General features: G+C 39.9%; 1 protein-coding gene and 1 non-coding gene across 2 annotated transcripts; both read right to left on the bottom strand.

Annotated features, from left to right (window-relative positions):
- Positions 1–29,579: 29,579 nt before the first annotated feature.
- On the bottom strand, positions 29,580–256,873 carry hwt (heavyweight). The gene is made up of 7 exons (XM_068225221.1): positions 256,787–256,873; positions 253,485–253,598; positions 224,857–224,977; positions 85,584–88,013; positions 41,619–41,772; positions 36,594–36,713; positions 29,580–29,769 (listed from the first exon to the last, which is right to left on the bottom strand). Exons 1-7 carry the CDS (start codon positions 256,871–256,873, stop codon positions 29,580–29,582), a joined length of 3,216 nt encoding a protein of 1,071 aa, XP_068081322.1.
- TRNAS-UGA (transfer RNA serine (anticodon UGA)) lies at positions 207,074–207,150 on the bottom strand. The gene has a single exon. It is a non-coding gene; the product is annotated as a tRNA-Ser (tRNA).
- Positions 256,874–264,955: the final 8,082 nt, after the last annotated feature.

The raw sequence follows: 264,955 nt of genomic DNA, 5'->3' as shown, positions 1-264,955 counted from the left end.
CTGGCACCTCAGCGTCTCCGAAAACCGTAAAAGAGTAGTTAGTGGGACGTAAAACAAATAATATTATTATGTCTTCAGTTCAGCTTGTCGTAGATATTTCTGGGGTCAGGAAGCCACGCAGGCTCATTTTAGATTTGGTTGGATTTTAAGGCTGAATGCTCTTGCTGATGTCACATGATTTTTGGGACAAAAAACTCAAGCCAGGATCAGCCAAGATTTGAACCTCAGCCTTCTGGGTGGGAAGCCAATTTATCAACGTTTTGTTTAATACTTGCAAAACATAAAAAAAAAAAAGGATCTCAAAGTCCTTTAAGATTAGTTATGCATCATTTAATTAATGTAAATAACTTTTCAGATTGTGACCTCTCAATTAAGAACGTACATGTAAGAAGCAGAAAGTATATAATAGCCACATAACCATATAGTGATTTAGTGAGTCTGCTAGTTCTTCTTTTCTGCTCAAAATGTTCTGGTCAGAATTATATCCTGTGCCTTTTGATGAGGTGATTGGTGACAGTCTTCCATATTTCCCATGTGCTAGTATGCATCTCTCCACCTGTCTTCAGTAACTGAATATGCTGCAACATGTATACTGTACTGTGTTTTTTACAGATCCTCTTAAGTACTTACATATGAGTTTGATGGGTTTAAACTTGTAAGGTACAGTTCAGCACAGATTACACTATGTCTGGATTCTTCTATTAGCTTAACCATTTCATGTAATTATTCTGTAATATGATTCACACAGTCTTATAAGTTCACACAATACAGATTTTTACCAATTAATCACCAAATTATCTGTCTCTAGCATGTAATCTATATATATAAAATAAGAGTTTTTTTCTGTACATTGCTCAGAATTGAAAAAGTATGGTATCTCTGTATCACTCGTGTCCACAGTAACAAGGAAATGCACTTTTTAATTTTCTGTAATTGTCTATTTGTCTATTTGTCTGACTGTCTGTCTGTTATGTATCTACACTCATCACGAGAAAACGGCTGAAGAGAATTAAAAAAAATTTGTATGTAAAGTCAGGGAATAAGACACTACAATTTAGGCCATAAATACTTTTATTCATACTGAGTGAAATGGTAGTTTAGGGGAAGGCCTAAATTTAATTCTCAAATATTTATGTTATTAGTGGTCCTATCGAGAAATACTACATAACTGAAGTTATATAGTATTAAATTTCCAACCATTTATATCTTATACATTTTTACCGTACTGTCTATGATAACAGATATATTAATGAATTTGGATTTTTATTGCTAAGTCCATATTAGTGCTGAGTCACAAGAAAATGGTCAATAGATTTTAATGAAAATCAGTGTGTAAAGTCGGGGTATAAGAAACTACAATCTACACCATAAATAATTTTATAAGGTGCTCTAATATCACAGAGTCAGAAGAAAACTAAATGTCAAAGCCTAAAATATAGAAAGTTCATAAAATTGATCACTGATTAAATTTCCAATCATTATTTTATATCTTATACATTTTTACCGTACCATCTATGATAACAGATATATTCATGAATTTGGGTTTTTATTGCTAAGTCCATATCAGCGCTGAGTCACAAGAAAATGGTCAACAGATTTTAATGAAAATCGGTGTGTAACGTTGGGGAATAAGAAATTACAGTCTACACTATAAATAATATTATAAGGTGCCCTAATATCACAGAGTCAGAAGAAAACTAAATGTAAAGGCCTACAATATAGAAAGCTCATAAAATTGATCAACAATAACATTACATTGACCACTGTTTGTTGCAATGTGCTTCTGCTGCCACTCAGCTCTGATAGATGAGATTACTGCTGCGTACCGAGTATAACAGCCTGCCTGAATGTTGGCGGGAAGTAGCTGGGGAGTTAGATCTCTCTCTTTTTTAGCATGCCATTCTTCTGATTCATAAATTTTTCTGATACTACTGGTACATAACATACTAGTTCATCAAAGCATTCCAGCTATTCATTACCTACTCTGAGGCACTGATTAGAATTAGCAGTGTGCACATTTAACAGAATAATGACAGGGGAGTGTTCCCGGCTGTCTGCAGCCTGGTCATTCCAGCACTGAAACATTGGACTGTTTGTTAAAAGTGAGAAAATGTGTGGTTTTTTCATTTGATTTAAGTATTTTGTAAGATAACATTGCTTTTAATTGCTACATTCCTACTGACGTCATTGTAATGACCTATATTCACTTCAGTTGGGAAAACCAGAAACAGAGTCTTTATGAGAATTCTGTAGCAAAGCATGGGTACATCAGCTAGTTACACATATATTTATGCCTTATAACTGTTAAGTGTTGGTGCTTTATATAGTTTATACAGTAGGAGTAGTAACTTTCATTACACAGGTCTGCAAAAATATATTTGTGAAAATCTGCATGGAACATTTTTATGAATATAATGTATTCTGGTGTGCTGAATCTGAAAATGACTTAGTTTTCTTGTAAAAGAAGAGTGAATATATTGAATCAACACTGATTGGTCAAAAATTATAATTCCATTATCAAGTAAAACACAATTAAATTTGTCACCCATGAAACACACTTGATTGATCAGTGTTTATTATTTGCTCTGTCAGCTCGTGAAATGCTTTGTTCTCTTTTATACCTTTACTGGTGAAATGTTGTTTTCTGGTATTTCCAGTTTCCCACTTCAGCATTCAGCAGTAGTCACCCATCATGTTCACGACCCATCTTGTACTCTTTATCTTCATTTCAGAAGAATTTTCAAATTGGGAATAGCTTACAAATTTTTTCATTAAAATTCAGCAGGATTACAAAAAACTTACAAGAGAATCTGATGTGATGGAATTTTTAAAGCATTATTTTTCTATTCAGCATACAAAAACCTGTCAGAAATAGTTGAAAAATCCTATGCAGGTTTTTGTTTGCAGACCAAAGCAACAAAAGCCTAATGGAATTCTTTTTAACCACATTTGAAATCCATCATTACCCATTTTGCAGATTTAGAGTGTAAAACATACAACAGATCCTCTATGAAATCATCTTCATTGTTGACAGGAATCACGATTATATAGAAATCCTTTCAAATGAATGTTTCTAAACCTTCCATTTAGGAAAAGGCTAGGAAAGCAACAGATGGGGAATCTGCCACCTGGGCGACTGCCCTAAATGCAGATCAGTATTCATTCATTCATTCACTCTTCCATACAGTCATCAACAATCCACATTTTGTCTCATGTAAGATTCATATTAACTCAAATTCCATCCAGAAACATTATGGCTCTTCTTCCATCTTATAGTGAAACTTAACCCTCTTTGCTATGGTTTTTTGTGCACTCAAAGAAAGTTCTGTTACCAGTACCATTGTTCATTTTGCAATAGAATCCACTCCCATATGATTCTTCAAAGAGTCCAAGATTTTACTTCCCCTTACAATTGGAAGGTTTACCATTTAAGCTGGGAATAAATTCTTCCTTATATACAATTAACTCTAGCCATCAAATCTGTCAATATCAGTCTCATTATTTTCATGAGATCTCTTCTTAGTGAGGTTTTTTGAAGCTCTATTCATGTGTTTATCATCTGAAACATTCCCTGTCACAATTTTGTATAAAAGCAAATAGGTTTTCTCTTACTAGAAAAGATACAGCATCAATAACACTGCAAAAAGTTCACCAAGTTTTGCACATCTGATTGTTTTTTAACTACAACACTATAATCGCCAGTTTAAGTAAATTGCCAATATCGAGCTCCATAAGAAGAAGTAACTGCATAACACACAGAACTGTTAAAGGGGATTGAATATCTGGGGTTTGCCACAGACCACAGGTTTACTCATGGACTATCCTCATCTCCTTTTTCACTCTAAGTGCTCTGTTGGAAGAATTCATTAACTCACTAAATAGATTACAGGATTTAGAAAGTGGAGAATTTGGGAGAATGGACAGATAATGACCTACCAGAAAGAGAAGCACTGTCATCGAGAATCAACAAGATGAACTTGGCATATAAACTAAATATGAACACTTACACCTAAAACTCAGACAGTACCAGACAGTGATCTACCCGGAGGCTTTATTCGCAGCTGAATGTTTGAATTTGAAAAAAAAACAGGATTGGTCAAGAAGTTAGAATTGGCAGAGAGAAGGAATCTGAGGAAGTTGCTGGGGCCCCAAAGAACAGAAGATGGATCGTACAGAAAGAAAGGAAACCAAAAATTATACATTATGACGTAAAAGATTTCAGATACCATCCGGAAGAGGAGAGCCATGTTCTTCGGACATATCTGCAGAATGAACCCAAGAAGACCGACCAATCAGATATTGTAATAAGCTTTCTTTGAGACCAGGAAAACTATGATGCACTGGAATCAGGAAGTGAAGAAGGACCTGAAAGAAATGGGAATACAGGAACATAAATCAGCAACATGGATGCTTACAACAAGATTGAAGGTCTTAATAATTGGGTAATTTCACCTTTACAATACTGTACGATTCTTTTATTTTTTTATTTTTAAATGCTATTTGTTTGGGGTGTTGACCTATTGGAGATCTTTTGCCCCTACTTGCACCATATGATATGAACCTGCATGTAATTGGAATTGTAGAAGTGTAGAGTGTTGGATGTGAGGAAAGGAACATTAAGGACGACACAAATACCCAGTCCCCAGGCCAGGGATATTAATCATTTACAATTAAAAACCCCTGACCTGGCCGGGAATTGAACCCGGGGCCACCAGGTGACAGGCGGACGCGTTGCCTCCTACACCGCAGGACCGGACATACTGTACGATATTATCCCTTTTTTATTTTATTTTAAAAAGGGACATGTTTTATCTCTTCCATGTGAGATATCTTCAGCCTAAATATAATAAAAAACACATGATATGACTTATCCATAAATTTTTAAGAATGAATGAATGAATGAATGAATGAATGAATCAATCCATCAATCAATCAATCGATCGATCGATCGATCAATCAATCAATCAATCAATCAATCAATCAATCAATCAATCAATCAATCAATCAATCAATCAATCAATCAATCAATCAATCAATCAATCAATCAATCACCACTGCTCTGCATTTAGGGTGATTCAAAGAAGTTAAATACAATACTATTGTCCAAATCCCTCCATTTGACAATACCTGTGAGATATGATGTAAAGTAAACTTGTGTCCTCATACTCCTTGAGGTGGTGCAGGTCTTTTAAGGTACACCCACAATGAAAGTGAGTTGCACATACCTTTATACATCATATACCAGTACTCCTGACATTCTTAAATCTCTGGCAGCACCAGAAATCAAAACCAGGTCACCAAGGATGGCAGCTAATAGTGCTAACCATTATGCTACAGCTGTAGACTGGGATATGTCATTATGTGATATGGCTTATGTGTGGCAGGTGACATGGATTGTGTACAGTAATGTTTTTGAATAGGCAACTTTGGAAGGCACTCGTTTTCAAACACCCTACCCGGCTCGCTGGAGGGGCAAACCGATGATGATGATGATGAATAACTAGAGACAGGAAAGATTAAATTTCATATTTTAGACAATGCCTGCTAGTGCTTTGGGAACAAGGACATTTATGACTTGCAATGTGTTGAATTCAGTTTGCCCAAATTTTTGTTTTCGTACTTCATAATATTTAGGTAATTCATGAAAATCACCTTATTTTGAAAGCTTTAAATATTATTTTCTTTTTTCATATTTTGCACAATCTTCTTCTCCTTCCATTAATACTTCCATTAGCAATGAACTGGGCTTTCCAGGTATTGTATCAAGACAGATTTTCAGAAACATGTCTGATAAATCCAAGCTGCTCTTTCCAGTAGCAGTCTGCCAACACTGAGTGACTTCCTCGTTTTACCACCATCAAGCAGCCCAGAGCACCGAACACTAATTGAGTCTGATGTGACATTTTTAAATTTTTGTGATCCGTTGTGATCTGGTGAAGCAGTAACTAATGTTATGTCCAGCTCAAATATCCAGTAATATTTTTTTCTCTAAGTGTAAGGGTTTCAGGATACCTGAAAGACCATAATATTATTGGGATTTACTGCAGTTCATTTCGTATCATACTATTAAATATAAATAAAACATAATTTATAAAGGCTTGTTTTGTAAATAATGATGTAAACCCACTCTAAATGCTTTCCGGATGATATTTCAGCACTAAAATGTATTTCATATTTTTATACTTGGCAAAATAAATTACATATCTTTCCCATATTGTGCCTATCTCTACTAATAATTGTTGTTTGGCAGTGAAATAACAAAGTAAGCCTGTTCTTGCACTAACACTTAATGCATGTGTACCAATGCAGTGGCAATTATTCCATATAGGATGTGAGGATTATGTTACGCTTCGTAATGTATCTGCATAAATGTTTATTAGAATTCATTGTTGCAAATATGAGAAGAAATGACACCATCATTATTGGAAAGTACTCAAGGAGGGAATAAGAAACTGGTAACTGGTGCTGAGAAAATGTGTTTGACTCATCATCATCATCATCATCATCACCACCACCACCACCACCACCACCACCACCACCACCATCATCATCATCATCATCATCATGATCAATGTCCCACTCCAGTCGCCCGGGTGTGGTTAACAAGCCTCCTCCACTCCTTTCTATCCCTCCACTTTTCCTGCTCCATTACTTCCGCCACATTCAATCCAGCTTCTCTAATGTCCTTTCAAATCTGATACATCCACCTTCTTCTCGGTCTTCCAACTGGTCTCTTTCCCTTAACTTCTCTTTCCAATTCCCTTCTTGCTACCCCGTTCCTTTCCCATTCTTTTTACATGTCCAAACCATCTCACTCTTGCTTTCTGTATGTTCTGTAGCCTACTAATGGTTCTATATTTAGCTCTTCTTGTCTTTTTAACCAATGTTCTCAAAATTTCATTTCTACTGCTTGGATCTTACTATCTTGTCTCTTATTAGTTACCAGCGTTTCTAGTCTGTATTTTACAATTGGTATGAAATACTGTTATTATAATGTTAATTTCGTTCTATTGGGTACTTTGTCATCCCATAAAAGCTCTCTTACTTGATGTCAAAATGTTGTACCTTTAGTTAGTGTGTTATTAATTTCAGGGTTGATTTCATTACTTCTATTAATAATGCTACCAAGATATATAAACTGTTCTACATTCTCTAACTGTTCTCCATCTATGTTCACTTGGCCTCTCTTTTTCTCTTTTCCACAGCGCATGACTACAGTTTTCTTTTTACTAATTACAATAAATTCCAAACTCCTTCAGATTTTCATTCCAAACGTCCAGTGTTCTTTGTACTTTCCTTTCTCCCTTTTCCCGAATCACCACATCATCTGCAAATACAATAGCATTCACTTCATCACTACTTATATTCTGTTTTACACATTTTATGATTTCATCCATCAACATAATGAACAATAATGGCAACAGTGCACTTCCTTGCTTGAGACATTTTTTTGTCTAAAATGTTTCAGAGTCACCGCTCCCCACTTGTACACTGCTTTTACTGTCATGATACAACATTTTTATCTTGTTATTTAATGATGTTAGTACATTCCTTTTCAGTAGGCATTCCCATACATGTTTTCTCTTAACTGTATCATAAGCTTTTTCCAAATCCAAAAATACGAAGATGATTTCCTAGTTCCTTTCCAGATGTTTTTCGATTATTGTTTGCACTGTAAATATTAAGTCTATTGTTGATCTATTCAGTCTTAAGCCATATTGTTCTTCCTCTAACTGTGTTTCTATTATATCCCTCAGTCTTTTGTCTATGACTTTCTCCATTATTTTTAGCCCATGTGATAATAGGGTTATACCTCTATAATTTTCATATTTCTTCCTATTTCCTTTTTTGAACAATGGTACAATGTTTCCTTGTTGCCAATCTTCAGGTAGCCTTTCATCCTTCCATATGGCATTGAGAACAATGTATAGCCACTGTAGTCCAATGCTTCCTGCTGCCTTAATCATATCAACATTGAATTTGTCTTTTCCACTTGCTTTACCTTTAATCATTGCTTTCATTGCCCTTTCAAGTTCCAACCATTTTATTGGGTTCTCTTCTTTTTCTCAATCTAGTATTTCCATTTTCTTATCTCCTTCTTCCTCTGAGCAGTCATTCTCATTATAAAGTTTTTCAAATTACTTTGCCATCACCTTCTGAAGACCCTTTTCGTCATGTACTATGGATCCATCTTCTCTCCCGATTGCCTTGATTTTTTCTTGATTTATTCTTTTCAGTTTTATTACTCTGTATAACAGTTTCTGATTTCCTCGACTATCTTGCTCAATTTTGTTGGTAAACTCTCCACAGCATTTCTCCTACATTACTTTGTAGTTTCAATCTTTTGTATTCCACATGTAAACTTTCTTATTCTCATCCCTCTGATACATTTTTTGCTTTTCCTTATCCATTTCTTTCTTCACCTTGTTTCTTTCTTTTATTTCTTTTTTTATTTTGTCTGTCCACCACCGTGTCTCCTTTCCCTTAACCTTTGCTTTTGTTTTTCCGCATACTCCAATTGCTGCTTCCACAAATGTCTGTCTTAAATTGTCCCGCTCTTCTTCTCCACTTCATATTTCCGTGTTAGGCAACTTCCTTTCTAGACAAACTTGGAATGCCATTCTTTTATCCTCCTCCTCCAATTCCCAAATCCTGATCTTTGGTTTCTTCTTGAATACAATTTTAGGGATTTTTACTTGTTTTAATTCCACAGTTAATAATCTATGATCACCCTCCATACTTTCACTGGGGATTATCTTCGTATTCATGACGTATCTTCCCCATTCTTGGTCTGTTATTATAAAATCCATGAAAGTCCTCAGTGTTAGTGTATAAAAGATAGGCAAAACAGCCAGGGGAGCAGGAGGGAAAGGTGGAAGGTAGTTGGAAACTGTGTTGTATCCCAGCAGTGAGGATGTGAATGCATGTCGGAGAGCCTAAGTTTTCCCAGTTTTTAAGAGAGTGTGCATGATAGAAAATTAATATATTTTGTACAGTTTAGTGTAATTAAATTGGCTTGTAACGTAAGTATACCAAAATGTGGTAAAAATCAAGTAAACCCTGTGGCTCTGAAACTGAAGAATTAAGGGAAAAAACAAAACAAACCTTGTACTGTAGTTTGTTTAGCTACCAAGAAGAAAAAGAACTAATTTCAACATGGCAACTTATACCATCATTACTCAATCTTATTCAGTTTTGTAAAACACTGAAATGTTTCTTTTGCTTCTAACTATACAGAAATACCAGGAATAAGTGGGGTTGTGAAGGGTACACGGGAAAAAGGGGGAATGTCGTATTTTCTACAAACTGAGATAATTAAATTTGAAAGTTTCAACCTTTAATACTGTCTACAATAATACAATGTACATAAAGTATAATATTATGTAACGTTAGCCTAATGTATTGGTATTGTAAATAGATAATGAAAATATAGAATTAAGTTTTATAATTAAAAAGAAAGGAGCCTCCGTGGCTCAGACGGCAGCGTGTCGTCCTCTCACCGCTGGATACCGTGGTTCAAATCCCGGTCACTCCATGTGAGATTTGTGCTGGACAAAGCAGAGGCGGGACAGGTTTTTTTCCGGGTACTCTGGTTTTCCCTGTCATCTTTCATTCTCCAGCAACACTCTCCATTCTCATATCATAGCATTTATCAGTCATTAATATATCACTTTGGGAGTGGCGACCCCGTCGTACTAATAGCCTATATCTGCTTCATTCCTTACATCCCTGACCCGGTCTATGACTGGAAAACAGGTTGTAGGTTTTCATTTTTCAATTAAAAAGAAATAATGGAAAATGAAGTAAATACACATTTGTCACGAAAATAAAGGGGAATGTCAGTCTTATGAACACATTATCACAGAAATAAATGGGAATGTCACTTTCAACAAAACCTAACAAATAACCTGTCAATTAATAGTGAGAAAGTGTATCAATGAATGATCTTCCCTCTGGTCCACAAAATGATCTAAGGACGCGCAGATCAGAAAATTTTGCTGCAGAGATTGGATGTAAACCTGAAATAGAAATAAATTACAAATTTAAAATCTCAGTATTGCCAGCATGTTTGCGAATGTAGAGCAACTTGATGTACACTAACTCTTGCACTTACGTTCATAAGAAGCCTCTGGAAGAACAAACTCACTAACTGGTGTTTCTGGAAAGTATGGAGTTGATTTTGGAGCATTTACAACAGGTCGTTCCCAATGGCCATTGTAACTGTCTCTGTATGCCATGAATCATGGATGCTCAATGGAGATGGCAAGTTCCCTTATAAGTCTTGTTTTAAAAGGGCAAACTTTTCTGTACAAGGGAGTCAAAAACTTGGTCCACTGACGAATCATTGGTTGATCAACTTCAAGTACATGGAAAGGGAAGGGCTTATTTCTGGCACTCCTAAAATGATCCGCCCAGTCTTTTGGCGTTTCAGCTGCAAATTTCTGATTTCTGTTTCATGTAGTCAGAACATGAGTTAACATTAAAAGTATCATCTAACAGATACACTCTATTTCAATACCTAATTTATTAAACCTACATCATAAACTTGCATTTATTCATAATACATTATTACTAGAAGAAGATAGTTGAAGAAAGTTTCACAATGCCCCTGCCCCTAATACACCATTCCCCAACAGTGTTGGTCATTTCCCGCACAATCTTTTGCTCACATATGGTTCATATTACCTCCTAACTCCATAACATTGACAAGTTTACACTACATAAACTATATTGCACATATATGCACATAATTTAAGTGATTTGATAGAATCTGAGGATGTTCTTGTAGAATGAAACATGACATTCTGTGTATATAATTTGTGATTTTTACAGGTATGCATATAGTGTTTAAATTTGCATTTGAAATGTTGTGTGTCTGACAGACTGGAAATTTTTTATTGAAGTTAATAAGTTGACACTGAAAAATATGGTTTCTTTCTTAATCACACTAGGAGTTGTTCTTACACAGAATAATATCATTCCTAAAAGGATTTAAAATGCAGATGAATCAGTTCTCTCCACAGTTCAGATGCCACAGAAGTTTCTAGCTTTTAAAGGTAAGAAGGAAGTTGGTTTTAAGACCAGGTTTGAAAGGGGTCAGCATGCGATGGTAGTGTGTTATATGAGCTCTGATGGCATTTTCATTCCACCTGCACAAAAAAGTTTAAAAACAAACATGTTGATGGAGCACCTACGGGAACATTGGCTCTTATAAATGAAATGGGTTGGATGACATAAGAACTGTGTCTTCAGTGGTTGAAAAACTTCCAACAACATGTCAGTTCATCTAAAGACCTGAATGTGCTTCTCTTACTCAATAACCATACTAGTCGCTAGTCATAAGCTTGTTGATGTGCTAACATATGCCAAGGACAATGGTACCATCATGATCTCATTTTATTCTCACTGTGACCATTGACTTCAGCTTCAGAATGTGGCATTCTTTGGACCACTGAAGAGGAATTGTATTCAAGAAGTGTCCAAATGGCTCAATGCTCATCCAGGAAGAGTTGTTACCCAGTACCGGTACCAAATGGCTCGTTTGTTTTCATTAGCCTATGGAAAAGCAGCCTCAATTTAAAATGCCACCAGTGAGTTTTCCAAAACTGGTATCTGGCCATTAGATTGTGATGTATTTCCAGGATTGTCTTCTGTGTAGTAGCAGTTACCGAAAGATCTATGCAATATGACAAACATCAGGAAGACCCTAACAAGAAAAATGGTTAAACAGCATCCTTTCCACCTCTTCAAGGTTCTATAATCCCCTCCAGTTCCACATGTGCAACATCATCTTCAGGTCATATTCAATTGAAAGTTCATCACTTGATTGTTCACTGTCCTCATATATCAGATCAGTTCATCTATCTGCAGTTCCCACTGCATCCCAAACCAAAAGTGTTTCAAGAAAAAAAGAAACATGAAGGGTCTGAAATCCTCACTAGCAGTACATACTTCAATGAAATATAAAGTAAGGCTGCAGAGAAGAAGTAGCTGGTATCAAGATGTGCTGTTCAACAAATAAAAAAGAAGCTCTTGTTAGGTGCTGACAGAGATTAAGTATCTATTGTAATGACATATTCAGTAAATCTAAACCAAGGGTGATACAGTCAAACTGTACTAAGTGTACAAAGTGGGCACACAGTGAGTGTGCTGATCTCTCAAAAACATCAAAGGCATTTATTTGTGAGGTATGCAAGTAAGAACTCTTTTTACTAGGGATATGCAGTGAGTTTGTCATTTTACCCAAGTACCTCAGATAATGTGATATAATATTGTGTTTTAATAATAATAATCGTATGGCCTCAGCTACCATGTGCAGACATTTTCATTTGATGCCATCTGGCTGTCTGCTTATCAATTTCAACGTTCTGGTTTATTTTAGGCCTACAAAATGGCAGACCGAGTAAACGAAACTCTCTTGGGTGTTTATGGCTGAGATTTAATTAATTTTGTTGGGTAAACACCAAATGTGTCACCAGTGATCTTTTACATGCCAACACCGTATGACATGGAGTGTCGAATGGACTTTTCTCTGCCCTTCAAAAATCTGACTACCTCTGGCGGGTTTGAACCCACTACCTTGGGATCCGGAGGCCGACACTCTACCACTGATCCACAGAGGCAGCTTTTTAAAATTATTAAATTAAAAGTAAACAGAAATATTATATCAATACTTTTGTTATGGCACAATAGTGTTCTTTCCTAGGGTTATTAATGTACAGAGAATAAATGTGTTGTCTCAAGAATGATGCATTTCTTTTTACAATTAATTTGTTTTACGTCGCACTGACATGGATAGCTCTTATGGTGATGATGGGATAGGAAAAGCCTAGGAGTGGGAAGGAAGTGGCCGTGGCCTTAATTAAGGTACAGCCCCAGCATTTGCCTGGTGTGAATATGGCAAACCATGGGATTTAAACCCACTATCTCTCGGATGCAAGCTCACAGCTGCACACCCCTAACTGCATGGCCAACTAGCCCGGTCAAGAATGATGCCTACAGCAGTGTTTTCATTTTGTGGTATGTCATTTTAGGAAAGGTTCCCCTAACATCAGAAAGACTGACATTATGACATGAGAGTGACATGATGGAACACTGAATATGAAGGGCATTCAGAACACTGCATGCAAACCACTAGCAGTTGTTGTGAACTATGAACATCCGAAGTGGAATGGAAAAGCATTCAAGAAAAGCTTTCTACAAAACATCATGCAGAATGTTAATAAAAGAGTGAAGATTTCAAAAACATCCATTGCAACAACTGACAAAGTTTGGCAAATAGCAATGGCTCTTGAGAAAGGTGGTACTATCAAACACAAAACTGAATTAATTTGCCAGAAGTTGCAACTGTACTGATGAGTATATTTTGGTCAAATGGTTTGCAACATTCATAGAGTGGTACAAATACTGGTGACTGACAAGGGTCCAGTGAATATCAACAGGCATTTTGTGGGTGACAATATATGCACTGGCAGAAAAAAAAATCAAAACACCATGAAATAAGGAATGTAGAATATGGAAATTTTGGCAATATATTTATTGAGGTAATATATTTAATTGAATAAAGGTACAAGACTACAGGTTAATATCTGCACAAGATAGGCAACCACAAATGTGCCATGCTGGTCCATAAATAACCAGTGTAATTGCCTGTCTGTTGAATGCAGGTATGCAAACATGCATGCATGGTGTTGTATAGGTGCCAGATGTCAGCTTTTGGGATGGAGTTCCATGCATGTTGCACTTGGTCCATACAGAGATGGTTAATGCTGGTTGTGGACGTCGCTAGAGTTGTTGTCCAATGATGCCCTCTACATGCTTGATTGGGGACAGATTGGGGGATTGAGCAGGCCAAGGCAACATGTTGACACTCTGTAGACCACATTGGGTTACAACAGCAGCATGGAGGCATGCATTATCCTGTTGGAAAACAGCCCCCAAAATGCTGTTCATGATTGGCTGCACAACAGGTTGAATCACCAGACGGATGTAACCATCTGCAGTCAGGGTGCGTGGGATAACCACGAGAGTGCTCCTGCTGTCGTAGGAAAATACTCCCCAGACCAGAACTCCCAGTATAGTTCCAGTGTGTTGGTGCCACAGAGATATGGAATGCAGGCGCTCACCTGGTCTCCTTCTAACCAACACACGGCTATTACTGGCACCAAAGCAGTACCGGCTTTCATCGGAAAACACAATGGATCTCCACTCCCTCCTCCAATGAGCTCTCGCTTGACAGCACTGAAATCGCAGACGGTGGTGGTTTGGGGTAAGTAGAATGCACACCGCAGGGCGTCTGGCTCAGAGCTATCCTTCGAGAAACTGATTTTGAACAGTTCATTGAGTGACTGTGGTGCCAACAGCCGCTTGAATTGCTGCTGTGGATGCAGTCCACTGCGCCACAGCCATACGTCGAATACGGAGGTCCTCTCTCACAGTGGCACCATAGGGATGTCCGGAGCCCGGTCTTCTTGTGAGCGTACCTTCTCGTGACCACTGCTGTCAGAATGCATGCACAGACGAGACGTTCCTGCCGAGTCATTCTGCAGTCATGTGGAAGGAAAATCCACCTTCATATAGCCCTATTATATGGCCTTGTTCAACCGCAGTGAGCTGTTGATACTGGCCTCTTCGTAGTCGTAAAGGCATTCTTGACCCTCTCACAGTCACTCGTCCAATCTCACAGGTAACTAAAGCTCTCACACAGTGTGACCCGTATTTAAAGCAAACCTGATGTGCAACACCACGGGGCTGCTACTAGTGCCACGTTAATGGGATTTGGGGGAAATATGAATCAACGTCATCTTTCAGATGTATAAACATGCCTACCAACATTTGTTAATTTAGCACAACCCCTTCTTATGGTTTGGATATTTTTTTCTGCCAGCGTATTTCAACAATGTTATTTGTCTGTAAAATGTATGGAGGATTATGTATGTTTTAGCGAGAAGCATACAGTTGACCTGTACTCATCAAACTAAAACACAGCATTCTTAATTCACTACTAGCATGTACTACCAAGTGGTAGTGAATGCAGTTGCGTTGTATGGGGTCGAATGCTGGTAAATTGATAAAAGCACTGAGCAGATGCTGTGCTGGGAACACCTTAATGGATCATGTCATCAACAATAACATTTGCCAAGAGATGGGTCTCTCCTTTCGCAGAAATGCCTGAGATGGTAAGATCATGTTGCACATTTAGCATCTGGCATATTTGTCAAAATCGCTGTCAGATTTGATGTTCAATGCCAATATTTGCATGGAGAAGTTTGGCAAGACATAATAAAAGTGGACACTAGAACCACTGGTTTGAAGATACCTGCCCAATATCACTTATCGCAGATCCTGTACCAGCAGTTAAATGCTAGATTGAAGAAAATTAATATTTAAAAAATTTTGCCAAAGAATAAATTACCTTCATACCCAATTTTAAAGCCATCAGTTCACTGACCATAATAAAATAACATTACACAAGATCACATGGCTTATTTCCTAGCAAGATGTTTCTTAACCGACTGACCCGACTCAACCCACCCACCCACCAACCAACCAACCAACCTACCTACCTACCTCCACTGATCTCCATTCATGGCAGTCACCCACGTGACAAATCCTCCATTTGTTGTTTGCCTAGTATTTTCTTAAATAACTGCAAAGAATTAGGAAATTTATAGAACATCTCTCTTGGTAAATTATTCCAATCTCTAACTCCTATTTCTATAAACAAGGATTTTCCCCAATTTGTCCTCTTGAATTCCAACATAATCATCATATTTTGATCTTTCCTACTTTAAAAAAAAAACACTCAAACTTATTCATCTACTAATGTCATTCTACGCCTTCTCTCCACTGACAACTCAGAACATACTACCTAGTTGAGCAGCTCATCTCCTTCTCCCAAGTATTCTCAGCCCAAACTTTGCAACATTTTTGTAATGCTACTCTTTTGTCAGAAATCACTGAGAACATATCGAGCTGCTTTCCTTTGGAATTTTTCCAGTTCTCGACTCAAGTAATCCTGGAACCATACTCTATATTCTTTCTATTGTCACTTCTATGAGGACCAGAGCACTGAAAATTGTACAAGAAATTATGAACTGCTTTGATACTAGAAAAGTTGATTAGTATACAAATTCATGCAAAACAGGGCAGTATCAGTGAACAGGGAGAAGAGGATTGAGGTTGCATCTACTACCTACTCCCATATCATTTTGGTGCTATATCCATGTGGATGCCTTGTAATGAAATTGTACATTACTTTCAGATATGTATGTGACAAGTTATGCAGACAAATTTCTGATATGCAATATAACTAACATAATCTATCTGCAAATATACAATTTATGTACATCACCTGGAAAAATATGCCTGCATGTCTTGGAGCTGGATGTGTGAGGTACTGGAAGTGGAACAACCAGAAGCATTTCTTCTTCTACTAGATTTGTGGTCTAGTAGCCTGTGGTTTTTAATCTTGTTCATGTTCTCTGGTTATGTTGGCCTCATTGGCTAATAGTAGGCTCTAGTCACTTTCTTTGGTGAAAGTTTTTAGCATACCACTGTGCTTGTCATAGTATCATTGAGTAAGGCCCTAATGATATTTCATTATTAGGAGTATATTTCGCTTTCTGAATTACATATTGCAACAAGTGATATAGCAAGCCTTTTAATTGTAACATATATTCTATTTATTTAGGAATAACCTCCTGTATTCGTAGGCTACCACCAAGAACAAGGTAAAACATACCACATTTTTCTATACGGCTCTATTAATTGAAGAAAACTTTAAATTATAAAGAAACAGTATTATTAGTGTGGCATTTCAGTGCTGTAGGGGTGGTGTCTCAGGATCTTGATGGAGCCTCAGAGGACGAGAGTCACAATTTTAGGGATAAGCATCATTGGAAGTTGGAAGCACTTCCACGTGGTGACCGAGTGACAAGGTATGGTACTGTGAGCTCTGACCATTATCCCTATTATTTCGATTTCCTGAAGGTGGTATTTAGATTTGTAGTAAGTAGTGGGTTTGTATTTTTGAATCTTTTCTGGAGTGACCTTCTCTGGCTGACCGCTATGATGTACAAACCTGACAGTCGGATCTAAGGTGAATCCCTGAGAACTGTTGTCTTTAAAGGCTATGATGTCAATTCTCTGCAAACTACCATTTATGGCCAGTCTGTATATCTCCTCATGCACATTGAATCCCTTTTTTTTTTTTTTTAGATCATCGACACTGAAGGATCTGTGTAATTTTCTGGTCAGAGACTTGCACAAAGTTTAAGCCTGAATGCCTATGCTCATCTCCTTCCTGTGAAGAGTGCTGTTACCACTCTTATTCATAATGGTTATGGATGAAATTATCTAGGAGACAAAGATAAAGTATGGGAGAAGGGCGCTGAAGGTAATGACGTCAAATACAGTAGAGACAATACACGACACTTATGGATTTCGCCTTGCTAAAATGGGAGACAATTCGACGGTGGCGCTCCTAGTGACTTGACCTGAACAAATCGCGCTAAATTCAAATATCAATGGAAATGTATATACAGAAATGGATAAATAAATTACGTCTAGAAAGACAGTGGTATTGAGATATTAATTTCGAAGTTGCTAAAGCAATTCTGGATAAATGAATGAAGAATTATTTAAAATGTTATTATTCAAAGACTGAAATTAGACATATAAACAAGGTGTGAAATGGACTGCTGTGACATGGCTTGATCTTTCATTTATGCATTACTTTCTCAGCTTTAGCATACCTGCCTGAAATCTTACGGTTGGATTTGTCTTTTTTCCTCATTTAAAAACAATGTATCATCACATTAAGACATTTGTCAATAAAAATATCGGCACATTCCTTACACATATGATGCAATGAATTAACATTTTATAGCTGGACAATTTTTCCTCTTAACATGAAGCCTACTAACAGAAAGAAAATCTATAAAATCCCGGCTTTAATCTGAGAAGAGCGATAAAAGAAAGAAAAGTTTGAAAATGTTGTCGATAGTGATGCTTTGAGGAATATTTACGTACAATTAGAGTAAAAATGTAACATACCCTTGGCTGTATAGTCGAGGATTTTTAAAGTCGCTGGCCTGGAAATGATCTGAACAGATCTTATAATTCTTATACAAGCGTAACGTCCCTTCTTTCTTGTACACTTTATCCAAATCGCTTCTGTGACATTTCAAAACCCACAGATCACACCTACAACAACACATCGGTATTGAAGGTTAACTGCTGCACTATACAATAAAATATGCGTATTATATTTTAAGCCCGTTAAAACATGGGTCGAGCAGGTCAGAAGATTATGAAGTACTATAAAAATCTCTATCACTGGAAGAATATATATGCAAACACAATATTACTTACATGTTCTTGTCACGAGGGAACCTGAAGAACGACCGCGCATTTTTCTCTACTTCGTAATTACTGCAGCCAAACACAGCACATACCTTTCCCCTCATGTTGAGAGGAGATATCAAGGAATGACACACGCTACTATTTAATTATGTCAACTCACTGAAAACGCATAAATAACACCAAAAACTTCACACAAAAATACACGTGCTCTTATGACAGAATCAGTACCGTTCAGGTCTATCCGCTAGAGTGAGCTCCAATAGCTGTCCCTCGATATCTCGCTCAGTGTCGTGTATTGTCTCTACTGTATTTGATAACGTTTGCAGATGATATTGTGGTGTAGGGAGCAAACAGAGAGGACGTACAAGGACAACTCAATATATTGAGTGAGATAATTGAAAATTGTGGAATGAAAATGTGTGGAAAAGAGTAGGACTGGAAGAGGAAGGGAAGGGAATTATAAAGGGACAAAACCTTGGAATTGCAGAGAGCTTCTAGTATTTGGGAAGAAAACTGATGCAGGATGTAGGATTGCACATGGAGATCAGTAAAAGGATTTAACAAGGAAATACATTCTACCAGAGTGTGATAATAATGTTACTTTTATTGGCTTTTACATCCCACTAACTACTTTTATGGTCTTCGGAGATGCTGAGGTGCCGGAATTTAGTCCTGCAGGAGTTCTTTTACGTGCCAGTAAATCTACCAATGTGAGGTTGACGTGTTTGTGCACCTCCAAATATCACCGGACTGAGCCAAGATCAAACCTGCCAAGTTGGGGTCGGAAGGCTGGCGCCTCAACCTCCTGAGCCACTTAGCCCGGCAAGACCCAGATGTGAGAAATCTGGTGTGGAGGAAGGACGTACCAAAGAAGTGTAAAGAGGTGATGTATAAGATGCACTACTTCCCAATACTGACATGTGCAGCAGAGACCTGGACACTGACAAAAAGACAGGAAAATAAAACCCAGGCCAGTGAAATGAAATTTTTAAGAAGTATGATAGGAAAGACAAGAAAGGACAAAGTAAGAATTGGGGACATCAGGAAAGAAATTGGAGAGGAATAGCTTTCTGACTTGCACATTGATGATGGATGAAGTGGATGATGGAAACCCAAATAGAAGTAGGGAGAGCAAGAGGGTGGCCCAGGCTAAGGTGGTTGAAAATGATCAAGAATAGTACCGGTGTAATTAGAAGAATCCTGGATTGGAATACATTTAAGGAGAAGCTGGATGTGGGAAATGGATGATGATGATGATGATGATGATCTCTGCTTCAGTTATTTCTTTGTGAATGGAAAAGGGTGATAAAACAAAATTCATAGTATAATTTTAGTGACTTCTTATTATTCACAAAAGGTCAATCATTCCAACATTATCATTTGCCAGAATTGTTAGCAGCTGTCAATGGCAAGAAAATATTTCATATTACATAGTACAATTTCAGAACCATAAAATGATTGAAAACTGCACAAAAGATAAAGATAGCTGAGTAAGTTGTATTGAAATGTAGGAAGATTCAGTACTAGTATTCTTTTTGATAAAAATTGATAATAACACAGTATTGCATCTTCCAACTTACTCATATGCATTTCTTTGAGTAGTTTTCAAATGTAGCTAAACTCTATAATATGTTACATAGTCTGACTGATACAGGGAAAAGGTGTACATTTCTATAAACTTTAGCTCCCATGGTTTCTATGTCACATTAAGGGGTTATGCTTGGCATCAGATTAATACTGATTTTGTTATGCTGAAGTAATCTTGATGATCTAAAAGGAAGTCATGTTTACAATATACAAGGAAGAAAATATATGTATGGTCACCCCAAAGATCACAGTTATAAATTAAAAATAAGCTCTCAGTAAATTTATTTGAATTAGAACAGTGCAAGATTTTAGTGATACTACTGTCAGTGGCAGTCGGAACATTAGATGCAAAGGCACTCTCCTCCCCTATGACCCTCTATGTAGAATTCAAATACTCCAGCTGTTCTTATGTGGTGCTTGATACAGTGTTTAAGTTTCTGGTACAGTTGATATGCATAAAGGAGTGCAAAGTTATGAGATTCATATCAGTAGATTTCCTGGCAAGTTAATGAATCGTTCAAAAAGCCGTAAAAGTAGTTAGTGAGATGTAGAGCCAATAACATTATTATTATTGTTATTATTATTATTATTATTATTATTATTATTATTATTATTATTATTATTATTATTATTATTATTATTATTATTATTGTTGTTGTTGTTGTTGTTGTTGTTGTTGTTGTTGTTGCACTTACTAACTCTGTAAGTGGTGATGGATTTAATACTTTTCTTTGATGTATGAGAACAATAGTCAAAATGAATGCATGTTGTTTATATATATATATATCAATAGCTTGAATATCAGCTGGTTTTATTCTTCCACCTGAAGACAGTCTTGATAAACTAGATGTGATTGTACTTTACAAACTCATAGATCAAAATGACTCAGGAAGCCATGGGAAGACACATCTGCTGATCTGCAGTGTTACCTTTCATCATTATCATAATCATCATAGAACCCCTCCAGCGTGCCATCGTTGTCTGTCCAGAAATGCCTCCTCTCTCACCACTGACTCCCAGTTCCCTCATCTTCTCTCAGTTGGTATAGCCATCTCTTCCTAGCTCTTCCAACCGGCCTTCTTCCTTCAACCATTCTTTCTAGGCATTCACTTTATATGTCCTTACCATCTTGAAGTTCTTAGGTTCCAGTTCCACCCTGAGGTGTTCCTTACATGGTCCTTGTATGTTTTTTTGGAGGGTAGTTCATAGGAACTTCATTTCACATGCTTGCAATTTACTAACCTCTCTCTCTCTTTCAGTGTACATTTTTCTAGACTGTTGGGCACAAAGTATAACTTAGTACAGAGTCATCTTGGTTCTCATGGGCACTTTGTTATCCCAAAGTAGATGTTTTATGAGGTTGTATAAGTTGGAACTGCTAGACATTCTGTTTATTACTTCTTTATCTGCAGTAACCCTGCTGGGAATGGTCCTCGTGAGGTATTTGAATTTTTTGAATGTTTTCACCTTCAAGCGTTATGTGGCAGCCATTATCTTTCCCACTCATATTTCAGAGCAACAGTTTTCGTTGTGTTAACTTTCATCTGATACTGTTTGAACTTTGCTACCCATTAATTAACCGTTAACCTAGCTTGTACCTCTACCTACTTCTCCTTGCCAGTAAATCTTATCCAGGGCAACATGTTGCTTCATTATTGTAGTATGAAAGAAATGTATAGCAGATAACAATTCATTTAATCCTATTGATTTTTATGCCCCACTAACTACTTTTATGATTTTCGGAGATGTGGAGGTTGCAGAATTTCATCCCACAGGGTTCTTTTACCTGCCGTAAATCTACCGACATCAAGCTTGATGTATTTGAGTACCATCAAATACCATCGGCCTGAGAATCGAACTTGCCAAGTTGGCCTCTGAAGGCCAGTGCTCTACCGTCCAAGCTACTCAGCCTGGAGTACAGCAGATAAATGATGTGATGATGGGAAATAACATTCAGTCTTATCAATACACATTTTATTTTGATTGTACCAATATTAAGGGTGAAAGACATAAACAAAAATGAAAGTAAACCTGACATTGGGCATTACTTGCTCTATGTGATATAAAAACCAAATATGAGGTTAATATTCAAGAAGTTATATGTTATATGAAATGGTGAGTTGGTAAGAATGTCCAACTGAAATATCTCCAGACATGGGCATCGCCAGTGCAGTGGGAGGGGGGGGGGGAGCAGGTAGCTGCCCTCTTACACCAATTCATGACAAGAAAGGAAAACAATAAAAAACAGTTTATAACTGATGCCAGAACTTAAAATCTGTTTGTTGTTATACTGAAGGGAGTACACAATGCTGGACTGCTGGAATATATGATTAAATTCCAGAATACTCTGAAAGGCCAGTCCACAAACAAAGTATGTGGATCCTTTTAGAAGTGCATATGACATATGTGATGTAGCTCCACCTACATTTCCTGATTGGCCAAGGAGTTGGCCAATGACCTGCTGATACGTTTTCAGGTACCAGGTATCAGTTGTTCAACCGATTTTCACATCCTTTCAGATTTAATGTGTTTATGTATTCAGATATTCCATGATTCTAAATTTTGTGTACAGCATCATAATATTTAATGGTGTAGTTGAGGCATTAGTCAGTCATGAATTACACATTTCAATGCATATGATTTGGTTAAAGCTAACAGAAAGAGTTATTTTTATGTAAATTATCTTAAAACACTCAATTAATACAAAAATCTGGGTTGTAATGAATTCTGCGCGTATGTTAGTGTTCTGAAATTTGATACTTATGCTTGAGGGTTAGTTAAGGCCATGGCCTCTACCTTCCCAATCCTAGCCTTCTCCCATTCCAATGTTGCCGAAGACATCTGATATTTTAGAGTGATGTTAATCACCTAGCAAAAAGGAATGAATCATATTCTCTTGAAAAGAATATAATATACAACTCTGTAATCATCTACCATAAGATAAATATTTTTCAATAAACATAATTATGGTTTTTGAGCAACAATGCAACCTTATCATCGGCTACCACTGTTATTACCTGTTGTTTTGAACAAAGAACAAATGTAACAGTGGGACTACTGTTCCCCATGTTTTGGATGGGTAGGCCTAACTTTTTTGGAGTATTAGTTCTACCAAGAAGCATGTTTTACTGACCTCTTCTGGAAAATATGTATCTCACCTACCAATGATTAGTATCATTAAAATTATTAAAATAAAATTATTTACAACATAAGTTTTTCTCAATTTCAGTTCTAACATACAAGAATATATGCCTGAAACTGTTGCTTTGTGGTGACCAAGTCTACACAATTACAAGATAATAAATTCTACAAAATCATTACTCATCAGCTGATATAATATTATGAAAATACATTATTATAAGCTTGCAAAACAGTGGTAACTTCTTCATTCTGTTATACTAAAACTTGCATTATCACCTAAGGTTTTATAGCATACACACAATCCCTAATATAAATATATTTTGCTATACACAAGTAAAACTAATATTGCACTGTTTCTCTCATCTAGATTTAATTTCTAAAATGGAAGTCAGTGGACTTGGAGTTCTTTCTTATTTTTTAGAAAGAAAAAAATAAGAGAAGACAGGAAGAACTATAGTTGAGGTATCGTTGAAGACAGATTCTAATGTGAGCCTAGGCCAATGGAAGCTATGAGAGTTACCAACAATAATGTTGAATCACTTTGTGAAAATCATGTCAGAACCTATCCTATAACAAGCCACTTTTATTTTAGGTACATTAGTGGGAGAGATTAAGTTATATTGGTAATAATTAACTACACATAAATAAATCATTATAATGAAAATGTATTAAAATTGGAAAGCACGAAAAGAAATATTTATTTCTAAGTCCACAGAATTTAATTTCTTTTGGCCAATAAATGGATGGATTCTGTACACAAATGTGATAAAAAATCCTATTAGGTATACAATAAGCAGTTTTGAGAAAATCTAATAGTTTATTAGTCTTCCTTTGTGATTTTGAATTCCCAGAAAGTTAAAAATTGAATAAATTATCACCCAAATGCAGACTTTTCTAGCACTGATGAAGGCATTCATATTCCAGGAAGCTGATCTGGAATTGATTCCAACTCAAAAGTCTTGAAACTTTGCCAGTAAGTCACGTCCTAGAGGTAGAGATTATATATTTCACCTGAAGAATTTAAAATGGACCTGTAAGTGGCATATTTAGATACTTTTCATGCTTGCTCCAGCAATAAATAAAAATAATAAGGTAAATTGTGAATACATTTGGGAGAATTTTCTAAACAAAATTGGAAAATAAATTTCTCTCTCTTCTTTTATAAATGATTCCATTAATAAAGAGAATTAATATACCCTGGTAGTCTCTGTTGTTTGGTATAAGATAACTGCAAATGAAAGCAAGTTCCAATCCTATGAGAAACTTAGCACTAAATTGTGTGTTTTTAAAATTTACTTTGAAACAGTAAGAGAAATATTCTTACTGAGTATTGCTCATAATTTCCAGTCCAAAACATTTTGAAATAATAATCTAATAAATGTTATGCTATGTTGTAAGGTCAGACATGGTGTTGTTTGTAATAATAATAATAATTTAAAAAAGGTGAAATCATGCTGCGTCACCGTCAAAATCCGTCCAGCAGTTCGTTAAGTTATTGTAGTGACTAACGGACGGTTAGATGGACAGACGGACGGACCATTTTTGAATCGGAATTTATATGAGCTTTATCAACCTTAAAGATAACATCGTGTGGCTGTTTATAACCTAAGTAACAGATTTGTTACCGTTATTTCTATTTTACCAATATTTTAAATTTTTTATTTAATGGTTTTCTACTTATAGACTTAAAACATCATCCCACCATATTTCCCCATTCCATAACCAGTACAACAAATTAAATCCCCATCTATCCTAAGACAAATTATTTTATTGTATACTGCCTATATATTCTTTCTTCTTATAATAAAAAAATGTTCACAGCTATTCTTTGGCTTGGATAAATCTCCATACAATGCTACATGATAAACTATGGGCACATATGTATGGCATTGCACATATTTATTTCACTATCCTAATTCATACACTTTGTTCTCTTTGTGGGTCCAAATGGCACAGATTGTACACGTAGTCTTTTAAAAGTCTTTTAAAAATTCCCTTGTGCATGGAACAGTCAATATATTAGGTAACTTTGCAGAGTCAGGAGAGCAAATAACTGGAGAAATGCACTGTGCAGTGGATCATGGGTTAAGATCAGATTTCAATAATCATAAAAATATTTATTTATCACTATATATTATTACAGGAGGTTGTAAAGGAGGAGAGTGGAATTTTAAACATTTTTGGTTTGAGTAAAGTGTTGTACTTTGAAATATGGAAATGTAGTATTATAGTTAAAAATAATGATTATCATTTGACCTCAGCTAGTATGTGCAAGCATTTTGGTTTTAGGCTACCAGTGAGTCAATTTTGACCATCTGTATTTACTTCACAATTTACAGAAAAATTAGAGCTCTATTGGGTTACTTGTTGCAAAGAGAATATCTACTCCATACAGACTATGAAGGTCCTTGGTTGGAGGAGTGTACAGTATGCGAACCTTTCCTTGATCCCAAGTTTTATGGGGGTGAGGAGTAAGGAGGGAACTCTCCCAGTTCTGGTTATACTGCCAACTGAGTGGAAATGAAATCTGAATTGAAATGATAATATGATCGATCGATATGAATTTTCTAAACCTTTATTATCTTAAGCCAACTCCTGTGTCACACACACACTATATAACATTTCTTGATGCAAATTTTCTTGCTAGCATGAATTCTATAGTTTGGCTTTGCTGTGTAAACAACAACAGTACTAGTACGTAAAGTGTATGCCAGATGTCTCACGGCAATGCATAAGCAATTCATAGTTTGTGTGTCAAAAGTTGTCAATACGAATCTCAAAGATAACCAAGGTCTACCGATTCAGCACTAGGGAGCTCAGCTATCACGAAAAAGTTTGCATACTGTAAGGCATTTGCTTGGCTCGAAATGGAACACACTGCTTAGCTATATGCATGACAAACTTTACCCCTAAGGGACACTATTACACTGACAGATATTGAACCAGGCCTCAGTCCCATACATCTGTCAGTTAATAATAATAAGAGTTTAACTAAGGCAGGTGATAATCTCTCATATTATTTATGTGGTTACTTGATTGACACAGTGGCAAATAAACTTGTACCTTGCAGTGAGTGTGTAAAATCATTAGAATGTGATTCTGAAACTCAGTGTGTCCTTAGTGATGTGAGCATTCTTTCCAAATTATGGGACTTTGGTGGCAGTGATTCTTAACTCCTAAATGTCCTTTGTTAGCCTTCTATGACATGATGAAACGTGTAGATGCTACAATGGAAGAAAAGCTGAAAGGAGATGGCGCATTGTGGGGTAATATATTTTCAGACTGTGTGGAGATATACGAACTTCCAGTGTTTCGAAATTTGTGCTGCTCAGAAGATTAATCTGCTTTTATATTTGGCCAAAATTGTATTCCATTACATTAAGTGCAGATTTATTTTTTGGCAAAAGAAATATCGAGAAAGGCAGAAAGGTGAAGTCCAGGTCATCCTCTAAAGCAGGAAGAAAAGTATTGAAAGTTTCTTCCAATTAGAGGTAAGCATTTTTAATTTTGTGGCCTGAATTACATGTTTTACCATTTATTTCTGTAAACGGCACTCTAGTGCATTATATAGCACTCCCAATAATAATTGCATTAATATGTATTTAAATTATGTACAGAAGCTCTAGCTATTTCATGTTACGGTATGCAGTATTGCAGTCGTGTTCAAGGCCAACTACCTTGTGGCGGGAATGTTGAACTACGTGAGTTCCACCACTTAATACTTCACTCGCCCTGACTCTATGTGTAGACCTCCTTTGTCCTGAGGAATTAACCTGGTACTCATTTTTTTGGTGTAGGCTGAGTGAACCTAGGGCCAATTTATAATTTATTATCAGTGAAGAAGCAGAAGAATAAAATTAAAGTAGATGGCATGTGGAAGTGGAAGAGGATTCTCAATGTTTTTACTATCTGAGATTTTAAAACCTCACCTGAAGAAGAGGCATTTTACATGTTTCATTCACAAGATGGAACTGCTGATCTTTTCTAGTTATTAGTGTTTCAAATTGTCACCTGGGGCTGATAATCTAATTGTTTTATTTGAAAATAACAACCAACACCATCATTACTGTTATCAGGCTGGCTATTCTCTAATGACTTTTCATTGGTGTAATGGTCTTTAATAGCCCCATCTCAAACTTGTGGTGATAAGGTACTTTGGAAAAAAAGTATTACATTAACAGAACTGAGGGTTGTGATGTAGATAAGTATTATTTCAAAGAAGTCTGTTGTTAATCAGCATGTCCTAGTTTTGTCAATTGACTAAGTAAAAAATTTATTTTTTTCTATTTTCTCTAAAGTATGTTTCTAAATTTATGTAGAAGGATGCTGTATAGAACAAATTCTGCTTAGAATGTATCTCTATATAAAAATGCTGTATGTACATTATGCAACAAGCCTATAATGACCTCGTATGGAAATTATAAAACTCGCTTTGCTCGTTTTATAAACATACTCATGTCTTAATTACCATTATAGCCGAGTTGCATACGGCTGTTTATGCTCGACGATAATTAAATTTATTTTTTAAATCTTCATAAATTTCTGTCGAGATGTCGCTTGACAGTTGAGTTCACTGAACAGAGTGCACAGCCCATGCACTGGGTTATTGATTTTCCGTGAGTGGATCAGAGACCTTGACAATGTCATATGTTTTCAAAGCTTTGATAGAAGGTTATCATAACCTAGCTTTATTTCAAATATAAATTGTTTACCGTATAGCTGGTGAAGTGAATTTACGGGAATTGGAAGTAGATGATGATGATGATGGTGATGATTGTTGTTTAAAGGGTCCTAACATCTAAGATCATTGGCCCAATTGGAAGTAGAAGGTGCATTGATGTTAATATATGTGTCCGACCTGTTTGATTTTGGAAACAAGTGCGTTGAGCACAGGTGTGATGCTATCCTTACCTAATTGGTCAAATAGTTGTATCATAATGAAAATCTGAACTCTGGTTGGTGGATAATCTGTATCATAATGAAACTTGAACTACAATTAGCCTCATTAAGATTCAGTTTTTTGACATATAATATTTATATTTTGGCATCGCCGAGTATAAAATATATTAAAGCACTGGTTGTCAGTGAACTAGTTGTCCCCTCTCCTTCACATATCACATTTCTTTTACTGCTAACTAAAGATATCAGTTACATATTGAAAAACTTCACTTCGGAATTACTTAGTGTCTCCTCTGACAAAAAAAGTTTACTAGTAAAAAAAGCAAAGCAATCTTAATCTCGGCACTAATTGGGACAAAGTGGTTGGCTCTATGCTCGGCAACATGCCCCAAGGAACTAACGTAGTACTTATTTTTGGTGAGACTCTAAGGGCCACATGCCTTATAGAAGTGGAAATTAAATTTCTATTCTTTATCGGCATGTAGATGGGGAATTGAACCCATATTCTTCTTAGCAAATCAAGCATACCTTTACTGCCTCAGGTACCGAGCGACAAGGCTAGGCCCTACACAGTTTGGATCAAATAGCTGCCAGCTCGCATTCAGGTAAAAGTGGGTTTGAACCCCACTGTCATCTGCCCTGCAGATGGTATTCCGTGGATTTTCATTTTCACTCCAAGCAAATGCTGGGATTGTACCTTACCTGAGGCCATGTTTGCTTCCTTCCCAACCCTAGCCCTTTACTATCCCACTGTCGCCACAAGACCTGTCTGTGTTAGTGCAACATAAAATGAATAGAAAAAATAAACTTGATTTACTATTATGAAAGCATTATTTCCTTTTCATTTTTCCAGTCTCTCGATGAAGAAAGTAGATTGTTGCATTATTGCTCACTCGACTGTTATTATACTGCCATAAAAAATAGAAGTATTGAGATTGGTTTTGAAATTATATATTATATACTGTAGGAACAATTATTGTAAATAATTATAAATGATAAGGAAATGGATTAAGAACAGTAAGTCAGATGAGAAAACATTGCGCGCATGCACACGCACAGATAAAACATACTACACAGATCCATTTCTCCATGAACGAGCAAACAACACATCTGGCAAGTTTCTGCTCTTCATCTATTTCCATTACTTGTAAAATTCCACTCTAATTATTTTCATACCTTAACAGTAAGTGAAATAATGTTTATTAGACTGCAGTTTATTTGAAATCTGATCTTAACAATATGGCATATCAGAGTTATGGGGTTTTGGCTGGTGATAAGCTAGAAAGAGAAGGGGATTTCATTACTAGATCATACTCACTTCATAAACAAGTAATTGTACCAGCTATCCTGATATCCCCTAAGAAGCACTCTAAGGCTAATCTTTACTATGAATAAGAGACAGATAAATTTCCAACCAACCCAATTACATCTTTTGATCTAACATGATCCACAGCTTGCACTGCAACATCTCCTTCTAGGCTCTTCCTGACAATATATTCAGTCAAGATATTTGGTTCATAATTCCTTTTAAAGTCTTTGTGTTATAACTTTGTAGTTTTTAAGAATAGACACTCATCCAGCTCGAGCTAGAGTAACTGCTCTATGACAGGTTGTAACAGGCACATATGCTCAGCACCACGGATGGGAAGGCGGTTCACAGTGTAGTGATGGATCATTTGGGGAATGTTATCAAAAGGTTTGCTGAACTGGCCCAAGATGAACTTCCCAGTCTCTTTGTTCTGCTGAATACGCATGTGCATGAACCCTCGAGCACTCCTGAAACACATTTTCATACTCAATGAAAAATAATGTCTAAATAATCAAGAGATAACAGACTAGTTAGTAATTTCATCACAGCCATTAATTCTAACTTTCAGTAGCATGCAAGTTAATTCAAAGACAGGAGTTTGTAAAACCGTTTGTAACTACTTTTGGCAGAATTGTTGTTCCTGCTAAATACTATTCCTGCTTTCAACCAAATTGCATTGTTGACGTATAGCAGTTTTAATTTTAGTATTACTGTACATTATTAACCATAGAAAAAGCAAGAAAATGCAAATCAATCCAGAGAAGCATCTGTTATCTTGGCAATTAAAACACACAAGGTGGTGGTTTGTTAAATGTTCAGAACTGCAGTGATAAGGCAAGAGGTACCTTTGCACAGTTGAGACCTGTCTTGAGATCTAGACAACTTCACTGTAAGCTCTGAATATTTAACAGCAATATAAAATTCAGAACCGGTACCGTACTTGTATATGGATTTGAATAATGGAAAGTAATGAAAGATTTGAACAAACTCCATACTTTCTTACACTGCTATTTGAGGAACATATTAAGAATATGGTGGTTTAATATGATACCCAATACTAAACTTTGGGAAATAACTAGTCAGAGACCAACAGTGGAGCATGTCAAGAAGAGGTGCTGGAAATGGATTGGGTACACCCTGAGGTAAGGCAAAGGATCAATTGTGGAGCAAGCTTTACAGCAGAATCCACAAGGCCGGAGGAGACAAGGTAAACCATGGATGACATGGAGAAGATCCGTAGACTGGGAACTTGCAACTGTTGTCAACACAACTGGAAAAGGCAAGAGAACTGCCAAAGAATGAGTGTGGTGGTAAGTCTTTGTGGAGTCCCTCTGTTCCACTTGGAATAAAAGGATAATAATAATAATAATAATAATAATAATAATAATAATAATAATAATAATAATAATAATAATAATAATTAAATAATAATAATAATAATAATAATAATAATAATAATAATAATAATAATAATAATAATAATAATAATAATAATTATTATTATTATTATTATTATTATTATTATTATTCCATAGTGAGGTTTTAAGTACTGTATTGTATTGTGTTGTTATGCTGCAATTTGGTAAAGAATTCCACTCTGCAGAAATATTTAAAAAATATGACATTAGCTGAATAGTAGGTATATCTCTAAGGCACAAAGACAAATTGCTTCTCAATGTAGTGAGTGTAGCTACAGTACATTCAATATTAGAGCACTTCTGAGGAATTTGGTCTTTTTTATCACTGAAGGGACGAAATGTGGTTGAAAGTACAAGATTGCACCTAAAGAGATTGTTTACTTATTTGGAGTAGACTTTTTACTGTTGGTATAAACTTAGATTTAAGTTGGAGCAGGTTAAATGTTCACATCATGATTGTTTGCTGCAGATATTTGGAAGCTGGAAGAAGAGTGTTCAGACCAACAACGAAGCAGCCTTTGACACATGCAATATGGAAGAAGTAACAGATATGGACTAAACTCTATAAAGACTGGACTGTGGAAGATTAGAAGAAAGTTATACTTTTTTAAGATGAAAATCATTTTGAAGTTTGTGGTCAGTGTGTTCTGTTTATTTGTATTCAGAGAAAATATCACCAGTTCATATTCAACAAGTTCCTAAACATCCACAAGAAGTGATGTACTGGGGATGATTTATCCACATCGGGCCAAGATGTCCAGTCTCTGTTAAGGGAATAATGAACACTGACCAATGCATGGAAATTCTGTGAGGAATAGGTGTGCCTGTGTTACAAAAACTCTTAGTAGATGGTGATAGTAGGTCGACCTTTCATCAAGATTTGTACCATATAACACATCAAGAAAGGTGAATAAATTCTTTGATCACAATGTCCAAGTGTTTCCTTGGCCAGGTGACTCACTTAGTATCAACCTGATTGAAAAATTATGGGCCATTTTCAAGAAGAGAATGGTAAGACTTGATAATCAGCAAAAATGAACATGATGTGTTCCTTTATCAAAATGTGGTTTCATGATGAAGAAATAAAGAATATTTATGCAAAAGTTTTGGAATCCATACAAAAACACATCAGTATTAAAGTATAATTCTCCTGTACTTGCAGGACTGATTTTTCTGCAGTTTTTATTACATAATTTTATTATTTGTTCTTATTATTTTATTACTTTTTCTGTATCATGATCAGATTAATTTGCATGCTACTGTAAAAAGTATACCATAGTTTTGGTCTTGATCACTCCATTCATTTTCATTCCATAGATGTGCGTGTGTCACAGTTATGCAGTTAGTGTCAAGAGATGCAAGAGATATACAATTTTAAGGCAAATATGAGCTTTATTGAGAAGGGAAGTGAGACATCCTCTTGTTCTCACACATAAAATAAAATAACAGAAACAACCATGCTATCATGCACACTACAGTATATAACTTACTATGGGAAGAGAAAGTAGCCAATGCTGATCTATCTATGGTGATTTAATATAGCCACTGTGGGACTAAATTTTACCTAAGTCACTCTAGATAAATTTCTGGGGAACTTATTTAGTCCTGGAGGAACTATTCAAATCTTGTGTTCAAATAATGCATATTCTTATGGACATTACAGAAACAAGGATATGAGTATTCTACACAGATGCTCTCTTCATCCGTAGACTAAGAAAAAAAGAAGAAATGACAAGAACTTTAATCTACAGCAAGGAGAAATCTCATTAAATGGAAAATATTGTCAAAAATTTCTTAAATTAAATTTTGAGCCATGCTTCTAAAATTATAGTATAAAATAATCAGAGAATTTCTTCATTCTTTTTATTTTATGTGTAAATAAATTTACCAATTATATTCATTTTATTATAGGTAATCATTTCAATATTCAAGATTTAAGTTATCATAAAATGATATAAAAATACAAAATATTCTAGAACTAATTATGAACGACGGATTCTTAAAGTACAGTACTGAACAGATTTATCATCAGGTGTCACAGAATGTTCTTTTATCACTGAAAAGGTGATGAAGGGAAATTAGGATTGATATGATTTCCCATTGCTTTCTCTATCAAGTCAGACATATTATTACATATCAGTCTGCCAAGCCCATACAGGCATACAGCAATCAACCCTAGAAGTGACCCCTTCACACCACTCATCACAGGGCCTGGCTGCACAAGGAATGGTATTACCTGTGTCAGTCACTCCCATATCTCAACTTTCATATTGCCACATGGTTGCAAAACTAGGTAACTTTATAGCTGGGATTTTGTAGTTATCTGTATGTTAAGTCCTCAGCCTGAAAGCTGGTTGGAACCTCAACAGATCCCTCATCAGCTGTCATAAATAGGCGTACTGTAGATGTCACTGAAGAGGCATACTAAGGAAATGAGGAGTGAGATAATTTCCCGTTGCATTCCTCACCGAGCCAGAAGTTTCTCTCTGTAAGTCGATAAGTTTATCAAGGTCACTGATATGCATACACAAACAGACTCTATAAGCAACACTTTCACACCATTCATCACAGGGAGTGGCTGCATAAGAAATGGCATTACTAGCTTGCTCGTACCTAAGTCACTTTCATATCGTCAAAGCCAAGGAAGAGACTGAACGAAACTACCGTAACTTGATGAAGCCCGTCCTAGGAGACATAGTACAGTCTGTATACTGTATTTCACTAGGTATGGATCTGGCCAGTGGACGTCTATAATATATTAAACCTCAGATAGTACAGAAAATAATGCAAGGACTTGGTTTCAATTAAACCAGGAGTCTCAATTGGCCAATGCAAAAAGTAGGTACCGTATAAAAGTAAGAAAGATTTCCTTTAGTGTAATAAGTAGGTAATTTTACATAGCATCTTCTGTTGATAAACTTAACCATAATAGGTATTTGTATTTGTTCCTGTACTCAGTTGTCTAAAGCTATTAAAAACTATTAAAAATAGTATGTGCTTGGTCCACCTTGTCAATGCACTTTGATTAGACTTCACTGATGATGGGCATGTACTATGTTTCTGAAACATATATGGATATATAATTTTCAATTATAAAAGTGTATTGACAAGATGGACCAAGGACATACTATTTTAAATAGCTTTTTAATAGTTATAGCATCTTCTTATGGAACTTGTACTGCTCATCCAGACTGAGGATGTCATGAACTGTATGGCCTGCCATTCGAAAAACAGAGCAAGATTGTTTCCCGAATCTACTGGTTTGGATTCGAGGAAGAGAGATATAGCACCGTTATGAACATGAGCATAGCAAGTTACAGGAGAGAAACAGTTTAGGTGAGTGGGCTGTAGGAATCTGGCTTTGTGTGGGCTTTCGGCAAATGTATTGCTACTATGCTGCCTCCATAGCATCCCATTACGGATTATAAATACTGTATAAGCACTCATCGACCCTGTTCTCCACAAACCAGCAACCAAGAGGCGTGATTACTTTGACTTTTACTCGAAATTGCCTTATGGATAGAACGAAGTGGAAGAAGATGATTAGGTCCACTGTTACCGAGCGAGTGGCTATGTGGTTTGGGTTACAAGCTGTTAGTTTGTATTCGGGAGATAGTGGATTTTGTTGGAAGTCTTGAAGATTGTTTTCCATGGTTTCTCATTTTAACACCAAGCAGATGTTGGCTGTACCTCAGTTAGATGATGCTTGTTGTTTAAAGGGGCCTAACATCAAAGGTCATCAGCCCATACCTCAGTAATGGCCACGGTCGCTTCCTTCCCATGCTTAGCCCTTTTCTATCCCATTGTCACCTTAGGATCTGTCTGTCGGTGCAACGTAAAACAAATTGCAAATTTTAAGTTCACTGTTTGACATCACTGAAGGGAAGAGTAAGAATAAGAAGTCCATTATTTTATTTTGTTAGTTCATTAGTGTTCCTACTGTCTTATTTGTATCTACTATTCATTATTTCAAATACCGTGCTTTATTGCAGATAAGTCCTTTTTGCAAATTTGCTTAGTTGTGTAAAGGAGTGCATTGCAGTTAGTAGAGGCAAAGGAGATTTCCAAAAGCTGTTAATTAGATTCACCCTCAAATTCATTAGAATATTTTCTTCTTCAGTTCTGTAGAGGTAACTGAAGAGGAGTACGTAGTTATTATATTATGCTGAAACATCATACTTCTGTTCGGACGAAAACAGCTTATAATTTTAAATAATTTTTATTTTGATAATGATTTTTGAAGCCTTCGTGTTCCAGGCAGTAGTGCGCCGGCCTCTCACCGCTGGGTTCCGTGGTTCAAATCCCGATCACTCCATGTGGGATTTGTTCTGCACAAAGCGGAAGTGGGACAACTTTTTCTCCTGGTACTCCGGTTTTCCCTGTCATCTTTCATTTCAGCAACACTCTCCATTATCATTTCATTTCATCTGTCAGTTATCAATCATTGCTCCATCTTCATCATAATTTCATCCTCATCACGACGCGCAGGTCGCCTACGGGGGTCAAATCAAAAGACCTGCATCTGGCGAGCCGAACTTGTCCTTGGGCACTCGCGGCACTAAATGTCATACGCCATTTCATTTCATTTTCCCCCAGAGTGCGACAGGCTTCGGCAGCCGTCACAGTTCCTATTCTCGCAGCTAGATGGGGGCTTCATTCATTCCATTCCTGACCCGGTCGAATGACTGGAAACCGACTGTGGATTTTAATTTTCAGTAATGATTTACGTTACTTTTTTACGTCGCACTGAGAAAGGAAGGAAGGAAGGAAGGAAGGAAGGAAGGAAGGAAGGAAGGAAGGAAGGAAGGAAGGAAGGAAGTGAATGTGGCTTTAATTATGGTAAATCTTCAGCATTTGTCTGGTGCGAAAATGGGAAACTATGGAAAACGATGTTCAGTGCTGCCGGAAGTTGGGTTTGAAACCACTATCTCCCGAATGCAAGCTGACAGCTACATGATCCAAACTGCGTCACTCTCTCAGTTTAATAATAACAGAAGCATATAATAGTGTTAAAATTCATCTCTTCATAAGGTATGATCATCTACGTAGACCTGAAATACATTTCGATTTACATAGGAAGCCTAAAACTATATCTCAAAACTAGTAAAATAAAATTAACTATAGTCTATATCAAATGGGAAGCTGTTTCCGTTGCGGTCGGTTTTTATGCAGTAAAAATACTTTGGTTTGAAAAGTGGTACGAGGGCTGGAACAGGGTCCACTCAGCCTCGGGAGGTCAAGTGAGTAGAGGGGGGGTTCGAATCCCTCCTCAGCCATCCTTCCATATTTTCTCTCTGATTAGTTGTTATCTAAGAGGATGGTTGGCTAGAAGTTAAAACTATAATCACCACCACCACTCCCCCACAAGGCCCCTGTTTAGCATAGCAGGTACTCCTCCGCAGTTGTATCCCCGACCCAAAGTCTCACGCTCCAGGACACTGCCCTTGAGGCAGTCGTGGTGGGATCCCTTGCTGAGTCCGGGGGATAAACTAACCCTGGAGGGCAAACGGATTAAGAAAGAAAGAAACAAAGAAAGAATGAATGAAAGAAAGAAACAAGAAAGATATTTTGACCTGGTGTAAGGCTATTTAAAGAACCGAAAATTTTCGCGGAGCGCAGCACATTGAGTGGATGGAAAAAACACGGTGAAATAGCAGCCAGTATTTTGGACGAGTCTGAGTAGCCTGTGCAGGCTAAAACGCATCTCATTTGACACAGACTTCGAATGATTCTTGGAATCATGTGACGATACTGTCAAAACCTAAAATTAGACTGCGACAGTATCAAACATGAATCCTTTCTATAAAGTCTCAGATTTCAAAATAACATTAGCAGGGAGTGATATTAAGACTACAACATTTGAGCAAACTTACTTAAGTGAGAGGGAATAATCCTGTCGCGTAGACTCGCTGTTCCGCACAAGATAGCTGCCCTCTTGATGAAGTCGCAAGACGTTCTCTGCCTCGAGACGAGTAATGGCACCATGGTACCACCTGCAACAACATTAATCCATGGTTTAAACCAGAGAAAAGGTAGTACGCCACTGTTCCGGAGAGGTACGTGAATCCAGACAGGCTATATTTATCAAGTCACGAGTTTTATAATAGTGTGTGCATACAAACTAAACAATTCAATGACAATAAAATGTCCATACACATCCACTGTACACGCAGGCAGATTATAAAATAATGCACCTTTCTTTTCTTCACTGTAGTCCTCCTGTGAAGGAATCAACTGACTGCATGCACAATTAGCAATTCATTTTATACTTTGACCTCAGTGTAGCGTCGGTATCATAACCAATAATATTTAATCATTACATTCAGAAAGTAAACTTTCTAGGACTACTTTTATTGTACTTTTACGTCCATGAAAAACAGTAGGCTTAAAAGGTGTGCAAAACCTAGGGAGTCATTCATTTTCACGAAAGGCCTCTCTTTTTTATTTTTATCGACACCTTCATTTCCAAAGGCTGGGCTACTTCCACTTTCTAGTTTTTATTAGTATTAAAAACGGGGTGGGCTGTAACAACACTACCAACCGTCACAGAAACAATCAACAGTGAAATCACTCCTCCATATACTGTTGGCGTAAGGAAGGGCACCCGGCCGCAAAACATGGCTAAGTCTACATGTGCGAAGCATGACCCCACCCGAGTGTGCGAAAAATCGACAGGATAATAATAATCATAATAAATCATTAAGCAATTTATTAAGCAACAATATGTATATTTATAAACGACAGATTATGACCATCTCCGTCTAATTGATTGTGTCCTCCTCGGGCAACCTTTCAAATAGTAAATTCTGTACATATCACAAATGTACGCGAATACAGGTATAGGCAATGACATACTGATATCTGGAAGGATCATGTGACGACAATGTCTGCATCAACCGCAAGGAAGCTCTATTGTTTTCCGGTAATAGGTGCACTGTAGTTGTACCGACAAGCCAAAGCCGTCTTGTGTCACTAGCCATTGACGCAACGTGCTAATTAAATAGGACAATCAAGGCCTCCCCTGCTAAGCTCGTCAGCCTAGCTTCTCACTTGTGATTCATGCAGCCTGCCTACTCTTCGTTAGCGCGGCTGATAAATTGATCTTCAAAGCCGCCTGCCAATTCCATTCGACGGCTTAGGATTATGCTTCGTGTTTGCGCATTATGCGGGAAGAAAAAAGTTTTTCGAAACTTGGGGACTGCGACACATACATGTGCTCATATAGAACAGAACAGGAAGCTGAAAAGGAAGACGATTATATACATTTTAACTGATGACGTTACTCCACCTTTATACAACTTCGGACACAGAGATTGACGGGTTTCTAAATAAAGCCTGGTACAGTTACTGTAAAAAAAAGAAGACCTTTACAGGCTTCATTTGAATAATTCTGTTATGTCTCACGAGTCATGATAGCCCTTTCAGTCCCTGCCCGCATATGTGTAAGTCAAGAACATACATGTTTCAGTCTTCATATTTTTCGCTAGACTGTTTAAATCTGTACCACACGCTTGTTGCTTTCTCTGTTTCAACTGGTTTCTGTTCTAACAATCAATGGCGGCGATTGGGAGGGGGTGGGGGTGAGATGGGGCAGTACCCCCCCCCAGTTTGTGGAGAAGAAATATATTTTTTATTCCATTTTAGCCATCCGAAGCTAGGAATTATAAAATTAAAAAAATTGTACAAACCCTGCTGTCTTATCACCTAATTCCCTTTCTTCTTCTTTTTCTACCGCTTTTCCCACACCTGTGGGGTTGCGGGTGCGAACTGTGTAGCACATGTGGATTTGACCCTGTTTGACGGCCGGATGCCCTTCCTGACGCCAACCCTATATGGAGGGATGTAATCACTATTGCGTGTTTCTCTGGAGGTTGGTAGTGTAGTGTGTTGTGTGAATATGAAGAGGAAAGTGTTGGTACAAACACAAACACCCAGTCCCCGAGCCAGAAGAATTAATCAGAGGCGATTACAATTCCCGACCCGGCCGGGAATCGAACCCGGGACCTTCTGAACCGAACGCTCAACGCTGACCATTCAGCCAATGAGTCAGACACCTAATTCTTTCCCTTGATTTATTTAATTATTAAGAAAAATACTTAGAGGAAATGCGAACAAAATGTTGTTCGTCGCGGCTAACCGATTTGTACAGCACCACAGCAAGTAATGGAGACCCGCGCGGCAATGTGTACGGGCAGCAGGGGTATATTTTTGCCAAGGTCATGAATGCAGGTATGATTTACCCGCTTGCCGCGCGCAATAATCAGTCTCATTCAGTCATGTGTCTGTTATTTTGTTAGTGTATAATCAAATACTAAATGACTTTTTTAGTTGTATATAACTGTATAGCCACGCCGCACTTCCACTTAATTGTAATACATGTGTAATTATTGTTCCTTTGGTGAAAGTTTTATTGTACCGGTATAGTATTGAATCAATATGTCAAAAAACTATTACTGCTGCACTTAAATTAATACACTGTCAACCTTTACGTCTCTATCGAAATTTGTTCAGAGAGAATCAAAAGCTTACAATTTTGTAGCAATTTTAAAATTTTGATTTCTATTCCCCAACCCCCTCCCCACCACTGCATCCCACAGACCCAGGTAATTTTTGTTGTCTACTCATATTTGTGCCCCCCCCCCTCCCACTTCTAATTCCCAATCGCCGCTACTGCTAACAATCATCAAGAGCTGTAGCACCCCCCTGAGTACCTGCCCCTCCCAAGGAATGAACGGTTTCACAAACTTTCGTGAAGTAAAGTATGCACTGCGTTATAATGGATAATTAGAGTGTATTTAGGACTTTAAAGGAACGCAAATTGATTTAGATAATCTCGTGTAGTAAAGTTGTGTGTCACTGTTAAAACTGAAGGCTTAAACTAAATGTCTTTAATTGTTAAAATGTTGTGTAACTACAGATAACATTAACCTTCAATGAAACCTCCCTATACGGCCACCTTCACATAGTGATTACCTCAATATACGTCCATTTTCCCTGGAACCGGTTCATTCTCCCATGAAACCTATGTTAATATCCCTGCTTTAAACGGTCACCTGACAACGCGGTCAGTGGCCAGACATTTCACAAACTGGCTTGAACCAAATGGCCGGTCATAACCGCTTCGAGTACTTTGCTCTGAGACAAAGTAGTTTCTCTTTTCTGCGCTATAATAAATACCGTCCTTCTCTCTCATTCTCTCTTCTCCGTACCCTATCAGTAAACGAAGTTGTAAATTACCCGCGACAATGAGTGCGAACAAAGCGGAGTGGCACATCAGAACTGCAATTGTATGTAGATAAGCTATTACAAGTTCTGTACGCGCATATGTTGTGTTCTTTCAAATAAATTATTTTAGTAATCAGAGGTGCATTTTTTACCAATTTATTATATACTCTTCGAATAAGTTTGGCTCCTTGGCTGAATGGTCAGCAACACATGCAGGGTTCGATTCCCGACGGGGTTGGAGATTATGGTCGCGTCTGGTTAGTTTCTGCCAAAGGCATAGTCATGTTGAAACACCGGATCTCATGAGATCTCTGAAGTCAAGAAACACTGGGTGTGGTAAGCACTTGGATGGTAGCTACGTACTGTTGACTAGAGGAGGAACGGAAAGGAACTGTCAACCCGACCTCAAGCGAACTCTGGTTCAGGCTGCCCGGCTGGGGGCACTGACCAGGTCACTAACCAGGTGCATAAGGCACTTGGTTTGGTTTTGCTTAACTTCTGTGGCTCAGGGACTGGGTATTCGAATTCGTCTCAATACCCACTTGATGTAGGTACACACAACACACCGCACTATCAACCACCACAGGAACACGCATAGGTGAATATATCCCTCTACATAGAGTTGGCGGCAGGAAGGACAACCGATGGGAGTAGGGAGGTGGGGCTGGGGTCGAGGGGGGGGGGTGATAACCGAATGGCATAGTCACTGGCTTTTCGTTAAGGAAGCCGCGGTTCGAACACCTGATGTGGAATTTTAGAAATGAATAGTCGCATCTCTCTGGTTCGGATTCTACGTAAAATTGGAGGTCTAGTATCTATGTTCAATCAATCAATCAATCAATCAATCAATCAATCAATCAATCAATCAATCAATCAATCAATCAATCAATCAATCAATCAATCAATCAATCAATCAATCAATCAATCAATCAATCAATCAATCAATCAATCAATCAATCAATCAATCAATCAATCAATCAATCAATCAATCAATCAATCAATCAATCAATCAATCAATCAATCAATCAATCAATCAATCAATCAATCAATCAATCAATCAATCAATCAATCAATCAATCAATCAATCAATCAATCAATCAATCAATCAATCAATCAGGTGGCAGATTCCCTATCAGTTGTTCACCTAGTTTTTTCTTAAATGATCTCAAAGTAGTTGGAAATTTATCGAACATTTCCCTTGATTGATTATTCCAATCCCTAATTCCTCTTCTTATAAATTATTATTTGCCCGTAGGATCAGGAACCTTTCGTAATCTTCTGTAGCACAAAAGAAAAGTACTCTTGCCAAGAATACTATGGTTGTCAAATAACGCTTAATTTGCTCCTTCAGCCTAAGCGGCTTATGTTTAGATGACATTTTTAATGTATCGTAAAAATACAGCACGACAGCGGATGTTATATAAAGCATATATACCAATATCTAAGTTAAGAATGCATCTAAATATATACCTGATTTCATTGAAATATCTCCAGCTGTTTGCGAGTTACAGCGGAACAAATCTACTGACAAGGTATCTTTCTCAGTTACAGATTTATTATATGTTTGGATATACACAGGTATTTTTCTTATATTTTCTGAAAATATACTTTAATTAGAGACTAAAATAGAGCCATGAGATACAACGAGTCTGGTATTTCGTTGAATAACTCACCCTTGCCGCTCCAGGGGTACGTTTACATCAACATTATCACCGACAGCGGACGTTCCTCCACCCAGATTTAGGCACAAACCAAGCCTCTTCTTCGGGGAAGCCCCACCTCCACTGCCTCCGTCTAGGTTGAGCGACAAACTCGGCCGTCCAGGAGCTCCACCTGCTGAGAAAACAGTTTGATGGCATTTTAGCTTCACTTATTTACAGTCACAAGGTTCAGAAAAAAATTCTCATAAGATATCTGAGCAGTAGTTCGAATTTGGAAGAAGGCAAATTAAAAGACAGATAAGATAGCACCATCAAACTGTGTAATTATGGAAATAGGATACAACTCTAATATCTTCATTTCTTGACAGACACGGCTTTTCACCAGGTTCAACGGTTCACTGAATCCCCTTTTAGTAAGAAGCCACTTATTTTCCTGATTATTGTTTTCCTAACGGTAACATCGGGAAGGACGCTGCAGATTATTCAGGTTTCTTGGGTTAGAACATAAAGAAGCTATAGCCAATCCAGTAGAGTAGTTAATCCTGCCGAGTGAACCCGCTTTAGTTTCTAAAATAGCATTAGGTGGGGTACAAATGTTACGAGGTGTACGGAAAAGTCTTCATTTTTTAAATGCTGCAGGCAGTTACAGAAAGCTGTGGCTCATGTGCTTCACTTCTCTGTCATTTACACTATCCTTTCTCACATTGAAAAGGATGGAGTCTGACCGCGCATGTTTCCTTCACTCTCTCGCAGCTAGTCTTAAGAAGGAAGTAGACCGAAGCAGTCGAGATCGCTCTGAAGACCTATATACTACCAGAAATAGAACACTTTCATTCACGATAACAGTAAAACAATCGAAATGGATCACAATGCCTTCAGCAAAGATTGACCAAGACCTCGCATAATTGAGTCAATAATATTAAGTAGAACCGACTTTTAACAATGAATACAATTATCTGCGCTCACGTAGTCACTCATCACAGCATAGCGGCCACGACGCATCTCTCTCTCTCTCTCTCTCTCTCTCTCTCAATTTATGAAAATAATATAAATTTACAAGTCTCGCAAATGCGGTTTTGTAAAGTAGCACACGTAAAAGACGTTAACTCTCCAAGGCGGTACGGCAACAGTTTGAGAAAAAGATACCGCTTCTGCTACACTCCAGAAATTCTTCCCAGATGATAACCCTCCTCAAGTGAACAAAAATGGATTGTAAGAAACTTCCAATCGGAAAACTGTACTTCAGCGACGCAGATGGACCCCGTTTTCGCAAGACATGAAGTAGAGGATGTAATAAAGCACTACGCAGTATCCCATAAACTAAAAAGATGGAAATTTGCATTTATACAACAATAATCAACCCAAACGAGGACCACATCTGTGTCTACACCATGGGCACAACAGGATAAGCAGGTATAATGGCATATACGGATGGCTCCAGAACGGATAATCATGTGGGGGCGGGATTGGCAGTTGAGAAACGCTCGAAGGAAATCTATGTCGATGCACGAAGACTACGCACGGAATACACCGAATTTCAAGCTGAATTATACGCAGTTTCCATGCCCATAGCTTGCATTCAAGACAAATCAACAAGTGATCACTCTTACACTATTCATGTAGACTCCCAAGCAGCCTTACTTGCTACCACAAACAGACGCAAAACGCATCCGCTTGCTTTTGCAATCAGAAAGAAAACAATTCATCTAAATAAGATAACTTCAGTCACCTCTCATTGGGTCAAAGGACACGCGGAACTTCGAGCGAATGAAAAGTTGTACTATCAGGCCAAAACTGCATCCAGTTATCTAGATACTATCTCTTAAGTACAATTCCAGTGAGAAGATGCAGGAAGTTACTGGAAAATATTACACCAACATTTGTAATGCAACGTACATCAACTCGCAGAATGCTTCTCACACTAAACCATTCATTACCAGTATGTACCATAGACGTTCTATATCTCTCGGTCCTGATTAGATTCCCAAGCAATTCCTTACAGACCATGGCTGATTTATATCATACCTCCACAGCATTAATATATTTACTTCACCACTCTGCCACTTCTCAGAGAAATCAAGACAATAGGCTCTCCACCTCATGACAGAATGCACCCTCTTTGCAAGGGAACATCCTACAGTAATACAGACTCTTCCCTGCCTCAAGAGCTAAAACTTCACATCAACACTGACAGTATTTCAAGCTTCATCAAATAAATTTTCCGTAAGCTTCAAGAATAACATGATTGTACAATAATGTAACTTAAAAGCTTTTCAGTCCATATAACACACTAGTTCAAAATATAATACAGAAAACTGTAACATACCTGCAAAAATACACTTCATTAAACAAACAATTCATACAGTCGACTGTACAAAATTAAAAATATTTAATTAAAGAAGGCATACTGAAGCACGGAAGATTTGTTGAGACAGAGCCACAAGATGTTTCATATCACAAAGAACAGAAAGAAGAAGAAGAATAGTTGGCAGCTTATACTGGGTGAGTCAGCCACGCCTGACGTTTTACGCTGTTAGGCATCCCACTGAACGTCACTGGTGTCGTTATGGTCTATTCTCTTATGCTGCATACCAAGCAACAATCGCCTTTTATCACTCACTGCACCATTACCTTTGCAAAAACATGTACCGTATGCGACAGGCATTTACACAATGCATCAAACTATCATACGGTTATGTAAAAAGTACGTACCAATTATGAGCATTCAGTAGGGTATGAAATGAACGCTAAAAGCGATGGCATACTGATAGAAAACGTGTGTGCATTTGTGAAGCGGAAGTACTAGTCCATCTAGTAGGCTTTTTGGAAACCTACTCACTGGAGTCACCGTGGTGGCTTAGGTTAAGTGTGGTGCTGTTCATATACTTGCGTTTGATAAGTGGGTTCGAATCCCACTTGAGTCTGAAAATTTTATTCGAATTTTGTACTTCGAGAATCATCCATAGAGTCAATGTATCCGAATGCCCACACGTCGTGCACTGTTCTAGGCCATTAGGGTTGGTTATGTAGGTGTTCTATAAGTAAGGCTGGACGAGGATAGAATGGTTGGGGGTTTGAATCCGCTTGAATGAGCAACAGCCTGTTAGCGCAGTAAGTGTTCGAATAGATGGCCTTCTGCAGTAATGCACGTTTCAACACGCCGTTGAACTGCCATTTGGGTTTTTTGTAGTACTGTAGGGATTACGGATTCACAGGCTTCCGTAATAAGGTTTCGAAGGCTTTTAGGATTTTCCGGCTGTTGAGCGTACACTAGGTACATCCTTCAAATAGCCCTATAGGAAGAAGTCCAGTGGCGTCAAATCGGGCGATCTAGCAGGCCAGGTGACAAGTCCTCCCCTTCCTAAACATCTGCTGACATGCAAGGGGGAGCTTCGTCGTGTTGATACCACATGGTTACACGCTTATTCAGGGGCACATCCTCTAGCAGCAATGGTAGTTGGTCTTGAAGAAACTGTAGGTATCGGGCTCCTGTCAAATGATCTTCAAAGAAATATGGTCCAATTAGGTGATCACCCAGTATACCATACGAGACATTTACTCCCCATCGTGCCTGAAATGCTGCCTGCCTTAGCCAGCGGGGATTTTCAACACTCCAGTAGTGCATATGAGGATTTACAGAGCCATTATTATGAAAGCTGCCTCGTCCGAAAATGAAATGTGAGATACAGACGCTGGATCATTTGTCACTTACGTCAGTATTCACGCACAGGAATCAACACGAGTTTCGAAATCTCGTCCGTGGAGTTCTTGATGTAGCCGAAGGTGATATGGACGATAAACTGCAAATGCATTATCCTTACAACAAACGACTGTCTGATGTTGGCCTGTTGTGCTACTGCCCGGGTACTCGTGTGAGGATTCTCTCGGAAAGTGTCCAAAACCATCTCAACAGTTTCACCGGACGTAGCTGGTGCCACTCTAAGAGGACCTGTTTGGGAAAGTGACGAAGTTATACACAAACGTCGCTCCACTCTCCTAAACGTATTTGCGCTTGGTTGTTGTCTATGTGAAAATGTTTCCCGGTACAGGCGCTGTACTTCTTGTGAGTTCTGTCTTGCTTGGCCGTAGGTCAACATACTCTTCTGCTGAATACATAGCGAAGAAATGACCAGGACTGCTAAGCTACACCAAGTGTCAGGCCACTACACATTCAACATGCTATTGGTCGAATGTGGCACGAAAAAAATCCACAGCCTCTTTCCAGTTATTCGACCGGGTCAGGAATGGAATGAATGAAGCCCCCATCTAGCGGCGAGGATAGGAAATGTGCCGGCTGCCGAAGACTGTCGCACTCCTCTGGGGCGATGATTAATGAATGACAGATGGAATGAAATGTTGCTGGAATGAAATATTACAGGGAAAACCGGAGTACCCGGAGAAAAACCTGTCCCGCCTCTGCTTTGTCCAGCACAAACCTCACATGGACTGATCGGGATTTGAACCGCGGGACCCAGCGGTGAGAGGTCGGCGCGCTACCGCCTGAGCCACGGAGGCTCATTGTGGCACGAATGGCCCCTTATTTGATCCCCAAAGTTTAAAATTTGAACAAAAATATTTATCGCTCGTGGGATTTGAACCCACCTACCAATGCAACATGCGTCAACACGTTTGCGGTTAGTCCACTAAACTACGGTGAGTGTTGCCTCCAGTTTATCAGAAAGCTTACTTGGTGTAAAACTACGTCCCGCTTCACAAACTCGCACCGTTTTGTTTTTATCAGTATGACATCGTTTTTGCCGCCTCTGTGGTGTAGTGGTTAGCGTGATTAGCTGCCACCCCTGGAGGTCCGGGTTCGATTCCCGGCTCTGCCACGAAATTTGAAAAGTGGTACGAGGGCTGGAACGGGGTCCACTCAGCCTCGGGAGGTCAACTGAGTAGAGGTGGGTTCGATTTCCACCTCAGCCATCCTGGAAGTGGTTTTCCGTGGTTTCCCACTCCTTCTCCAGGCAACTTAAGGCCACGGCCGCTTCCTTCCCATCCCTCCACAAGGCCCCTGTTCAGCAAAGCAAGGTGAGGCCGCCTGGGCGAGTTACTGGTCATTCTCCCCAGTTGTATCCCCGACCAAAAGTCTGAAGCTCCAGGACACTGCCCTTGAGGCGGTAGGGGTGGGATCCCTCGCTGAGTCCGAGGGAAAAACCAACCCCGGAGGGTAAACAGATTAAGAAAGAAAGAAAGAAAGAAAGAAATGACATAGTTTTTAGCGATAATTTCATAATCAATTGAAAGCTTATAATTGGCACGTACATTTTGCATAACCGTATGACGGTTTGATATATTGTGTAAATACCTGTCGCATACATGTTTTTTTGCAAAAATCGTGCAGAGATAACGCAGTAAAAGCTTTAAATTCGACTGTAGCTTTGTATACGGCAAAGGAAAATAGACCATTACCCCACTCACGTTCGTTGGGATACCTAAAAGCAGAAACGTGAGGCGCGGCTGACTCACCCGGTATTTAGTTACTGATCAGTTGTACAGGCCGAAGGTTTCGTGCAAGTAAATGGTGCACATCTTTCAAAACGGTTACGTTCAAGTTTTATGGCATTGGTTACCACTGTTTCCCTTGACTCCACCACCTTTATGTGATGTTCTGAAAGAGTAGTCATCAACACACTGCAATATATGAGAATAGCGCTTTGCAACACGTATTTCTTTCAGCTTGAAAATCGTGCATACTTAGGGTTATGTCTTCCAACATACTCCGAGAACTATTCTGTCGGTGGCTTCAGCAGTCGACCTCAAATTTATTTTCACTATCAACGTTCGGCGGCAACATTATCGTCTTCCACTGCTCTTTACGTAGGGGAGTGTTTATTTTATGTGTGTGGTCTGAGTTTATGTTTATTTTATTTCGGATCAAATTACTATCAATAGGAAGAAACCTTATAATAATATTATACGGATAACTTCAAAAAATAAATGTGTGAAACACATTCACCAAATACGAGACGCGCTTGATTATTGATGAATTAGAAATATTACTGGTTAAGTTTGTAACTTAGTCGTAATTATTCTGATGTTTGGAGTTGAGCACATCCTTAGAAAGTAGTAATGAAATTAAGAAGAAAGTTAAGTATCGAAAAATTCAACCGCAGCTGTCAGAAACTTATTTGAACGCTATTTCCATATAATCCTTTTTATCTTGGGATTAAAATTCGTTTCAGATGATTTCAGTGTTTGAATCTGAGTGCTATTTACACCTGGTTTTATGAAGTGAAATTACCTGATAGTATACACCCTTCATTATAAATATTGATAAATTCATCGTAGACCTCGTTGTTAGTATGTACATAATATAATACAATATTATAAATAACTAAATCGACCGACCGCGACCGGCCGACCATTAAAACGGAAGGGAAACTTACGGTTCACTTGAAGAAAGTCTGAAATAATAATAATAATAATAATAATAATAATAATAATAATAATAATAATAATAATAATAATAATAGGTCTATATGTGAATCAGTGGCACGATGATGGTCTACATTACCCAAGATTGCGGGTTCAAACACGGCAGAGATAGTCGGATATTTCGAGAGTGAGAAAATGTCAATTCGGCACTCCATATTGGCATGTAAGAGATCTCTGGTGACATTTGTTTACTTGACAAAATTGCAGGAAGTAATTCAAAGTCAGCAAAAAGTGAGCCAAGGGTGTATGATGATGATGATGATGATGCTTGTTGTTTAAAGGGGCCTAACATCTAGGTTATCGGCCCCTAATGATACGAAATGAGACAAAATTAAATGACAAATTAAATCCCCAAAACATCCACTGACCACAATTCAAAACGTGACGGCGAAGAATGAATGGATGGACGGATATGAATTTAAAACGATCAGTGGAACCAACCCACAATGCCTCACATGCACAGAAGCTGGCGTAGAACAACAGTATTACTGACCAAGGGACTGCTTCTATAGCACAATACTGAATCGATGATACCTGCAGTCAAAAGGGGTCCAAAATCCAAGTCAGCGGCCCCTCACAATGGTACTTATCTCTAGAAAAGTAGAACCATGGTATTTGTCATGGTGCGGTACTAATCAAGAGTAAGCGTAGACTCGAGGTATTCCACACATTATGGTACGACTCACAGGTAATGAAATTCGCACAAGTATTACAGACCTACGCTGTTTCGCACATTGCGGCGCCATTTACAGGCAACGCAAACCTATGGTGTTCTTTACATAAGAGTACTAACCACAGGGACTCGTACTATCCTCCTCATATAGTGGGTACTAATCATAGGCAAGCCAGAACCATGGGTTCCCTCATCCCATCGTGTCGCTCATATAGTGCTACTAATCACAAACCTATTTGGTACCTAACATAGTGGTACTACGTGCAAGTAAAAGCGACCCGTGGTGTTCCCCGCGTGGTGGTACTAATCACAAGTAGTTTCATAGTTCTAATTTGATCATCTCTTGGTCGCCCCTTTTAGTCGCCTCTTACGACAGGCAGGGGATACCGTGGGTGAATTCTCCGCCTGCGTCCCCCACCCACAGGGTGTTGTGTGTTTGGTCCGCGAAAGGTATTTTATTTCCCTCAAGTCCGCCGGCAAGCCGGTTAGGACCCCCCTATCCGCCACCTGGGACGTGCCACCAAGAGAGTTTAGGTTTCTTATCTGGCAGAATAATACGAAACGTCAAAAGAGACGAAAATGTATGGATATAGCAACTGAGATAATAGATGATGATAATTTTTTTTTTAAACGAAAGGATCACTGAGGACCACGCTACAACTTCATTTCTTTCTCTTTCTTGCGGAGTTTTCTCTGTGTCCAATACTCCATCATGTGTTCGCTGGCCTGCTTGCGTTGTTCTTCTGTCCAGGCTCTTCCAGTCTTCTTAGGTCTTCCTGTGGCTTGAACTCCTTCCAAATTCTTCACTGTGTTCCTAAACGTATTATTATTATTATTATTATTATTATTATTATTATTATTATTATTATTATTATTATTATTGCATGCGCTTAACGTCCTTTCGATTTGTACATATTTTAAGCAGTCGAAGTGCCAGAATTTTGTCCTGAAGAGGGATTATTTAATATGCCAGTAAATTAAGTGACACAAGTCCTCCGTTTCTCAAAGTCACCCGAGTGCACTGGTATTCATTCTCTCAACCACCTTGAGCATAGAAGGCGAGAGCTTCATGAGCTACGCCATGCAACCCCTGAGAATGGGTTTCGTTGTGGCTAATTGTTTTACGACGCATCGACACAGACAGGTCTTACGGTGACGATATGGTAGGACAGGGCTAGGATTAGGAATGTAGTGACCGTAGCTTTAATTATGGTACGGACCCAGCTTTTGTCTGGTCTGAAAATGGCAAACTATGGAAAACCATCATCAGGGCTACAACAGCTACATTATCAACTCGCTTAGCCAAACTCTCTGAATATCTGTATTCCCTATGCCAGTGCTCCAGACAATGTAATGCAATAATTGTTATTCACATTACCTTTCTTTGAAAGGGATCACGTTTCTATCACCTACTCTATTGTAGCCATCTGATAACAAGGAGTAGCTTACTGAACATTACTCATGGATTCAAAACTTATGGGATGTGTATGGATGTCATGGGGTACAGCTGAGACTCTCATTACTTGTCGCAGTCTCCTCGCTGATAACCTTCCTACTCAATTCTTACTTTTTTCTATTTGCTTTACGTCACACCGACACAGAATAGTTCTTATGGTGACGATGGGATAGGAAAGGTCTAGGAGTAAGATGGAAGCGGCAGTGGCCTTAATTAAGGTACAGCCCCAGTTCTTTCCTGGTGTGAAAATGGGAAACCACGGGAAACCATCTTCAGGGCTGCCGACAATGGGGTTCGAACCCCTTATCTCCCGGATGCAAGCTCACAGCTGCGCGCCATAAACGCACGGCAAACTCGCCCGGTATTCTTATCCTTTTTCCGACCACGACAGTATTACATTTGTGAGGCTTGCGGAGTTTTATACGTTTCTATCATTTATGGTCCTATCCCTTGTTTTAATAGATATTCTCATTCTTGGATTAGTCGGGATTCATCTTCTTTTATTTAACGTTACAAGGAGATGATAACTTTGTTTTACTTCTTAATAATAATCACCAGCACGGAAGAATTCGCTTCGAGGATTGTGAAGTCGTTTCGATGTCACGTTTTTCCAATGCGCATCGATAGATTCCTTAAATTGTACTCTTGGCGCTATAGTTTCCAGTAGCATTACCAGGCACAGAACTTGATGTTTTACTCTCAAGATATAGGTTCCAGTAGCATTCCCATGGGCAGAACTGGATGTCTTGATGTCAAACTACAGTATACGTTTCAGTAGCATTCCTAGGGACTGACCTGGACATTTAGCTGTCAAGTTATAGGTTTCAGTAGCATTCTCAGGGACAGAACGGGATGTTTTGTTGTCAAGCTATAGGTTTCAGTAGCATTCTTAGGGACAGAACTGGATGTCTTGATGTCAGACTATAGGATTTAGTAGTATCCCCATTGACAGAACTGGATGTTTTACTGTCAAGATATAGGTTCCAGTAGCATTCTCAGGGACACAACTGGATATTTTACTGTCAAGATATAGGTTCCAGTAGCATTCTCAGGGACACAACTGGATGTTTTGATGTCATAATATAGGTATAAGTAGTATCCCCATAGACAGAACTGGATGTTTTACTGTCAAGCTATATGTTTCAGTAGCATTTCTAGGGACAGAACGTGATGTTTTGCCGTCAAGCTATAGATTTTAGTAGCATTCCAGGGACAGAAAGGAATGTTTTGCTGTCAAGCTATAGATTTTAGTAGCATTCCAGGGACAGAAAGGAATGTTTTGCCGTCAAGCTATAGGTTTCAGTAGCATTCCCAGGGACAGAAAGGAATGTTTTGCCGTCAAGCTATAGGTTTCAGTAGCATTCCCAGGGACAGAACGGGATGTTTTGCCATCAAGATATAGGTTTCAGTAGCATTCCCAGGGACAGAAAGGAATGTTTTGCCGTCAAGCTATAGGTTTCAGTAGCATTCCCAGGGACAGAACGGGATGTTTTGCCGTCAAGATATAGGTTTCAGTAGCATTCCCAGGGACAGAAAGGAATGTTTTGCTGTCAAGCTATAGGTTTCAGTAGCATTCCCAGGGACAGAACGGGATGTTCTGCCGTCAAGATATAGGTTTCAGTAGCATTCCCAGGGACAGAAAGGAATGTTTTGCTGTCAAGCTATAGGTTTCAGTAGCATTCCCAGGGACAGAAAGGAATGTTTTGCCGTCAAGCTATAGGTTTCAGTAGCATTCCCAGGGACAGAACGGGATGTTTTGCCGTCAAGATATAGGTTTCAGTAGCATTCCCAGGGACAGAAAGGAATGTTTTGCTGTCAAGCTATAGGTTTCAGTAGCATTCCCAGGGACAGAACGGGATGTTTTGCCGTCAAGATATAGGTTTCAGTAGCATTCCCAGGGACAGAAAGGAATGTTTTGCTGTTAAGCTATAGGTTTCAGTAGCATTCCCAGGGACAGAAAGGAATGTTTTGCTGTCAAGCTATAGGTTTCAGTAGCATTCCCAGGGACAGAAAGGAATGTTTTGCTGTCAAGCTATAGGTTTCAGTAGCATTCCCAGGGACAGAAAGGAATGTTTTGCTGTCAAGATATAGGTTTCAGTAGCATTCCCAGGGACAGAACGGGATGTTTTGCCGTCAAGATATAGGTTTCAGTAGCATTCCCAGGGACAAAAAGGAATGTTTTGCCGTCAAGATATAGGTTTCAGTAGCATTCCCAGGGACAGAAAGGAATGTTTTGCTGTCAAGATATAGGTTTCAGTAGCATTCCCAGGGACAGAAAGGAATGTTTTGCCGTCAAGCTATAGGTTTCAGTAGCATTCCCAGGGACAGAACGGGATGTTTTGCCGTCAAGATATAGGTTTCAGTAGCATTCCCAGGGACAGAAAGGAATGTTTTGCTGTCAAGCTATAGGTTTCAGTAGCATTCCCAGGGACAGAACGGGATGTTTTGCCGTCAATATATAGGTTTCAGTAGCATTCCCAGGGACAGAAAGGAATGTTTTGCTGTCAAGCTATAGGTTTCAGTAGCATTCCCAGGGACAGAAAGGAATGTTTTGCTGTCAAGCTATAGGTTTCAGTAGCATTCCCAGGGACAGAAAGGAATGTTTTGCCGTCAAGCTATAGGTTTCAGTAGCATTCCCAGGGACAGAACGGGATGTTTTGCCGTCAAGATATAGGTTTCAGTAGCATTCCCAGGGACAGAAAGGAATGTTTTGCTGTCAAGATATAGGTTTCAGTAGCATTCCCAGGGACAGAAAGGAATGTTTTGCTGTCAAGATATAGGTTTCAGTAGCATTCCCAGGGACAGAAAGGAATGTTTTGCCGTCAAGCTATAGGTTTCAGTAGCATTCCCAGGGACAGAACGGGATGTTTTGCCGTCAAGATATAGGTTTCAGTAGCATTCCCAGGGACAGAAAGGAATGTTTTGCTGTCAAGCTATAGGTTTCAGTAGCATTCCCAGGGACAGAACGGGATGTTTTGCCGTCAAGATATAGGTTTCAGTAGCATTCCCAGGGACAGAAAGGAATGTTTTGCCGTCAAGATATAGGTTTCAGTAGCATTCCCAGGGACAGAAAGGAATGTTTTGCTGTCAAGATATAGGTTTCAGTAGCATTCCCAGGGACAGAAAGGAATGTTTTGCCGTCAAGCTATAGGTTTCAGTAGCATTCCCAGGGACAGAACGGGATGTTTTGCCGTCAAGATATAGGTTTCAGTAGCATTCCCAGGGACAGAAAGGAATGTTTTGCTGTCAAGCTATAGGTTTCAGTAGCATTCCCTGGGACAGAAAGGAATGTTTTGCTGTCAAGCTATAGGTTTCAGTAGCATTCCCAGGGACAGAAAGGAATGTTTTGCTGTCAAGCTATAGGTTTCAGTAGCATTCCCAGGGACAGAAAGGAATGTTTTGCTGTCAAGCTATAGGTTTCAGTAGCATTCCCAGGGACAGAAAGGAATGTTTTGCCGTCAAGCTATAGGTTTCAGTAGCATTCCCAGGGACAGTACGGGATGTTTTGCCGTCAAGATATAGGTTTCAGTAGCATTCCCAGGGACAGAAAGGAATGTTTTGCTGACAAGATATAGGTTTCAGTAGCATTCCCAGGGACAGAAAGGAATGTTTTGCCGTCAAGCTATAGGTTTCAGTAGCATTCCCAGGGACAGAACGGGATGTTTTGCCGTCAAGATATAGGTTTCAGTAGCATTCCCAGGGACAGAACGGGATGTTTTGCCGTCAAGATATAGGTTTCAGTAGCATTCCCAGGGACAGAACGTGATGTTTTGCCGTCAAGCTATAGATTTTAGTAGCATTCCAGGGACAGAAAGGAATGTTTTGCTGTCAAGATATAGGTTTCAGTAGCATTCCCAGGGACAGAACGGGATGTTTTGTTGTCAAGCTATAGATTTTAGTAGCATTCCCAGGGACAGAAAGGAATGTTTTGCTGTCAAGATATAGGTTTTAGTAGCATTCCCAGGGACAGAACGGGATGTTTTGCCGTCAAGATATAGGTTTCAGTAGCATTCCCAGGGACAGAAAGGAATGTTTTGCTGTCAAGATATAGGTTTTAGTAGCATTCCCAGGGACAGAAAGGAATGTTTTGCTGTCAAGATATAGGTTTCAGTAGCATTCCCAGGGACAGAACGGGATGTTTTGCCGTCAAGCTATAGGTTTCAGTAGCATTCCCAGGGACAGAACGGGATGTTTTGCTGTGAAAGTGACAGATCATTCCTCTTTTAATACAAGTTTACTAGCCCACGCTTTCAGATTCGTTAGTAAAACAAAGTGATTTCCGGGCAGGTTATGAAGGCCCTTGACGGTTTCCGCTAACTCTAAACTGAGCATATAGTGATTAGCTCTATACCAGGCTGAATTTGCCCTAGTATTAAGTTGCTATTTATTTTTGGTATAGGCTGAGTGAACCTCTGATTCATTTACCTCTTCAAGACCCGTTTCTAAATGTTGCGACTTCCTGATGGGAAACTGAAACCACGTGCTTCCATATAAACCGAGCAGGCCGTTACGTCCTCAGATACTTATCAATTTACCGCACGAGTCTGAAAGATTCATTTTTGATCTTCATAATCAGTGTTACATTCAAACCCGGAACCCTGTGGACAGCATGTTCCTATCTAATAAGTAGACCAGCGGGGTAGCCAAATCATATATTAAATGTTAATAATGTCTTGATTTTGCGTACCACTAACAATTTTTACGGTTTTTAGAGATGTGGTAAGGTAAGGTTAGGGTTATTCTGCACGAAGGCAGGTCCGAACCTCCGCAGAGGTGTTCCTGAGCTGGAGTTTACGCGCGGTAGGGTGGCCAGTTCCTTTCCGCTCCTCCATTCCCTTACCCCCACCAACAGCGCGTGACAACCCATCCAACTCCTGACCACGCCCAATGTTGCTTAACTTCGGAGATCTCACGGAATCCGGTGTTTCAACACGGCTACGGCCGTTGGCTTAGAGATGTGAAGGTGTCAAAAATATGTTCCGCGGAATGTGACAATGCTCTTCCTATCCATTATTTCCTTAAGACTGGTCACGCCTACCAGCCACATATTGGTATGCAGACCGTCAGAGCAAATTTCTTTGAGTTAATTTTCCTATGCTGATGTGTAAAGGAAACGTAACCTTACTGTAACGTACTGTAGGAATGTATGTTTGCATTACATATTTACCCACTCGTATGTAAGGTCCATTTTCCTTTACACACCCGCATAGGAAAGTGAACTTAATGAAAACTGTTCGGATGGAATGTATATCAGTATGGGGCTGGGAGGCGTGAACAGTCTTAAGGGAAATAACGGATTGGAAGGGCATTGTCACATTCGTAGTTTTGGCACAGGAGCGGTATATCTACCGATATGAGGCTGGCGTGTTTCAGCACCAACAAATACCATCGTACTGACCCGAGACGGAACCCACCACCTTGGTTCAGAAAGCCAGCTCTCTCCCATCCGAACTATCTACACAGGATTAAAATATTATTAATTTTATTAACATGGAGTAAGTCAACGGGTCATCCATTTTAAGTTTTCAATGACTGATTTCTTAAAGAACGCGGGTACAGTGTAGTCAAGATACACAATGATTAAAAAATATAGCATAATTTAATTTGTGAGAAGTGAATTACAGTGTCAGAACTTTTGTTATCTTGTAAAGCCACGCTTCCTTGGTATACCAGTATAAACTACGTTGGAGGAAATCTCTGTCCGGTAGAACATAAATCAACCCCTAAAGCCGATAGTAAATATAAGGCAAACTTGGTCAACACACACAATTCTCTTAAAATTTATTATCAACCACATTCCATTCCCAGCTTAGAAGGATGATCTATGTTGACTTTGGAGGACCCGCTCTCCGATTGGCCCTACATGTTCGGAACACACGAACAGCAATTTAATGATTACTTCTGCAGCAAGGTGTACATTTTTGGATTTAAAATTAATTTTGTAAAAAATTGCATTTACTAGCAAGGCGTTACAGTGGAGATCTTCTACCAACGATGGAAAGTGTGGGAATTCCCTACGATGTATCTGCATATTTAGTTTAGGATCCTGCCTCGAGGGTTCACCATGCAGCAAAAGTATTTCATGAGCAGCCTTAAAGCGATGAAATGTAGGTTACCTCTCGTTGCAAAGGAGAATGATGTTGGGTTCACCTTCCCGTTAAGTGGAGGTATTTGAAAATGGCTGAGGCTAACTAACACTCACAATAACTTTCGATGAATTTTCAGACAGAAACACCAGGATTTATCGCCACAGATACAATCAATATCTCTTTTATGATCTTCCACATTTTGAGCTCTCGTGTTGCTCACTTTCTCAAACCACTGACAAACAGCGTGAAGAGAAATTTTACTTTTCACATATAACCCTTATTGACACCAGAAATTCAATCCGTGAAATAAAGTCAGAGGCTTCTGGATGTGACGGAATAAATGTTACATTAATTAAAAGACTCTTTGAAATTGCTCTCCCAAATTAAGCATATAATCCCACACATGACAGGAATCTTTCCCAAAAATGGAAAATGGCCTTAATACGATCGATAAGAAAAACGACAATACTTTCTCGACTTAATAGGCCATTAGAAGATGTTGTTCACAACCAGATAACAAATTACCTTAACAAACACAAACTACTCGACAAATACCAATCAGGATTTAGACTTATCCATAGCACCTCCACAACACTAATAAAAATTACAAATAATATTCAAGTGGAAATGGTCAACGGACAAATGAGTATCCTTGTACTTTTGGAGGTAAGTAAAGCATTTGACTAAGTGGACAGGGAAATAATATTAGCTAAGCTAAAGGAACTAACATTTTATTCAAGCACACTGAGATGGCTGCACTCGTATTTAATAAATAATGTTATTGGCTTTGCGTCCCACTAACTACTTTTACGGTTTTAGGAGACGCCAAGGTGCTGGAATTTAGTCCCGCACGGGTTCTTTTACGTCCCAGTAAATCTACCGACACGAGGCTGACGTATTTGATTGAGTACCATCAAATACTGCCGGAGTGAGCCAGGATCGAACCTGCCAAGTGTGGGTCAGAAGGTCAGCGCCTCAATCGTCTGAGCCACTCAGCCCGACGCACTCGTATTTAATCAGGCGGCAGCAGTGCGTGTCAGTAAGTACGAAAATATCACTATGGCACTGGCACACTCCAGAAATATTTAATATTTCGCGGAAAACATCCTGCATTATCTTTATATTAATAAAAATGTCCTTAATTCCACTTATAACAATGTATTAAGCACCTTAAATGTGAACAATGTGCAGAGAGCAAAATTTCGATAACTGAAAAAAGCCGCTGTTTGGAAATTCGTATTTATCTTTTTGAAGAGATGTTTTATTTGACAGCTCACCAAACATCTTTTTAATAAGATTTTTTTGTTCCCCTTATCCACAATACTAGCATATCAGTGACATCCATGTGAGTTTTAAGGTGATTTTCCGCGCCTCCAACATGCCCATAATACTCTGAGCTGCGTTTACTGATTGTCTTGACAGAGGAACGGGAGTAACAACGAACGTTTCCTCACTATTTCAAACTTTATCATTCAAAGATATGTTAGTAGTGAGGTTATTGATGTCATAAGAGCCAAAACATCATGAGTATCAGTCCTATTGTAAGTGACAATTATAAACATATCACAATAGAATAAAGATCTGGAATGAGAAGTTAAAGAGTTAGCGTTGTGTTTGTTTATTGACTAATTTAATATGATGCGGCTCAGGCTATGAAGTCTGCTGTTATGTCAAACTGTCTTATGTGTGCTACATTGTACAAACTACAGAGTCTGAAGGTTCCTAATTATATATAATTAATTTTTTAAAATTAAACGTAAGTAATAGTTATAAACGAAAGGTAAATTGCTGAGAATTACTGTCCAGTTTAAGTTCTGGTCAAAAACGAGGCCAAGGTTCTTCACGGTTTTGTTTATTTTAATTGTGTTGCGTGGAATGGGATTGGAGAATTTGTAACAATTTCCAATTTCGTATGATTATTTTTGGATACTATTATGATTGCTTGTAGTTTAAACGAATTGACTAAGATAATTATTTTATTACAATTGTTTTTGTTTCCCGAAGAATATTTCTGGAGTCAGTATATGGACTATTTCTGCGATCGATCGATCAATCAATCAATCAATCAATCAATCAATCAATCAATCAATCAATCAATCAATCAATCAATCAATCAATCAATCAATCAATCAATCAATCAATCAATCAATCAATCAATCAATCAATCAATCAATCAATCAATCAATCAATCAATCAATCAATCAATCAATCAATCAATCAATCAATCAATCAATCAATCAATCAATCAATCAATCAATCAATCAATCAATCAATCAATCAATCAATCAATCAATCAATCAATCAATCAATCAATCAATCAATCAATCAATCAATCAATCAATCAATCAATCAATCAATCAATCAATCAATCAATCAATCAATCAATCAATCAATCAATCAATCAATCAATCAATCAATCAATCAATCAATCAATCAATCAATCAATCAATCAATCAATCAATCAATCAATCAATCAATCAATCAATCAATCAATCAATCAATCAATCAATCAATCAATCAATCAATCAATCAATCAATCAATCAATCAATCAATCAATCAATCAATCAATCAATCAATCAATCAATCAATCAATCAATCAATCAATCAATCAATCAATCAATCAATCAATCAATCAATCAATCAATCAACTCTCGCTCGTTTAACACACACTGTAACCGCTGCAAGATCTTGAGCTAGATAATCTGCAGTCCAGTGTTCTCCGTTCTCTAATTGCCCCGTGGAGGGCGAGCACACGATCCATCACGGAAGCAGACACCTCGCAGATGGAGCGTGACGCCGCCCGTTGGATTCGTAACGTTACCACGGAACAGATTTCAATCGCCGAGAGAAAACAAATGATCCTACGATAACTCTGTACCATCCGCATGTTTGCCGTAGGTTGCTACAAGTTTTGAACGACGTGAAAACTCACTTTGAACTAGTAATGACACCTTTATATTAGGATAATAGTGCAAGATCTTTTACTGTATTCAGTGTTGTAGGATCACTTCAGGAATGTTAAACAGTGTGAAGAACATACACAGAAATTGGTAGAGATAATTTGTAATGGATGAATTGGCTTCAGTCCTACAAAATAATTTAATTGCTGTGCGCAAATATAACATTTATTCAATAATAATAATAATAATAATAATCAGTATTCCTTTTCCGGGAGAAAAGGTGCTGGTACTCATGTCCACACTTCCAACATACACTCCGATATACCCCCGTCGTCACCAGCCATTCATTTCTGTCGCAGAAGTCATTTTTTTCGAAAGAGTCCAATAGTCTGGCCAATCATTGCCAGCATCTGTTTCCTTTTGACCTCGTTAATCTTCGGTTTTGGTTTTATGATCCTCTTCACCACATGAATTTTCGGAGCTAGTTTTGTGTTTTATAGGATCAGAAGTAGACCGGACAATAACATTTCTTTTTCTTCAGCCCTTCTTATTTTGCTCATTTACACTTACTTCACTAATTTTAAAGATTTTTAAGATTGCACTGAGTTAGAGAAGATTTATTCAAAACTCACTTAAATACATGCATGTTGCAGGGCGGATATACAACCGATAGTCTGCCATTGAACACAATATACTGGAAAGTGAACACAACTTCCGATAGCGTTACCAACCTATGAAACATGTAAGCATGGTGCAAATTCAATTCGTGAACACAGTACCATCTGGTGGAACTATTAAAAAAATATCTGTCAATAAGTCATAGATCTCTTTCAAAAGAGCTTAGAAAAAGAACGTGCCGGTATTGCGTAGCGTTGAGTACCGGTAGAAAAAATTAATAATAATAATAATAATAATAATAATAATAATAATAATAATAATAATAATAATAATAATAATAATAATAATAATAATCTAAATACAAATGACGAGTCGAAATCCTTCTGACCAACAAATTCTCAGTAATGTAATCATATCTTACGCCTCCTCTCCTTCTCTTTCCCTCCTTGTCCGAGTCCATTATTTTATTCGGTAATATTCACTTCACGGGAACCTGCCACTGAACAGGTTTATAGTCAGTTCCTTAGAATGTGTTCGTTTCTAACTTATAATAAAAAACCATTTACACTAATGATGTTATTGTATTGTACCTTTTACTGCTACTTTTACTGTTTTCAGAGATTCTGAGATGCTGGTTGTCTCGGAGGAGATCATTTTTGCGCCCATAAATCTACCAACGTGAGGCTGGCGCACTTTAGCACCTTCAAATATCCCCAAACTAAGCTGGTATCGAACCAGCCACCTCGGGGTCAGAAAGCCAGTTCTCTACAGTTTGTACCACTCATCTAAGTACTTCTAACTTGACCTTTTATTTCCTCATTGCGAATACAGTACCTTATGTGCATAATCCTCTATGTCTTTCCCTTTGAAACAGCAAACGTCATCACCACTGATTCTACCTGTTTGTATCAATAACTGATCTCAATAATTTTATATCCGCTACCTCAAGTTTATGCATGAGATATTCTGAGTCATTTAAGTTTATTCACGTACAGCAAAATCCTCCTAAGAGAACAATGTCAGCAACTCAATTAAAGAATATCGTTAAAATAAATTTAATACAAAGTTAAGTACTTAAACGAAAGAAAGAAAGAAAGAAAGAAAGAAAGAAAGAAAGAAAGAAAGAAAGAAAGAAAGAAAGAAAGAAAGAAAAAGAAAGGATGTTGAATGAAACGACTCACAAGGAACGCGAACAAGTATGCAACCTGTCTCACATAGCCGTTCGATGGGTTGCAACATTCGTTACATCACGGCGTTAGCTATGCAATGCCATGGGACTGGGAGAAATCACTAGCGATCTAAACTGATGTACAATATTACATTATTATGTTTATCAGGACAGTCTGCAGATTGTGTACATAATCCTTATAAGTGTAGATATCGTCTGATGACCTGCGTTATTGTCGGGTATGAGATAGTGTTTGCGCGTGTTGAAGTGTAATTAATTACTGATGTGGGCGAGGGTCTGAGGAAGGATATATGGAGATATCGCATTTACTAATAAGTGGAAAAATTGGTGGAGGAAATCTACATTAAGACAGCTATTTTTCATATCTGGAATTTGTTCCAGGTCAAACATGAGTTACCTCATTCTTCTACGGAGATAAGTGAACAATACTAAAGTCCGATACAAGCGTGGGATTGAGCTTATGAAATACAGTATACACCAAACAATGCAACACAAATTTAAGGTTGATGAATAAAAGCGAATGTTCATTTAGAACTTAAATACTGGAAGTAACTTATTTCTTGTAATAACTGTCTGTCAGTACCTACCATCTGTGGTACATTTACTGAGATTTGAAAATATACTATGTAGTAATAGCATAATAATATTAATCAAACTACTAATGTAAAAATATTGAGAACATGAGTAAATTAAATATTATAACTTATAAACTAGTATATTTACTTGTTTTGATTTAGCCTCGAAATAAATTCATCTACGAGCTTTTAATTAAATGTTTACATATTGGTCTTTTGTTCCTTCAAGCAGATAAAAAACTACAAAATTGTAATAACGGTGAATTTAAATACAAAGTTCGCCTGTATTCATCAGAAAATGTTGAAAAAATTTCAAAAAGTTTATTTACATTCCCTTTATTTAATATTTTAGTATAAGTTCCAAAATCCTGACACTTTCTGAGATTTATGTCGCAAAGGTTTGAAATGTTTCTTCGTTTGTGTCAAATATAATAAGTTTTCTTCTCGTTCTGAGAATTCAGTTACATATATTATATTTTTGTAAACAGATTTTATACAGATATATCAGATAACCAATAATTCATGAAAAATTATTTTACTGTTTTTTTACCTCGGACAGACAAGTTCACTGTTAGTTTATACAGGTGAACAGTGTTTATATATTTACTTTCTTTTTAAAAAAGGTGACCTTACTTAGTAATTACTTATTTGATATGAACACAGGTGAATATTATTGCACTTAGTTATAACAGTGGTGGCTCTGATCACGATATCAACAGTCGCGTACCACTTGCCTGTATATGTTTTTACGCAAGCGGCGTATGCTATCCTAATAATCCTCAAACTGTTAGGAACGTAATTTATATAGGACACATAACAGAATTACTGTATATATATATAGTCTGCTGACCTTACCTTGCAGTTATTATCAAACGGAATTCAGTTATAGGCTATGCATCTTTACTTGGCACTTCCTTGCAGTCAATTACCCACAGAGACTTTTATTACTACATGCACATTGTGTCCTATCGCCTTCGTTTATAAGTTTAAACCTGCAACCAAATTCATTACCCTTGTAAGTCGTTCCTCTGATACAGTTTGCAGATTTATCTTGCAATAAAGAGTCTCCGTGGCTCAGGTGGTGCATCAGCCCCTCACTGCTAGGTTCCGTGGTTCAAATCCCGGCCACTCAAAGTGAGATTTGTGCTGGACAAAGCGGAGGCAGGACAGGTTTTTCTCCGGGTCCTCCGATTTTCCCCGTCATCTTTCATTCTAGCAACACTCTCCAATATCCTTCAATTTCATCTTTCAGTCATTAATAATTGGCCCAGAGGAGTGCGACAGGCTACGGCAGCCGGCACAGTTTCTTTCCTCTCTGCCGCTAGATGGGGGCGTTATTCACTTCATTCCTGACCCAGTCGAATTTCTGGAAACAGACTGTGGATTTGCATTTTCATCTTATGCACAACTTTCTTTACAACTCTAGTTGTCTAATTGCCTCTAATTGTTATTTGTAAGATTTTTTCAGTACATTTCTAAGTCGTCGCACTTCGTATGAAAGAGAAAAGGGCCGATGACCTAGATGTTAGGCCCCTTTAAACAACAAGGATCATCACGAAAGAGAAGAAATAAAGCTTGAAACAGAAACAAAAATAAAACAATAAACATAAAAAATGTAAAAACAAGTCTAAAACAGAAGAAACAATCAATATAACAAAAACCACGCGAGATGCAAAATAAAACATTGTTACGAACACGTTTGTATTCATATGATAAAAATGTATGTATGCCGATAAAGGACTCCCGTTTTGTAGAAGCAAATATTTACTTTTCTTTATATTCGTGTACCAAGTGTAAGCGAAGAGAATTGTTCAAAAAGCAGACGATTTAATACTAAACAAATAACCATTTGTAAAGTTTTTTGAAGTTTTGAAGAAACATACTTATGAACAAGACTTTAAAATTGCTAACAAAAAGTAGTGAAGTAATAGATGAGGAAAAATGTGAAATTATTTCATAATGAAGAATGGCATTGTTGGACTTAATGGGAGCTCATTATTTTGTATTGCTACTATGGATATTAATTTAGCATTGCATTTCATTTGAACGTTAACTGTCAACTACGAACAACTAAAATGGACAGGAGGTAGTCTACTGTAATTTGTATTCTTTTTACTGCGAGGTTTTCAATGTAAAACCACAACATCACAAACCACAATGGCGAACGAAAGGGATGAGGGATTTTAGGCTGCATGTTCAGTGATGACAGATGCAGGAACAAATAAAACACACAATCTGTCGTAACTCTCCACTCAAATGAACATCTTCCACATTTATGATCTGACTTCGATTATTCTCTTCACTTTAAATTCGTCTTTCCCCCTTTTATCGTCCGTAGCATTCTTCTTTTTTTCCTTCCGAGACTATTCATCTTGGGGAGGTTACCATGCAAATGTCAGCGGCCCGTATATTCCGTTAACTGAGGGGCCGAAAACGTGATTCAACTGTGAATATGCCGAGTCTTGCTTGAATATAGCTTTTGTCCGATTCTGAGCTTGAATTTTTTTTTATCCACACTTCCCCTTCCCGTTTTCGTCTTTTCGCTCCCCTTAACTCCTGCGATGAAGAATTGCTATAGGGGACAAGGATACGCAGGGGTTGTATTTAAGTTAGGTGGAAAAGGCACGGCACCAGCTCTGGGCTAGAAACTATAATGATAATTACGGTAATATGGGGCGGACCATTTGAGGTTCAAGAGCCAATCCTCCAAGATTAATTCTAATGATATTGGCGAGTTAACTGATAAACCAAACGATGTAGGGTGGAAACAGTTGTAGTTGAGCACGTTTCTTTGTAGTTTCCTACAGAGGCAAGACGCACTGCAGTGCTCATTTCTGTGTATATAAGCATGACTTATATTTTTGGCATCAGTACTATATTGTGTGTGAGTATTAGTTGACACGGCAGATAATAGAGACTTAAGGGGAGCATGAAAATTTGTGTTGGAAAACACCAATCCGGCGATCCGTCGCTGATTAGTATACTGACCTTTGGTACAATGGCTCCTAAGTTCGATTTCCTGCCGAGTGGAGGATTTTAACTTTCATTAGTTATTTTCTCTCGCTGAAGGATTGACTTTTTGTGCCGCATTCAGCATAGAATTTAATCGTAGGTACAGCTACATCCTCACAGACATGCAGGTTGCTCATGGATGTCGATTAGAAAGACCTACGTCAGGATACGCAAACATTATTATTAACATTTGGAATGATCTGTTTAATTTAGTGCATGTTTCATTCACTTTTGCTGACGATAAGTTTTTAATAACTTGTTATATTGCTGCATTAGCCATGTTTTTGTATTAATGAGTACTTGTTACTTGTTCAGTTGAAATGCGTTAACTCTAAACGACTGTGGTTTGCATTTAATTATAATGGACATAGTAGTGTATAGTTTGGCTACATTGGTTGCTATGACATCATTTCCTGTTTGGCATTAATCTTAGTAACAACGCAGATAAGCACTTATAATAATAACACATGTTAGAGTAAACTAAAGAAAAATACGATTGTGATAAGGAGGCATATTAATTCAGAAGAAAGTGCAGCAAAGTGGCATTTATTTCATTCATTTCATTCCGGTATTAAATACAATACAGACTAAGAGTGAAGTTCATAAGACGGTATGAAATGGATTATTCTGGATCTGCGAGAATGTGACAAATACGCTGCACTGCTTGATAATAATTTACTTGTGTCAGCCAGCACCTCAGTAAGAGAAATCTGGGATAATTTGTTACTGCCATGATTACAGACGATGTGCCAATAAATAATAATAATAATAATAATAATAATAATAATAATAATAATAATAATAATAATAATAAAAATAATACCGGGCTGAGTGGCTCAGACGGTTGAGGCGCTGGCCTTCTGACCCCAACTTGGCAGGTTCGATCCTGGCTCAGTCCGGTGGTATTTGAAGGTGCTCAAATACGTCAGCCTCGTGTCGGTAGATTTACTGGCACGTAAAAGAACTCCTGCGGGACTAAATTCCGGCACCTCGGCGTCTCCGAAGACCGAAAAAGTAGTTAGTGGGACGTAAAGCAAATAGCATTATTATTATTATTTATTATTAATAATAATAATAATAATAATAATAATAATAATAAAATTAATAATAATAATAATAATAATAATAATAATCACAGTATGAAAGCTTCACGGCCGATGTCAATATAATAAAAATCTTCCGGGCTATTATGCCGTGGTCCACTCCTCTCATCTAGGTACTCTCTCCTGTATCCCACTGGCGACTGCAATCGACGACTGATGAATCGTGATGTTGAACACGCGTCCCCAAAGTCTGCAAGTCATCTGTCTATATAACTGGTGTCTCAGCAGCCAGTGGACCCTTCCAACATAGTCTGTGCCATGGATTTGATTTGGTTTTGTTTTTAAAACCAAATTGAACTCTTAATATTTTACTAAAGATTTTTCCAGAATATTTATTTCACGATGCCACAGAAGATGACTACCGCAGCAGTAGTCGAAACGTTTGGAAGGAATGAGAGTAGGTGGACCACGGCATAATAGCCCGGACGATTTTTATAATAATAATAATAATAATAATAATAATAATAATAATAATAATAATAATAATAATAATAATAATAATAATTAGTTATTCACGCAATATCTTATACCATGCACAGGCATTTTTGAATTAACGTAATTAGGCTCCCTTCACGCCAATTTTGACGTTCCATTTTACACTATCAGCTGATGTCTATTGAGTGACCTATGATTGAGTTTTGACTTATTTTGTCTGTAGCGTCGAGGTTACGTAGAGGGAATCCTTCCACTCCTCAGCGAACTCTCAATGGTCTGAAACATAGCCACGTAGCTCTATTATTACACGAAGGCTTCGGGTTGGGTTCCAAACTCACTCAAACATGTTAAACCTGGATTAGAACAGGGTGCTTTCAGCCATATATGGGAAAATGAAGACCTGGTTAATGTAACAGGAAGAGAATCTGCCAATGAAAACCAAGCAGTGTTACTGATGAATCGTGACGTTGAATGCGTGTTCTCAAAGTCTGCAAGTCATCTGTCTATATAACACTAATGTCTTAGCAGCCAGAGGACCCTTCCAACATGGTATATGCCATAGATTTGATTTGATTTTGTTTTTAAAGCCAAATTGTACTCTTAATAGTCTACTTAAGAGTTTTCCAGAATATTGTTTCACTTGACAGTCACTATACAGGAAACGCGATGAAGTAAGCCTTTCTCCATTACGACTCCCATTTTCTTCGAAAGAGATTTCGCAACAACAACAACAACAACAACAAAGACAATATTTCGAAGTGATTGATAATGCTTGTTTTTTTGTATGTTTTACATATATACAACGAAAACATTTTACAACACGCCTTCTGAGTGAAGTCCAGCATTCCTATTTGATGCGGCCAAGCGTTGTGACGCCACACTGTCTAATGACGATCAATTTGTTACCGCCAGGCCCCATCAGATCACAGAAAGTGGACAAGAAGAGAGGGAAGAAGGAGCTGTCGGAACCAATATATTTCTCCTTCCCGCAATAAGTCGCAATTATCGTTGGAGCAGACGGAGAAGCCATCTTTCTGCCGCACCATCATTTACAGTCGCGAGACAGTTCAGATCTCGATATTCAAGCCCGCTCAATCACAACAAAACCTAAAATCAAGAATAATTGCACCTCACGCTTTATCGTTCTTCCCTGATCTATTGGAGTGGATTTTCTCTATATGACAATTTGGTAGACGAAGTTCCACAGCAAACGAGAAAATAATAACTAGAGTGATTTGTAATCATGAAGAAATGGTTTAAAACAGGCAGAAGTGATTTACCGTATTTGATTATTAATGCCCATTGCTTCAAAGGATGATGGCGACCAGTTAAAAATGTGTCTTTTCTGCTTCTTCTGTATATGACAAACTGAATCTGCTGTACGCTAATTTTTCATCAACTTCGAAACGCAATATTTTGTAGGAATTTAGGATATTTACGAGCAAATCTCCGAACGCAGCTTCTACAGTTACCTTTTTCATGTAACATTCCACCAAACATATTCACTGTTAAAACGTATATTTCATTTTCCAAACGATTATTTAATAGGCTACATGTCCCCTTGGGTGGGGGCAGTAGTATAACACCCACGGTATCCCCTGCCTGTCGTAAAAGGTGACTGAAGGAGCCCCAGGGGCTCTCAAGTTGGGAGCTGAGTTGGCATTCACGGGGCCCTTAGATGAGTCCTGGCATTCCTTCCAGGGGCCGATGACTTAGATGTTAGGCCCCTTTAAACAACGAGTATCATCATCATCATCATCAGGCATTGCTTCCACTTACTTGTGCCAGGTTCCTCACTTTCATCTACCCTATCCGACGTCCCTTGGTCAACTCTTATTATTTTCCAACCCGACGGTATTAGAGCACCAGAGGCCTAGGGAGTCTTCCATTTTCACGGCCTTCGTGGCCTTGTCTTTCTTTGGCCGATAACTTCATTTTTTGAAGTGTAGGATCCCTTCCATTTTTAATCTCTGGTTAGTGTTATATAGGGGATGTTTGGCCAGTTGTACTTCCTCTTAAAACCACCACCACCACCACCACCACCACCACCTTATTATTTAATACACAAGCAACAGTTACACACACGTTCCGGTACGATTCTCAAAAGCAACTGACATCTGGGGCGTTTTGTTCACTTGGCTTCCCACCCTGCGGGGAAGTCGGCTGTCGACGGAGTGAAGCGCGGTTTCCCCGTAAAGTGAGAGCACTGTATTTCTTTAACGTTCCTTCAGACGCTATAGATTTTAAGCAATATCATTACTATACATTAAGAATTTAATCATCGGTCAAGTCGGAATATGAACCCGGGGTTTCCAGGTAAGAGGCATACGCGCTACCTGCGTCCTACGGGGCTGCATGTCAGAATCTACAAACATTAAATTGTAATCAGGTCAACTCAGTTTTTACAATCCGAAGAATGTTCCAGATTCTTCCATAAAGGACAGCTCTTCGATTTCAGTAACACTTCATTTGTTGATCTTGCGCAATAAGAGAGGGAGTTACAGAAGTACCCCAGTATTTTTTCCCGAGACACACTGGAGCGTAAACAGTTTTGAGACTCTTAAAATGTAAACTTATTACTTATTATGCTATTTTGCTTTACGTCGCACCGACACAGATAGGTCTTATGGCGACGATGGGATAGGACAGGCCTAGGAATTGGAAGGAAGCGGCCGTGGCCTTAATTAAGGTACAGCCCCGGCATTTGCCTAGTGTGAAAATGGGAAACCACGGAAAACCATCTTCAGGGATGCCGACAGTGGGGCTCGAACCCACTATCTCCCGATTACTGGACACTGGCCGCACTTAAGCGACTGCAGCTATCGAGCTCGGTCTACTTATTATGAACCAAATATTTAGTTCTCTTTTTCTTTTTAAAGGCATATCCTATTAATAAGCGTAAACAATCTAAGAGTATCCCAGATTTTTCCAGAAAAACTGATCCAGGATAATTCCTTCGGTAATATTCATCATAATATAGCTATACACTTTTGGGTGGCACTGTATTTGTTAATAACTTCACACGGCTTGTGCAATATCAGAGGGCATTCCATAAATTCTTAGCATCTTTCATAAGATAGAATGGAGTGAAAACAGTTTTAATACTTAAGTAGGCCTACATACATTATAAACTAAATAAACAATTATATTTAAAGAAACGTCCTTTAATCTTAATCTTAATCTTAATAACCCGCAATGTATTCCAGATTTTGTCTATCAGACAGGTCCATGATAACTTGTAACTGGTAGCTAAAATGGGTCTACCTATTCACTACCACGCTAATAAAACATCTACCTATTTGGTCAAAAATCAGTTACATCGTCATCTAATTAGAACATGAGACCAGTTTCACTCACTTGGGCCATAAACAGCCGTAAAGATTTTAAAAATTGGCACAACTAAAAACATAAAGAGATCTAAACAAAGACATCTAAAAATGAATACACATTAAAATCAATCTCTGATAGAAAACTTGGTGGCACTTACTGTATATCCATGCGTCATAAATGTTGTACTGTGAATTTAGTCCTTGGCGATACAGACCATGGGGTTTGTTTTGCCTTTGGAGGGAAATTTTAAGGCTCCTCCATTAGGGACCTACGTTAGGTGACACTGACTGTACAATACATGAATCAATTGTTGTGAAATCATAGACATCATACGCCAGGATCAAAATTCACAGTACAACATTTGTGACACATGGACATAAGTGTCACCAAGTTTTCTATCAAAGATTGATTCCTTTTAGATGTCTTTGTTTGTTTCATGGTCTTTTTAGTTGTGCCAATTTTAAAAATCTTTACGGCTGATTATGGTCCAAGTGGCCGAATGCGGTCCCATGTACTAATTATATGACAATGCACCTGACTTTTCTACCAAATAGGTAGATGTTTTATTAGTGTGGTATTGAATAGGTGGACCCATTTTTACCTACCAACTGTAACTGCTGTCAATACGGATCATTATGAATGTTTTATCGTACAATCTATACGGAATGCTTATCATAATATAGTTGTGAACTTTTCGGTGACACTGTATTTGCTAATCTCTCCACATGGCTCGTACAACATGAGAGGGTATTCCATAAATACCTTAGCATCTTTCATAAGATAAACTGGAACGCAAACAATTTCCCTCCGGCCCCCAGTTCCGGGATATGATACGTCTTGTATAAACATGACAGGCGCTCTTCTTTGACTATCGTTATGCCTGTTTACTCGTGATCTCTCAACCTTGAGTTTCCCTTTTATATATTTTTCAAGATTGAAAATGATTGTTCGTCTATTTTGCGTACGGTTCGTCTTAATGCAGGGTAAACATAAGCGCTTGATAGATCTTGTCTGCTGCCGGATATGAGATGGAAGGGCGGCAGATGTCAAGCGGCAGCAAAGGAAAACAATTTGTCAACATCCGAGCCGAGAAGGGAGGCCCAGCCTCAGCAAAACTGATCCCCATTTTAAACAAATATAAAGTTCTGAAACGTGAGTCAGATACAAAGATGATGGCCATTGGTCAATGTTCACATTACCAATACCAGGAAAGCGCTGAACAGAAGTAATCTCTATGGTTTCTCAACAGTTGATTCATATATTGTGTAGACAGCGTCACTAAATGTAGGCCCCTAAAGGAGGAGCCTTAACGTTTCTCCACACAAGCGAAACAAACCCCGTGGTCCTATAGCCCTGATGGACCTTGGCCTACCAAGCGACCGCTGCTCAACCCTAAGCATGTAGATTACGAGATGAAGCGAGGCCAATGAGACAAATCCCTTCGGCCGTTATTCTTGGCTTTCTAGACCGGGGCGACGTCCACTTTCCGGGCAGACATATATAATAATAATAATAATAATAATAATAATAATAATAATAATAATAATAATAATAATAATAATAATAATAGCATAAATATTAGCGACAGTGGAACTCCTTACCTTCCCACAAATCGGAAGGCCTTCATGTCTTACACGAAGATGGATGGCTACATTCTGTTTCGGCTGCTGTTTAGAACTTATTGTTTCGGTGTATAAAGGAATATTTGCTAACCGTATAATTCATTCTCTCGTGATTACGACAACAGAGGCCCTAGGGGTTCTTAATTTGAGAGCGTAGGTTGGCAACCACGGGTTTTTTAGCTGAGTCCTGGCATTGGTTCCACTTACTTGTCCCAGGCTCCCCAATTTCATCTATCCTGTGCGACCTCACTTGGTCAGCTCTTGTTCTCTTCCAACCTGACGGTATTGGGGCATTCGGAGCCTAGGGAGTCTTTCACTTCCTGCCATTCGTGGCCCTCGCCTTTCTATGGCCGATACGTTCATTTTTCGAAGTGTTGGACCTGTTCCATTTTTTCTCCCTCTAGTGTTAATACAGGATGGTTGCCTAGTTGGTTTTTCCTCTTAAAACAACAATCACCACCACCACCACCTTATGAGTACTGAGAAGACAAAGTGTTGAGTAACAATCAAATAAGTATCGCCTTTATGAGAGAGGTAGCAATCATAAAAGGGAGAGAGCACTGCCGCTCAATCAGACGCGAGTTACGATCATCAACTTTTGATTGCACCCGCAGGAGTCAATAAAGCGCTCCATTCTGTAAACATAGAGTGCTGATGTTAGTATCTAATAAGCCGTAAAGACGAGGGAGAGTGTATTACATAAATAGGTTCTCGAAGGGCCCGCACAATAACGGTTTGTCTTACTATCGGTGGAGTGATATGAGCACACGCAGACGCTGGGAACTCTGTGTAACGCTCCGAGTTCAGCTAAAAGGCGTGTACAAGCCGGTTATTAGCTACTGAAGTATTATTTAAGCCACACTGAGACAGATAGGTCTTATGGCGACGATGGAGTAGGAAAGGTCTAGAGAAACCACGGCCTGCCGGCAGTGGGGTTCGAACCCACTATCTCCCGGATGCAAGCTCATAGCTGCACGCCCCTAACCGCACGGCCAACTCGCCCGGTATATTATCGTCGCATCACCGGTAAAACGTTGTATCCCACAATACTCTTCCTATCCATTAATCTCCTTAAGATTGGTCACGCCTCCCAGCCACATATGGACACGCAGTCCATCAGAACAATGTCCGTTGTGTTCGTTTTCCTATGCCGACGATTAAACGAAAATGAACCTTACATGCATTGTACACTAGGAGTGCGTAAATACGTAATGCAAACGTACATTCCTACAATACGGCACTGTAAGGTTCATTTTCCTTTACACATGGGCATAGGAAAATGAACACAACAAAATTTGTTCTGATGGGCTGCATATCCATACGTGGCTGGGAGGCGTGACCAGTCTTAAGGAGAATAATTGATAGGAAGAGCTTTGTGGAATACAACCTTTTACCGGTCGAGCGACGTTATTTAAGGGATTGAATTATTGAGGTCGATAGCTCCCTCAGGGGATCAGTGGTAGTCAGCCTCAGGTTCGAACTCGACAGAGTCAGTCGGAATTTTGAATGTCCATACTGTATTCCATCGTATGATGTTGGCATGTAAAATCTCTCTGGTAACCCAGTTGGAGTTTACTCGACAAAATGAATTCAAACTAAACCATAGATCGCTAAAAGAGATTCGATTTTTTGCCATCTGGAAGAATAAAACTGAACTTTGAAATTGACACGTTTGCAGCCTCATGGCGTCAAATTAATATGCTGAGTCCATAATATTATTATTACTATTTCTAATCTCTTTCCCATTTACATAATGTCAGCGCCTTGTACAGATTCAGCCCATTTTTGTGGTCGGATGTCTTTCCCGACACCAACCTTATGTACGGGGGTGTATTCACTACTGCGTATTTCTCTGGTGGTTTGTAGAGTGATGTATTATGAGTAAATGAAAATGCGTATTGAAACGAACACAAATACCCAGTCCCCGAGCTAGATGAATTAACTACACAAAGTTAGAACCCCTTAACCAGCAGAAATCGAACCCTGGGCCCTCAATACCGAAGGCCAGTACGCTGTCTATTCAGCCGAGGATCCGCATTATTATTATTATTATTATTATTATTATTATTATTATTATTATTATTATTATTATTATTGTGTTGAACGTGCAGAGTGGCCGCTCTTGTTAACACACTGCGGTTATGGAGCCAAGTTCTGCATTTGGGAGAAGCGTGGGTTCGAGCCAAGTTCTGCATTTGGGAGAAGCGTGGGTTCGAGCCCCACCGTCGACTGTGCTGAGAAATGTTTTCTGTAGTTTCCCCACTTTCACTTCCAGGCAAATGCCGGGACAGTTTCTATTCATAGACCACAGCCGATTCCTTCCATATTGTCAATTTTATTCACCATCATTCATCTTCATTAGCTCTTTTTCTTTTTATGGCCCGAAGAACATACCATATAACTTTATTTCACCTCATCCCCGATCCCGTATCGGGAAATAGGGATAAAGGGTATACATACATACATACATACATACATACATACATACATACATACATACATACATACATACATACATACATACATTATTACTGTGCTGCTGTGGTGTCAGTTCTAGTGAATGTATTTCTAATGTTGCGAGTTCGAATCCGGCTCAGTTCGGTGGTATTTGAAGGAGATCAAACACATTTGCGTCGCATACGTCCCCGAAAACCGCGAAAGTATTTAGTGGGACGTAAAACGAATAACATTATGATGTGTCTGTACTAATATTATAAAGAGACTCCGCCTTCCTAGCTGTACAGTATGCTCAGCCTCGAGGACTTCGGTTCAGAGAGTCTTGGGTGTGATTTCTAGCCTATCGAGAATTTTAGCTGCGTTTGATTAGTTCCTCTGTACTGGGAGCTGGGTGTTCGTGTTTGTCGTAATGCACTTCTCTTTATGTACAAACAGCACATCATACTAATAAGCACTACCGAAACATAAAATAGTAAATGCGTCTCTCCACATAGGGTTGAGGTGAGGAAGGGAATACGACTGAAAGGCATGGTCAAATCTACATGTGCGATTCAGTTCGCACCCGCGACTCCAGAAGTATGTGAGAAAAGCGACAGAAGAAGTTATAAGCCACAGAGACCGCGACTACCCATGTTGGGAATACTTGTACTGATAATGTACAGCTCATGTTTCATGACATAACCTCACAAACAGCGCGATCCTATCGTATGCATATAATATGATGTAATAAGAATAATATTAAATGAATATAAACACTTCATAATTATACATGTAAGTAATAATAATAATAATAATAATAATAATAATAATAATAATAATAATAATAATAATAATAATTCGAGCTCGGTACTTGCATTAGTTATCCATGGGTGAGAGAATGTTATCGCACTTGCGTCAAGCCTATGTGGAGGGATGAATTATTGCGCGTTTCTGCGGTGGTTTGTCGTGTGATGTTTGTATGTATGTAAATGAAGATCTGTGTTAAGATAAACATGGACAGCCTGTCCCCGAGCTAGAGAAATTAACTACATGCAGTTAATTGGGAATCGAACTGAGGGCCCTCTTAACCGAAGGCCATTAAGCTCACCATTCAGCTAAGGAGCTAGCCAAGGAGCTTTAGAGAATAATAAATTTCCTTAAAACCGTCTTGATGCTTTAAACAATATTTAATGAAATCCGAACAAATTAAAATTACACCACTGCTTCATACTTTGCTATGTTGAATGATCGAAATTCTCTTTCTTTCTGCACTCGGGGATGTGTTATCTACCATATAAAATGCCGTATAATTGACAAAGACACTCTGGTACAGGTAGATTCGTTTTGCAGATGTTATGGTCGTAACCATGCATTGCCAGAGAGTTCACAAAATGTCGGAGTTCTTGATCTGTTTCCGTCCAGGGTAGGTCTTGTTGAATAAAATCCCATCCATATGTCCCATCGTTTATCCTCTCTCTCTCTTGTGGTCGTCTCTTCTATCATAACGTACCTGGTAGGTTCAATTTGTATCGTAAATCTTCGATTAAAAACGTATCCTTAGTAAATTCGCAGACAAGTCTGGAGCGCGCATACTTTGATACACCAATGTCAGGTTTTAAGAAACGTGCTTCATGGCTTCTAAGTTGCGATGGTCGGAGATGGTCAGTTTTCTCACGTTATCTCAATATATATATTCGAATCAGAAATATTTTGGCATTGCAAAGTGATATGGATATTTTCAGGCAGAGTCTGTAAAGCGCTTTAAAATCAAATATGGCCTTAGTAGCTGCTGCTGCTCTTGATTGTGTGTGTAGTCTAAAAGTGGTCATTGTAGTCTGTAGTGTCACGCCCAGATATTTAAAACAATGCACTTATTTTAATGGTTGGTTTTGTACTAGGATGTGATCTCCCAATGATTTACGCCTGCCCTTTCGGAATGACATTTGCACATCCATGCTGATAATTCATTTGTTTGCGTCTGCCCAAATTTGTAGTGTATCAAGAGCTTACTGTAGTTCGGTTTTATCATGGGACTCAATAACTACATCATCAGCGTAGATGTATATCATTATTGACTACGTTTCCAGCCTTTGGACGACTTCATGGGTAGCAATGTTATGCAAAATGGGACTGAGGGGATCAACCTCTAGCACACCATATGTTTGCAGTATTTCCTACGATAAGTTCACGTTGTTGGAAACTTTAATTGCATTAACCTCTAGAATATTGCGAATCAGAGCTGTAATCTCAATATTATATGCTCTCAGAGACTGAAGTTTGAATGATGTGTTGTTTTTGTAGAGCGCGTCAAAAGCCTTAGCAAAGTCTATAAATACTGCATAAAATTTTCCACGTGGAAGTCTTAACGTGTCTTAACGTTCTTCTATGTCTTCATTCAAGTTTTTAACTGCTTGAAGTGTGTTTCGTCCTGTTTTAAACCCGAATTGCTCATCTGGAGTTTTGGCATAACTTCTCTAGTTATTCTTTGGTCAGTACCTTAAAGCCTATTTTCTAAGGCTATTCCTCTATATAAATTTGCGCTATTGATATCGATTTTTCCTTCGTATCATACATTTATTATGGAAGAACTCCGTTGTGCTGGTATATTGCCCACATTGAGGCACAGGTTCATAAGCTCTGTGATTTCTGGGAACACGGCATTGGCTGCAATTTTAAGATGTTCATTGAATATCCCATCCGAGCCAGGAGCCTTGTTGTTTTTCAGGCTCATTATTGTTTCATGAACTTCGGCCGGAATGAATAGATTAGTAATAGGCCTGGTTCTATCGATGGGCTTCAGTGCATATGCAGCTGTGATTCCTCTTTTGCTGAGAATTTTGGCGAAATGATTTTTCCCAAATGGCCATGTCAATACTGCCTATTATTTGTAGGCTCCTTGGCAGATATGGATCTCCGAATGTATAGCCTATGCCCATTTCGCTAATTGAATAGTGCTGTTGACGGTAGCTATGCGATTAATCCATAAGAGTTTACGTCTAGAAGTATTTTCAATGGGTTTGAGAGTTGTATTTATAATATCATGATCAGGTATTTGCTCTAACCTCACATTTTCGGGTGCACCTGTATTATTTCACAAGACAACTTTTATTTTCCCTTCAACTCTCTTCCTCTTCTTGAAAATACCCCTTGGCTTTGTCATTTCAAGCAAACACCAAACACATGATATGATAAAAGTAAGAACCACAATAGCACTACAAAAGTTGTCACAGATAAACAAAGGAACAAAAGAATAGCGAAGCCCGCATGTCTACTAGATGACTTGCAGAGTAGCCAACATGAATTACATCGCTAATAAAATGTCTCTCAATTCCAAAGCGGGAACAATCTCCGAATTATAAAAGATAACTGATGTGCAAGAGAGAAAGGTGGGCGTGTCACCTAATGCAGCATACTATTTGAACGTCTATTTAAACCACTTGACGGGGCGTTGGATAAAAAATACCTTTAGTTACGTAAGTGAGGTTATAATGGACACACAACACTAAAAAAACTTTTTAGCCTAATGGACTAACACCTCCCCTTACCACAAGCTATCTTGCTTTTCTTCAGTCAACAACTGGAGACTGTCTGATACACTGTATAACCATGGTACCCCTACTTGTGTACATATTTATAATTAACTGGGATAAGGATGAGAAGGATAGAAGCCATCTCGGCATTCATCTCGAGTTCAGAGGTGAAACTACTTGGTGTGGCCAACAGTTGAAAATAAATCCACCTCAGTTTTGTTTCCAACTGTTCCAGCTTCTCAAACCTGTTCTAAATTAATAGCACAACCCAGAATCGAAGTTAATCGGAAAACTACTGTGTACCTCCTGACCACAGTGGTTCATTAAAATTTCTCAGAGTTGAAAATGCAGAATTTTAAGTAACTGGTTAGTTCTTATGAGAAATTATTCTGTGCTTGAATTTAAATATCGACTTGAACCGCCTGTCTGGGCGGAAGCTCGGGAGAAGTTCTCTTTTCACCTCATTAGCAAGAAGAGTGTGGAGTTGAAAACCGCGGAGGGAGGTCTGGCCAAGCCAAGAAATATCGTTGTGTCGCCAGAAGTTGGCGGTAGCACTCGACAGAGGTAATTAGTCACAGACAGACAGTTCTCGCTCTTTCTTGTGCCTGATTTTTCTCTTTTAACTGAACAAGAGAGAGGTAGATCTAAAGCTGGCATCACTTTACATACATTTTCTTTATACACTGTTCGTTCAATCTGCTAGCGTTTGGGAGGCGACATTTCTCTATTTGCAACTAGCTCTGTTGCCTGCTTTAGTACTTCACACCTTTTACAATTAGATCATTAAAATCATGTTTTTTCTGATTCTCTCAGCCTCCTCGACCGAGTCCATAATACTTGTATGGTGGCAATGAGTGATTCAGACGGCGCTGGTTTTCTGAGTCCAGGTTCGATTCTGGCTCAATTCGGTAGTACTTGAGGGTACTCAAATAAGACAGCCTGGTGTCGCTAGGTTTACCCGAAGGCAAACGAATTCCTAAAAGACAGAATTCCTTCACGTCACTGTCTCCGAAAACCGTAAAAGTAGTTAGTGGAACATCCGAAACCAATATTATAATTGTTCTAGGTAACCTCTCTTCCTCCATTCACCTCACATGGTCCCACCACCGTAGCCGGTGCTTGGTTCAACCGAAATGGCGTGGGTTCTACTCTACGTCAAGAACTCCAGAAGCTAAGAAGAGTACAACGTTTGTGGTCTATTCGGCCTTCAGAAGAAATTAGTACAGCAATTATTCCTAGTTGGAAAACTGGCCTGGCATGCAGCTAACCACTCCCTCCTACTTAGTGTGGAGAATGTTGGAATCCTTTACCTTCCAATCCTCTATGGGCCTCCATGGTCCGTTAAGTTCATTTAGAACCTGCTAATGGATCTTTCCTCTTTTAATGCTACTTTGACAACAGACTGAACAGAGACAACAGAAGTGTGCTAAAACCCTCACCTCTATAAAAATAGTCGCAAATGTGAAGGAAGATGACTTTTAGCCTACTATAAAAAATGGGAAGTATTTTTATGAGATCACTATGTGGTATCTGTTTATATGGATCCGAATTCATTTCCGAATGGCTGCTTCTATTTTAATAATAAAAGTATTGTCACCGCCCAATGACTTTTGAATACCTGCCAGCAAAAACGTTGTAACCCTCAAAATGCATTTTTTTCCAATGATACAACACTTCCGCACCCACACGACCCGTGGCGAAATTTAAACAAAAGAAAAAGGCGCTTACCGTTCAAAATTGCCGACATAACTTCCTAGATGCCTCACTCTGACCTCATACATCGTTTATGCACGAAAACCCAGCATTCTAGAAAAGTAAGGGTACAACGTTTTTGCCGGCAGGTATTCTTTTGTTCTTTGCTTAATAATAATAATAATAATAATAATAATAATAATAATAATAATAATAATAATAATAATAATAAAGGAGAATGGACAAGGAAAAAAGTCGCTTGGAAGATCGGAGCTCAAAAAATGGAGGGAACATAAATGGATTAACAACAAGTATCTGTAATAAGAAAGGAATATCCTGGAATGCCAGTATAAGACACTACAACACAGTGGTCAAAACAGAATGCATGTATGTCAGTGAATGTCTGTCCATGAACTACAGGTTCCTTTATTTTTCTTCAAGTTCTGAAAATCATTTAACCTCCATTAGGCATCTTCCAAACCTTTTACTGCAACAAAATGTGCTTACCAACCACTATGTAATCAACTCACAATTAATTTTACCATTAATCTAGTTTTTTGTACACTTTGTCCTCGGGGGAGATTTCCCGTTGAGAAAAAGTCGAAATAAGTAAAACGAAGAATCCTCTGAAAACTTATGGGCGCTGCTCAGACTGAAGGCAGATGGAAACAAAGAAGTTAACCAGAAGGTAGAGATAATATGATATTAGAGACTATGAAGAGAAGGAGGCTGGCGTTTCTGGGACATTTGTACAGAATGAACGGAAATATCCGACCAAACAGATATCTTATTACTTCTGGGAAAAGAAGACTACTACAGCATGGATTAAGGAGATGCGGGAAGATATGAAGAGGTTAAACATCTGAGAAGTCCAAATGTTGGACAGATATTTAGGAACGCAGTCAAACATTTGGAAGGGTTTCAAGCCAAAGGAAGATCCAACAAGACCAGAAGGACCTGAACAGAAGAACAACGGAAGGAGGCCAGCGAACGCATGAAAGAATATTGGATAAAGAGCAAACTCCACACACAACAAAAAAAGGAAATGTTGTAGCGTGATCCTAAGTAGTCAATTCGCTTATACTACTACTACTACTACTACTACTACTACTACTACTACTACTACTACTACTACTACTACTACTACTACTACTACTACTACTACTACTACTACTACTACTACTACTACTACTACTACTACTACTACTACTACTACTACTACTACTACTACTACTACTACTACTACTACTACTACTACTACTACTACTACTACTACTACTACTACTACTACTACTACTACTACTACTACTACTACTACTACTACTACTACTACTACTACTACTACTACTACTACTACTACTACTACTACTACTACTACTACTACTACTACTACTACTACTACTACTACTACTACTACTACTACTACTACTACTACTACTACTACTACTACTACTACTACTACTACTACTACTACTACTACTACTACTACTACTACTACTACTACTACTACTACTACTACTACTACTACTACTACTACTACTACTACTACTACTACTACTACTACTACTACTACTACTACTACTACTACTACTACTACTACTACTACTACTACTACTACTACTACTACTACTACTACTACTACTACTACTACTACTACTACTACTACTACTACTACTACTACTACTACTACTACTACTACTACTACTACTACTACTACTACTACTACTACTACTACTACTACTACTACTACTACTAATAATAATAATAATAATAATAATAATAATAATAATAGAGGTTTGATAAGCTCAGTGGCTTAGCTGCTAGTTTCCCGCCCAGAAGGATGAGGTTCGAATCCCAGTCGATTCTGGGTTGAGATTTTCATCTCAAAAATTACGTAGCGTCGGAAGGGCATCCAGCCTTAAACCCCAGGCCAAAACCAAAATTAACCTGGGTGGCTCCAGCGACCCCATAAATAAGTGGGATACGTGGAAAAAAAGAAAAGTAGACTATTACTACTACTACTACTACTACTACTTAGTTTTTACGATCTTTTGTCTATATTTACGGTTTTGAGAGGCCCCAAGGCATGGGTAACAGATCCTCAGGAGTTGGTTTACGCACTCGTAAACATACTGACAAGAGTCTGATGTATTTGAGCGCCTTCAAATATCACTGCCCTGCTCCTAGTTGTTTACGTAGCAATAATACAGTACATACAAGGTTTCAGCGACGCTGGGCTTGGTCTAGGAAGGTAGTGGTCGTAACCTCAATTAAGGCACAGTCCCTGAATTTGCCTGGTATACCACGGAAAACCATCTTCAGGTCTGCCGATGGTGGAGTCTGAACCCACCATCTCCCAAATGCAAGTTTTCTTATTCACGACCCGTGCCCAGTGGCACCTGGCTTAGGGGTAACCCCTACATTGATCTAGGTGATATTAGCTTAACCCATTTTCCGTGGAATTTGTCCAAATGGAAGTATTAATGACTCCTTAGGCATCGAAAACTCCATATTATGACTGTCGGAAGATAATAATAATTAGGGCCCCGGATGTTTATGCAGTAATAGGTTAGAATGCAAACTTACTGAAGCGAGTGACAATTAGAGACTACCTGCACGACGGTACTGCTATGAGGTTTGCATAAACATTAAGGGTTCAAATATTACGATTGTAAAAGGAAGATAGGCAATGATAAGGAGTAGTAAATCTAAAAGTATGGCCCAATACACTACTACTGTTTGGTTATCAAAGTTGGAGAAGAACGCGCTTCATTTTGCGTTGCTTTTAGCGTGCCGACAGAAGTAACTTCGAACAACTGATGTGACGTTGTTCCGGCACATCGTAGACCCTGTTGCTCGAGGCTTATTCGTCAACAGCCCACCCACAGAATGCAATGTCGTACACACTCACTATTCACACTTACGCATGTTATGAGTGTTACCATGGACTGACAGTTGCTCTAGAATAATCATATGCAGGCCTGGATGTGCAATAGTTAACAGCATACAGTTTTAGTTCGGAAATGGTAGTGAATTGGACTATACAGTACATCTTGGCTTTGCTGTCTTCCTTATCATCTCTCGAATTACTTTCTTAAATTTTACCGTAGAGGAAAGACTCTCCTTATATAGATAAAATAGTATTTCTGTCCGTACTTTCTAAATATTAAATCAGCACTTGGTTTTTGTACCCCACAGGGCAAATGATATCCCGTCTAGGGTTCAGTTAACTTTTGCATATCTGTTTGACTGCCACAGCAACAAGAGAGAACGCATAGGATGGATTTTCACGAGACTAGGTATTTAAGTTTAGGATAAGGGTAAGTAGAAACTTAGATATGTGCTGTTCAAACTAATTCAGTGGGTAAAACACAAAAACTCTCTATATCTATCTTAGATTGGTTTTACATGACCATTTCTCAAGGCAAACTTTACGTAAGATCGTGCTGTATTTACAAACGTTTTGTTCTATAGATTTTTCCGATACAGGGAAATATGAGGGAAATACCAGAAGGGAAGCTTCAGAGGTGGGGGTTGCATAAAATTCGTTGTCCGATACATTCAGAAGGGAAATATTAGTGGTAATCGTGTCAAATATTTAAGTCAAAGAACTCCAAGAACCGTTAATTAGCTATATGGAAAGTTGCTATTGAGATCATCTCGGTAAGGTTTTATTTAAAGACTTTGTATATCAGTTTCTACTTTTTGAATATTAACACGATACTTGATTTTTATAATGAAAATTTTCGAGCCGTCTGAAAATGAAAGAGTGCAAAGATGAAGGTCTCAACACAATGAAATGCGCTAATGTCTCCATTTAAAATATCACATTGCATTTGGTGCCAATTCTCCGAGGAATTGGACAAATACGCATTTCAGAGGATTTAATGTCGAAAAGCGTTCTGTGGTCATCATATGCAAATATTACTAGGCACTTCGAAAATACCATGAGGTAACTACTGCAACCATAATAAATAAGATAAAAGTACCGTAAGACGAGTAGACACGTATCATATAGACTATGTTGTAATATTTTATTACATTCTGTGTAAAATGCTCGATAAATGGTCGACAAAATGTAATCACATGTTAGGTAACTGAGCAGTCAACGACGGGTACAACATCTATTATACGGTGTATATACATTGCGTTAGAAATGAGTCTCCGCAGTGACCTTGGCTGGCTTAGAACTTTTGCCGGTAAGGTTCTGTCATCTAAGGTGCAATATTTTGTGAATATTGTCAAGGCATTCTCGCTCTTCATAATGTATGTGCTGCGGGTCAGTATATCTCCCGGCAACGACGATATGCAATATGTTGGCAACGCTCCAGCCAACCCGAGCAGGATTCAGTGCTGTTAAAATGGAGGTCGGGGAGAGGTGGTCAATAGCGTGTGAGATTTAACATGCTTACTATAGATGAGTGAACGTTTTTAGTAGAGTGCGTTTTTCGGGAAGGTGACAAATACATGGGCGCAGTGGAAAGGAGATTTCGGGAATGGTTTTCCTATTCAGTTCTACCACATCGTGGTACTGTGCGAGATTTAATAAATAACTTTCGTGGATGCGGTGCCGAATTCAATGTTCCGAAGAGCGGTAGTCCCTCAATTTTAACAGAAGAGAAAGTTTTGGATATATCCGACAGGTTTCTTAAGTGTCCATATAAATCCATGCAGAATAAGGCACAGCAGACTGGCGTATCTGTCTTCACAGTGCACATAGCAGTAAGAAAGAAGATACATCTTTATCCGTATACATTTTCTGCCGTTCAGGAGTTGAAGCTGGTGGACGCAGAGAAGAAAACTTTTTATTGCGTGGTTTCAGAGTTTTTTTAATCATAATGGAAATGGAGTATTAGACAGAATTAATTGTACCGATGAAGCTTTGTTTCTTTAACTGGTTACATAAATGGTCAAAATATTTGTCATTGGACATCTAAAACCCAAATACAATTTCATTCACAAAAAAGATTGGCATATGAATTGAATTCTCCGTTAACCAATTATTGGATCGATACTTTTTAACAGCCCGGCAGATTTAAAAGAACGGGAATGAATGAAGTAGAAATTACTGGCTCATTCTTCCAACAAGACGAAGTCACAGCTCAATCCTCCAATGGCTCCATGTAATTTTTAAGTGATATATTCGGGAGACAATTTCACGAGGGCTCTGGCCACCACGTAGCCCTGATTTGTCTCCTCCTGACACTGTTTCTTTAGGGTGCTGCTAAGTCCTCAGTTTGCCAGTCTACTTCCAGAAGAGTTGAGGGATTAAAAGTAGCCATAACGAATGTTATGAACTCCGATCGTAGTGAAACACTGGTGAATGATTTTGATAATAAGTGTAAACACGTTTCCCTATGCTTGGAACTCCATGATGAACATTTTCAATATTTACAATTAAAACCTTTTCAAGTTACTTTTTTTATTGGCACTGTTAACAGCCTATCTTTGCGTAATACGTTATTACAGAACCGTTGTGTTATTAATTTTTCGATCACTGCATTGCGCAATCTCTCGATCCATCCGCTGGCATCTGACCCTGAGCAGACATTGTTGCCACCCGAAATGTGCATTTAGATAGGCCGCAGCTGCACTGGTTGCTGCGGAGAGTAATTTCTAACGCACTATAGAATATTTATTGAAGTGTTAGACTAAGTAGTCCTATGAGTTTCTACCACACGAAGCAAGACAAACTCCAGATGGCAAGACCGTGAAAGCTTAAATACAAATCATTGTACTATTACCAATTGTATGTCGAAAATCATTATCCTCCTTTAGCAGGTTAACAATCCTTGTCTGCTAACTCGGCGGGATTGTTAAGAGGATCTGGACTGAACAGAGTTGATTCAGCTAACAGTGGACACGGATTTACTGTGTCTTTACAGTTCTGAATTAGGGAGGCAGGTGGTGGTTTGAAAATGGTTTTCCGTGGTTTTCTATTCTCGCTAAGGCAAATACCGGGAAAGTTTATTTTATAGGTCACGGTCGCTCCCGTATCGCCGAACTTCAAATCACCACAACACATCTCCTGACATGAGACAGGGCATCACTGTTATTTAGCGTCTTGAAAAAACCCCGCCAGTCTAACTGACGAGCCCAAATGGCATTATCGGGGTAAAACACCACACACACGCCGCCTAATAACCAAGTCTATTGCAATTATCAATTGTAATATTGTTTATCATTAAGCTGATAATATTGTAATACACACATAAATGAAGACGTTAAACCACATTGTATATCAGTCGATATTTTGGTATTATATATATCGATCACAATATTACTGCCAACAATAACAACATCACGTACAAAATTTCATATAGAGAGTTTCTTCCGTATTCAGTATACCAACAGACTATGGCAAACACGAAAACATGTTTCAATCTAAAATCCACGTTCTTCTTAGACTGTCATCTTGTGAAGTGTATTCTGCTAGACTACACACATATTCTGAAATTGAAGTATAGTATATCCTATTTTCATGTTAGTTCGGATAAGGGAGGGATTTGAGATGATACCGTCCACATTACTACCGCTTGTATTTAAATGACCATGTGCACTGGCTTCTATTCTATAATAGAATAATATTTGCATTGGCACTGATATATTGGATAAAGAAGATTGTTTTCCACGTGTAAATGACTGAGCCAGATATAATTAAACACTTATCTCATGATGAAAAGGTACAAATATTCCAGGTGTAGTAAGATGTGTAACGAGCTTAGAAGACTAGAAAGTTGGAAAGAAAACATTTAAAATCAATAACGAAATACATTTGAGGAATAACTGTTCCCATAGCATACGTCCCATCCAGTCCAACATTACTTTAATACAGTGCATGTGCACCATGGAGTGGTATATATAAACACAAGACTTACCTGACAGCAGAGATGGGCGGTCAGTATCCTGGACGCTCTGACTAGATGACGCCTGCGACACACCGCTAGATTCTGTGCTCGTCTGCGCCTCCTGCTGTCCCCTCAGACGACGTCGCAACTTGGGCATATCGAAAGGCAGTTCGTGCAGGTCCACAGAGGTAGCACTGCCAGAAGTACACGTGTCTTGCTGTAGAAGGCGTCGACGACGGAGTTTGGGCATATCGAAAGGAAGGTCAGAAAAATCTGGCGGAGGTGGTTCGACAGGATCTCCCGTTCCACAGTAGCCTTTACAGCCACCGCGCGACTCAATGGAAATCCCGCTGTCGGAGCCTTGGATTTCAGTCTCACCTGACGACTGCTGCTGCAAGGACAAGTTGATAAGGTTCTTGTTCTGCGGCGCGCGGCGTTTTACTTTGGTGCTTTGCTGCTCCGACCACGGTTGTTCCAAAGGTAATTTCGTAGTGGTAGAAGCTGGTGAGGTAATCTGCTCCGTAGTATCCTCTGGAGAGGCCTTCTGGGAGTTGTTGTTACGATTATTATCCGAAGTCTCTGACGCTGGTTCCTGGGAAGATTTATCAGAGATAGGTGACAGGATATGAAGTTTGTTGCTCTGATGGGCAAAGAAGCGGCTACCAGAGACTACGCCAAGGGGAGTGCCCGCGGAGCACTGGTGGTGGTGATAATAATGGTGCAAGTGGTGTAAGTGGTGCAGATTACCCGTTGTGCTCCCGCTGCTCCCACAACTACCTGTCGAGTCAGAGCTGTGGGAACTTAAGGAACTACTTCTGTGACTTTCAGAACTTGTTGTACTCCGGTTGCCTTCACTGGTGCTACTTCGAATGGATTCCAGGCTACCACCACTACTACTTGTAGCCATGCTTTCAGAACTCGAGTACTTCGGCCGAACTCCGCATCTTCTCACGCCAGGCCTCCCTTTGAATTCCAGAATTGGTCCTGATTCCTGACCTACAGTACCACGATCTCTCACGCTGAATTCTGCAACAGCACTCGCTGGTCTTCCTTTAAATTCAAGTATCAGGCCATGTTCGGGTTCTCCAACTCGAAGCCTGTCTTTGAACTCTAGAATATGGGCACCTTCTTGGAACATGCTGTGCGGCCTTCCCTTAAATTCTTGAACATTTTCCTCGTCGTGGCTTAAGCTCATAGGTCGCCCTTTAAACTCCATGATACTGCCCTTACTGCAGGATTCTCTGGCTCTCAGGGATTTGACAGGAAGACGCATATCTTTCAGACGGGCATGAGCAGGACTACCAGCGGGAAGATTCGGAGCGCTACGAATACTATTCATATTGTGCAAATCCTTATTGCCGTGAAACTTGGCAGGAAGTGGGGCGGTTGATGGAGGGGATGGAGAATATCCTCTCAGAGGAAGCGATGGAGACGGAGCTGCTTTTATCACTTCTGGAGCCTCCAGAACTAGTCCTTCTAGATCCTGGGATAGCGTCGTTGTGCTACTCATGTTGTCTCCGCAGTTCACTCTGCTTGGAAGCGCTTTGGGTCTGTCTTTGACTAACTTTCCTCGAACTAATGTTATCTTTCTTCTTTCTTTTGGTGTAAAGATACCAAGACTCCCAGCGTCCTTGGACGAACTAGGTTTTACTGTCTTCACCGCATTGCTGGAGGTCACTTTGTTGCTGCCAAACATTTGCAAAATGGGGTGATTGGTGACACGATCGACATCGTCCAAATCATCATCCGAGCGGCTCACTTTACAATCAAAAGCAGTCTCGTAGACGTGACGTTGACGTCCACTCATATCGTCACAGTATTCGTCGAGCCCTTCTTCGACGTCTGGATCGTCGTAGTCCACAGGTGGTTCTTCTAGGGGCGGTTGTTGACCGTTGAGGCGAATATCCCTAGTGCTACGGAAGTGGAGGTGACGGTTTCTTCGGGATTCCTCATCGTCAATTTCATCTTCAACCCTGACGCACTGCGCCACCCCTGCACACGCGCAGACGGACGGCCTCAATTGTCGGTGCGGCGGCATGAGGATGGCGTCCCACTCGTCAACATGCTGAGTGGCACGCTCGACTGCTACGAGGGAGTCGCTCCCATCTCCAGCGACAGAATTGCGCTTCGGCAGTAGCACCACCTCTGATGGTGGCGGTGGTGCGTCGAGACTCACGCACTTGCGATACCTGCTACCACTCACGGAAGGTCGCCGATTTAATTCGCCCTCACTATCACGAAAGAGATCACTATAATAATAAGGGGATGGATTGCGCCGGGGTGGAACTACCTGTGGAGCCTGGTCTCTGACTATATCCTCAAGTTCTTGCTCAACATCAACGTCGATTACTGTGACGCACTCATTACACGCCTCTGCCAATGACTGCTCGTCTGGTTGACCGACATCTTCGTACACGCCATCATCTTGATCATCGGCAGTCTTTGTCTCTGAGGAACCATCTGGAACAAAAGGAATAGATCATGAGATTCTCTCTTATAGAAGTACGAAATATAAAAACACACACTCTCTCTCTCTCACACTCTCTCTCACACTCTCTCTCACTCTCACTCTCTGTTAAATGGTAGTGACTGGTGATGGCAATTACTGTTTTAAAAGGGAGTTCAACATGGACCTACATTTATTATAAAAGACCTGCTCTCTCCCTTGCTGGACAATGCATTGTCTTGTCCACCTAGGAGTTCTCTCACTCGCCGCAGCGAGTGCTAACATTCGGCCATATGTTACGGTGTTTATACTATTCAAGTGAAGTTCATCCCTTCTTTCACAGAATTAAAATTACTGTAAGTCTACTCTACGTATGAAAAAGATAAAAAAAGACTCAAATGTAACTTACATGTGCGAAATAAACTGCTTTATTAAAGATAAAACTCGTCGAATACAAAGAGAGATAAACAGTGCAAGTGAAGCAAAAGGTATCACTACCTGTACAAATATACCCCCTACATTAATATTGCATTATTGTACACATTGGATAATCCTTATCACCAACAGCAAGTTATTTTCCGATGTACCTTTTCCTTTCTGCAGTTGACCTTGTGAGCTTTCCGTGGCAACGGCTTATTTCTTGGAGAAAATTTCCTTATTTTTTGAAGCTTCCAAGGATCACTTCGTAAGGTATGGTCTCAGTAACTCGCTTAGAAAATGAACTTCGGTCTCAAAGAAGTGCCTGAAAGTCTCGTTGCGAAAATGGATATGATACGTTGTGTTCCTCACCTTGTGAATGCTGAACCACTTCCCTGTAACTCCCAATATTCAGTGGTGAATTCACAACCTACGAATCCATCTGTTTCAGGATCGATACAATGATCTTTAAATTACGAAGGGATGCAATAATATCAAGGGTGAAATATGTACCATCCTTTTCCCATTCATATTTTCAAAACTGCTACATGTGAGCTGCTTTTCTGTTAGAAAACGAACAGATTTCCACATGTCACTATTCTGCATTTTGAACAGCATTCTGAGGTACTTCGGCTAATGGACTTTCTTTCATTGAGGAATGTAGTCTTACATCGAGATAGAGACTCCTCGCGTTCTTAGTAATATGATAATAGTCATACGACAAAAGTAATGGCGTGGCAGGGTCACAAGGGTGAGGTATCTCAGGAAGTGAATTTACCTGGCAAAGTCCGGAGGACATTTTAACATTTGTAGCATGGTTGTCTGTCGCCTAGTTGTACTTCCTCTTAAAACAATAATCACCACCACAATCACCACTCACTATTCTAATAACCATATACTTCAGCAATGAAATGCAATGTGAGTTCTTTTAATTCAGACTCTGTCGCACTGTCAGTGAATAAGTAGTGCACAGGAGTTTAACATGAGACGATTGAAAGACGTAGTATGTAATATAATGCTCCTTGCTACACCCTTTCTCCAATCAATCCACACTGAACCAAAAATTGGAACTCCCGCAAGTACATATTGAACTTCAAGTTGAATATTCATATCGTCGATAATAAAAGAACCGAAGGCTTTTTCGTCAAAAGCTAAGCTTTGTTATTCTGATAGTGTCTGTGATATAAGCCCGGTATTTTCTTTTGAACAGGTGCGAACATAGCGCTTTAGAGTTGATTTATTGAGAAGTGTGAACAGAGCGCATTTATGACAAACTCATACGCAGACTGAGATTTGCTTTTCCATGCAATGCAGCATCTGATGACTATTTCACTCCACTTGTGCTCTCTCTTAGAAGACTATCTGATGAATAATAATGGAAATATACTTGTTTCTCTCTTAGCGTTATTACACAGTGGAAAACAACAGTAAACCATGGCAACTAGCATTATATCACTAAATAATGATACTAAGCACGACACGTTGCAATAGCCATCTGCATCCTAGGTGCTTCAAACAGGCCGAATGGCTGAGAGGGGAGTTATTAACGCGGGCAGAGTTTCTAGCTGGGTCTTTTACTATTCAAAAATATACAGGTATACGTTCAACACAACTATATTCATTGTTAAATTATAGTAATGCTATATGTCAACGTTTTTCTAAATGCCATCGATCTTAAGATACACAAGAGTTATACAATTTGTGCTTCAAATGCCTTAAATACCAAAAATTGATCTACAAAAATGAGAACAGGAACTAAGTGAACGTGGAATCTAATGACGACTGATTCAAGTCTTGTTTATACTATTTTTCTCTGAACGTCTCAATAGGAATTTGCGCATTAAATTTCTTCTCAGCGCGCTAATTAGATGTCGTATCCACACCTTGGGACTTGATGGCCTGGATTACCTCTACGAGTCAATAAATAAGCCCTCTGACGTTTGCATATAGTAAATTGGCAATTTAATTTTGAAGCTCAGTTAGATGAAGTCAAGAAATTATTCATTCAAGCACTGATTCCTTTAGGGACATTGTAGGAGTCTATGTTCATTATGCTAAGTGTTAGCATAAATTGCTTGATGCAATTCAGAAATATAGGTACTGGCACGAATACATGCAGAGAACATTTGATATTTTACGTTTTAGAGGCGATTTTCTCATAAGAGCTAGAAAATTGTCACGTACAGCTTGGATTTTTTTGAAAATGCATACTGTATGCGAACATGAAAGTACATATTTCGAGGGTTATTGACCTTATTGCACATTGTAAACATGAAAGTATCTTTTAGAATATACGTTTTCAACAAAAATAAAATTTTAAAAAATAAGTTTTACCTGTGTTTTTGATACCCTTTGCTAGTAGACAAAGCACTCTATTTTCAACTCTGAGAAATAGAGTTTCTTTTACTTGTATATAAAGACTTGCTATTAATTTTTGTCAATTTCCCTACACTTTCAAAAGCCAATGGGGGATTGGAATCTAGTGAACTCCGTCATAACTCTGTGGAACTCGTTCAAAAATCAATGTCTTCATCAAATCATGCTCCAAATGAAACCTCAACTAAGTGGGATAAAGTGGTTCGTTTCTATGCCCGGTCTCCTTTAGCACTCAACGAATCAATTCGGTACTCATTTCCAGAGTAGGCTGAGTGAAAGTTAGGAAAAGTGTTAAATTCGAACCAGGAAGAAAAAAATTGATCCAGTAATCATGACTTGAGTGGTATTAGGGTATCTTTGCCAGCTGAATGTTCCGAGCTTCTGGCTCAAGCGGATACATACTATGCAATTTTGTCAGCTGACGCAGGAAGATCATTTTAACACCTACAAAATCATTTTGATTGAGAGACATAGTTTGTCTGCAGAAAACATCGCCTGTTATGATGCTGATACCTGCAGTGAATGATACATGTAAATAGGTGATTGAATAATATTTCATGATTTTAAGTGCGTATTTTCTACAGTTAGTGCATAATTGCAGGCATATCTGATTCTTTTAGTGGATTACGGTCTGGGCCCTAGTTTTCAGTTGTCAATGAGAAAAGTGAGATTTCGATGATTCTGTTTAGGTTATCCGTATTTCAAAATTATTAATATATGGAAATACCGATTTGGGTTCGATCATTGGATGAACGGAAAATTCTCGCATTAAAATTCTACTTGTGCAGTGCAGTCTACTAGACAACGAGAATATTCTCGAGTTAATACAGAGTTTAAGATAAAGTTACACTGAAAAAGTGACGGATGAATAGGAAGTGTATTTGCTACAGTATATACAGCTATGTCTTGTTATGTTCCAGATGGGCAAACGTCAATGTGTTTTGGTTTGCTTTACGTCACATGTGGCAAGTGTTTTTAAACATACGTACTCATGCATACGGGTGACCGTCAGACGTACAACCGTGGTGCTGGTTCCTGTGTGTATAACACACAGCGAGTGTTTGTAAACATCAAGTTACAGTTCGTGTGCTTGTGATTCATTTTACTGCTCCGAATGGTTCAGGTGTGTTGTTTCTGTCACAAGAGATCGCTTGCCCTAGCAAAGGAGGACATAACCTACAGTAGCAAGCCACTGTACAGTGGCTCGAGTTCTTACCCATTGTATTACTTTACATATAAGTACTATGTTTTACAACGTACCATCACAATACCTACACACCGGGTGAGTTGGCCGTGCAGTTAGGGTCACGTAGCTGTGAGCTTGCATTTGGGAGATGGTGGGTTCAAATCCCAACTTCGGCAGCCCTGAAAATGGCTTTTCCGTGGTTTCTCACTTCCACACCAAGCAAATACCGAGACCGCTGCCTCCCCAATCCTACCCCTTTAATATCCTTGCGTCGCCGAAACCTTCAAAGTGTTAGCGCGAAGTTAAACCACTAGCAAGAAAAGAAAGAAAAGAAAAAGTAACACCTACAGTACTACAGTATGTCAGAAAAATGTTGTTGGTTTCGTCACCTTTCCTTGTAAGAAAACTTCTGAGCGTGTAGAACTCATGCCTGTTTATATGGAATCTAATTATTTTTAACCTTTTTCGGACGTTAAATCATGCTGAATCTCATTGTTTGTTTGTGCTTCGCACTCATTATGTGTATAAACAGTACTGTATTGTGTTCCAAATAAATTGAACTACTAATCCACACAATTTAAATTAATCGTTTGTGTATGTGGCTGGAAAATCCAAAGCAAAGTCATCTCCATACATGACATGAAGGCCCTAGGAGGAGGGGAAGGTAAAAGTCTTCCACTATCCGTAACCAGGGTAGCAAGTGGGATAGAGTGGTTAGCTCTTATGCCAGGTCACCTTTACCGCCCACTAATGAACCCAGTACTCATTTCTAGAGCAGATTCAGTGAACCTAAGGGCCATGTGCCTGTTCGGAAGTGGGAATCTCGTTTCTAAAATTTCAACTTATTGACGTAAACCACCCTTCCGGGTGAACCAAGCATAGTCCGGCTCCATGTCTAAATCGAATCCAAGCTAACCACAGGGCCACTTCGCTTGGTAGGGAAGTCTTTTCAACAACATCTGATGGTATACGTCGACAGCAAAAGGTTAGATGGGCCATCGAACTCGTGAAGCACATTTTATTAGTGAGTCCAATGCCCAACTTCGACTCTTAAGAACGGCCTTCTTGAATGAAAATACTGCTTCTTTGCTTTCTTTGTTACAGAAGAATCATCTAGCCCACCAATATGCTCTTTAGACAATACATTCCGACGTCCTGTGTATGGTGAGCGTATGAATCTCATTGGAACTCGTCAGAAGTGAGAAATACAGTCGAATAATATTCATAACTGCCAAATTCTTGGCGTTGCAACTCAGCATCGTCCGACCAAAATACTAAATTTCGACTGTTCCTTCTTAAACTCAGCACATGACCTGATAATTTCTGTTGATGCGGTAACTAATTCTTTGTACACCTGTAACAAAGAATCTCCAGGATTAGGACGGGAGCGGCCGAAGCCTGTACGCTCAGTACCATCCCGACGAACGTTTGCCATTGGTTGAAGAAATTAATCACGAAAAACAGTCACTAGAGTAGGATTATTTCAACGCGTATCTCTCAGAAAAGTATTATTGTTCCAGTCCCCTCAAAGTAGTCTTATATTCATGACAAAGCTGGGATTTGACCCAGGGCTAAATTACTAACCCTAAGATCACAGATCAAGACAGTAAGATGGTTGGAATGAGTGGTGTTAAAATAACATAAATAATCATCAAAGAACTTATATGTCTTGCAGAAGGAGTTTGTGTAGACCACGGATATACAACCCGGAGAGTTTTTATTCAGTTATCACCAGCTGCGAAAACTTAAATTCGTCTCATACTGCGGCAGACAGCGATATCTGGTTTTAGTCAAAAATTCCTAAGAGGGCGAAGTGGCTGGTGTATTCACGGAATTTCTATGTTTGTTGTTGATTTCTGATTGGTACGAGCTTTGGCCATCAGCTGGTTGGAAAGGCTCAGTAATGTTAACTTCCGATTGTGTTGGATGGTGCAGGAGTTCTTTATCGAGCTTGAGGGTAACGACACGAAGTTGGTGCATTGTAACTGCTTTACTTGTCACATACCTCAGCTACCAAACCCGCTATCGCCAAACAGAAAATGAACGACTTACCACTCATCATCATCATCATCATCATATCAAAATCGATTATTGTGTTGCCCAGGTAGGTCCCATAGGGTGGTCGTCACACGCCGGAAGTCTTTAGAAGTAAGTTGGCTTTATACACGGACATCCTCCTAGACACGGTTTAGTTACTATTGCATTACTTGAAAGTGTACCAACACGTCAAAAATTAATTCTTTCTTTCGAAACTATTTTGTTTATTGTTATTATTATTAATAGTAATAATTGTAGTTGCGAATAAACCAGTTTAGGATTACGCAAAGTACTTAAGATGTTTGGTTGCTATAGTTTGAGTTAATACAGCATTCATTCATTCTTTTGCTGAGGATTTCTTTTCTCTCTTTAGTCCAAGGTGTTTCTAGTAGTTATCTTCGGTTTGTAATGTTGGACAACTTGCTATTTATGAATTTTATATCTAAAGATCTTCCTGGTTTGGATATACTATATTATTGTATGATACCTTTCTATTAAAAGTCGGATTTGATTTTGATGATCTATTCTAATTTATGCTTTACAATTCGACTATTGGTTATGTGCGTTTGTCAAAGTTAATTCTTTTGACGAGCCCGTAAAATTTTAAAATGCTTTTTCTAATGTCACTGGGGACGTCTGCGTGTTGTTACAGTTCTTGTTTGTTTCTGAGTCTGTATCGGTCGCCTGTCATTTTCGGCCTGGAATTTTTCTCCTCCTGCTTCTTCTCCTTATTCTTCGTATGCGTTCTTCCCTTTCAATGATTTCGATGGCTATTTTCCTGTAGAGAAAGAATGTTTGAAAATGTAGTTTTGTGCGTTTGGAAATGCTTTATTGTTGTAGATATTTTAGGTGAGTCAATACGCTGTTTCCAGTAATCTTTTTGGTATCTAATTTCTTTGGTTTTTGTTTCCATTCCAACATCCTGAGTTATTTCACCGAGGCATTTACATATGAAAAAAGCAAACTAATCTCCGTGCAGACCATGAAGGTCCTTGGAGGGGAGAATATGAAGGCTTCCACTATCCGTAAATTCGGTACTGGTACTTAGGTTTGCTATAGGCTGAGTGAATCTCAGAGCCATGTACACCTCCGGATGTGAAAATCTCGTTTCTTAAATTTTTCGTCTTGCTGATGGGGGATCGAACCCACGTCCTTCGGATTGAATCGAACACACCTTTATCGGTTCTGCCAGTGAGTCTCTATTTAAATTAAATGACTCGTTTAATTTTTTTCCGTATTAGGCCTATGTTTCTATGTATGTTTATATTTGTATATTGCAGATAATGTATTCTGTTTTTTCGAGCTACTTGCAACATTCTGCTTTTCTTTCAGGATATTAATTTGCGTTTTGGGCGTTTGTGACGTCACGAGTTAATGTTTGGTCATCTGAAATTTTAGGCAGTTTATCTCTATTATTTTTTAAAAATTATCGTTCCGCCCATCTATGGACCACGTTTTACAGTCTTTACGTTATTTTTCACCAGTCCTGACTTCACATTCTGCCAGTACTTCTTCATCCTTGCACTGACTTCTTTCTTCTGTTCTTCTGTGTGGGTTCTCTTCATCTTCTTCTTCACAAGTTCTTCCCCAGTCTCCTGGAAACCCTTGAACTCCTTCACTTTTTGTCTAAATTTGTTTCTGTCCAGTACGTCCTCTTTTTCTACTCCTATCCTGGCCAGGTCGGTCCTTACTTCCCGAAACCATTTTGGTTCCGTCTTCCTTAGGCTGAAGAAGCTGAAAATCCTTTTTGTCAGTCGGTTGGTGTCCATTCTCTGTAGACGTCCATAAAATTGAAGCCTTCGCTTTTTCATCAATACGACGACTTCCTCTGTCTTCTGGTATAGTTCTTTGTTGGGTGTTGGGTCTAAGTCTCCTCTCCCCACCTTTAATTTTCGGGCCCAAGATCTTCCAGAGCATTTTCCTCTCTTTCTTTCTGATGTTCTCTAGGTCTCCCTTTCCAATCATGTCCAATGTTTCTGCTGCGTATAAGCATTCAGGTCTGATGACTGTGTCCAGATGTCTTAATTTGGCTCCATATGACAAAGCTTTCTTGTCGTAGGTGTCTCTATTATTATTATTATTATTATTATTATTATTATTATTATTATTATTATTATTATTATTATTATTATTATTACATGGGTTTCTCTTAAAATAATTGTTAAATATTTGCGGCTGAGGCATCCTTTTTGAACGACGCACCTGGCATCAATCAATGTTTTTGTGATGATTAATAAGCTAAACAATATGTGAACGCGGCCAGTAATACTGTGGCCATGTACAAATCATCCCCTCGCCAATAACCCCTCACCAGTTGCAGAAGCACTAATGGAAGTGACATATTAGTTTAGAGCCAACTGGTATTTATTACACTTTATGGCCAATATTCTGTCCCTTTTGTCAGTTTAAATGTTGTTTATGGCAGATGACTAATTTTATGGTTTCCAATTGCGTTCTTTAATCAGGCGTACCAGATAACTAAGGTAAATCGTAGCTTGGAATTTCACCTAATAGAACCAGTTATGTATTTGTTTTATGGTTCTATTGACGTTGTGTTACTCTGGTATCGAAGAGGTGGTTTCCAGGATATACCTATTTGAGAGAGGGAAAGTGCTGCTAATATAGTGATCATGGAGAAAACGGATTCACTAACTTGAAAGCAACAAGTAGCAGACTATAAGTTGCCCTTTATGGCTTTTACAGAGCATGATATTATACAGCACGTAACATGGTCCGCTATCGTGGTCAGTATCAACACAATTAGCCAATTAGCAAAAGAATTGAAGATGACGACGATACTAACCTCGACGTTCAAAATATAGTTATTGCCCCCGGTTCTAGGACATTTCGTACCACTTGACCGGCTGATTACCTGCGAAGTGCCAGTTAATGACGCTAAAATATTTAGGAGAGGACATTCCATACCATTTGAAAGAGTGGGAAATATTATGAAATAAAAACGATATCATACTGCATGTATTCATTTGTATATCCGTTGTCCACTACTGGCGCAGAAGCCACCGCACCGTGTGACCACTACTGATGTTAACCTTCCGTCGGGCGTAACTGATCTGATTGGCACACGTGTTCATTCTTATCTTGTATTCGTCATTCGCGGGAACCTAGCTGCTTCCACCTTTCACTATTTTCTGTTTCCGCGTGACCTTCAAGCATATATCGGCCAGTTCATCAGAATATTTTATTTTACTTACTTGCTAATGAAATAATGCAGTAGTTTTTAAATATTCACAATAACATTAATATTATCCACCCTTGTGCTCGTCAGGCACATTGCGCCCGAACACAATGTGTATTACTATTGTATTGTTTTGTTTCAGGATTTGTACTTCAAAACATCGACATTCTTATGATAATATTTAAGTAAACATAAGTGATGAGTATAGTTTAAGGGGCAATTATTAAAATAATATACGGTAGAAGTTTTCTTCAGCAAATGTTGTGATTTATTTTTGTTTCTGATTTGTGAAGTGTGTCTGTTAGGCTCATTACGCCCGCTGGCGTCGAAATGAAATTCCAATTTGACATCAAGTGGTACGGACTGTCCTGGTGTAAATATTTGAGGCTTCCAGGAAAAACGGTTCGCAGGTAGATAACGACGTAGGTGGTTCGATATGTCCTCAAAAATCAAGTAGTACGGAATATCCGTAGTACGAATTGTCCGGACACCATTGCCCCCACCTCGGCCAGCGGCCGCTATCAGACATCCTGACCCAGAGCTTACTTGCGATATGATGACAAGTTCCCAGTCAACAGCATTTGAACTATTATCAGTGTTGCTTAATTTCCGACATATCACGGGACCCGATGTTTAAACATAAGTAAGCCGTTGGTCCACTTGTCGAAATACAGTTTATATATATCGATTTTTGAATTGGTAAATGCAATTTGTTCGTCGTCGCAGCGACACACATAAGGCTTATTGTGATGGTGGGATGGGAAAAGCCTAGGAGTGTGAAGGAAACGGCCATACTCTTAATTAAGGTACAGTCCCAGAATTTGCCTGGTGAGAACATGGGAAACCACGGTAAACCACCTCCAGGGATGCTGACAGTGAGGTTCGAACCCACTATCTCCCGGATGTAAGCTCACAGTTTAAGGAGTTTAAATGCCGTCAATTAAACTTCCTCTCGTCATGATGTGGATTCGCTAATGGCTATTTGCTACCTGTTTAGCGACGGACTAATTCAGATAGACGACGATGGGGTAGGAGAGGGCTAGAAATGGGAAGGTAACAGAAGTAATCAGCAAAATTACAATTACTGTATAGAATGTTAGTCTTAAGGAAACCACTGACTTTTTACTTGGGGATGGAATAATAGAAAAGTTTGCAAGGAAAAGGAATATATTACTTCATTTAGTGTTTGTTTTAGCATTAAGTTCTAATCACCACTACGTGAGACTAAGCATGATAGCTTGGAATTTTCGAAATGATCTTTATCCCACCATTTTTATTTTGAGTAATGACTTTTAGCGTTTGAAATGACTTTCCATTTACTTTGCAAATAAATTAATTGGTTCCTAAAATTCTAATGGCTAATCCACAATATCTTAAGGGTGAAGTACATCTTTCAATCTACTGAAAAGACGCCGTACAGGGGCACTTAAAGAAATACTTGTGTTTAATTTTAAGAACATCGTTGGAATATCTATGGAAGTACTGTGGAGGTAAGAAGGTACCTCATCCAGAACTGGAGAAGCCACTGGTTCTGCTGTACTAGAACTGAATAAGTTATCTTCATCATCATTTATTTTTTTTCACATTACTGCTTCCGTGTGAAGTATACCAATTACTAGAATGTAACGATTACAATTTTATTTCAAGAAGTAAATTACAAGTAAAAATTACTTTTTGTAAAAAGTAACGATTACAAATAAAAGTTAAGAAGAATATAATCGTTACAAACAATTCCATTACTTTTACTAAAATGTAACGATTGCAAGTAAAAGTTACTAGGAATGTAATCGTTACAAGAAATTCCATTACTTTTACTAAAAAAGTAACGATTACAAATAAAAGTTAATAAGAATATAATCGTTACAAGCAATTCCATTACTTTTACTAAAATGTAACGATCGCAAGTAAAAGTTACTAAGAATGTAATCGTTACAAGCAGTTCCATTACTTTTACTAAAAAGTAACGATTGCAAGTAAAAGTTACTAAGAATGTAATCGTTACAAGCAGTTCCATAACTTTTACTAAAAAGTAACGATTGCAAAGTAATAGTTACTAGGAATGTAATCGTTACAAGAAATTCCATTACTTTTACTAAAAAGTAACGATTGCAAATAAAAGTTACTAAGAATGTAATCGTTACAAGCAGTTCCATAACTTTTACTAAAAGGTAACGATTGCAAGTAAAAGTTAATAAGAATGTAATCGTTACAAGCAGTTCCATTACTTTTACTAAAAAGTAACGATTGCAAGTAAAAGTTACTAGGAATGTAATCGTTACAAGCAATTCCATTACTTTTACTAAAAAGTAACGATTCTAAGTAAAAATTACTAAGAATGTAATCGTTACAAGCAATTCCATTACTTTTACTAAAAAGTAACGATTCCAAGTAAAAATTACTAGGAATGTAATCGTTACAAGCAATTCCATTACTTTTACTCAATTACTTCCCTACTCTGGCCATAATTAAGGCATATTCCCCGCATTTACTTGGTATCATATAATGTCGTGTGTCCCCCGAAGAGGTCTGGTGCAGGTCTTTCGATCTGACGCTGTATATGGCGCGTCTATGGGAATGAAGCCGGCACACAGTCCCGAAGCCATCGGAATTAACCAATGAAGGTTAAAATCCCCGACCTGGCCGGGAAACGAACCTGAGACCCTCTGGACCAAAGGCCAGCAGGCTAACAATTTAGCCATGGAACCAGAAATTTACATGATGTGAAAAAAAAAAAACAAAAAAAACAACAGCAACCGAAACATCTTCAGGGTTGCCAGCGGCGAGAATCCACACTAACTTGTCCGATATATTTGTAAAGATTTAAACATTTTGAATGTACAGTATTTACTTGCTGGACTATTAGTCCTAAGATACCATGAAATTATGAATTGCGAGCAGATTCGATTCCTCATGAGATGAGCGATATTTGAGTGTGTTTAAGGTAGGACTTGACTCTAAGAATAGCGAAATGTCTTCAATATGGCGGCTAGTTTAGGGCTTATTAGTGAGTTTTCAAACATCTCCATACTGACCTCCCGGTTATGCCACGCCCACTTCCCCTGTTAGTACACCCAGTACCCAGAAAGTGGTGACTCTAGGAGCTATCATCTTGTATGGAAAGCAGGACCTTACAAAGGTGTGAATATTACAAAAACTTGAGTTTGAAGACCATTATTATTCCGAGCTTGGAAGAAAGACAATAAATTTCGGAGAATGGGCAAATTGACTGCCACTCTTATTGACAAGATGCAGAATTAATTTCATATATCTCAACGAAATGTGGTGTAACCAATGAGGAGATGCTGAATCGAACTGGTGAGAGGAGAACTATTTAGCAAAAAATTACCAAAAGAAGAGATAGAATGATGGGACACATCTTAACGACATCCAGAACTTGTTCAGTTGGTTTTTGAGGGAAGTGTAGGTGGTAAGAACGATAGGGGTAGACCACGGTATGAATATGACAGAGAGATTAGAGTGGATGTAGGATGTAGTAGTTACGTAACATAAAAAGTTTAGCACAGGATAGAGCAGCATGGAGAGCTGCATCAAACCAGTCTATGGAGTGACGAACCAGAGAACAACAACAAAATACTCAAAAAGGAATGGAAATATTTAAAATGATGAACACTGTTCCTGGTGTGAAGGAGTTGCTGCTGCTGATGAAACAAGAATGAAATAGTACAAGGTAATGTGAAGTTCTGAAGCGAAGGCAAGAAGAAGGTATTTGAGGTAGAGAAAGAAGGGAGCTGAAGCCAAAAAATGAACCAAGAAGGGGTGACGTGTGATACAGGAGGAGGCTTCTAACAAGTGAGTTTCAGCATGACTACGACAAGAACAAGAATGTTTGCATCCGTTTTTATCGACATTTCAGTTTTCATAAGCAATTCTGACTTAAGTGGAAATCTGCTCTTCTATGCAAGGCAGGAACATATGTTTTATGAAAAAGTCAAAAATGCATTTTTTGTGACTTATCTCTTTGGATGTTGCACTGTATCTTTATCATTCTCTCAGTTCCTTAAGTGTTTATATTGTTTAAGAAATGAAATACAATGATTTTAGTCAATATTCTTCTGCATTGTTTTTTTGCTAGTTGCTTTACGTCGCACCGACACAGATAGGTCTTATGGCGACGATGGGACGGGAAAGGCCTAAGAATGGGAAGGAAGCGGCCGTGGCCTTAATTAAGGTACAGCCCCAGCATTTGCCTGGTGTGAAAATGGGAAACCACGCAAAGCCATTTTCAGGGCTGCCGACAGTGGGGTTCGAACCTACTATCTCCCGAATACTGGATACTGGTCGCACTTAAGCGACTGCAGCTATCGACCTCGGTCTCCTGCATTTCATGGAGAGCAAATTACCTACAGTAGATCAACTGGGGAAACTATAAACGTTAGAAGGTAGTGCTACTTCAACAATGAAAGTAATTGTTGGAGCTGCTATTATTAAGTGCGTAAAATATTATTTTTCATTTAAAGGTCCTACTTTAAGTGATGTTCAGTTAAAATATTTTTTTTTTGCTATTTTGCTTTACGTCGACCGACGCAGATAGGTCTTATGGCGACGATGGGACGGGAAAGACCTAAGAATGGGAAGGAAGCGGCCGTGGCCTTAATTAAGGTACAGCTCCAGCATTTGCCTGGTGTGAAAATGGGCAACCACGGAAAACCATCTTCAGGGCTGCCGACAGTGGGATTCGAACCCATTATCTCCCGGATGCGAGCTCCTAACCACACGGCCAACTCGCCCGGTAAAATATTATCTATTTATGCTCTGGTGTCAAGTTCCACCTTAAATGAGACAGTTCCATTCATTGTTCTCTATCACTTAACAGAACACATGATGACGTCTGTTAAGATTATTAGCAGTCAGAGAAGACGTTAAACAAGTAATACTATTATTGAATCCGACTGAAAACTGTAATTCACAGGACGAAGTTTCCAATATTTAACACTGAAAGGAAATTCGATCCCCTATGGCAGTATTTGTGAACAATTATGTCAGAACTTTGTGAAATATCTCAGTGGTGTTCCATTGGTGACTTAAATCGAAAAAGTTTTCCGATGTAATTTGGTGCACTATTGGTATGGCGGTCTCACAGCAGCTGCAGGGAATGAGGTACAAACTACGCAGCTTCAGGCCGTTCTGATGTTGTTAATACAATTTATGAAAGCACTCGTAAGTCCATTATTGCCAGTAATAACGATACGGCGCTAAAATCAACACTCTCCATCAAGCCGATAGCGAACAACAGTGGCCACATTGTGACCACACCAGAAGAACAGCTGCTCTGGTTATGCTCAAGTGCTAACGACCGATATGTATCATAGTGAAGTGACAGCTACTGATCGTTAAAGACAGTTCGCCATTGAACTTGGCTCCTAAGTTCGCTTCAGATAACTCTATCGAGCTAGGAAGGGTGGCTCACATCTCTCGGGATATCTTGTAATGACAGTGAGCGATTGCGCCCTGCCCCTTGCCGTACCATCAGTAGAGGACCCGCCATCCTTCACTTGTCTATTGTCGGAGCTGCCATGTTACGTCTTCCCGCCCGGTCGGCCTGGGATCCATTCTGGGTTCCACGAATACTTGATCTCCAGTTTTATATGGCAGTTGACATCAGGTTCGTTGCCGCAGGATCTTCGTTTGTACATCATTGTTGATACCGTAAATATAGCCAGGAGTTCTGCAGTTTAACATGACTGTTGGTATAGTGAACAAAGCCAGGAGTCCTGACATTTTACAAGACTGTTGGTATCGTGAACAAAGCCAGGAGTCCTGAAGTTTTACAAGACTGTTGGTATAGTGAACAAATCCACGAGTTCTGCAGTTTTACAAGACCTTTGATATAGTGAACAAAGCCAGGAGTCCTGACATTTTGCAAGACTGTTGGTATAGTGAACAAATCCACGAGTTCTGCAGTTTTACAAGACCTTTGATATAGTGAACAAAGCCAGGAGTTCTGCAGTTTTACAAGACTGTTGGTATAGTGAACAAAGCCAGGAGTTCTGCAGTTTCACAAGACTGTTGGTATAGTGAACAAAGCCAGGAGTCCTGAAGTTTTACAAGACTGTTGGTATAGCGAACAAAGCCCCGAGTTCTGCAGTTTTACAAGACTTGGTATAGTGAACAAAGCCAGGAGTTCTGCAGTTTTACAAGACTGTTGGTATAGTGAACAAAGCCACGAGTTCTGCAGTTTTATAAGACTGCTGGTATAGTGAACAAAGCCACAAGCTGCAGTTTTACAAGACTGTTGGTATTGTGAACAAAGCCAGGAGTTCTGCAGTTTTACAAGACTGTTGATATTGTGAACATGGTGAAGAAACTTGTAGATTTACGAGACTGTTGATTTTGTGAACACAGCAAGGGAACCTGTAGTTTTACATGAATGTTGGTATCATAAATATAGCCAAGGAATCTCCAGTTGCACACGACAGTTCACATCACGACTAGAGCCACAGGACTTTCCATTTAACGTAACTGTTTATATCATAAATATAGCTACGGGATCTCAGGCTTGATATCGTGATATTAGCTACAGGATGTCCGACTCGTTGGCTGAATGGTCAGCGTACTGGCCTTCGGTTCAGAGGGTCCCGGGTTCGATTCCCGGCCGGGTCGGGGATTTTAACCTTAATTGGTTAATTCCAGTGGCCCGGGGGCTGGGTGTTTGTGCTGTCCCCAACATCCCTGCAACTCACACACCACACATAACACTATCCTCCACCACAGTAACACGCAGTTACCTACACATGGCAGATGCCGCCCACCCTCATCGGAGGGTCTGCCTTACAAGGGCTGCACTCGGCTAGAAATAGCCACACGAAATTATTATAGCTACAGGATCTCTAGATTAACGAACCTATCGATATTGCCACTCAGGGGACCTTTTGCTTTATGTAACTGTTGATATAGTGATCATAGCCACGGAGCCTCCAGTTCACATTTAAGTGTTTAATGATATCACGATCATAGGCACTGGATATTCCGTATTATGTGACTGGGACCTCCAAGTTTACGTGCCTGTCGATATCGTAATCGTAGCCACGGGACCTTTCATTTCACTTAATTGTTGATGTGGAAGCTATAGGACCTCCATTTTAAAAACAAATGTTGATTATGGTGATCATAGTCACAGGGTGCCAAGTTTTAGGTTCGTACTGTAATCGTAAAACAGCCCGCAATCACCAGTTTTACACGCCTATTGATATCATGATAACAATCACAAGACTTCCAGTTTTTATATGACTGCCGACACCATGAATCACGGAACCTCTAGTCCTATGACGCGGTTGATACCGGTATCATAACAGCGAAACATCCAGTCTTACATAAACGGCTGATATCATGAACTTAGCCAAGGTGTTTCCAGTTTTAGACAATTGTTGAAATCGTAGTCATAGCTTTCAATATGGCACGGAAGGCAGAAATAAGGAAGTCCTTGTCAAACGTTTTTCAAGGATGCAGACGGAAGTATTTCATAAAAGGATAAATTGCAATATATCAATAATGTATTATATTTAGAGAATAATTGCTCCTCTCCTTATTGCAATGAGATCAATGACTGTGAGAAGAGGGAGCCCTTGCTAATTATATCAATTGACAATGCAACTGCAGCCGAAAGAACGGAGCTGGAATTCTTTTGAACTGTTTCCCACTCACTCCAAGAGAGTTAAATGCATTGTGTCATTCCCTAGTTACTCCTCGTTAAAAATGTGTTCACTCCCCAGTAATTGAAATTGATTGCTATGGATCTCCTTCATCGGACCTCTTGTCAAATTTCTCTATTTGTTCCATTCATGTGACGGTAACCACCATGGCCGATGAGAAAGAGGAACTTGCTGTATATTTTCTATAACGATTTTATGTGAACCATAAAAAACAAAGGTGTACACATAATTAGTGCTATAGGTGATGTTCTCCCATCCTGATGATTTACGAAAGGAAAAAATAAATGATCACTTTTGATGCCACTTCTACTCAAGCGATCTTCCTTGAAAATGGTAATTTTAATGCGCCAATTATTCTACTGACTCTTCTGAAAGTCAAACGCTTGTTCACAAACCTGACCCGCTACCATAAGCATAGACAGTGGGGGTTAAGTAACCGTGAAACGTGACAATAATAATAATACCGGGCGAGTTGGCCGTGCGGTTAGGAGCGCGCAGCTGTGAACTCGCATTCGGGAGATAGTGGGTTCGAACCCCACTGTCGGCAGCCCTGATGATGGTTTTCCGTGGTTTCCCCATTTTCACACCAGGCAAATGCTGGGGCTGTACCTTAATTAAGGACACGGTTGCTTCCTTCGGCCTTTTCTGTCCCATCGTCGCCATAAGACCTATCTGTGTTGTTGCGACGTAAAACAAATAATAATAATAATAATAATAATAATAATAATAATAATAATAATAAGAAGAAGAAGAAGAAGAAGAAGAAGAAGAAGCCGGGCCGAGTGGCTCAGACGGTTGAGGTGCTGGCCTTCTGACCCTAACTTGGCAGGTTCTATCCTGGCTCAGTTTGGTGGTATTTGAAGGTGCTCAAATGCGTCAGTCTCGTGCCGGTAGATTTACTGGCACGTAAAAGAACTCCTGCGGCACAAAATTACGGCACCCCAGTGACTCCGAAAACTGTCAAAGTATTTAGTGAGACGTAAAAACAATAAAATAATAATAATAATAATAATAATAATAATAATAATAATAATAATAATAATTTAAAAAAAAATTAATGTACCTTCCAATTTATATCTATTGACGTGCTCGAATATACTCTGAAAGGAAAGTGTTTAATGCGCCAGTAAATTTTCAGCCACTATACTCTTACTTTTGAACTGTCTTAAATTTTAAATAATTGCTGCAAGATTGGATGGTGGAACTTGAATGCAGGAAGTGAGCATCTAATCAGTTACACTATGCAGCTGGTTATATGTCGTAAGCGCCTGCGAAAACCGCTATGTGAAATATTTCAGCTTAGAACTTTACCACCGGGCGAGTTAGCCGTGCGGTTAGAGTCGCGCAGCTGTGAGCTTACTTCCGGGAGATAGTGGGTTCGAACCCCACTGTCGGCAGCCCTGAAGATGGTTTTCCGTGGTTCCCCATTTTCACATCAGGCAAATGCTGGGGCTGTACCTTAATCAAGGCCATGGCCGCTTCCTTCCCCTTCCTAGGCCTTCCCTATCCCATTGTCGCCATAATACCTATCTGTGTCGGTGCGACGTAAAGCAACTTGTAGAACTTTACCCGTTAAGGTTCTGTAATCTAAGATTCGATAGTGGGCGAGTAATTTCAGTGCTTTCTCGCTCTTGATAATGTATGTGCTGCGGGTCAGCATTTTACCCACAACTTTATCACATAGCGGTTTTCGCAGGCGCAACGACGATATTTGGAAGTAGCTACTCTAGACTGTCCAGTATACAAGGATGTTGTGAAAACTCGACAAAAATTTCTAGCTCCTGCTTGTCAGATATTTACGGGTTATAAATAATTATTCTTCCTGGCCTTCTTCCAAGTTATTGGGGCGGCAATTGTTATGGATTTCGCCCCGTTTTACGGCCGGATGTCTACCTGACGCCAGCCCTACGTGGATGGATGTATTCACTTTTGTGTTTTTCTGTTGTCGTAATAATAATAATAATAATAATAATAATAATAATAATAATAATAATAATAATAATAATAATAATAATGTTTTAAGCCCCACGAACTACTTTGAACGGTTTTCGGTGACGCCGAGGTGCTGAAATTTTCCCTGCAATAGTTCTCTTACGTGGCAGTAAATATATTGACACGAGGCTGACGTATTTGAGCACCCTTCAAGTACCACCGGACTGAGCCAAGATCGAACCTGCCAAGTTGGGTTCAGAAGGCCAGAGCCTCAACCGTCTGAACCACTCAGCCCGGCTATGATGGTTATTAGTGTGGTGTGTGTATGTTTCGTAGATGAAGAGAGGTGTGTTAAGACTAACACAAGCATCCAGTCCCCGAGCCAGGGGAACTGAAGCGCGAAAAAAATGGCTGTCAACGCCCATAGTTTCGACCGATAAGAACTAAAACACAAATAATATGGGTGTCAGTGACGATATACGCGTACATTTACGACTGATAAATACTACAAAACAATGACAGTCAATGATGGCTATGTGCATCTTGTTCACGGTGAACTCCAAGATTAGGAGGAGTGCTTTTTATTATCGTTCCGATTCTCCATTTAAAAAAAAAGAGATATCTGCTTTTTTATTGCCAATATCAAACACTACTTACATACTAAACGAGATACACAAACTTCTTATTGTTTTTTAAAACAAAAATATTAGAACAAATTTAGATTAATTCCGCAAACAGAACGTTGATAAGTTGCTTCTAAACAAATAAACAAATTAAAATTTAAGACAGGAGAACATCAAGTCGTTCACAGCAGAAAAAAAAACACACAATTTTTTTTCCTTTTGCACACTAGGAGCAAACTTAATTATGCCTGTCATTCATTATCCAAATCCTTGAACAGTACACAGTTTTACCACCACAAAACACTCTGCAGTTAACATAAAATTGGCAGATATTACACAGAGGACATAACAGGAAAGCACTCAGAATTTAAAAAGATGTGTTCCAAAAGCTTCTTGAAGACACTTCTGTCTGACCATCTTCCATCGTTCTTTCCTGAGATGATCCAGAAATCCAGGTAAAGTCACACTTGTATGCTGAGCGTACGCCTTGATGTTGTAGTAAATGGCTCCGGCTATTATCCATATGCAAGCGTTTCTACTCTCGTTCTGTGCGTGATTTAGTTCCAGATTCAGCATCTTTCTCACTCTGTCACTGGTTGTTGTTGTCCCGGATATCCCGTAGATAGCGTTCAGTGTCCATCTCCAAACTAGTGCCGCATTGCCGCATGTGGTAATTCGATGCACAAGACTGTCCGTCTGATGACATACCAGGCATTTGTCATGAGATACTTGTCCATGCCGTTTCAATTTCTCACCCGTCGGGATGATTTCATTTGTGTATATGTAGAGCGATACCCTCCATTCAATCGGGATCCATTTGTTCCAAATATTTTCCCAGATCTGCTTCCAGTCACGATGTGGGTATTTCTGTTGTACGAGTGGAATACATTTAGATTGATTCAATCGGAAGTTGTATATATTCTCAGCTTTATCCAACTTTCCAGCTGTAATTTCTGTTTTTGGAAGTTGCTGTAGAATGGAGAGAGCGCTCCGGAAGCAGCTTCTAAAGGGATCTTGTTGTTGCAGGTTTGTTGTTACACACAAATTGAGCACTGCACTGTCAAATACATCTCCTCGTGAGTACAATGCTCTAATGATATGAGACAGAAAGAGTGCCGCGCATTTCTTTTCGATTGCAATTAGGCGCAAGCCACCATCCTTTTCAGTAAGATGAAGTTGATCTCTTCTTATTCTGTATCTGTATCCTTTCCATATATAAAATCCAATTGCCATTTCAACACGTTGGCAAATGACATGTGAGGCGGGAAGAATTTGGGCAAGGTACCAGAGCTTCGACAGCGCAAAGATATTTATATGCCAAACTTTTTGGAAAATGTTGAGTCGTCTTGAAAGTTCCTCCTTTAGCTGAAAGCGTATGGTGTTTAGAGCAGAAGTCCAATTAGACTCTATCGTCTCCGAAATATCGTTACTGAAGGTAATGCCCAATATTTTGCAGTGGTTAACAATTGGAATCCGGGAGCTGGCAAATACTTGTCGATTGTCATTTGAACCTAACAGCAATAATGAGGATTTGCTATAATTCACTTGTGCCCCAGACACCGTACAGAACGCCTCGAGAGTCTCTTGCGCATGATTAGCATCTTCGTCACTGGTCAACAGTAGGTTAATGTCATTCGCGTATGCGCGTACTGTGAAGCATTCGTTGTTAATACTTAATCCGGTTAAAGAATTTTTCAAACTTTGAATCAGGGGTTCTATTGCTAAAACAAAAAGTGCCATTGATAATGGGCATCCTTGTCTAATTGATTTGTGTATCGAAAATTTTGCTAAGAGAAATCCATTTATCATAACTCGGGAGGATGCCTTGTGGTAAATGCGCTGTAGTGTTTCTATGATACGGTTTGGAAATCGAAACTTTCGTAAAACTTTCCAAAGATAAGAATGTGCTATCCTATCGAAGGCTTTGATGAGGTCAATGCTAGCCAGAGCTCCTGAAGCAGTGTCACACACTGAATGATATATGATGACATCACGTATTGCCAGGAGATTATGGAAGATGTTATTTCCAGGTATAGTGCAAACCTGTACATTAGTAATTAATGAAGGGAGGATAGTTCTGATTCTGTTCGCTAAAATCTTGGCCAGTAGTTTATAGTCGGTGTTTAATATTGCAATAGGTCAATAGCCACTGATATACGTTAACTGGAGAGTTTGGGAATTAGGATGATAATTCCCTCTGCAAATGAATCACTTATGTTGTGACTGAAGGCATAATTAATAACTTGTGTCAGGTCTTTACCGATAATGTTCCAAAATTTCTTATACCATTCATACGGGATCCCATCATAGCCTGGCGTCTTATTTGATGCAGTATGGTCTAACGCGCGCTTCACTTCTTCTTCGGAAATATTATTAGTAAGATGTGCGATATCATCTCCTTCTAGATGACTCTGGAGTTGATGAAGATATCTGTCAATATCGAACTCTGAGATGCTGTCTACTGCAAACATTTCACGGAAATATCTCTCACTTTCTGCAAGGAGTTGTTCCTTTGTAGTGAATATTGTCCCTTTACCATTATCCCATCGATTAATAAATTGCTTATTGGCTGACCGTCTAATTTTGGCAATGTGGTAGAGAGAGATTTTCTCTCTTTCGATGAGGGAAGTGCCTTTTACGTGCTGATGGAGTTGTTCTAGGCTGCTTTCTTTAATACCTAAAATAATTCTCTTAATAGAATTTAATGCAGAAGAGACATTTTAGCCTTGCTGTTCCTTGTGATGCAGATCAAACATAACTCTGTCATAGAATTCAATTTTCCTATTTGTATCCTGGTTGTGCTCATACGCTATTGTCCGTCCGAGAGCTCTAATGGCAGGTTTAAGTTTATATGTCCACCAGTCCATCACGCTACTATAGCGATTCTGCGCTAATTTGCATTGGTGATAACACTCCGTGAAACGTTGGACATCCTCAGTATTGTTGAAAACAGACCTATTCATCTTCCATATTCCTTTCCCCACGATGCATCTGTCAATCCTTGTTGTCTTCATCATAACTAGAACGCTGTGGTGATCGCTAAAGGCGACGGGAATCACCTTACAGCTATCGAGGACCTGTACTTGCGCCTTAGATACGTACATCCTATCTATCCTGGATTTCGACTCCCCACGGCAGAATGTAAATTCGACATGTGAGCCGTGTAGCTGCTGCCACACATCCTTGAGCTGCATAGACTGTATTAGTGTCTGAAGGCCTGGACAAAAGTTAAAAGTACCTGTTTGGTCTCGTGGGTGAAGAGTGCAGTTGAAATCACCTACTAGAATAATTGGACCAGGTGTCACTAAATGGGGCACTATTTCATTTGTAAATAATAGGTTTCGGTCCTGTTTGTACTGTGATCCGGATGGGCTATATACGTTTATCAATCGTGTGTTATTATAGGTGACAGACAGAAACCTTCCCGTAGGGTCCATAATGACATCAGTGAGCTGAATTCCTTTCCTGTATACTATTGCAGTTCCTCGGAAGTTATCACCTACCTTCGTTATATAGTCATAGTTATGTAAGAAATGGAAGTTTGTCTCATTAACTTCCTGGAGGAAGAAGATGTCAATATCATATTCCTTCACGAACCGACTAAGCAGCGCTTGAGTTGTAACACTCCTTGCTCCATTAATATTAAGGGTGGCGTAAGTTGTAAGAAGATTCACCATAACAAGACAGAGAGGGAAAGCAAAATGCCAAGAAGCTGTATTCATGTTTAAGTAGACGGTTATTTATAGATACGACAGGTAGTGGTTGGTGCAGAGTCAGTTAGGTACAGACGCTTTAGAATTAGACCCTTTCCGCTCGGCACTCTTCTTTCTTGTATGTAGACGTGGGTCCCTATAGCTTAAGGAAGTATGTGAGGGTTGACTGTCCTTCAAGCTTTTGTCCGCCGTGGATGACGTACTGTGTGTTTTATTTATGTTTCTCAATCGAGGTGAAGACATCTTACTTTGCTTCTCTTCGCCAATACACGCTTCAGTTTCCACACCTTCCTCTGCCATTTCTGTATCTAGTAAGTCCCGATCGGGTGTATCTGCACTGCCCATAATTTCGGTTTCCATCCTAGAGGGGAGAGATGCGTTGTTCGTGGTCTGGCTAAGATCCAGAATTAAAGGGGTACTTGGAGTATCTATCAGGTAATTCACAGACTCCTGGGCAGGCGTGGAGTTCACTGTGGCCAAGGATATGGAATTTGTTCATAGATGTCAGGAGGTAGGGATTTGGAAATGCTATGTTCCAGCTCAGTCTTCATACGTTTATTCTGACTCTCGGTGACCGAAGGAAATTCATCCCTATCAATAGCCGGGTTGTGTGCTGTGTTTTCCTCATTGTGTATATCTGCCCACGGTGCTTGTTTACTGGCGTTATTGTGTGGCTCGCTTAGCGAGGGGGAAACTGGTATAGTGGGGTCTAGTTCACTGACGGAGGAGTTAACAGGTGTGAGTGTGTCATTGTTTACATTTCTTCGCTCTGCCAAGCGATTCTGGCGAAGCGGACAGTCTGGTTTCAAGTGACTGGGCGAATTACAAGCAAGGCATGTTCTAGTTTGTCCGTCATAAATAACCTGTGCACAAAAGCCTTCAATATATAAGAAGGAAGGTATTGGGTCTTTTAACTCCATTCTAATAGCACGTATACCGTTGCGTACTTTGAAGGAGTATTGCTGTGACCACTCCTCGTCCCTGTGTTCTACCACTTTCCCGTATTTACTTAATACTAATGAAATTGACTCTATAGGCACTTCCGGGGGAACATTTAGTATTCGAACATTCTTTTGTACCCTGTCGGCTGGCATCACAGTAACTTTTCCTATACGACCATCACTTAACATTATTTTCTGAATCCCTGAATAGTGACATATCAAACGTTCGTAAATCACTGTTGAAATTACCTTAATATATGCTGCGGTTTCCAGATAGTCCAGCTGGATCATGTCGATTTGATCTGATGAGAGTTTCAGCAGTGACTGGATCCAATTATGTACATCCCACGCCGAAGGCTTATTCTCACGTTCAAATATGCATTTCAGAGTATTCCTCCTTACAAATTTTGTTGCCATGATATTACTTATCTTTTCACTGTTTCACTGAAAACACAATTAAACGAATCACACAAGTAGAACTCGAAACAAACTCGTAGTTGTCTTAACAAGCACACTGTTGTGGCACGAGCGACTAGCAGGAGAATGCAGAGCAGACAACCTTCTCTTACCGCTAACAGCGGCCAACTCACTCTTCCATCCAGTTAGGTCATATACTCCTTCCCTTTTTAATTCAGCCCGCCTTTGGTGAGATAACACTGCCATGCGCTCAGGTGTGTTTGAATTGGTCTTGACGTAAGAACACTCATCACGGTGGAAATATTATTTGTTAAAAATGGGAGCTTTCCTCCAATATTTATGTTTCTCTCGACTGCATTCTAATGGTAATGAAGTTTTCGGACAGCATTGCGCGAAATGAAACATTTTGCCTAATATGTGTCAGAACTTCTTTTATATTCTATTTTACTATTCAGGATCTTTATATGCAGTAGTTTACAAATACAATTCACTCGTTGAGAAAAAGGTTATTCTGGGGAACCGATTAAGGGATTAAAGGAAAGGAAACCTGAGAGATTCAGATAAGCCTTACCTCCGAAATCTTAATTTCACGGTGTTAATTATTTATTTAGCGTATGATGCAATACAAAATAAAAATAATACAGATCTATAAGTACATCAACAGAAATGGTATACCTCACACATATGAAAGATTGGATTTTTACATCTAAACGCTCGATCCAATCCACCGCTTCAGGAGTAGCTGAGTTCAGGTCTTCCAGACTTCCAGGGAAGGCATGGAGGAGACAATCCAACACTATGTGTTCCATTGCGGTTCTTCCCAAGCCGCATGTGATACGGTTGAGCCTACTCCAGACACATCTAGGCAGATTGAAGCCACTAAGTTTTACACTAGGGTTCTCAACCTTTCTCGTAATATGTGGCCGCAGCAGTACATTTTCCGCTTTGTAATCAGATACACAATTCACGGCATATTATTGTTCCCTTGAAGACTTCAGTGTTTTTCATTCTAAATTCCTACATATATTTATTATTTTCCAGAACAAAGAGTGTCCGCTTCAAAAATTAAACTTTTCATTATTACGAATTAAACTGCAGTGTCTGTACAGCACATCATATTAAGTGAAGACTCAGATTCAGAGGCTGCTGATCATTCCTCTTTCTCCCTATCCCTTGTTTATCGAAGGTTGCCTCCTTGTCGGTAATACCTCACTGTTCTCTGATCTCCACATAATGTTCTTCCTTCTCTTTTTCCCACTGGTCTGCCTTGATGTATTCACGGTAGTCCACAAGTTCTTCTTGTCCTATCATACAGTATTTTCTTCTCCTGAATATGAATCCTACGAGCAGTTTTAGCTCAAGGTTCATCTTCGCAAAAACAGTTCTGCATGTTATTGTAGAGCTACACCGAATTCTATGTAATACCCCATAAAGAAAATTACTAATAAAAAATCATATTCTTTTCTTAGTATTTCTTTTCATAATCAGCTTTCACATATATACCAGAATAACACGTTAACTTTTAACATCTGTAGTCCTCTATACAGTATATGAGAAATTTCAAATATTAATTACACCTTTCTTCCTTGTTATTGGTCGGAGACTGGGAAAATCTAAACTCTCTTGTTCACCCATCCAAGTGCAACCATTCGAAGAGATATACTGTTAAAACTACTTTGATCTTGGTTTTAATTCATTATGAGAAATTTGTGTAAAAAGAATACCAGTTCTATAGAGTTAGGATAGCTTATCTGACTCTTTCAAGGAGGTCCTGGGTTCAATTCCAGCTCGTCCAAGTAACGGGTTCACTCAGTCACGTGAGACCAGCTGAGGAGCTATCAGATATTAAAGGCAGCGGACTCCATGATCATTTGAAACTCCAATATCCGCAGATATACTGGTTGGGCAGCATTCGTCTTGGAAGGCCAAGGATCTTAATGAGTTTTATGTGCCATAAGTTCGAGTGTTTATACTAGACAAAAGTTGCGGAAAACTGTAGTATATATTTGGCTATATTGTTTCGAAGGAAATAAATACATCATCAGATTAGCGCAGTCGTCTTGAAATTATCAAGGAAGGTCAGATTAAAACAGGTTATGTTGGAAAGGAGGACAATTTTTCACACATATTATACTTTCCTAATTTGTCACATTAATTTCACTCACATCAGAGAACTAGTAACTAAAGGAAGGCAAATCAAGAAAATTTTGTTTTAACCAACATGTCGAAATGTTCGAGGGTAAAGAGGGAATAGAACTCACGAACGGAAAAAAAGGCCTTAACTACAGAATAAAAGCGTTTTCCAATACGTGGTCGTATATTCAAAAATATCCTTTAACCAAAGATTAATTAGAGGAGGGTAAAACTTACTATTTATTTAGAAATGAAGAGAAACATTTTAAGGAAGAATCGATGGTAAGAAAATCACGAGAAGAAATAATAGTAGTGTAGTTAGAAGAATTCGGGAATCAAGAGAGGTAAGAGAAGGAAGATAAGGACGAAGTAAAGAAGAGAAAGCGTGAAGGAAAGCAAATGATATGAAGTAATTACGCTTGGCGTTTTACATGACCTAGACAGACTACGAATCAAAGACATGAAGTTTCATTTATGAAACATTCAGAGAGAGGGAGACACTATGTGTGCGTGAAAGAGGGAGCGTATTAGAAAGTAGATGGAAAGGGCAAGAAGAGAATAAAGATACGGATGTACGGAAAAGGAAATAGGGGCTAAAGAAGAGGAGTTGGAGAGAAAAGGGGAGTTCAGGAACTAGAGAGAGAGTAGAATGAGTGGAATAGCAAAGGACAAGCGGGAGATGGGTAAAAGGAACGGAGAGTTTAGAACATTGGTATCTGTTTAACGTGACACTTAAAACAGATACGTTTTTGGCGACACTGGTGTAGATGTCCATTGTCTTTAAGTAAGGTACAAAATGGTAAACTACGATGAACCATCTTCGAGATTATCGATCTTTGTGTTCAATCCTACCATCTTCCAAGTACATGCTTACAACTACGCTACCTGTGCTGTGTAGCCAACTTGTTTGGTAGAAGAATAATGGGAATTGAGAAAGAAGACGAAGAAACAAGAAAAGTACAGGGAGGATAAGAGAAAGTGAGGGGTAGAAGGAATGCACTAATGGGGAAGAGCAGGAGAGAAACTAAAAGCTGCACTAGATTCTCTCTCCCTGAAAACACAAGCTGAGGTTAAATATGTTGGAAAATCTTGAGGTAACGTGTCCATTCCTCGAGAGACGACGTGTTGAAGCGCTGTGTGTTAGTCATAAAGTGGTGGAGGCGGAGCTAAAGCTGTACACAAAGCCGAGCTCAGGGGAGCAGCTCCGTAACAGGAAATCAATAAATTACGCATTTCATGTCTTTTATCAACGCTTCATTGAATGTGAATCAAAGGTGGGAGTAGGAACCAACTCCTGATCTACTGTATAAAGGATTTAGGAGTGTCTCTACCCATTGTCAGAAAGGGGAGAGGGAGGAACACTTAACGCATTACGCCTCCTTTCTGCACTTTCTAAACAATTCAAAACAAAATCTTATGCAACTTTTCTCCAAGACGTATTATATGCTGAATCACTGCATTAAACAATGGCTCTTTATTACTGCCGAACTCAATTTGAAAACTGAACGAAGGTGGTGATGCAAGGCCAAGATTTTGACGTCAGATTTCAATCGGCGATCCTAGACGTTGCTAAGATACATGAACACTTTTATGGTTACCCTAAAAGACAGAAAAGTGTATTTATTCAGTTAATTACTTTTTAATTTGAGGTAATTCAGTCTTGCTTCATTATTTTGTCATTTTCAGCTATTTACTTTATTACTATGCTACTTTTAAGTCATTTGTCTTTGTTCTGCGTTATTATGTGGTCATTTACAAGCATTTACGCCGAGCAGGTAATCACCACACATAAATATAATCGGAGATCTGAATAAGTCAGAGTACTCCAACATCAGTAAGTTAGAGGCTTTTCAGTGAACAAGAAGATGCTGACAATCAATATCAATGTTCTTTTGCATTCGAAAGCCTATCTTTGATCACCATCTACTGCAAGGCAGAATGAGGTAAATATTGAAATTCACGCAGATAAACATTTTGATATGTATTTAGCCGGTAACACGTTTGATTACTTTATAGACGGTAGAGCGCTGGCGTTCTGAGCGCAAGTTGGTGGGTTCGATCCCAGCTCAGTCCGGTGGTATTTCAAGGTACTCACGTACGCCAGTCTTGTGTCAACAGATCTACAGACACGTAACGAAATTCATTTGGGATAAAATTCCAGCACCTCAGCACCTTCAGAAACCATAAAAGTAGTAAAGGAGATGTAGAGACATCAATAACTAATCATCTTTTTTCTTTTCAGATAGTTTACAAATAATTACGGTCTACAAATTATTAGTTATTTTATTTCTAATAATAACTGCGTACGAAATAAATATGACTGGTATATTATTGTTTCAAGTATTCTTCTTATTATTATTAACAATGCGTATATTTTTGGTTTTTTTAGGATAGTTTGGCATTTTATAGACCATTTTTTTGGTATTTATCTCACTAACTAATATAGGTTTGCCGCACACCAAAATGGGAAATGGCTAGTACTTGAGAGATGGCAGCCATGGCCTTAATTAAGGTATTACCGTGCTCGATAGCTGCAGTCGCTTAATTGCGGCCAGTATCCAGTAATCGGGAGATAGTGGGTTCGAACCCCACTGTCGGCAGCCCTGAAGATGGTTTTCCGTGGTTTCCCATTTTCACACCTGGCAAATCCTGGGGCTGTACCTTAATTAAGGCCACGGCCACTGACTTCTCATTCCTAGGCCTTTCCTATCCCATCGTCGCCATAAGACCTATCTGTGTCGGTGTGACGTAAAGCAAATAACAAAAAAGAAAAATTAAAGTATTGCCTGGCGACAATGGTAAACCACAAAAAACATAATGAGGGATACCGCTAGTGAGGTCTGAATTCTCCAACTCCTGAACGTGAACCTACAATTGCACAATCCTTGCTACGTAACCAACTCTGTCGGTGCAGTCATAGATACAAGTTGTGCTTCTTAAGAATGATCGTATGCTTTGGACTCTATATTATTACATGTAGCTTTCTAATCTCTTAACACAATAATTGACAACACACCAATCAGCTGGGCTATTGACTGCTGTGTGTTGTTGGAGAAAACTTTACTCCTGTACGTGCGTAACAAGGTCCTGTATCAGTGATGATTTTAAAATTTCAAAGTTAATAAAATTAGAAAATTCTAACATATTTTAAGTTGATAACACTGTTTCTAATATATATACTGACTATTCCAAAGACTGCATATGGAACTCGCATATTATGACAGAATTAAAAGGTGATATATTTAACCCGTAGTCCAGTGATTTTTTAGGCATCTGCCTTGAGAATGATTCGCGGTGAAGTGCGGCTGCTCCAAAACCACTTCACTCAACCTACACACGTTAATTCAGAGAATGTTATTCGAATCATCCATCCACTAGTATCTTAAGACAGGATAGTTGTCCAGCATGCTCTCCAACACTTTTGATCTTTTATTCCTTTCTTCATTTCCACATAATGGTGTGTAGCCGACCTCGGTGGTACTGTCGGTTAGTCACTGGATCTCTATTCCCGAAGTAACAGATTGACCTCGACTGAACCGTATATAATATATGAATTGTTGATAGTTTTTTTGCTAGTTGCTTTACGTCGCACCGACACAGATAATTCTTATGGCGACGATGGGACATGAAAGGGCTAGGAGTGGGAAGAAAGTGGCCGTGGCCTTAATTAAGGTACAGCTCCAGCATTTGGCTGGTGTGAACATGGGAAACCACGAAAAACCATCTTCAGGGCTGCAGATAGTGGGGTTCGAACCTGCTATCTCCCGAATACTGGATACTGGCCGCACTTAAACGACTGCAGCTATCGAGCTCGGTGTGTTGATAGTTTAATATATGTTTTAACTTGCTTAAATACGATAGTATTACAACTAATCGTTCGGACATTGAAAAAAGATGAGACGAGAAGACACCTACTTTCAGTATCTTCATATTAAATCAGAAATTAATGTTAATCTGTGGCCTCCTTTCAGAGTAGAGTACTCGAAAGTAATTCTTTCTAGAATTCAAAAATGCTTCCTGCGGACAGTTCTAATATGACTGTCTTAACATTTTTCACACACACTCACATGTGCACCGATACATCATTCATAATTTGTAGTACCCATTTGAATAATAGCTGTTAACATTCAGAAATATCTTGCGTATATTACGAAAAAGATCGAGTTTTTATGATTCAGTACCACATATTAATGAACTTGTTGTTTAACGTACAAGAATTATACTGAAACCAGAAATAGAAATAAGACTACAATTTATTCCTTTAACTTATCTAATATACAAAACCAACATAATAATAATAATAATAATAATAATAATAAGAAGAAGAAGAAGAAGAAGAAAACAGAACTTATAGCACCTGGGGCATTTTGAAAATGAACTAAATAGCTTTTAAAAGTACCATAATTTCTGAAATATTTTCTCTGCTTAGGAAATAAATATTTTCTTTATTAGACCCATATTAATAAACTATTGGAGTTCCGTGAAAAATGGACTAATGTTACAAAACATATACATTTAAGTAAGATCTCCCCTCAATAACAAAAAAAAAAAAAACAGACTTCTTAGCAGAGTTTATCCTAGAAACGATGTATATTTTACCTCATGTTTCTTAACTTAAAGGTAGTGAATGCCCAACATTAAACCTCACACAAACTGGTTAAAATATCAAGAGAGGCGCGTATAATACATCAGAGCACTAGAATATTTAAAAATTACCTCCCAGACAGAAGATACATGCACGGAAATTTTCCATACTCTTCCTTTTTCCCCATTTTTGTTATTTGTTTAACGTCGCAGTGACGTCCTAAGGTATTCGGTGACGATTAGATAGGAAAGGGCTTCGACTCGAAAAGTAGGGTTCGTTGCCTTCAACAGCATTTGCAACTGCAGAAAATCGTCTTCATGTTTGCCGACAGTGGAGTTCGAACCGCCTCTACTCCCGGACGTCAGCTTATAGCTGCAAGACTCATACCGTGTATCCATCTCTATCGGTAAAATTTTCCACACTGGCCTCTACCCCACACATAGAAAGAAAAAGCAAAGCTATCTCCGTACAGGTCATGGAGGAGTGGAAGGTAAAGTATTTCACAATCTGTAAACCCAACACATGTGTAATAGAGAGGTTAGCTCTACGCCCGGCCACCCTTGCCCCCCAGGAACTCATCTGGTCCTCATTTCTGGTGTAGGCTGAATGAACCTCAGGGACATGTCGAACCAACGTCTTTCAGGCGAACCTAGCATGTATTAACCGCTTCGGCTAGTCACTCCCTACAGATATGAATAGACACAGTTCATGTCCCATGGAATATACAATCACAACACACATTCTCTACTTGCAATGCTGATAAAAAGACATCGAGTGTTTCTAGTTGCTGAAGATGACTGCAATCACACGAAAGAAAAAGCTCCAAAAAGATCATTTATTTACCATTTGAAACGTATAGCACACTAAGTGTAACATGCTCAAGTACTTGAATTGACAGCCCGCTACATGAAACATAACAGATAACAGTGTTAGGTCGGAGCAGTAGTCACCGCCTACTAATGGAACCCTCGTTCGATCGTAATACATTTACTGGAGAAGCTATTGCAAGTGGCAGACTTAAGACAAATTAAGTTTTCTTGTTTCATTAGTGCAGCCGCTACGCCCTGATCGATGCTGCCAGCTTCTTAAACAAAGGTTTCCGCTATCACAGCGAAATGCTTCTTTCTTTCTTTCTTTCTTTCTTTCTTTCTTTCTTTCTTTCTTTCTCTTGGAAGGACGAGGAATAATTTAACCCTCCCACTAAAAAACGAGGATATACTTCACTCAGGCAGTACAGTGTTTAAGATATTCGGCGTCATGTCAGAAACTTTTAAGATGTGGTTGTTCAAGTGCTTCGATGTTGAATAATAATGTTTTTACGTCCCACTAACTACTTTTTTGGTTTTCGGAGACGCCAATCTGCCGAAAGTTTGTCTCACAGGAACTCTTTTAAATGCCAGTAAATCTACCGACACTAGGCTGACGTATTTGAGCACTTTCAAGTACCACCAGACTGATCCACGATCGAATCTGTCAAATTGGGCTCAGAAAGTCAGCGATGTACCGTCTGAGCTACTCAGCTCGGCTTGCGATGTTGAGACGTCATTTTAAGAAACCAAGTCAGTGAGATTCTTGATAAAATCAACATAATTATAGTATTCGTACTTTTATATCATTCCTGTATTCAATTGCATGTTTTTACAATTTCTATCCCTACTAAAGGGAATGAGTAGGCCCTATCTTATAAAAAATCACGAATTTTGATTTTCAAGAGTTTTATGTTATGTCTGCGTAACACAAATTTGCTTTCCTTGTCTTTATCTAATTAACTCGGGTCGCACTTGGTTACGGTTTGTCCAGTTTTACGGCCGGATGCCCTTCCTGACGTCAACAAGACATGTTACATGCACCATGTTTGGATACAGAATCTGAGGACCTTGCGCTGTTTTTTTTTCATGTACAGATCAGCGTCCGTTACGAAGATGTGTACATTCTCTAGTTGTACTTTACCTGGTCACAACAAATTAATTGCAGTGTCGATAACAACAGCGATAGAGGAGTTGTTCACCTTATCCAACACCTCACACGTCAACAGGAATGTTTCTTCAGGCTGGTCATGGTTAAGGGTGCCTACAATAACATTTGCCACACGTCTAACATCTACGTAAGTGGTTTCATTTGTTCATTGTAACATCGCAACAGGAAGTGGATAATTCTTTCTTAACGTGGACTGAGAGGGAATGCGATAAGTCGTGTATTTCTCTAAGAACTTTCAGAAACTAAGTACCTCTACTTTATACAAAAATATTTGATGAAGCCATCATTTCACAAAGATACTTAGAGAACTGAAAAGATGCACTGCCTGATGCAGATGAGCTGCTGAGTGGTTTCTCAAATAGAAATCGCTGCCCGTTAATTCTCTGCTTGCACATCCTTATTCGACTTCCACGTCCTTTTAGTATCATCACTATGGTATAAGGACCGGGTAGGAAGCGACCCTGGCCTTAATTAAAGTACAACCCCAGCCTTAGCCTAGCGTAAGAATGGGAAACCACTTAGAACTCTCTGCATGGATACTGGAGCTTGGGTTCGAACCTACCACTCACCAAATGCAAGCTTACAGTTATAGAGCCTATAGAAACTCGTACAGCACAGAATCAACTAGCATCCACTGAGTAAAGACTAAACTTGTTGATTCACTGAACAAAATTTTTAATTTTTTTTTAACAATTTGTTTTATGTTGCACAGACACAGATAGGTCTTATGGTGACGAAGGGACAGGAAAGGGCTAGGAGTGTGAAGGAAGCGACCGTGGCTTTAATTAAGGTACAACCCCAGCATTTGTATGGTGTGAAAATGGGAAACCATGGAAAAACAATTTTCAGGGCTGCCGACAGTGGGATTCGAACCCACAATCTCCTGGATGCAAACTCACAGCTGCGCGCCTCTAACCGCACGACCAACTCGCCCGGTAAATTTTAATATAAAAGGATAAAACGCTTAACCTAATTAAGCCTGCATATGTATATAATTCTCACGTTCAGGAATATCTAGTGTCTGTCAATAACCCGTTTAAGAGGTATATTTCGTGTGCTACAGCGTTCCTTAAGCTCAGTAATACATAGTTAAGGAACGTCTACGCAATATTATTCCGTCTTATACTTTAATGATCCCAATTTATGAAACGTCGGAAGCTTACCATCATCTGTGTATAAGACCTATAGATTCCTTCAGCCTTTGATGGCTCGAATTCCTTCATCTTCATTACTCAGTCATACCTTAATAATGAAGCTAATTCAGGTCTAGCTGTCGAAACGTTACAAAATTCGCAAGACTATGTGGATAATGTACAAACTTGGAATTCAGACTTATGGAGTCCCGAATACTTGGATTGTTGGCACGAGTCTGAATGGCCACAGATTTTTTGTACATTGTAATTCTTACCCTTCCAGTCCATTTTATCTGAAGCTATTTCGGATTTCAGAATGGTGAACTTTACCCCTACACTAAGAGCAGTAACGAGAATGCTTCCTATTAAATTAATACCTTTCCCTCATTGCGTATAGCTGTTTCCTGTTAAATATTTCATCTCTGTGCATTCTTCTGCAAATGATGGCTGTCTATTGAAATGGCTGTACAAAAGCTCCAACTTATGAAAGGTTTGGTTCCCCCCCCCCCCCTCCAGAATTGCCTGCAGCCTGTGAATACAGTTCGCTAAATTAGTTTGTTTATTGCTCGTTTTTATTCAGTCAACCCTTCATTCTGGGGGATCTCCAATCTGCAAGCGATAATAGCTGTGGTGATAAGCGGACCTTGGTCTGTATTCAAACTCCAGCCAAAGGGAATGAGGCCACAGCCTTTTGTTACTATCTCAAGATAATAGGAACAATGTCTTGCTTCTTAGCTTAACACAGGCTATCAACTCGGAGAAGCAATCTTTTGGTTTGCGGAGAACAAAACGGACGGTGCTTACAAAAAGTGTCTTACGTGAAAAACTTCCCCAGATCACGGAAGCCAGCGACAGAGGATCATGTAGGGTGTATAATAATAATAATAATAATAATAATAATAATAATAATAATAATAATAAGAAGAAGAAGAAGAAGAAGAAGAAGAATTGTCTATATACATCGTAAATAACATTATAATTTTGTCTGTACATTTCAAATTTTTGCCATATCCTTCATTTTTTTGGTCTCGGATTACATAAAGAACTGTCGAGAGTAGGTTAGTTCTACTTAATCTGTTTGTTGTCCGGCTCCATGGCTAAATGGTAAGCGTGCTGGCCTTTGGTCACAGGGGTCCCGGTTTCGATTCCAGGAAGGGTCGGGAACTTTAACCATAATTGGTTAATTTCGCTGGGTGTATGTGTCGTCTTCATCATTATTTCATCCTCATCGCGACGCGCAGGTCTCGTACGGAAGTCAAATAGAAAGACCTGCATCTGGCGAGCCGAACATGTCCTCGGACACTCCCGGCACTAAAAGCCATACGCCATTTCATTTCATCTGTCTGTTTGTTACGATATCACGGGGAGATGGCTTAACATAATTTCTTGAAACTTGGTATTTAAATGAAGGATAGTCGGGTTCTGCAGTAAGCTCAATATTATGTGTTTAGTGTACATTTACGTAACAATATTACGTGATACAAAATGGATACGTCAAATTTCTCCGTATATTAACTGTACAGCAAAGCCGTACATGCATACTAAAAATTGTGTGATATATGGTCGCTGCGCCTGCGAAAAAAGCTATGTGATAACATTGTGGGAGAAATACTGACCCGCAGCACATATTTCATTAAGAGCAAGAAAAGTGAAAATCAAAATCCTCAGCCTCTTTCCAGTAATTCGACCGGTTCAGGAATGGAATGAATGAAACCCCATCTAGCGGCGAGGATAGGAATTGTGCTGGCTGCCGAAGCCTGTCGCACTTCTCTGAGGCAATGAACCCAGATAAGGCTGACGTCCTTCCAGAAGGAAGTGTGAAGAGATTCAAAAATATTAATTTACTGTATATCTTCCTTTAAGAAACAATACCGCGTATCTGACAATGCTGTTCCTGTCCAATATTTTTCTTAAGTCTGGTTACGCCCTTCGGGAGACATATTGATATGCAGTCCATCAGAACAATATTCGTTGAGTTCATTATCCTATGCGCTTCTGTAAAGAATAAAGGAACCTTAAAGACACCATACTCTAGAAGGGTGTTATATCATGCTAACATACGTTCCTACAGAACGGTACAGTAAGGTTCATTTTCCTTTACACACGCGCATAGGAAAATGAACTCAAGGAAAATTGTTTTGATGGACTGCATACCCATATGTGGCTGAGAGGCGTGACCAGTCCTAAGGAACATAATGGATAAGAAGAGCATTGTCAGATACGCGGTGTTGCTTCTTAAGGGACGATATGTTTTTGAAGTATTGAATGAATTCGCACATATTTACCTTGCCTACATAACACATTCTAAAATAAGGGCCATGTAATATCGTTCATTGAGTGGTACTGATTACATTTCTCCCTATTGGGTGTCAATCAGAGGAAAGAAATTGTACTGTCCCATAATTGCACAATGCATTGATGTACCAGTACTCTATGCTTGGCAACTCCGCCCAGCTGATGGAGGTAGGCTAGACTATTTAGCATTTCGACGACGGATTGCAACATCGATCCTAGAATAAATCGCCAGGTAAGTTCGACCAGAGGAAGGTCATCTAAAGAATTGATCCCAGGTATGATATGATGGGACATTTTGAAGCAGATTTCCTTACAAATACAGTTACGGAGAAAAAGCAGCAAGCATGCTGCTGCCACTGTATGAAGTAAACGACGACTATGTGTGAAATGTGGGGTATTCCTCCAGGTTTCAAGTTTTATTCAGTATTAGACTAGAACCTGAGTCAATCACATCTAAATACACAACTGCTGTTCTTTCCGCAAACAGTTCAGAACATAATTACTAGGCTGACGTCCTTACAGAACGATCAGGTGGTTTTCAAAAACCTTTGGACAGAAAAAGGTGAAACCAAGTTCACTGTGTTCTTTTGAATGCTTTTTGAGTATTTTGTTGGAAAAATAAAGTACATGCTAACAAAAAATATTTCAGTCTTATCTGGGTTAATAACTGACAGATAAAATGAAATGATACTGGAGAGTGTCGCTGTAATGAATGATGACAGGGTAAACCAAAGTACCTGGAGAAAAATATGTCCCGCCTCCGCTTGGCCACCACATGGAGTGACAGGGATTTGAACAATGGAACCCAGATGCGAGAGTCCGGCGCTATGCAGTCTGAGCCACGGAGGCTATTAACAGCAAGAATTCTTTGAAATTATTCACACAATGCTGAATCATAGATGACAGAACCTTGCCGACCAAAGTTCCAAGCTGAAATATTTCACACAGCAGTTTTCGCAGAAGGAAAGACAATGTATATTTCGATCATATTCCATGCGTGTTTACCTTATGAAGAATAATAACGAATATATTCACGATTATTAATATTACTTCACAAAATTCCCAATGCTCTAGCGGAAATGGGAAATGTTACACCGTGAATTACGTAATGTTACGAAATATCTTATATGTAACTTCTACGCCAAGATATGTTCTGATTACAATTTCACTATTATACGCAGAAGCATATTTGCGGTAATACTTCAGCCATTCATATTAGCTAAAGATGATGTGAATAAGTGATGCTGCAGCTGCTGCTGATGATTATAAAAATATTAAAGTGATGTTTCAGGTAGACTGAAGATTACATTACGACGTCCATAACGAAATTAAAGCCAACTCTCTGATTTTGATAAGGGTCGCATAATTAGCATGAGTGACATGCGAGCATCACACAAACTGATAATTCAGTAGTGGAATGACTGCAGGAGATGGAATCGAGAGAATAATGTAGCAAGAAGACCAGGAACAGGTATTTCCAGACAGACCACAACAAGAGAAGGCCATCAGAATAGGAATGGCTCTGACGAATATGCGAACGAGAACAGTTACAGGCAGTATCGCCACGAAACAGGTTGCTTGAAGCTGGGTTGAGATCATGACTTTCCATGCAGTGTGTACCTTTGACGTCATATCACAAATTTGGAGACTTTCATTGTGTAGAGCCAGAGAAAACTGTATTGATGAGCGGCATTCTGTGGTACTTGGTGATAAGTCTGGCTTTTGTCTTGGGTTGTCAGATCGACAACAGCATGTTCGCAGAAGAACTGAGATAAAGCGAATTCATATCTAATTCTTGAGAGGCATACTTCTCCAACCCCTGGGGTTAAGGTGTGAAGAGCAATTGCATATGGCACCAGGACTGATTTGGTAGTTGTCCAGGAAACAATTACTGACTACCCGCCAGTATGTGGAAGATGGCATGCCCTTAATGACCACCATACCAAGTGGCATGTTCCAGTACGGTAATGCACGAGCACACATTGTAAATCAGACCAAAGGACCTTAAGGGATATACGGATCCTATAGTGGCCCGTCCGTTCACTGAATTTGTCTGCCATAAATCATGTATGGGATGCCATAGCAAGGCGTCTGTTATCTTATCAGCCTTCAGCCACAAATCTTCGAGAACTGGCGCGGAATGTGCTTCAGGCATGAGGAGAATTTACTCAAGATGTCATTCGAAGACTTCTTGATTCAATGCCATCACGAACGAGAGAGTCTATCCATGATTGAAGCAGTCACACCTCTTAATAAAATTGGCCGTTACCTCGGATGGATCATTTTCGAAAGGGACGAACACTGATCATACGTGTTACTTGATGATCATCGGCACAAAATTTGGGTTACGTACGAGGAGTGATTCGTGGTGAAACAATTTTCAATTCCGCTAGTATATCCGGAAATATCAGTTCTATTTAAAATGTATACATAACAAATGATATAAAACCCAATTTCTAATCTTCTGTATTTGGTACATTTTTTGCCTACGAGGTATAGTTGCAGAAATGTTCACGAATTTGTCTTTCTATTGCTAAGTCCAACGGGAGCATCCCTGACTTGGATATATTTTTCAGTCACCATGGGCATGAACGAAGTAATGATGGCGGTGGTTGTTGTTGTGATTGAACTTCCGATTCGAGATACACAAGAAACAACCCGTCGAAGTAGGAAAAGATACAAGCTGCAAAACCATATGGCCATTTGCCCCTATTTATCAAGAACGCAATGAGGAGAAAAACGCGATGAAGCGATCACTCGAAGAATGACGGAAAAAGAAAACAGAAATGTGAAAGGATGGGGCGTTAAAGACCTAGACCTCGAATGCCTTGCTATCATCGAGCCGGACGGAAACAAAACGCGATGACCTAGAGAGTCGCAAGCCTCTAACACATATTGACAATAATAACAATGACTAGCTATTGTTAGTGGACGTGTGCTATGTTTCTTAATAATAATAATGTTATTTGCTTTACGTTCCACTAACTACTTTTACGGTTTTCGGAGATGCCGAAGTGCCGGAATTTTGTCCCGCAAAGTTCTTTTACGTGCCAATAAATCTACTGATACGAGGCTGATGTATTCGAACACCTTCAAATACCACCGGACTGAGCCAGTATCGAACGTGCCAAGGTGGGGTCAGAAGGCCAGCGCTCAACAGTCTGAGCCACTCACACCGGCACTGTGTTTCTTTTGCCGCCACTTACATCTTTTGAATGGCACTACTACTGAAAATGAAAGAGAAAACCTAAAACCTAAAACTTGCAGCGAGGATAGGAATTGTGCCGGCTGCCGAGGGCTGCCGCACGCCTCTGGGACAATGATTAATGACTGACAGACGATTGAAATTATAGTGGAGAGTGTTGCTGGAATGAAAGATGACCCGGAGAAAAGCCTGTCCCGCCTCCGCTTTGTCCAGCACAAATCTCACATAGAGTGACCGGGATTTGAACCACGGTATCCAGCGGTGAGAGTCCGGCGCGCTGCCGCCTGAGCTATGGAGGGTAATGGCACTATTACTACAATTACAAAAACTAATAAATCAACGACAGGTACACAACAACTAGTACACTATAAGCAGCAGAATGCCTCGCAAGGAATAAGAAAGGCATAATCACGAAACTGGAGGCCAAAGAAAGACAGAAAGAAAGACAAATATAAAAAATGCAAGATTATGAGAAATATCTTGGACCCAATCAAAGACAACGGTGAATACAGAATAGAATAAAACCATAAACCAGCCTATTCATGGAAAAGATAAGTGACACGATTAGGAAAAGAAGGATGGGCACATTACACGAAGAAACCCCGCAAGAGTGACCAACCTGTTCTTCACATACTTTCAGGACAAGAATGTCAAGGAATCCTGGTTCACTGAGGAGAGGAGAGGTCTGGAAAAAAGTGAGGAACACACATAAAAACATCCAGGAATACGACCCACCTAAGAAGAAACTTCAAGCACATTAGGAATTCCAAGAAAATCCAGAGCCAAAACTAGGAAACACTGTGGACTGACCGAGCGAGTTGGCCGTGCGCTTCGGGTGGCACAGCTGTGCCCTTGCATTAAATAGATAGTGGGTTCGAATCTCTCCGTCCCCAATCCTGAAGATGGCTTTCCGTGGTTTCCCATTTTCACACCAGGCAAATGCTGCGGCTGTACTTTAATTAAGGCCACGGCCGCTTCCTTCCCATTTCTAGGCCTGTCTTCTCCCATCGTCGCCATAAGACCTACCAGTGTCGGTGCGACGTAAAGCAAATAGCAAAAAAAGCATTTTCACACCAGGAAAATGCTGGGTTCGTACCTTAATTAAAGCCAGAGCCGCTGTCTTCCCAATCCTAGCCCTTTCCCATCCCTCCGTCACTGAAAATCTTCGATGTGTTAGTGCGTTAAACAAGTACGGTAGCTAAAAAGAGTAAAAACTTCGTGAACTGAGGAGAGAGAAGAACAACACTGAGAATGAATCCAGCAGTAACGAGCTAATTTTAAAGCCTGACGATGGGGACAATTGAAATGACGTGATCTATAGCTGACCGAAACGAAATTAATGAATGAATAGCAGTAATAAAACTAATAGTTTTTATGATCTTCTTTGACATGATGGTGATTAAATGAGTTGTCCCCTCCCCTGACGTCTCTTCATCTCTCAAGAGATACAGTACATAAATTCACGAATCAGAATATTTGTTTACAAAATTAATGTCCAGAGTTATCGCTTACAAGTAGCAATATGCTGAGCAGGATACAAAGTTTGATGGCATGTCGACGCAGTTCTGACCATCAGGTGAGGTAGTGCCATGAATATGCAACTCCTTGCAAATGAGAGCGCTGCCTTACATCGAACGTGCCCGTACTTTAACGCTCAGTAAAAGGAGTAAAGTGCCATCTGAAGCACAAAAGATCATATCTCAGGTGAGAGTGATGGGGCAACATGAATGATACAGAACAAACCAACAGCGAACACAAACAAGGGCCCTATTGTACAAAAGTATGATGTATTGTGGTGTTACTAATAGTTGTTAGTAGAATTCTTGTACAAAGCTTTCATGTACTCTTGTACCTTGCAACTATACAAGATAATTAACAATGTTCTGCTGCACAGAAGTATTGGTATTAACTATTCTGTTGTAACTTGTATAGATTTCTATGCTAGTGAGGAAATACTAATAATTTTAAATATCACAGCATCCATGAAATATTTCTGTGTAGTTAAAAGAAACAAAGTAAATATATGAATGCAATTTGTGTAGTAGTAGTAAAGATAAAGTGTTGACAATATGCGTATGTGTAAAGAATAACCAAATGATCACGCCATTTCTTGGTCAAAATTTTTACTATGTAGGAGCAGGGATTATGTTCGTCTAAAACTGAAGTATCCGATAAAGAATTCATATGACTATTATTAGTGGTGCAAATATCAAAATACAGTGTGTGTGGGAATGCTAATAACCCTGGAATACAAATTTATTACAGAAGAGTTGTTACATAACCTAATTTAAGCTGTGAGGTGGTTGTGATGGTAATTATATTTATATTTTCTTTTGCTAGTTTCTTTACGTCGCACCGACACAGATAGGTCTTGTGGCGTCGATGGGACAGGGAAGGCCTAGGAATGGGAAGGAAGCGGCCGTGGCCTTAATTAAGGTACAGCCCAGCATTTGCCTGATGTGAAAGTGGGAAACCACGGAAAACCATCTTCAGGGCTGCCGACAGTGAGGTTCGAACCCACTATCTCCCGGGTGCGAGCTCACAGCTGCGCGCTCCTAACCGCACAGCCAACTCGCCCGGTAGATTATAATTTCAAGAGGAAGTACAACTGGGCAACCATCCTGCATTATCACTGACCAGAGATCAAAGAATTGAAAAGTTCCGACACTTCGAAAAATGAAAGACAAGGGTCACGATGTACGTAAAGATAAAAGACTCTCTGGGCCTTAACACCTAATAAAATCGGTATTGAAAAAGTACAAGGGTTGATCTAGGGAGGTCGGATAGGATAGATGAAAGTGAGGCGGATGGCACAGGTAAGTGGAAGCAATGCCAGAACTCATGGTTATTAACCCACGCTCCCAAGTTAAGCGCCCTGAGGGCCCCTTTTAGGGTGTGGTCGTTAGACCGCAACGTTAATATCTAAGCCGAGTGATCTCTCGCTCATGATTGGAGAGACACGCCCGAACGAGCTGGGACATTTCGCGACGGAGGGAGTAGGGGGAGGAGGAAGACTATATATGCGTGTGAAGGACGCGGTTAAGCGAAAAATTTTACTATTTACAAAGTTACGAACGGAGCAGTGTTGTAGCTTACTTGTGTGCTAGTGTACTGTTATGGGACATATCATTGGTCTTCTATGCCCCATCGTCACTTTCAATAATCTGTAGCCTGGTAATAATAATAATAATAATAATAATAATAATAATAATAATAATAATAATAATAATAATAATAATAATAATAATAATAATCGTATGGCCTCAGCTATCGTGTGCAGACATTTCGAGTTGACGCCATCTGGCTGTCTGCTCGTCAATTTCGACGTTCCGTTTTACTCTAGGCCCACTAGATGGCAGACAGAGTAAACCGGATCTCTCTTGGGCGTCTATGGCTGAGATGTAATTAATTTTGTCGGGTAAATACCAAATATATCACCAGAGATCTTTTACATGCCGACATCGTACGACACGGAGTGTCGAGTGGACTTTTTTCAGCCCTTAAAAAATCCGACTACTTCTTGAACCCGCTATCTTGGGATCCGGAGGCCGACACTCTACCACGGATCCACAGAGGCAGCTCGGAGCCTGGTATCAAGGTATAGACCAACAGCATGTGTTTGCGCAAGCGAACGTATCTTTAAACCGAGTGTCAGAGTCAGTGCGTAAAGAGGTACAGTATCAAAGTATGTGTTGATACACAAAAGCAGTGCAGGGCAATATATTTATACATTGTCACTATTGGTCATCGGGTTCACTACAAATGGTGGTATAGTCCTCACTGTTTTATTCATCATCATCATCATCTGTTTACCCTCCAGGTTCGGTTTTTCCCTCGGACTTAGCGAGGGATCCCACCTCTACCGCCTCAAGGGCAGTGTCCTGGAGCTTCAGACTCTTGGTCGGGGATACAACTGGGGAGTATGACCAGTACCTCGCCCAGGCGGCCTCACCTGCTATGCTGAACAGGGGCCTTCTGGAGGGATGGGAAGATTGGAAGGGATAGGCGAGGAAGAGGGAAAGAAGCGGCCGTGGCCTTAAGTTAGGGACCATCCCGGCATTCGCCTGGAGAAGAAGTGGGAAACCACGGAAAACCACTTCCAGGATGGCTGAGGTGGAAATCGAACCCACCTCTACTCAGTTGACCTCCCGAGGCTGAGTGGACCCCGTTCCAGCCCTCGTACCACTTTTCAAATTTCGTGGCAGAGCCGGGAATCGAACCCGGGCCTCCGGGGGTGGCAGCTAATCACGCTAACCACTACACCGCAGAGGCGGACCACTGTTTTATTACTGGATTATTTCATGTATGTAGTGAGCCTCCCAGCAGTTGTTAATGTTTCGAGTGTGCAAAAATGAAGTGCTCATGCACTGATACAAGTCATACTATAGTTATTTGAGAATCAGTGGAGAAATTATTGGCGAACCTAGGCGCAGTTTGTACCTGTTTGATGGTTTTCCGAGGGTTAGGTAAGGCTCGTAGTAGATGAACCAATACGCAGCTTTATGTTCACGCCCTGGGTGAGAGAGTTCTATCAAAATTTGAGGGATCCATTTTGGTGAACCTTGGCGCCCAAATTACGGGCATTTCAGTTAATCGTTTTATTTATTTATTTATTTATTTATTTATTTTATTCCTTTCTATTTATTAATATTACAGCCTCCTGCTCCAAGATACTACGTTCGATCCCTGCTCAAAACGGTGAAACTGAACAACTCTGTGTCTTTGGCTTCCGGTGCGTTAAACTATCGTTGTTGCCTGTCGTAAGAGGGGCTCTTAACTTGGGAGCGTGGGTTGGTAGCCACGGGGCCCTTAGCTGAGTCCTGCATTGCTTCCAGTTACTTGTGTCAGTCTCCTCACTTTCATCTATCCTATCCGACATCTCTTGGTCAACTCTTGTTCTTTTCCGCCCCAACGGTATTAGGTTACGAGCCTAGACAGTATTTCATTCTCACGCCTTTTGTGGCCCTTGTCTTTCCCTTGCTGATACTTCAATTTTTCGAAATGTCGGACACCCTTCCATTTCCCCCTCTGATTAATGTTAATAGAGGATGGTTGCTCAGCTGTAATTCCTCTTAAAACAATAATCACCACTACCACCACAGTATCGTTGTCAAAAGCAAACAGCCATTGGTAGCTTTCGCTCTCGTTTCGCCACAAGTCTGTGCCCATTGATCTTCGTTCCCCGAGTCGAATGATAGTTTTCCGGCCACGCCGGTTGTAAGGCGACAGTGCGTTCCAGCCCGTATATGTGTGTCAAACGGTATCTCCTGCGTAGCGAGAAAGTTACTGTATAATTTTCATCGGAACAATTTATTCCTATGCACAGTTGCAGGAAATAACGTACAATATTTAGTGTTACTTGCGACCGGAGAATGAAAGACAATCGCAATGTCGTACTGTCATCCGACTTGTCGCACTGTACGCTTGCGAATGTTGGCCGACTACGACTCAGACTGAGAGTCGAATAGGCGTCATGGAGACTAAAATGCTGACGTGAACAGCTGGCGTCAATAAACTGGATCGCATCTGCAGTGAATCCATCAGGAAGAGATTTGTCGTTGCACCGATTGAAGACAAAATGCGCGAGAGTCGTCTACAATGGTATGGACATGTAGTAAGGACAGAGGCCGACTCGATCGCGACGGGTTACATGTTAAAAAAGTCGCCGACAGGAGACCAAAACAGCGATGGGCCGATACCCTTCACAAAGATCTGAAGAGCGTCAGTCCCCACCCCGACATGGTCCAGGACTACTAAATGGAGACCACGAATTCATGTAGCGGACTCCGCCATCAGGAGGAACAAAGAAGAGGAACAAGTATACAAACAGTCCGGCTCCTTGCTCTATGATCAGCGTAGTGGCTTTCGGCTTATATGACCCCGCGTTCATCCCTAGCAGGGTCTGGAATATAAGCCACGACTTATTAATTCATCTGGCTCGGAGGCTGGGTGTATGTGTTCGTCTTAACACAGCAGGCATCCTGATTTACAAACAACCACCACAGGAACGCGCAGTAGTGAATACTTCACTTCAGAGGGTTGGCGCCAGGAAAGATATCCGGCCGAAAAACTGGACTTCATTAGATGCTGACACCAAGTAATTAGAAAATGTTGAGAAGAAGAAGACGTAGTATAGGCGTGGAAATAGTACTTTATTATGAATCATACAATAAAGAAGCATTACGAAGTAAAACATAAATCAGATTTCAGCGAATACCTTATTCTTCCTGGCCTTTTTCTCAATTTACTGGGGTAGGAACATGATATGAATCTGGGTCGATTTTACTGCTGGATGCCCTTCCTGATGCTATTCCTAGGTGGAGGGATGTATTCACTGCTTCTGAGGTGATTATCAGTGTAGAGTATTGTATGCAGATGAATAGAAGTGTGCTAAGAAGAACACAGGCACCCAATTCTCCTCTCAGAGGACCAGAGGAATTAACCGTAAATACTTAAAACCCTCGACCCGGCCGGGAATCGAACCTGCGTCCCTCTGAACCGAAGGCAAGTTCACTGACCATTTAGCCAAGGTGACGGACAAATTTAAGAATATGATATTATAATGAAGGTGCTAACATCAATTTATCGTCCCCGATTGTTATTATTCAAATAAGACATATCCTTAAATACAGTGAATATATCAAAGACCAGCTTCTGCCTTTATCTCGTTACCTTAAGGTTGCATAAATTTTGTATAAAATGATTAGGATAAGCTTTGTTATTGGTTTCTGAACTTGCCGGTGTATTTTAAAATAATTAGGACTAAAACTGGAAAGAAATGATAATCATTAGAAGGAGAACTATTCACGTAAGTAAGATCCCATCATTTGCATGCAGTTTTATTATCATATTATTGGTTTTACGTCTCACCTAATTTACAGTTTTGGAGGCGCCGAGGTGCAGCAAATTTGTCACACGAGGCTGGAGTATTTCAGCACCTTCAATTACTACCGGTGTGAACCGGGATCGAACCCGCCAACTTGGGCTCAGAATGCCACTGTTTTATCACCTGAGCCACACGGTACCCAGTTTATAATGAGGACTAAGGTAAGGGAGAAGAACAAGTGTTGCAAGAGTCGTCTGAACCAGGTTCTTGGTTTGAAGTGTCACCAGCGGGGCAGCAATGAAGTGCGAGTACCACTTGTCTTCACCGCGCTTTTCAATTGTCTCGGCGACCTCGCTGACAATGGAGGGGAGCACACAGAATGTCGTCAGTAGAAAGGCAAGGCACAGAGAGTAAATAGAAACGAAATGAAACAAGTCTCGTAGTGGGAAAGGGAGCGGGAGAGGGTGAAGAGACCAGATTAAAGGAAGAGGGAAAGCGATGTAAACAGAAGGAAGCTGAACTACCTGCAGACTGTCAATGTAGATGCTCAAAACGTTTGATATGCGAGAGGTCAGTGGGCCAAACAAAAATAAATTGGGTTAGGGTGTTTCGTCTACAAAGCCGCGGGTATTCTGGGAGAGACAACCTCTGCCCACCACGGATAATAATAATAATAATAATAATAATAATAATAATAATAATAATAATAATAATAATAATAATGTCGGTGCGACGTAAAGCCCCTAGCAAAAAAAATAATAATATGGCCTCAGCTACCGACTTGTATGCATACCTTCTGCAGGAGGCTTGACTTCCAACTTCGACATTTCAATTGTGTTGCTTTCCAGCAACGAAAGTGCAATTCTGCCGGACGTTTCTTATGACTGTGTTAATTTTTTTCGACTGACGCTGAGGACATCACTAGAGATCTTTAAGTTGTCGAACACAATGGCATGGACATCTTTGTTAAGTCCTACCCTCACGGTGGTAATTGTGGTAATTTACGGTTTTCGGAGACGCCGAGGTGCCGGAATTTAGTCCTGCAGGGTTTCTTTAATGTGCTAGTAAATCTACCGACGCCAGGCTGACGTATTTGAGCCCCTTCAGATACCACCGTTCTGAGACAGGATTGAACCTGCCAATTTGGGGTCTGAAGGCCAGTGCCTCGACAACCTGAGCCACTCAGCCCGACCGTGCGACGAAACAAATGAAGCTCGATTTACAATTAACTCAGAAAAATAATAAGACAATAGGCTTACAATATTAATAACCATAAAAAATCTTAGCTCAGAATTATATTTGAGATATAAAGGCAAATATTGTATATTAATTCAACAATATTCGACATTATCTTTGCGCGTTAGATACTATCATTGTGTCTTAGCGGCCTTTTCTCGCGGCGTTCAACGCCATGATGACGTATGACTGATTTACCCGCGCGCCACTATTAATTTCATCGTTGCAATATTTTTGATTGGATGGAAATATTTTCGTGATTATTTCACCATTGTGTACAACACGCTGAGATCTCTCACGCCGTATATTTTGATTGGCAAATGTTAAATGGCTACCGATAAAGGAACCACGAAAATACTCATTGAAAATTTTGAATATTCACCAGTGACTTATTCAAAAACTGCAATTATATTAGCTATAATACCACTTATATTTTTCAGTTTGCCTGTTTGTGAACAAAAACAGATCAAAATCTTTAGTGGTCGCGTTCACCCGCTCCGGCATCCCGGAAAGTACTGTGTCCGCAGAATCGAGCGCTCACAGCACGAGGCATCCGTGAGGAAAGGTTACATCATCGCGCTAAATTTATCATTAAGACATTTACCTGAGATTTCGAATTACCTCAGTGATGTGGGAATATTGAAAGTATCGCTTATAGTTTGCCGGAAATAACCTGCGATGAACAGGTTAATTTTCATAATGCCTATTTTCCGTGCATAGAAGCCTGTGGAGTGAGATCATGTCACACCAAAATGGTGTCACACGAGAGGTCTCTGTCCTGCCAATAAGTAATAAGAAATAGACGGGGGTGTGGTCTATTGTAGTGAAGAACCCTTCGACGCTTTAGAACAACTCGTGCACTTCGATGTAGATCTGTTAGCCATACGGTATAGGGGTAGCACGACTCTCTCTTACTTGGAGGCTTCGGGATCTATTCCCAGCCAGTCCAGAGAGCGAATTTATGGACTGAATCAGAGTTCATTCAATCTCGTGAAACAAAGTGATAAGCTGCCTGGCTATGACCACGGTCATGAAAGCAAAGCATTAGAGTTAAACATGCTGTAACAATGATCACGTTGCACTCCAATATCTGCAAATATTGATGGACAACAGTCGTCTTGCCAAGCTAAGGCCGAAAATTCGCTGTACGTGCAACATTTGTATGTGGTTTATGGACAGCGTTCGGCCATGGGGTTCCATGTTTGGTTAGTGGACGAGTCATAAGATTTTAACCTTGTGGCTCGGCCCGAGGTATTTGTTCTTCCCCTAATATTCCTACAATTTACGCCTATACAATGCAGTTCATTCTATTACATTGACCCGTAATTTACTTCTCTAGCCAGACAAAGCTTACCCTCATCCAGGGGCCCGCTTTACAATGGCTGAACCAGGCTGTAAAAACCACAAGATTATTGTTATTATTGTTATTATTACTATTTTACAAGTTGCTTTACGTCGCACTGGCACAAGTAGGTCTTATGGCGGTGGTGGGACAGGAAAGAACTAGGAGTGGGAAGCCTGATGTTAAAATGGGGAACCATGGAAAACCATCTTCAGATCTGCCGACAGTGGGGTTCGCACGTACTATGTTCTGATTACTGGATACTTGCATTATTATTATTATTATTATTATTATTATTATTATTATTATTATTATTATTATTATTATTATTATTATTATTGTTATTATTCTTTTATTATATAAAAGAATAATTGCAGCGTGTATTGCTGAGTATTGATTTCACATACTTTTATGATTTCTGTACATGCCACAATATTGTGATGTCATATATTTGTTTTAAAAATAAATAAATACACTGACTGACAGTGACAATGCAACACCAAGGAGGAGTGGTTCGAAAGGGATGAAAGTTGGGGAAAAAACAGAGACGGCACGGACGAATAATTGATGTTTATTTCAAACCGATATGCAGGTTACACAATGCGCACGGCATCGACTCAGTAGGATGTAGGACCACCGCGAGCGGCGATGCACGCAGAAACACGTCGAGGTACAGAGTCAATAAGAGTGCGGATGGTGTCCTGAGGGATGGTTCTCCATTCTCTGTCAACCATTTGCCACAGTTGGTCGTCCGTACGAGGCTGGGGCAGAGTTTGCAAACGGCGTCCAACGAGATCTCACACGTGTTCGATTGGTGAGAGATCCGGAGAGTACGCTGGCCACGGAAGCATCTGTACACCTCGTAGAGCCTGTTGGGAGATGCGAGCAGTGTGTGGGCGGGCATTATCCTGCTGAAACAGAGCATTGGGCAGCCCCTGAAGGTACGGGAGTGCCACCGGCCGCAGCACATGCTGCACGTAGCGGTGGGCATTTAACGTGCCTTGAATACGCACTAAAGGTGACGTGGAATCATACGCAATAGCGCCCCAAACCATGATGCCGCGTTGTCTAGCGGTAGGGCGCTCCACAGTTACTGCCGGATTTGACCTTTCTCCACGTCGACGCCACACACGTCTGCGGTGACTATCACTGACAGAACAGAAGCGTGACTCATCGGAGAACACGACGTTCCGCCATTCCCTCATCCAAGTCGCTCTAGCCCGGCACCATGCCAGGCGTGCACGTCTATGCTGTGGAGTCAATGGTAGTCTTCTGAGCGGACGCCGGGAGTGCAGGCCTCCTTCAACCAATCGACGGGAAAGTGTTCTGGTCGATATTGGAACAGCCAGGGTGTCTTGCACATGCTGAAGAATGGCGGTTGACGTGGCGTGCGGGGCTGCCACCGCTTGGCGGCGGATGCGCCGATCCTCGCGTGCTGACGTCACTCGGGCTGCGCCTGGACCCCTCGCACGTGCCACATGTCCCTGCGCCACCATCTTCGCCACAGACGCTGCACCGTGGACACATCCCTATGGGTATCGGCTGCGATTTGACGAAGCGACCAACCTGCCCTTCTCAGCCCGATCACCATACCCCTCGTAAAGTCGTCTGTCTGCTGGAAATGCCTCCGTTGACGGCGGCCTGGCATTCTTAGCTATACACGTGTCCTGTGGCACACGACAACACGTTCTACAATGACTGTCGGCTGAGAAATCACGGTACGAAGTGGGCCATTCGCCAACGCCGTGTCCCATTTATCGTTCGCTACGTGCGCAGCACAGCGGCGCATTTCACATCATGAGCATACCTCAGTGACGTCAGTCTACCCTGCAATTGGCATAAAGTTCTGACCACTCCTTCTTGGTGTTGCATTTGCTCTGTCAGTCAGTGTAAATAAATAAATAAATAAATAAATAAATAAATAAATAAATAAATAAATAAATAAATAAATAAATAAATAAATAAATAAATAAATAAATGACAACACGCCTCGGTGCCCATCACTGCGGCTTTTTCTGAACAATCACCTCTCTTCTTGGATCATAAAACGCATTGTCTGATTATTTTCTCCTAAGTTTACCATTTCTTACATCTGAACGTACCAGTTGCTTCATACAATGCCATTACATAACCTGAACGTCTAAATGGCTCACTTTTACAACTTCATCTTAAATTACCTGTTTCTTTTTAAGAATAATCTCTAGTCAGTTTGCTATCAGTTTAATGCATATCACAAATAAAGTTTTGTTGCTAGTTGCTTTACGTCGCACCGACACAGATAGGTTTTATGGCGACGATGGGACAGGGAAGGACTAGGAGTGGGAAGGAAGCGGCCGTGGCCTTAATTAAGGTACAGCCCCAGCATTTACTTGGTGTGAAAATGGGAAACCACGGAAAACCATTTTCAGGGCTGCCGACAGTGGGGTTCGAACCTACTATCTCCCGAATACTGGATACTGACCGCACTTAAGCGACTGCAGCTATCGAGCTAGGTAAATAAAGTTTTAAAAACTTTTAAAATTCTACCTTAAAACTTAAAATATTAACTTCTATAGCAATGTTTGATTCAATCATACGTATGAAATAACTCCTATATTAGAAACAGAAGCAATCAGTGACTATCTAGCTGTTATCATTGCAGATTTTTCTGGACAACCACCTCTCTTCTTGGAATCATAGATTAGTGATTAGTGTCTAATTATTGCCTCCTAGATTTATCTCTCCTTACACCCGAGATATTAACTTCTCTAAAACCTGATACATTGCATAATATACTAATTTTATCATAATTACAATTATACCAAAATGTTATTGTACATTACAATACAATATTTAAAACCATTATAAAATTATATCATGAAATAAGTTGTAACACTACTCAGGGAGTAACATTGACTTCTACACCTAATTCGAGACTGTTCAAGAATGCAAGACGTCTGCAGCTGTCTCTAACATTCAAATTTCGGTATTTATAGGCAACATTCTTCGGTTATCAACGTCGAGGAGTCGGAATCCATTTGTAGGTATTTTGTTGCAAGGTAGCACATATGAGCCTGATCTGTAAGATGTAGTGAAATCGGTGTATTCTTAACTACAATGTCATTGGTGACCTACTGTTTTTACAGCGATTAAGGGGTATGTAGAGTCTTCGAGGAGGCAAGGTATCGAAGAGATGGAAGGGCAATAAAAATAGGGATAAACTATTTATGACCTAATTACAGAGTTATTTTTATCCTCATGTCACTCCAACAAAATCACTTACATAGTTCTAAACAAAAACACCAAACAAAATAATTGCATATCCGTATAAATCTCCATAGGTTATTCTCGTATTTTAGATTCATTCTCATATATGCGTGGCTTTAGGGGGATTAATAACATTAACTTCATGAGGATGTGAAAGAAGTTACACGCTGATGGTATTGTTCATGGGTTATGTTCATCTGGTTTATTTGCTTTAGCAGATATTAGCCATGAGTGATTGTGGAGTTGTGAAGTATATTAGTAAGTGATGATAGAGGGGTCTTCTATTTGTCGGCACCAATTCATGTTAATAGAACAACGACGGATACTATCCATCAGAAAAGAAATTTATTAATAGGGAAGAATTGAATACTTTCTCCGACTATTATAGCCAAAATTATTCACCCAACATGATCAATTGATTAGTAAGATATTAGTTTACGGAGAAAGCTTTGATTTAATGAGCAAATTATAACAAACGAGATAATAATAATAATGGTTCTAATGAAGGTATTTATTTCGACTACATATGGTGGTCTTACTTACCGGATTAGATTAAAGGAATAATGAAGTAAATTTACTACGTTGAACAAAGTAATGTAGTCCGCAGCAGGAGTAGTAGCAAAGCCTTATTTTTATCAGAAATGTTCAGACCTATTCTTTCCTTTCTATTAATAGAAATAACAGCAAAATCGGAAGTTATACTTTAAAATACTGGTTCTACGGTTATGCGAGGAGGAGACTGACAATTCACACAAACTTCTGATTCAGATTGTGTATATTTATATTTCTGAGGACAAAAAAAAGCTAGAGAGCCCGCAAGAGGTGCGATATATTTGGTAATATATTCATCGAACCAAAGGCATTAAACGCAAACTCATTAATGGTAACCTGTATTTTAGTTAAGAACACAGGGATAATGGACTGGAGTTAATTTACAAATAGGATAGTACAATAAGCCTACCGGCTGCAGTGCATCCGGAGCACTGCCGACTGGTTCTTGTTATATTTAGAAAACTTCAAAGAAATGAACTGCTTGGTCAAGATATTCATTTCCTTACGTTGTACAATGAAGACTTCTTTTTTTGATACAGTCAAGGATACAAACGTGACAAAAGTGGATTTCCATCTTGAAAGCGTCCATCATAACAGAGGTTTGGTTCTCCGCTTATTGCTTTTTTTATGGCTTCATCCTCCGATTCTTTCTTCATCTTCTGTGGAAATGAAAAAAGTGGAAGATGGAGAGATAATTTTGGAGTAACCCTCGCACGTCTGTGAATGAAACACGAGGACGTCTCTCATATGGTATTCATCAATTCACGCCCCAACGCCCTCGTGGCACTCGCTCTTATGAAGAAGCTGGTTGTTATGGCAACGGGCTGCGTCTGGTCAGCATTTCGTCTTGTTATACAGGAGGCCTGGCTATTACACGCGCCGCGCTGCCCTAACGCTTGTCCGATCCAATTCTGATTGCCTATATCGTTGTCTGCACACACTCCTCCATCTGCACAGATTACAGCTGGTCCAACTTCCTTGATCAAAAGAAAGCCATTCTAGGTACAATTTATTCCTGTCATTGATCATGTGGTGCAGCGGTTAGATGATCACCTGTGCTACAGTAAGGGGATCGAATATCTGCACATTGGGCAATGATTTAAAAACCAGAATTAACAGCTCTTATTATTATTATTATTATTATTATTATTATTATTATTATTATTATTATTATGCCGGCCCCGTGGTGTAGGGGTAACATGCCTTCCTCTTACCCGGAGGACCCGGGCTCGATTCCCGGCCAGGTCAGGGATTTTTACCTGGACCTCAGGGCTGGTTCGAGGTCCACTCAGCCTACGTGATTAAAATTGAGGAGCTATCTGACGGTGAGATGGCGGCCCCGGTCTAGAAAGCCAAGAATAACGACCGAGAGTATCCTTCGTACTGACCGCACGGCACCTCGTAATCTGCAGGCCTTCGGGCTGAGCAGCGGTCGCTTGGTAGGCCAAGGCCCTTCAAGGGCTGTAGTGCCATGGGGTTTAGTGATTATTATTATTATTATTATTATTATTATTATTATTATTATTATTATTATTATTATTATTGCGATCATGATAGTTAAGTGAGGTCGTTTCTGCCTTCTAACCATTGCAGCCACGGTTTGATTCTCAGCCAATACATGTTAGTAAATTATGATTCAATTTCCATATTCCTCCAGAAACCGCAAACGTAATTAGTGGTACGTAAAACCAGTAACATTATTATTATGAAACTTAGCAAGCGTACCACAGAATTTAGTTTTCTATCCTCTTTTTGTATGATTGTGATTTAGGCTTCTAATTCACACCGCTTCACTTTTTATTTCTTTGACATATAAATTTAGCGTTTAATCCGCAAATACTCCAAAAATAAAATGGTAGACCTATGGAGGGTAAGCAATAATAAAAAAGGAATTTGAATGTCCGCCCCTGCTTTATGACACCAGTGCGTGCTAGTTCATTGTTCCGATATTGTGGCTGTTCGGGTTCACACACTGTTGCTATATCATCGCCCTGTACAGAATGTTTGAAATCTTGATAAAAATAATATTTGTAAATAACACAGCGCATACGAAGTCACGGGTAGAAGCTAGCAAAAAATATAATTAAACTCAAACAAAGAGAAGTTCAACAGTTGCCCATACTGTACATTGCATAATAAGGGCATATCTCTGAGAAGCAACAGAGAGCCATGAATTAGGAAGATCACTGTTTGCCTAACTGCTCGAAACAAGCCCTCTATGTTATTTGAGCAAATACCTAACTTGAGAACAGTTACTGCAATTTTCCATGTTATAAGCTACTTTTGGAGTTATGAGACAAGAGCACATTTCCTAATTGGATTTATTTCTTCAGCATTATTGAGCTAATTATAAATCTTACCAATGTAGATCCTATAATAGAATTGAGTTAGTTATTTTTTATACTAATACAACACAAATATGATTAAGTTAAACCTAACCCTGTTGAAGGAGCAAAAATATAACAAGCAGCCTAATGTATCCATTTCAATGTACGTGTGTAAGAGTTGAAGGACTATGCTTCGAGAAGATTTATAACATGTATCCTTCAAAAGCTACTTCTGCGTAAAATTCTAGAATAAGAACAGCCACTGGAGAACCCGAAGAACAGATTTGCTAAATGAATTAGTGTCCTTGCCCCTCCGCTACATACAATAATACAGTATTTACACCAGTGACCAGTCAGTTCAGCGAGACGTCACGCATTAATATGCAGATGACATCACCGCCGCAGCGCAGGGACACACATTGGAAGAAGTTAAAGAGAATCTCAAGGGACGACGACGATGATAATGATTATGAAAATGATTATTACAGTATTACTAATGTTGTTATTTGGCCTCCCGGTCTAGTAGTAGGGAGCTTGCCTTTTACCCGCAGACCATGGGTTGAATAATAATAATAATAATAATAATAATAATAATAATAATAATAATAATAATAATAATAATAATAATAATAATTCCCTCAAGGTGCTACAGCCTTGATGCGCCTTGGCCTATCACGTGACGTTACTGATTTTGAGTTTGAAGGCCTGCAGATTCTGTGATTACGCGTGGTCAGCGCAACGAACCGCACAGACAAACAGCTCTGTTTGTTGTTGTTGCTGTTAATAGACGTGGGGACTTGTGTCAGCCATTCAGTGATGTGGGCGGCCGTTCAGCTTTATTACCTTGCTAGAGACCTGTAACTTGAAGTGGTTGAGGGAGCACGCGAAGGGAGAGAGAGAACATGGTACAACCACCCAACCACAGAGCGGGCTTATCGTTAAAGTCAGACATCGGGAGTTTATTAAGCTGCAGTACCAGCAATGCAAAGCTCTTGGCTTTCTCTTTCATTTTTTGACTATATTATTATTCAAGTGGGCATATGGAAATAATAATAATAAAAGAGATCCAGTGAGGCGTGGGGAGAGACAGAGAGTAAAGTACAAAGAGGGTCGTTGAATTGAAATGAACAGACATCATTCCAAAGAATTAAAAAAAAGAAGAGAAAATCGGTAAAAAGAGAAATGGGAGGGGTGGGAAACAAAACCAAGAGAGGGTGCAAAGAGGCTTATTTACCTTCCGAACAAAATCAAATTATGACGGAGACGACTTCCGAGTTGTTTTAACAAAGAGTATGAGAGAAGGTTTATATTCATTTCAGTTTCTCTACATGCTTTAGGCATTGTTTCCGTTTCTCAGAACTTATCACAATACAAGAAGAGGTAGGTGAAAGAATACTAAGTGATGCTTCACCGAGTTTCCATGCACTCAAAGTAAGAACAGAACGAGAATCAAGGTTACAATATTCCCAAATGAAATTACTGTATTTCTAGACCATTATTACCTTCTTCTATTGAATTAATGAACCTATTAGTAGACATTAATGTATTTCTTCATGTATTAGGTTGATACAAAACTCACAGAGGTTTTGTTAACGTACAATATTTATTTTTCGGAGGATCTACATGACATTTCGTTCGGAGGATCTACATGGTTAAAAGCGCCGCACGATTAACGTTATCTCTTTTTTTTTTTTTTTGCTAGTCGCTTTACGTCGCACCGACACAGAGAAGGCTTATGGCGACGATGGGTCAGGGAAAGGCTAAGAGTGGGAAAGAAGCGGCCGTAGCCTTAATTAAGGTACAGGCCCAGCATTTGCCTGGTGTGAAAATGGGAAACCACGGAAAACCATTTTCAGGGCTACCGACTATCTCCCGAATACTGGATACTGGCCGCACTTAAGCGACTGCAGCTATCGAGCTCGGTATTAACGTTATCAACAGACGTCTAGTGCATTCATGTACTCCGCAGTTGTCGTAGTTACCATAAACTAATATTAAATATAACTCCAGAGTGTGAAAAAACAAGCCTATTTCATACTAATTTTATTAGAATAGAATAATAATAGTACCTAATAATTATATTTTTACTATTGGCTATACGTCACACCGACACAAATAGGTCTTATGGTGACGACTGAATAGGAAAGGGATAGAAGTGGAAAGGAAGCGACCGTGGTCTTAAGTAAAGTACAGCCCCAGCATTTGCCTGGTGTGAAAATTTGAAACCACGGAAAACCATCTCCAGTAATAATTACAAACACATTGAAAATAGTTACGTGATATTAATATAACAGTAGCGTCCGAGCTTAATTCCTTGGTAGTTGATACTTGGGACAAGTGAAAGTATCTGTAAAAAGAACTGAGTCAAGTCAGACAGTAAACTATTATAAATCAAAATATTCAATAATAATGTTACTTGCTTTACGTCACACTAACTACATTTTTACGGTTTTCGGAGACTCCGAGGTGCCGGAATTTAGTCCCGAAGGAGTTCTTTTACGTGCCAGTAAATCTACCGACACGAGGGTGACGTATATGAGCACCTTCAAATACCAGGATCGAACCTGCCAAATTGGGGTCAGAAGGCCAGCGCCTCAACCGTCTGAGCCACTCAGCTCGGCCCAAAATATTCATATACATATTTGTGTTGTTCCTTTGTTAGAAGAAGTACTATCAAATTTTCCTTCCATGAAATTCTTTATATGCCATTTGTTGGGTCTAATTCACTATCATAATCATTGTCGGTGTAATTACGCAACTGAATGCGTCTATAACTTCTTAAATTTTAGGACAATAATAATGTTATTGGTTGGTTTTATATCTTACTAACTAGTTTTACGGTTTTTCGAGACGCCGAGGTGCCGAAATGTTGTCCCACAGGAGTTCTTTTACGTGCCTCTATATCTACAGACTTAAGGCTGGCGTGTTTTTAGCACCTTCAGTAATCACCGAACTGAGCCAGGGTCGAACCCACCAACTAGTTTTAAGACAATGTGTGTTACCAAGATGATTGAGAACGTTTTCGTTATATCCTTCTGCCCGAGTTTAACCAAGAAGTAATAGCACCACAGGCATTGCTGCTGTCGTTACTACATGTGGATCTGGCCCAGTTTACCTCCGGATGCCATTCGTGACGTCAGCCGTAAGTCTATCAATTCATTATTGCGTGTTTCTCTTGTAGTTGGTAGTGTGGTGTATTTTGTGCATATGGAGAGAAGTGTGTTGGACAAACACTAACACCCAGTTCCCAAGACAGAACGAATTAAGCAGGTCCCATTAAGATCTCCGATCCGGTCGGAAATCGAACCTGGAACCCTCTGAACGCCGACCATTTAGGCAAGTAGTCTAACAGTGCAATCGAGACCATAATATACTGAAATGAATTTATTAATTATTTCTAGTCCAGGTGTGCCCTATTGAACTGATGTACCCGTTAGTAGCCATAAAAGGAAAATCGTTGTGTTGTTTAATGTATTTCGTTGATACAAAAACAAAATCAGAGGTTTTTGGTTTTCGTGGAAACAATACCTTGTAATAAATTTGTTTGGAAGTGTTCATTGTCATAGTCACTGTATTGTTATCATGTTGCGCTAATGAGTAAATCTAGAAATTCTTACATTTTACGTCATTTTTAAAGGTTAAGTTAGTGAAGAAAACTTTTTTCGTCGTATCTTTCTGCTTGAGTTTAAGCAGTTAGTAAAGGTACCGGAGGCAACTGAAAGCATTAGTGATGTTTACAGAGAACACTTCATCAGGGAAAATACATACAGATAACTTGCTTTCTCATTTCAAAGACAGGCATTTTGTTCGAATAATTCACAAATTTCAAGAAGGTTTTTTTTTCTTTTTCTAGCAGTTTAAAGTAGTACTAACCTATACAGGTTTTTGGAAGAGCTGAAATGGGAAGGTGATATGACTGGTAAGAGAGAATCCGTGCTCTTACTTAAGGCATATTTAAGGAACACTGCTTTGAATAGGGTTCTTTAACTTGTCGATAAGACTACTGACACGAGTCTTGCATAATTATGCTCTCGTACTACCAATAGTTGCCGGCCCCGTGGTGTAGCGTACCTGCCTCTCGCCCAGAGGCCCCGGGTTCGATTCCAAGCCAGGCCAGGGATTTTTCTCTCGACCTGAGGGCTGGTTCGAGGTCTACTCAGCCTACGTGATTAGAATTGAGGAGCTATCTGACGGTGAGATGGCGGCCCCGGTCTCGAAAGCTCAGAATAGCGGCCGAGAGAATGCGTCGTGCTGACCATAGGGCCCCTCGTAATCTTCAGGCCTTCGAGCTGAGCAGCAAGGGCGTTAAGTGCCGTGGGGGTTTACTGCCAACAGTTACTGCTAGGTGTTTGATCTTCGATAGGACAGGGCAGAACAGGAGTTAAAAGATAAAGATGACCGGGCGAGTTGGCCGTGCGCGTAGAGGCGCGTGGCTGTGAGCTTGCATCCGGGAGATAGTAGGTTCGAATCCCACTATCGGCAGCCCTGAAGATGGTTTTCCGTGGTTTCCCATTTTCACACCAGGCAAATGCTGGGGCTGTACCTTAATTAAGGCCACGGCCGCTTCCTTCCAACTCCTAGGCCTTTACTATCCCATCATCGCCATAAGACCTATCTGTGTCGGTGCGACGTAAAGCCCCTAGCAAAAAAAAAGATAAAGATGATGATAATACTAATAATGGTTTTATGCCCCACTTATTACTTTTACAGTTTTCAGAAACACTGAGGTACCAGAAATATGTCATGAAGGGTGGTGTTTTTAAGCATTCTAAATGCCACTGGACTGAGCTCGCATCGAGGCCAATAGCTTAGGTTCAGGGAGCCATCACTGCACCACCTGAGCCACACAACGAGGTGATAGGATTGAATGAGAGTGGTAGTACTGAATAGGACAGATAGGATGTAATGGGAGCATAGAGTGGAAGGAACATCATATGAAAGGTAAGGGTCAGATAGAACAGATACGGGAGCTAAGATCGGTAGGATAGGATATGATATAATAATATAGAAGGATACGATACTATAGGAAGTATATGGTAAGATAGGGAAAGATAGAGGGGGTAGGATAGAATGGAATAGGACTGGAGAAAGTAGAATAGGAGAGAATAGGATAGGGCAGGATAGGATAAGGTTGAGAAGAGTACTACAATGATGTGTAATGTGATTTAGTCAGTAAGTCATCTTGAGTGGTTAGAATCAAGGTCATCACGACATTTGCACTTATCCAGGTATGGTCATTTCGAGCGAATTACGGGGACAAACTAGTTTTAAATTTCCATGGAACATAACAAAGGATAACAGGTGGACAGTATAGATTCCGAGAAAGAGAAGAGCTATGGAGGATAAATGAACGGCTTAAGGAGTGAATAAAGAAACGACAACGGAATTTTTTTTTAAAATTTGTTTTATGTTGCACCGACACAGATAGGTCTTATGGCGACGATGGGATAGGAAACATGGTAGTGGGAAGGAAGCGACCGTGGCCTTAATTAATGTACAGACCCAGCATTTGCCTGGTGTGAAAATCAGGAACCACGGAAAAACATTTTCAGGGCTGCCGAAAATGGGATTCGAACCCACTATCTGCCGGATGCAAGCTCACAGCTGCGCGCCCCTAACCGCACGGCCAACTCACCCGGTAACTGAAGTTCTACGGACATTGTTCGGGATGGATGCAACCCGACTAACGAAGCAGACTTTTAATGTGTTGGACAACAGACCTAACGTCTCGTATAAATGGTTCAAGGAAGGAAGGACCTCAAGAGCACGAGACTGAATCAGGAGGATACCGATCAGTGATCAACAACTTTTAAGGGCTTCCACGATGAGCAAAAGCAGAACAGCGCATGGACAGAACAGAGAAGACAGGCGGCCAGAGGAAGAATGGAACGTTTTTGGACTGCAAAAAAGGCTTCATGAAATGCCTTATAGTTACTTAACGTGGTTTCTAATGGACCTAAACGAAAGAAAATAACAAAAATCTAGAATAACTTAATTACAGGAACATACATTATTAGGCAGATTTGTCCCTATCAGTAAGTACATAGAGCATAGACAAAGACAAAGCGACCTCCGTACAGGCCATGAAGGCCCTTGAAGGAGTTGAAGGTAAAGGCTTCCACCATTGTTAACCGCGGCCGCTTTTGCCCCCAGGAATTAACTTGGTACTCATTTTTGGTGTAGGATGAGTGAACTTCAGGGACATATGCACCTCCGGAAGTAGAAATCTCGTTTCTTAAATTTTACGACTTCCTGACGAGGATTCGAACCCACGTCCTTCCGGGCGACCCGAGCACGCCTTTACCACCTCGGCTAGGCAGCCCCTACATAGAGCATATGAGTATAATATTCAAAGCTCACAAATTTTGTGGCGTTAACCACTCTTCTGAAGCACATATTTTATAAGAGAATTTCTTTCCTCTCTCAATATCATAGTCTATGTATGAACAACAGTACACAGCGCTCTATTTTATTCACGTTTTATAACGAGAGCGATTGCTTCATTACAAACAGCGTGTGGGTGTTTGGGGTCACGCTTCACTGCCCCATTGACAAACAGACTTGCCTCATGACTATTCAGCGGCCGCCAATCGCAATACTGACAGTACTATCAAACACAGCTCTTCAGTCCGATACACGCTATGCGCATCGCCACTAATTCCAATAATGGATAAGCAACACTGCTCACCTAAGGCTCCCCTTACGTAGGAATTTATTTTGATTTGCCTGTATATATTTATAAACGTAGTTACGTTTACTAAATAATCTAATTTAATCCTTTACTGCTCACCGGAAGAGGATGGTAGTTCAGTGGCATACTCGTGGTTCGAATCCCAGGCAGTGCATGTGTGAGTTTTGAAATGGTAAGTTACGTTCCTGCTATATCAGTTCCACGTAAACCTGATGGTCCTGTGGCTATGATTACGATATCGACAGTCATGTAACTACAAGCTTACTTGCCTTAATTTTATTCTGACGTACTGTATAAGCTCATCGGACAAAAAATTAGTCACCACTGGAGAAATCATTACAAACATCATTTAATAATGTGTATCTCCGCATCTGGAGTTGACAACCGTCTAGATTCGGTTAGGAAGTGAGTCTGTAAGGTTGTGCTGGTACATCGCATCCAGGTTAAGCCTCTCGCTGAGGATTTGATTGCGCAATTCCATCAAATTGCGGGGATGCTTGTGTCAGCGTTTACCCACTGTTCCAAAATGTCCCTCAGATTTTCAATGGGGTTCAAGTCAGCTGATTTTTCAGGTCAATACAGATCTAATATGGTGGTAGAGTGTTCATAAAACTAGTCGCAAGTGCGTCCAGCCCGATGAACTTTGCTGTTGTTATCTAAAAAAAATCGGGGTATGAATAGCATACTCATCATGAAGATGCTGACTGAAAGGCAACATCTGATCATCTAGAATGTTTAAATAAACATGCTGGTTCATGATACGAAAAACACCCCCGAAACATCACAGAATCTCCTCCGGCTTCAACGTGACCTTCCACACATCCAGGATGAAATGTTTCATTTGGCCTTCGGTGCACTCATTGCACTCAACGACGTACGTCATTGAATACAGAAAAAAACGTGATTAATCAGACCATATTGCGTTCCGCCAGTCAGCTACTGTCTACGTTTGAAGATTTCTAGCCCACTGAAGACGCGGAGTTTATGTGCCTGTGTGAGAAATGGGTTAGTGCGAAGTGACTGACTCTTAATGTTCATTGCATGCAGTTTCCGTTGCAATGTTCTCCCGTTACCAGGTTGGGAAGGACCTTAATTCACTGAATGCAGTAATTTTTGTCGGTGTGGAAGCTATTTTGATTCACACGCCGTGAAACGCGTCTCTGGTCCCTCTCAGTCAGGATATTTTTCCGACCACAATCCTGACGTCGTGTTTCGTGGCCACGTGTAGTACGCCACTGCTTGTATTATTATTATTATTATTATTATTATTATTATTATTATTATTATTATTACTACTGATATTATTAATATAAACAACAACAACAACAACACAGCCGGGCTGAGTGGCTGAAACGATTGAGGCCCTGGCCTTCTCACCCCAATTTGATAGGTTCGGTCCTGGTTCAGCTGGGTGGTATTTGAAGGTGCTGAAATACGTCAGGCTCGTGTCGCTAGATTTCCTGGCACGTAAAGGTACTCCTGCGGGACTAAATTCCGGCACCTCGCCGTCTCCTAAAACCATAAAAGTAGTTAGTGGGACGTAAATCCAATAACATTGTAATAATAATAATAATAATAATAATAATAATAATGAGGCTTGAAGTTGGTATCGTGATTATAGTCACGGTTTCTGCAGTCTTACGAGAAGTATGAAGCACAAGGGCACGAATTTTTATTTCAAAAATCCCACATGCATAACTCGCGAATCGAACTGTAACCACCTAGGTGAGAAGCCAGTGATGATGCCACTTACAAAATTATTATTATTATTATTATTATTATTATTATTATTATTTTATTATTATTCTTTGTCGTTTAGGCCTACTGAGGACCACGGGGCTCGTATCTACTCTTGGGTAAAGTTGTTGCTTTCTTTTTCTTCCAATACTCCTTCATTTGCTGACTATGAGCCAGCTTTCTCTCCTCGGTCCACTTAGTTCCTGTAGTCTTCTTCCTTGTAAGGGACGTTGGGAAAACTCCGTGTCGGATGGCTTGACGGAACAGTAGTCGGTCATGAGTTTGTCCCGGTGGGATATCTAGTTGTTCCATATCTGACTTAACTGACGTGATCCATTTGTTCTTAGAAGCCTTGCCTCTTCCTGTTACTGTGAATATACTTTTGGTGAGTCTTTCGGAATCCAGACGGGCCAAGTGTCCATAAAAGGTCAGGCGCCTTTTCCTTATAGACGTGACGATGTCCTCCTGGTGTTCATACAGTTCATTATTATGGCGGATTCTGTAAGTGCCTCCTTCCTCTCTGATTGGTCCTAATATCCTCCTCAGGATCTTCCTCTCTTTTAACTCCAGCTTTCTGAGTGGGCCCTTCCTAACCATTACAAGGCACTCAGAAGCATACAGAACAGATGGTTTGACTACCGAGTTGTAGTGTCTGAGCTTGAGGTTCTTGGAGAGGCACTTAGATGAATAGATACTACGACACGAGTGATAAGCCCTTTCAAACTTGGTACATCTGGCATCTATGGCTGGGTTCTCGCTCTGATTCGCAGAGATCCATTCTCCCAAGTACTTAACCGCAGGTACTTTTCGTATGGTAGCGTCTGTGAGAGGAATTGTAGAAGGGGCCTCCTTGATATTGGTCATAAATTTAGTCTTCTGGATGCTGATTTTCAGACCAGTCTTAACTGCTACAAAATAAAGACTCTGTAAGTTGTAGGTAGCCTCCTCTATATTGTTTGCCAGTAGAATGAGGTCATCGGCAAAGGCTAGGCACGGGACAATGAGGTTGTCTCTCTTGTACCCAAGCTTCAGTCCAGCTCCCGGTGGTAGCATAGTTCTCCATTCTCTAATGATCTTTTCCAGGACACAGTTGAAGAGAATGCAGGAGAGACCATCACCCTGTCTAACTCCTGTTCTGATTGGAAAGCTTTCAGATAGTTCACCTCTGAACCTGACCTTGGACGTCGTGTTCCTCAGAGTGGCTTGAATCAATCGTAGGGTCTTCCCATCCAGACCAAGTTCCCATAGTATGGAGAAAAGGGTGTCTCTGTCCACAGAGTCATAAGCTTTCTGAAAATCTACTATGACCACCACCCAGGGATGTCCACCTCGGCTTTTGTAATTGAGAACTGTCTTAAGATTGTGTATCTGTTCTGTTATTATTATTATTATTATTATTATTATTATTATTATTATTATTATTATTATTTAAACGAAACATGTCATTCAATACTTTTATATAGTTTAGTATGGCCGAAGAGAATTATTTTCTCTGGATTTGGAAAACATTTTAATATCTATTAATATACGATCCATAACCGAGATGGGGTTTCCAGTTTGGAAGATCGTGGTGTAGATGAACAGTTATACAGAAAACGATCAGGACACAGACCTCATATCAACGAAACGTTATCTCTAGCCGTAATATCGTGTGACTAGATTTTCCTAAATCTATTGGTTTCTGAAGCGTACGAAGCTCGTAATAATGGAGCTGGCCACACTGTCAGGAGAATGTGTGCAGCTAGCTTGAAGTGAAGGCAACGTGAATTACGGAGCTGTCGGAAGGGTTGAACACAACGCTCGTTATGACGTGTATACTGCACAATCACATTTTCCACGTCATGTACAAATACACGCTGGTCAGTTTCCTGTCCATATTGAACCATGTTCGTTTTTGTGACGACCCAATAATAGTAAATGAATGGGGTGGAAACCTTGGGGAGTGTAACTATAGTTGACCACGCTATTGGCATCCAATAGAGCGCAAATATAGCCTCGCAGACAGCAGAGTTAACTGGTATTCAATACTCAATGACGAATGTTGCCACTTAGTTACAGCAAAAAAAAAAAACGTGAACAACCGGAAAACATTTGGCATGTTCTCGTTACGCTTAAGACATATGAGAGCAATTCTTTGTATCTTTCTTATGAAATACGTTTCCTGTTCAAGTTACCCTCCAAGTAGTCTATTCCTACGTCTACCAAAATGCCTTGTTCTTTGACGTTTTGATAGAATTATGTTAATTATCAGTGTTGTTCCAAGATTTTATGTATAATGGGCCCTTCATATAATTTAGAGCGCACATCTCGAGAATCCAAAAGAAGACCTTCTGGTACCGGGCTGCAGTAGCTCAGGCCTTTTGAGGCCAGCTTGGCAGGTTCGATTCTGGTTCAGTCCCGGTGGTATTTGAAGGCGTTCACATATGTCAGCCTCGTGCTTGTAGATTTATTGGTACGTAAAAGAACTCCTGCGCGACAAAATTCCACCACCTCGGTCTCCGAAAACTTAAAAATGCGGTTTATGGGACGCAAAGTCAAAACGCTAAACGTTATTAAGGCCTCACGGTGATATTTCTTCATTTATATGAGTATAGATAAGGGTTAAATACCTATTTTCGTGTTTATGAGGATATTTGGAGATTGTAGTAAGAATGTAAAGGGGAGGGCGTACAAGTTACTGGTAAGACTTCAATTACAGTATGGCTCCAGTGTATGGGATCCTCACCAGGATTACTGGAATCGGGAACTGGAAAAAAAGATCCAAAGGGAAGCACGATTTGTTCGGGGCAATTTCAGACAAGCGAGTAGTGTTATGAAATGTGGCAAGCTTTGGGCTGGGAAGACTTGATTGTAAGAAGACAAGCTGCTCGACAATGCGGTACATTTCGAGCTGTGGAGAAATGGCGTGGAATAACAATAGTAGACGAATAAGCTTCAGTAGAGTTTTCAAAAGTAGGAAAGGTCATAATAGGAGGACTAATTGGGGCAAGTGTTCGTTAATAATAATAATTTCGTGTGGCTATTACTAGCCGAGTGCAGCCCTTGTAAGGCAGACCCTCCGATGAGGGTGGGCGGCATCTGCCATGTGTAGGTATCTGCGTGTTATTGTGGTGGAGGATAGTGTTATGTGTCGTGTGTGAGTTGCAGGAATGTTGGGGACAGCACAAACACCCAGCCCCCGGGCCATTGGAATGAACCAATGAAGGTTAAAATCCCCGACCCGGCCGGGAATCGAACCCGGGACCCTCTGAACCGAAGGCCAGTACGCTGACCATTCAGCCAACGAGTCGGACAAGTGTTCGTTGACAGAGGAATAAAGGATTTAAATAAATCACCAAGGGAGATGTTCGATAAATTCCCAACTTCCTTGAAATTGTTTAAATAAACTCTACGTAAATACATGATAGAAAATCTGACACCTGGGCGATGGCTCTAAATGGAGATCAGTTGTAAACAAAAAATAAAAATAAGAATAAAACATTTCAATTCTGTCTCTGCTGTTGAAAGTTTTGCCTCATACTTCAATTTTGATCCCAGAGTACGTAGACAAGGTAACGTAGGTTCAATTCAAGTTTTACCTGTCTGTATGTTTTTGTTTGTTTGTTTGTTTGTTTGTTTGTTTGTTTGTTTGTTTGATCATTAAGACATCACGGGGAAATGGCTTAACAGAATTTCTCGAAGTTCGTATTTCAGCTCAGGGATAGCCGGGTTGTGCACAAGGCAATATATTACTTTATTTATTTATTTATTTAATTGATTCCCACAATGACGGTCTGCTGAACTGGACACAGTGCATTTGCATACATCGTCCTTTAAAGAAACAATACCGCGTATCTGACAATGCTGTTCCTGTCCAATATTTCCCTTAGGGGTCACGTCTCCGGGCAAAATATTGATATACAGTCCATCAGAACAATTTTCGTTGAGTTCATTTTCTTATCCGCTTCTGTAAATAGAAGTGAACCTTGAATACACCATACTTTATCCACAGGCGAATGACGCAAAGATCGCCTTTGGGTGTTGAGTAAAGCATCTGCCTTTGGATAGGTAGATGACTTGTGAGAGATAAGAGGATGGCCATCGTCAGAATTCAAAAACAAAATTTTAGCTCGCACTATGAGCAGAAAATGAAAAATAAGTCACTGCACATACCATATAAGTTCTATCCATGTAAAATGAAAGCAAATTCCTTCGGTGTGGTGAACAATTCAGGATAATGATACTGTCCGTGTATAGCATAAGGTTTCTGAGTAAGTCCAAATTAATATCTGCTGAGACAGGGTGACAACGACGGTTTGGCCACGTCTTACGGGCAGGACCTGGAACAGTCGCCAATAAATCTTATCACCTTGCCGTCGACCACGTGCCAGACCCAAGCAACGATGGCAGGACACTATCAACAAGATCCTGAGAATCTGCGGCATTCACGCCCAGGACTAAACGAAGTAGCAATCAAAGATTCTAAAGATGGGCCCTGCTCCTACGAGATAACACTAAGCTGATGATGAATCTGTGCTAAGACATAGTGTTTACAGTAGATTGTGTCTTGTGCTATGGGAAAGAACATCTTTGTTACTTTTATTGAAATTATTCACAATTATAAAAAGCTTGTGGGAGAAAAAAATGAAATTAGTGCATGAGGGAAGGGGCACATGCTGCTGAAAAAAAAAATGATGAAACAGCGTAATCAGCACGAGTACACATGGTTAAAAGGATATTATGGGACACTTAAGCTACACATAGAGGAATGCATGCTAGTATTTCAGGATGAACCAAGTCTCGGCTCTCCTACTTCGGACGACCGAAGTTGGAAGAGGGAGACTCCAAATCGACCAGTTACCCGTACACTGAATAAGAAGTTTAAAATTGATTATAGTCAGTAGAAGAAAACATACGGAGAGTAGTTATCTCTGAAGTATCATCTCTGTATGGGTTAATAATAACGAAGTTTTGTAATCATGTATGTACATAAAACAAGTTTGATTCACAGATATGGAACATTATAGAGTTTAACTCACTAATAACTAAGGGCGACAATAATTATAAGTTTAGTATTATTTTCGTTTTTCATATCTGTTCAGTTTTGTTCCCTTGTTCCTTAGGTATTGTTGTTTGTCTGCCTGTCTTATTTTCTTTGGTTTTGTTAGTTAGTTTGTTTTGGCTACCTTCTAATGAGATTGTTGGTTGTTTGTCTGCCCGTTTTATTTTATTTTATTTTATTTTGGTTTTATTTTAGTTTGGTTTTGTTAGTTTATTTGCTTTGGCTGATGACGTACAGTGGAGTTGGAAGAGGCGGGGATAGGCCTGACCTATCTCAAGCTAAAGTGTTGATTCGGTACGTCTGCACATGTAGAGTTAAGTAGTGAATAGTGTTAGGTTAGAGGAAGTAAGTTGTCAATGAGACAGTGAAAGATGAGCCAAGTTATGGAATCCGTCTCGGCAGTGAAATATAGGTGTGACAGCCTACATGTAGAGCTAGGCAATCCGCACACATGTGGGTTGTTACAGGAAGGAGTGGTGAGGAAATAACATTGACAGCTTAAAGGGTCTATGAGGTATCGGTTTCCGAGCCTCATGAGACATGTCTGGTCGTGACATCCCAGGGAAGGGTGGTAGCAGTTCCTCACCAGGGGTGATGTCGCGGCCAGACAGATTTAGGATAGATTTAGTATATATTCATGTAGTAAAGTAGTTAGTTTAGTTAGGTGGTATGTTGCATGTGGAGCTGGCGATCCGCCCATGTACAAGATGCTACAAAGTAGATTTAGAAGTAGTTAAGTAGTATATTCATGTAGTAAAGTAGTTAGTTTAGTTAGGTGGTGTGCTGCATGTGGAGCTGGCGATCCGCCCATGTGCAGGATGCTACAAAGTAGATTTAGAAGTAGTTAAGTAGTAAGTAGTTAGTGTCTAGCTATAAATAGTCTGTGAGTGTTTATTTTATTGGAACATTGTAACTGGGCGAAAGCCTGTTATGTTCAGTTCAATAAATTCATTCATTCATTCATACTTTTATTGACCTGCCTCAGTCTTATCTTTGCCTTTGAAGTGTGAAATTGAGTGAGGTATGAGTAATGCGAGTATCACCATTTATTATGCAGGCAGTTCCCGTGATGGTTGGTACTAAAGTACAATTTGTAGTGTCTGGTGGTGTGATCGTTTCAATAGTGTTACCAGACTGATATAGAAGTACCACGATTGGCTAAGTGAAGAAAGCAATGGGAAACAACTTTATTCTTTATTTCTTAGGCCTACGGATTTTTATGGTTGCGGATCCAATAAAGCTAAGGAATGAACCTATGGCACCTCGAATGCTTCAGTTAGGTATTCCTACAATAATAATAATAATAATAATAATAATAATAATAATAATAATAATAATAATAATAATAATAATATGACCTCAGCTACGGAGTTGTATGTATAGCCTCTGCAGGTGGTTTGACTACCAACTTCGGCATTCCAATTGTGTTGCTTTCCAGCAACGAAAATGCAATTCTGCCGGACGTTTCTTATGACTGTGTTAATTTTTTTCGAGTGACGCTGAGGACATCACTAGAGATCTTTAAGTTGTCAAACACAATGGCATGGACATCTTTGTTAAGTCCTACCCTCACGGAGGTAATTGTAAATGCTGGAATTTGAATCTGCAGTCTCCTACTCTTATAGAAATAAATCACTATCTAGATCTGAATGGCGGATGTACGGTTGCAAGCCATAGAGGAACACACTCCTCTCAGGAATTGCTCATGCCAATCTCCATTGCTAAACTCAGCCTCTGACCCAGTTTTCCATTTAAATGGACTGCAGCTCCCTTGAAAGCATCATTTTAACATAGAAACGAGAATGTCTCTTGGTTTATATACACAGGGTAAAACGTTGAGAGATGGAACAGAATGCCAAATGACTACTTACACAGGGAATCACGTCCTGTCGAGATGTTATAGAAGGAGATTATCCTGAACTGTACTGGTATTTGAAAATAATTCGCCATCAAGGTCTGTGTGGAGGTTTAGTGCCCAGCAAGCGATGACGTTGGCTGGACATAGGCTAGATTTTCTACCAAAGATTCTTTATATAGAAAGATTCTCGAAAGCAATAGTATTTGCGATTTCTGAGCTATATTCATACGGGAGAACTAAGAAAATAACTAATGTTATTGGCTTTACGTTCCACTAAACAGTTTTCACTATTTTTGGAGACGCCTATGTACCAGAATTTCACATAATTTAGGGACTTTAACACACCTGCTAAATATACAATAATAATAATAATAATAATAATAATAATAATAATAATAATAATAATAATAATAATAATAATCATCATTTTTAATGTACAGTAATTGAGGGGATGTCACAAATATAGCGTTATACTTTTCTGGTTTAACAACTCATTCCTTGTCCTCATTAAGCTTAGATATTATTATTTTAAGCCATCAAATCAGGTCCATATTCGTGGCAGAGCCGAGGATCGAATATGTGTTCCCCTAGATATATCCAAACAACGTTAATTACTAGACCAGGGAAGAGGTCATTAATTTTACAATGAATGAAAAAATAAATGGGAAAATAAAGCTGCACTGGAGGTAATAAATGGAATAAATTATTCATTTTAAACACTTTTTTGCTTATGAAGACAGAAGTGAAACTAAATTTCTACAGTAACATCAGTTGTAGAACGCTTTATTAGCTTTATACTAAGGATATATCAATACATATTCATATAAGAAGAATGTATAACTCCACGTTTTGCATTCAGTAACAATCAATTAAGCTCCACTGTACACGGTATCAATTATCGCCCGCTTCTATCTGTAATAACTTCTCATTTGACCTGTCTGTCAATGTATAAACATTGGAATGAATCGCAGTTCAATAATACCCTTGTTTCATTAAACCTCTCTTTGACGTTACCATTGCGAACTGCATTGGTCAGGTGGAAAAAACAGAACAAGAATCAAACGTCGCAGCAGCAAAAACATTGATACACAGTACGGAATTTTAACATTGCATAAGGAGGGTTCTTAAAGAACTTGTATTTTCCTAGCCACAGAAATGCTTACTAAGTTGCGACAAACGTTCGGACATGCAAGTAAGTCACGTGGTCTTGCAGCTATCGTAATCTAGTTCTATTGTTTTAGATTGACGGAATTCACCAAGTCTTATGAGAACAATTCTTCAGATGGAAAAGTTTAGGTGGATTATTCACTGCGTTGACTGTAAATCTCCCGAAGTCCAGTGACCATGAGATAGATGGCAAGAACTTTGTATCTGAATGAGCTACTGTTAGACTATTCCTTTCATAAACCATACACTCTATATTTGTGGAATTATTTGCATAAGATGATTCTGTAAGTATAGGATGCTCCCAAACATATAGTGTACCCCTTCTTACAATAGACAGTAACCGAGGAATGGATAGTACAACCCAACGAAAGTCCCTATGAACATATGCGTTTACGAACTAAGCCTGCTTTAATTATTAGCTAGAATATGGCGAGAGTTTGTGGTTAGAATTAAGTTAGGAGTCAGGCATGCAGTTACGGACATTACAGCACAAGGTTGACGTTGAGTAAATACGCGCAATGCATGGAGTGTTCGAACGTGTTCGACTAACATTGAGGTGGCGTGTTCAGGTGCGCCTTCAGGCATATGTTGGACATTCTGAGCACTTCTTGTATTAGAATACAGTATCCCTGCTGGTACACCAACATGGCGACAGCTGCTCGACATGGGATGTACCAATACTTCTCGTACAAAGTTGGCAAGTCTTTAACTCGTAAACGATCGACCGTAGGGACGTCTTGTGTTGTTTCGGGGTGCACTTGGCATCTCCTGATTATTTTCCACATGTTTGGTAACACCTTGTATATGTATTTTTTAACTTAATGGTAACTTTCACATTTACTTTCTGGTGAGTATAACGACTGTCTTCCCGATGCATTAATGTTACCTAGTACAGGTTCTTAGATGGCTAAAGAGAGCCTCCGTGGCTTAGACGGCAGCGCGTCGGCCACTCACCGCTGGATATCGTGGTTAAAATCCCGGTCACTCCATGTGAGATTTGTGCTGGACAAAGTGGAGGCGAGGCAGGTTTTCTCCGGGTACTCCGGTTTTCCCCGTCATCTTTCATTCCAGAAACACTCTCCAATATCATTTCATAGCATTTATCAGTCATTAATAGATCACCTTGGGAGTGGTGACCCCGCTGTAATAATAGCCTATATATATGGTTCATTCATTACATACCTGAACCTGTCAAAGACTGGAAAACAGGTTGTAGGTTTTTTATTTTCAGATGGCTGAAGAGACCAATGACAGAATCACAAATTCCGTCGAAAGCTAGCACATCAAAACTACCAAAGTTCCATATAGATGTAGCACCTGGAAGTGAATTGTTCTCTAATTTTATCCTTTTTTTTTTACAAACTCTTTTATCGGACTCATGCTTCTGTCGCTGCTGTTCAAAATGTTGGGGGCAACGCCTGCCGATTAGACGCTGCATTCTTCTAGTTGCTAATGTCAGTTCGACACCTCTTTTCGGACATGAGTCTCCTCTTTTAAAAATGATCAGTTTGCCTTCCCGCAAAACGTAACAAGCGTTGCTGCATTCGTTCTGAACCACCCTGTACCTAACATGGTCTAGACCCCGTGGTCATGAAATGTAACTGCAATTGGTTATTGTTACAAAACGGTCCAGCTTTTAGAATGATATTACTTAACGTATTCGTTTACATACACCCCGCGAGAGTGTTTGAGGATTTACCCACTCAAATGACCTCTCGTTCAAAACTTACATCCGAGCTGAGTGGCTCTGACTGTTGGGGTGCTGGCCTTCTGACCCCAACATGGAAGTTTCGATTCTGGCTCAGTCCGGTGGTATTTGAAGGTGCTCAAATACGTCAGCCTCGTGTCCACAGAATTACTGGCAAGTACAAGAACTCCTGCGAGACTAAATTCCAGCACTTCGGCGTCGCCGGAAACCGTATTTGTAGGTAGTAGAACGTAAAGCAAGTAACATTATTATTATTATTATTATTATTATTATTATTATTAATACAATGATGACCTTCAAGGCGATGGAGTACAACACAGCACTGTCCTTCCTATTCACGTTCATTTGCTGACATTACTATCAGTTAGATATATTTAACTTCTCTTACATCGTTAAAGGTTCCAGTCTCAAGATATCGAACTAGGTGTTTATGAGTAATACTTCGTTACAGTTCTATCAAAACAACCTGCGTGTTTTGACAGCTGTCAGCACGTGGCGCTGAGCAAAGGTGCGGGAGTGCTGAGCTGGCACATGTTCCGGTGGTGTTGCTACCATTACAATCAACCACACTCGCTCTGCGTTAAGAGCTGTGGAAAATAATAACCATGCAGGCCTACATGAATCATGAGAGCGTTAGCATAATATTAAATATTGCTAATATTATTCCAATGTTAAAGAATACAATTACTAGTAGGTTAAATATAATATCAAATGTAGTAATATATGAATTGTTGTATAGTGTCATTATTTTCTATTCTTAATTCAGCCGTGAAGTAAGGCAGGTTGTTGATGGTAGGATACGCCAACAGACTTGTGACACAAAAGTAAACATTTAATAAGCTAGGGAAAGGGAAGATATGTTGTTCTAGACAATACAGCATTGTTAACATCTAGGACAAAATATATTATACTTAGTGTAGTAATAGTCGAATAATTATAAGAGGAAAATTTATCAAACTTAATGAATTGCAATAAAAATGTGCTCTCTCCGTAGTTTCAGGCGATCCGGAACTATGAGATGGGACTCTACTCGACTCGACTCTACTAATATTATTCCAAGGTGGTTCAGCATTAATTGTATCGGATCAAATATCGTAAGATATACTTCTTATTCCCCTTCCTCTCAGACGTTTAACAGTATATTTGGTGATTGGTTTCAATTTTTAGGTAGATTTTAGCAGCAGTGTGGCACATTCAAAACACGACCTGTCTTTATTTATATTGTCGTTAAAATAATACTAGCTGATTTCATCGTCAACAATAATTAGACTGGCCTGCTCAATATTCCGGGTTGAAGTCCGGATCTGGGTTTGGGAAAATATCCAAGAGCAAGCTTTTCTTTGGACAAAGAAGTGAAATCAATAAGATCCTGCCATAGGTGTCGGCACAATAATTATTTAAGGTGCTAATTATAACTGAAACGGAGAGTTGTAATCGGTAAAAGTCCGTTCTTCAGATTTTCGTTTTCCATGGCTTTTAATCACGGGATCATAGGTCATAGGACCTATTTTTTCTTTTACTAAAATCCGAAGGAAAGTTCCGAGTTTTCCCAGGTGTTGATAACCCGTCATGTGATGGTCCAGGTATATTCTCCCTGTATACCATTTCTTCCTCTTGTTTTCTTCCTTCTTGTTTTCAAGACACCTTTTCTGTCTTTTCTTTTCCTTTCCCTGTTCTCATTACTACAGCTCGAGATATCTTTAAAGCTCCTGTTGTTCCTTCTAACTTCATTAGCACTTATCAGTGGGCCTACATTTTCCCTTTCAGCCTCAAAATATTCCCTTAAGGCACACACCACATAGTGAGCTTGATCAAGAATAACGAAACCATGCTTCCCCTTTAGGCTTGCCTTTTTTTTCGAGGTGTATGAATTCTTGGTCGTCCTTGTTGTCGTTTGACGGCGCTCTGAACTGGTTGCGACATACTGTCGTTCAGTAAACAACAAGGCTTAGTTTAAAATTACGCTATACCAAAAGATAATAACATTTCTTTTTCTATTTGTTTTACGTCGCACCGACGCAGATAGGTCTTTTGGCGACGATGGGATAGGAAAGGCCTAGGAAGTGGAAGGAAGCGACCGTGGCCTTAATTAAGGTAGGCCTACAGCTCCGGCATTTGCCTGGTGTGAAAATGGGAAACCACGGAAAACCATTTTCAGGGCTGCCGACAGTAGGGCTCGAACCCACTATCTCCCGATTAATGGATACTGGCGATAATAACATTTACTAGGATTTACGACACCCGGATTACTTGATTCGAAAACTGGAAAAAATCCAAAGAGAAGCAGCTCGATTTGTTCTGGGTGATTTTCGACAAAAGATAGCGTTACGAAAATATTGCAAAGTTTGGGCTGGGATGACTTGGGAGAAAGGAGACGAGCTGCTCGACTAAGTGGTATGTTCAGAGCTGTCAGTGGAGAGATGGCGTGGAATGAGATTAGTAGACGAATAAGTTTGAGTGGTGTTTTCGAAAGTAGGAAAAATCGCAATATGATAAAGTTGGAATTCAAGAGGACAAATTATGGCAAATTTTCGTTTATAGGAAGAGGGGTTAGTGACTGGAAGAATTTACAAATTTTTGTAATTATTTAAGAGGTAAGGTAAGGGTGTATTCTACCCGAAGGCAGGTCGGAACCTCCGCAGAGGTGTGCCTGAGCCGGAGTTTACCTACGGTAGAGTGGCTAGTTCCTTTCCGCTCCTCCATTCCCTAACCTCACACCAAAAGTGCGTGGCAACCCATCCAAATCTTGACCAAGCCCAATGTTGCTTAACTTCGGAGATCTCACGGAACCCGGTGTTTCAGCACGTTGGCATTATTTAAGAAAAGACTAGGTAAAGAGCAGATAGTGAATCTGTCACCTGGGTGACTGCCCTAAATGCAAACCATTGGTGAACGATTGATTGATTGATTGATTGATCGATCGACATTGATTGATTACACTACACTAAAATGGCATATAAAGTCTTGATAACGGTACACTAATTAACACAAACACAATTGCACTATAAACGCATAAAATCGATAATGATATTATCACTCAAAAGTAGCCACTGTTAGCCAAGGCCCATGTGCTACATTATGCTAATTGGCCACCTCAGGGAGTTTGAAGACAGAGAGAGAGAGAGAGAGAGAGAGAGAGAGAGAGAGAGTAGGGAAACGGAGAGCACGCGGCTATCTGGGATTGGGTTAAATGGGAGGCTTTGTACCCAGTTGCCATAGCAACTGCCATGTGGCACCACCACTGTATAGGGTTTTTCATAAATAACGCATACTACCAATAAAACTAAAATTAATTTAAATAATGCTCGGACACATCAAATTTAATCATTTGGCAGAAATATTTTACAAAAGCGGGGAAAAAAAATCCAGGCATTATTCTACAGGATATGTCGTCATCCCCAACATTTTAAAATGGTTACCTATTCTTTTTCTATTTTTTTTCTGAAAGGTACTTGTTCCTTTCTTTAGCTGCAAGCAAAATTTAATTTATTTCATACGGAAGATTTGGCTGCTATGGGAACAGTTTAATTCTTGACTTATTATCTTCCGGCTTAATTTAAACAACAACAACATTTCGGATTATTTTCTAAGCTTCATTCACAATCTACACTACCACCGCAAAATAATGTCAAATTATTTAATGTGTTCAAAATGCTCCCCATTTACAATCTGGTAATGACTGAGAAGGAGTAAATTCCTTTCGAATGTTTTTCAATTACTGGTGGTGTATCTGAGCATTATTTCCTAATCCTCATTTAAAAATATTCCGTATTATTAGGACTCATAACAAAGTCTCTACATTTCAGCTAACCCCCCAAAAAGTAATAAAATGCAGAGAGATACAGTGATATAGCAGCCATTCTACAAATCCTCTTCTTCTGATCCATTCTTTTAAAAAGATATTTTCCATATATACTCGAATACGGACAGCATAATGAGCGGTAGCACCATCTTATTGAAGCCAGATTGACCGAGCAAGTGGCCACGTGGTTTGAGTCACGTAGCTATCTGCTTGCACTCGGGAGATAGTGGTTTCGAACCTCGATGGCAGCAGCCCTCTATGGTTTCCCATTTTCACACCAGGAAATGCTGGGGATGTACCTTATTTAAGACCACGATCACTTCCTTCCCACGCCTAGCCTTGTCTCTCTTATCATCGCCGTAATACCTATTTGTGTCGGTGCGTCGTAAAGAAAATTATAAAAAACAAAGGACCAGATTGAAACATGTAAAACGCCTCTATCCTCAAAAAATGGATGCAAACCAGAAATGGACTCTATTAGAATTCCAACTAGCGGTCACCTGTAAGTGTCTTGCCAAAATAAATAAGAACTGACAATTCTAGTCCCCAGAATCCCTGCCCACCCACTTACTTTATTGATGATGCTGTGTGTGTTTTTGTACCCTCCAGTGTGGTTTGTTTTATGACCAATATTTCCAATTATGTCTGTTTACTTTTCCGTTGAGACAAAACGAAGCTTCATAGGAAAATAGCAAAATTTGATACAATGTCCGGATTTCTCACAGAACTGTAACCTTCTATCAAGGCCATCTTCCATCAACTCCTGCAAGGGCTAGATTTTATAAAGTTGGTCTTTATATCGGTACAATATTCTCCAGCCATTTGCCTTCGAGATATCAAATCCATCTTCCATTTCTTTAGAGAGTTGGGCTGAGTGACTCATTCGGTTGAGGCGCTGGCCTTATGACCCTAACTTGGCAGGTTCGATCGTGACTCAGTCCGGTGGTATTTGAACGCGCTCAAACACGTCAGCCTCGGGTCGGTAGATTTACTGTCACATAAGGGAATTCCTGCGGGACTAAATTCCAGCACTTCGGCGTCTCCAAGAACCGTAAAAGTAGTTAGTGGGACGTAAAGTAAATAACCTTATTATCAGTATTATTCTTTACAGAATAACATGGTTTTTCTTGAACTGTCCGTGAAACATCAAGTTGCACATCTTGTTCTGTGGGAGGTATTTTGAAACATTGTGTATCTTTGATATATCCGTGTTCTTTGAATTTTGTATCTCTGATATATCCTTGTTCTTTGAATTTTGTATCTCTGATATATCCTTGTTCTTTGAATTTTGTATCTCTGATATATCCTTGTTCTTTGAATTTTGTATCTCTGATATATCCGTGTTCTTTGAATTTTGTATCTCTGATATATCCGTGTTCTTTGAATTTTGTATCTCTGATATATCCTTGTTCTTTGAATTTTGTATCTCTGATATATCCTTGTTCTTTGAATTTTGTATCTCTGATATATCCGTGTTCTTTGAATTTTGTATCTCTGATATATCCGTGTTCTTTGAATTTTGTATCTCTGATATATCCTTGTTCTTTGAATTTTGTATCTCTGATATATCCTTGTTCTTTGAATTTTGTATCTCTGATATATCCGTGTTCTTTGAATTTTGTATCTCTGATATATCCGTGTTCTTTGAATTTTGTATCTCTGGTATATCCTTGTTCTTTGAATTTTGTATCTCTAATATATCCGTGTTCTTTGAATTTTGTATCTCTGATATATCCGTGTTCTTTGAATTTTGTATCTCTGATATATCCTTGTTCTTTGAATTTTGTATCTCTGATATATCCGTGTTCTTTGAATTTTGTATCTCTGATATATCCTTGTTCTTTGAATTTTGTATCTCTGATATATCCTTGTTCTTTGAATTTTGTATCTCTGATATATCCTTGTTCTTTGAATTTTGTATCTCTGATATATCCTTGTTCTTTGAATTTTGTATCTCTGATATATCCGTGTTCTTTGAATTTTGTATCTCTGATATATCCTTGTTCTTTGAATTTTGTATCTCTGATATATCCGTGTTCTTTGAATTTTGTATCTCTGATATATCCGTGTTCTTTGAATTTTGTATCTCTGATATATCCTTGTTCTTTGAATTTTGTATCTCTGATATATCCTTGTTCTTTGAATTTTGTATCTCCGATATATCCGTGTTCTTTGAATTTTGTATCTCTGATATATCCTTGTCTTTGAATTTTGTATCTCTGATATATCCTTGTTCTTTGAATTTTGTATCTCTGATATATCCGTGTTCTTTGAATTTTGTATCTCTGATATATCCGTGTTCTTTGAATTTTGTATCTCTGATATATCCGTGTTCTTTGAATTTTGTATCTCTGATATATCCGTGTTCTTTGAATTTTGTTTTTGTTCTACTCGCTGTTGCTTGGGAAACAGGTTGCCGACTTGGACGAGTTTCGTTGAATAATATTCTTAGCGTTCACGTCTTCTGGCGCCAACCCATATCATCATCATCATCAGGATTTAACTCCTTCCAACTTCCATTAAAATATATTTTAGACTCATATCATGAAAACATCCAGTTTTATTCATACAAAATATAATGCAAAAAGAAAAAAAAAACACATCAAGAACTAACTGTTTCCACAGCAACCAAACTTTCTGTATGAAACAAATACTATTTTGCAAGCAACTAAAGAAACTAAGTCTTTCAGAAAATAAAAATAAAAAGGATAGGTCACCATTTAAAATTTTGTCGATGACGTCACATCCTGTAGAATAATGGCTGAAAAATGTCTATCTTTTTTGAAGCATATTCCCCTCAAAATGCAGTTGACGTGTCTGAGTATTTTTAAAAATTAGTTAATTTAGTTTTATGAAAAATACTGTACATAAAAGGGTAATTCTTTATACATTAATGTCTATTTATAGAGTATTAGAGGGCCAATAAAACAATTTGTTAGTTAGCTAGAAAGCTCTATCTGATAGATCCCAAAAATATCTTTAAATATAAATTTTCTCTTAAAAAATCACACTGAAAATGGAAAAAATAGAGAAGTTTTATGGCAATGTGTCAAAATATGAATTCCGTACACTTTACAGCATATCTCTCTAGGCAGAATCTTGAATTAGTAATGGCTGATTTGAAGAAAGCTACTCTGTTGCCATTGGTAGTGGAGATCCAACCTTCACGATCTCTTGCCGAGTGACATAATATCACGTAATTGTGACGTAACATGAGGTAATAGGAACATTATTCAGTCAGTGTGGTTTGAGCTGTGTTTCGAGGAGGATGCGATATTCATGCGTTTCAGTTTCTAAGAAGCAATAAGACATCACGGGAAAAATAATAATAATAAGAAAAGTACATGGAAAAATGTTTGATAGGTTTATACACATCTTTCCGCATTAGGAAAAGCTACCAACTGCATTTGCGTTATCAGTTTTCAGTAAATTAACCCTTTATAAGGCAGTACTCAATAAAACACTTTCTAACTATATTTACAGGCTCTATAAGTGCTAAATAATACAATTTGACAGAAAAAACAATCCAGTGCTCAGGAGGTCAGTAATAAGATGGAACCATACTTCCCACCGCCTGCTGTCTACAATTCAGAAGTGGGAACATATTTCCCACCTACGGACAAAATTTCAGTTCAGTTAGTTCACTTTTAATATAGAAAAAAAAATTCGGACACCTATGTGGGCTGGGGAAGCATATTCCCACATACAGTGTGAAATAAATTTATATATCAGAACTCTTCAGTTGGTAAAAGGAAGTAAATAATCTCAGACCAAATGAGAAAATTGCACAATAAACAAAGAAAATTCATGTAAATAGTATATTGACTTATAAAATGTTGATTTTTACCCTATTTTCACTTCATAAATCTTGTTCACATCAGGCGTTGCGCTGGCACAATATCGCTTTTCAGATGTTTTCCAAAGAATCTAAAGATTCCAAGTAGATCAGAATAGTTCCACAGATATTCCCAAGAGTGCAGCACACATAAATACATGGGAAATAAACTCCCAGCGCCCAGAAATGGCAAAAAACCGAGGTGGGAAAATAATTCCCACCGCCTTATAAAGGGTTCAATTTGCAAGAATGTTTTTCCCGACAGTCCGTTGTATTTCTCCATGCAATGGGCTTTACTGCTCGTAAGCAATTATCATTAATGAGGAAGTAATAGGCCAAATATCCTAGATTATATTATCGGGTATACAGAAAGTACAGTAAGGACACCCATTTAGACGAAAATAAATATGAACATGTGGCGGGTGTCCGCCTCTGTGGTGTAGTGGTTAGCGTGATTACCTGCCCCCCCACCCCGGAGGCCCGGGTTCGATTCCCGGCTCTGCCACGAAATTTTAAAAGTGGTACGAGGGCTGGAACGGGGTCCACTCAGCCTCGGGAGGTCAACTGAGTAGAGGTGGGTTCGATTCCCACCTCAGCCATCCTGGAAGTGGTTTTCCGTGGTTTCCCACTTCTCCTCCAGGCGAATGCCGGGATGGTACCTAACTTAAGGCCACGGCCGCTTCCTTCCCTCTTCCTTGCCTATCCCTTCCAATCTTCCCATCCCTCCACAAGGCCCATGTTCAGCATAGCAGGTGAGGCCGCCTGGGCGAGGTACTGGTCATACTCCCCAGTTGTATCCCCCGACCAAGTGTCTGAAGCTCCAGGACACTGCCCTTGAGGCGGTAGAGGTGGGATCCATCGCTCAGTCCGAGGGAAAAACCGAACCTGGAGGGTAAACAGATGATGATGATGATGATGTGGCGGGTGTTGTTCTTGTGTATTATATGGCTTACTTGAAGATTCTGGTCAACAGGATATGACTGTTCATTTCAAAAATCTCATACGTTATGGCTTGGATTCAAACCACATCCGCCTTGGTGAGAAGCTAGTGACTATGACAGATAACACGCCTTCATACTTCTTATTCGTAACGAAGCATTAGAAGAATCAAAGTAAAAAGAGAGTAATTAGATTGGCATGCATTTCAGTGAAATGACATAATGATCCCTGGGTAGTACTTAACTCCTATTATATCTGCAACATGTTATATAGAAAATTCATCCCAGGCTGATGAGATGCTATATCTATATATACATATCAAGATGGTGCCCCAGGACACATCTTCTACTGTACTGCGTGTGTTTTTCAAACGGAAACAGATGAAATTTAACATTCAAATATGTAGAACTATACACGCATCAATATTTGAACTCCCGGAGCCATGAATAAACAACGATATCGGGCGTTGAAAATATACATGTATAGCGCACCGCACTGTTTGCGATGTACAGCGACAGGAATGGATGGTCAAAGAGAGATCCTGCAGCCGAGTTATGACATCAATCAAACATGAATATCACTACATAAATCTGGTAATCACAAACTCATGCAGTGCATATTTTGTACGGCTAAATTCAGAGGAATAAATCCTATAATAAAATGCAGGGCTTTGTTAATAATAATAATAATAATAATAATAATAATAATAATAATAATAATAATAATGTGATTTCTTTTCTGGCCTTATACCCTATACTTTTCTCCAATGTCAACTGAACACGAGATGTGTTTTCATCATCATCATCATCATCATCATCATCATCTGTTTACCCTCCAGGTTCGGTTTTTCCCTCGGACTCAGCGAGGGATCCCACCTCTACCGCCTCAGACTTCAGACTCTTGGTCGTGGGATACAACTGGGGAGAATGACCAGTACCTCGCCCAGGCGGCCTCACCTTCTATGCTGAACAGGGGCCTTGTGGAGGGATGGGAAGATCGGATGGGATAGGCAAGGAAGAGGGAAGGAAGCGGCCGTGGCCTTAAGTTAGGTACCATCCCGGCATTCGCCTGGAGGAGAAGTGGAAAACCACGGAAAACCACTTCGAGGATGGCTGAGGTGGGAATCGAACCCACCTCTACTCAGTTGACCTCCCGAGGCTGAGTGGACCCCGTTCCAGCCCTCGTACCACTTTTCAAATTTCGTGGCAGAGCCGGGAATCGAACCCGGACCTCCGGGGGTGACAGCTAATCACGCTAACCACTACACTATAGAGGCGGACGAGATGTGTTTTATTAAGTCTATTTATCCTTGCATTCAAGCTTTGTCACATCGTTCTCATCCCTCCAACTTGATTTAGTCTCTGATCCGCTCTACGCATCTCACCTTCAACAATCTTTTGTATTCTCTTGTTACGTGTTAGTCATTGTTGATGTTTCACTTCTATACAGTCTGGCTGAAGAGTCAACGTACTTGCCTTCGGTTCAGAGGGTCCCGGGTTCGATTCCCGGCCGGGTCGGGGATTTTAACCTTAATTGGTTAATTCCAATGGCCCGGGTGCTGGGTGTTTGTGCTGTCCCCAACATCCCTGCAACTCACACACCACACACACAACACTATCCTCCACTACAATAACACGCAGTTACCTACAAATGGCAGATGCCGCCCACCCTCATCGGAGGGTCTGCCTTACAAGGGCTGCACTCGGCTAGAAATAGCCACACGAAATTATTATACTTCTATACAACGGCAAGATATACATTTCTAATACTCAGATGTATATTTGAAGTGAACACGTTTCTTTTCTTAAAAGAGACCTTTTTTCTGCGACTTGTCTGCACTTTATATGCTTTTTATTATCATTGGTGATTAACTGATTATAATACCTAAGTAACAAGTAATTCGTGGTCTTTGCAAGCCGCTCCTGGAATTCCCTACCTGCTGAAATTCGGGGTATGTCAAATGTGTTGCCCTTTAAGAAGCAATGCAGGAAATAGATGTACAAAGTACAATAATAATAATAATAATAATAATAATAATAATAATAATAATAATAATAATAATAATAATAATAATAATCTTATGGCCTCAGCTACCATGTGCAGACATTTCAATTTGACGCCATCTGGCTGTCTGCTCGTCAATTTCGACGTTCCGTTTTACTCTAAGCCGACTAGATGGCAGACCGAGTAAACCGAAACTCTCTTGGGCGTCTATGGCTGAGTACAAATCTTGTAGTAGTGGAATATATATGACAATTATGCATTAAATTAATATAAAATGGTATTTTAAAAAACGTTACATACTCAGTTAAAGTAAATTAGTTATAAGATCACTGTGGTTATAAGAACCTACTTATAAGTTTAACTGTAAGTAAAATAAGTTTTCATAATACAAATGTAGGTGAATGTATGGTCGAATAGAACAGCAGGATTCATAGCCTGAGTCTGAGTCCCACCATGTAAAATAAATAAATAAATAAATAAATAAATAAATAAATAAATAAATAAATAAATAAATAAATAAATAAATAAATAAATAAATAAATAAATAAATGTTCATATACTTCCTTGAAAAATTATCTTGAATTTATTTTAGCATATTTTATTTTAAAATACTGAAGAAAGAAGGTGGAGATGCGAACGAACTAGAGTGCTGCCTTACTGATTTATGGTTAGATGCTTATTTTTCGTAGCCCCCAATTCCTATCACTTGTAGATTGTACGAATACATACATGGGAAACCACGGAAAACCATCTTCAGGGCTGCCGATAGTGGGATTCGAACCTACTATCTCCCGGATGCAAGCTCACAGCCGCGCACCTCTACGCGCACGGCCAACTCGCCCGGTATTTCCCATTTTCATACCACGCAAATGCTGGGGCTGTACCTTAATTAAGGCCACGGCCGCGTCCTTCCCACTCCTAGCCCTTTCCTGTCCCATCGTCGCCATAAGACCCACCTGTGTCGGTGCGACGTAAAACAACTTGTAATAATAAGAAACAAAGCCAGATCCCTCTTTTCTCCGCCAAGAATTTGATTGACTGGAACGATCTGCACTGACTGCCACGTAAAATACTTGGAAATTGAGTTGAAATCCCAGTTTCAGTCATTACCAATCCTCTAAAAAGTAAAAAAACAAAAACAAAAAAAGCTACCACCTCGGTATCGACAGTTTACGGAGTTGCGAACTCTTAATCTGAGAGAGAGACTGTCTTATACACATAACAACGTGAGTTTAATTAAAGTACAGGCCTAGAGATGAGGTACACAAGCCGAGATATGAATATTGTAAATGTATTCACCTGTTTACATGTTTCAAATGTCTCTCTAATTAAGTTGAGATGCTGTTTCCCTGTTCTGGGGGAAAATAAGTAAAAAAGGAGTGTAACGTAATAAATAGTCCCTTCCTCACACTTCATCTTGCCAGCGACTTAATCTCATCACATCGCCAGCAAAACACTTCATTACGCGAGCCTAACATTAGCAAAGCGACTCATTAAAATAAACATGGCAACACTGGAAGTGCTCATTTCCCTCTTCCGACCTCGGAATTAACGATGTGAAGGGGAGGTATGAGGGGCCCCCAATATACCTTGTGTCGCAATAATGGACACCCAGCAGGAGTCCAGACAAATCTTATCATAAATATTCCCCAGCGCAATTTAAAAGCCATTATAAACACCAAAGTTCAAAGAATAAATCAACAACATAAATTACAAAACGCGACACCGTGAAAATCATCTTTCAAAATGGATAGTTATGTTGTTCTCGGCAAAGAGTGGAAGGTACGAGTAGTATGGTGACGTGGCGCTAGGTACCCTGCGATTATTTATAGTGACTCAAATAGAAAATTATAGTAATGTACAGCATCTATAATAGTGAAAATTAAACAAAAGGAAACTATGGCACAACAACGCCTTGAGCGCCTGGGCCTGCCAAGACGGATGTTGTCCAGTTTGATGAGCAGAAAAGTTCGGTGGGCACGTGGTCAGCGTAACGCCATAATCAGCCGTACTACTTGCGTTTCGTGACCAGGCCACTGCGTATCTTATTAGACAGGTCGTCAGTTGCCCTCACGGGGCTAAGTAAACCTCGTTCTAGCCCTCAGTTCGGAATTAAAATCTCTGGACTGTCCGGGAATCGAATTCAAGGCTTCTAGGTAAGCGGTAGGCACGCTACTCCTACACCACGCGTCTGGCAATAAGGAAAACTAGGACGTGACTGTCACTATTACTTAATAGTTTTTGCCAGTCTTCTTTAGACATCCTGTAACTATTGTTATGACGAGTACGCAAGTTAAGCCTTCTTAAGAGTACACCTATTGTTATTATTTTATATGCATTAAAACTGCAAGAAGAGGAAAAGAGTCATAATATTCCATGTCTGGATTGAAATTACTATTGTAGCGCAAAGCAGTGTAAATAAAGCATGTTCAGCAGATCTTATCAGTGACAGGCTACGACGTGCAAATAACAGATAAATGGGGATCAATCTGCCGACAGTCCTGAAGTATTTTCGAACACTCACCAGTATATAGAGAAGTGAAGTTTCCCTATCCTGTTTTGGAATAAGTACAGAAATGAACATGGGGAATTATAATAGACAGGGAAATTCTGATATATCGTACCGATAGTACTGGAAGGCAAATTCTGTTCGTTCCACAAGCAGGACTCCATGTGTCCGCATCCCGCTGTACAGGAAAGGCAGTCAAATCAGCTAAGCATCGCATCGACGGGAGTTCGAGGAAGCGAATCATCTCCGTCTCCATGGCTCAATGATCAGTTCCGCGGTCTTCAATTCAGAGGCTCCTGGGTTCGATTTTCGATTGTGCTTAGGGTTTTAGCCACCTCTGTCTCGGATACTGCTGAATGTGTTTGACTCAATACATATCCCTTCATATATATGCATACCACATTGGCAACAGCAACACGCAATAGCAAATGCATCGCTCGAAATAAGCTTAGCGTCAGGAAGAGTATACGGCCTAAAATAGGGACAAATACACAAAATTCGCACCCATGCCCCCATATGGGTGTGGGAAGAAGAAGAAAATAATAATGACACCAATCATCCATATTGTACTACAATCCGAAAAAAAAAAGATGAAATGGTGTATGACTTTTAGTGCCGCGAGTGTCCGAGGAGAAGTTCAGCTTGCCAGTTGCAGGTCTTTTGAATTGAAGTCCATAGGTGACCTGCGCGTCGTGATGAGGATGAAATGATGACGAAGACGACAAATACACCAAGCCCTCGTACCAGCGGAATTAACCAATTATGGTTAAAATCCCCAACCCTGTTGGGAAACGAACCTGGAACCCCTGTGACCAAAGGCCAGCCGGACACCACAGTCCAAGAGTTCCTACAATGATATGAGTCCCGTGACTGTACTCATTATTCATTACTACTGGTGAGTTCAAAAGAGTGCGTGTACGCGAAAGCCTGTTATGACTGTGGGGGCCGAATGTCAACATTTTTGAAAGTGAAAACATTTACATATTCAACAGTACGTAAGTTAGCGTTTAAATGTGGCGAATTTTCCGCGGTTCCTTTGATCATTACATATATGCTGCATACTACGGTGAAACCGACAGATATAAAATGTAATTGGTATTTCTATTAATTATATGAACATTTTTGACAGCAGCCAAGCATTTTCTAAATTCCCGATAAGATGTAATATGGAATATTACGCCGTGATGCTCTGGTTGAATCCTAGTTCATACTTCTACTGTAGTGTCAGTACTTCTCATAACACTGAGTCAGTTGGAATAAATATATATATATATATTGCGTACAACTGATAAAGGTTGGTACTGCTATACTATCGAAGAAAGAAATTATAAAATAAAAGTTCTTATGGGATGAAACAGCTTCTGAAAAAACGTCGCCTCATACGTGAAGCGAATGTATGCTCTTTAAGACACAACAGAAACCAGTATCAACCTATGGATCTCGGACGTGGACCTTAATGAGAAGGGTAACGAATTTTCGAGAGGAAGATATTAGAGTTTCACAGCTATATTGAACCAAGTGCACGTTTTATATTTTGATATAGCAGGTGTGAAATTTACAGGAAACTCTGTTGTATCCATTGTTATACTGAACCAGGTCGGTAGTTCATTTAGTGTGCCAGAATGAACATCTTTACAAAGAACAAATGAAGAGAGTTGTGTTCCTTCACAGCAGTGGATATTACAATAATTACAATCAATCAAAAAGTTCTCGAAAATGAGTTATTATTTTGTATCTTCTTTGCCGGACTGAGTGGCTTGGTCGGTTGAGGTACTGGCTTTCTGTCCCCAACATGGCAGGTTCGATCCTGGCTTAGACCGGTGGTATTTGAAGGTGCTCAAATACGTCAGTCTTGTGTCGGTAGATTTATTGACACGTGAAGAACTCCTGACGGAATAAATTCTGACACATCGGTGTCTCCGAAAACCGTCAAAAGTAGTTAGTGGGACGCAGAAAACAATAATTTTGTTTTTGCTATTGGCTTTACGTCGCACCGACACAGAGATGTCTTACGGCGACGATGGGACAGGAAACGGCTAGGACTGGAAAGGAAACGGCCGTGGCCTTAATTAAGGTACAGCCCCAGAATTTGCCTGGTGTGAAAGTGGGAAACCACGGAAAACCATCTTCAGGGCTGCCGACAGTGAGGTTCGAACCCACTATTTCCCGAATACTGGACACTGGCCGTACTTAAACGACTGCAGCTATCGAGCTCGGTATATAACATTATTATTATTATTATTATTATTATTATTATTATTATTATTATTATTATTATTATTATTATTATTATTATTATTATTATTGAATCATCACGTGTAATAATCTTGAATCTTCTTGCGAAAAAATATATTCCGCATTCACTTTTTAAAATCCTTAGATGAATTTAATCACGGTAAATAATATGGTTTCAATCATTATAATATTAAGAATAATTAATTTCTACACAGTAGAAATTCTCTGTAGTAGTTGATAATAATGTCCGGAATGTTTTGGCTTGGAGTTTCGACATTCACAAGGAGTTATCTGTCACCGATGTCTGCGGACAGTAGCGTGGACAGTTCCTGGACTTCTTATATTATCTTACGTTAGCAGGCATCAGAATGAGTGTGTGTGATAGAGAGTGAGTGAGAGAGTGAGAGAGAGAGAGAGAGAGAGAGAGAAAGAACTCTTGAAAATTCTGAGTACAGACTTCAACGAAATGGTGTGTCATTCAGAGACATTGTACCACTACCTACAATCCAGGAAAATTCCTATTGTCAACGAAACGGTGGCCGTTAAAACCTAAACTGTCAATTTCCTCATCGGCGAGTTAATAACATGGGGCTACTTCGTTTACTAACATGGACTGTTAGATCTACGATGATTGCTTTCCTATTACACCAGACATGAAAGTTTAGAATTTTACGTGAAAAACGAAGTGTATCTTTTATACGAACACACTTCGATACTACAGAGTCGTGAAGCTGTCAAATATATATGACAATTTGTATTTTGATTATGCTGTAGGTACAAGCCCAAAAGCGACACAATGGAGAGTTTGAAATTCTAGCTCACATCCGGGGAGGCTATATTCATGGGAACGCAGTTTATAACAATTCATGTGGCATTACAGAATGTGTAAACTGAGACATAGGGACTAGGAGGAACTGTTGTGAAAGAGGATATAAGATAAACTGACGTGAGAATGACGGATTTTACCCCCAGGTGTCTCAGAAATTCAGGCCCTTTAAAACAGTAATAACCATAATCACCATTACCATAATCATCTCATAAAACTTCTTAGCAAAGATTTTATGAGTGTCCTGATAGAATGTTTAAACTAAATAATGATCAAAAAACCTGTCTTTCTGTGGACAGGGTTTTCTGAGTAAGAAGAAACTGTACATCAATCTGGATTCTAGTGCAAACTTCGCTCTTGAACATTCGATGGCAAAAGCAGAGTCATCTTTTAGGACCACAAAAATCATTGAAGGAAAGAAAGGTAAGGCTTCTGGAATTAGAAATCTTTACTCTACGTAGTAGCCTCCGTGGCTCAGGCGGCAGCGCGTCGGCCTCTCACCGCTGGATACCGTGGTTCAAATCCCGGTCACTCCATGTGAGATTTGTGCTGGACAATGCGGAGGCGGGACAGGTTTTTCTCCGGGTACTCCGGTTTTCCCTGTCATCTTTCATTCCAGCACCATTCTCCATTATCATTTCATAGCATTTATAACTCATTAATAAATCACCTTAGGAGTGGCGACCCCATTGTAATAATAGCCTATATATCTTTCATTCATTACATCCCTGACCCGGTCAATGACTGGAAAACAGGTTGTAGGTTTTCATTTTCATTCTAGGTAGTATATCGTAGCTAGACCCTCTGATGGTCTTTCCTCCGAGGAAATAACCTGTATTAATTTCAAGCGTAGACTAAGTTCACTTCAGGATCATGTTCCTCTCGGCGCATGGCAGAAATTCAAGCATACGTCCTTCGAGGTGAAGTAAGAATACCTTTAGCGCTCCGACCAAGGCCGTAATAATAGTAACAATAAATATTATAATACTCTATGTTCTGCAATTATTAGGGAGGAGTGATAACGGAGTAAAATAGTCACTGGCTTCTCACTGAGGCGGCCGTAGTTTGAATCCCAACCAGTGCATTAGGGAGTTTTCAAATGAAAAGACAAGTTCTTGTGGTTCGGATTCCACGTAAAAGTTGAGGTCCTGTAGTTACAGTAGATGCCGGAGTGCCGGAATTTTGATCTCTAAAACAAATAAGAACAAATCCCACGGCACTACAGCCCTAATAGGCCCTAGTCTGCAAAGCGCTCGCCGCTCAGCCGGAAGGCCTACAGATTACAAGGTGATGTGTGGTCGGCAAGACGAATCCTCTCGGCGGTTGTTATTCTTTTCTTTCTAGACCGGGGCCGCCATCACACAGTCAGATAACTCCTCTTTTTCTCATGCAGACTGGACCATTCCTCAGATCCAGGTAAAAGTCCCTGACCTGGCAGGGAACTAAACCCGGGTCCTTCCGGTAAGGGGCAGGCTCGTAACCACTAGACCGCTGGGACGACTTTGACCTCAAAAGCGTTGCTATAAATCTATTGACACGAATATTGTTCTTCTCGGTTGTGCAGGGATTCGATCTTTCAATGTAGAAGAAGGCGATGAAAGGATGGGAAGGAAGAAACTTAGCCAGGATGGTTACTATCAACGACAGTATTCGAAACATTGCATCCTTAGATGGCGAAGCTTTCCAGACATATTGTGATAATACACTATATTAAGAAGGAGGGACCAAACGTTCAGAATGTACTCGGCATCTGTAAGTTGTGATCATCTATCTATGATTTAGTTCCTATTTGATACGGACATCGCAGATACCATCAATACATTACGCAGAGGTAAATTAAATCGTTCTCGTTAACATAGGCCTAGCGTATCCAATCTGCACTCCCGATCTGATAACGCACACATAGTCATTTTTAATGCGCACATTCATTTTGATGACATGAGATACCAATTGAAACGAGGCAGTCGGAGTATCACGTTACTGCCAGCTCTGATGAGGGATTTCAAACTGAGAATCTACTTTTGTTACCGTGCTCAACATTTTTATTCCCACAACAAGTGAAACAACCCATTCCTATTTTAGAGAGAGTAGATATATCAACAACTAGTCCTAGACGGTAAAAATATTTCCTTGAGGCACGAAAGAAATTACAGGGTAATATGATTTACGAGAAGTATCTTTTGAACGTCGAATAATTCTTTTTGAAGACCTGCTTGGCCAAAAATAACACCCGGACAGCGTTATCATCAGACTAATAGGGCATGCGTGTAATCTCCCGTGGTCATAGTTGCCATTGTTAAGTAAACTCCAGAGTGTGAAAAATTCGTCTATTTACATAATATTACATGTTTCACTTGCCGGCCCCGTGGTGTAGGGGTAGCGTGCCAGCCTCTTACCCGGAGGCCCCGGGCCTGAGGGCTGGTTCGAGGTCCACTCAGCCTACGTGATTAGAATTGAGAAGCTATCTGGCGGTGAGATAGCGGCCCCGGTCTAGAAAGCCAAGAATAACGGCCGAGAGGATTCGTCGTGCTGACCACATGACACCTTCTAATCTGCAGGCCCTCGGGCTGAGCAGCGGTCGCTTGGTAGGGCTGTAGTGCCATGCGGTTTGGTTTGGTTTTATATGTTTCGTTTATTTATTTGTCCATTTTAAACACTGATAGGGCAAATAATAATTGTGCAATAGAATAGCAGTAATAATGTTAAACATATTGCTACCGGGCGAGTTGGCCTTGCGGTTAGGGGTGCGCGGCTGTGAAGTTGCATCCGTGAGATAGTGGGTTCGAATCCCACTACCGGCAGTCCTGAAGATGGCTTCCCGTGGTTTCCCATTTTCATACCAGGAAAATGCTGGGGCTGTACCTTAATTAAGGCCACGGCCACTTCCTTACCACTCCTTGGCCTTTCCTACCCATCGTCGCCATAAGACCTATCTGTGTCGATGCGAAGTACAGCAGATTGCAAATAAAAAAGTTTATTTTTATTATTTCTACCGCATTTGCAAGCCCGTTCCACGGTTTAGGGGTAGCGTGCCTACCTCTTACCCGGAGGCCCCGAGTTCGATTCCCGGCCAGGTCACGGATTTTTACCCGGATCTGAGGGCTAGTTCAAGGTCCACTCAGCCTTCGTGATTAAAATGAAGTGACGGTGAGACGGCAGCCCCGGTCTAGAAAGCATTTAAATCCCTGAACACGAATGCAAATTCAAATTTAACATCAAATTTGTTTGATGTATTCTACCTAGGAATAATATTGTTGCTATAACCTCAATGACATCTTGAAGTTCTTTCGTGGCCTTTTAACTGGGCTGACCATAGGGCAATGGCAATATTTCTTACATATCCTATAAGAGGCTCCATTATTTATGCAAAGTTGCTGGTTTCATGTCCCGCTAAATAATTCTTTACGGTGTGTCGGATATGCAGTGGTCTCGGAATGTTGTCCTGTACGAGTTCTTTCAAGTATCATTAATCTATTGACAAGAGCCTGGCAAATTTGAGCACCTTCAAATACCACCGGATTGAGCCGACAATTTGAATTCATAAGGCCGGTCATGTAAAGGACGTAGATACTGAATATTACAATAGAATTACCGGTATAGTTACACACTCCTTAACTGGAATCCTATTTCGTATTTTGGAGTGAATAATATTACAGTTGCATGCACCGCAATAGCGACGATTATCAGAGAGCAAGACTAAAGTTGACCAAATATCTCAGTGTGAATAAATAAATTTACAAGAGTAAAGGAATTTAAGCACTTAGGTGAATGTATCACTGAAAATGGTAATGAGAATAAATCAGTAGCTTCAACATACATACATTATCATTATAGACTGTTATGCCTTTCAGCGTTCAGTCTGCAAGCCTCTGTGAATTTACTAAACGTCGCCACAATCCTCGATTTGCAACTAGTGTTGTGGCCTCATTTAGTTCTATACCACTTATCTTTAAATCGTTAGAAACAGAGTCTAACCATCGTCGTCTTGGTCTACCCCTACTTCTCATACCCTCCATACCAGAGTCCATTATTCTCCTAGGTAACCTATCCTCCTCCATTCGCCTCACATGACCCCGCCACCGAAGCCGGTTTATGCGTACAGCTTCAACCATCGAGTTCATTCCTAAATTAGCCTTTATCTCCTCATTCCGAGTACCATCCTGCCATTGTTCCCACCTGTTTGTACCAGCAATCATTCTTGCTACTTTCATGTCTGTTACTTCTAACTTATGAATAAGATATCCTGAGTCCACCCAGCTTTCGCTCCCGTAAAGCAAAGTTCGTCTGAAAACAGACCGATGTAAAGATAGTTTCGTCTGGGAACTGACTTCCTTCTTACAGAATACCGTTGATCGCAACTGCGAGCTCACTGCATTAGCTTTACGACACCTTGATTCAATCTCACTTACTATATTACCATCCTGGGAGAATACACAACCTAAATACTTGAAATTATCGACCTGTTCTAGATTTGTATCACCAATCTGACATTCAATTCTGTTGAATTTATTACCTACTGACATCAAACTTCAAGAATTCAGAAAATGTAAATTGCTTTTCAACACAAATAATATTTATAACAACAAATTCTTGTCCTGGAAGAGTAAAATTCGTCATTACAAACCTGAAGATCTTTATGCTTGAGGAACGCTCAATTTACATCATAACAATTTTTTTTTTTTGCTAGGGGCTTTACGTCGCACCGACACAGTTAGGTCTTATGGCGACGATGGGATGGGAAAGGCCTAGGAGTTGGAAGGAAGCGGCCGTGGCCTTAATTATGGTACAGCCCCAGCATTTGCCTGGTGTGAAAATGGGAAACCACGGAAAACCATCTTCAGGGCTGCCGATAGTGGGATTCGAACCTACTATCTCCCGGATGCAAGCTCACAGCCGCGCGCCTCTACGCGCATAACAATTTAAAGGAACAATTAGAGATTAAAGAAAATAATATCATGAGAAAGATCTTAGGGCCTAGAATTAAAAATGGAATACAATACCCCAAACCAAACTCGGAAATATGTTTAAAAGTATCTAAACTTACAATGGGACTGCGACGAATTCAATTTATAAGCCATTTACAAAGAATGAATAACAACAGACTTACTTATTAAATATAGACTTTTTGCAAATCAATCGTACGAGATCAGAATGGTATAAACAAGTAAAGAAAGACCTGTCTGAATTACGATCACCAAATTTGCAATCAAATTTGTAATCAAGAAAATTGTTCACACAAGGGGATTTGAGGAAGACGAGAAGAAACCAACACAACGTACTTGGTCGGAGGAACAGGAAGTACAACAATCCATGAAAATGAAGAACTCTTGGGCAAAGAGGAAAGCTTGGTCCTAAGTGACCCATTCGCTCAGAAGAAGAGGAAGAAGAAGTAAATCTCGAAGCTACCACATTCTGTGCCCTGTGGAGGAAGAGTCAAATTACCTGCACTGGACAGCCACACTATAGGTACAGGAACATTGAAAGACCGTTATTGTATACCTCTGAATAGAAAATTTGATTTTGCATTACCAACTTCGTGAAAGAGTTGCATCAAAGTGAGAGACATTCGTTAGGAAATCGATGAATTCGTAGGATAGGCCATGAAGCAAACTAGTTCAGTACATAATATGTGGTCCTAAATTTCGTGATTTGAATGTCAAATGACGGAGAAATAATATGGCGGTGCGAAATTTAAATTAAACGTTCAGTGGCTCAAGAATTGTAACCCTGGTGCTATTCTCTTTCTCTCAATATCTATGGTCCATTTCTCTCAGTCTGAGGTCTTAGAAATCATTCAATTCACTGTTCATTACTTTTCCCTTTATTTACATGGCACCCTCACTTTTCGAAGTGTCTGGACTCTTCTGTTTTCAGTTATATCCCCAAAAGTTAACAATATAGTTGTTCTCTTATGACAAAACTAATAACCAAATAATGTACATTAAAATAAAATATTTTAATTTTCTTACGATCTGGAATACTGGACATTAGAGTCTTTTGGGTTTATCTATACTAATACATAAAGAGGTAAACTTTTTTGTATGTAATCGCTAATCTTAGAAACTACTGGACCGTTCCAAAAATTCTTCTCCAAATGTAAATATACATTATCCCTGAGCGACATGGGCTGTATTTTATATTCAAAACAATTCGAAGTGGGGAGGGGGAGGGCGGCGGGGGAGATAACAAATATAGGCTAATATAGGCGAAATACCGAATTTTTCGTACAAGGACGAGACAAAGCCCATTTTAAGGTCATTGACGCAAAGAACAAAACTCGGTAAGCCCTACGGGGCCGAAAACCACGTTTTAAGCCCCTAAAAACAACCATTATGAGGTATTGGCACCACACTACCCCTGCTCTAGGAATCGAATAAAGAAATGAACTGCCGTAACTATGGCAACATCAGCTGCAGGATTCTACCGCGAGATTATGCATGTACCTTTGGGCATAGCTGTCAACCAATATTGGTGCACATATGACGTAATATCTGCAAGAATATACTGTTGTGTAAGACACTCTTAGGACTCCTTTGCGTGGGGATGGAAAAAGGGGTGAAGTATAAAAATAATAGAAAAGCACCTATATTAATGTATTGGGCTGATGACCTTCGATGTTAGGCCCCTTTAAACAACAAGCATTATCATATTAATGTATTAATTTTGGTGTCGCTGAGGTGAATAGTCACACTCCAGATATAATTTAAGTCCAAGATCATCCCATTGGCACGGCGGTGAGAAGAAGTGGAAAATAATATGTCCAAAATGATCAAGATTATGGATGAAAGTATGTATGTTCCAGCATAGTTCTCCACCAAACCTTTTACACATACGACACTATCTGAAATAAGAAAAAAAAAGACTGGGTGCAAGACACCCCTAGCACCCAGATATCAATGCCTAATTCATAGTTTTCAAGGTCTCGGAGAGGAACTGTGACAATCTGGATGCCGTATAAGTCATAGTTTATGCGTGTATACCTCAAGAATAACTCTCAAGCAAACTTGGTACACATACAACTTACTCTCTGGGGAGGGGATGACATGCAAAAACTACTGTTTTTACTGGAGATTTCCGACAATCACTTCCTGTCGTAGTAAGAGGAACACGTGGTGATATTATTAAAGCATATATTAAGTCATCTGTGTTATAGGGTTCAGTTCAAAATCTTCATTTGCGCACTAATATGAGAGCACATTTAATCGAACATAACGTTAGCGCTTTCTCACTACAGCTGCTTGAACTTGGAGAAGGGTAAATGCGCCAATAGTAATAGCGCTGAAATTGAACTGTACGATAGATTCGGTCGCATAATTCACACTCTGGAACATCTTATAGATGCAATATATCCTGATATACAAAATCTTCTACAAATAGATTATCATTGGCTATGCTCACGAGCAATAGTGTCCCCCAGAAACGAAAGTGTTAATGAAAGCAACAATTTGATTTTGCAAAAATTTCCTGGTCAAATAAAACATTATACGTCAATTGATAAAGTCAACAATATTGAAAACGCAGTACACTACCCACAAGAAATGTTTAATTCCTTTAATCCGCATGGCGTGCCACCACATGACTTTATGTTAAAGATTGGTACTACCATCATGCTGTTAAGAAATTTAAGCCCGCCTAACATGTGCAGTGGCACACAGTTGGAAGATAATGTCATCGTAGCGACCATTCTCACCTGGCCAGTGTCTGGAGAACTAGCGCACATTCCGCGTATTCCGATGACACCAACTGAATTACCAATATCTTTTAAACGCTTACAGTTTCCAGTGAAGAAGTCATTTGCCATCACAATAAATACGTCACAGGAACAAGCATTCTCAGTTGTGAGAATCGACTTGAGGAAGGAGTGCTTTTCGCATGGACTGACGTATGTTGGCTTATCTCGAGTTGGATCACCGAAAAATAATGCCAGAAAATAATATAACATCAAACATTGTCTACAGAGAAGCGTTCATATGATACAATTACTTATTCTGTTGAGAAATTTAAGCTCATCGAAATTGTTTAATGCCACTCTTTGTTCATGTCTTCAATGATACTAACATCAAACTTTGTATGCAAAGAAACTTAAGAAGTCAGAAATAATTCCACGCATACGAAGTCGTGGACACTGCTAGTTCTGTATAAAAAAAGACAAACTACGCAATAAACTATCTTTACATAGCTTCTTAAAAAGCAAAAGTCACTGCTGCTCTAGATCTTGTAGATAGCTCTCCACAGAAGATAGTACTTCAAATAATAATAATCATTAGTTTAAAAAATATTTTGGTCTGTTAGACCAGGAGGCTATTCAGTCCAGACTATGGAATATTTGTCACAATTAATCATATTTACTCTTGTAAAAAAAAAAAAAAAAGCAAAGTCATCTCCCTACAGGCCATGAAGGCCCTTGGAGGGGTGGAAGGTAAAGGCTTCCACTATCCGTTTTTTTTTTGCTAGGGCTTTACGTCGCACCGACACAGATAGGTCTTATGGCGACGATGGGAGAGGAAAGGCCTAGGAGTTGGAAGGAAGCGGCCGTGGCCTTAATTAAGGTACAGCCCCAGCATTTGCCTGGTGTGAAAATGGGAAACCACGGAAAACCATCTTCAGGGCTGCCGATAGTGGGATTCGAACCTACTATCTCCCGGATGCAAGCTCACAGCCGCGCGCCTCTACGCGCACGGACAACTCGCCCGGTCCCCTATCCGTAACCTCGGCACTTGATGGTGTAGAGTGGTTAGCTCTACGTCCGGCAGCCTTTGCCCCCAGGAATTACCCTGGTACTCATTTTTGGTGTAGGATGAGTGAACCTCAGGGTCATATGCACCTCCGGAAGTGGAAATATTTATTAAATTTTACGACTTCCTGACGGGGATTCGAACCCACGTCCTTCCGGGCGAGCCGAACACGCCTTTACCGCCTCGGCCAGGCAGCCCCTATTTACTCTTGTACACCCAAGAAATTTCCTCTATTAATATAAAAACATTTTGTGTTTCCTTAACCAAATTAACAGTTTAAAAGTGAACAATCAAGGAATGTTCGGAATACCGGTACCTGATTAATACTAGGACATCCTGATTGAAGTACTCTTTTTTCTCCAATACATAGATTTAATTTGAATATCAAATGAAGGAGACAGAATGTGGTGTTCGACTTAAAAAATACAATTGAGAGTTCACTGCATTTACAGACAACCAGAAAGAAATTTTTGTCATTATTTTATTTTGGTAGGCCCTACTTGTATACATTTCTATCTTCATTTTCATGACATTTTAATCAATATTCAGCAATATAAGTCCTTGCATGAGAATTTTAGATGCTACCAGAAGGTGGAATGAGACACATGACACGGAGGATCCCACTGTGTGGTGAACGCTGTTTGTTCGGGAGCAGTGCGAATGCAGTGTGGCCGAGTGTATCATTCAAGCTAACCTTCAGTGTTTGTTTGCACACGCTCATACCCCTCATGTATACCAGATGAGTCCAGCAGCCGTCCTCGTTTGGGGAGAGCGTTCTCTGTTAAAGCCGATAGCCACAAATATGGATTAAGAATGATATATGAAATAAATGGGGCGGCAAGTTGATTGCGATCAACTCTAGTCTCGTAGTGAACGACCCTACCTTCACTGAAAAACGGGCAAGAATAGATCTACAGAGGAATATCTGTAGAAGATTCCTTACCGCATGAATAAGATACTCTCAGGTCACGACTAAGGGGAGACCCGACTGAAATTTATATGTCCTGTAATTTTAGTCCTCTTTAGGGGAATTAATTAATATGGATTTAAGTAGGAAACCATAGCAACAGAGCAAGTATTTACGAAATTATAGTAGGCCTATATTTTAAAAGCAATTTGATCCATATTCAAAATGTCGCAGGAGAAAAATTTCGGCAGCCCTTAAGAAAGTTTTCTTTTTTCGAGATATCTCCATTTTCATATCAGGTACATACCGAGACTGTAACTTAAAGCCACAACTGCAACTTATCAACTATTGCATGTTAACGATTAACTACTTGGTTTGGTACAAAATTAAACCAAAAACCAAAAATCAAACCCCATGGCACTACAGCCCTTGAAGGGCCTTGGCCTACCAAGCGACCGCTGCTCAGCCCGAAGGCCTGCAGACTACGAGGTGTCGAGCGGTCAACACGACTAATTCACTCGGCCGTTATTCTTGGCTTTCTAGACCAAGGCCGCTATCTCACCGTCAGATAGCTCCTCAATTCTGATCACGTAGGCTGAGTGGACCTCGAACCAGCCCTCAGGTCCAGGTAAAAATACCCGACCTGGCCGGGAATCGAACCCGGGGCCTACAAGGTTAAACAGCTATTACAAAATAAATGTATGAAATATATCACAAAATGTACAGCTGTTGAATTAATACGAGGCATTATTTTCTCGCCCGGTCATGAAAGCCTAACAATAGACTACGGTTGAAGGTGTCGTCACGCTGACCACCTGTGCAGGTCATCTGGTTGGGTAATAGCCAACTGTATCTGCCAGGGGTTTTATTGTTCACGTAGATCACGTGTTTCAGAACCGTACTTGGACCGATTAACGTTAAAAAAAACCATGAAAGTTGAAAGTTTAAAAATCGAAATACTTTCTTGACAACACGTGAATGACATTGTTCAATCGTTATAAAAAGGTAGGAAAATGTATCTATCAACAAGAGTCTGGCCTTGTTATAACGTCATCAGGTGATGCAGTAACGCCGCTATCATAAGGAACCAGAATCGCCGTGCCGCGCGGCTAACAGTTAATGTAACTCTGGAATCTAGCATGGTTGCACGTCGTGCAAGATGTCATTTGATTAGTCTCAGAGAGTTACACAAGTATACGGTAAAAAAGAAAACGAATAGAAATCATTGAGAAAATTGTGGTGCGAAGAAGTGAGAAAAATGTCATTCTTATGCAAAATGTCGTTACATATGGTCAATAAATTGCTTAAAATGGTCAAAAAAAGCATTCGAGAGGATAGAGCAGCTTGTCAGAATTCTAAAACGTCCAAAATCACCAACCCTCAAGCGTCACAAAGCTTAGCGGAAGCGCCTAAAAACGGTAATAATAATAATAATAATAATAATAATAATAATAATAATAATAATAATAATAATAATAATAATGTTCGAACCCCACTGTCGGCAGCCCTGAAAATGGTTTTCCGTGGTTTCCCATTTTCACACCAGGCAAATGCTGGGGCTGTACCTTAATTAAGGCCACGGCCGATTCCTTCCCACTCCTAGCCCTATCCTGTTCCATCGTCGCCATAAGATCTATCTGTGTCGGTGCGACGTAAAGCAACTAGCAATAATAATAATAATAATAATAATAATAATAATAATAATAATAATAATAATAATAATAATAATAATAGTAATAATAATAATAATAATAATAATAATAATAATAATAATAATAATAATAATAATAATAATAATAATGCTTTCACGTCCCACTAACTACTTTGACGGTTTTCGGAGACGTCGAGATGCCGTAAGTTTGTCCCACAGGAGTTCTTTAACGCTCCACTAAATCTACCAACACAGTAGGCTGACGCATTTGAACACATTCAAATATTACCCGACTGAGCTGTGATCAAACACGCCAACTGTACCAAATGTACAGTTTTTTAATTAATACGAAGCATTATTTACCTCTGTGGCTCAGGCGGCAGCGCGCCGGCCTCTCACCGCTGGGTTCTGTGGTTCAAATCCCGGACACTTCATGTGAGATTTGTGCTGGACGAAGCGGAGGTGGGGCGAATTTTCTTCGAGTACGATTTTCCCTATGATATTTCATTCCAGCAACTCTCTCCAATATCATTTCATTTCATCTGTCATTCATTAATCAGAGGACTGCGACAGGCTTCGGCAGCCGGCACAATTCCTATGCTCGCCGCTAGATTGGGCTTCATTCATTCCATTGTTGACCTGGTTGAATGACCGGAAAAAATCTGTGGATTTTCATTTTAATTATTTACTACCCCAGTCACGAAAGCCTAGCAATAAGGCTGAAGGTGTCGTTACGCTAACCATCTGTGCAGGCCATCTGGCTCTCAAATATAAGGCTGTCGAGCGGTGTGTAGCAGGAGCCCAAGCCTAGCCCATCATCTGCTCCAGTGGTGCAAAATGATTTGGAAGTCGTGGATGTGAATGCTGGTCATCCTTGTGGTGATAAAGAGGTTTAGTCGCGCTCGTCGAAGCTCCCACGACTCTGCGTGCCTTTCGTCCCTAATACTGACGTCGTTCTCTTTCCATATGCACTGTCTGTGTCCGTATATTTCACCTTGCAGCCAAGACTACACACCCCAGACCATTGGTGTATATGTGTAATAGCCTCGAGTTTCCCATCGTGCACTATAGCGGTTGCGTGTCGGTAGCTGTGGTGGTGTGGTAGATATGGAGGTTGAAGGTTGCCAACCATATTTAAAAATGGAGCGTGTGTCCGTATATTTCTCCTTGGAGCCGCAAATACCTACCGCAGACCACTAGTGTTTGTGTGTGGTAGTAGCCTCGAGTCTTCCATCGTGCACTATGGTGGTTGCATGTTGATAGTTGTGGTGGTGTGGTAGATATGGGGATTGAAAGTGACCAATTACATATATAAATACACGTGTGTGTCCGTATATTTCGCCTTGCAGCCACAGCTACCAACTGCAGACTACTGGTGTTTGTGTGTATTATTAGCCTCGATTCTCGCATCGTGTTGTGTGTCTGTAGCTGTGGTGGTGTGGGAGATGTGGGTCTTGAAATTGGCTGACTTCGTCACTGAATGTACAGTATTGAAATGAGTGAGAATGTACTGGAAGGATCAGAGTGGGAATTTTCTCTAGAAGGCTGTGATGAGTACTCCTTGGTTTTAAATACCATCTTCGATTCATCTCGCAGGAGTATGGTGATCTCAGAACCATAAAATTTGCTGCTTGAGTGCATCTGTGAGTATTTTCTGTAATTCTTGAATATAAAGCTATTGCTTACTGAAACAGCTCCTTAACAATATAATTGAGGCAGTAATCCTAACCGCAATGAGAAAGGAAAATATGTTTTCATACCAAGAATTTCATTATCTCAAATGATTCTCATTTTGTTTCGAACGATTACAATTTCCAGTGTGATTAGATAAGGCTCTGGGTCAAACGTTTCACAATTACAGAGTTAAACTGAAGGATTGCCGAGCTCGATAGCTGCAGTCGCTTAAGTGCGGCCAGTATCCAGTATTCGGGAGATAGTGGGTTCGAACCCCACTTTCGGCAGCCCTGAAGATGGCTATCCGTGGTTTCCCATTTTCACACCAGGAAAATGCTGGGGCTGTACCTTAATTAAGGCCGCGGACGTTTCCTTCCCACTCCTAGCCCTTTCCTGTCCCATCATCGCCATAAGACCTATATGTGTCGGTGCGACGTGAAGCAACTTGTAAATAATAATAATAATAATAATAATAATAATAATAATAATAAAAATTGAAGGATTCCTGTTTCACACATGGTCAGCTCTACGTTGTTTTCTCCTGTGTCGGACAAGCCGAAAATGTGTTTGTGAATGGGCCAGACAACAAGACATTAAATGTAGTATATAAGAATTGATTTTTATGACTTAGAATATATTTGTGTACCCAGAACAAGAATAAAAATTAAGGAAGGAAGGGAAAACAGTGGTCTTTTAATTCATTCCTTCTGTATTATACAGAGAAACCGCACGGATGTATTTTGTACAATAATGATAAGGAAGTGGCACGTCTACTAAAAGACTGCATATGAACAAGGAAAATCAGATAAAAATAGTATAGAGAGGAAAGAGATTTATATACCGAGTGAGATGGCTACACGTTTTGAGCCATATAGCTGCGAACTTGGATTCTGGAGATAGTAGGCTCGATCCTCCACTGCTGGCGGCACTGAAGATGGTTTTCCGTGGTTTTTCATTTCACCCCAAATGCTGAGGCTGTACCTTAATTAAGGCCAAGGTCGTTTCGTGCACATCGTTGCCATAAAATCTACGTCGGTCGGTGCGATTTAAAATAAATATAAAACAAGAAGATAATATGCTCTTAATTTAGAGCTTCAGGTTCTATACTTGGAACGTGACTGAAATATTAACTAAAAGGAATACAAGAGGGATAATTTGGTGGTTGATAGGAGCACATAAAAATGAACCATACGACAAGGGAAAAGGAAATCAATGTATTTTGTACAATAATGATAAGGAAGTGGCACGTCTACTAAAAGACTGCATATAAACAAGGAAAATCAGATAAAAATAGTATAGAGAGGAAAGAGATTTATGTAAAATTTGAGAATGAAATTAAATTATTGAACAGAGAATGGTAGAAACCAGGGAGAGCCAAACAACTATCGAACATTGTCCGAGGATTGTGAGAAAATAATTCTAATGAAGAGGAAAGAAGAGAAGATGCAGGTAAGGATATGGATGAGTTGAAGTACACAAAATACCTCAAAAATCTTAGTATAATCAAGCCCCTAGAAGAAGCTAGTGTCTGATTAACAATTGGTCAGTCGCCAGAATGTTCTGGAAGTGAGGAGTACTGGAATATTCTGCGGGCTTTTATAGAGAGCACAAATGGCGCACGCCAGTCAGTCTCGAATCACTGCCAAGCGAGTCAGTCTTGAGTGGATCAATCGCGAGTAAAAGTGACCAGTAGGAGATGGTTGTGAGTCCGTCAGACGGCTAGGCGACATTGCGCTGTGAAAAGCTGTGTGCACAACAGGAGTTGGATGTGTGTGTGTGTTTTCGAGTAGGCCTATGTGTTACGATCGTGAGTAAAAACTATGTCCAGTGGAAAACTCAAACACGAGATTTACTGCAAATAACAGTTCAATAAATTTAGTGGATAGTAAATCACTCTATCTCTCTGTCTAGTGATTTTAGTAGTAACGACGCCGATAACCTGCAATCATATCATATCATATCATATCATATCATATCATATCATATCATATCATATCATATCATATCATATCATATCATATCATATCATATCATATCATATCATATCATATCATATCATATCATATCATATCATATCATATCATATCATATCATATCATATCAATCATCATCATCATCATCATCTGTTTACCCTCCAGGTTCGGTTTTTCCCTCGGACTGAGCGAGGGATCCCACCTCTACCGCCTCTAGGGCAGTGTCCTGGAGCTTCAGACTCTTGGTCGGGGGATACAACTGGGGAGTATGACCAGTACTTCGCCCAGGCGGCCTCACCTGCTATGCTGAACAGGGGCCTTGTGGAGGGATGGGAAGACTGGAAGGGATAGACAAGGAAGAGGGAAGGAAGCGGCCGTGGCCTTAAGTTAGGTACCATCCCGGCATTCGCCTGGAGGAGAAGTGGGAAACCACGGAAAACCACTTCGAGGATGGCTGAGGTGGGAATCGAACTCACCTCTACTCAGTTGACCTCCCGAGGCTGAGTGGACCCCGTTCCAGCCCTCGTACCACTTTTCAAATTTCGTGGCAGAGCCGGGAATCGAACCCGGGCCTCCGGGGGTGGCAGCTAATCACGCTAACCACTACACCACAGAGGTGGACTCATATCATATCATATCATATCATATCATATCATATCATATCATATCATATCATATCATATCATATCATATCATATCATATCATATCATATCATATCATATCATATCATACCATATCATATCATATCATGTAATATAATATGTATTAATATTTAATTTTTATCTTTAACAATGTGACAGTTCTTAAATTTACTTCAAGCGGAAAGCCTTAGTGTTGGTAACTCGGGAGACGATGTTTTTCGTACCACCATGGATGTATTTCACAACCTTCCTCACTCTGAGGTATTTAAAAAATAAAGTCAAATATATATTTAGTCGTGAACGAAGGCTTGGTTTCGTCAGTTATTAAATGATAGAAATAGGATGCAAGTTCAAAAGTTTCTTTTGAGGAAGAGAGAATATGAGCAAGCAATGCACGGAAATTAGAGAGTATACAAGGTTAGAAGCCAAAAATGAAGATACAAACGAAGAATAGAAGCAATTTGAAAGAAATACAAGTAATTGGGAACGAGCTGACAATAGTCAAGAAGCTGTGAATAGAAGCCCTTTGTTAGCCACTTGAGCGAAGGGGCCGCAAGAATAACCACGTAATTGGCGTGACTCGGGGCAGTAGATAGCGCACTTCATAGCCACTCATAACGAGAAACTCGGCTCTCGTAACAAGGTCGCGGACGGTGGCTGTTTTTGTAATCGACGATACCAAGATTTCTTCAGCTTGAAAGGGTTCTTATTGCTCTAAATACATCATATACTTTGATTATGACCGAGCAATCTTGAATAAAAATATATAGAAGGGAACCATTGTCTCTATATGAAAAGAAAATGATGACTTTGAACATATTCTAAATATTATTTTATCGGTTATCTTAAAAATCTGAATTTATATTCCATGGGACAGTAGGGAGGAATTAGCTGACCACCCTACCAAACAGCTACATGGGACTAGTATTTAATTTTGCCGGGCTGAGTGGCTCAGAAGGTTAAGGCGCTGGCCTTCTGACCCCAAATTGGCAGGTTCGATCCTGGCTCAGTCCGGTGGTATTTGAAGGTTATCAAATACGTCAGCCTCGTGTCAGTAGATTTACTAGCACGTAAAAGAGTAGTTAGTGGGACGTAAAGCAAATATTATTATTATTATTATTATTATTATTATTATTATTATTATTATTATTATTAGTTAATAATTTTAGGTTAGTGTTACAACTAGTTGGCTAAAACTGTAGTTTAGGAAAAGTTTGCAGACTCTGATGAATAGTTTTTTTTTTTTTTTTTTGCTATGGGCTTTACGTCGCACCGACACAGATAGGTCTTATGGCGACGATGGGATAGGAAAGGCCTAGGAGTTGGAAGGAAGCGGCCGTGGCCTTAATTAAGGTACAGCCCCAGCATTTGCCTGGTGTGAAAATGGGAAACCACGGAAAACCATTTTCAGGGCTGCCGATAGTGGGATTCGAACCTACTATCTCCCGGATGCAAGCTTCACAGCCGCGCGCCTCTACGCGCACGGCCAACTCGCCCGGTGATGAATAGTTTTGTTCCGATATCAGGTTGTTACATATTATACAGATGGGACAGAACAAGGTAGCCGTGCGGTTAGGGTCGCTCATCTGTGAGTTTGCATTCGGAAGAAAGTGGGTTCGAACCCCACTGTCGGACGTCCCGAAGATGGCTTTCTGTTGTTTCGCCACTTTCACTCCAAGCAAATGCTGGGGTTGTACCTTAATTAAGTCTATGGCCGCTTCCTTCCCACATCTAGCCTATTCATATCCCTTCGTTGCCATAAGACGTATCTGTGTCGGTGCGACGTAAAACAAATTGTAAAATATATATACAGATGGAGTACTACAGCGTATAATATAAATAATTCTCATTGATCTATTATAAATGTCACTACATAAGGGCTTGCAATCCCTATATTAAAGCATGGGCTCTGTCCAATAATAAGTTCATTTTTGCATACATGACTTGAGATACATGTAATCGTTACTGTCAGTTCAGTATTAAGGAAGTAATAATGAACGAAAGACCTCTCCGTGTTGATGAGAAACTGTGGTGACACTGCAAGCCCAGGGCTTCAAAGGGCCAATGTTGAGTCGTGTGTTCGGAGATTCAATTCCGGTGCTAGTAGAAAGTTTGTACGCATTTATCTCAATCCTACATGATTGTAATGCTTGCTTACGTCACACCGATACGGATAGGTCTTATGGCGATGATGGGATAGGAAAGGACTAGGACTGGGAATGAAACGACCGTGGACTTAATTAAGGAACAGCTGCAGCAGTCACCTCGTGTGAAAATGGCAAACCACGGATGACGGGGGACATCGAAGAAATTAGGGCAGGTGATTCATCCGGTATATAGACCTATGGTTAATGAACTATCTCCAGATCTGTTTTCATATTCGTAAATCTGCACGTTCTTCTTCTACGGGATTACTGACAACGGTTATTGATATATACGCACTTCATTTATTAAATGGAACTGTGCAAGTGTTATTTTTTTGCGACTTGTTTAATGTCGCATTAACACATCGAAGATTTTCGGGGACGGAGGAATGGGAAACAGCTAGGATTGGGAAGATAGCGGCCGTAGACTTTATTAAAGTACAGCCCCAGCATCTGCCTGGTGTGAAAATGAGAAACCATGGAAAACCATCTTCAAGTTTGTCAGCGGTGGGATTCGCACCCACTCTCTTCCGAATGCAAGTTGACAGCTGCGCGACCCTAACCACACGGCCAACTCGCTCGTCAAGTGTTATCCACCAGCACATCAGCGAGAGATAAAATTAGCGTTGCACTTGTCTTTAATGTACAATCATTCCTTTGGGAGAGAATCAGTATTCCAAACTATACTCTTGGAACTTGACGTGCATGTTGGATGTTAAACAAGAGGTCATTGCGGGTAGGTATAAGTCACCACATATTCATAAGCAAGGAGTGCATTTTGTCAGTTGAGGTGACAATAGTTAGAGGCATCAAATTATTGTACATAAATACAGTTTAATGCATTCTACGTTTACGACATGTTCATTGCAATGGTGGCTAACTAGAAATAGGAGAGGGAATGATGAAAATTGTGCAATATTTGTTGCGCGGAACATGAAAAGAAACTAAAAAGTGAGATGCTCCGTAGTGCAATCATCACGGCACAGGACACTGAATATTGTTTACAAAAGCTATTGGAACTGTCGCACACCACATTCAATACATACATCATATCGACCATTATGCCAGTGTGTAACTTCGCTATGTGTACAAACGACATTCGTTCTATTGATTGTAAATTCTGCACTGTTTCAAGAACGTAGCGCATTTTTGAAAAATAAATCCATTCAATTGTCCATTATGTCATTCCTGACATTCCTGATATGTGGTTTCGTCCCAGACTATGCTTTCCAATCCGTAGTTCGACTCCCGTATGGGCTTTTTATTTTTTGAAATGCTGTTTGTTCGGGGCGTCGACCTATAGAGATCTTTTGCCCCTACTTGCACCATGTGATATGAACCTGCGTGTAATTGGAATGGAGGAAGTGTAGAGTGTTGAATGTGAGGAAAGGAACGTTAAGGACGACACAAACACCCAGTCCTCAGGCCAGGGATATTAATAATTCACAATCAAAAACCCCTGTCTCAGCCGGGAATCGAACCCGGGGCTACCGAGTGACAGGCGGACGCGTTTCTCCCTACACCGCAGGGTCGGTCCTGTATGGGCTACTTCATTTTTCGCGCAGCTTTTACGATCACCTGCCAACGACCGTAGCCGTGTTGAAACACCGGATCCCGTGAGATCTCCGAAGTTAAGCAACATTGGGCGTAGTCAAGATTTGGATGGATTGCCACGCGCTGTTGGTGGGGGTAAGGGAATGGAGGAGCGGAAAGGAACTGGCCATCCTACCGTACGTAAACTCCGGCTCAGGCACACCTCTGCGGAGGTTCGGACCTGCCTTCGGGCAGAATACACCCTTACCTTACCTTACCTTTTGGATCACCCGGTAATTATTATTATAATATTCTATCGCTCTAAAGTTCTTTGCTGAATATTTTCACGTGAAGGATGGTATGCGAGTGTTAAAATACGAGCGATTCGTATCATTCGATTTACTGGCACGTTAAATAATGTCCCTATAGGGCAAACCTACAGTACTCCCGTCTCTAGCAGTTGAGGTAATGTTAAGTACTTTGTACACTGACCTTGCTTGTTTGAGTGGTAATGGTCTTAACCGATAAAGTGCTTGCAAAATATTGCTGTGAGTTTTTTGTGCTGGAAGCCTAATTTATAGCATTGGGGCATTTAAACACCCTTAAATGCAACCAGTTTCAGCCAGTATAGAATACACTGCCTTAATAAATAGCAAATAACCAAAACAGCAAATAAGAATTACAGCTACAATGATCCAGATTGTTCACTACTCTACGCTTTCTGGTAGCTATCGCAGCTCAGGTGTCTGAGTCTCTTCTTCGTGAACTCGCGAACAATGCAGTGGCCCCCTTACACCCCCGTCACTGTGCTCCTCTCAAGTTTAATTTCGTTGCATATGAAGACTAGAGCTTCACAAATTATAAATTGGGTGGAGACTTTAATATGCAAATACTGCGCTGCACATTTGTATGGAAACTCCTCACCAATATCCTGTTTTTGCAGCCCTCTCTATGTGTTATGAAGATGTGCCGAGGAACAAATAAACGGCATATTTCCACTGGCGGTAATTCCACTCACGGGGGTTGTTTCCACTGTCGACATGCCGCCCGGGATTCCTAGGGAGCGGCATCAGCACTGCTGCTAATTCAGCTTTTGAAGCACCGTACACATTGGCAACAATTGACGGAGCCTTTCTGCTAACTCCCTGTTGAACCTTCTGTGATGAGCCTATGTCCCCAAAGATCACAAAAAAAAGAACCGAAATATACACGAAGAAATTCGGCTCAGCGATATGATTTTGAAGAACGGGAACGCAGGTTTAGATTCGTACGAGATAAGACATGCCATGTTTACACACTAAATTCCCTATGCCTTTTTCGGGGACAATAAGACAAACTTTGCTCCCCTGTCCATGCCAATAATAATAATAATAATAATAATAATAATAATAATAATAATAATAATAATAATAATAATAATAATAATAATAATAATAATAATAATAATAAACTCACGTCCTTATCCCGAGGTGCTGCAGCTCTTTTCAGGCACACTCCCAATGGAGGTGAGCTGCATGTAAAATTTCAACCGCATACCAGCTCTTTTAAATTTCTGACAGCACCGAGTATCGAACCCGGGCTTCGAGGATGGCAGCTAATAACACTAACCGTTACACTATGGAGGTGGACGTAATAATAATAATAATAATAATAATAATAATAATAATAATAATAATAATAATAATAATAATAATAATAATAATAATAATAATAATAATAATATATTTATTTATTTATTTATTTATTTATTTATTTATTTATTTATTTATTTATCTCTCTCCTTATCTCATTCCTTCATAACTCCACAGTACTTCTTACGTGTATGAAATACTGTAGCTCACCATTATTTCCCAATTCCCAATTTCACTGAATTAGCTTTGCTGCACCTTGATTAAATTTCACTTACAATACTATCATTCTGGCCGAACATTCATCCTAAATAGTTGAAACGTTATACCGGTTTTAGTTTTGTATTCCCGACCTCTTAGGTTTCTTCACTACTGTTTTCACTTTCGTTTTGGAAAGGCTAATTTTCATATCTTACTCACAGCACCTCTTTTCAAATTCCAGTATATTAGATTGCAAGCTTTCTCCACAGCCTGCCATTCAGACAAAGCCGTCGGCATGGGCCAAACTGCTTATTACATTTTCACGTAACTGAATCCCACCCTGCCACTTTATAGCTTTCAGTTAATGATGAATGTAAACTATGAACAAAAAAGTAGAAAGATTACAGGTTTGTTTAACCCATGTAACTATCTTCAACTAACAACATATTCTACAATAAATTTTCACTGAAGTCCAATTGTCAACATAAATGCCTTTTATTTATTGTAACAATCTTCCCTTAATCTCATAATCCCTCTGTATGACTAACACCTCTTACCTTCGTACTTTTCTATATCTACGAAACATAAAAACTGTATATTTCTCTCGTAGCATTATTCAATTACTTGATGCATATTGAAAAATCTAGTCCTGACAGCCACTCTGTGGTCTGTAACTACACTCATTTTCATTCAAACTCTCAACCATTGATGGCATCCTTCTTTCCAAAATGCTAGTGAGCACCTTACCCGGTATAGCCTGTCGATCAATGAAATACCTCTATAGTTGTAGTCTTTTCCGTTACATCGCTTAAAGATAGGTGCAATTACTCCTGTTTTCAAATCAGAAGGTAACTTAACAATTCCAAGCTAATCATATTACTCTGTGAAGCCATTTCATTCCTGCCTCCCCTTTATTTTACCATTTCAGGTTTTAATCCATACCGGCTTCTTAATGATAATGTAATTTATTCACCAACGTTTACGTCTCCTTGCGCATAATTTAACATAATTTTCTCATTCATGAACTCAGGTCTTCACGACTTTCACAGAAATATTTTCTTTTAGGTTAAGAATATTTCCAAAATATTCCTTTCATCTGTCCAGTGATTCCCTGGGATCTACTATGAGATCACCTGATTAACCCACAACATTCATTTACTAAGATTCTCCATTACTGTCCAGAAAGCCTTCCCAGGGTTTTACTGAAATCTTCCCAATGACTTTTTCTTAGATTTTACATTTTTTTTCCCTGTTTCTTTCATCTAAGTACAATTCCGCATCTGCATCGGTCCTTCTTTGGAGCCATGTCTAATACGCCTTTTTTCATGTTTACGAGTCCTTCTTTACTTCATTCTACCAAGATGCTTGCTTTTCCATATCTTAACACAAAGTTATTCTTAGATATTCCCTCACTGTTTCTAATATAACATCACTATACGCCACCCATTCTGTTTCTTTATCCTGATCCTGCTTACTGCCCACTGTTTGGAACTTTTCATGAATTACATAACTAATTAGAAATTCATTGAAATTTATTATTTTACCTAGACTTTAACTAAGCCATAGAATCCCGAATACCACCGCATGTGTAGCCATAGTACTAGCCCGTCTGGTAGTGGCGTCAGTTCTTTATGAGTTGACACAGTGGTTGGTTGGTTGGTTCGTCTCCCCGTTGGTAGAAATAATTTTCATCATCTGAATGTTGACCGGCAGTGTGGGAGGGGTGGCGGTGTTCTAAACCTCTCCGCTGTGTTCATAGAGAGTGAGAGCGTATGGCGCTTTGATAGTGATTCGTCCGCCGGTTGGAGACCTTAAGCCTTGATCAAACCCACTGGTGTTATTCGGCAGGTTTAGGTTGTGTGCCGAAACCGCGTTTCACCCTCTCCCCAATTATTATAATTATAATCACAGCCACCACCACCACCACCACAACACCCATTCGCGCAGGTCGTCGATGGGCGTCAACTAGAGAGACAAGCGCCAGTCCTCTGCGGAGGCTACACATCACATCACAACACATCACTAGCTGCATGTATCCTTTCTGTTTTCACCTTTAGGTTTATTTCTCACATTAACTGACAATGTTGCGAGATTTTGCTGTTCCCTGATTTCTCTTCTATTCATCACAAGGCACTACTCTCCTAAATTTGCAAGGCTACTACTACACGGATTTATAGTTTACTGGTCATAGTCGTGAGTCTACTTGGCGGAATGGTCAGCATACCAACCTTCGGTTCAGAGGACCCCGGGTTCGATTTCCGACTGCGCTGGTTAATAGCGTTTTGTTAATTCCTCTGGCTTGGGAACTAGGTTTTTGTTTTCGTGTTAATACATTTCTCTTCATCTAGATACGACACACCCCACTAACAAGAAACTAGAGAAACAAGCAACAGTAAAATCATAACTCCGCGTAGGAGATGGCATACGGCTGCCAAACTCAGCCAAGTTCACATCGAGTGCCGACTCCAATAGCAATTGGGGAGAAGGTCATGGAGAATAAGAATAAGAAGAAGATATTCTAGGATATAGTCTTGTAATTACGGTTAGAAAACTCTTGATATTTAACCTTATAGTACTAACATTATTCTGTAGTTGCCCAATACTAACATAAATTATGTAAAATCTATGTGCATGCCCATCCACATATACGCTAAAACAATAAGCAAACTCCACATTGTTGCCAGAAGTAATATGGTAAGTACAGTTAGCATTATATTGTTAGTAAAGAATCATTCAAAACACCGATGTGGATCAGCTTCTACGTTCGACATAGGTCCTGGTCGGATGTGAACTATGTTATTCTTGGGTATTTACCTCTATATAAATCAGTTGTTTTCCATATATGCTCATCATTTTACCAAAGGGTTTATCCACTTCACAGTCAACGGAAAGGCGGTTCTGGAGACTGAGGGATTGAAGCTGAGCTGTTTAAAGTAGTCGCTTCTGTATTTCTCTTCCTAGTTCCTTTTTGAGATTTCCCTTTTGATGGCCGCTCAATTTGTTTATTTTCTTACAGAAGCTTGTAAATCTGGACAACAGTCGAGATTACCTTTGGAACCATCGTCACTGGGTGAATAGTTTGGATCATCATCGGAGTGTATTCCTGCTCAGATTCACTTTCTAAACGCTTGTCTTCCCCGCTCTCATCTTCATCCAGATCTTCAAAAACACGGTAAATAAACTCTTCCTCTTTCGCTCTTCGTTTATCCATTGTGTCCCGGAAAGCCACATGGCTAATGACTATAAACGAATGAGCAACCTACCTGCATACAACAACATCCAAGTACCTGTTACATAATAATACGTAATTTTTATGTACCAACGATAATGCGTCAATACTAACAATACGTAAAAAAAGCGCAGTGACTTTTCGAAAATGAACTCTCCAAAGACTTTAATATTACTTTTTCGGCATTCTCTTCTCACACATGCATCTAAATGTTATATGACATCATCCACATTGATCAGTGGAAACACTGCATGGAGGTGCTCTGTTGGGGATAACGAGGGACGGAGCAGTGTGCAGTTACAGTATATGACGAAAGCTTAAGTGCGGCCAGTATCCAGTATTCGGGAGATAGTAGGTTCGAACCCCACTGTCGGCAGCCCTGAAAATGGTTTTCCGTGGTTTCCCATTTTCACACCAGGCAAATGCTGGGGCTGTACCTTAATTAAGGCCACGGCCGCTTCCTTCCCACTCCTAGCCCTTTCCTCTCCCATCGTCGCCGTAAGACCTATCTGTGTCGGTGCGACGTAAAACAAAAAAAATTACGTATGTTAATATTCTAGGGTTAAGGAATTACATATTAAGGTAATATATACATCTGGGTTGCTGTCTATATGAACCTCACTCGTCCCTATATTGTATTTAACAGAGGTCGATATAACCACCCTCACGGGAGTCAACACAGTTGTTGGAGCTCTCACAGATATGACATTATCGTGCTCCAAGTAATCTGTTTTGAAACCGTAATACATAGTTAATGAAATCAGTATCGGATGTAACTAACTACCAGCGAACTCATCGAGTGATGAAGGATATCGCAGTTTAATAAATAATAATAATAATAATAATAATAATAATAATAATAATAATAATAATAATAATAATAATAATAATAATAATAATAATAATAATAATACATCAAACAGTGGCCCGGCCAGATATTTTAAATGCAGCAGAAACTCTTAAACTTACAAGAATTGGGGTTCTTGAAAGATGAGAAAACGTTGTAAGAATTATTTTGAGAAGAATATTGGGACCTATAAGAAAGCCGAATTTCGACTGCGATCAGACAGAGAGCTATAAAGTTGAAAAACTGACAACTGTAATGACGGAAAGAGGACTCCAGTTTTTTTGGACACATTTATAGAATGAATAACAATAGACAAACTAAACAAATCTTCAACTTACTGAACAGTTACAAATTCAAGCCAACGTGGTTCACTGAAATTTGAAAGGATATGAAAAACGCTGGAAATAAAATAGATACGATAGAAAACAGAACACGTTTCAGAGAAGTAACACGAAAGGCAGAATTTCAGGAGAGAAAGAAATTAACAACTGGAAGAAAAAGGACTCAAGAGGAAAAGGAATAACATTATCAGAAAATGAAGGAAGTTTTGAAGCGAAGAAAGTTAAATGCAACGAAAAGTAACCAAAGTTGATTTATCGTACCCTCAAAAGGGTTATTCGAATAATAATAATAATAACAATAATAATAATAATAATAATAATAATAATAATAATAATAATAATAATAATTGTCCAACGGAAAACCATCTTCATGGCTGCCGAAAGTGTGGTTCGAACCCACTATCTTCCGGATGCAAGCTCACAGCTGCGCACCCCTAACTGCACGGCCAACTCGCCCGGTCGTATATTAGTATGACATAATTAGAAATCACACCTTAACGGAGAATGGGGAATATTCGTTTGTAATAGGAAATGGATGAAATCGTGTGTTCATTTTTATCGCAATCTGTCTTACAAAATGATAGGTAATTTCGGAGCGACAAATCGGTTTAGCGTTGGAAGTTAAGGGCAGCAGTAGTAATACACAATTCAGATGCCTTGAGGGTTATAATCAATAATGTCTATTGCCAAGGGCGATCTTATCCGAGAAGGGAAGGGGTCCAGCTCCTCGCTGTAACAAAATTTTAATTGCCGAGTCGTTTCTGCCATGTATCATTAGGATGTCACAAGAGGGGATATCCCCTCCTCGTCGTCCTGTTAGTGTGGAGTTATTTGGTCTGCATATCCATCAGGAGTTAAACTGGGCTGGAGGGGTCCCCATTCTAGTAACGAGCAAGGCTGCCTCATCTATCAAGGATTTTCGTCGTGCGTCCCCTACTCTACTAGAGAAGACATTGCAAATATATATATATACAATAACAAGACCCATCATTATGCCAAGTTTCCGGAGTTCGGGAGCAAACTTGCTCGTGTAATGACGTGAATTAAACTGTCTTGATAGAATATACCAGTCAAAAGACCAAGTGGGTTTTTTTTCTTTAAGAAGACGTTTCGATGATACCTTCATTCTCACTGATGTTCAAAATTAAAGATGAAATATTACACTTTATTTTTTATGATCCCCATAGTGTGTCACATGGTCAGACATTCACAGCAATCAAGAATGGTAACGACAAATTAATGTTACAAAGAGGGATTTGTTTCGATAATCAGTAAAGAAACAATATGTAAATTCCAATACCTGATAATGTTGGTAAAGCAAAAGGGATTTTACACTCATACATTTCTAAGGATGTTCATGAAATAGTGCGTTCAATACAATTAATTCAATGTTATTTGTCTAAAGTCCATCAAATTGTTGTAGATCTAGAGATGCCGATGCATAAGAATTTTGCCCCACAGAATTTATTTAGCAAAACTGAAGATACTGAAATGGATTTTTTTGTGTGTCAACACCCTGAAATGCAATATCCCTCAGTCGAAATAAAAATGCTGCCTTGACAACAGAATGAGAACGACTGTGTCGCATGTATCAGCACACTATAATGAAAACTATTCGTCAAGGACATTGTAATAGTAAAAAATATAATATATGAAACGAATTCTGCATTATAAGTTGGCACTTTGTCACACGATTCTGCATCACAACACCAAAATGCATGATAAGAAATAACATTTAATGTATCAAATGAACGTACTTGATTCCTTTGTCCATTGTGTTGCACCGTTGTATTTGACGTTCTGATAATTCCCACAAGTTAGGAGTTTCATTTAAGATGTTCTGCGCTCTGACCCAATTAGCCGCATGATTTTATTTATAATAATAATAATAATAATAATAATAATAATAATAATAATAATAATAATAATAATAATAATAGCAACAAAAAGTAAACCTGTAGCACAATAACCAATTAAGGACCCTAGCTTGCGGAAACGATTGCTGCCCAGCCAGATAGCCTGAAGGCACTGTACTGCCATATGGTCAGTGTGTGACATCATTTGCCGTACTGCTTCGCTTTCATACCGGGTCTGCTGCCTTTCGTATCATACAGCTCCTCAGTTGATTTCAGGAGGCTGAGTGAACCACGATCCATCCCTCAGTCCAGAAATAATGTCACTGGGCAGGTCGAGATTCGAACTCGGGTCCTCCAGTTAAGAGGCGAGCGTGCTATCCCTGCACCACAGCGATGACTCCTCCTCCTCCTTCTTCTCCTACTACTACTACTACTATTGGTTTTATGTCCCACTAACTAAAACTATTGGTTTTATGCCCCACTAACTACATTTATGTTTTTCAGAGATGCCGATGTGCCGGAATTTTGTCCCACAGGAGTTCTTTTACGTGCTCTTAAATCTACCAATACGAAGTTGACGTATTCGAGGATTTTCAAAATACCGCCGGACTGAGCCGTTATTAAATAAAGAACTACACTAGGAATTACCTGAAATGTGACGCAATTGTGAAATCACTTGACTGAAAATCCACTCAAATGTTGTTCATGATTACGACATAGTATTTGGGTCAACAGCGTGACTGTGGCGAAACGCCGGATCTAAGAGATCTACGAAGTTCAGCAACACTGGATATGGCAACCGCTTGGATAGGTAACTCACGTCCTTTTGACCCCAGGAGAAGCGGAAAGGAAACTGCCACACTACTGGAAGTAAATCACTGTCGGGCTAAAAGTGTCTTCTTTGTCGAACTTTGTGTACTGTCTAAGCCGCCTATGTCCAGGTTTGGGTAATAAACTAGATTATATCCTTTTACATTTGTATCAAAATTGCTATTGGTTTTAATGCATTAAAAATCATACTACTACTATTACTACTACTACTACTACTACTACTACTAAAATGGTTTCATTCCTTCCCTGAAGGGGGAGGCGGGCATCTTAGACGGTGACACCGACTCTCAGGCCGGGAGATTCGTTATGGTGAAGGAGATGCATGTAGAAGGTGAGGGGATTGGCGGCCGTGGCCTATACTAGGAACTGTCCCTGCATTCGCCTTAATGCAGGAGAATGGAAAACCACGGAGAACCACGGAAAACCATTCTCAGGACAGCGGATGGTTGGGGCCAGCCGTGAGGTTCAGCCCTGTCCCGTCTCCCGAATACAAGAGGCGTAGAGCCACGGTAGAGCCGTGGCCTCCCCTCCTCTGCTCGGTTGACCGGTCGGAGTTCAGAGCTGTTGGACCACGGACCAGCCGTGGCCACTTATGGGCCGAGACCCACTGTGCATCCACCGACCTAACAATCATAAGAAGTAGAGGCAGAAAATAGAAAAGAACAAAGCCAAATAAATCGAGTACCTTCAAGGATAAATCTGTGGCTTGGTTCTAAACGGACCAATGTCAAAAAAACCTGTTTTTGAGCTATGAGCATTTGACATTTTGCTTATAGTTTTCCTATTATTTTTTACAACACCTATAAATAACTTTACACTTTCTTTGTGGAAGTCACCTTATTAAACACTATCTTTTCTATCGTATTTTTTAAAAACTGCCAGGTCTCTAATCCTTATTGGTAATCTAACATTATTGGCAAGGGCTTATTTAACTGTTCGTTTAGTACTTAACAGAGACATTGGCCCTTTTAACATGTTGCAAGCCAGGATATAACGCGTTTGTATCAGTTAATATCTCAATTTTGATAAAAAATGACATCGGCCCTTTTAGAACCAAGCCACAGAAATATTATTAGACATTCGAAACAGACTTTCAACGTTTTAGGTCGTGTTACGTACATGTAGTACGTGTTGAAGAGATGTTAAGTACAGAACAAAAATGGCCAGCCGGACACCAGTGGGATCCGAACCCACAACCTCCCGATTTCACGTCGGTTGCTCTACCAATTGAGCTATGGTGGCCTAGGCCAACGTTGCTCTGTTTGAAAGGATCTGAGCTACAGGTCTGGCACTTCTTCTTCTTCTTCATTTGTTTACCCTCCAGGGACGGCTTTTCCTCGGACTCAGCGAGGGATCCCACCTCTACCACCTCAAGGGCTGTGTCCTGGAGCTTCAGATTCTCGGTCGGGGGATACAACTAGGGAGGATGACCAGTACCTCACCCAGGCTGCCTCACCTGCTATGCTGAACGGGGGCCTTGCGGGGGGCTGGGAAGAATGGAAGGGATAGACAAGGAAGAGGGAAGGAAGCGACCGTGGCCTTAAGTTAAGTACCATCCGGGCATTTGCCTGGAGGGGAAGTGGGAAACCACGGAAAACCACTTCCAGGATGGCTGAGGTGGGAATCGAACCCACTTCTACTCAGTTGACCTCCCGAGGCTGAGTGGACCCCGTTTCAGCCCTCGTACCACTTTTCAAATTTCGTGGCAGAGCCAGGAATCGAACCCGGACCTCATGGGGTGGCAGCTTATCACACTAACCACTACACCAGAGAGGCGGACCTAATTAGTGCAATGAAGTAACATTATCAGTAACAGCAGAAATACTCTACCTTTAGACAAAAGTTATAATGAAGTCAAACATATGCAAATATGTTGGCCTTAGAGAGAGACAAACAAATAACATGATGTTTTCCCAACAATTCTATTGAATAAACTTAATAAACTTATTGGGGAAACTACATAAATCGCCTACAGGAAGTCCGCCTCCGTAGCGTAACGGTTAGTGTTATTAGCTGCCATGCTCGTGGGTCGGGGTTCTATTACCGATACTACCAGAAATATAAGAATGACAGGAGGGCTGTTATGTGGTTGAAATGGTGCATGCAGCTCACCTCCATTGGGGGTGTGCCTGAAAAGAGCTGCACCAGCTCGGGATGAGGACACGATACTACAGGTATATAAATGGCATGAAACAATAACTGTAACTTGGCATTAAAAATCAATATCTTTAATAATTTGTGGCTATTTGATTAAACCGTTCCGTGCGCTATTGCCTGTTAGATCCCTTGCACCACAGAGTTCTACTTGGCTGCTGCATATTATCGAGTAGTTTAATTAAGTGTCCCTCACTCTGCCGGCAGCATGTGCTCACTCAACTCTGAGTGGTGGACAGATCCTCAGGATATTCTCATACTAGGAAAACAGCGGTAGTTACTCAATCCGTACTACCGAGTGTTCGCTTCCTTTAAAGGAAAATTGTTATCTCAATCGCTGTGCATGGAGTTCAGAACAATAGTTCCAAGGATATTCAATATTATTGTTCCACTAGGACCAGAGAACACCTCTGGTTGCTGTCTGTGACGTGAACGAAGAATATCTAGACACCTATCCAGAAGGATAACAATAATGCCAGCTTATTAGATAAACGGGCGATTTGGCCGTGCGGTTAGGGGCACACAGCTGTCAACTTGCGTCCGGGAGATAGTGGATTCGAGCCCCACTGTCGGCAGCTCTGAAGATGGTTTTCCGTGGATTCCCATTTTCACATAAGAAAAATGTCGGAGCTGTACCTTAATTAAAGTCACGGACGATTCCTTCCCACTCCTCGACCTTTCCTACCCCATCGTCGCCATAAGACCTATCTGTACCGGTGCGACGTAAAGCATGTTGTAAAGAAAAGCTTATTAGCTTTACGTCCCACTAACTACAGTACTTCTACAAATTTTGGAGACGCTGAGCGAGTAGTCATTTCTTGATGCATGCAGTACTCTTGCATCTGTCTCTTGGCTTTGGCCAGAGAAAAATGTAATTTTCTACCGAAGTTCCAGTCTTACCCATGGCTGTGAACATACGAAAACTGCTGAGATATGGATTGTGCTGAGTTATGACATTTGGAGCACGATTTATGCGTCTCAGTGTAATGAAGGGCGTTGCTCATAGGATCAGTCGTACTGTTATAACATTTTCTGGCCCAATGAGAAAAACAATGGCAAACTACCTTATTCCTCATTTTACCTTAGGCCTCATTTTGGTGCTGCCATCGCTTTTTGCGGTTTACCTTTAATCACTTAATCCTTGGTGCTATTTCAGGATCCAAACAGCCTCCGGGTTGATGAATTTGAGGTGTCGAAAGTTTGTCCTACAAGAGTACCATCACTTGGTGGTAAATCCACGGACACGATATACTGGCGTTGAGCATCTTCAAAGATCTTCGGACTGAGCCGTGATCAGACCCACCAACTTTTGCTCAGAAAGCCAACGCTCTACTGTCTGATTCACGTTGCCCGGCTATCTAGAAAAAGTCCTGTGGGTAGCTCAATGAGCAGATTTGTGACCAGCACTGATTTAAACAATTTCTTCAAACTCTACGTAGCTTTAACCCCTCATTCCCATGTATTCCTATATTATTTGCTAGTCACAGATATAAACACCTAGCGGAACAATAGTGGAGGCTTGAAAAGACGTCAATGGGAAGGAAAACGCAACATATTTTCTTGAAGTCTCTTCTGCTTCGTAGGAAATGTCGATGCGCGACCCAGAGCCACACCAGGCAATATTCCCCACTTGGTCCCAGATGTTGCCAAAGTCATCGATCATATTTCGTGTAATTTGTGGACTAGAATGTCAAGTAATGTCTTACCAAGACCATGTGCTGGCTATTGCTACATGACTGGTTCCAGATGGAAGTTAAGTTATCAGCTTGGCGAGGGAAAGGGAAATTTGTTACTGAGTGAAACAAGTTAACGAGCTTCTAATCGATCACTGATCACGATGATATGTATTAACATCCGACCTCTAATTTAATTAAATTGTAAGTCCTTGCCTGAATGGTCAGCGCAGCTGGATTTAGTTCAGAGGATCACAGGACTGATTCGAGGCCGGGCTAGGGATTTTAACTGTGTCCTCTCGTTCGAGGATTAGGTGTCTGTGTTCGTCTTAGTAAACTTTCATTTAAGCACAAAACATCACGCAGTCAGTCACCACAGAAACACTATATAGTAGAACATATGCCTCTACATATTGTTGGCGTCAGGAAGGGTATCGAGAGTAAGACGAGTCCACATGTTCTATATAGATCACAATAACATAAGCGTCTAGGTAAAGTTGCGCAGAACAAGATAATAATTTAATTCTAAATTGCATAAAATATATCCTTGCACCAATATCTACTTTAATAAATATGAAACACTTAGAACAATGGTATTAGGTGCCAAGAAGGAAATAGAGTATTCTGAAATGTGTGTCACTTAATGTTTAAAAACATGACACACGGTAAATACAACTTTAAAATCTTAACATTGTTGAACTTCTTTAATATATCTAACTGTGTAGTCCCTCCGTGGCTCAGGCGGTAGCGCGCCGGCCTCTCACCGCTGGGTTCCGTGGTTCAAATCCCGGTCACTCCATGTGAGATTTGTGCTGGACAAAGCGGAGGCGGGACAAGTTTTTCTCCGGGTACTCCGGTTTTCCCTGTCATATTTAATTCCAGCAACACTCTCCAGTATCATTTCATTTCATCTGCTATTCACTAATCATTGCCCCAGAGGAGTGCGACAGGCTTCGGCAGCCGGCACAATTCCTATCCTCGCCGCTAGATGGGGCTTCATTCATTCCATTCCTGGCCCGGTCGTATGACTGGAAACAGGCTGTGGATTTTCATATAGCTGAGTAGCACAGTTGATTAGATGATCCTGTTTTGCGATAACTGCCATGCATTTAAATTCTAAAATTGGCGGTTTTCATGAGCAATTAAATGCCAGTGATTCCTGTCAGTAGATTCACTGGTAGTTTATAACTTGCGAGGAAGATTGTGTCACTTTAAGAGCCTGGAACAACTGTAGCAAAGCGCTGAAAGGGAGATTTGAATTTGTATGAAAACCAGGCGTGGTATGATTCTCTAAAGTTAATATGCATATCCATACTGCGATAATGGTATCCTCGAGCAGTTGTCACTATTTGAAGTATTTCTTACTTGATAAATTAAATCGATATTTGTGTTTTATCTCTTTGCCTATACCAGTCGATTCAACAGTATGAGATAGTAGCCCAATTGCCCCGAGTGAACGAAACTAAATAAAAAAAGAAAATTTTACAATTTATTTTGTTCAGAATTGCTCATAGTTATTGGTTCATCCCATTCCACTGCTGTTCTTCGCAGTCATCGGATTCTTGGAAAATGATAAACACAATTTCCAGAGAAATGTTGAAAACTTCAAACCCCACTGGCACATGGCCTAAAAGCTAGAAAAACTTATATTTTGGAGGATTAAATTAATAAGTTCCGCAGGCCTAGTTATAGATCAGTGGGAACATAAACGTCACATGATTGAGTTGTTTACTCACATGTTTTGTAGGCGTCAGTTACATTCCCTAAATAAATAAATAAATAAATAAATAAATAAATAAATAAATAAATAAATAAATAAATAAATAAATAAATAACAATGGAAAAGGAAAGGAAAGAAAACAAACAAAAATAATAACTAAATAAATAAGTTAACCAATTTTTAAAAATCCAAATGAATCTCAAAATATTCTGATGAAACCAACACGACTTGGATGGAGGAACAGAAATTATAACAATGGATGCAAATGGAGAACTATTGGGTAAGGAGGGAAGCTCAGCAAATGTTGATTCCGCGTGGTCCTAAGTGACCCATTCGCGCAGAAAAAGAAGAAGAAGAAATAAATAAATAAATAAATAAATAAATAAATAAATAAATAAATAAATAAATAAATAAATAAATAAATAAATAAATAAATAAATAAATAAATAATAGATAAATAAATATCAGAGAAAAAAGAAATCAGAAACAAAATTAGGAATACAAAATTTATAGTAAATGAGGAGAAGAAGAAGACAGGAACATTGTGGACAGAACAAAGGAAACAGGAGCACAGCCAACGGATGAAGAGATATGCATCATGAGATATTCAAGTTCAAACACTGTACGTAAGGGCAAAATTGATATGAATGAATGAATGAATGAATGAATGAAATAATATACAATTGAAAAGAAAAGTAAAGAAAACAAACAAAAATAATAACTAAATAAATATATAAAAAATAAGTAAACCAATTTTTTAAAATACCTATGGATCTTAAAGTGTAAATCTTGATGCACTGCGAGATGGAATATACACTGACTGACAGAGCAAATGCAACACCAAGAAGGAGTGGTCAGAACTTTATGCCAATTGCAGGGTAGACTGACGTCACTGAGGTATGCTCATGATGTGAAATGCGCCGCTGTGCTGCGCACGTAGCGAACGATAAATGGGACACGGCGTTGGCGAATGGCCCACTTCGTACCGTGATTTCTCAGCCGACAGTCATTGTAGAACGTGTTGTCGTGTGCCACAGGACACGTGTATAGCTAAGAATGCCAGGCCGCCGTCAACGGAAGCATTTCCAGCAGACAGACGACTTTACGAGGGGTATGGTGATCGGGCTGAGAAGGGCAGATTGGTCGCTTCGTCAAATCGCAGCCGATACCCATAGGGATGTGTCCACGGTGCAGCGCCTGTGGCGAAGATGGTTGGCGCAGGGACATGTGGCACGTGCGAGGGGTCCAGGCGCAGCCCGAGTGACGTCAGCACGCGAGGATCGGCGCATCCGCCGCCAAGCGGTGGCAGCCCCGCACGCCACGTCAACCGCCATTCTTCAGCATGTGCAAGACACCCTGGCTGTTCCAATATCGACCAGAACAATTTCCCGTCGATTGGTTGAAGGAGGCCTGCACTCCCGGCGGCCGCTCAGAAGACTACCATTGACTCCACAGCATAGACATGCACGCCTGGCATGGTGCCGGGCTAGAGCGACTTGGATGAGGGAATGGCGGAACGTCGTGTTCTCCGATGAGTCACGCTTCTGTTCTGTCAGTGATAGTCACCGCAGACGAGTGTGGCGTCGGCGTGGAGAAAGGTCAAATCCGGCAGTAACTGTGGAGCGCCCTACCGCTAGACAACGCGGCATCATGGTTTGGGGCGCTATTGCGTATGATTCCACGTCACCTCTAGTGCGTATTCAAGGCACGTTAAATGCCCAACGCTACGTGCAGCATGTGCTGCGGCCGGTGGCACTCCCGTACCTTCAGGGGCTGCCCAATGCTCTGTTTCAGCAGGATAATGCCCGCCCACACACTGCTCGCATCTCCCAACAGGCTCTACGAGGTGTACAGATGCTTCCGTGGCCAGCGTACTCTCCGGATCTCTCACCGATCGAACACGTGTGGGATCTCATTGGACGCCGTTTGCAAACTCTGCCCCAGCCTCGTACGGACGACCAACTGTGGCAAATGGTTGACAGAGAATGGAGAACCATCCCTCAGGACACCATCCGCACTCTTATTGACTCTGTACCTCAACGTGTTTCTACGTGCATCGCCGCTCGCGGTGGTCCTACATCCTACTGAGTCGATGCCGTGCGCATTGTGTAACCTGCATATCGGTTTGAAATAAACATAAATTATTCGTCCGTGCCGTCTCTGTTTTTTCCCCAACTTTCATCCCTTTCGAACCACTCCTTCTTGGTGTTGCATTTGCTCTGTCAGTCAGTGTACATAGGGTTACCTAAATACAGAATGACATTGTTACAATCGACGTACTGTTCAGAAAATTAATATGCCAAGAGTTCTGAGCTTCAGGCTTATTTTTGAATATTCTTGGTCCTGGGTGCTTTCTGACGAAGGAGCATTTTTACGAAAATATGCAAACTTTGGGTTGGGAAAACACGGGAGTAAGGATTGGAACTCTTCGCCTAAGCGGTATGTTCCGAGCAGTCAGTGGACAGATGGCGTGAAGTGATATGAGTCGACGAATAAGCTTGACAGGAGCTCTTAAAGGTAGGGAAGATCGTAGTATGAAGATATAGGTGGAGTTCAAGAGGAATAATTGGGGTAAATAATCATTTATTCATTCATTACTAGGGATTGGAGTTAATCATGGGAAATGTTCAATAAATGTCCAAGAAAAAATTGACAGGGACATGGGTGACAGCCCTAAAAGCATATCAATGATGATTGATTAACCGATTGTATTCATTTATGAGAAAGTAGTAAGGGCACCTCATATGCTTCATTTCTTCTTTTCCTCGCAAAATAAGTGACTCGTGTAAAGACAGAAGATAGGTAACAAAGTTAAATGACACAATTCCTGTAACATAATTAAGTACTGCGAAAATGGATGAAAGTCAAATTCAGGTTAAAATTATTCAAATCTCCAAGCTAAGAATTTTCGTTACAACTAAAAATAAAACATTTTAACGTGTATATTAACATTATTATTTGAAAGTTAGAGAACAATGCACTCATTGCTAAGCGTTTCTTTACGAATCACGGTAAAGTGGCCGTCATGTTTACGACTTGCCTTTCCTTTAATTGAAAATCAGCTCAAGTTCCAGACGCTTGCAATAAACTCGTATCAAAGTGTAATCAGGACTTGCGTTTTCTTCTCCCCTCCTCGTCGGGACAGTCCCTAGAAGGGGAATGTGCCCAATACTCTTAAAACGAAAGCGCACGCCCGTTCCTAAAGCTCTACTTCGTCACAAGGAATAAAACCTTTTCAAATTTACTGGTACGTCTAGCACAAAATATGAGCTTCTTTAAGATGGATCTCACTGATGTCGCGGTTGAGTAGCAAAACTTCTCTCCAGTCTAGTGGAAGATAGAGTGATCACACGCTAATGTTTAAGAAGCGTGCAGAGTCTTCAAAATTCACACACAACAATTCACAGAGGGATACAGAACCACTGATGCCAGAAAACATTGCATCACCAAGTTCTGCCAGGCGAATACTTGCTTTTGGAAAGAGTGGTACGTTTTATATAACCTTCAAATAATTTGTGACTGTATTAGAATGTTTTCATTTTAAGGACATGATACTCTTCACACCCTCAGTACACATGTGTACATTCACTTCTTAATTATTTAGCCACTGACTGCTTGTGTTACAAGGTATTCGACTATATAAAAACGTATACGAACCCACAGGTACATGAAATCTACACCAGTGGCAGGTTACACCACAGAAAGGTTATACTAGAGGGAAATATTCAGTTATGCCAGGATGATGGTCAGACACAAGGTGCCTCCGAGCGAGTTTGTATTTTAATGCTGTATAGTTATGATATTTTAAATATTCTTTTCACGACTCCTAGCTTGATGGCTGAATTTGTTAGACATTATTTTCAATAATACGCCCGAAATTATAATATCTGCATGTAAAATTTCCGTACACTCATGTGCAACGTCTATCACAAGGATCCCATGAAATGAATACCCTTCCTAATGTTAAATTTGAGTTACTTAGACAGTTGTGTGTTACGAAGGAAAGTAAATAATTTCGTGGTTATTTCGTCTAGTCTTGGGCCAGTAGAAGGTAAGTACAGGGATAGCTAATTGAAAAGATAATTTATTTATTTGCTTACACACCTACTGCAACGGTGAACACAGTATAAAATGCCTGTAATTATACATTAAAACAAATAAAACTCTTCAATTTTGTTAATTAAGGTTCATGGAGCAGAAGATGGTTAAGACTTTCACTGTTGTTTCTTGGCTTTTCATTAGGTAGCATGAAAATTTCAAGTACCGTTGCTTACTCTTAGTAAATCATCTGGTCCAAATATCATGCTTATCCGATAGAGAATCGGTTTATACAAAAACTTATACAGTTTATCGTCAGTCGAACAAACAAATTGTTTATCCAGTTTTTCGTAGTATTCAAATATCGTAAAACTGGCTTATCCGGTTATAGTAGCCTTCATCGGACAAATATTGTAAAAATGCCTTATCCAAGTGATAGTGGCTTTAATCTGTCATATATTGTAACAATAGCTTATCCAGTTTAAAGCGACCTTCACTGGTCAAATTAAAGTGGATTATCTAGTTTGTCATGGCCTTCGTACTGGCCCTCATCGGTTTTATACTCTAGAATGCCTAATTCGGTTTATAGTGGCTTTAACCAGGCAAATAAAGTAAAAGTGGCTTATTGGTTCAGAGTGACTTTCATCGGCCAAATATTGACCTGCCCAGTTCATAGTGGATTTCATCGAATGAATTTCGTAAAAAATGGCTTATCCAGATCAGAATGGACTTACTCAACTGAATATTGTGAAAAATGGTATATACCGATATAGTTGGCCTTCATCGATCAAATTCCAAACAATAGATTTACTCACTGTATAGCGACATTTTTTGACAATTTGCTTTACGTCGTACCAATACAGATAGGTCTTATGGTGACGATGGGATAGGAAAGGGCTAGGAGTGAGAAGAAACTGGCCGTAGCCTTAACTAAGATTCAGCCCCAGCATTTGCGATGAAAAATGGGAAACCACGAAAAACCATCTTCAGGGCTGCAGACAGTGGGGTTCGAACCCACTATCCCTAAAATGCAAGGTGATAGCTACGTGACCCAAACTGAGCGGCCCCTTTCTCGATATATATATATATATCGTGATCTTAACCTGCCAATTACCATAAGAGAAGTTTCTCCTCTTCATAGTGTCTTTCAGTACAAGGGAACACAGTCAAACACAACATACTTGTAAATGCAGAATTATGTTTCTATAGTACTTTAAGTGTTCTTTAGATTTTGTTAAAGAATGACAGTGGGCTACATATTGAGCTACGCGGTGCGTTGAAATATTTTCTCAGTCGGCGGGACAAAGAAAGCATTACATTTGTTGTAGTACAGGAGACATCAAACGTCGAGATTTAGGACATGCTACTACAATAACGTAGAAAGCACAGTGGTTTTGGTTGGTAAGCTACATTCTTATTAGCATTTTCTTCTCACCCTCTTCCATTCTGTCTTCAAAGTCTACTGAACTAGTCAAAGAACCGCAGGTGGGGTGGAAACAGTCTTTTGGTCCTGTATTAGCATGTTATAGAGCGTTTTAACGACCCACCAAGGCGTATTGGAGGTGCGAAAAGCTTTAAACCCAACATCAATTTTGATTATATTCATAGTTTGTGCTGTTATTGCTTACTGTACATTAAGCCCGCCTCCGTACGGTAACAGTAGGTGCTATTAGCTGCCGTCCTAGGGGCTCGGGTTTTATTCCCACTACTACCAGATATTTAAGAATAGCTGGAGAGCTGGTTTGTGGTTGAAATAGTACGTACCTCCATCGGGGGTGCGCCTGAAAAGAGCTGTACCACCACGGGATGAGGATATGAGGTTACTTTACTGTCCATAAAATTACAATGGATCTAATATGCGCTTCAATGAGGTCCTATAATTATGACCGATACCTATCTCATCTGAGGAAAGCAACGGGAAACTACCTCACTCCTCATTTCCCTAGTACGCCTCTTCAGTGACACCTAGGCCATCTATGACAGCTAATGGTGAACCTGTTGAGGATCCAACCAGCCTTCGGGCTGAATACCCAAATACCTATTTCATCAATGGTGGCAGGTCGTCTGAAATAAATCATTTTAGAACATTTATAAGAAAGTCAACAGCCTTTTGAGGTATTACAGGCACATACAGCGCTGTATCTTGTCGTTTAAAGTAAACGTAGTAGCTTTCCGCTCGGATGGCTCAGATTCAATATTCGTCAGAAATTTAAGACTGTACTTGAAACCAAGGAAACACATTTAAAAATACATGAGGGCTAATTGCCTACTCTAGACCATCCTAAAAGAGGAGTTACTTGATTAGAATGGTATCACTCATATAGTCAATCAATAAATCAGTCACTACTGATCTGCATTTAGGGCAATCGCCCAAGTGGCAGATTCCCTATCTGTTGTTTTCCTAGCCTTTTCTTAAATGATCGCAAAGAAATTGGAAAATTATTGAACATTTCCCTTGGTAAGTTATTCCAATCCCTAACTCCCCTTCCTATAAACGAATATTTGTCCCAATTTGTCCTCTTGAATTCCAACTTTATCTTCATATTGTGATCTTTCCTACTTTTAAAGACACCACTCAAACTTATTCGTCTACTGATGTCCTCCCACGCCATCTCTCCTCTGACAGCTCGGAACGTACCATTTAATCGAGCAGCTCGTCTCCTTTCTCCCAAATCTTCCCAGCCCAAACTTTGCAACATTTTTGTAACGCTACTCTTTTGTCGGAAATCACCCAGAACAAATCGAGCTGCTTTTCTTTGAATTTTTCCAGTTCTTTAATCAAGTAATCATCGACCCCTCTTCGCATTGAAATTCCCAGTAAGGATCACAACACACCCGTCAGACACTACACTCATACGGACATACTTTAAATTATTGAACCGAGCTCGATAGCTCCCTTCACTTAAGTGCGGCCAGTATCTAGTATTCGGGAGATAGTGGGTTCGAACCCCACTATCGGCAGCCCCTGAAGATTTTTCGTGCTTTCCCCATTTTCACACCAGGCAAATGCGGAGGTTGTACCTTAATTAAGGCTACGGCCGCTTCCTTCCTACTCCTAGGCCTTTCCTATTCCATCGTCGCCATAAAACCTATCTGTGTCGATGCGACGTAAAGCAACTTGTAAAAAATAAAATACAGAGCTTTCTTCACGGCATTTCTCGCATGAACAACAACAACAACAATAATAATAATAATACCGGGCGAGTTGACCATGCGGTTAGGGCCGCGCAGCTTCCGAGCTTGCATCCGGGAGATAGTGGGTTCGAACCTCACTCTCGGAAGCCCTAAAGGTGGTTTTCCGTGGTTCCCACTTTCACAACAGGCAAATGCTGGGGCTGTACCTTAGTTAAGGTCACGGCCGCTTCCCTTGGACCCCTCAGCCTTTCCTCTCCCATTGTCGCCATAGGACCTATCTGTGTTGGTACGAGGTAGAGGAAATTGTAAATAAATAAATAAATAAATAAATAAATAAATAAATAAATAAATAAATAAATAAATAAATAAATAAATAATATTTTTTGTGCATTTGGATGTAGAGATCAATGTTTATGGTCTGTTCAGTCTAGATAACCAGTATCTTATATATAGCGGGAGATTCAATTCGACCCTCTCTAAGTTCAATGGTCAAGAATGCTCAAAACTCTTTCATATATCTGAATATTTTACCCTCGGATGTTATTGTTCTACAATAATTACATTCAACGACCGTGCTGTCATTATCTATGATGAGAGAAGAGCATTTTCAGTCTCATTATGAAGGTTACGGCCCCTATAGTCCGTAAGGACCTTGGTCCTGTAGGACAGCCATTGCCAATCCAGATGGTTAGCAAAGATCGTAGTGTCAAGTGATCAGCCTAGCGAATTTTTCAGTCCAGTAACAAGATTAAAGGTTCACTACCTCTCCACCGTTCATAGCAGACATTTCTTCAATTGATTTCGGGAGTATGCGTGAAACCTGTTCTAAGACCAGGAAGAAAATCACTGGACCAGCTGGAAATCGAGCTAATGACTTTCTAGTAAAACATTCTGACCGTATAACAAAAACCACATGGCTAATACAATGACTCTCACATAGCAGGGGAATTTTTTGTTTTTGTGGATGGGTTTTCGATTGGGAGCTAGTGATTCTTTAAAAATGTGTTTTGAACATTTTAAGTGGCGAATGCTGTTAGCCCGTGTGTATTAGAGCGCTTGACTTAGCAGAGGGGATCGCGCTATTCATGCTCGACAGCACAATGTAGTGAACCGCCAAAAGTGTCACAGACACTCACTGTCTGGCAATGACACTGGTAGGGTCCAGCTGTGTTTGTGATCAAGTCGAAAGGGCTACAATTGTACCGTTATGACGGCAGAGGGAGAGAAGGCATTCACTTTGACATAAGGGAACCAATTTCAGACTAGCCCGTTATAAACTGTATTAGAAATGAACTTTTTATAATTATAAGAAAAAAAATGTTATTTGTTCGCGGCGTCGACCTACAGTATGTAGATCTTTTGCCCCTACTGGCACCATTCGTGAGGAAACTTTGTGTATTATGTAATGGCGGATGTGTAATGTGTTGAATGTGAGGAAAGGCCAGGGTAATTAATCATTATAATTAAAAACCCCTGACCCGGCCGGGAATCGAACCCGGGGCACTGCCTCCTACACCGTGGGGCCGGACATATTGGAACCTCTACGAAGCTGACTAATTGGCTTAGTACATAGTTACACTTCAACACCCATTTATTAGTAGAGGATATGAAGGCCCCTGGAGGAGCGGAAGTGAAAGGCTTTCACTATCCGTCGCATCGGCACTAAGTGGGAAAGAAAGGTTAGCCCTACACCCGGCCGCCTTTGCCCTAAGAATTGAGCTGCTACTCACTATTGGTGTAGGTTGAGTGAACATCAGGGCCTCTGCAGAAGTGCACATCTTGTTTCTAAACTTTTCAGCATCCTAACGGGGAATCGAACTTGCGTCCTTCCGGATAAACCGAGCACACTTTTACAGCGCGGATAGGCAGCACCTGATGTATAAAGGTAGGCGTAAACACGAAAATAATAATATTATATTTACGTCTCACCAACTACTTTTGACACTTTTCGGAGACGCCGAGGTGCCGGTATTTTGTCCCGCAGGAGTTATTTTACGTGCCAATAAATGTACCGACATGAGGCTGACGTATTTGAGCACCTTCAAAATCCACTGGACTGAGGCAGGATCGAAACTACCAAGTTCGGGACAGAAGACCTGCGCTCTACCGTCTGTGCTAATCTGCCTGGCAAAATTAATATATACATCAACTAAGAAAGCACTTTCAGGCATCTGAGAACCTGATGAATTGATGACCCCAACTGAAAATTCCAAAAACTCTTCGATGGGGCCAATCTTTTTCTTGTTGGTGATTTAACGACTCGCTAACACATCGACAGTTTTCGGCAAAGATGGGAAAGGGATAGGATTGGAAATGTAGCGTCTGTTGCTTTAATTAAGGCAGAGCTCCTGAATTTGCCTGGTGTGAAGATTTGAAACAACGGAAAAACAATTTCGGGGCTGCCAACGGTGGGATTCCTGAATGCACGCGCATAGCTACGCGACACCAACCGCACGCCCAGTTCGCTCGGTGAAGGCCTATCTGAAGGGGGGGGGGGGAATTCAGTATTGGGGCTCAGGCTGAAAACAACATAAGAACGCAAGCGTAAGCATTTTCTTACTCAGATGAATTCTTCTATGACGTTTGAGTTTTCAGTCAGACGTGTGTACTGTATATTTGATTGTTATTTTAATATCACTATAAATGTGCTACTCATCACGAAAGATTTACAATCTACTGTATTTATAAAACACAGAGGCGTGTTCATTAGATCGGTTTTAAGGCTTTATTCTGCAAAAACCGTCAAAAGTAGTTAGTAATACGTGGAAATAATAACATTACTTAAAAGCTTTATTTCCTCTCAATTGGCCGGGGTTCGTATCTGGTGTATCCTACGTAGGAACGTCCTCGAAACCCCTGACAAATTCATCCAGACCGGGCTGAGTAGCTCGGACGGTGGAGTGCTGTCCTTCTGAGCTTGATGCAAGTGTAATGTACTAGTATAACTTGGAAACAATTCTCTAAACCCGTGGGTAAATAGTGAAATATCGAGCTCGGTTAGTAGGTGTTATTATTATGACTTGTGAGGTGTGGCTATGAATTTGTTTACGTCTGGTATTATTATTATTATTATTTACGTAGTTATGTCATTATCATCATCATCATCATCTGTTTACCCTCCAGGTTCGGTTTTTCCCTCGGACTTAGCGAGGGATCCCACCTCTACCGCCTCAAGGGCAGTGTCCTGGAGCTTCAGACTCTTGGTCGGGGGATACAACTGGGGAGTATGACCAGTACCTCGCCCAGGCGGCCTCACCTGCTATACTGAACAGGGGCCTTGTGGAGGGATGGGAAGATTGGAAGGGATAGGCAAGGAAGAGGGAAGGAAGCGGCCGTGGCCTTGAGTTAGGTACCATCCCGGCATTCGCCTGGAGGAGAAGTGGGAAACCACGGAAAACCACGTCGAGGATGGCTGAGGTGGGAATCGAACCCATCTCTACTCAGTTGACCTCCCGAGGCTGAGTGGAGCCCGTTCCAGCCCTCGTACCACTTTTCAAATTTCGTGGCAGAGCCGGGAATCGAACCCGGGCCTCCGGGGGTGGCAGCTAATCACGCTAACCACTACACCACAGAGTCGGACTACGTAGTTATGTACGGACTTTATTTGGTATAAATCGTGGTCGTATAATTTATTATTTGTGTGTTATACGATCTGTCTAGTGTAACAAAACATGTTTGTTTACTGTAAGAACACGTAATTAATAGTACGCAATTTATTATTACCTGTAAATATGACGTATAAATCCAATGTAATGTTGTGCAACATAGGATAATAGTCTAGAACAACACACCTTTGTCAGGGGAGTTTTACAGAACATTCTATTCATTTGTACATAGGAGAAGATTCGAAAAAAAAAAAAAAAAAAAAAAAAAAAACATGTTGGGTCATACTTTTCTAGAAGCCTGGCCAGGCAAGGTATATAAAGACACAGTCGTGGGTAGTGGAGTTGAGTTGTTAGCGAGTCGTTAGTCGAGTGTGTGAATTCATGTTGTGAATTTGTTGTGTTGGTAATGTAGCAGTCAAATGTGTGTCGAGATGGCGGTTCATTAATGTGTGTGTGTATAATGTGTATATAATTTGTAAATAAAATAGTGTACACAAACGACAGCGTCTCATGTGTGCATCTTTGTAGTTACGACAAGCTCAAGTTCGCGAGTTCGATGCCGGCTCAGTTGCATGGTATTTGAAGGTGCTCAAAATCGTCAGCCTCGTGTTGGTAGACATAGCGACACGTGATAGAACTCCTGCAGAACAAAATTGCGAAAACCGTAAAAGTAGTTAGTGGAATGTAAATTTGAAAATATTATTATAAATTCACTAAGGGACAGGACACATTTATTGCTGGTTAAGGTAGTAAAAATTACAAGTATTAAATACATGTAAAAGACAGTAGTTATTAATATACATTTCGTACTGGAGATATTTTGGTCCATTAGGCTAGTGTGACGAACACAATAGACTTGACTCACCCATTGATTAACATTATCATGTAACACGTTCCATTCCATCAGTGATACACATTTATCGTTGCTTTCTTAAAATTCGGAACGATTGCACGGGTATCGCCAGTTAAAATATAAATGCAACGATGAAGAAGAACATCACGTGATGTCAGATAGAAAGAAACCTAATAAAACCGAATAACAAGTGAACAATATACAATTGGATGAAGGTTTTTTTTTAAATTCTCAGGATGTGTTTCCTTCTAGAATGATGATGTAGAGGAGAATGGGGGGGGGGGGGCTGTGCCCGGCCCACGACCACAGGTCTTTAGGACGTAGAATACGTCGTGTGGGTCGTTTAAATTATGCTACCGGGACAGCACTTCACAAAGCTCGTGAAACCTATGTACACTAGATCTTCAACATACGTTTGCATTTCACAAAATTGGAACAGTATTTTCAAATCTCTTAGACTAATACATTTTAGTCGATATTCACAGGCAATATCTACAAGTTCACAAGTAAATTTACGATCTCTCAAGATTCTCCTTATTTGAATAAACTATTTAGATATCTACTGAATAGGCCAGTTAATAATGTTGCAGTAAAGGAATATACAGGGTGGTCGGAAACAACGTGAACCGGGTATATGAGCGTTAGAGGGTTGGTAATCCTGATAAATAATTGAAAAAATAGTTATCTCGCGCCCTTGTTATTTTATCAACTATTGAAGTTAGCCAATCAATCGCTTCGCGAACGACTTCAGACGGGCTTTGCGATGCGGTGTTGCTAAATCTGTACGTGGCTTACGACCGGACTGAGAGCGCCAATAGAAGAAATAAACTTCTCCAGGGGAGGAACTTGAACAATGACCTCCCTGCTGATAGGCTCACCCCACAACAAGCATGCTACGGTGTGTTAGTGTTTAATGCCCATTTCTCGGCATGGGTCTCAAGGCTGAACAAACCACTTGCAGATTTAGCAACATCGCCCCGTAAAGCACACATAAATTCGCCCGCGAAGCGACCTGATTGGCTAACTTCAGCAGCTGATAAAATGACAACGGCATGAGATATTGACGCATTCTTTTCAAATTACTTATCAGTATAACCCACGCTTTAACGTTCATATACTCTGTATACGTTGTTTCCGACCACTCTGTATAGATATGTTTACTATTGGCTTTACGTCACACCGACACAGATAGGTCTGATGGCGACGATGAGACAGGAAAGAACTGGGAGTGGGAAGGAAACGACCGAGGCCTGGTGTGAAAATTGGAAACCACGGAAAACTATCTTGAGGGCTGCCGACAGTGGGGTAAGGAATATATATTTCTGGAGGGTAAGGAATAGATATTTCTGGACTTAGATTGCATTACTTCTGGGCTTCACACAGGGTGATTTTGCCAAATATAATGAACGCTGGAACGTTGTCTGGAGCCCATTGTAGCGCTTATGATTGTTATACATATTAGTACCTTTTTCTGTTGATTATTCGTACATGAAGTCAACATATTTATCATGCTCCATTGGGAAACAAAACGATGAGGTTAGGAAGAGATTCAAGCAATTGATTTGAATGTTCCCTCTTATTTTTAGGCTTTGGGGTGGTGAGTGAACTACTTAAACTTCGCGGAACAAATATACTGAACAGTACGACTACGACTTCTGCGGAACAATATGAAGAGTTTCAGCCTAGGCTGAACAAGCAGTTAAAAAGAAACCGCCCGTCAATTATTGCACCAAGTTATCAGCAAGGTTGGGTGAAGGAATTGAGACTCACCAGTATAAGGCTGCGAGTAGTCTCTGTCAGGGCTGGTGTACAACTTTCCACTCGCCTCTTCCCCAGGCTCTAAGTATGCCTTCGAATCTCTTGGATCGCTGTACGCCTCAACGACCTCCACCTGGACAGAGGAGTAATTGAATATTACACATGTTTACAATATAGTCTAAGTTTTCAGTGTTAAAAATCCAATCCCAACACTCATAATAAAGGGGCAGTAATAATACATCAAAGGGATTAAATGGCACTTTATACTGTCCTAAGAAGACTACACAAAGACTTCTCATATGGGTTTCAAAGCCAAGCACTGTAGCATATACTACAATGTCGAGATTTTTACTAGAAATGTACAATAAATAATCTCATAGAGAACACTACTATCAAAAGGAAAAACTTGTTTTCATATGGTCTCTTAAAATAGGATAAGAAGAGATATCTCATTTATGAATATTTGAAGTATGAACTATTCATTTATCAACGCTTTTTTTCCTAAATAAAATCAGTTTAGTCTTGAAAATTATGAACAACCAACGTACAATATTACAGCAATGTCTAACCTTTGTAACTACTTTGAACCATCAATCCATTCTACCATCAATTATCACTCTGACCTGATAGTTCAAATGTATGCATTTGATTGCGTATAATAACCACCTCTTGACCACATAATTCTTCAGTATGGCCAACACCATTCTTCAGTACTCTGTCATATGCCTTCTCTGCATTTACAAAACGTAAGTACCAACTTTTTATTTCAGAGCCCTGCATGGCCGAATATGAAGACCGTAAAGTAGGTCAAATTAAATAGTTTGACGCCCGGCTATATCGGCAAACCACTGAATTTTCTGTCAAGCAGCACTGTACGTATATTACAACCGAGTATGAAATATTGAGCCTATTCTACACTCATGTTCACAAAAACGAGAACACCTTGAAAGACTAAAGATAGAAGTTCATATTCACAGGACATGGGCATTAGTATGTTCTGAAGAAATGATTAGCAATTGAACCATGTCGGCCCTCAGGTTCAAGGTCCACATCGATGTCTCGGTACATCACCACCGACTAGTAAAATGTGCCTGCGGCTCTCGCTATAAACCGAATGTAATGGATCAGTGTGACTTGAGCAGACGTGCAGGATGCCTCGCAGACGTATGCGAGAACCGCATCGTCAAATGAGTGAGTTTGAAAGAGGACGCATTATTGGCATGAGAGAACGTGATGCATCCATCCAGGAAATTGCTGCTCGTGTGGGACGAAGCGTGTCTGCAGTGCAAAGCGAGTGTACAGAATGGATCACAGAAATGGAAAACGACGAGATGGATGGATCTGGTCGCACCACTCGAGAAGATCGACACCTCATCCGAATGGCACTGCAGGACAGATCTGCGACCTCCTCGGCTCGACAGTGGAACAGTGTTACACATCGTACACTATCAGGAGTGACAGTCCGTCGCCTTTTATTGCGGTCTGGATTACGATTACCGTCCAATTCTCCGCCTACTTTTGACTAATGTGCATAAACATGCTAGACTGCAAGGGTGTATGGAACGACATCACTGGGGACAAAATGGCAGCAAATATTGTTTTCGGACGGAACCAAGTTCTGTTTGTTTGAAAATGATGGTCGTATTTTTGGTTCGCCGCAGACAGGGGGAGAGGCATCACAATGACCGCATTCGCATAAGACACACAGCGCCAACTCAGGGCCTCATGGTGTGGGGTGCTACTGAGTACAACCACAAATCGCAGTTGGTGCGTGTCCAGGGTACTATGACCAGTTTGACCTACGTGAATGACATCCTGCGACCCATAACCATACCCTTTCTGCACGACACCCCAGACGCCATATTTCAGCAAGATAATGCGCGACCACATGTTGCTACACGAACACGTGCCTTCTTGTTGTCACAGGATGTCAGACTGTTGCCCTGGCCCGCCCGATCACCGGACTTGTCGCCAGTCGAAAATGTGTGGGATGTGGTGAATCGACGGGTGCAGCGCTGTGACCCAATGCCAACCATCAAAGATGAACTGTGAAGCCAGGTGAATGCAGCATGGTTGGCTATACCCCAGGATGCTATTCGCGCCTTATACGCGTCGATATCATCACGCAATGAACAAGTTATCAGTGCCCATGGAAGACCCAGTACCTACTAGGCAACATGACACATACTGAACCTAGGTGACTGAAATGTTAATCGTTTCTGCAGAGCATACTAATGAACATGCCCTGTGAATATGAATGTCCTATCCCTAGTCTTTCAAGGTGTTCTGTTTTTTATGAACATGAGTGTATTTACAGTATGTTCCGTCGTTTTAATCTGCGTCAAATATGTTCTTCAGGCAATTCCTTTCTTTTGGCGCATATTAATACCACCACCACCACCACCACCACCACCAATAACATAGTCATACGATATGGTATTTTTCTGCTTCATTTCTTACTACTAGTGAAAATTGTTTTCAATTTTTAGACACTAGTCATTATATAATATTTTTGTTAAGAAGCTTTTGAAATGTGGTGTTACAAAAGAATGTTGAAGGTGAGATGGGTAGATCGAATCACATACGGAGAGATACCAATTTAGTGAGAGGGAGAACGATTTGGTTAAATTTGACGAGAAGAAGAGACAGAATGATAGGACACATTTTAAGACACCCAGAACTTGTTCGGTTAGTTTTTGAGAGAAGTGTAGGCGGTAAGAATGGTAGGGGTAGACCAATGAATGAATATGACCAACAGGTTAGAGTGGATGTAGTAGCTACGTAGAAATGAAAATGTGAGCACATGATAGGGTGGCATGGAGGGCTGTATCAAACCAGTCTATGGACTGATGATCTAAACACAACAATAACAACAAAAAGAACAACAACGCCAACGCCGTTCACAGTGTGAATACAAGAGGTGCATTATTCAAGTAATTTATAACAACAATATATCCCCGCTTACAACACTAACCCGGTCTAGAAAGCCAAGAATAACGGCAGAGAGGATTCGTCGTGCTGACCACACGACACCTCGTAATCTGCAGGCCTTTGGGCTGAGCAGCGGTCGCTTTGTGGGCCAAGGCCCTTCAAGGGCTGTAGTGCCATGGGGTTTGGTTTGTTTTGGTTTGGTTACAACACTAATGATGGAGTAATGAGTGACAAATGGCAAATTTCCTCAGAAACAATGTGTATCGTCATTTAAGAGTCAATTCCACGGAAGGATAACATTTTAATTTTGTATGAGAAAGAAGGAAACATAAAAAACCTTAAAATGGTCCAGCTTACTAATAAGTCCCTTAAAATGAAATAGATTAAATTAATTAAGAGGAAATTTCATTTCTGCACATATTTGTCAACGTTAGTTTCGCGATATTAAACTGCCGCATTTGACTTATTCTCTTAGCTACGTGGTGTTGTTCTTTAAGCGATGATATACTCAGAAGGCAGGACCGGTCCACTATGAAATTTTTGATCGAACCAAGTCTAAATCAATTTATGCATGCCTGTAATTTATTTATTTTACAATTACTCGAAGCATACAGAAAATCTGGCCCTGTGATACAAAGCTTCAAAGTAAAAATCTCGGCCAAGTTGATTTAAAACTAGATTTAAACTCACCGAGCTCGATAGCTGCAGTGCGGCCAGTATCCAATATTCGGGAGATAGTGGGTTTGAACCCCACCGTCGGCAGCCCTGAAGATGGTTTTCCGTGGTTTCCCATTTTCACATCAAGGAAATTCTGGGGCTGTATCTTAATTAGCCACGGACGCTTCCTTCCCATTCCTAACCCTTTCCTCTCCCATCGTCGCCATAAGACCTATCTGTGTCGGTGCGACGTAAGGAAAATAGCAAGAAAAAAGTTTTAAACTCATGAGAAACAACAATTTGTAGAACCCTATTGATGTGTACTGTATGGAATTTTTTTACTTCCAAAATGTTCTGTGGAGATTTGAAAGCATCTTGAGAGGAGGAGGACCCAGTCTTTTCAGCTGATGAATGGAGATTGATGAGGTCCAAAGCCGCGCGAGAACGGTGAGATGAGGAAAAGGGTAAGAGGTATAAATTGTGTTATCACGCGCGATCACGTACGGAGTTGTGAAGATGATACAACCTTGTAGTTCTCTCAATGGAGCCAATAATTAGAGCAAGACGTGAGCAGAAACAGCTATCTACCTCAACTTAACTTGCTCTCGAGATGGGAACGCTTACACGCTAGAAAATGCTGTAAGTATATACGTGTGGTGCATTGGAATGATTTCGATTTGATTATTTCTACAGGTATTCATGATTAGTGAATAATCCTTCGTGGTAATGAGTTACTCTTCCATGGTTCTTCTGTTTTCATCTTCCGCCTACTATACGTCACCCACTAATCATAATTTTCTTTCTGTTCGTTTTATGTCGCACCGATACAGACAGGTGAAGAAACACACTACATAATATCAACAAGATTTAGATGTAGCCAAACATAATTTTCTCTATTTCACACCGATACTGTGCAATATTCTCCCACAGAAACTGAAATAGTGTAATGGAACTTTTGGAAACCAAAATATAAATTTAATATTTTTCTCTTTGAATAGAAAACTGATGAAATAATTAAGCATGATCTGACATATAGGGTATAAAACTTACGAAGCAAATATCTCTATGTACCATAACATCAATAGATTAATTGCATTTTTTTCTCAAGTAATTCAAACCAGCAATTTATTTATAGCACCCTCAAGTACAAATAGTGTTTCTTATTCCGTATGAATTTTATCTCATATAATGTAATTTTTGTTTTGATTTTAAGCTAATTTTGTATAATATATTTATGTAAATATATTAAAAAGAAGGAGCAGATTGGATAGTTTTGTATAAATTCAGAAACATATTTAAAGTCTAGAATACGTTGAGTCATGTAGTAAGGTAAATATAGTATAAATATGGAACAGGCTTTACCTTGTATGGCATTTCCTATTAATGGTTATTTTAGTAATTTTAAGTCATGTTTTATGTTAAACAGTAATGTAATGATTAATTCATGTAGTGTAATTAAGTTAGTAATAATATATAAAAGCATAATAAATACGACCTTATAGAGATGATCTGATAGAACAGGACTAGGATTAGGAAATGAGTGACCGTGGCCTTAATTAGGGTGCAGTTCCAGCCTTTGCCTGTTATGAAAGTGGGAAATCACAGGAAACCACTTTAAGAGATGCCGATGGTGGGGTTCGAAACCACCATCTTTTGAATGCAAGCTAACATCTACATAACCCAAAACGCACAGTCAATTCTCTTGGTAAACAAATAATCACTTCTTGTTCTTTTCGACCTCCAAACATTCATTCACTTCTCCATGTATTAAAAACATGCTACTATAATGTTTCTGGAGGATGAATATACTTTTCATATGTTAAAGAGCTGATGATACATACGTTACTGCATTAGATATTGGAAATGAGTCAAGAATCAACTAATCATTTAATTGAAGATGACCAGAGGAGAAACGTTTGCGTAACGTTCCATATGCACATAAATTTCTTCAAATAGTTAAGAAGACAAAGACTTCTTTGAGGAATAGCTTATTATGATTATGGTTATTAATATTATGGTTATTAATTAAGATTAATTTGCCATAACAATAACAAATTAAGCAACAGCAACAATGTATTTATTATAGATAGATTCAAGTTGAAAATGTTGCTCTGAAAGAACAGACATCCCGTTTCTGAAGAGGCTGATCACTGAGCGAGGGGTTTAAGAACGGATGCCATTTATGATGCCACGTGGACGTTCTGATGGAAGTACCTCAGTGAGGAACATAGAATGTAAACAACGGCCAACTGAGTGAACAGCCAGCAGATAAAGTACTGTGCTAATTATATATTTGTGAGGATACCTACATATATTTTTAATTATTTAAAACATTGTACCGGCGCTAATAAAAAGAACGAGAAAATGGCAATTAATGTCCTTCATATTTAATATTTTATCAGATTTAATTTTAATAATTATCAAAATATAATTCACCTGTCCCATGTAGGTAAAAACCATGCGGATAACCCACAAATACATACGTAGAAGTTCAACTGTTTATGAGATAAATGTACCTGCGAGAAACTTCTACGATGCCATACGCTCTTTTATTTGAGCGACTGTATGTCATACATAATAACAAACAGATTTTGAAAATTTAGTCGCGTTTGGTTAATTCCTCTGGTTCGGAGGCTGGGTGTTTGTATTCATATTACTACACACCTTCCTTTACACAAAACACATCGCATTAAGAAACATCATAGAAAAATGCAATAGTGAATACATCCCTCCACTGGCGCCGTAGTGTAAGGGTAGCGTACCTGCCTCGTACCTGGAGGCACCGGGTTCATTTTTACCTGGACCTGAGGGCTGGTTCGAGGTCCACTCAGCCTACGTGATCAGAATTGAGGAGTTATCTTACAACTTGTTTTACGTCGCACCGACACAGATACGTCTTATGGGGACGATGGGACAGGAATGGCCTAGGAGTGGGAAGGAACCGGCCGTAGCCTTAATTAAGGCACAGCCCCAGCATTTGCCTGATGTGAAAATGGGAAACCACGGAAAACCATCTCCAGGGCTGCCGACAGTGGGGTTCGAACACACTATCTCCCGAATACTGGATACTGGCCGCACTTAAGCAACTGCAGCTATCGAGCTCGGTGAGGAGGTATCTGACGGCCTCTGTCTAGAAAGCCAAGAATAACGAGAAAGCCAAGAATTACGGCCAAGAGGATTCGTCGTGCTGACCACACAACACCTCGTAATCTGGAGGCCTTCGGGCTGAGGAGTGGTCGCTTGGTAGCCAAGGCCCTTCAAGGGCTGTAGTGCCATGGGACTTGGGGAGAACACATCCCTCCACACAGGGTTGGCTTGAGAAAAGGCTTCCAGCCGTAAAACTGGGTTTAATATAACTGTAGTGGCGATTCCAAGTAATCGAAAAAAGCCCAGGAAGGAAATAATAGTAATAATAATAATAATAATAATAATAATAATATTGGCTTTACGTCCCACTAGCTACTTTCACGGTTTTCGGAGACGCCGAGGTACCGGAATTTTGTCCCGCAGAGGTTCTTGCATGTCAGTAAATCTGCCGACAGGAGGCTGACGTATTTCATCACCTTCAAATACCACCGGACTGAGCCAGGACCGAACCTACCAACTTGGGGTCAGACGGCCAGCGGCTTAACCGTCTAAGCCACTCAGTCCGGCTACCGTAAATTGCATATTCAAACCTACTCCATGTTAAATTTAATGAAAGAACACTGAATATTTGTGAATACGTAGCCTCTGTTAACCGATAGGATGCTTTCATATGGCAACTTCATCTTCTCGAAGTGAAGAAAGCGACAGTACTTAAAAGAAATGCAGGTTCAAGACGAAAACAAATCAATTGACAGTTTTTGAATAAAGAATTGTTAAGGATGTAAACTATTCGAAGTTATGTACAGGACAGGGACAAGAAAAGGTAATATTAGCGAGACTCAGCTCTCACGTAGGAAACAACATTGCTGCACTGACATTTCAAACTATTATAATTCGGGAACTAGGAAATAAAATAAAATCCAGTATGCATAACATTATTTCATATCGATTAAATATTGTTTTGGATATCAATCATTTGAACTTTGACACTGACAGCATCAAATACGGCTCGTAAATGCATCCCTTCAATAATTTTAGAGAGGAAGGCCTGAATCAGTTGACCAAAAGTTGAAATTTTGAGGAGGGGGTGGGGGGATCTGCTACACATTCGTCACACCAAAGTAATGATCAGTTCTCTGTGTGTTGTCCTAATTACAGTGCAATGGTGTTGTTTGTTGAACGGACACAACTGCAGGAACTAGAGAAGGTCTCTGAAGTGAACTTAATGCTACATCATAACTTTGTGTTTAAACACACAATCAGGCGGACGGGGTGAGCATTCTCTAGGGATCCAACAACCCTCTACTCTCTTCTGATATATAGGACTCATTACACTTCCCTGCTAGGAATTATTTCCTCAATAAAGTGCAGGAAATTCCGCATTTCATTCCGTAGCCGCGAATATTTCTCTATTATGTCAAGGTAACTATTCTTACTCGTCCTGTGATATACAACCGGGAGTACAACATGTCCCATAAGCGTTAGTTGTACCAGCAAAAAGTAATTTCTTACTCGTCCTATGAAACACTCTAATACCATACGCCTGTTAATCGTTCTATGATGGACGTCATATGCCACACCATGTCTCAAGAGTAACTTCGTACTCGTCCTACAGCGGCTGAGATTCTATCGTGCATTATCAGTACCTGTGCACTTTGCAGAACGAACAAATTACAACAAAATTTGCTGCATTTTGCTATTGGCTTTACGTCGCACCGACACAGATATGTCTTATGACGACGATGGGACAGGAAAGGGTTATGAGTTGGAAGGAAGCGGCCGTGGCCTTAATTAAGGTACAGCCCCAGCATTTGCCTGGTGTGAAAATGGGAAACCACGGAAAACCATCTTCAGGGCTGCCGACAGTGGGATTCGAACCTACTATCTCCAGAATACTGGATACTGGCCGCACTTAAGCGACTGCAGCTATCGAGCTCAGTACAAAAAAATTTTAGAAAATGTCCAACGATAAATGCATATTACCAATGGAATTGACCATGTCACGTAAACATATTAATAAGTTGAAACAAGTTCATCACGATTTTCAAATTAAATTAAATAAGACATGCTGAGTGTACGGGGGTTACAGCGGTAGGGGTAGACCAAAGTATGAATACGTCAAAGAAGATTAGAGCAGATGTAGGATGCAGCAGTTATGTAGAAATGAAAAGGTTAGCACAGGATAGGGTGGCAAAGAGGGCTGCATCAAATCAGTCTATGGACTGATTACTCAAACAACAACAAAGACATGCTGCTAAATTTTGACTTCCATTTATGATTATGTTACGTATATATGCGTATATTCCTAAATATTTCGAAAATTTCCCTCAAAACTTTCTTGGAATTTGATTTGAAAGTTCGTTTTGGACTTATACTGTTAAACGCACGAGAACTATTGCTCACCGTTTCGGAAAATGAGTTTACCCCAGGGTTTCCGTGGGCTAGGGATAGCGAACCTGCCTCTCACCTGAAGGATCTGGGTTTGATTTCTGGCCAGCTCAGGAAATTTGATCTAGATCAGAGGACTGATTCGAGGTCCACTCAGCCTGCGTGACAACAATTATGACGGTGGGATAGCGGCCCCGCTCTACAGAACCAAGAATAAAGGCCAAGAGTATTCGTTACGTTGACCACACATCACCTCGTAATCTGTGGGTCTTCGGGCTGAACAGCGGTCGCTTGGCAAACCAAAACCAATCAAGGATAATACGCCATGGAACTTGTTTCTTTTTTCTAAAAAGCTTGGGAGTATCAAGGTTTAATTCTCTAGGGAACTCTGAAATCGCCTCCTTAATTCGTCTCCCAATGCTCTTCCTATTCATAATTTCCCTTAAGACTGGTCACGCCTCCCAGCCTCATATGGATATGCAGTCCATGAGAACAATATTAGTTCTGCTCATTTTCTTATGCTTATGTGTAAAGGAAAATTAACCTTACCGTACCGCAGTCTAGGAATGTATGTTCGAACGACTTAAGTACATTATACCGTAGGAGTGCATAAATAAGATAATTTTCCTTTAAATGTCCGCATGCGAAAATGAACACAACGAAAATTGTTCTGATGGACTGCATATCCATATATGGCTGGAGGCGTGACCAGTCTTAAGGAAAATAATGGATAGGAAGAGCATTGTAAGATAAGACCTTTCAACCAAACAGCGACGAATTCTTATCTATTTACACTTTTACTTATATCTTTATACATCACTACACATTCCATTTATTATTACGGATGTGGAGCATGCACTGATTCTTAAACTACCCTCCAGAGGTGCGCAAACAATTTCACGGTGGAGGCGGGAATAGGTTTCACGACAGTTCGGTGCAAAAATGCTATTAAAATCCATAGATCCTGGTGGCAGAGTACTGAGGTAAGGGACTGAAAAGTCAGTCTCACAAATCGGAGTCTAGCTGTATTGTAGTAGAAACTATTTATTCCAGCTCTCCACATAGCCCATTTCCTTCATGGCCAACTGTCGGGCAGTAGAGAAATATGAACGTCGTCTCAGTTGGGGCGTGAAGTACTTAGCAACTCCTTATGTAATCTTTTGAGACGGCTGGCCGTATGATTTCATCTCATGAGAAACGCTGTGTTGTTCTTTTATTGCCTTTCTTGAAAGTTGTTATTAAATTCAAAGCCCTTACAATTATGGAACGCAACGTTGAGAACATTCTTGTATGATATTAAAACACGGGCTTCAATACAACGGGCGGTGCTTTTCAGGCTGTACCGAGTTTTGTGTAAAGTATGTTAAAGGAATGTAAATGTGAACACTAGCTGAAGGGAATTACTGGTTCTTCTCGGTCATCCCCTGTGCTTCCAAGAGCCCAGGGCGTTGCTAATCATAGGGGAATGTCTGTTCAAACATCCCCTGTGCATCTCATAGGAGGCTGCTTTAAGAACATTATAATCTTGACTCCCTTGACTGGAGAGTCCAAGATATAGTAATCTGATACGTAATTCGGAATTTAAAATTCACGTTACTGTGGCACGAGACTTTTCATCGTGTGTAACTTTTATCGTCAGGGATGTATTCTTAAAGTTTTAAACAAATATTTAAGATCTGTTATAGATGAACATGTCTGGAACATTCATCAGAAGGGCATCTCAGGCCTCAAGAATTTTGAAGAAATTGAAGCAGTTTCCTGATCTAAATATCTGGGTGTATTGGTATATAACGATAATTATATTTGAGGGACAGGGGAAATATTAGAGAATGGCGCAGTTTTAAATTAACCAGTTATTCACAAATGACTAAAAATGAGGAAAGATAAAAATGTACAAAACTTAGGTTTCTACATTTGTCAACTATGGCTCAGAGAAGGATCCTGTCAGATGAGAATGCCTACAGAGCGTTCGAATAGCGAATCATAAAGACGAACTGTCATGCGGTGTGACACTCACATAATACAATTTAGTGCAGCACTTTCCCCACCGTCCCCATTCAAAACAAATTTGACATCGGAGTATAGTAAGATTAGTGAAGAATCAGAGAATGCAGTGATTGGGTCACATAGACAGACTGGCAGATGACTGGATGATCAGAAATATATTCAGAAGTACGATGAATACAAAAATAAAAAGGCTAAATTAAAAGTGATAGACGACGTCGATTGAAAGTCATTAAAATTTAGGGATGGATGAGGCGTGTATCTGACGGAGAATGAGAGGGGCACGGGCATACAAAAGGGACATTTTAAGATCACTCACTGTCTTTTCTGTCCGACTCGTTGGCTGAACGGTCAGTGTACTGGCCTTCGGTGCAGAGGGTCCCCGGCTCGATTCCTGGCCGGGTCGGGGATTTTAACCTTAATTGGTTAATTCCTACGGCACGGGGGCTGGGTGTATGTGTTGTCTTCATCATCATTTCATCCTCATCACGACAAATAGAAAGACCTGCACGTGGCGAGCCGAACCCGTCCTGGGATATCCCGGCACTAAAAGCCATACGACATTTCATTTTACTGTCTTTTCTGGAACACATTTACCATGTTGACCATGACACTGTGTAGAATGCGTATGCTAGCAAAGTGTGCATGGTGTTAAAACATACACGAAGAGTCTAAATACGCATTAAGAGGCTAAACATTGAAACGAAGTTCATACAGCACATGAAGGTCCGAGCTGAGTACAAAGTAAAGGTTTACAGTAGTTCTATACTTGGCCATCACTGCCTCCAAGAAGTAAACTGGTACTAAGTTCTGCTATAGGCTGGGTGAACTGCAGGATTATGAACCTCTCTCGAAGTAGAAATTTCAGTTTTAAGTTTCCAGGCTTTCATACAGGGGAAGGAAATCACGTTCTTTCAGATAAATCGTACACGCCTCTTTTGTCTCAGCTTGGGATCTTCCTCATCGTGAGTCTCCACACTGTTGTTAGCGCAGTTTGTTTTACACTCGCTTCTGTGCTTAAGGTTGTCACACATTTACTGCACGATTATAATTATATGACCAGCTACTGTGTGTATTTACTTCATTCTAGCTTCTTATCAGGTTTTTTTCCTTTTACAATAGTAGAAATTCTTTCTCAAATTGAACCAAAACTTCACAGATGGACAGAAATCCTCATTATGACATAATGATGACGCGTATCTAGAAATTCTTATACCTTGCTTTATGTGAGAATCTATATTGAAATTGCATAATATTCCCATGCGGTACAAACCAATATCATACATATACGCACATATGCTAATGACTTATGAAATATAGTACCATTACAGTATGTTATCATGCATGAACAGGCTGTGAATCTGCCTGTACAATTACTGACGTAATCTAATTGTATGAATCGTATCTCATTAACAGAATAGAGGACCTCACTGTTTAAATATTAGCTCACTATGTTTAAATATTAGCTCACTGTGTTTAAATACTAGCTCACTATGTTTAATTTCTAGATTACTATATGTAAATACTAGCTCACTATGTTTATCTTTTGTCATGGACATCTATCCGGCAGTCTGGATGACTATAAAGATCCAGAGCATAACACAAACCAGTATCGCATAGTACATAAAATGTAATAAATTAGAGAATGTCCACTTGCCTTGAATGCAAGAAATTATATACCGTCAATGCGCCTACAAAATCCACTATGCGAAATTATTTAGCTTAGAACTTTGGCCGGTACGGTTCTGTCATCCAAGGTTTAATATTAAGCGAATATTGTCAAGAAATTGCCGCTCTTCATAATATATGTGATGCGGGTCAGTATTTCTGCAAAAATATTATCACAGCGGTTTTCGCATGCGCGACGATGATATACAGTGCGAGTCTTGTACCCCTTCGTATATACTTTAAGGCCACACTTAGCTCACACGCATTTTACAGACAACCAACTAACACCGGGCCGTGCGCGTGTGCACATACTATGGATGTTATTAAGTAGTAACGCTCCTGAATGAATTCTTTAGCCTTTTCTTAAAAAAAAAACGGAATTTATTTTAAATATAATTTCTGTGTACATTTACAAATTAATTACAAACAAACATTTAACGATTTGCATACTATAAGATATTAACTTAATTATCAGAACGTATTAATGTTTGCATATGAAGAAAATATTTCATCTCAAACAAGTTCTTTTAATTTTTTAAAAATTTAATTAATGTACCTACATTCTCGTTAAGTTTCTTCCAGTTGAACAATAGGGATTTCATTCGTTTCTCCCTGTCCTAGAAGTACTGTACAATTACTTCGTTAAAAGAAATAAATGAATAAACAAATACATACATGAATACAAACAATATCCACATTTGATCTTCTTCTTCTTCTTCTTTTTCCACCGCTTTTTCCACATCTACGGGTTCGCGGGTGCGAACTGTGTCGCACATGTGGATTTGTCCCTGTTTTACGGCCGGATGCTCTTTCGGACGCCAACCCTATATGGAGGGATGTAAATTACTATTGCGTGTTTCTGTGGTGGTTGGTAGTGCAGTGTGTTGTCTGAATATGAAGAGGAAAGTGTTGGGGACAAACACAAACACCCAGTCCCCGGGCCAGAAGAATTAATCAGACACGATTAAAATCCCCGACCCGGCCGGGAATCGAACCTGGGACCCTCTGAACCGAAGGCCTCAACGATGAACATTCAGCTAACGAGTCGGACATATCCTCACGAGATCTATCACTTATAAATTAAGAAAGAAAAGTTCAGTGAACTACTATACAATACCAAGTTTTGTCTTGCTGTCTTGAGAAACTTCGGTCTGCGCATGGTGAAGAAAGCCCACTGATAGCCATACCGGGACGATATTTCTTTTCCTGTTCGTTACGTCCAAAGTTAACAAAATACGGTACATCTCATTAGGGTTGCTGAAAGATGTTAGCTACTGCTCCATATTAAGTGCCCATTGCCAGACGTCTAGCATACCACCACAGCGTGGTAGTCTGTGGAGTTACGTGTCAATAATTTGAATCTCACATTTTTTTAATACAAGGGTGATTAGATAAATTAGTGGCGACATTTTTTCTCCTCGGTTGCTATGGCTTCTTGAATGGCCATATATCTTGAACTTTTTCATTCTATTCGAATTTCGTGAGTTTTGAACTGCTTCAAGATTTTTTCTAGTTTTGTTAGGGAACTTTTTCATGATCACTGGTGTGACATGATGACGGCTTAAAATACGGCTGTAGATTATTTTTGTGGGTTGAATGCACTGATGATGCATATGAAGGTTGAAGAATGCAATAGTATGCAGTACGGTTGTGAAACTTGAGAATTCCACCGAATGATTTCGCGTCTGAGGTGACGTCCAAAAGTACTCATCATTTATCTCCGAGTTCGTTCTTTGCCATTAGAACTGATATCAGAAGCAGGGCCTGACACCTATCGGAGATAGTCCCAGGCCTCCTCGCTCAACTGGCCTTCTGAAATGATTTCTTGATATACGATAGATGTATCCTCACCATACGCAATAAATTATTCCAAGTTCCATTCTTTGCGCGTGTTTCTCTGACATGGAAAGTCCCTGAGCTGTGTACCATAATTTACATAGAGCGAATAAATTAATGTGCCATACTTTCTGTATGAAAAGAAGAGTCGTATGCGCGAACAAACGTCTATGTTACATTTTTGTGGCATTTGAGATATTCACGGAACAAACATCTATGATGTGTCCTGGATATGTATTTGCAGGTAGTTTGAGCATATCTCAACAGATGGCTATAGTATTCCGGAAATTGTGAAGAGAAATGCACTTGAAAAATAATGGAGCAAAAGTCTATGTTACATCGTTTCCCGCGCGAGCGCTCGACAATGTCACGAAATGAATGCAATGTAATGAACACATTCTAGTCCGGAGATGGTTCTGGTTTGTTCAGTCTTATATTACTGAGTTTATTTAGTTACTCATCGAAACCATAATCATGCAGTGAGACGATAGTAGTGATCGTAATGTACTGTTGTCCCCAAGCAGTATACACAAGTTGATGAAAAACAGATGCAGGAAAAGGAAACGTGACCCTAGGGAGTGGAAAGATGTACGCACCAAATCATTATAATTAGGCTAAAACTTTAAAATAACACTATTCTCCTCTGCATGCATACATTATGTACGAATGAGTGAGCGCGTGCACTTATAACTTGTTGGTTTACGGAACAAAGGTCTATGTTACATTCTCTCGCGTAGCCATGTCCCGCGATCAACAATTAACTTTATTGCCGTTTTTCTCAATATATAGGGAATGTAACATAGACGTTTGTTCGCGCATACGACTCGATTCCTGCTGAGAGGCGTCATCATTGTGTTCCACATTGTGTTGATTACTGTAGTCCAAATATGTTCGACTGTCTCCTGAAAATTATCTGTTAATTTCAAACCGAGAATGTTTATTTATCCTGTTAATTGGATCTTGGTAACCGTTGCACGTTTTGGCCAATTATCGAGTGGTAACAAGATAGATTTCTGATAATTAACTTTCAAGTTGGTGTCTTTTTCATACACACATATTATTCCAATCAGTTGATCCGCTTGGGCTCGGTTCTGCATTACAAGGGCAATGTCGTCGGCATAATTTCTGACTGGAAACATCTTGTGCGGATTTGATACGTCCTTCAGGAGGTGGTGAAAAGCTCGAGGGAAGGGTTCTACACTTAAAGCAAAGAGGCTCATAGACAGGGTACATCCCTTTCGGACTGACATTCTTACTGGAATACTTTTGGGGAAAAGACCATAGAGGAGTATTCTAAAATAAGGATGGGTGTAGAGATTTATAATTGTACTATATGTTGACCTTGGAATACCAAACGTGTCGAGAATCAGGAACAAATAACCATGGTGAACTATATTAAAGGCATTTTCAAAGTCAAAATTAAGTATTACTGCGTCATTATGGGGTAGAGTTCACATAATAATATAGCATCCAGAATTGCTTGGAGATTAGAAGTGATGTTTCTTGTTCGGAATCCCAGACGTCTGCTCTGCAGTTTCGGTTCATTATAATCCACAATTTCTTACTGTCCTTACTTTTAGTATCTGTGTTTAGTTTTCAGCTTGTTTCTTCTGACATAAGAACTTTGTGATTACCTGTATTTCTCTATACTCTTTTTCGTTTATTACAGAATGAAATTCTTGAGAAAGAAAGAAACACAAGTGAATATAAGTAATAATGAATGGGTAGAACATTTTAGATGGCTATTAAATGGGGAGGATTGTTGGAAACCTACTGGGATTTCAATGGGATTGGAGTGCACCCTGCCTACTTTAGACTAGGAAATTTCAGTAGATGAAGGAAAAGATTTAATAGAGAAAGCACGACAATGGGAAGCAGGAGCAATGTCAGGTATCAATAATGAATTCTGGAAGTATTATTCATATAAATTTATCGCCAAAAGCATAGTGAAAATATTCTATAAGATATTTGAAGGAGCGAGAGTACCAATATCATGGAAAGAGGGAGTCATTTGCCCGATATGTAAGAAACGGGGTAATAGATCAAATGCAAGTAATTATAGAGGTATAACGTTACTACATACACTAAGAATAATATATACAGGAATATTGGCAAAAAGGACTAATGAACTGCGCTGAGATGTGCTTGATTCTGTCGAGACTCCAATGAGGATTGAGCAAGGGAATGAGGACAGTTATTTTATAATGGATGATAAAACATCAATGGATAAATTCATGAAGAAGAAAAGAGGCAAACTGTTCTGTTCATCACGGTAATCGATTTATAGAACGCGTTTGATTCGGTGAGTAGACCGGCTGTCGTATATAAGTTGAGTCAGATCGGAATATCAAGGAAGATGACAAGAGGAATTGAAAATACATAACTTATGCAGAATTTAAATGCTCTATCAAAGTGAATGATCGGGGTAGTAATGGGAGAGATATTTTTGAAACTGGATTTCAAACAGGCTTCCATATTATCACCAATATTATTATCATTATTTATTACAAATATTTTCCAATAGCAAGGTTATGAGAAAGGAGCCTCTGTATGAGTCGAGAACCAAGATATTCCGGGTCTGATGTTCGAGGACGATAAACTGCTACTTACATTAACACCTGTCAAAATAGCATTAATGGAATGGTAAATTATTGTAAAGAATGGAATATAAAAAATATTCCACATAAGAACATAAAACTAGAGTTATGGTGTGTAAAAGGGGTGATAAAATCTCAAAAAGTGAACAGTGATTGATGGGTAAGACAAAACTAGAAGCTGTTAAAATGTTGAGTACCTAGGGACAATTATAAGCAGCAATAGCAGATGGACAGAATGGATAAAAAGAGCAAAAATGCTCCAGCTCGTAAAAATAAATACTGGATACACAGATGCCGAGCATAAAATATACAATTCAGAAAAATATCATTAATTCAATGAGCCTCCGTGGCTCAGACGGCAGCGCGTCGGCCTCTCACCGCTGGATACCGTGGTTCAAATTCCGGTCGTTCCATGTGAGATTTGTGCTGGATAAAGCGGAGGCGGGAGAGGTTTTTCTCCGGGTACTCCGGTTTTCCCTGTCATCTTTCATTCCAGCAACACTCTCCATTCTCATTTCATAGCATCTATCAGTCATTAATAAATCACTTTGGGAGTGGCGACCCCATCGTACTAATAGCCTATATCTGCTTCATTCATCCATCCCTGACCCGGTCAAAGACTGGAAAACAGGTTGTAGGTTTTCATTTCATTTTCAATTAATTCAGTAGTTGTTGTTTGTATACTCCTTAGTCCTGTTTCTTGATACGGGGCCGGGCATGAGGTGTATGAATTTGTACGGTATGTTTTACGAGCTGATGGGGTCATGATAGCCGTATCTTGTTTTCACGGACTTTTCATTCAGGCACATATGGTTCGATTTCCAGCGAATGCATACGGGATTTTTAAAATTAAAGTTAAGGTCCCCGTAGTTTGGATTCCACAATATATCGGAGGTCCTGAGGCAAACAATACGATATCAACAGTCACATTAAGTGAAAGCTTGTATCGAAATAAAACAGGTGGGCCTATTGAAGCATCTGGAGATCACTGCAGGGAGTCGGGTAACCTTGTGGTCTTCATTACAGTGTCCATGACTATAATTCCATAACAAAATATTTAGCTGCTATCTTGTCATACAGAGATTCAATACACACAGTTCGTAAGACGTCTTTGAAGATAACATCGTGTTGTATGCAATATACAATTACGAATGTGTTTGGCGATTGATTCTGCGTCACATATTGTGTACGAAGTGTCTGACACTCTTTGAGGTATCAGGATAATAGAAAACGAACACAAATCGTAGGTGGCTTTTCTAAGTGCACAGGCTTGAGCTAATGAACGACCACTGTGTCAGAGCTCTCTGAAACTAATGAAGTTCGCTATGTTGTCTTGTTCCATAGCCTTCTGAAGCTAATGAACGTCGGCGTCACATTTTAGAATGAGGACTAAGGCTGGCCGTGGTTAATGAGAGGACCCCGGTCTAAGCTGGTACGCAAACTAACAAGCCACGCGGGAAATCTCGACATTCAATTACAAACACGATGGAGGGATGGGCGAGAAAAAAAAAAGAAAAAAAACAAGGCGCGCTTTTCAAACAATTATGGGCTTATAATTTGTCTCAATCCCCTGTCGAGTCCAGGCACTGTATTTCGTCACCAACACATGCAAACACAATGGTTCATGTTTTCCAGCTTGGGCTAAATCCTGTGGATACAAATTTAACTGTTCACGCTGTAAGCCACACTGCAGGTAGCTAGTTGAGTGGAGATGTAGAAGATATAGTACACATTCAACTAAACAAGCGTTCTGTGGACGGTAGTCAAATAAAGGAACGCATATTTTATTCACGTCGAGCGAGTAATACGTGGGTACTGTTCCCGAGCGAACAGTGTGAGGGATAGGTCTGAATGGGAATATCAGGGGATTTGAAGAGGGCAACATACTGTGCTAACAGAGGACATGTATCGCACTTCATTGAATTCATCCAGTTCCTCGAAGTGTTCCAGGACTAGTACAGCGGACTCTTTTTAATCAGATCAGGGGAATCAGAACAAAAATCGAATTATCCAAAATTAGAATTAACCAAGAATGGCTATTTGAACGAAAATACAGCGTGGTTGGAAACAATGTGAACCCGCTATATGAGCGTTAGATGGTTGGTAATACTGATAAACAATTGAAAAAAAAATAGATACATCTTGCCGTTCTCATTTTATTAGCTGCTGAAGTTAGCCGGTCAGATTGCTTCGGATAGGCTTTGCGAAGCGCTGTTGCTAAGTGGCTTATGACCGGCTTGAGAGCACCCATAGAAGAAATAAACTTCTCCAGGGGAGGAACTTGAACAAGGACCTCCCTGCTGATAGGCTCGCCCATAGGAAGCACGTTACGGTGGCATTGGCTGAACCCCATGGTGTGTTAGTGCTTGATGCTCATTTGTCAGCATGGCTCTCAAGCGCGACCAAGCCACGTGCAGGTTTACCAACACCGCCTCGTAGAGCCCATTTAAATTTGCCCGCGAAGCGATCTGATTGGTTAACTTCAGCAGCTGATGAAAGGACAACGGCGTGAGATATCGATGTATTTTTTTCAAATTACTTATCAGTATGACCAACACTCTAACACTCATATACTCAGCTCACGTTGTTTCCGACCACCCTGTACAGTACATAATAATAATAATAATAATAATAATAATAATAATAATAATAATAATAATAATAACAACAAAATAACTCCATCAGCACTGTTAATAAGAAATGGCTTTGATATTTTATAATGATTAGTGCAGTACTGTATAAGTGCAAAAAACCAATTCATTGTAATGAATACTTATTACAGTATTGTGCACTCTACCATACCTTAACAGCTGCCATGTTTTCCTGTACTGTAGGTGAAAGTTTTCGCACGAAAACGTATTGCATAAACACTAGTAAAACTTCGGTATGGGGTAAGGGGAAGATTTCAGGTGGCCAAATACGGATGCTCGTAGACTAGTGATGGTCAAAACCATACTGATCCTACAATAATTGACAGTCACAGAGATAAAGGTTAGGTCTGTTAACAATAGCTAATACCTGACTATAAATAGGAAGCTACAATAAAATAGACACTTCTTGGGAATTATTTGAAGGCTTCAATTCCTAGAACTGTTACAAAATTAGTTTGCGATAAAATTCAGGCTTAGAATGATCCAAATTTAAGCTTCGAATATTCGAATTAAGTACGATTTCTTTGCATTGATTACAGTGGGAATTTTACGGGTTTTGTTCGAATTATCCAATTTTTGAGTTATCCAATGTCGAATTAACCAGAGTCCACTGTATATGCCATCGGTACGCTGATACGAAGCAGAGGTGGGGAAATCGTGCACCGGACAAAGAACCTGGCACGCAATATTGCAAGCAAGACGATTATTCCTAAGCACTGACCTGAATAACAAGATAATGGCTAAGTAAAAACCAACGTTCTTTGGCTCTAATAATAATAATAATAATAATAATAATAATAATAATAATAATAATAATAATGGTTTTACGTCGCACTAACTGTTTTAATGGTTTTCGGAGACGCTATTGTACGAGAATTTTGTTCCATAGTAGTTCTTTTACATGCAAGTAAATCTAACGAGAAGAGGGTGACTTATTTAAGCACCACCGGACTGAACGGAGATTGAACCTGCCAACTTGGACTCCGAACGCCAATGCTATACCATCTTCGACTGTAGAGGTCTTCTATCATATTTCTTCTACTCATTTTGATATTTAGGACAGATTACCTCCTCCTATTTAGACTATTTAGATAAATATTAATGAGCGTGGCAAATGTGGTGAATATTACTGGCAACGCCTTTTTTGTTTTAATCGGAACAGTGCCTTTGTAAAACTGAGTGATTTAGAAGTTAGAGGCTTTCTGAGTTCAAGTTGGCGAGTTCGATCCTGGTTTAGTCCGGTATACCGGTACGGCAACCTCGTCTCGGCAGATTTACCGCTGGTTAGTGGGACATAAAATCAATAAGTTTTAAAGAATTGTCTTGTCAAAATTTTCCTCAGTTCATCCCAGACATTTATAAGGTAACTGAGTTAAATTTTAGCGAGAATTCAACCCTGGGATCCACAAGGATTTGAACCTTGCCCGTCTGCATGGAAAGTTAGTAGCTTAGCCACTACGTTTATCATGGCATCTCCTTTGTAAAATATCTTTCTAATGTTGTGCGGAGGCCTATTGTGGCTCCTGGATATGTATGTATCTGTCAGTATTTGGATACAGGACTAGGATAAGTTCCCTGGGGATAAAAAACGCCCTGGAATTATGTTAAATGTGTCAAAGTTTGTTTTCCAATTCCTGAAATTTGACTCACTGATATTCTGAGCTCACGCAGCTCTGGAGACTGATGTGTAATCATCATCTTGTCTTGGTTCCCGAAAGAATGGAGATCCCTTGAAAGCTCCTTATTGCGTTGAATCTGAGAAAATGCTCATCGCGTCATCTATATCGCGAATGGGTTAAATGCGGAATAACATGAGACAAAGGAAGTCACACACAATGGCTGTTGTTTACAGCGATGTCTGTCTTAAAGGAGCCCTCCTGCTGATAAGCAACACATTAACCTTTGTCTCCGTGCGGTCAGCCGATCCTGTCTCTGACAGCAAAGGGTAGGCCGACAAACTTTCCCTTCTCATCAACTGGCTTCTTGATCGTTCTGATAGCTTGAAGGCTGTTAAGTACTGTAATTCTTCCACACTGGTGAATGTGACGGTGTAAAATGAGGGAGGGGAAAAGCTTGGGATGGAAGGAGGAGCACGTTTAGAGAAGCACTGAACTTTGAATATGAAGAAGGTTTTCTAAAATTCTGATTTTGAAATTAAATTGCTGTGCAAAATTAAACGAAGAATTAAGTCCACTCAATGAAGGAATGGTGGAATGACTTCTGCAATTGCTTATGGACTTTGTCACTTGTTTGTCACCAACCCTTCTGCGATTCAAATCCGTGTTAACATATGTAAAATTTACAGGTACGTTTGGTTCGGATGCCATTTAAAACTTGAATTTTCTTTTCAATTTGTTGTACACAAATAGGTTTTGTGGCGACGATGGAATAGGAAAGGACTAGGAGTGGAAAGAAAGCGGCCACGGCCTTAATTAAGGTACAGTCCCAGAATTTGCCTGGTGTGAACATGGGAAACCACAAAAAAATCAGGTGTTCAAGCCCGCTATCTCCCGAATGTAAGCTCACAGCTGCGCGACCTTAACCGCACGGCCAACTTTCTCGGTGTGACTTGAAATGATATAGTTTCTTGTCACATAAAGCTAAGAAACAGAAGTTACGATTATGGTGATAATATGATTATAAGATTTAAGAATTTGGAATATCAGAGCTGAAATGACTTACGATGTAATATCCTTAACGTCACATAGAACCATAACTCAAATTGATTATAGCCAAGATTTTGGGCAATATAAACTTGGCATGGCTTGTGAGACATTACGCCATAGGCCACATGGCTTATGATCACAAGATGTAAGGACATGTGAAGCTGTAGGTCTCATGGTTTAGCGTTACCATATTTCAGGCGAAATGTTTGTTGTTGTTTGTTTAGCCTTACCATATTCCAGGCAACATGTTTGGTGTTGTTTGTTTAGCCTTACCATATTTCAGGCAAGATGTTTGGTGTTGTTTGTTTAGCGTTACCATATTTCAGGCAAAATGTTTGTTGTTGGTGTTTAGCGTTACCATATTTCAGGCATCATGTTTGGTGTTGTTTGTTTAGCCTTACCATATTTCAGGCAAGATGTTTGGTGTTGTTTGTTTAGCCTTACCATATTTCAGGCAAGATGTTTGGTGTTGTTTGTTTAGCGTTACCATATTTCAGGCAAAATGTTTGTTGTTGGTGTTTAGCCTTACCATATTTCAGGCAACATGTTTGGTGTTGTTTGTTTAGCCTTACCATATTTCAGGCAACATGTTTGGTGTTGTTTGTTTAGCGTTACCATATTTCAGGCATCATGTTTGGTGTTGTTTGTTTAGCGTTACCATATTTCAGGCAAGATATTTGGTGTTGTTTGTTTAGCGTTACCATATTTCAGGCAACATGTTTGTTGTTGTTTGTTTAGCGTTACCATATTTCAGGCATCATGTTTGGTGTTGTTTGTTTAGCGTTACCATATTTCAGGCATCATGTTTGTTGTTGTTTGTTTAGCGTTACCATATTTCAGGCAACATGTTTGTTGTTGTTTGTTTAGCGTTACCATATTTCAGGCAAGATGTTTGGTGTTGTTTGTTTAGCCTTACCATATTTCAGACAACATGTTTGGTGTTGTTTGTTTAGTGTTACCATATTTCAGGCAATATGTTTGGTGTTGTTTGTTTGTGTATCGCGTAGTGCCGTCTTGATACAGGCTCAGGGATAAGGTGAGATGAATTTATATGGCATGTTTTTACGGCCATTAATTAAGGCCACGGCCGCCTCCTTCCAACTCCTAGGCCTTTCTTATCGCATCGTCGCCATAAGACCTATCTGTGTCGGTGCGACGTAAATTCACTAGCAAAAATCCGCCTCCAGTGCCTAATATGTTCAACAACTCACACCTGAAGTAGACTTGACAGATTTTTAGGAAGTCAATAAAGGACTTTCACTATTTTCTTCAAAGATAGTGCTGTAAAAACTGAATTGAAGAAACCTGTTAAATCAATTTAAGAAATTTATCATATTGGGTGTTACAAAGTCGAAGAAAGTTAACATTAACACACATAACCTATAACAAATCAGCACTCTTCTGTGGAATCTACAGACCTGTTTTATTTACAACCTTTTTTACATTACTCAAAATATTTAAATTCTTCTTCTTAAATAATTCCTGACAAGACAGTGTGAATTGATTTCACTCTTTATCAGATTAAAACAAGCGTTACTTCTTTCATTACCGTATTTTTAGTTTAATACAGAAACACTGTCTCCACACGGGCATTTGAGCCAGGAATATTTGAAAAGTATAAAATAATACACAATATCGATATTGGGAATATCCAATGGAAGGTGATCATGATCACTACAAAATTGTAAACATTTTTTCAGGTGATTAAAACTTCTAACAGTTCATTTATCTTTAATGTATGTCAAAATACCCAACATTCTTTGTAAAATCGGTCACAATTTGGATGCATTTCTGATAGTTTGAAAACAATAATAATGTCTTCAAGGCCAGAAAACTTAACTACGGAACACTGTAAATGCTTAAATAAAAATAATGTTATATGCGAAAAGACATCTTTTTAAATGCCAACTTTAATCACTGTCGGTGCGACGTAAAACTTTAATCACAACAGGCATATGAGATTTTTGACACCCGTAAAACGGTAGTATGGGGCACAATGATTTATCCTCGAATACGCGAAATCCCGTATAATATGGGAAGTCCGGCAAGTCTGATTTGACACTGTATTAACTGGTTGAGCCACTTCCAATGCATACATTTCTGAAGCCCTCATTACTCCTGTTAATCCAGGATTTAAAAAATCACATCTATGTGCATCACATAAATTTTCACTTCACTAGGGTTAATTGTGGAGAAGTGGGTGGTCCACTTTGAATTTTTTCACCGGACTTTCCTTACGTGGAAGTTCATAAGAGTGATCTGTAGTTAATTTGCTGTGCAGCCGATAACAAAGCCATGTAATTTTAACAAGGCATTACCCGAGATCCTCCAGTGGTTCCATTTTTAATGGTCTTGGAATTAAACAGCATCAGTAAATCCTAAGCTCCTTGGTTGAATGGACAGCGTCGAATTTTTTTCCTTCAGAGGGTCCAGGGTTCTATTCTCGACTGGATCCAGAATATTAGTCTCATCTAGCAAATTTCTGTGCCTAAAAACTAGGTGATAGTGTTTGTCCCAATACTCATCACTTCATATACACACTATAAACCATGCTACCAAATGTCAGATAAACACGTACGGTAATAGTGAATACATCTGTCCACAAATAATGACCGCCAAGGATACCCGGCCGTTAAACAGGGCCAAACACACATGTGCGGCACAGTTCGCAACCGCCATTCCACCAGAATGTGAGAAGTAGAAGATTAAGAATAAGAAATAAAATTCTTCTTCTTGCTAATTGTTTTTCTTCACGGCGATGCAGACAGGTCTTATGGTGACCATGGGATACGAAAGATATAAGACTGGGACGGAAGCGACTGTGGTCTTAATTACGGCATGCCTGCTGTGAAAACCGGAAGCCACGGAAAACCATTTTCAGGGCTGCTGTCATTGGGGATCGAGCCCACCATCTCCCGAATGCAAGCACATAGCTATGTCATACAACTTGCTCGGTAAGAAGAAGAATCGATCTTAGTAGACTGTCATCATCAGACCTATTGAAATGCAAAGGAACCTGCCCAATAATCTCTGGTGTTTTGCACTAATTTAAAGATTTGTTTCTTTTTCAGTAAGAGGATTGAGACATTTTGGTCAACACGTCCGTGTACTTGATGATATGAAAATGCGTTATGTCTTATCACGTATAGTGGTGTCCTATCCGTATTTGCCATTTATTCAGGCTAACACGATGATGGGAGCATCCTGCTATTCACATGGGGCTGAAATAGAATAGTACTTCTAGAATGTGAGAAAATGAAGACTATTTTCATATTTGTGTTGGCCTATCTGAGGCTAAATACACTCCGTGTGAGTCTTTCAGACGGGTGTTAATTTCGTGCTAGAAGACCAACGAATGAACGAAAACCAACAAGGTGGAAAATCCGAATGGTATGATTTCGACCGTGGCTTTTACTGGAGGAAGGCCTCTTGGGGCGTGAACTGAGCTACTTGTGTCGGTAGCATTGCCATGAGTAGCCTATGAGCGGGAACGTCTTGGTGCAAAATGACTAGCACTCTGGAGAGATACCAAACATCTCTTACTTTCTTTTTCGAACTCGTCAGCCATTGAGGCGGGAATGTATTCCTTCTATATGATTGCACACAAGAACGTCAGAGTGAAATTCAATAACTGAATCAAAATTAACTTGGCAATCAAATTTTACTGGATTTATGCATGAATGACGACTTCAAGAATAATTACATTTATATCAAAAGACAGGATTATTTATAAGTATACCAAAACAGGGAGGTTCTGAAAGCAATAAGATGCAGATTATTTTTAATAATCTTGAGGCTCTTACTTTTTAAGTTTAATTATTTCTTTTGAATTCCAGTGAACCGTAAAACAAAAGAGGGCTGGTCTGTCTGAGAAAGACATCAATCAAAGAGCATTCATCTCCGGTCGTTCTTATCACATTATCCTCTTCATTATTCGAGACAAAAGTTGTTTTAAAGAGTTGTTTTTATCATAAGACCTCCCCATCTTCCTTAAAGCACTGTCCTGTTACAGATTCAATTAATGGTAAATCGAGTTGCGAGAGAAGTCAAATCAAAGCAGCTACTTGTCCCCAGAGAAGGGCGAAGTATTTTTATTGTATTGCGGGGCTGCAGGAAGAGGAGGGAATAGCCCCGTACGTCAGGAGCCAGTGGAATGGAACCCATTCGCTCCTCGTGGGTTGTAGCTAGGAACATGTCAAGGAAGGAACCCTCACTGGAAGAAGAAACAGGAATTAGCCCTTTTGGGATCATTTGTCTCTACCTTTTTCTGCAGAAACTGTTGTTTAGTAATAATAATAATAATAATAATAATAATAATAATAATAATAATAATAATAATAATAATTGTATTTTTATTATGTGTAGGTAAATTCCGGCCGGCCCCGTGGTGTAGGGGTAGCGTACCTGCCACTTGCCCGGAGGCCCCGGGTTTGATTCCCAGCCAGGTCAGGGATTTTTCTCTCGACCTGAGGGCTGATTCGAGGTTCACTCAGCCTACGTGATTAGAATTGAGGGACTATCTGACGGTGAGATGGCGGCCCCGGTCTCGAAAGCCCAGAATAACGGCCGAGAGGATGCGTCGTGCTGACCACACGACCCCTCGTAATCTGCAGGCCTTCGGTCTGAGCAACGGTCGCTGGGCAGGCTAAGGCCATTTCAAGGACGTTAAGTGCCGTGGGCTTTGGTTTTTGGTAGGTAAATTCTATTTAGGAATAGTATGGATTAGGTCGTACACGGTGGATTGATAGTTCGAGTAGAGGCCTGCAGAAGATTCTAGTAGTTCCCACTTCCAGATAATTCTGGCTGCCTGATCCATTGTTAATCAACTTTCAGCTTCTTGTAGGAACTTCTTTATCGCGAGCCTCAACAACTTGCTGGCGCTCTTGTTTTGGTCGCTTCTGGCCCCATCAACATAGTCGCAACTGTGTCGCAATTATTGTCTCTTACTGGCCATTATTTCCGGTCGCCTCACACTCGGCCTTCATATCACATTAATAATAATAAAATTGTATTGGTTGTACGAACGTCTAACAAGGCTTATGGTTTCTGGAGTCGTTGATGTCCAGGAATTTTGCCCTGCAAAAATACCTTTAAGTGTCAGTAAGTCTACAGACACGAGGTTGACGTATTGGAATATATTTAAATACCATCGGACGGAGTAGGGATCAAACCCATTAGCCAGTATTCTACCGTCCAAGCCACTCACCCCAGCCAACTGATAATTCATGTAGCAATATTAAATTACCATACATATCTCCATAATCATCAGCACCTTGCTATTCTATGACGGAAAATAACGGATGAAAATTCGAGCCAGATATAAACATTGAACTGATGAAGTTTTATGTTTAGACTGACAGTGAAGCAGGAATTTTATAAATAAAGGACTAGTAATATAGAAACAAACCCGTCAGTCTAGTTATGGAACCATTGGTATGTATATTTGCACGTTAGGAATTTTTAATGTGGAGCATATTAAGTCCGCGGTGTAAGGGGTAGATTACCTGCCTCTTACCTGGAGGCCCCGGGTTCCATTCCCCGTCAGGTCAGGGATTCTTACCTGGACCTGAGGGCTCGGTTCGAGGTCCGCTCTGCCTACGTGATTACAGTTGAGGAAGCCATCTGACGGTGAGATGGCGTCCCCGATCTAGAAAGCCAAGAATAATTGCCGAGGGGATTCGTTGTGCCGACTACATGGCACCTCGTAATCTGCAGGGCTTCGGGGTGTGCAGCGGTCGTTTGGTAGGCCATGGCCGTTCGAGGCTGTTTCAGCATGGGATTTTGTTTGGTTTGGTTCGGTTTGGTTTGGAGTATGTACAATAGCACTCTCAATGCTGAGATGTTGATCTTGTCTCAACACAAGGTCAGTATTTACTATGCGGTTCCGTAGTCCCTAGTTTATTTTTATACACCTACCATTTAGATATTTGTCACCGTTATATATTTCCCCCAGCACGTTTATCAACAAGCTCTCGAAGAACGCTGCGCCGCATCACAGACAGGTGAACCGTGATGAACCCTGAGGACAGTTATCTTGTCGCCACATGCGATGGCTTTGTTTCTCTATCGCGTCGTAAATATATCATGTATATTTATAAAAATGGAAACGAAATATAGTGAGAGGAAGCGATAAATCCTGGTGTTGTGAATCTCACCTGGTCCCCGCTGGGGCTAGGAGTGGTCCAGTTGGCGAGCCCCGCCCCGAAGCTGTGCGGCCGCCGTTTGTTCACAAAATCTACGGGCAGGCTGTACTCGTCACACAGCGACACCTGAAACATACATCATCGTTTAGTAGAACAACAAAAATTATGGAAAGTAACGTTCCTTTACTGCAGCTAAAATGATTATACTTTCGTATTATGGTAACGGACATGGTTAGTAACCGAATATTTACTCAATAAGGGGTAGATTCCTATAATTGTCATCATCAGTCTTTCTTTCTTTCTTTCTTTCTTTCTTAATCGGCATACCCTCCAAGATTGGTTTTTCCCTCGGACTCAGCGAGGGATCTCACATCTACCGCCTCAAGGGCAGTGTCCTGGAGCGTGTGAGACTTTGGGTCGGGGATACAACTGGGAAGGATGACAAGTAACTCGCCCTGGTGGCCTCACCTGCTATGCTGAACAGGGGCCTTGTCGAAGGATGGGAAGCTTGGAAGGGATAGGCAAGGAAGAGGGAAGGAAGCGGTCATGGCTTTAAGTTAGGTAGCATCCCGGCAGTTGCCTGGAGGAGAAGTGGGAAACCACGGAAAATCACTTCTAGGATGGCTGAGGTGGGAATCGAACCCTCCTCTACTCATTTCACTCCCGAGGCTGAGTGGAGGCCGTTTCAGCCCTCGTACCACTTTACAAATTTCGTGGCAGAGGCGGGTTGAACCCGGGCCTCCGGGGGTGGCAGCTAATCACAGTAATCACTACACCACAGAGGCGGACATCATCAGTCTTGAGGATCTAATTTAGTTTATCTCTACAGTATTTCAAATGAAATAGTATTTATGTTTCAAGCCCAGTTTCTTTAACGAATGTTAAGTGTTAAAACTGCTGTTAAATATAATTAACACATAATTTAACAAAATGGCCGTCTCATCAATTGTTGATGCTAACAACGTATTAATTCTTCTTCTTTATCTGTTTAACCTCCAGGGTCGGTTCTTCCCTCGGACTCAGTGAGGGATTCCCACTCTACCGCCTCAAAGGTAGTGTACTGGAGCTTCAGACTCTGGGTAGGCGATACAACTGGGGAGGATGACCAGTACCTATCCCGGGCGGCCTCACCTGCTGTGCTGAAGAGGGGCATTGTGGGGGGGGGGAAGACTGGAAGGGATAGACAAGGTAGAGGGAAGGAAGCGGCCTTGGCCTTAAGGTAGGTACCATCCCAGCATTTGCCTGGAGGAGAAGTGGGGAAAAACCACTTCCAGGATGGCTGAGGTGGAATCAAACCCACCTCTACTCAGTTGACCTCCCGAGGTCGTACCAGTTTTCAAATTTCGTGGCAGAGCCGGGAATCGAACCCGGGCCTCTGGGGGTGGCAGCTAATCACACTAACCACTACACCACAGAGGCGGACACACATTAATAATTGTGTTAAATTAACATGGCAGCAGCCCTGTGTTAATCCTTTAAGCAGCTGTTAATTGTTCAAAATGGTAGGACGTAGAAGAATTTTGAAACTTTACTGCTGTAAAGACCATTTATTAATTGAAGAAGGAAAAGCACGAAACATGCTAAGGAAAAACGACTTTTTAGAGTTGTCAGAAGAACGTTTTCTACAATAATACCTTATTACCAAAACCATAATGAACAAGGTACTAGAGGAAACTGAAAATAGGTTAACGTTTCCCACAAATTGAAACTTATCAGTGTCCCTAGTACAGCAGTTGCTTATAGTTCTGAGATATTATGCTTCAGACTCTTTTCACGTAATTGTAGGCGGCTATGTTCATGAGTGCAAGACAAGGGTGTGTAGATATTCTGCAAAGAGTTTCTGCTGCCTTTGCAGCATTGACAAGGCATTACATTATTTTCCATACAGTGAAAGAATGTCCGAAAATCATCAAGATGTATATCTATTATCATATTTTTCGGTGTTGTTGGAGCTTTAGATTGTACTCATATAAGAATATACTTAATGTTGATATAACAGTCCGTTTTTCATTTTTCAAGCACACTCGCATACTTTCACCTTAAATCTAGTTACCGGGTGAGTCAGCCGCGCTTGACGTTTCTGCGTTCAGGCATCCCAACGAACGTCAGTGGGCTGATGGTCGATTTTCCTTTGCCGTATTCCAAGCTGCAGTCGCCTTTAAAGAACTTACTGCGTCATCACTGCACGACGTTTGCAAAAACATGAATGCGACAGGTATTTACACAATACATCAAACTGTCATACGGTTATGTAAAATGTACGTGCCAATTATATGCTTCCGATTGGTTATGAAATTATCACTAAAAGCGATCGCATACTGATAGGAAACGTGTGTGAGTTTGTGAAGCGGGACGTAGTTTTACACCAAGTAATCTTTCTGATAAACTGGAGGCAGCAGACACCGTGGTGTAGAGGACTAACCACAGACGTGTTGACGCATGTTGCGCTGGTAAGTGGGTTCGAATCCCACGAACGATAAATATCTTTATTCACATTTTAAACTTTGAGGATCAAATAAGAGGCCATTCGTGCCACATTCGACCAATAGCATGCATGTTGAATGTTTACTGGCCCTACACTTGGTGTAGCCTAGCAGTCCTAGTCACTTCTAACATTATGTATTCAGCAGATGAGTATGTTGACACGCTCCTCATCTACGATGAAGCAAGACAGAACGCACAGAAAGCACAGCGCCTGTACCAGGAAAGATTTCCACACAGACAACAGCCAAACGCAAATACGTTTAGGAAGGTGGAGCGACGTTTGCGTATAACTTCGTCACTTTCTCGAACAGGTCCTGTTAGAGAGGCACCAGTTACGTCCGTTGAAACTGTTGAGATGGTTTTTGACACTTTCCGGGAGAATCCTCACACGAGTACCCGGGCAGTAGCACAACAGGCCAACATCAGACAGTCGTCTGTTGTAAGGATATTGCATTCCAGTTTTATTCGTCCGTATCACTTGCAACTACATCAAGAACTCCACGGAAGAGATTTAGAAACTCGTGTTGATTTTTGTGTGTGGATACTGACGAAAGTGGCAAATGATCCAGCGTTTGTATCTCACATTTTCTTTTCGGACGAGGCACGCTTTCATAATAATGGCTCTATGAATTGTCGTGAACGCTGACTGCCAAACGCGTTCGGATATCTCACGGAAACGTATTAATTTGTATTTAACAATTGTTTACTAACAAATATTGGAAATGTGTTCGTGAACTCAGTCAAGCACTACTGGAGTGTTGAAAATCCCCACTGGCTAAGGCAGGCAGCATTTCATGCACGATGGGGAGTAAATGTATGGTGTGCTATACTGGGTGATCACCTAATTGGACCATATTTGTTTGAGGATCATTTGACAGGAGCCGGATACCTGCAGTTTCTTCAAGACCAACTACCATTGCTGCTAGAGGATGTGCCCCTGGATGAGCGTGTAACCGTGTGGTATCAACAGGACGGAGCTCCCCCTCACATGTCAGCAGATGTTCGCAACTCCCTGAATGTTACACATCTGTTACTTGGCCTGCTAAATCGCCCAATTTAACGCCACTGGACTTCTTCCTATTGGGCTATTTGAAGGATGTAGTGTACGCTCAGCAGCCGGAAAATCCTGAAACCCTTCGAAACCTTATTACGGAAGCCTGTGAATCCGTGACACCTAAAATGCTACAAAGAGCCTGAATGGCAGTTCAACGGCGTGCTGAAACCTGCATTTCTGCAGAAGTCCATCTATTCGAACACTTACTGCGCTAACAGGCTGTTGCTCAGTCAAGCGGATTTGAACCCCCAACCATTCTATCCTCGTACAGCCCTGCTTATAGAATATACATGTAAGCAGCCTTAATAGCCTACGACAGTGCCAAAATAAATAAATAAATAAATAAATAAATAAATAAATAAATAAATAAATAAATAACCCACGACGTGAGGGCATTCGGGTACATCGCTCTGTGGATGATTCTCAAAGTACAAAATGTGAATAAAATTTACAGACTCAAGTGGGATTCGAACCCACCTACGAAAAGCAGCTGTATTAACAGCACTGCTCTTAACCTATGACACCACGGCGACTTCAGCGGGTAGGTTTCCAGAAAGCCTACTAGATGGACTACTACTTCCGCTTCACAAATGCACACACGTTTTCTATCAGTATGCCATCGCTTTTAGAGTTCAATTCGTACCCTACTGGAAGCTCATAACTGGCACGTACTTTTTACTTAACTGTATGACAGTTTGATGCATTGTGTAAATGCCTGCCGCATACGGCACATGTTTTTGCAACGGTAATGGTGCAGTGAGTGATTAAAGGCGATTGTTGCAAAGTATACGGCAAATGAGAATAGATCATAACGACACCAGTGACGTTCGATGGGATACCTAACAGCATAAAACGTCAGGCGCGGATGATTCACCCGCTCTAACAACATTCGTTTTCGCATTCATTATAAGAAAGCTTTTGTTGCCTCTTACACCAGATGCTTACGTCTTAGTGGTTTCCGCTAACCATAACCTATAACAATGCCAACCATGTATGCCAAATTCTATTCCAACATACCACTAGAGCACTTAGTGTACAGAAACGAAATATACTGACTGCCAAACGCGTTCAGATATCTCACATAAACGTATTAATTCTTATTTAACAATTGTTTACTAACATATGTTGGAAATGTGTTCGTGAAACAGAGTACATTTAACCGAAGTGTTAAAATAATAACAATTGTTAGTTAACATTTTAAAAGTAAAATTTAACACAGAGCTGAAGAAACCGAGCATTAGGTGTATAATTTTTCAGGTCTCCTGTAAGTTACGCAAACTGTCATACAGAACAGTGTGGTTCCCGGGAACGCCGGAGTTTTCAATTTTCGTTTTTTTAAATTTTTGTTTAATATACCCAGCATTCACATATCAGAGAACATTTAAAAGTCATTTTTCTAAAAACTGAATCGTTGGTTTTTAAATGAGGGCCTGGTACCATACGGTACCGCACGGCGCTTGACATAGCTTTTGGTTGGAACATAAAAATTGTTACTTCTTTAGAATACCATGGAACTGAATGCTTAATATTGTTACAGAATATCACTTACAAATTACTGAGCAATAAACAAAAGAAGAAACGGTGTTTATAGGTTTATTTGTGATATCCCTTTGGAATTCCGAAATATAACATTAGCTCAGACGTGACATATCTTTAGGAAATACGAGTAATATTATTTCAGCTTTTCTTATTTAGTCACCCATTTCCACTCTTCACTAGTTTAGAATGGCAAAATGCTGTTTACACAAACGCCCACACTACACGTGACGCATTCTGTGCGGCCGCGGAATTCGCATTCGTTCGCCGCACAACTCCTGCTTTGGTTTGTCGGAGCGATATAGTGATGTACGCCATTGAATCTCAAGGTGTCAGATACACTAAGAAGTGTAAACAACTGCATTTATTTACCTTAAAATACCACCCAAATATATATGTCGTAATAATATTTTGCACCTACCATTTTCTGATTGTGGTACTTACACATAGCTACTTAGAAGGAAAATGCCGATGAAATTTTCATTTCTTCGGGGTTATTTTTCGTTTGTAAAAAGCATATACCGGTAGTTGTTGACTTCAGAGCACAAGAAATTCATAATTTCATCGTAAATAAAACCCTCATATTTCGGTCGGCATCATATATCGAAAAGTGGAAAATTTCGCACTAGGGAATTGGAGTGAAATTGGGCCATACGCCATCCAGGTATCTGGTGGATGAGGTGATGATTTCGCTCTCTTCCCGGGCCATGAATCATTATCGGACATGGATTATCTACTCCTGTGCGGAATTTGTTGCTTTAGCACTATTTCTGCTGGTACCCGTGATTGACCTCCCGTAAGGTTATCTGCGAGACCCCCTTCATCTTCCTCGGATAATACCTTAGATTCCAGTGGTTCAGTATGTCATGCCGTTTAATTTTTAAAAGTAAAATATACAATTATAGATTTTATGACACACATAAATCATTATTTGCAACTACAGTATGAATTGTTACCCTTAGAAGTAAGGAGGAGAAAGTAAACAGAGAGGCATGGTAAGCGCCGTGCGGTACCATACGGTACCAACGGAATAATTTGTATCATAACAGCTGACACAGGAATGCTGACCAATTGCTTGTTATTTCAATTCATGGACTTATATTTCAAGACAATAAATCACATGATACAAAATCGTATTCTCAATATTTATAAACAAAGTAAAGCAACTTACTTTAGACAGGTAGTCATTTTTATTCCTCTCGACACGATCTCAAATTACAAGCAGTTGTTGCCGCAAACAAATACTCAAATAAAACCTTTTGTTGATTTTAGGCATTGTAGAGAGTATCTCCTTGACAATGTAAAGCGAAGTTGCCAGATTTATGGCGCGAGTAAGGATCAGTATGAGAAAATCAGAAGTAAGGCGCACTGGTACTATACGGTACCGCACGGCGTTGCCGGGTTTTTAACGTGCGATATTATTTCCCCTGGTGAGGATTACGATGAAGCGGTTTATGATGATGATGATGATGATGATTATTATTATTATTATTATAGGCGTGATGAGTCACCGGCCTAAAAGCTTGTTAAATTCTAAGAAAACACTGCCATATGTTATATGGATGTAGCAAACCTTACAAGACCGAGAGTGTGTACTCGAAGCTTAATGGGCAGCAACGAAAAATTATGAAGGGTGGCGATTTCTTTCTTCACTTCGTTATACACAGTAATAGTGAAGTGCATAATAGACTAATCAGTGTACTAATTGCCATTGCTTCCGAACCTAGCTTAAGGAACAGTTCCTTGGTTATATCATTTGGTATACAGGAATGATAGAGAGGGATGGGTCCAGTATTGCATTTGGAAGATATTATTAGTGTATCTGTAATGAATGCTACTGAGTTGCACACGCCGTGCTGAGTGGCTCAGACTGTTGAGGCGCTGGACTTCTGAGCCTAACTTAGCAGGTTCGATCCTTGCTCACCCCGATGTTATCTGAAGGTGCTCAAATACGTCAGCCTCAAGTCGGTAGATTTACTGTACATATCTGTGAAAGAAAGCACGTATGTTCTAGTGCTTCATAAATGTGTAATTTACATTCGACAGACTGATGAAATTAAGGGTTATGTAACTAAGCCGACAGTGGAAAGAATGACTTAAATCTAAAAAATATGACCTAGGAGTAATTTACTGTCGATACATACTGTAGCCACGTGGCCTTTAGTGCTGATACCTTCCTTGTGTGGCAACAGCTAAGAGAAATACTTTATAAAAACAAAGTTCCGTACACAGTCAACTCTTGGGCGGGACACACGTCCCTAGTGCCTTTGATCTTGGCCTGCAGTCTCGCCACAGGGCGTCACTGCCTGCAGCACTACAGAGAGGCAACGGAGCTGAGTCAGGAGAAACGTTCCATTAAAGGGATTATACTGAAAACTCTCTTTATGACCAGGCATATTGAGACACGTACCATGAGAGGGGTAAAACGCTGAATGTTTCGTCACTCTCTCCAGAATGAATATTACATAGTCTACTTTAAATGATATTTCGCGCTCTGTAACATTTATATGGACATTGATCTCAAATAAGCACATGCACAGTCTATACTGAGACGCTGACAACACGAAGTCGGAATTCCTCATTAGAAAATATCCTCCTATGCATGAGATCTTAGTGTTTAATATTTCTGCTGTCAGACAATGCAGTTCACTTGAAACTGAGCAATAGGAAAAATAGACCTCTTTTACGAGTTAGCGTATCCATAAATATATATACACACACACACACACACACACACAACGGAGGACCCGGACGTTTGGTTGAATGGTTAACGCACTGGCCTTCAGCTGAGAAGGCTCTGGGCTCAATTTACAACCGAGCGAAGAGTTTTAACTACGTCTGGTTAATTCCTTGGGCCTAGGGACTGGTTATTTATATTAAAATACACTTTTATTCATTTACATACAGCACACCACCATACCAACCAGTATTGTAAGATGTAATACTGAATACATCCCTCCACATAGGGTTGGCGGCAGGAAGGGTATCCAGTCATAAAACAGGGCAAAGTTCGCATCAAATGCCTACCCCAAACAATTGAGATGAAGAGACCATGTACAGCGCACAATGATGTCTAGGTTTGATTGCTGGGACTCGCCATGGGCGTCGAGAGAGAAGTTTTGTGCCTAGTGCAAGCTGTTTCACACAGTTTGAGTAGAAACGTGGCGACCTGTGGTTGCCCGAATATCATTGTTCAGGATGGCATTGCTCCGTATTCGAACCACATCACTTGGATTACGGCCCAACAAACTACCAAGCGAGATCGGTTAGGGTCATGCAGCTATGAGCTTGCATTTGGGAGATAGTGGGTTTGATGGGTTTGAATCCCACCGTCGACAGCTGGGTGGTAAAAATGATACAAGTTATATTGGGATAGAAGCATCTTGACTGACAGGAACATGTCTGCTGATCATAGCAACGGAACTCCAATTTCACGATTCAAACTACAATGGCGTGACTTTTCGTTTCAAACATTCTGCATGCATTGATCGGGATTGGAACCAACGCCGCTTTGGTATGAAGCCAGTGACGCTACCACTCGGCTGTTGTACCTCGTTTGAGAATATATCACACTCTGTTCAACTAGGAAATAATCTACTATAAAAGAAAATTCCACCTCTGTACAGGCTATGAAGGCTCTTGGGGTAGTGGAATTGAAGGATTCCAGTATTCGTAAGCTCGGTGCTAAGTGGAATGGAATGCTACCTCTATGACGGTCTATCTTTGCCCCTACGACTTAATGTGATAGGCTTACTTATTTCTGCTGCAGACAGAGTGAATCCCAGGGTAATGTGCCTCTTCAGACCTCGATATTGGTCTCTAAATTTTTCGACTTCCTGACGAAGAATTGACCCAGGTCCTTCCGGGTGAGTTGCACAAACCTTCACCGTCTAAGCTAGGTAGCTCCCAAAATAAACTGTGCTTGATAATTATTTATTCATGTAAGCACGCTTGTAAGAATGGACTGGATAAGTCTAGTAAGCTTTAATAATAATAATAATAATAATAATAATAATAATAATAATAATAATAATAATAATAATAATAATAGCGATAAATTTGTATGCTGTAATGTAGTATAAGCCGTTGAGTGGCGCTTCTCAAGGGAGTCTGGCTAATCTCTGTTAGCGATAATAGTATTATGCAAACGAAGATGCGAGGAGAGGTAGCTTGAGTGGGTTTGCTGGGAGCCTGTGATGAGCTGATTATCGCAACTTCCCTTTTATTCACTTGCACTGCATTCTGTTTCGTGACGACAAATGTGTCACGTGTAGTCTGAACAAATGCATTCGATAATTCTAGTCGTGTGCAGCGGACCTGAGGACATTTCTAGTTTGCTGAAATAGGTATACATCAATGAATGTGCTATTTTTTGAAAACGAATCCGAACTCTGTGGTTAAACTCTGAAACTGTAGTTGCTGTAGCTTCTAAGATTAATATTCATGTAAATGTTGCTTGAATAAGGATTACATGATGATTTTAAATATAAAACAATTATTGCTGAACAGTCGTAATGGTCAGATGATGTAGGAGAGACCATATTAGGAAATGTAATCTTAAAATAAGAGATGAATACTGACCTCTGGTATTGAAATGACCAATAATGGTAGATGCAAATAGGACATAAATATAGACTAATCCATGCAAGGAAGGCCTCTGGTCAAATCAAACATATACGGGCACATTTAAGAATGCCTGTGCGGAGCGTATAATAGGACAGAACTGAAATATAGACGATGTCTGATGCAGAAATAAACAGCACAGAAGATTCTGAAACGTGGTGTTGAAGGCTAATGTCGAAAGTGTCATGGGTTAGAGGAATGGGTTATGAAGGAATACCGAAAAGCGAGCAGTTTGTTGAAATATAATCAGGAAAGAAGATGTAAGGATAGGACTTCACATTCTGAGAAAACTAGAACTTTTTTCATTTAGTTTCGGAGGAAAATCTAGAGGTAAGATTATTATGAGGAGAACAGTGAATACATATGTAAAACAGATTAGATACAGATTATTTTATCTCATAAGTTTCTTTATGTATTACTGTTTTATATATGTCTTTTTTCTTTGTACTCTCAAGCTGAAGATGGCCTCAAATAAGGTTGAAACATGTTCTTTTATATAATGTTTTAGACAGACCATTTATTAAATGGTAACAACTTTGTGCTGAACAGGTGGACAATATACTTGTAAATTCGTGTTAAGAATTTTTATGTATTTCCGTGGTTTCCCACTTCTCCTCCAGATAAATACCGGGATAGTATCCAACTTGAGGCCACGGCCGCTTACTTCCCTCTTCCTTGTCTATCCCTTCCGATCTTCCCATCCCCCCCCCCACAAAGACCCTGCTCAGCATAGAAAGTGAAAGCCAAACGAGTTCGGACCGACAAGAGCGTGGCCGTGTTGAACGAGTTGAAAAAAACTTGTTTGCCTTGAGGGTGTTTTCGGCGACCGATTCTCCTTCCGTGCGCGAGGGTCGATTGCACAATCTTGAGATGCCAGTCATCATACGTTGTTGTTCGCTTGCAGAGCAAGTATTGGATATTCTGTGCTATAATTTCTCATTTCTCCACTATACAAGGGGATCATCATCAGAAAGGCGATCTTTCAATAAATAAATTGTTGTAGTAAGAATATCGGCAACGTTTACTCGTCCATGGTCTATGGTAAAATTAACTCGTTTTTCGGACATACAGAAGATCTAAGAATCTATTCCCGAAATAACTGTAAAGGGACGGAAATCTGTTACACATATTTTGACGCACTTGCGTGTAATGTTTTGTTTGCTATCATGTGGTACTGTACTTGATGGACGCACTGTATTCGGTCGCACTTTATACGTATGCTTTCATATGTGATATAGTAGATGCAAACGTCAACAAGGAAGCACAACATTTACATGGCACATACCGCGCATGTTGACTATTCGCAGTTGTTACTGGTAAGAAGTATTTTGACACTTTGCTCTTCATCATTTCTTAATTTAGTAATCCATATTGATTCCTCTTAGGTTTTGCTATCACCCTGTCTATAGACTCCCGTTACAAGTTCGCAACGAATGTCGTAGTGACTGGGAATGTGAATCAGTCGGACCGAATGTGGTAGGTTCGCTCAGACTGTCGAGCGCCAAGCGGTTGGACAGGTCACGCTCACTAGCGGTATAGAACTTAATTCGTTGGACCGACCGTATACCGCGAATGCAGAGCTCTAGGATGGGCCGCGTACCTTTACGCTCGTATTCTTGAGAAGGTGGTTTCAAGCCCCACTATGGGCAGCCTTGTACATCATTTTCCTTGTTCACACCAGTAAAATTCAGGAGCTGTATTTTAATTAAGCCAATAGCATTTCTTTCCCATCCCTAGTCCTTTCTTATCTCATGGTCGTCAAAATGCTATCTGAGTTAGTGCGACG

Source organism: Anabrus simplex, chromosome 1 (genome assembly GCF_040414725.1).
Source record: "Anabrus simplex isolate iqAnaSimp1 chromosome 1, ASM4041472v1, whole genome shotgun sequence".
Taxonomy (NCBI): domain Eukaryota; kingdom Metazoa; phylum Arthropoda; class Insecta; order Orthoptera; family Tettigoniidae; genus Anabrus; species Anabrus simplex.
This window is presented reverse-complemented; position numbering and strand designations above follow the sequence as displayed.

Excerpts from the sequence above, each read along its gene's own strand:
- hwt (XM_068225221.1), bottom strand. The coding sequence starts at position 256,873 with ATGGTAGTTGGTCTTGAAGAAACTGCAGGTATCCGGCTCCTGTCAAAT. Across the intron at positions 88,014-224,856 it reads CTACTCGCAGCCTTATACTG|ATGGTTCCTCAGAGACAAAG; the intron begins GTGAGTCTCAAT and ends CTTTTGTTCCAG. Across the intron at positions 41,773-85,583 it reads CCGCCCATCTCTGCTGTCAG|CTCCTGGACGGCCGAGTTTG; the intron begins GTAAGTCTTGTG and ends CAGCAGGTGGAG.